Source organism: Manis javanica, chromosome 6 (genome assembly GCF_040802235.1).
Source record: "Manis javanica isolate MJ-LG chromosome 6, MJ_LKY, whole genome shotgun sequence".
Classification (NCBI taxonomy): Eukaryota; Metazoa; Chordata; class Mammalia; order Pholidota; family Manidae; genus Manis; species Manis javanica.
In genome coordinates, this window is record NC_133161.1 from 1,151,997 (window position 1) to 1,440,354 (window position 288,358).

The 288,358-nt window shown below is 47.2% G+C and overlaps 4 protein-coding genes across 37 annotated transcripts in view; 2 read left to right on the forward strand and 2 right to left on the reverse strand.

Moving 5' to 3' along the window:
• Positions 1 to 344: 344 nt before the first annotated feature.
• UBE3C (ubiquitin protein ligase E3C) lies at positions 345 to 130,610 on the reverse strand. Of its 11 annotated transcripts, none has more exons than XM_073238122.1 (24): positions 130,196 to 130,610; positions 105,052 to 105,105; positions 104,383 to 104,472; positions 101,868 to 101,942; positions 101,246 to 101,392; positions 96,351 to 96,466; positions 83,131 to 83,288; positions 80,287 to 80,440; positions 79,653 to 79,873; positions 79,010 to 79,164; positions 76,178 to 76,365; positions 69,628 to 69,714; positions 64,664 to 64,821; positions 64,287 to 64,519; positions 55,714 to 55,818; positions 53,657 to 53,744; positions 53,240 to 53,337; positions 52,024 to 52,156; positions 46,904 to 47,151; positions 25,664 to 25,876; positions 14,567 to 14,710; positions 14,359 to 14,425; positions 8,692 to 8,822; positions 345 to 1,839 (listed from the first exon to the last, which is right to left on the reverse strand). In XM_073238122.1, exons 1-24 carry the CDS (start codon positions 130,259 to 130,261, stop codon positions 1,669 to 1,671), a joined length of 3,300 nt encoding a protein of 1,099 aa, XP_073094223.1. In that variant the 5' UTR covers positions 130,262 to 130,610; the 3' UTR covers positions 345 to 1,668. The 11 variants fall into 11 exon arrangements, with proteins under 11 accessions (XP_073094223.1, XP_073094226.1, XP_073094224.1 ...); XM_073238125.1 differs by having other exon boundaries at positions 14,522 to 14,710; positions 96,351 to 96,418; positions 101,297 to 101,392; positions 130,196 to 130,609; XM_073238123.1 differs by having other exon boundaries at positions 14,522 to 14,710; positions 96,351 to 96,418; positions 130,196 to 130,609.
• Positions 130,611 to 204,290: 73,680 nt separating this feature from the next.
• Positions 204,291 to 209,998, forward strand: MNX1 (motor neuron and pancreas homeobox 1). The gene is made up of 3 exons (XM_036999535.2): positions 204,291 to 205,314; positions 208,091 to 208,251; positions 208,841 to 209,998. Exons 1-3 carry the CDS (start codon positions 204,636 to 204,638, stop codon positions 209,186 to 209,188), a joined length of 1,188 nt encoding a protein of 395 aa, XP_036855430.1. The 5' UTR covers positions 204,291 to 204,635; the 3' UTR covers positions 209,189 to 209,998.
• Positions 209,999 to 226,735: 16,737 nt separating this feature from the next.
• On the reverse strand, positions 226,736 to 241,159 carry NOM1 (nucleolar protein with MIF4G domain 1). Of its 6 annotated transcripts, XR_012132009.1 has the most exons (12): positions 240,281 to 241,159; positions 238,761 to 238,888; positions 237,508 to 237,703; positions 234,105 to 234,428; positions 232,585 to 232,695; positions 231,714 to 231,881; positions 230,823 to 230,944; positions 229,852 to 229,984; positions 229,258 to 229,389; positions 227,614 to 227,728; positions 227,388 to 227,497; positions 226,979 to 227,050 (listed from the first exon to the last, which is right to left on the reverse strand). XR_012132009.1 is itself a non-coding variant. In XM_036999365.2 (11 exons), exons 1-11 carry the CDS (start codon positions 241,157 to 241,159, stop codon positions 226,876 to 226,878), a joined length of 2,475 nt encoding a protein of 824 aa, XP_036855260.2. In that variant the 3' UTR covers positions 226,736 to 226,875. The 6 variants fall into 6 exon arrangements, 5 of the variants coding, with proteins under 5 accessions (XP_036855260.2, XP_036855257.2, XP_036855258.2 ...); XM_036999365.2 differs by lacking the exon at positions 227,614 to 227,728 and having other exon boundaries at positions 226,736 to 227,050; positions 238,761 to 238,885; XM_036999362.2 differs by lacking the exon at positions 227,614 to 227,728 and having other exon boundaries at positions 226,736 to 227,143; positions 238,761 to 238,885.
• Positions 241,160 to 275,343: 34,184 nt separating this feature from the next.
• The window catches only part of LMBR1 (limb development membrane protein 1), a 135,416-nt gene continuing 122,401 nt past the window's right edge, over positions 275,344 to 288,358 (forward strand). For 9 of the 19 annotated variants that reach the window (XR_012132010.1, XR_012132012.1, XR_012132013.1 and 6 more), the window contains exon 1: positions 275,346 to 275,581. Coding sequence is in view for 10 of the 19 variants with exons in the window: in XM_036999277.2 (XP_036855172.1) it covers positions 275,516 to 275,581 (66 nt within the window). In the remaining 9 variants the exon portion in view is untranslated. Of the gene's footprint in view, positions 275,582 to 288,358 lie in introns of all 19 variants that reach the window. The other 10 variants (XR_012132017.1, XR_012132018.1, XM_073238132.1 and 7 more) reach the window with 3 other exon arrangements.

Below are 288,358 nucleotides of genomic sequence, written 5' to 3' on the forward strand. Positions count from 1 at the left end.
GCTGCACCTGCCTGGATCAGCTGGCGGCCTCTGAGCGCCTGTGAGGACACTAGTTCACAGATGTGGTTTCAGGGCGGAAAACAACTCATCACGGTGATTCGGGGGATGACTCCAACACAGTCTTGGGGGAAAAACATTTAATGCAGATACTCAGCCATCAGAACATACAAATAAATTAGCAAACTACGAACAGCTGAGGAAAAAACCCAGGTACGTGTCGCTGCCCGTTTCCCTTCAGTCCCAGACATTCCACTTCTAGAATACTGATAAAATACACAAAGCAACTAACGAGGACGTCATAGAACATTCAACATAAAACAACCTAAAATAAAGATAAAACCAAGGACAAGCCCTAATTATTTTATTTCTGTATATTAAGACCACAAATAGGATGTAAAGGCTTAATTTATTACTCAAATTAAGAAATTATACATTTTGATTTGATAATGGTCATTGTCTTAAAAGTGTCATTCAGTTTCCCCACATTTAAAAGTATATTGCTAATTCTGGCCAGCTCGGTAGGCAGCCCCTGAGCCCGGCGACAGTGACACTCCAGCTGTGGCAGGGTCGGAGCTCGGCTTCCCGGCGCTCCCACATTGGCCAACAGCCACTCTGCTCCCACAGCGGACGCCTGCAAGTGCCCTTGTCCCCGAGGCCGCAATCCCCGGCCAGTCAGATCCAGATAAAGTGCCTTGGCCGGGGAGGACCACACACTCCTCCTGACACGTGTGGGGGCCGCCCTGTCCTCCTCCAGAGCAGCAAGGCCGATGAGCACAGGGCGAGCCCCCCAAATCCAGGAAGACTGGCTGGCGCGGCCCAGGGACGGGAGGGCATGCGCCTTGGAAGGCCCGCACGCAGGCCACGGCACAAGGGTGCAGATGTCACTTTGGTTCAAGCCACTTGAATGGGTGTTGCAGTGTCTACACCGCCCAAGTCTCACACGTGCCACAGACACTGGACGAGACCCTCCCCTCCCGCGAAGCTCTCCAGGCACCTAGCGGAGACAGGAGTGCAAAAAGGATGAAGCACCCACCTCACACACAGTGACACCCAAGCCATTAAGATGCGGCCAGTGGCATACTAAAAACAAGCATGCTAGCCCCCCGGGAAATGGCTTAAGAAGCGCACACAGAGTATCACCATCGGTATCTATTTTCCAAACCTAACCACTTGGGGAAAAGGCAGCAGGAACAAAATGCCTTTAGTTTTGACAATCAGGCCTGTAAACAATTCAACCGCACGGGGCCGTGGCCGAGAAGCAAGCACGTCCACTCCCAGACCCTGCGCTGCGGGATGAGCGCCAGCGCGACCGGAGGCGGCGGGCTGGTCTCAGGGCGGCCACCCAGCAGGGAGGCGCATCTCCATCCACAGAGCCAAGGCTTCCTCTTTGGTCAATTTCACTGAGTTGCCACTTGTCTTACACCTGTGCTCTCCTTGGTGAAATTACTAAATGAGCCACATGGCACCTAACATGTTATTTTAAGTTATTTGAAAAGCAACGTCCATCTAAAGAAGTGACCACGACTTAACAAATCATCAAAAGATGCAGGGAGGGGAGGGGGGCGCTTAGGAGAGCTGCGGGGACAGGCTGCACCTCCTCGCCACCGGAGGCGCTGCTTCCACGGGGGCACCACTGTTTCTCTGCAGATGGTCAGTCCCGGTCTCGGCTCAGCTCAGCTCAAAGCCAGCAGCACATTCAATAGCATAGAGAAGTTTACTTCGCAGAAGAGCCTCGTCACAGAACTCAGGGAGCTTCAGCAGGTTCATGCAGGTGCTGGCTGTGGGGAGCCGCTCGAGGTCAGAGCCCCCGTTGTGAATGCAGAACGCAGGGTACAGCTCCTGAAAGACAGCAGGCGTAGACGCGGCTTTAGAAGCATGGCCTGAAGTGCATTTTCAAAAAGCACATGAACCTTGCTTGCTTCAAACACTAAAGTTATTGCTGCAGTCACTTCTCCCCAAAGGGACAGTTGCTTTCCACTACACTCAAGACGCAGCTCTACATCCCACCATACGTTGTGCTTCACGGCAAACATGCTGTTCAGTGAAGATGCCTCTAAAGGTTTTGTTCTTTTAGTCTTTCAAAAGTTGTTTGAAATTTAAAAAGGCACAAGGGTGAAGAGTTGAATATATGTATATATTTGCTCCTATTGAGCCATGGCAAAGGCAGAGACTGCCTGCAGGGCCAGGAAGGAGCAGGGTAGAGGGACGGGGGGAAGCCAGTCTGCTTCCAAAAGCTGCATTTTGCAGATTAGACTCAAGAACCATGCGGTGTAACAACAAACATAAAACAGATTCAGTCAAAGGGGAGGAAAAAAGCAATCTCTAAATACTGACAGCAAAACGAAACAATGAACCTATTTACTGGTGGCTTAATAAAATAGGAATTATTTCTAGTGTTTTCGAATTGCAAGGTAACAGAACTATTTTCAGAAATGTCATGGTAAACCATTGTATTGTTCTGAAACCATTACAGTATTACGTACAGCTATTACACAGAACTGTAACTTACTGTAGGACTTTAGAACTATGACATCAGCAAACGAGCTAACAGAAACCAAGATTATTACTGGTAAGAAGAGACTCAAATATAAAATAAAAAAATTAAACCTTATAAGCTTAAATTTGAACTGGAAATATTAGTTTGAATTTCTGATGAATTCTTCTTTGAGGAGGAAAAAAATCTCTCTTTTCTAGCTCTGTCCCCTGGCTGGGCCAGGGACTGTACCCGAGCACTGCCAGGCCAGAGCGACCGAGAACGACACGGGTCTCACAGACACTCTGAGCCATCTGATGGCACTTTCCTGCCCCGACAGGCACCTCGAGCACCAAAATGAGCAGCTGCAATGGAGTAAGACATGCAAATGTCAACGTCTGGACCCAAATGCCTGGCTGCCTTTAGGAGATGCTGGTTAGCCCAGCAACATTCTGAAAACTGCTGGCTGAAGAATCGTCACGGTACGTCCCATTTTCTGTACACACAGTCCTCAGAGAACCAAATAGTTGATGAGAAAAAGAGTTTTTCTTTATAGAAAATTTCAGCTAAGAAAAGAAGAAATAATTGGAATACAGCTTTTTATAACCTCATTAAGGAGCAGATTCAGGCAGTGACCAGGGGTGGCTGCTAAAATCATCAGGTGCCAGGGTGGTGGGGAGACTCACAAACACTGGGTCCTTGACACAAAGTGAGGACATGGGACATGCACGACATTCTCTCTGCACTGTCGCAGCCAGAAAAGAAAAACGCTGCCCAGCAATGATGAGACCTCCACCTCCCAGTTTATGGATGTACTGAAAGGGACCCAGTCCCTCCGTTCGTCTGACCGCAGGGCACCAGGGAGGGAGGTTAGAGGAACGCAGCCTAGCGTCTGCGGCCCGTTGTACCTGGAGTGCTGATGGCAGAAGGAACCCTCACTGTCACTCTCTGGACATGACAAGGCCGCTCCGGCTTTCTCTTGAGGTGCTAGTGTAAGAAGTCTCCCTCTGTAGCCCAGCTACCAGCTTCCCCTTCCTTCCCACAGACAAGAAAATATTTCCTCCCTCCCGCATTTAAAAATGTCACATGTAGCACAAGTCACTGCTCTGGCCCTGGTCACCTGTCACCCTCCTGGGCCAGTCCAGTCCCTTTGCTCCCACGAGGCCATATGGTGCCCCCCTGGTGCGTGCAGTGTGATTTGCTGATGCACACTCATGCCATTTCTATTTTTGTAAAAATAATGATGCAATGACTAGCCATGTGCTTGAACCATCTCACACTGGTGCAAACATGCCTGCAGGCTAACCTTCTGTCCAGCACTGGTAAATGCAGGCTGAGCACGTGGGATCGACGGAACATCAGTCCTTCGATGGTTACACACACCCAGTGGCTGCATCTTTCTCTTGTACACGATCATCATTAGACTAAAGATGTGGTTTATATGTTCCCTTCCAAAAGGAATACTGCACAGTGGGGCCTCTATCCGGAAAGCCTTGACCTGCTAAAGGGACCTGTGTGGCTTGACTGCTCCATTACTGCAGGATTGCAGAGGCCCCCTCCCTGCAGCACTGTAAAAAACAGGACCCAGGAAAGCAGAAGGGTGGTCCACACAGGCTCCAGGTTAGCAGCGAGAACCACGGTGGCTTCACCTCCAGGTCAGGGCCCTTTACATGGTGACAAGCTTCCTCCTAGGGCTGTGCATGAGGGCATATGCTCCAGTGGCAGTGCCGAGGCATCCGGGAGAGGCCCTGATGACCCTCCTCTGTGCCCTCCTCTCCAGGTGTAACCTGGCTGACCTGCAGGACACAGGGCAATATGCCCCTGGGGCTCACACAGTCCCAGTTTGGCCACACCTCTTCTTTTCGGGCTGTATCATGACAAAATGATCAGAGATGCAGATGACAATTTATGCATTATGATAATGCTGTTTGCAGCATTATCAAGGAAGGAACCATGTAAACAACTAATAAAAAACAGTAAATTGTGGTAAACTCATGATGGGGCACTATGAAGTTTGTTAAAAATATTTCAAAATTTATTTAATACAAGGAAATATCACCCTGATGTAGTTGGATGAAAAAGCAGCCTATATATCTGAACACATGATACAGCTTAAGTTATATTTAAAGATTATGTGTGTCTGCAGAAACACATGCCTTTAAATGCAAACAGACTCTCATGTAAAAACATGAAACATACAAAACCATGACGACGCCCAGAATGGAGACACTGTAGGTACTTTTTTCTTCCTTACACTTAACCACAACATCCCGTTTTCCATAACAAAGACATCAACTTTGTCAGAGGGTAAAAAATCAGGCTGTATAAAAAATCACCACCCAGTAAGCAGAGAGCAGACAGACACGGGAGCAAAGCGCCTGCTCCGAGCCGCGCCTCATCCCCGAGCCCAACAGGCACGTGGCGGGCGCAGCCGCTCGCCAGCTGGACGTGGCTTGAGTCCCAGCCGAGGTGAGCGGGCACTTCGCCCCCGCACACGAACGCGGAATGAGGAGACGGAAGGGCGCTTCCCACCTACCTCCGCATGTTCCTCTAATGGTAGGAAAGACTTTTTAGACATGTACGAGGCATGTAACATGTGCTAAAAACATCGTACTGGCCTTTTTTTTTACTAATCACAGTTCATGTGCTATTTTAAATGTCTCATGAAAACGTTGGAACAGGAGCCAGACTGTTTAGTACCCAGAGTGCACTGAGGGCGGTAATTTTCTCAAATGCTTGAATCAACTAAAATAATTACACATTCTGAAACAAAAAGGGATTTTTAAAGGCAGGGTCAGTGGGCACTGGGCAAACGGTCAAGTGACCGGGTCAAATGGAAAGCTTGAAATATTTGGCAGTTAAATGCCACATTTTAATGTTTCTTTCATAATGTTAATTGAATCTCCTACTTGGAGTCTTAGAAGTAAAAAAAAAAAAGGCAGTTCTTCACTGAAACCTCAGTCAAGGGCACGGTTTCCTGCATAGTTACATGGAGCACAACGGGAATTTGCATCGATTCAGACAGAGAAAAATCATCCACTTACTACGTGGCCTGATGGCAACTGAACAATTCTCTACAGCACTGCAGTGATTTTTCGTCTGTGACCATCACATTGGTTAAAAGCGTTCAACTCTCATCAGCTCTAGCCGGCGCTCCCTCGCACCCCAGTCCCGCACCGAGGAGTTTACTGACTTTCAAACCACAAGTACTGCCCTGCAGCGTCTCACCGGAAAGCACCTGAAAATACTCCCTTCTTTTAAATCTGAGTTCTGTCATCCTTTTCACCAGGCATACGGAGCTAACTTGAAAGCATAAATTCTAAAGTGATTTTTCCAAATTGGAGTCTGTCTAACAACGACTGCAAAAACTTCTGAAAACTCTTAATTTTCATATTTGTTTACATCATTGAAAAGAAACCTAAATAGGAAGACTGTCTCACGGCCTCCAGAAAAGTATTTTCCACGGTACAGTGGTAACTGGACGATCGTATGAGGATGACCCCCAGGGGACGAGAGATTCCCACTGGGATTTTATACGGGGCTTTAAAGGCTAGTGTGAATCTCTCTGCTTCTGCCTCCCGCCCACCCGCGGCCGCCCAGGGAGGCCGGCGCTCAGCGCTTCCAGGCGGCTGCCAGACCCCGATTCCGCTCGTGGCGAGCAAGCATCACTGGCCTCCGCTAGCTGGTCTCCCAGACAGTTTCGATGGTAGCAGGACCTCCAAACCTCCGTTCTTGAAACCAGCTGCTGAATCTTCGTATTTCTAGGTTTGCTGTCCTTTTGAACCTGGAGAAACTAGAAGTCTCTCCTAATAAATGTTGCTGATGAAGTTAGAGAAAGGTGTTAAAACCTTAATATGTAAGAGTCTAGTTTACATGATGACTCTCACTAGATGGCGAAACTGTTCCTCTGCCAAGCTTTCCCCTGCCCCTCGCACGAGCCTGGGAGGCTTCCGGACTTCGCCACGCACCTGAGAGGAAGGAACCCAAGAACAAGAGACGCGCTGCGCGGAGGAGCTGGCCCTGGCCTCGCGCAGCCGGCTGCGGGTCCAGCTGTGGGTCCAGCCGTGGGCACCAGGCTCTCGATGACGAGGCGGGACCGTCTCCGCTGTCTCCTCGGGGCGGGCACCGTGCGCCGGGCCTCGTGCAGCTGGCAGTCTTTCTGAATCACTGCTCAGGCATGTTGCTACGACATGGCTGCTTTTTTTTTTAACCCAGCCTGAAAGTCTTTTTCTCTTAACAGATGTGTTCATTCTGCCTACATTTCTTGTTAACAGCTCAGCTTTCTCTCATTTTTGTTTCCTATTTTGTGATGCTTAATGGTAGCCTTGTTTCCCATACCTGGCAAGCAGGCTGCTTCTGTCTCTGTCGCATCTGCGTACTTACCTTCTCCCTCTCGTCACGCGGGAGACTGGGAGCTGAGTTGGCGCTGCCGGCGTCCCTGGAGAGCATCCGCCTCCAAGAGGCTCGCACCGTCTTCCCGTGTGAAGACCAGCGCCCCCTCCTCCTGCCGCAGCCCCCCGCCCGCAGTACTGCTCTCCTCTGCGGGGGTCCCCGGGCTGCTGCACCAGGCTACCGTCTCCCTGTAAGGTCTGCCCTTTTAAATGTACAATTCAGTGAATTTAATAAATGTATAGAGCTGTACAACCATTCTCACAATCCAGTCCCCAGCTGCTGCCACTTCCCCAACAGACTCCCTGCTTCCAACCCCAGCCCCAGGCAACCACAGATCTGCCCGTTTCTATGAATTTGTCTTTTAAAGACATTTCATGTAATTGGAATCATATAGTAAGTGCTCTTGTATCTCACCCCTTTTACCCAGCACATTTTCAATGTTCATACACACCACAGTGTGTGTGAGTGAGTCATTCAATTTCTGAATATACCCCACTGCATGGACAGACACATTCTGTCTATCCATCATCAGGTGGCAGACACTCGCCCTGTTTCCACTTGAGCTTCCCCCGCGTGTCATCTGTGCCGAGTCCACTCCCAGGAACAGAATTGCTCCGTGACACCGAGGGGCCTGTGCCACGGACAGGTCAGAGGGGCAGCCCAGAGGGGCCGACCGGGCTCAGACCTGGGACAAAGGCTCTATGGAGGACCTGGGAGTGCCGAGTGATGTCGGCACGCCCCAGAACCCGAGTGTGGGCCCCACCGCCTGAGTCTGACCCAGCAGGTCTGGGTGAGGACTGAAAATGCTCATTTCCCACAGGGCGATGCTGAGGGCACTGGTCCCGGGGCCACACTTGGTGAACCGAAGCATCACGTGGTATCGGTGCATCAGTGCACATTCCTGGTGTTTGATGACGGAACTGTGGTTATGAGGACTGTATCTGAGTTGTAGGAAATACATGCAGGAAAGAGGTCTTCGACTCCCTCTCAACATGTGGAGAGAGAATGTAAAACTGGTGAAATGTGACAGTTGCTCCGTGTGGGTTAAGAAGTTCCTTTGTCCAATTCTTGCAACTTTTCCATATATTTAAAATAATTTCAAAGTAAAAAAGTTGAAGAAAAGAATAACTCCTATATGATGCATCGATCAAAGGTGATTGGAAAGTGAATGCCTTTCTATGAGTTTCATAAGCAACACCCAATGCTTATCTAATCTGCTATTAGTTTACATTACATTCAGTTTTTTATACTATTAATACTGCTTTATCTTAATTTACAAGGAATAGGGGACACACTAACTGTCCTCAACCATTTTCAATTGCTAAAAATATTAAGCCAAGTTATATGAGATCAACACCAATTATCAGAAATGGTGAAAAAAGGCTAAGTAACAGTGAACAATCAGGCAGAAATGTACTTCTTGCCAAACACACATGAAAATTTTCATCTTGTTTTCTTCAGTTCAATAGTAAAAAGGACTGGGATGCCTTATAGACTCAGCTGGGTAACAGCCACTACAGACATGCGGGGCACCAACTGCAGGTTCTGCTCACACACACACCACCTATACCTTGCGGCCCGGCTCGCGGCTGTGAACACGGGGAGCTGACGCTATTTATTAATCAGAGGATGTGCAGGAAGCAGCCGTGCTGTGCACAGCTGGTGGAGTTGATGGGCCTTGTTATTGTAGCTCTAACTACGGGGACATCGGTGTTTGGGATCACCTCTCAGGGGATGGTGTGCACACTGCCTCAGCCCCCGTGGATACCCTGCTGCCTTCGTGGTGGTGGGTTGGTTTTTAAAGCAAGTGGCATGAAGTCGTGTACCTTGAACCCCAAGAGAGGGGGTCGGGAGCAGCTCGTCACAAACTTGAGCAGTTTGCGCTTCTCTTCATCCGTGAACGCTCCCACGACTCTCCAGAAGGCTCTGATGACAGGGTGCTCGGCGGAATAGCCTCCTGCGACAGAACGGACAGACATCTTGTTGAGAACAAGTTCACGGCAGGGGGTTCTAAAGGCGCCAGAACAACAGACTCACAGGAGTGACTGGCTCTCGTCACAACTGCCACAGTCCTGAGGGGCGGCCCGTGGCCGGCAGCCACCCCTGAACACCTTTCCTTCTGTTCCTGGGGGATGACAGGCAGGCGAGGGGCAGGAAACCTCAGGAGAATCAGAGCACCACAGGCGAGGAGGGTCAGCCACGGCTACTGGGTTTTCAGACCTTTGCCAGGAGCTAAAGTCACCCTCTGCCGAGCAGCAGATGGTCACACAACTAAAAACGGCAGACATTGGGATTTTCACTTCTAGTAAAGCTAGGTATTTTGCCAACATGATCTTAGGGTCCAAATCTGTTTTATTACCTGCCCTTCTGGCAGTCATGTATAGACCATGGCTAACAGGAGCCCAGCACATGGTCAGCGCACTATCCTAAAGTGTAGTATCTGCTTATAGCTTTTGATCTATTTAAGTGCTTCCTAAAACTGAAATAATTGCTATATATTGTTCCCTTAATGTTAATATACTACAGACGGAAATTAACAGCAATAAGGTATCTTAAGTGCATTAATTGGCGCCACAATGAGCATGACAATATTCTAAGCCTATTTACTGGAATAGCTAAGCTCACTGGAGGTGCAACATGCAGACAGGGTCTTGCGCACCACCCAAGGCAGTTTCTTAGCACAGGAAAGGCTGGATGGATTTCATTTTTTTACACTTAAATGACTTGACAGTGAGGACAAGGTGACCTCTGGTACTATTTACCTTTACATAAACAGTAGAGTTCAAATTTGGAGCAACACAAATTAATTACAGAAAGGGGAGATAAGTGCACACATTCATATACATATACAATAAGCATCTACGTGAATGCTTTTAGCAACTGTTTTGTAACAAATCCCTCATCTACCCTCTCTACACGCGTGCTCTTAAAGATGTTTCATCTGCACAAAATTATGTTCACAGAACTGTAATTTCCACCAAGTTCCATTTCCAAAACCTTTTCAAAAGTTACCTTGGAGGAAAGAGAGGGTAAAATCATTCAACAGGCAGAAGAGTCTGGGTAGGTCTCTTTTAAAAAATTGTAGTGAAATACATAAAATCTACCAGTTAAACCATTAAGTGTACAATTGATTCAGTGGCATGAACGACATTCACGATGTTGTGTGGCCACTGCTGCTGTTTACAGCCAGAACCCATCCCCCCAAACAGAAACCCTGCAGCAAGTAAGCGTCCCCCTTCTCTCCCCCGACCTTGGTAACCTCTAATCTACTTTCAGTGCCTTGGAATCTGCCTGTTCTAGGTATTTCACATAAGCTGAACATGTCCTTTTGTGTCTGGCTGATTTCACTTGGTTCAATACTTTCCTGATCCATCCACGTTGTAACCCTGAACATCACTCCTTTTCAAAACTTACTATCCCACTGCACTTGGGTGCGCATGAGACCTGCTTATCTATTCCGCTGCAGACGGGCATCTGGCTGCTTCCGCCTCTTGGCCGCTGTGAACACACCATGTGCACGAACATGGTGGGCAAGTTCCTGTTCCAGCCCCTGCTCCCAGTCCCTCTGGAGAATACCCAGGAAGTTCTGGGTCATACGCAGGAATCCCATGTGTAGCTTTCTGGGGAAACCACCAAACCTTTCCAGAGCGGCCGTCTCACAGCCCCGCCTGCAATGAGCGCGGGCCCGACTCCTCCCCAGCACTTGTCACTCTCTGCGTGTGTCTCAGCAGCAGCAGCTCTTTTAAAGGATGTTGTTTTGGCCCACATTTCCCTGACGATCAGCGACACTGAACACCTTTTTTGAGACTAATGGCTATTCATGAATCTTCTTTGGAAAAAGATCTTGGTCCATTTTTGAAATGGCTTGTCTTCTTATTTTTGAGTTGTAAGGATTCTTTACATATTCTGGATGCCAGGCCCTTAATCACGTATAAAATTTCCAAGTATTTTCTCCCATTCTGTGGGTTGCCTTTTCACTTGCCTGATAATGACCTTTGCTGCAGTTTGTAATTCTGATAAGATCCAGTTCGTTTTTGTTGTTGCTCATGCTTTTGATCTCATATCTAAGAATCCACTACCATCCCCAAGGTCATGAAGATCTATCTATCTTTTCCTGAGAGTTTCATGGTTTTAGCTCTTACATTAAGGCTGTCGATCCACTTTGAATTAATTTTTGTATATGGTGTGAGGGAGGCAAACAGCCTCACTCTTTTGCAAAAATACAGTTGTTCTACATTTAACTTTTTAAATAACTGTAAGCCTTTCCAAAGAGGATGCACCATTTTACATTCCCACAGGTCAAGAGGGTTCCACTTTCCCCACGTACTGACCCTTGGCATCGTCTGTCTCTGATTATAGCCACTCTAGTGGGTCTGCAGTAGTATCTCCTTAGGATTTACCTGCATTTCCCTAGTGACCAGTGGTGTTTGCTTACTGGCTATACATATTTTTTTCTTATTAAGGTATCATTGATATGAAGGTTTCACAAGAAAAACAACGTGGTTATTACATTCACCCTTATTATTGAGTTCCCCACCATACCCTATTGCAGTCACTGACCATCAGTGTAGTCAGATGCCACAGTGGCTATACATACTTATATATGTATCTCCTTAAGTGGCATATTTCTTGGCCATGTTTTTAAATTCAGTTGTTTGTCTTTGAGTTACAGAAGCTCATTATTTTTTGTGGACAGAGCCCATTATTACATATTATTTGAAAATATTTTCTCCCAATCTGTGACTTATCTTTTAATTTTCTTAAAGGTGAAGCACAAAAGCTTTAATTTTAAGGAAGTCCGATTTTATATAAATTAATTTTTTTTGGATCATGCTTTTGGGGGTGTGAGTTAAGAGGTCAAAGTTCATTCTTTTCCATGTGGATATTATCCCAGAACCACTGAATTTTGAAAATCAATTACTGTGAATATAACTGAACCCCCAATCATGTTCCATTGATCAACATGCTTATTCCTTGTGCCAATATTAATATTACTGCAGCTTTGTAGTAAGTTTTAATCCAGAGTGTAAGTCTTTCAACTTTGTTCTTCTACAAAATTGTTTTGGCTGTTTTAAGTCCTCTACATTTCTATATAGATTTTAATCTAGCATGTTTATTTCTACAAAAAAAAAAATAACCTGCTGTGATTTTGACAGAAACTGCACTGAACTTGTAGATTAATTTGGAGCCTGACACCTTGACAATACTGAGTCTCCCAAACCATGAAAATGGATGGTCTGTTTATTATGTAGGTCTTTAATTGCTCTCAGCAGTGTTTTGAAGTTGCTGGGGTATAAGTATTGCACTTGCTATATTCATATTTTATTCTTTTTCATGCTACTTTGAAAGGAACTGTCTAGTTAATTCCATTCTTGGATTGTATATAGAAACAGAATTGGTTTCTCCATACCGAGCAATGCTGCAACCTGCTAAAATTGTTTTATTAGTCCTAGTATTATTTTTGTCATGTTATCCATGAAAAAAGACAGTTTTAACTTTTACTTCTCCAAGTTGGATTTCTTCTATCTCCTCTCTACCTATCACCTTATTGTACTAGCTAAAAACCCCAGCACAATGGTGAATAAAAATGGCAAAGCAAGGGTCTCTGCATTAGGCGGAAAGCACACAGGCTCTCCCCACCCAGGGCAAGGCTCGCCATGCCTTCTCGTGGGTGCCCTGTCAGACCAGCGAAGTCCCCTTCCACTCGGAGTCTCTTTGAGTCTTTGATCCTGAATGGGTGGGGAATGCCCAGATGCTCAGAAGGTTCCAGTGCTTTTTTCTTCCTTTTTTTTTCATCTTTGGAAATGATTGTATAGGTTTTGTCCTTTATACTACCGATACTGTGTATTACATTAATGCATTTTTAGATGTTAAACTAACCTTGCATTCATGAGATAAATACCTTTTGGTTTAATCATTTTTATGTGTCACTGGACTCAGTTTGCTTATATTTTGATGACTTCTATATCTATAATTTCCTTTTCCTGTGTTATTTTTCTCTGCCTTTGATCTACTTTCTTTGAGGAGAAAAATCCTGTCCTCACTACTCAGCTATAGCAGGAGGTCCTACATGGGAAATGGTTTTATGGATTAAATATTATTCTAAAAGAAATATTGATTTCAAAATATTTAGAAAAAAAAGAAATACAATGAGGAAAAATCACTTGTAATTTTATTAACTGTAGATGACCATTACCATTTTATAAAATTTGTGTCTTTAGTATTTCTTGGTTTTAATGAGTAAATCATGCAGTGCATAATATTCTGAAGAAAGGGGAAAGCAGAAATGACTTGTAATCTCATGATCACTTAACATTTCTGCATGTGTCTTACTCAACTTTATTTTTCTAGATATGGGGTCACATGACAAGTACTGTCTTCATATCTCCTGGCTTAAGACTATACTTAAAATTTCCTAAGATACATATAAAATACTTAAAAATGTCCATGCACGTAATAAAGATAGGTCTTTTAAAGTACATATTTAAGAATCAGTACTGTTTCTCCAGATGAGAGGAGATGATAAGGTGCATGCCCACCGTCTCCACTCCCACTTCCCTAGGGTACGCACAGCCTGACATGCTTTCTTCCTGGGAGCCACACTCCTCCTGATTTCACCCCAAAATCTCCATATCCTTTAATAAGCAATTTAACTTCTCGACTTCTCTCATTAAAAAAAAAAAAAGACCATACAAAGACAGAGATATATACAAAAATGTTTTGTTGTATTGTGAAGTTAAATGATTCATACATATCTAGTACCCTCAAAAATTAACTGGAAGAAGAGTAACAGGTTGGAAATATTTTTTATTTCTAACATTAAACACAATATAAATTATATATCATCACAAACTAGAGAAACAGACTATGATTAAGGAAAACATACCAAAATAACTGATTGTTTAAAGGAGATACTTTTAAAGGAATTACAAATGATCTCTAAATCAGGTGTCATTTCTCTAATGACTAATGTTGAGCATCTATCTATGTGCTTATGTTTATGTTCTTTTCGGTTTTTCATTTTCTTGAAGAGCAGAAACTTTTAAGTTTAATTTTACCAAAAAGTAAATCTTTTGATGTGGTCCAATTTTTTATTTTTTTCTTTTCTTTTCCATTTTTTTTTTGGCTAGTACTATTTTTAAAAGCCAAAGAGTGGAAGCAACCCAATGTCCGTAAGCAGAGCCTTGGGAAGTTATGCTGTGAAGATTAAAAAACACAAGATGCAGAATAGTATGTAAGAAGGAGAAAAATTTAAAACTTACTTTGTGTATAAGCACATGACGATACGGAGAGCAGCTGTCACTCATGATGGGAGAGGCGGTGCAGGGGGCAGGGAGGGCGGGGCGGATGCGAGAACAGGAGGGGCCTCACTGCCCCGCCCACCACTCTGGGCTCTGCACCATGAGAATGGGCGACCTATACAGGAGGGGGACTCTGCAAATACGCACACCTTGACCGTTTTCAGGAATAAATAATCAGTAGTGGTAACGTACCTGAATAGTTTGTGAAGGATTTCAGGTCCTCTAGACTGATGGGAACCTGGGCCCCAGAAATCAACACCTGAAAAACAAAGTCCAGGTCACGACACGCCAGCAGACTCAGGAGAGCTTCATGCGGCGGAACGGCCGAGGCCCTGCGTGGTCGCGAGCCACGCACCTGGATTTCCTGCTGGTCGAACATTCGCAGCCACTCCAGACTCACCACGTTGGCCAGACCCTGCCGGAAAGCCAGGCAGTGCGGGCGGATCTGCCGGTTCAGCCTGTAGTCGGCCACCAGGTGGATATACGCAATCCGATTGGCACTGGTCACAGGGATATCTTTCCCTCCAAATTTTAGTTCAACTACCTGCAAATATTAAAGTTAGAGTCTTAAAATTCTGAAGGTATGACTGTTGGGTGACAAAAACAAGGAGCGATTAGTTCACAGAAACTCGACTGTTCTGCTTCGTCAGCAAGAGTCCAAGCAAAGAGCAGTGCCCAGGCCCACAGGCCGGCCGATGATGGCCTAGAGACCACTGGTCCTGGGGTTTGCCCAAGATCATCGGCCATCCAAGACTCCGGGGGGGACATGCAACTTCATTCTAAAACTTAGACATCACAAAAGGCCGAGATACGAACTAATGATCAACCTAAGTGAGGAGGGATTTCTTTTGGAGAAAAACAGCTGAAGGAATGAAGGCCGTAGCGGAGTGACCCGTTGTGTTTGTCTGCAAAAGCGGCATATGCTTCTCTTTGCATCTCCACTGTGTCATTGCCACTGTATTTTAAATATGGTTTAAAGATGACATTAATAATTAGAGTTGACCAATTAGTCCGTTTCTTATGTCTCTGACGAGAACTTGAAGGGGCGCTTCGCCATCACATGGGAAGGCTCATGCGGTTTGCAGGTCCAGTGGGGCGGGAAGGCTCCGGGGGCGGAAGGCCCTGCGGCAGGCCTAGGCTCCAGCCCCTCCCTCACGTCAGGTGTGGTCACACGAGCTATCAGCTCCTGGAGCTGATTTTGTTGTAGGGACGATGGTGGTGCTGGCTTTGTCCTTCTTTGAGCTGTGATGACGTGAACTCATGAAAGCAAAGCTGGCCGATGTAACACCCAGCAAATGTAAACATGTCAGCCTAATATGCAAGAGTGTACTTTTTAAATTCCTTGTTTACTAGCACTTGAACAAAGAACTGCCTTCTCGAATGCATTTGGACGAGGCCATCTGGGCCACGGATAGGGAAACGTAAGATAAACCAGAAGTGAGCAATGATAGTCCCGAGCGACCAAGTGAATAAGCACCTCCTGGGGAAATGAACATGCAGGAGAGGCGCCTCGAGCCGGTGGGTGGCGGCAGGAAGGTGCTGGGCGATGGAGGCGGGGCGAGGGACCACACAGCCAGGGGCTCTCTGCACAGCCTGTGGTTCTCTTGGTGGTTCTCAAGTGCTGAGCGCACAAGGCTAGCACCACTCTCTCTGGGCATGGCATGTTACCCGTTTTCACCCCCGAAGAGAAAGACTACTTTAAAATCTGCTGAGGAGCATTGCTGAAATCCTGTCTGACAGCTACAAGGGCACCCACCTCATGCTATGGAAGCCATGTGGCCCATCAGACCAGCTTCATTCAGTGTCACACAACCGAGGTGATGCCTCATGCTTCCCTAATCCTGTTCTTGGGGCTGAGCCACTGGCCTAGGTGGGGGCTCATGCTGGTGCTCTGCTCAAAGGCCACATTACCGGCCCCCGGAGTGCCTGCTCTTTCCACAGAAGGCAGATCACCCCTTCCCTGAAGTGGACTATGGGCAGGTGGTGACAGTGAGGTACTGGCAATCTGGCAGACGAAGGGCCTGTGAAGCTATCCCTTGAAGAACGTCAAAGCCCTGTCACCTTGCCTGATCAGACCGCCATTTGTGATTTAAAGCCACTGCCAGGCTATACCTCAACAACTATGAATGGCTTAGAATCATGTCAAATCTGTCCTAAGATTTATTTTGAGGGGCACTGAAATCTTTAAGTATGATAGAGCAGTTCTCACAGCAAGAGCAATCTTCTCCGTCACTTCTGAACGTCCATACTGGCTGGCACTGCGGCACCCTGGCCGAGCGAACCTCACATGAGCTCACGCAGTCCTCACAGTAACACCTCCCCCTTCTCAAGATGAGGAAGGGGTCCTAGGACTTGCCCAAGTCACACAGCAATGCAGCAAAACCAGGGCTTTACCAGAAGTCAAGGGACTCAAGGGGCAATGCTTTTCTCCATAACGGAGGATTATTTACTGTCCCACCTTAAATCTTGAGTATTTCCCTCCAAAGGGATGTATGTACAAATCAGTCTAAAATTTCATGTCTGTTCTTCAGCAGGCTAACAAGCACCTATATTGACTACATTGAAGAAAACAAATTTGAAAGCAACACCATTATTTTACAAGGAAAGTTAATTAACATAACCCACCAACATAATGAAGTATTTGCATATTGCACATCTTTAAATCATATTTTATAAACTTAAACATATGTAGAGGATTTTCAAAATAACTATTTCTACAGAAATCCATAAGATGCCCCCCCAAATTAGGTGCCTTACCAAGTAGCTTTCTTAATCTTCCAATTAAGACTCTCTGGTATAATTCTTCTTATGCATCATCATCTATAATCTCTTTACTCAGTGGGAATTCCTATGAGTAACTGGAACATCTTAACTTCACCCTTCTGCTTTTAACAGATCCCGGTGTTATCAGCGGTGCTTAAACGGAAGTCTTACATATGCGACATTTCACCATTACCAAATATTTCAGAAGAAAAAACGGGAAGTATCCCCAGAGCTCTGATTCTGGTTTTAAATACTGCCTCCAGGTGGGTGAGGCAAGGGCAGCAAGCAGCTGAACAAATCCTGTCTTTAAAAACGTCTAAGGTGGTAGAGGAGGAGCCCAGATGGCGGCGAGTAGGGCAGCAGAAATCTCCGCCCAAAAACATATATTTTTGAAAATACAAGAAAGACAACTCTTCTTAAAAGAGAGACCAGAAGACACAGGACAACATCCAGAACACATCCACACCTGCGAGAACCCAGCACCTCGTGAAGGGGGTAAGATACAAGCCCAGGCCCCGCGGGACCCGAGCGCCCCTCCCCCCAGCTCCCGGTGGGAGGAGAGGAGTCGGATTGGGGAGAAGGAGGGAGCCCAGGACTGCTAAATAGCCAGCCCCAGCCATCCGGACCAGAGCGCAGACACACAGTGCATGCGTGGGGTGCTGGATACTAGGGAAACAGGACAGTAAGACTTGTGAGCGGGTCCCTGCAGCCAGCACCCTGGGGACAAAGAAAAGTGAGTGCTTTTTAAAGTCTTCAAGGGACAGGGACCCCACAGCTGGACAGAAGTGTCCCAGCACAATCAGCTCAGCAGCTGGGAATCCCGGGGAACTCCAGGCGCCCTAACCCCCTGGGCAGCAGTGCAGTTCCAAGGCCCCTCACGGCGATAAAGAGCTTCCCACCCATTCCCCCTCCGGCGTGGCACCGCCATAGTGGAGCAGCAGCCTGAGAGTGGTCATGCCCACAGCAACCGCGTGCAGAGCTTCCTTCATAGCAGCCGGGCAAGAATCAGACACCCCGTCTGCACGCAGCTGCCCAGCACAAGCTGCTAGGCGTTGCTGTTCTCTCAGGAGAGGAAGGCCACAAACTAGCAAGAAGGGACGTTCTTCCAGCCAACACGTGCCAACTACCCATGATTATCTCTATTGCCATGAAAAGGCAGAAGAATTTGATACAGACCAGATCAACCCAGACAGTCTCCCCTGAAAAGGAATCTGGGGAGATAGACCTAACCAATCTTCCTGAAAAAGAATTCAAAATTAAGGTATAACCATGCAGATGGACTTGAAGAGAAACATGCAAGAGCTAAGGAGGGAGAATACAGAAATGAAACAATCTTTGGAAGGATTTAAAAGCACAATGGATGAGATGCAAGAGGCCATTGATGGATTAGAAACCAGAGAACAGGAACGCATAGAAGCTGAAGCAGAGAGAGATAAAAGGATCTCCAGGAATGAAACAATATTAAGAGAACTGTGTGACCAATCCAAAAGGAACAATATCTGCATTATAGGGGTACCAGAAGAAGAGAGAGAAAAAGGGATAGAAAGTGTCTTTGAAGAAATAATTGCTGAAAACTTCCCCAAACTGGGGGAGGAAACAGTAGCTCAGACCATAGAAGTATACAGAACTCCCAACAGAAGGGACCCAAAGAGGACAACACCAAGACACATAATAATTAAAATGGCAAAGATCAAGGACAAGGACAGAGTTTTAAAGGCAGCTAGAGAGAAAAAAAAGGTCACCTACAAAGGAAAACCCATCAGGCTATCATCACACTTCTCAACAGACACCTTACAGGCCAGAAGAGAATGGCATGATATATTTAATGCAATGAAACAGAAGGGCCTTGAACCAAGGATACTGAATCCTGCACGATTATCATTTAAATTTGAAGGATGGATTAAACAATTCCCAGACAAGCAAAAGCTGAGGGAATTTGCCTCCCACAAACCACCTCTACAGGGCATCCTACAGGGACTGCTCTAGATGGGAGCACCCCTAAAAAGAGCACAGAACAAAACACACAACATATGAAGAATGGAGGAGGAGGAATAAGAAGGAAGAGAAATAAAGAATTATCAGACCGTGTTTATAATAGCTCAACAAGCGAGTTAAGTTAGACAGTAAGATAGTAAACAAGCTAACCTTGAACCTTTGGTAACCACGAATCTAAAGCCTGCAATGGCAACAAGTACATATCTTTTGATAATCACCCTAAATGTAAATGGACTGAATGTACCAATCAAAAGACACAGAGTAATAGAATGGATAAAAAAGCAAGACCCATCTATATGCTGCTTACAAGAGACTCAACTCAAACCCAAAGACATGCACAGACTAAAAGTCAAGGGATGGAAAAGGATATTTCATGCAAACAACAGGGAGATAAAAGCAGGTGTTGCAGTACTAGTATCAGACAAAATAGACTTCAAAACAAAGAAAGTAACAAGAGATAAAGAAGGACATTACATAATGATAAAGGGCTCAGTCCAACAAGAGGATATAACCATTATATATATAAATATATATGCAGCCAACACAGGAGCACCAGCATATGTGAAATAAATACGAACAGAATTAGAGGAGGAAATAGAATGCAATGTACTCATTCTAGGAGACTTCAACACACCACTCACTCCAAAGGACAGACCCACCAGACAGAAAATAAGTAAGGACACAGAGGCACTGAACGACCCACTAGAACAGATGGACCTAACAGACATCTACAGAACTCTACACCCAAAAACAACAGGATACACATTCTTCTCAAGTGCACATGGAACATTCTCCAGAATAGACCACATACTGGGCCACAAAAGGAACCTCAGTAAATTCAAAAAGATTGAAATTCTACTAACCAACTTTTCATACCACAAAGGTATAAAACAAAAATAAATTGTAAAAAGAAAGTAAAAAGGCCCACAAACACATGGAGGCTTAATCCTAAATGCTCCTAAATAATCAATGGATCAACGACCAAATCAAAATAGAGTTCAAGCAATATATGGAAACAAATGACAACAACACCACAAAGCTCCAACTACTGTGGGATGCAGTGAAAGCAATCTTAAGAGGAAAGTATATAGCAAACCAGGCATATTTAAAGAAGGAAGAACAATCCCAAATGAATAGTCTAACATCACAATTATTGAAATTGGAAAGAGAAGAACAAATGAGGACTAAAGTCAGCAGAAGGAGGGACATAATAAAGATCACAGAAGAAATAAACAAAATTGAGAAGAATAAAACAATAGAAAAAAATCAATGAAACCAAGAGCTGGTTCTTTGAGAAAATAAACAAAATAGATAAGCCTCTAGCCAGACTAATTAAAAGAAAAAGAGAATCAACACACATCAACATAATCAGAAACGAGAAAGGAAAAATCATGACAGGCCCCACAGAAATACAAAAATTATTAGATAAAACTATGAAAACCTGTATGCTAACAAGCTGAAAAATCTAGAAGAAATGGACAACTTCCTAGAAAAATACAACCTTCCAGGACTGACCAAGGAAGAAACACAAAATCTAAACAAACCAATTACCAGCAAAGAAATTGCAGCGGTAATCAAAAAACTACCCAAGAACAAAACCCCCGGGGCCAGATGGATTTACCTCGGAATTTTATCAGACATACAGAGAAGATATAATACCCATTCTCCTTAAAGTTTTCCAAAAAATAGAAGGAGAGAATACTCCCAAACTCATTCTATGAAGCCAACATCACCCTAATACCAAAACCAGGCAAAGACCCCATCAAAAAAGAAAACTGCAGACCAATATCCCTGATGAACATACATGCAAAAATACTCAACAAAATATTTAGCAAACTCAACTCAAAAATACATCAAAAGGACCATACACCATGACCAAGTCAGATTCATCCCAAGGATGCAAGGATGGTATAACATTTGAAAATCCATCAACACCATCCACCACATAAATAAACAGAAGGACAAAAACCACATGATCATCTCCATAGATGCTGAAAAAGCATTCGACAAAATTCAACATCCATTCATGATAAAAACTCTCAACAAAATGGGCATAGACGGCAAGTACCTCAACATAATAAAGGCCACATGATAAACCCACAGCTACCATCATACTGAACAGCGAGAAGCTGAAAGCTTTTCCTCTGAGATTGGGAACGAGACAGGGATGCCCACTCTCCCCACTGTTATTCAACATAGTACTGGAGGTCCTAGCCACAGCTATTAGACAAAACAAAGAAATACAAGGAGTCCAGATTGGTAAAGAAGAAGTTAAACTGTCACTATTTGCAGATGACGTGATATTGTACATAAAAAACCCTAAAGGCTCCACTCCAAAACTACTAGAACTAATATCGGAATTCAGCAAAGTTGCAGGATACAAAATTAACACACAGAAATCTGTGGCTTTCCTATACACTAACAATGAACTAACAGAAAGAGAAATCAGGAAAATCCATTCACAATTGCATCAAAAAAAATAAAATACCTAGGAATAAACCTAACCAAGGAAGTGAAAGACCTATACCCTGAAAACTACAAGACACTCTTAAGAGAAATTAAAGAGGACACTAACAAATGGAAACTCATCCCATGCCCTTGGCTAGGAAGAATTAATATTGTCAAAATGGCCATCCTGCCCAAAGCAATATACAGTTTTGATGCAATCCCTATCAAATTACCAACAGCATTCTTCAATGAACTGGAACAAATAGTTCAAAAATTCATATGGAAACACCAAAGACCCGAATAGCCAAAGCAATCCTGAAAAGGAAGAATAAAGTGGGGGGAGATTTCGCTCCCCAACTTCAAGCTCTACTACAAAGCCACAGTAATCAAGACAATTTGGTACTGGCACAAGAACAGAGCCACAGACCAGTGGAACAGAACAGAGACTTCAGACATTAACCCAAACATATATGGTCAATTAATATATGATAAAGGAGCCATGGACATACAATGGGGAAATAACAGTCTCTTCAACAGATGGTGCTGGCAAAACTGGACAGCTACATGTAAGAGAATGAAACTGGATCACTGGCTAACCCCATACATGAACATAAATTTGAAATGGATCAAAGACCTGAATGTAAGTCATGACACCATAAAACTCTTGAAAAAAAACATAGGCAAAAATCTCACGGACATAAACATGAGTGACTTCTTCATGAACATATCTTCCTGGGCAAGGGAAACAAAAGCAAAAATGAACAAGTGGGACTACATCAAGCTGAAAAGCTTCTGTACAGCAAAGGACACCATCAATAGAACAAAAAGGTACCCTAGAGTATGGGAGAATATATTCATAATGGACAGATCCGATAAAGGCTTGACATCCAAAATATATAAAGAGCTCACACACCTCAACAAACAAAAAGCAAATAATCCAATTAAAAAATGGGCAGAGGAGCTGAACAGACAGTTCTCTGCAGAAGAAATTCAGATGGCCAACAGACACATGAAAAGATGCTCCACGTCGCTAGACATCGGAGAAATGCAAATTAAAACCACAATCAGATATCACCTCACACCAGTAAGGATGGCTACCATCCAAAAGACAAACTACAACAAATATTGACAAGGTTGTGGAGAAAGGGGAACCCTCCTACACTGCTGGTGGGAATGTAAATTAGTTCAACCATTGTGGAAAGCAGTATGGAGGTTCCTCAAAAAGCTCAAAATAGAAATACCATTTGACCCAGGAATTCCACTCCTAGGAATTTACCCTAAGAATGCAGCAGCCCAGTTTGAAAAAGACAGATGCACCCCTATGTTTATTGCAGCACTATTTATAATAGTCAAGAAATGGAAGCAACCTAAGTGTCCATCAGTAGATGAATGGATAAAGAAGATGTGATACATACACACTGGAATATTATTCAGCCATAAGAAGAAAACAAATCCTACCATTTGCAACAATATGGATGGAGCTAGAGGGTATTATGCTCAGTGAAATAAGCCAGGCAGAGAAAGACAAGTACCAAATGATTTCACTCATATGTGGAGCATAGAATAAAGAAAAACTGAAGGAACAAAACAGCAGTAGACTCACAGACTCCAAGAATGGACTAACAGTTACCAAAGGGAAAGGGACTGGGGAGGATGGGTGGGAAGGGAGGGATAAAGGTGGGGAAAAAGAAAGAGGGCCTTATATTAGCATCTATAATGTGGGGAGGCATAGGGAGGGCTGTGCAACACAGAAAAGACAATTAGTGACTACACTGATGGACAGTGACTGTAATGGGGATTGTGGGGGGGACTTGGTCATGGGGGGAGCCTAGTAAACATAATGTTCTGCATGTAATTGTAGATTAATGACAACAACAACAACAACAACAACAACAACAACAAAACGTCTAAGGCCCACACTGCTGAAACTTCATCTCTAAGTATCAAACAAAAGCAACTAAAGATGCAGACAACAAACATGGTCTGTTCTCCTCGTCCGTGTTGATGTCAGTCGCCAAGACGCCTGGAGATCACCAAGCTCTGGAAGAAGCAGGAGGTGGGTGGCGTATTCTTTCCTTTATGACCCTACTTGGGATTTAACCCACACCTATTTCTGAGGTAGGCGGCTTTAAAGGCTATGAAAGAGACTGAAAACTTGAGTACCATAAAGATGATCATTTAAAAAAATACCCAGAAAGGTGAACATGTATAATCTTTGTGTGTGCCTTTTATATTAGTTTTTGAAGACCCCACTGTGGTGTACAAACCATGTAACAGTTCTGATGTCCAGAGAGAAGGCCAAAGACAAGACACCGAACTCTTCATTTTCCTGAGGGCCTATAAGCCCATCCGGCTCGAGCTTTCTCTGAGTTCCGGAACCACGTGACCCACAGAGCACCCACGCTGGCCCTAGGGCCTGCTGACTTAACACAGCCAAGGCCTCAGCTTCCTCTGACAGGGCCTCTAAGGGTTTCTCGTCACCCACTTTCCTGTTAGCTTTGAAATGCGGCTGTCAGGCTGTCTTTCTGCCTTAAGTTTAGCCTTCCTAAGGCCCGAGGCCTTGAATGGTCTCCACAGACAACAGGAGAAAGCTCAGCCTTCCTATTCTATGGGCCTCCTAGCTGCAGCCGCTTCTACACCCACTCACCTACCCCTCTGGGGCCTAGGCCACATAGCCCTGCCTGACCTACATGGACTTGAGCACTCCTAACTACTCCTAAACTATACATCTCTTATTCCACAGATTACATCTGCCTCTGTTTTTAGAATGTACGTGTTCTTAAAGCTAAAAATAAACCTCCTGTGCACAGCACAGTGGCCAGTACACTGAGCACTGTGTCTCATGGATGAAGAAATAAAGAGCAGGCATGGTAGATGTGATATAAAATGAACCAAAATCACAGTAACTCAAACGTGTTCAACATATGCATTCACCAAAATGAAATGCTAGAGTGCCCGTGGTGGGTTAGGTTAGGTGTTACACGTGGGGGTGAGTGCATCTTCAGTGGTCGCGGGAGTGCACACAGAGACCCTGCTAACATGCAGTTACTTTGAAGCTGGTGGAACTGGCGACCTGCGCAAACCTGGATCAGAAACCAAGTGACGACAGAGAAATTCAGAGAAATAACTGCCAAGTCTAAAAATAACAGCATTTTTGTAGTTAAAATACAACCACTAGATTCAGAAGGCATTATCTACCTATTAAAAGTAGCAGAAAAGGTGTTGCTTGACTGTGAAAGAGACATTATTTGTCTGAAAACCAAACAGGTTAGAAAAGCACTGCTGGTTACTTTAAAATCTAATAAAATGAGATATTAATAAATACAACTTGGAAGGTCCTCAGACAATTTGTCTGCATCAAAACAAGCTTTGCCAGTTATGGGAGCATGGGACCTATGCAGAAGCGGAGGGCGCAGCGTGACGGACTCCGCCCCAGCCCGTCAGCTCACGGCCCCACTGCCTCCTCTCAGTGTCCAAGCCAGCCCCACGGCAGCGACTCCTGCGTGCACATTCACAGCAGGCAAAGGAGAAAATCCCGTCACCACCTGAGCAAGGAGATGCAGCGCACTTACAATGGGACGTCGCTGGCCAGAAAAAGGAATGATGCGCTGACACCGGCCAGGGGCACAAAGCCGTCCCAAAGGCGAGTGCTGTGAGATCGCAGATGCCACAACACCCAGAGAGGCAAATGAACAGAAGGAGGTGTTTGGTGCATTCTGGTCCAGGGTGAGTGACTTGCTCAGGTGCGTGCAGTCTCTACAGGGCAATGAACATGCCCTGAGCTTAGGTTTGGTGACAGTGGCACAGACCTGTGACGTCCGAAGCTGCTTGTACATGTAAACGGTGGACTTTAGGGTATATGAATGTTATCTCAATAAAGCTGTTACTTAAAATATTATTTTGCTCCTTATTAAAGGATTAAACATAGTAAGACTACCCAAATGGTCAATGAAGGTCACAAGCAGCAGCCTGGTGCCTGCATTGGAGCAGCAGAGGTGCATCCGAGTGGGCCAGGAAGCACAAGCACGGGCCGCCCCCAGGGCTCCCTGGGACCCAGGGCGAGGATGAAGACATGGCCTAGCCCACGACAAGGGCATGACGCCCAAGGGGGGCGCTGTGTGCCAGGCTCCTGCAAGCCCCAGATTTCTGATGCTCAGCCACTGTGCAACGGCTCCCACCATACAAAGCACAGGTGTTTTCACCAAGAAGGATGCACTGGGCTGTGGACACTCCCCCTCCTCACTCAGGAGTCACAATGGGGCATCAGTGCACACGAGGGGCGCCCTCTCACCTGTGCCTCCCCGAGGTCATTGTTCACCACAGTGAAGTTCAGGCCCAGCTCCTCCACATCACCATCATAGCTCTTGAGAAACAGCAGATTTTTGTAGACTTCAGGGTCCAGAGAAGCCAGGTGGTGAATGTCCACATCCGCACTGGTCCCAAGCAGCTTGGAGAGGAAGAAGCCGGCAAAGGGCAGCTCCACCAGCATGTTCTCATAGAGGGCCTGCAAAGAGACAGCGAGCAATGCTGAGCCCCTCACAGGTTTCTTTTCTCACACTTCCTACAATAAAAAGCTATGTGTAATTTGAGATTTAACAGAATCTTAAGAGAGCAGATCCTCTTTCTGCATGAGAATGAGGACGGGGGAAGCTAGTATTTGGTGAGCAAGGGCCACGTGCCAGGCCCCAACCTGGGCGTTCAGTGCCTGCATTCAGTATATTGAAAAGTCTAGACCAGACTATCAAAGAATTTTAAGGCAGAAATCACGTCATGTCAACACCACGGGGAGAAAGGCTGACAAGCACTGTCTGTGAGGGGCCTCAGGTGCGCCCATTTCCTGTGCCAAGTACTAACGGCTGGGGCCTACAGCAAGGAACCGGCTGTCTCGGTTTTACAGGCAGAAGCCCGAATCAAGGTGACAGCAGGGCCAGGCTCTCTCCACAGGTTCTGGGAGGGCCCTTCTGGGCCGCTTCCAGCTTGTGCTGTTGCCCCGAGTCCCTGGGGGTCCCTGCCCTGTAGCTGTGACCCTCCACCCGCTGGTCTCCATGGGGCTGTTCTCCCGCGTGTCTGCATCTCTCTCTCCCTTCTCTAGAAAGACGCCAGTCACTGGATTTGGGGACCCAGTCAAACCCAGTGCAAATCTGTCTTGGCTTGATCACATATGCAAAGACTCTTACTTCCAAATAAGGTGAGGTTCACAGGTGTGAAGGGTGACAGGAGTGTCAGGATTTGAGCATCTCTCTCGGATCTCAAAACCCACTGTCTTGCCAATGGGTTTCAGCTCCGGGCAAGTTCACTATGGATTCAATGTGACCAAAGAAATGACAGTAGAAAGTTCTTGGGGTGAAAGGTTATGCCCAACTTTATTTCCACAGTGGCAGGTCAATCAGTAGAATCCTGTCCACTTGGAACGAGTCTGCAGGCAGCGTGCTGGTCTCTGCCTCTGGGCCTCTTGCCCAGTCATCCTGCACAGCCGTCCTCTGGGCCTCTGTCCTCGGCGCTGCCACTACTCCAGCCTCTGCTCTGCTTTCCTGCACTTGGCAGCCCTGCCACCATGTAGCCCAGAGCACCGGGCAGAGCTCTTTATATAGAGTCAATAAAGACACATTGCCCACACGTGTGCAGTGAGCTGGCCGACCAGGGCCAGGTGAGGATCCGGGCCACGGGAACTCTCATTCCATCCACACCCACTGAGGCCGGCCACACCATCTTTGTCACCCCTCCTCTGCTCTGCCTCTGTGGCACCGAGGTGCACAGACTGTGTGAGGGTGGCCACGTGCTGATGCTGGATTTCATCAAGCAGTATCCATCTTAGGTCTTTTTTGACCATCGGCTGGACCTGGCCAAGTGCTGTTCTGACATGAAGACACTGGGTCTTAGGACCCTGAGACCTGTCCAGGTCACAAGTGAGTAGGTGACAAAACTGGTATCAAAACTCAGATTCCCCAATGCCCAGATCAAGGATGTTTTCACTTGAAGTTACTGTCTGAGGACTGCAGTGTGTATTTTTGCATGTATTTATATTAAAAGTAGAACTCATGGAAGGTAAAATAAAAGGAACAGCTTGCTGAATCGTTCTATTTGACTACAGAATGTGTAATGACCACTCAGGGGAGATGGAACTTACACACATCCCCAAAGTGAAAGCTCGCCCATGCCCTTTAGGCAACACGCCCCAAGGGAACCCACATTCAGTTATCCCCACAGGTAGGTCTCACCAGTTCTACAACTTCCCAAGTGGAATTATATGGTGTGGATCAAGTGAAGGTTCCTGTGGCCAGGATTCTCACCTGGCCCTGGTCGGCTAGCTCACTACACACGTGTGGGCAATACATTGCTATTGACTCTCTATATAAATAGTTCAACCCAGTGCTCTGGGCGACATGGTGGCACAGCTACAAGGTTGCAGGAGAGCAGAGGCTGGAGCGGTGGCAGCACCAAGGGCACAGACTGAGACGGCTGCGGCGGCAGAGGGGCACAGAGGCAGAGACCGGCTTGCTGCCTGCAGACTCGCTCTGAGTGGACGGGATTTTAGTGATTGCCCTGCCACCATGGGAATCAAGTTGGGTATAATCCTCTCACCCCAAGAATGTCTTCCAAGAAGACATATGGTATGTATTCTTTTTTTTAAAATTGATATACTGTCTTATTTCAGTTTCAAGTATACAACACAGTGGTTCAACAGAGGCATGTATTTTTCTTTTGGTATCATTAATATACAATTACATGAGCAACACTGTGGTTACTAGACTCCCCCTATTATCAAGTTCCCATCACACACCCCATTACAGTCACTGTCCATCAGTATAGTAAGATGCCAGAGAGTCACTACTTGTCTTCTCTGTGCTGTACTGCCTTCCCTGTGCCCCCACCTACATTATATGTGCTAATCGCAATGCCCCTTTTTCTCCCTTATCCCCCCCTTCCCACCCATCCTCCCCAGTCCCTTTCCCTTTGGCAACTGTTAGTCCATTCTTGGGTTCTGTGATTCTGCTGCTGTTTGGTTCCTTCAGTTTTTTCTTTGTTCTTATACTCCACAGATGAGTGAAATCATTTGGTACTTGTCTTTCTCCACCTGGCTTATTTCACTGAGCATAATACCCTCTAGCTCCATCCATGTTGTTGCAAATGGTAGGATCTGTTTTCTTCTTATGGCTGAATAGTATTCCATTGTGTATATGTACCACATCTTCTTTATCCATTCATCTACTAATGGACACGTAGGTTGCTTCCATTTCTTGGCTATTGTAAATAGTGCTGCGATAAACACAGCGGTGCATATGTCTTTTAGGATATTAACCCCTTGTTGGATATGTCATTTACAAATATATTCTCCCATACTGTAGGATGCCTTTTTGTTCTGCTGATGGTGTCCTTTGCTGTACAGAAGCTTTTTAGTGTGATGTAGTCCCAGTTGTTCATTTTTGCTTTTGTTTCCCTTGTTTGAGGAGAGGCGTTCAGGAAAAAGTTGCTCATGTTTATATTCAAGAGATTTTTTGCCTATGTTTTCTTCTAAGAGTTTTATGGTTTCTTGACTTAAATTCAGGTCTTTGATCCATTTTGAGTTTACTTTTGTGTATGGGGACAGACAATAATCCAATTCCATTCTCTTGCATGTAGCTGTCCAGTTTTGGCAACACAGTTGTTGAAGAGACTGTCATTTCCCCATTGTATATCCATGGCTCCTTTATCCTATATTAATTGACTATATATGCTTGGGTTTATATCTGGGCTCTCTAGTCTGTGCCATTGGTCTGTGGATCTGTTCTTGTGCCAGTACCAAACTGTCTTGATTACTGTGACTTTGCAGTAGAGCTTGAAGCCGGGGAGCATAATACCCCTGGCTTTATGCTTCCCTCTCAGGATTACTTCGGCTATTTGGGGTCTTTTGTGGTTCCATATGAATTTTCAAATGATTTGCTCTGGTTTGTTGAAGAATGCTGTTGGTATTTTGATAGGGATTGCACTGAATCTGTAGATTGCTTTAGGCAGGATGGGCATTTTGACAATATTAATTCTTCCATCCATAAGCATGGGATGTGTTTCCATTACTGGCATCTTCTTTCTTTAATTTCTCTCATGAGTGTCTTGTAGTTTTCAAGGTATAGGTCTTTCACTTCCTTGGTTAGGTGTATTCCTAAGTATTTTATTCTTTTTGGTGCAGTTGTGAATGGAATTGTTTTCCTGATTTCTCCTCCTGCTAGTTCTTCATTAGTGTATAGGAATGCAACAGTGTATTAATTTTGTATCCCGCAACTTTGTTGAATTCAGATATTATATCTAGTAGTTTTGGAGTGTATTCTTAAGGGTTTTTAATGTATAATATCATGAATCCTCAAACAGGGCAGTTTAACTTCTTTCTTGCCAGTCTGGATGCCTTTTCTTTCTTTGTGTTGACTGACTGCCGTGGCTAAGACCTCCAGAACTATGATGAATAGAAGTGGGGAGAGTGGGCATCCTTGTCTTGCTTCCAGTCTTAAAGGAGAAGCTTTCAGCTTTTTGCTGTTAAATGTTTGCTGATGCATGTATTCTTTTATATCTGTCTTCTTGAGACTCATCAGTCTCACATTTTTCTTGTACTTACTGCTCTCCAGTGTCTTCACCTGGTGATGAACACGAGAGTTTCTAACTTTAGGCTAGGATAAATAAAGCTGCTATGAGCAGTCAGTACAAGTTTGTGGACTATTCTCTGGTTTCTCTTTATTAAATACTTCAGAGAAGATCTGACAGTGGAGGTACCGGGTCACATGGTATCCTTAACTGTATTAGACACTGACATACTCTTCCAAAACATAACAATTTTCCTCCTCATGACCAGCAGTGTAGGAAGGTTCCAATTCTTGTACACCCTCACCAATTATTAGTATTGTCAGTCTCCCACTAATACAACTGGAGAAAGCACAGAAAAGTTTTTAAATGTCCTGACATAGACACCGGTGCACTGGCTTCTCGCTACAGAAAGCTGGGGACAATGTGCTGAATGACCCCCTGTAACTCCAGGGGGAAAATCCTGGGGCAAAATATATCTGAAACCGAAACCAGTCAAAGGGAGAAATTAAGTGGGAGAAACCTGTTTATTTCTTACATAGCAATCCTGCATACCTCTAGATCCTCCCGCATGTCTCCATGCCGGCTGCAGGAGAAGAAGAGGGCCCCACGGAACCTCTCTGATCCAGATAAGCCCTCATTCACCCTTGGCAATCACCTACTGATAAGGGCATGGACTACTTCTCTCCACCCCTTGGAAACACCTATTCATATGGAGATGCACTAAGGCCAGGCAAGAGATTCTGAAAATACTGCAACTTTACTACACCCTCCCCACAGGCCAGCATGCCTCAGAGCCCAGGGACGTTGCCTGCCAACCCTGGGCCTCCTAAGGACTCCCTCTAGCTAAGAGCAGGAGGCTCTGCCTGGAAAACTGAAGAGCTATGTCCCTATGCTTTTACTTCTGATATGAAGACTAATGCCTACCCAATTAATTCAGAAAAGATAGCAAAAAAGGGCTTCTTAATGAGAGACTGAGTAATAAAATGGCAACCAGCACTTAAGTCATCTACTGATAACATAAAGAGTTGTTTTGAAAAGCCACAGTTTGCTTAAAGTTAAGAATGGTTAATACTATTAACCTGGAGCACTTATAAATACCATTACTTCTAAATGAATGATGACTTCCAAGTCAAGGGGAACATTCTGCCTAAGATGACATGATTGATTCCAGGTGTGGAAGGAAAGCCTCATCTGTACAGTGGACTTTAAAGTAAGCTGGAGTGTAAATCATTTGATGCTCAATAGATAAGGTCATTGTTTGCCATTTCTGCATTAGTAACAATAAACCAGTGAAATCTGTTAAATACATCAGAGCTACCTGAATTTTAAACAGAAGTCCCACTGCGACTCATAAAATGTAAATGCATAGGTATAATTTTTTACATGAGGCAGGTTTAAACCTTTAGAGCATTTAATATACAAGCACTAATAAATGATAGCACTAAAAACTATGATTGCATCAGCTAAATGGATTATAAATTAAATTTCCATAATGTATGCAACCGAGATACAAATGTGAGCATAAATCAAGGTATTTTCTAAACACAGGTTAATTATACAACTTCAAAAACCGCCTATCTTTTATGCAAAATAATCCACTTAGCATTTTTCATATTGGCCTCAATTCTCGGCCAGCTGTGCCACACTCGCTCCTGGAAGCGTATCAATAACTATGTGTCGTGGAAAAATAGCAATAGGCATATGGAGGAAACCTGTGATGTATTCTTCAACTGTCTGTCTTTTATGTGTTTATAGCTAGAAATTGTGCCAAAATGATTTGAAATAAAAAGGATTAATTATAGTAGAAGCCTTTTAATATAAGTGAGTGCAGTCGCAATGCAATTAATGCAAATTGTGGCACTATCAGGAGAATAAATGTGAACCACATCACAGGCCATTTCTGTTTGCTGCCAAATAACTTCAGTAATTTACTACATTAAGAATCAATAAAAAAATAATGCTTTTCAAATGCATCTCTATCAATCTTCAGGTAGTTCTAAAGCAAACATTTATAACTTAATCTAAAAACTATATCAGAGATGTCTCATTTTAAAGTCACTCTAATTGAGTAAGAAGATAATAATTTTAATTATTTCAGATCATGTTAACCTTGGAGTCTAAAAATTAGAAAAGATATGTGAGATAACGATGTCTGCTGACAGTAATCCGCTATTGAACACATTTGTACTTCGGAGTTAATACTTGGGTCTCTGGGACTGTTGGCTTTTATGACTGGAAGCTCCTTGGGGCAGGAAATACACCTAACCTTAACGTGTGGGTCCGCTACAACGTGCACTACCCTGTCATTCAACAAACACTTATTAAGTGCCAACGATTGTGCGAGGGGCCACTCTGCACACTGGGATTCTGCATCTATGAATTCATTTGCGAGAAACCATTTATTTATCTTTGAGATGTTTCAGGTTATGCGAAACTACGTCTGTATGGAAGTCCACTTGAACGCCTTGGCATCCACCCCACTGCAGAGGTCTCTCATCTGCGCAGCCCCGGTGACGCTGAAGTGAGGCTCTGCGCTGTCCTGCCCCGCAGGGCCCCTTGCGCGGTCACCACCGGGCTGGCGCAGAGCCTCAGCTCTCCCTCTCCAGACACAGCCTGCTGGGCAGCCGGGCACCGGCGCTTCTCTGCACCCTATTCGGCACTGGACTGCAGGCCTGGGGAGGGCCCGAGGCTCCAAGCTGGGAGAGGGAGGCCGAAAGGCCCCAAGTGCGCCCAGGCTGGGGCTGCCCGCCAGTGCGGGAAGGGAAGCTCTCTGCGGGGACTCTTCCTAGTCCACTGCCATGGAGACCTGCACTTAGGGTTGGAGAGGAAGGCTCCGGCCCCAGACGCCAGGTTTCCCGCGGGAATCGCAGGCATGGGTGCGCGGTGTGCCCCTCTGGCCGCTCCAGCTGACCTTCCCTCAGCGGGACAGGAGCTGCGCCCCCAGCCCTGCCCCATCAGAGTACTTCCAGGGGAATCTGCACCATCACGTGTGAAGTCCCCGAAGTAACACACCCACATTCCCATTACCCCTGCAGGAGTGAATGTGGGGCCGGCGGTCATCCCTGCCTCTGGGGCCCAGGCACAGCACCCCACACAACCAACTATTTCCAATAATTGGGTGTAAAAATTTACTTTTGCCATATGGGACAATAAATTGTCAGACTTCTGAAATCTGTGGCACCCCTTCCCTTGAAACCAGAGGGTCCTGCTGTCTCTCAAGGGGGAGTGGCTGACCTCACCAATGCTGAGGACTCCCTTCCGGACAGGGTGCATCTGCGACTGTGCTCCGCCCCATAAAGGCCACAGCCCTGCCTCCCCAGACACTGACTTCTTCTCCAGCTCCAGCACCGGCTGGCTCTTCACACACTTACTTTTTTGACACATAATCCATACATCTTACAATTAATTCATCCATCTGATGCGAACAAACCGATTCACTTAGAGTGACTGAGCTGCGCTGACCACTGCCCCACCGACCCGCCGCCCTCACTTCCTGCCAGACGGACTGCCTGGGCAGCCTGACGGCCCCGGACCACTGTGCCTTCTCCAGGATGCACCCAGACCCGGGAGCCTTCTCCAGAACCCTGCTTCCCATGTGTTCCCTCTCTCCTACAGCAATCTCACCAACTTACTTCCAGTAGCACACAACATGCATTATTCCTCTCATCTTTAAAACAAAATAAAATTTCTATTAGTTCCACATCCCTTGAGTTACTGCTCATCTTTTCTACTTTCATCTATTTCCTTCACAGAAACACTCCTCAAAACAGCTGTCTGACTGCTTACCCAGTCCCCACCTCCTACCCAGCCTTCTGTATCATCCTGTAAGTCTACAGCAGTGGACACCCCAGTCCTGTGAATGTTCACAAAGAGACCCCATGGAAAAGCACCCCGCCCGTAAGCCTCCTCCTGCCCCTCCCAGTGCCGACCCCAGTGATGTCTGACACACGTCAGTCCTGCCTGCTTCGAGCTTGTGAAGTGGGGCCCTCCAAGGATGTGCTTGTTTCTATCCTCCCCTCACTCACCCTCCTATAGAGCTGCAGCTCGGCCACTCCACAGCCCACATGAACACCCCACCGTTTACTTGCAGTTTCCAGCTTGGGGCTACATAATGCAAACTTACTGTAAGTAAACTTTCACACATTTGGTGAATATGCTTATGTATTTTTGTTGGATGCACCTAGAGATATAGGATACAAGGATATAAGAAGATACTTCTGGAAGACATTGCTTCTATTCTTTCAACCCATCTGCTGAGGTTCAGCCCAGTCCTTGCCCCACAACCCAAGTTTACGTTCACATACTCAACTGCCTACCTACAGTCTCTCTGCGAGTCGTCGAGAGACATTTCAGACTTCAGGAGAATCAAACAGCTCATCATTCCTGCCCAAATCTTCCCCATCTCAATGACATCCCCAGCCTTCTAGTTCTCAGGACAAAACCTGTACAGCCCGCTTACTGTCCCTCTCACGTCCCCACACGATTCACTGGCAGATTGTCTTGGGTCTGATTACTTCTCTCCAACCCTACCTCAAAGGCACCACGATCGTACAATCCAGCTGGCCTCCGTGCTGCCATGATGGCTCTGGTACAGGCAAGGAGGCCCCATGAGACATAGTTCTCCTAATACTGCCCTGCTCATGCCCTGCTGGTCACACCGGGAACCCCAGCCCGGTTCGTCTTCCTCCAGAGCGTCAGCTCGATGACCTCTCTCCTGCTGCCTCCCAAACAAAGCTGGCAACAATTTGGAAACAAGAAGAGTAGCAATATACATCTTCACTTGGTTTGCTTTTGTAAAGTTAAATTTACTAATCCTAAATGAGTATTTAATTGTTTAAGATGATTTAAATGGGCTACACTTCACTGTTAGATACTGACTATCCTTCTAGCATAAGGTAAAGGCCAGCAGAGTTAAGCATTAGACTTCAAGCAGAACCAGCAAGCGCCTGGGTCTCTGATGGTCATGGTGACGATCTAACAGGGCTCAGGACGAGGACAACGGGCTTAACAGAGGCTGAGTCGCGTCCGCTGCTTGGGAGCATCGAGCAATGTGAGAAGGGGTATCTCAATAGTGAGCCAGACCTTTCTCCAGGAGCAGAACCGACCTTGGTGTCCTGGAGGGGCTGAAACGTCACTGACACGTTAGGTACGAGGGTCAGCTGAATTCTGGAAGGCACTTGTCATTTTTATGAACAACCTAAACCATTCTTATTCCATGTTTAATTCTGAAGAAACACAGTGAACTTACATAGAAAACTATGACTTTACCTGACAAAAATAATCTCCATGCTCTGTTTTCAATGGAAAAAAATGTGAATTCTAATTATGAGAATGTGATAAAAGCAGGTATAATACACAGGAGTAAGATTCAAATAAAGTAATCATTTGTAAGTTAATATTTTTGCTTTTTCTGCTTCCAAAAAAGTTGAAGGTCAACAAGAGCAAACTCATAATGAATTGTCCACTGTGGATAACTGGGAGATTCAGAGAAAGCTTACATGTGAAATTTGCTGACATCAAAGTAAACAAGCCTTAATACTGATCGGAAGGCTTGCCTAGCATAGGATGATCAACTATTTGCTGAGTATTATGTTTAAGTCTAAGGAAAAGACAGAACTTTACAGATCAAAACACTGAGTCTGATGACAATCAGATGAACCGGCTCAATTATACTGACCCTTAATAATGAGTCCGAGAGTTCAAAACAAGATAGTATAAAAGCTTTGCCATTTAAGGACCAAGATAACTTAAATAACTAGTATTCACCTCAACCTACAGTTTTATAGCCTCCGCAAGTTCAGTGAGCATTATTTTATAAAAGGGCTCTAATGATGGAGCAGCGTAAATTTTCCCAGCTCTCAAAAGTCTCAGGAAAAAATGTTAACTGCCAATATTCCACTCCGTGATACATTAAGTGCACACTGAACTCTACTAAAATACCAAATTATAAACTACAATGAAGTTTCACAGTGTGCTAATTAAAATTTTGAAATATACGACCAAGATATTATCAAATAATTTGATATATAGGCATTTTGTTCCACTTAAATCAATATTCTGAAGCAAGAAAAAAAAGGAGCCACTTTCAAACAGAATTCAAATATGATAAAACATTTCCTTCGATAAATATTCTGAACTTAATTGGCTTAAATGGACCCAGGTGCTTCTGTCTGTGAAAAAAAAGTTCAAGATGACATTACCACACCTTCGAGCTGTTTATTTATTCCCTGTCTGGAGCTGATTTACAAGCGATAAAATGCAATCACAACCCCCACCAGAAGCAGGAATCATCTGCTAATGGAACTTTTAACTGAGAAGTGACCAGTGACATGAGGTAATTCTTCCTAGGCAGGACTGCTCTTGAAGACCTCTCTGCACTTTATCACAGTAAACAATCACTAACATATGCATTAAAGAAAATTTGAATACATTATGACCCAATAAATATCATAATCAATCAATTTATAATTTTCTTCTCTTAAAGATTTAATGTTCAACTACCACACTGCTGATGCTACACCATTACATGCACACAGAACGGGACAGTTTTTAGCATGTTGGTACAAAGCTTAACCATTTGTGATCAGATGATAATCAGGTATGTTTTAGAAACCAGTACTCCCTTAGGAATTTCCATGCAAAAAATTATGTAAATCTTAAATATGTGGAACCAAATTAACTACTATCTTCAAATAATTACAGTTTTGTGCTGGTTTTGTCTAAACTTCATTGTTTTATAGTTTTATTGAGATATATTTTATATAACTTCATTTTTAGGAGGTTTTAGATCCCACATTCTCCCCCTAAAATCTGGCTTAAAGAGATACATATTCCAAAGTAGAGGAATGGTCAGTCATTCCTTCTGCATCAAAAGCTTCACAGGGAGACTATGCCCCTGAACTGCACTTATGAGCCGCAAGTCCATAAGCAGCAGAGAAATGAGTTCATCCTCACCAGACTTACACAGCTGTTAGGAAGCCACAAAATATCATTGGACCTGGACCGCCTAGTTACCTGGTTTCTGTATTAATCAACACTGGATGATTTCAACATTTAGAAAGGAAAAATACAAAATTTTAATGAGATTTATTTCATGCAAACAAAATTACTCTATCTGTTGTCTATTATTGCACTATGTGAGAACCATCAAATTTCGGGAGTATTCTGGGGTAATCCTAGCAAAAGAAAGGCTCACCTCCATGACTGAAATTTATTATTATTATTAATTTGGAAGGTGGTTGGACTCACCCTGATTGGAAGAACTACAGCACACCATCCATCTCCAAGCCGCTAGCGCCATGCGCTCTGGCAGTCCCCTTGGGGAGGAGCTGCGGAGCCCTAGTGGTGCAGACAGTGCCAGGGCACAGCTCTCGGGGGTGTTATGTCTTCACAGGAATTAAAGTGAGAAATGATCTGCTTACAAGTAAGTCATGGATCTAATATCTGGTCAAAGTCTGAAATTTGTCACTGAAATGGTAAGGTGAGCCTAAAGAAATATGTTATTATAATGTAAGGTCAAGTTCAGCCTATCACTACACCTGAAGAATACTTAAAATCTGTAACTAAAGGAGCAACAGTTGGAATCCTAACAAACAGTAAGTGGGCCTGTAATAATGTATCTCAGAGACCCAAATAAAGGGGCATGACCTGTACCCAGGACTTCCACTACAGACTCCCTCCCTCTGCCCTCTGTGTCGTCAGGCCTGGGGCTCCATTACCACTATGAAGAAACACACACCCACAGAACACAGCACTCACTCCAGAGCTGCAGCACTCAGCAAGCTGGACACAGAGGTCAGTGGGGTGGGAACTGGTAGTTGGGAAAGCCTTACATTTATGGTCAGCTGGTCCCGACAGGAAGCCATCACTGTCATTAAGGCATCATCACTCAGGACTGGATCACCGTCCCAGATCCTTAACTCACCTACTTTGAATCTTATTCTCAAAATCCATTCTGCTCATGGTAAAAATGCAGTAAGTATCAGCCATTTGCCTAAACAATTATTTTCCACAACCCACGGCATCAGACTAAATTCTCCAGGTGGAGCACAGACTGTGTGGTCTGGCTGTCTCAGTGCAGGTCTGCAGCAGTTGGCAAAAGAGTCCGGGAGAGTCTGCACAACATACTTTAGCTTTGCTCGGCTGGCATCCATAGGGAAAGGAGCCGCAAACAATGTAAGTGATCAGGCCTGAATGCATTCCCATAGCATGCATGCATGCATGCATGCATTCATTCATTATCTAACTATCTATCTATTTATTTATTTATATTTTGGTATCATTAATCTACAATTACATGAGGAACATTATGTTTACTAGACTCCCACCATCACCAAGTTCTCCCCACACACCCCATTGCAGTTACTGTCCATCAGTGTAGTAAGATGCTGCAGAATCACTACCTGTCCTCTCCATGCTGTACAGCCTTCCCCGTGCCCCACCCTCCTTGGGTTCTGAGAGTCTGTTGCTGTTTTGATCCTTCAGTTTTATTATATTTTATTTTATTTTTTAATTTTTGCTATCATTAATCTACAATTACATGAAGAACACTATGTTTACCAGGCTCCCCCCCTCACAAAGTCCCCCACAACACACCCCACTACAATCACAGTCCATCAGCGTAGCAAGATGTTGTATAATCACCACTTGTCTTCTCTGTGTAGTACAGCCCTCCCCGTGCCACCCCCCACAACACTTACATGCTAATCGTAATGCCCCCTTTCTTCTCCCCGCCCCTTATCCCTCCCTTCCCACCCCTCCGACCCAGTCCCTTTCCCTTTGGTAACTGTTAGGCCATTCTTCGGTTCTGTGATTCTGCTGCTGTTTTGTTCCTTCAGTTTTTCTTTGTTTTTATACTCCACATATGAGTGAAATTTGGTACTTGTTTTTCTCTGCCTGGCTTATTTCACTGAGCATAATACCCTCTAGCTCCATCCATGTTGTTGCAAATGAAAGGATTTGTTTTCTTCTTATGGCTGAATAATATTCCATTGTGTCTATGTACCACATCTTCTTTATCCATTCATCTACTGATGGACACTTAGGTTGCTTCCATTTCTTGGCTATTGTAAATAGTGCTGCGATAAACATAGGGGTGCATCTGTCTTTTTCAAACTGGAGTGCTGCATTCTTAGGGTAAAGTCCTAGAAGTGGAATTCCTGGGTCAAATGGTATTTCTATTTTGAGCTATTTGAGGAACCTCCATACTGCTTTCCACGATGGTTGAACTAATTTACATTCCCACCAGCAGTGTAGGAGGGTTCCCCTTTCACCGCAACCTCACCAACATTTGTTGTTGTTTGTCTTTTGGATGGTAGCCATCCTTACTGGTGTGAGGTGATATCTCATTGTGGTTTTAATTTGCATTTCTCTGATGACAAGCGATGTGGAGCATCTTTTCATGTGTCTGTTGGCCATCTGAATTTCTTCTGCAGAGAACTGTCTGTTCAGCTCCTCTGCTCATTTTTTAATTGGATTATTTGCTTTCTGTTTGTTGAGGTGTGTGAGCTCTTTATATATTTTGGATGTCAATCCTTTATCGGACCTGTCATTTATGAATATATTCTCCCATACTGTAGGATACCTTTTTGTTCTATTGATGGTGTCCTTTGCAGAACAGAAGCTTTTCAGCTTGATATAGTCCCACTTGTTCATGTTTGCTTTTGTTTTCCTTGCCTGGGGAGACATGTTCAAGAAGAGGTCACTCATGTTTATGTCTAAGAGGTTTTTGCCTATGTTTTTTTCTAAGAGTTTTGTGGTTTCATGACTTACATTCAAGTCTTTGATCCATTTCAAATTTATGTTCGTGTATGGGGTTAGCCAGTGATGCAGTTTCATTCTCTTACATGTAGCTGTCCAGTTTTGCCAGCACCATCTGTTGAAGAGACTGTCATTTCCCCATTGTATGTCCATGGCTCCTTTATCGAATATTAATTGACCATATATGTTTGGGTTAATGTTTGAAGTCTCTATTCTGTTCCATTGGTCTGTAGCTCTGTTCTTATGCCAGTACCAAATTGTCTTGATTACTGTGGCTTTTTAGTAGAGCTTGAAGTTGGGGAGTGAGATCCCCCCACTTTATTCTTCCTTCTCAGGAGTGCTTTAGCTATTTGGGGTCTTTGGTGTTTCCATATGAATTTTTGAACTATTTGTTCCAGTTCATTGAAGAATGCTGTTGGTAATCTGATAGGGATTGCATCGAATCTGTATATTGCTTTGGGCAGGATGGTCATTTTGATGATACTAATTCTTCCTAGCCAAGGGCATGGGATGAGTTTCCATTTGTTAGTGTCCTCTTTAATTTCTCTTAAGAGTGTCTTGTTTTCAGGGTATAGGTCTTTCACTTCCTTGGTTTTTTATTTTATTTTATTCTTTTTCTAGGTATTTTATTCTTTTTGATGCTATTGTAAATGGAATTGTTTTCCTGATTTCTCTTTCTATTGGTTCATTGTTAGTGTATAGGAAAGCCACAGATTTCTGCGTGTTAATTTTGTATCCTGCAACTTTGCTGTATTCTGATATCAGTTCTAGTAGTTTTGGAGTGGAGTCTTTAGGGTTTTTTATGTACAATATCACGTCATCTGCAAATAGTGACAGTTTAACTTCTTCTTTACCTATCTGGATTCCTTGTATTTCTTTATTTTGTCTAATTGCTGTGGCTAGGACCTCCAGTACTATGCTGAATAACAGTGGGGAGAGTGGGCATCCCTGTCTCGTTCCCGATCTCAGAGGAAAAGCTTTCAGCTTCTCGCTGTTCAGTATGCTGTTGGCTGTGGGTTTATCATATGTGGCCTTTATTACGTTGAGGTACTTGCCCTCTATACCCATTTTGTTGAGGGATTTTATCATGAATGGATGTTGAATTTTGTCGAATACTTTTTCAGCATCTATGGAGATGACCATGTGGTTTTTGTCCTTCTTTTTGTTGATGTGGTGGATGATGTTGATGGATTTTCGAATGTTGTACCATCCTTGCATCCCTGGGATGAATCCCACTTGGTCGTGGTGTATGATCCTTTTGATGTATTTTTGAATTCGGTTTGCTAATATTTTGTTGAGTATTTTTGCATGTACGTTCATCAGGGATATTGGTCTGTAGTTTTCCTTTTGGGTGGTGTCTTTGCCTGGTTTTGGTATTAGGGTGATGTTGGCTTCATAGAATGAGTTTGGGAGTATTCCCTCCTCTTCTATTTTTTGGAAAACTTTAAGGAGAATGGGTATTATGTCTTCTCTGTATGTCTGATAAAATTCTGAGGTAAATCCATCTGGCCCGGGGGTTTTGTTCTTTGGTAGTTTTTTGATGACCGCTTCAATTTTGTTGCTGGTAATTGGTCTGTTTAGATTTTCTGTTTCTTTCTGGGTCAGGCTTAGAAGGTCGTATTTTTCTAGGAAGTTGTCCATTTCTTCTAGGTTTTCCAGCTTGTTAGCATATAGGTTTTCATAGTGTTCTCTAATAATTTTTGTATTTCTGTGGGATCCGTCGTGATTTTTCCTTTCTTGTTTCTGATCTGTTGATGTGTGTTGATTCTCTTTTTCTCTTACTAAGTCTGGCTACAGGCTTATCTATTTTGTTTATTCTCTCGAAGAACCAGCTCTTGGTTTCATTGAGTTTTTCTATTGTTTTATTCTTCTCAATTTTATTTCTTCTCTGATCTTTATTATGTCCCTCCTTCTGCTGACCTTAGGACTCATTTGTTCTTCTTTTTCCAATTTTGATAACAGTGACATTAGACTATTCATTTGGGATTGTTCTCCCTTCTTTAAATATGCCTGGATTGCTAAATACTTTCCTCTTAAGACTGCTTTCACTGTGTCCCACAGAAGTTGGGGCTTTGTGTTGTTGTTGTCATTTGTTTCCATATATTGCTGGATCTCCATTTTAATTTGGTCATTGATCCACTGATTATTTAGGAGCATGTTGCTAAGCTTCCATGTGTTTGTGAGCCTTTTTGCTTTCTTTGTACAATTTATTTCTAGTTTTATACCTTTGTGGTCTGAAAAGTTGGTTGGTAGGATTTCAATCATTTTTAATTTACTGAGGCTCTTTTTGTAGCCTAGTATGTGGTCTATTCTGGAGAATGTTCCATGTGCACTTGAGAAGAATGTGTATCCTGTTGCTTTTGGGTGTAGAGTTCTGTAGATGTCTATTAGGTCCATCTGTTCTAGTGTGTTTTCAGTGTCTCTGTGTCCTTACTTATTTTCTGTCTGGTGGATCTGTCCTTTCGAGTGAGTGCTGTGTTGAAGTCTCCCAAAATGAATGCATTGCTTTCTATTTCCTCCTTTAATTCTGTTAGTATTTGTTTCACATATGTAGGTGCTCCTGTATTGGGTGCATATATATTTAGAATGGTTATATCCTCCTGTTGGACTGAGCCCTTTATCATTATGTAATGTCCTTCTTTATCTCTTGTTACTTTCTTTGTTTTGAAGTCTATTTTGTCTGATACTAGTACTGCAACACCTGCTTTTATCTCCCTGTTGTTTGCATGAAATATCCTTTTCCATCCCTTGACTTTTAATCTGTGCATGTCTTTGGGTTTGAGGTGAGTCTCTTGTAAGCAGCATATGGATGGGTCTTGCTTTTTTATCCATTCTATTACTCTGTATCTTTTGATTGGTGCATTCAGTCCATTTACATTTAGGGTGATTATCGAAAGATATGTACTTGTTGCCATTGCAGGCTTTAGATTCGTAGTTACCAAAGGTTCAAGGTTAGCTTCTTTACTATCTTACTGTCTAACTTAACTCGCTTATTGAGCTATTATAAACACGGTCTGATGATTCTTTATTTCTCTCCCTTCTTATTCCTCCTCCTCCATTCTTCATATGTTGTGTGTTTTGTTCTGTGCTCTTTTTAGGGGTGCTCCCATCTAGAGCAGTCCCTGTAGGATGCCCTGTAGAGGTGGTTTGTGGGAGGCAAATTCCCTCAGCTTTTGCTTGTCTGGGAATTGTTTAATCCCTCCTTCAAATTTAAATGATAATCGTGCAGGATTCAGTATCCTTGGTTCAAGGCCCTTCTGTTTCATTGCCTTAAGTATATCATGCCATTCTCTTCTGGCCTGTAGGGTGTCTGTTGAGAAGTGTGATGATAGCCTGATGGGTTTTCCTTTGTAGGTGACCTTTTTTTTCTCTCTAGTAGCCTTTAAAACTCTGTCCTTGTCCTTGATCTTTGCCATTTTAATTATTATGTGTCTTAGTGTTGCCCTCCTTGGGTCCCTTGTCATGCGAGTTCTGTGTGCTTCTGTGGTCTGAGAGGCCATTTCCTCCCCCAGTTTGGGGAAGTTTTCAGCAATTATTTCCTCAATGACACTTTCTATCCCTTTTTCTCTCTCTTCTTCTGCTGGTACTCCTATAATGCGAATATTGTTCCATTTCGATTGGCCACACAGTTCTCTTAATATTCTTTCATTCCTGGAGATCCTTTTATCTCCCTCTGCCTCAGCCTCTCTGTGTTCCTGTCCTCTGATTTCTAGTCCATTAATGGTCTCTTGCATCTCGTCCATTCTGCTTTGAAGTCCTTCCAGAGCTTGTTTTATTTCTGTATTCTCCTTCCTTAGTTCTTGCGTATTTCTCTGTAAGTCCATTAGCATGGTTATGACTTTTGTCTTGAATTCTTTTTCAGGAAGATTAGTTAAATCTATCTCCCCAGATTCCTTCTCAGGGGAGGATGTGGAAGATGTCTGGGTTAGTCTGGTCTGGATCAAATTTTTTTGCCTTTTCATGTTGACAGATGCAGTGGTATGTTGTTGACTCGTCTGTCAGCTGGGAGAACCAAGACCCTTCCCACTAGCTCCTGGCCTTTCTTCACTGGGACAACGGCGACCCCTAGCGGCTTGTGTTGGGCAGCTGTGCATAGGCTGGGTCTCTGTTTCTTGCTTGGCTGCTATGGAGGGAGCTCCCTTGCTGTGGGCGTGGCCAGCCTCAGGCTGCTCCTCTGCTATGGTGGGGCCCGGAGGGGTAATGGGCTGGGGGCTGTTTGGCTGTTTACAGCCGTGAGGGCTCTCAGAGCTGCTGCCCAGGGGGTTAGTGGATCCGGAGTTCCCCGAGATTCCCAGTTGCTGGGCTAAGTGTCCTGGGATGCTTCCGTCCAGCTGTGGGGTCCCTGTCCCTTTAAGACTTTCGAAAAGCATTCGCTTTTCTTTGTCCCAGGGGTGCCGGCTGCAGGGACCTGCTCACAGGTCTTACTGTCCCGTTTCCCTAGTATCCAGCACCCCACACACTGTGTGTCTGCGCTCTGGTGCGGATGGCTAGGGGCTGGGTGTTTAGCAGTCCTGGGCTCCCTCTCCCTCCCCTCTCCGACTCCTCTCCTCCCGCTGGGAACTGGGGTGTGGGGCGCTTGGGTCCTGCCGGGCTGGGGCTTGTATCTTACCCCCTTCGCGAGGCGCTGGGTTCTCGCAGGTGTGGATGTAGTCTGGCTGTTGTCCTATATCTTCTGGTCTTTTAGACAAATAGTTGTATTTGTTGTATTTTCAAAAATATGTATGATTTTGGGAGGAGATTCCCACTGTCCTTCTCATGCCACCATCTTGGCTTCGCTGCTCCTTCAGTTTTTTCTTTGTTCTTATACTCCACAGATGAGTGAAATCATTTGATACTTGTCTTTCTCCGCCTGGCTTATTTCACTGAGCATAATACCCTCTAGCTCCATCCATGCTGCTGCAAATGGTAGGATTTGTCTTCTTCTTATGGCTGAATAATATTCCATTGTGTATATTATGTAATATATCTTCTTTATCCATTCATCTACTGATGGACACTTAGGTTGCTTCCATTTCTTGGCTATTGTAAATAGTGCTGCAATAAACTTAGCGGTGCATATGTCTTTTTCAAACTGGGCTCTATACCATTTTTTTAAAATAAAAAAAATAGGTGGGTGGACTTGGCCAGAGGCTGTGGTTTGCAGTCCACAGTTCCAGGGTGTCACCTCTAGTCACAGCTTTGACTTGTGGCTATGCTAGTCAGAATGCCTGGGCTAGAGACAGTTTCCCACCTGTCTCTAAAAACATGTTGGGTGGCAGACAGTAAATATCAGGCATTCCGATTCCACTATTTCAAGTAGGGGAAATAAGAATGCATTCCCAGATCACCCAAAGTCCTAATGAATTTCCCCCAAATACCATGAAAAGTCTATCTATGTAACAATACACCAAGGATTCTTGGATTAACATAAAACATGAGTTTTATTTAATAATATTTTCAGTGGCTATGTCATGTGTGCTATGCCAGGATACTTTACAGGCCCAGATAAGTTACATCTTTCCTCCGTACAGCAAGAAACATGCCCAATACTGGAAATAAGGAAGGTATCTTCTGAACTGGACCTTGGGCTCCTGGCAGTAGTCAATGCTGGAAGCCAGGAAGGGCATCGTGACAGTCACAGGACAGGAGGGTGCAGCCTCCTTCAGACAAGGCAGGCCAGCAGGAGGCCATCAAGTCCACCTCGGCACTCTGCACCCTTCCACCTCATCTTGCACGGTCTTACAACAGGGCTTCTGATGCTGACAGGGAATGTGGGGTGGAACCTCTTCAGTCACCACAGCAACAGCCTGACTACTGGGGAACCGTGTGCATGTCCTCAGACACACCATGCTGCTCTACCTCTCACAGCCCCTGTTAGTGGGCTGAATTCATCCGTCTGAGGAAAAACAAGTATTGATTTTCAACTTCCTCTGGGAATGACCTAGATGATTTTCTACCTCATTTAAAGCACGCTAGATGCAAGTTTTATTTACTCATTTTACTGGGCTATCTGCTAGTCACAAACCACTAGGCCTAGCAGCTATCAACACTAAATTTACTTATAGCACAAAGAAGCAACAAAATAAAAGTAACCTAGAAGTATAAACTGGTATGTAAACAGTCCCCAGTAAAATGCTGGTAATCAATTGAAAAGAAAAAACAAGCTTTTTTTTGGACTGGATTTGACTTGTGAGGAAGCAGGTGGCCACCATGGTGTAAATGAAGCCTTATCTCTTACCGTTCCCCCCATGCCACACCCACAGGCTATGCCACAGTCTGACCCCCACCCGCAGTGGATGGTGTTAGGAGGCGGGCCTCTTTCAGAGGAAGCAGGCCATGAGGGTGGAGATCCTCGTGAAGGGACCCACCCCCAAGTGCACCCTCACCCTTTGCACCCCGTGAGGACAGGGCAAGAAGGCAGCAGCTGTGATCCGGGAAGAGAGCCCCATCGGACAAGCCTTGGGGCACCCTGATCGGGGACGTCCAGCCCCCACAGCTCTGAGGGAGAAAGGAGTGCTGTTTAGGCCGCCCTGCGTGCAGTCTTCTGTTACAGCTGCCTGAATGGACTGAGACAGGCTGGGACCCACCCAGGTCAGTGGTGAGTGGACTGGCTTCAGTGGTATCCTGTTCTTGTCCCAGACTTTAATGGAAGGGCACGCTTCCCAAGTTTCACCATTAAACAGGTAGTCTCCTTTAGGTCATCTAGTCAGTCTTAACCTTTCACTCACAATAAAGGGTTAGCTGCATTTGTGTGGCCAGCAGTCATAGCTTACAACCCACAGCATTACCACCAAATCATCCCCAAATGGCCCATTTTCACAGGATTTGCATGCTTAGACCATACCATTTAACTGCACTGACAGCCTCCCACCTCATGGCACTTTAAAATTTTATAGAACCTTGAAAGAATCCCTTTTAACACTAGTTAACAAGAAGAACAACTGTGCGACCTTAGATATTCATGGCGCACATGCCTATGCCAGCAGGTAAACTGCAGTTAGTGCAAGACTTCTATAAACAGAATCACAACGTCCCCATTTTTTCTATACTATACCAATAACTTGTATGTAACTCCTGTGTCGGTGATCTATAATGATGAGATGGAACTGCTATATATTATCGGAGTTCATGAAAATCACAGGCAATTTTGAATAAATGTCTTCAGTGAAGCAAATGGTAACCAGAGAAACTAACTTTCACACCCTGTGGTCTGAGGTCGGTTCTCACAGAAAGTTTACTTTACCTTTCCGAGCATTCTGCCCAGGAAGTAGTAGTGTCTGGCAAAGGAGTCGCCCACAAGCATCTGAGCAGCCGGGTTGGGGTACAGAAGCCCTTCATTAGTAGTCTTGAAGAAGCCCTGGTTGGGGTTAAATCCTGACTTCAGTAGTTCATTCAGAAACTCTCTGAAAATACCACCACCATCAATGCCAGCTTCATCCAGGCCATGCGCATTGAGTAAGTGCACGCGGATCCGCTTTTTCAAATCAGGCTCTGTTAAAAAACGGGGTTGGGGCAAGGAGAAAAGAGTTAAAGAGAAATCAATAAAATTAGTTGTTATTACAGGCAGTTTAGGGATGAGGAGCAAGAATATTAGAGATATTTAATGCAGGACTCAAAATCAATGAGATTAAAAAGAGACAATGATACAGACTTACCACCATTTCCCCCAGAGAGCAAGCACGGAGTTGGGGTGCCTGGGAGGAAGTTAAGTCACCGCACAAGCTCTAGGGACATAACAGACTGAAATACTGGGAGGGAGGGAGATTATGGACACAAGGATTCTATTGGGGCATTATCACCAGAAAGGCAAAAAAGATAAACAAAGATGTCAGTGAAATTAACATTGCAAAGACCTTCTGAAAGATGCAAACAGGCAGGAGAATCAGAAGCCAGAATCTCTATCATTTAAAAGTGGTATTTGGCTCAAAAAAGGGGAATATTTTTGGTTACATAATGTGTTGCAAATATTAAAATTTTAAAAACCATAAAGCTGCATAACTATGCCTGATAGCTGAAAGAAATTTCCAGTCTTCATAAGGATGGCTCTGCCTTATGAAGAGCTAACGGGTCCCTGGACTCGTGTGCAATGACTACAACAGCCTGTGACAGAGGCCCCAAGTGCAAATCAAAAGAGTGATTCTGCCAAAAGTCAGAACCAAGCAGCCTCTGGTCAGCAGGTGTGATCAGGGAGCACGTTCGAGAAAGTCACCGACATGTCCTTTATCTCCTCCCACCAATGACCTTCAGGTGCTCTGCGATGAGAGGCAGGAGAGGGACAGAGGCGCAGGCAGGAGGCTGCTGTGTCCGTGTGGAGGCGGGGGAGCTGGGTGCCCCACTGTTCAAAGGCTTTACTGAACCACTGACATTTTTCAGACTTAGTGTACAGTCACCCAAACACAGGTGACCCACTCCGGAAAGGGGGTGGCAAAAGGCAAGCTCAGCAGAGCCTCCAGGAAGGTGATTTCAAGTGTCAGCCTCTGAAGTCGCAGAACCTGGGGATGGATGTTCTGTAACACGTCTTAACAGGGCCGGCACCACTCCAACTCCTCGAATGGACCGAGGGCAAAGTCACTGTGCGTGGCAGTGCCCCTTTGTCTTCCTCTGAGCCATCACGGGAGGCTCACCCCCTCCTTGCCAGCAGGTACCGCAGCTGACCCCATCTCCATCAGAGGCAGGTGAACAGACCTCAACCGTTCGCCTGCAGAATTCTCGAGCTTGGCAAAGGAGTGCCTATCACGCGGACTCCCCAAGCCAGGACCTACACTAGGAATTTACATTCATTACTTCAAATCCATCAACAACCTTCCACGTGGAAAATGTCCCTATTCCGCAGTGAGAAGACCAAGGACAAGGAGGGTGGATCCCCATCTACAGACACAGCGAGTCCTGGAAAAGGCGGTGCTGGGCTTCCAGTGTCTATATTACCCACAGAACACAGGTTCCTTTCTACTGGAATACATTCTCTTTATTTTTAAAATGTTAACTATCCTTAAATGAAGAACATGCTTTTTACTGATGAATAAATCTCACAAGTGTGTTATTTGCATTTATTTTAACTAATATGATTACAAAGTATGTTCAATCTCAAGTTCTAGAGAAAATGCCAAAAGAGATCTAGGTGGATAATTATAAATTACAGATGTTGTGGATAAAGTGATGGTTCCTGTGGCCGGGATTCTCACCTGGCCCTGGTTGGCTAGCTCACTACACAGGTGTGGGCAATACGTTGTTACTGACTCTATATAAAGAGCTCCACCCAGTGCTCTGGGCGACATGCTGGCACGGCTGGAAGGCTGCAGGAGAGCAGAGCAGAGGCTGGGGTGGTGGCAGTGCCGAGGACAGAGGCCCAGAGGATGGCTGTGTGGGCAGAGGGGCCCAGAGGCAGAGCCCGGCTTGCTGCCTGCAGACTCGCTCTGATAGACAGGATTCTAGTGACTGACCTGCCACTGTGCAAATAAAGTTGGAAATAAACCCTTTCACCCCAAGAACGTTCTACTGTCATTTCTTTGGTGTCACTGAATCCATAGTGAACTTGCCCGGGGCTGGAACCCACTGGCAGGACAGATGCGATACAAAAATAGAGTTGGGTTATTTCTTGCCTTAAATATATCCTCTTAATACCTGGTATTAAACTATAAGCATTTATTTATCATATACAGTACTTCTCAAGCTGATTGTCAGCAATTAGCAGCACATTCTCTAAGTATTCTGAGTGTACAAATGTCATAAATTGGAAACCCCCAATCAGAGCCCACCCTTTAATCCTCTACTCAGACTTCAGTGCTAGTGCTCTGGAGGAAGACCGACGTCTCTTAGAGACTCGATAGCCACGTAGAGAGGCCACCCCTTTAGTTACGGCTGGAGTCGACATTCTGTGGCTCCCCAAGGCTCACCTCTGTGAACAGCAACATACAAGAGCATAAAAATATTTCCAGAATCTATCTTAGGTATCTTGCTACTCCTTGTTTCTACGGGCAAATAAAAAATACCTACTCAGGCAGTAAAGTTCTAGTGGAAAATCTAAATAAAATACTACTTTGATTTTACTGTATTACCATTTCTTCTTCAGGAAAACAATGTAAAATCCTACCCACCAAACTCAACAAAACAAAATGAACCAGCACACAGACAGGTGGGGGCCTCGGGTGCTGCGGAGGTCAGAGCCGGCTCAGACAAGCTCGCCGGAGACACTGGGGTGCCCGCCGGGAGCTCACCGCAGCGCACTCTCTACGGTGCTCCTCACGAGGCCGGGGAGTGAGCACCGTAATCTCCGCCTTCCCCACGCCGGGGGTCTGACCCCGGCCATGCCCTCACCCAAGCGGACCGCAGTGACACGGCGCAGGGAAGAGCAGGCATCTGGGTCACCGAGCCAGGCCCGCGTCCCTCTGCTCGCTCAGTTCGCAGCTGCGGACATGAGTCACTCAACTCCTCTAGCCCCACTGGGTCAATTCACCTGTCAGACGGGCTAACACCGCACGGCAGGAAACTCTTCTGCGGTGATACGAGATGACGAGTACCCACGAAGGACGGACTTGCTTTTTAACGACTCAATGATATACAGAATAATCATATTAACTGATTAATGTAAATGGTCAGTCCACAAAGCACTTCAAATTAATTTCCCTTAAGTAAATTAAGCATTCTGAGATATTTAATTTTACTAATTTACCTAGCAAAATACCGAACAATCTTAACACATAAAGATTCTTACTAAGGCCTAAATTATAGAACACTTGTAAAGACTTAAAGCGTTCCAGTGTAACTATTGCAGGAGTCTTCCAAACCCTTTAAAGTAAATGCAATTTTAAGGATGCACGTCTGTTGGAATACGACCAACTTTTGAGTAATTTCTGAGCTTAAGGATCACTAGGAAATTCGGGGCTTATTGTAATCAGGCAGTGAGGCTTTAAAAACTCATCTAACACGGAACAGTTTTAAAGTCAGCACAAACCTCCACTAAGCACCTCTTCCCCGCCGGCTGCAGGGCTCACATGCGCTCCCCGCTGACTGCCCCCTCCTCTGTCCTACCTCTTTATAAAGCCCTCCAACATCGACCACGTCTCAACTCCTCTCTGAACACTTGCCAATTGTTGAGTTTATCATTTTGTTCTGTGTTTGTCCTCCCCTGGGTTCAATCACAAATTCAACGATCTGTTGAGCACCAGCTGTGTGTGCCAAACGAAGGATGCAGATTCCACCCGAGTCTGAGACCTCCAATCAAGTGGGAGGCAGGACAACTGCTGGACCTGATTCCCAAGGGGCTGTGAATGCCAAAAGGAGAACTTTTTCCTCAAAATTACATTAGACTAGGAATCAGAATGCCTGATTTTTGCCCCGTTCACACAAAACGTTTGGAGAACATAACATGCTAGGCAAGAGTAACCTGGATAGTGGGGAGCTCACTACTATCACAGAGCCTGTGGTCAGCTTAGTTAAAATTCTGCCTCGGTTGGTGGTATGTGGCCTCGGAGGGCTACCGCAGGGACTAAACGGCAAACTTAACTGTGTCTGTGTAAAAGACAGAAACCTTGAGAAAGGGATGCCAGCCTTCTTCCACTGTCTCCAGAGGATGGAAAATACGCTCTGTAAGCAAAAATTGGAGGTTGGGGGGGGGCGGAAAGGAAGGGGTTTTGCTTTCCTTGGAGAAAATTAAATGGCAATCCTAGAAGAAAAGGCAACTGTTAGCTCACACCTGAGTATCTGCCATCACCTCCAGTAGCTGGGATACAGACCCTGCCAAATGTCTGCTTTTAAACCCCTACACTGCTTTAATACTGACTAAGTGCAGTATCATGGATACCATAATCTGAAGTTAAAATTATTCATATATGTCAATACTAAAACTTTAAATACTCTATGTCAAATATTAACATAAGACAAATCAAGTCTTGTCCTCTAAATGCTGTCCAAATTATAATTCTTTTATCTAGCAGTACTGTCATTAACATACACATCTTTTTGTAAGAAATTTGGATTATAACAGTGTTTATTTCAATGTATATAATTTGGCTTACAATTTATAATACATAAATAGACTGTTACATACAAAATACGGATGTAAATGGCTGCCCATCAACAATTTTAGAATTGTAAGTTGTCAACTAAATTTTAGAGACAGACATTTTGGGGCAGGGGAGTTTCTTGCCTTAAAAAAAAAATCAGTATTTGAAAGGCTCTGTCGTAATGATTATTCATCAATCTTAGGAATATTATTTGGTAATACACATCTCCAAAATATGACCTTTTATGTTTCAGTTGTAAGAAGTCATTACAGAACAAGATGATGGACACTAACTTTCTAACATGATTCCCCAGCTCCCCCTTCCTCCCACCCCATATGCATACATACAGAATCATACAAACCATTTTCTGGGGAAAGTTTATCATAAGCATCTTCATAAATATAATTTCTTCTTATTGTGACATTTATTCCATCCAGAAATGGACCATCTCCTTGAACTTCTTGCTTATCTGCATAAATCAACCTTTGAAAGATCTAACAAACAGGGCAAGTTACTAAGGTTATCTGAAACAACAGATTTTTATTATAAACATAAATAACCAAAAGGAAAAACCGTTGGATCAACTTTAACTTTTATATTTCCATAAAGTCTGAAATAAATTTTAAAGGTCAAGGTATCAAATACACTGATTTTATGCCTTATCAATAAATGTGCAATAGTCATGCACTTTGTAATATTGCTCCTTTCCCCCTTTTTACAACAGATTTTAAAAATCCCCTGCTATAGTGTATTTTCAGTATTTTCTTTTACAAACCCTTTATTTGCAAACCCAGGAGGTAGAGGGAAGAAGAAAGAATAGCTTTGTAAGGGTGTATATTAATATTAGTGTGAAAATCTCCGTAACAATAAAATTCAAGTAATTTTTTTTGATGCTAAAAATCCAGCAGAGGGAGCTCAGGAGTTATCAGTGCCAGTGCTGATGAGACACCAACAGCTTCAAAAGGCACTCATTTTTCTGTTCTCTCTTTAGGAGAAGTGGGCAAGTCCAGACATACCCTTTTGAAGCCATTACCTAAGGGCCCAGTCATTTTTAGAAATCTGGTTTAAGTTGGTAAATACAAACCAAATATTTTAAATCAAATTTGGAAACAGATAAATACTAACAAAGTTTTCCAAATCAGCCAAAAATCATCAGGCAAGAAATTAAGATACTTGTCCATTTCTTTTTTATACAGTTTGTGAAAATTAGCTTTTATAGAACCTTTTCATAAAACTTGCATTTGCAAAAATAACGCAAAATTTACTAGACAAAAAGGACCTTAGATTCCAATTATGAGAAAACAATAGCCTAACCATAGTTACAGCCGAGGAGAAAAACATTTCAAGTTTATGCAGAGATATCTGGTTGGATCATGTCTTTATAATTGTCATTTTGTCACTGTCAGTGTATCATCATCAAGTATTACAGTCTAGTGAGAAAAATATAAATTACATAACCAGCTCGATACTGGGCAGCTTTAGGGATTTTTAACTGATGTTAATTTTTAAACACTGAAATGATATATAAATAACCATGAAACACAGGAGCCTGTTTATAAAGAAACCAAACTGCATACCTTTACTCGTTCCTCAAACGGGACCACGAAGGGCAGCTCGGTAAGGATGGCAAGTTGTCTCTCCTCGGACACGGACAGTGGTGGGGGCTCCAAGCCTACTGCAACGCACGGCGAAACTGTCGTTAGTGGTGCACACCCTCCCTGCCAGGCCCATGAGGCTACTACACACTATGGCTCTACTTACAGATATGCTGCAAAAAGCAAAGCTATTGGGGCAAAAAACCAACCACTGGTGGCCAGGAGCTGGGGGTGGAGGAAAGGTCCACTACACTGGGAATGAGGTAATTGCTGGAGTGCTAAGTATTCTATTTGGTTGATCATGGCAGTGTATGTTTATCAAAAATCACAGGACAGCACACAACAAAGGGAGTTTCACAGTAAACCTGCATTAAAAGAGAAAAGTGCTCCAGAACTCACCATCCAGGGTGGACTGCAGGGGGCCTATTCTCCCCATTCGCCGGAACCGCCACGCGTGCCTGGAAGCTGGCACATAGAGCTGGGTGACCTGCAGGGACCAGCAACCCTTGCTTAGTACCTCCTCATGTTCTAGCATAAACTGCTACCTGTCCCGCGTGCGTGCAGCAGTGTCTCTCATCTAGCTGTGCTAGCCAGGTCCCTTCCGTGCTCTCTGCCCCACGCTAGCTGCTCTTTTACACTCTAACAGTGTGACTGCTTTTTCCAGCATCTCCAGGAAATCTCTACTTGTTCTATTTAATGATGTGTAATGTCTGGGCATAGGAAATCATGATGATATGATTGCTTACAAAGAAAACCATATCACATTAAAAACATTAACAACTTCTCACTATTACCAAGTATCCATTTTCTCATAATTAAAAAAGCCTGTTTGAACTGGTATCAAATAAGGTTATGTGACACACTGCTTCGTAGCTCTTCCATCTGTCGGCCCTGCAGCCCTTACAATTCTGACACAGACACCCTTGTCCTATAGCAGTCCCATCGCCTGTACTTTGCTAATTGTATCCTCATGGTGTGATTTAACATGCACGTCCAGGCCCTTCAGTTCCTATAAATTTGTACTTATATCTACAGGTTTCATCACATGTGGGTCTGACATTTAGCAAGAACGTGTCAGGGGCAGCGTGCTCTTCCCTCCCAAGGTGCTGTCTGCTTGCTGCAGGTTTGCATGATGGCTGTTACAGGTCAGCAATGAGGTGGAAGATTTGTGCCAAAACATGAGTCAATTAATGCCACCAGACACACTGGCTCAGCTGACCTTTCTTTCTGGAGTAAAGCAGCAGCATGTAATTTACGTTCTGGCAATAACAGACTCGTCTCCCGGGGGGCTTCCAGCCCAGTGCTGGGGCCCAGTGCGGACACCAGGATGTGGGTGCCCATTCGGAAATACCTTCCTCACATACTATTAGCTGGAATACTTTTACACTGAGAAGGATCTAGGGTCACCAACTATGTGCTTGGCCTGAGGTACAGTTCATAAAGGAAAAGCAGGCTTTTTACAAACTGGTACTCAAAGTAACGGGGTGGTTCCTTTGTATCCTACAAAAATGGCCAATAAAGCTCCTCTTCTTTTTAGTATCATCATGAACCCAGTTTTAAATCTATGTCGTATTTAGTCCGCAGCACCTCCTGCTGGCAGGCTGGGGCCCCGGCAGCTTATGGCCCTGGCACAGGACTCAGTGCCTCCCGCGGTTCCCTTGCTGGGCAGGGACAGCGCGCTCCATGTGCACCTCGCAGGGACTGTTTCTTTTCCTTGGGAAGGGCTGTTTGGAGGCCTTTCCCTGAGCCTTGGAGGTGGTTCCCTGATCCAGGGTCTGCCACCATGCCAGCCTGCTCAGTGGGCAGAGGTAGAAGCGCAACAATCTTAATTCAAAGATAAAATATCTTGTGTGGAAATAATGCTTCTGAAACTTTTCCGAAACACCTGTTTTCTTTGATGTTTAAGTAATGTTGTTTTCTTCCATACCCCTCCACTCTCCACTCTCTGCCCTCATCCACAAGATTTTTGAATCAATCTAGTCATCCTTTTTCTGATAAACAAAAATGAAAATACCTCATGGCCTTTGTTAATTATTCAAACTTATTTTTTGATACACTATTGAAGCTACTATTGATCTAGATCTTGGTAATACTGAAATTTGCTTCCGTTCCTTTAGAAAATCAAGGATAAGCTCCATTTCTTTTAAGTACTAAATATATATTGATAGTAACTAATAAAAGCAAAACCTTTTCAACCTCAACAAAGAATCATTAGGCTTCAATATAATGCCATAATCAGCAAATTAGGATTGGTAACAAGTCAAGACACATGTTTAAGTCATGTATGATATCACTATATATTCTTTTATGTGATCTGAGAGTTAATAATAGTTTACTGCTAATATTTAGTTACTTAACAATAAACAATTTTAAAGGATTTATTCTTCTCCCTGGAATTACAAAAGCTGAAAAAATATACTTGATAATAAAATATCACAAAGACCTTTCCATAATACCTTATCTGCTTTGATATCTTCTTGCTCTGACAGCCAGTGATTTGGAGGACAGAAATTTCTCCTTGTGTCTCTGGACTTCAGCATTTTCACCAGATTGGTGATGACCTGAAGAGGAAGAACAGGACCATGTGACATAAAACAAGCTCAGTGACCACGCTGCACAAAAGAAGTGACACTGCCCGTCGGAAGTCGAAGGACACAGCTCACTTCCTCCGCTAAGTGCCTGACAGGCATGGGCTTTGGCCTTGCCGCCATCAGACCAGTGTACAGAAGTATGTCATTCAGTGGTCACCACAATGAGTTTTAAGTACAGAGCAGTAAGTTACCTGACAACAGAGGAAAATTAACATAAATATGTGCCTAAGCTGCTGTTTTAAAAACTACAAGGGCAGTAGGAATTACGTTTTGAAACAAATGTGGGAATGTATTAGCTCGTCTGAGCTAAATGAAAGACATCTCCAAGTAGAGCAATTTCATAAAACTTTTTCCTTGGGTAAGATAGCCATTTCTTCCTTTTCTGAAAACCATGGTGAGGAGACAAAGAAGTGGCCTGGGTATACATGTCTCATGTCTTCCAAAAGGAAAAACAGTTTCAGTATTTCCCTCACATCAACTTTTGGCATTAAGTCCACACCCCACGCTAGCCGCACACACCTGGTCCACCTTCCTTCACAAGCACCCCAGATGTGCCGGCCGGACCTCAGAGTTCCCACTAACTGCCCAGAAATCCAGCAGGTACTTGATGACTGACTTGGGATCAATAATTAATTGTAAATTTTATAATATGTGATTAAAGAGATGTAATAGCACCATCATTTTTAAAAGACCTGAAGTTCCATGTTAAATAGAAATGTATTCTGTAATGAACAAGATAAACCACCATAAAATTGTAAATACAGTTTTACACCTTTACAACCAGGATTTGATACTATAAACACTACATAGTTAAGATAAGACTATGATGTTGTTTTCTGAAAAGGCCAGATTTGTGTACACACTGCCTCTAATTAAGTAAACAATAATTTGGATAAGCAATAACGAAATTAAAGTAATGTGGTAAATTTCCAAATATACCCACTGAACAAGCAAGACTGCATAATCTCAATTGTCAATGGAGATTTCCCTTTAAAATTCCACAATATAGCAATAGAAACACAAATGTTTCTTTTATGACATACAAACCCTGGCTAGCATCCACAGCTACCAGAAATTGTGTTGCATGAAAATGGGTGAGAAAGGGTCCCTGGCTGGTAGCTCAGGCCATTGTCACGGGGACAGTGGACAGTGTGCCCATGGACAGGGAAATGTACCACTTGAGCGGTTTGGTCATGTAGACAGAACAAGAGTAGTAGACCTCTCGTGATCCAGAGTATGGCTTTTTAACTGGTAGCTCTTCCTTGCCAATTTAGTTGTGATGCTTGCAGCATTTTAAAGCCTGTCCTAATACCATGGGATGTCCTTGTTGAATTAGCAGAAATTACTAAGTAGACAGGGTGAATTTGGACTAAGTCATCCTTGACTATCGGCACTGTTGTGGCTGCTCAGCGGCTAAGCCACACAATATGCAATGCTTATAATTACTGATCTCACGTGTAGCCGAGGAACACAGACAGCAGCCTAGTTTTTCGTTCTATCTGGTTGACTGCATGGGCATAACAAGGACTGGTCACAGAAATAACGCCCTTAATTCTTGGAAGTCTCTTGGTTTTGTTCTTCAAAAGACAAGACTCTCAATGAGCCACGCTGCGCCTGCTGTCTTGGTCTGGGCCACACCCAGCTCAGCCGAGCGCACCCTCAAGCACACCAGGCAGAGCTCACCCCACAGAGTGTATCCCTGAGCTCACCCCGCAGAGTGCACCCCCAAGCACACCACGCAGAGCACACCCTGTAGAGCTCTCCACACAGAGCGCACCCCAGAGCGCATCACGCAGAGCTCAGCAGGTGCTTTTCCGGCACTAGGGACCCCCGGGCACAACCTTCTATGAGGGTCATATCCTGTCTTATCTTCCCATTTTCACAACCAATTTTATCGGTATTTTAAACACATTCAGATTTAACAGATATCATGTTGAAATTTACCCACAATACACAACTTTCTGACAAGTATTTACATACATTTAATTGCACCCATTTAATTATGGTTTACCCATATCATTGCATCAAACCCTGACATCCTCTTGAATATATTATGCCCAAGGGACATCTGAGGGAAACGAGCTTTACTGAGCATAAGTGCACTGCTCAAGGGCGTGCAAGGGCATAACCAGGGCTGCTTAACTCCAGGGCAAAACTTTGCCCACCTCCTGGTACTCATCTCTGTCCAATCTATGTTTATAAGGACATTTATTTTCTGTAGGTCACAAACATTATTAAACTATTTGGCAATTAATGCCATAATTTACATTTGTTTGAATTATGAAATTAAACATTACAAAGTTTCAATACAGGGCATGTCTTTTTGTATTTCACATGAAAAAAAGAAGGAATCACATATTACTGATAAAACATCCTGGTATCTGTGATCCCCTCTCCAAAAAAAAAAAAAGGTTAAGAAAAGAGAGAAACAGGGGGAAAGGGTGTGGGGTGAAAGGAGATGGTACCAAAGTGATCTGGAAGATGTTACTAAGGAGGGGATGTCGAGATAGGAGTCACTGCAGAAAAGCATCTATTAACAAGTTAAAGTTGAGAGCAAACCAAACTTGAAGATGAGTCCCGGATAGGATTGCCAGAGAAAATATAGAACGCCTGGTTAAATCTGAATTTCAGATAAACACCAACTTATTGTTTTAGTATAAATATAACCCAAATATTGCTTTATTTGAAATAAAACAATATCCAAAACTACTGAACAGGACATATTCACATCTAAAAAAGCATCTGCTGTTTATCTGAGGTTCAAATTTAACTGGGCAATACATATGTTTTATCTGTTAAATCTGGCAATACTAGACGTGGACTAATTCCCAAGACACTTCTCTAGAAAATCCCATGTATTAAATCCAGCTAAGAACATTTTCCTCCTTCACTGAAACTATTTTTCTTCCAAATTTTAAAGAAAAAGACAAATTTCAAGAAGCCATGTAAATTTAACTGGGTCCATTTTGTGATGTCAGAACACCTTGAGACATGTTCCTTTTCTCTATTAATTTTCAGTATCACAAACGCCAAGTGCTATACAAATATTTGGTACCAAAAAGCAAAGTTTACGGAGGTAGCCATTAAAAAAGTTAACATAAATTGACTAAAGATTGTGAAAGGTAAGGACAACTGGAGTAACAACCTTAACCTAGTTCAACTGAGAGCCAGTGTTGAGGTCAGAAGACAGTTTTTGTTTCACCTTCAGTTAATTTTACCAAATTTTCTGGCCTAGATATCCCTACTACAGAAGGCTGTTACCCAAGCTGAAGGACTTATAGAATTTTAGATTCAAAAAGAACCCCGGGGGGAGTGGGAGCAATGTTTGGAGCCAAGATGAAAGGCCGCGAGTACCTGCCGAGGAACCCTCGGCCCCTCCTCGTTGGGCGTGCGGGAACCTCCCAGACGAATGCAAATGTCCACGCAGGGGCGCCACCAAAAGCAGTTTTAATGCAATTCGATTGAGAAGCATGTCAGTTAATTGTTTTAAGCTGCTCCTAGGAGATCCTGACATGCAGTTAGACTTGAAAACCAGTGTGTTAAGAAACAGGAAGTAAACAGTAAACAAGCCACCCAAGTAGGCAGGGCGCCGACTCCACACCCGGTCCCAGCAGGTGCTCAAGGTCTCAGACACAACAGCACCATACTGACAGGACGTGGTTAAGGGCTTCTCCATGCTAGATCTGAACCTTAGATCAAATAAATGCTCAAAAACTAATAAAATGATTTAAGTAAACAGAAATGCAAACAATGGTTACATATGTTCTATTATTTACCAATTGAATTAAAGATAGGTGACATTTGTAAGCAGGTCTCTCTTAGCTCCTGTGTTGAACAGATCAAGTCAATAACTGCTTAAAAGCATACAGATCTGGCATAAAAACCACAATGGACAACTGTCCAAGTCAAAGATTATAAATTAACTGGCACTATTTCACAGGATCACTGTGTTTAAGAGTTCACTGGCTACGAGGATCACAAGAAAATCTTGACTGAAGACTGTAGGGAAATATTACTGAGCATTACAAATATTACCTCATATGACTCACTTCCATTTATTTATGCATACCCTTAGGTGAACGAAGGCCGCCAGCATTAGAGGATGCCAGTTCTGAGTGGGGATCACTGTTATTTAGTTATGTTAGTGTGACCAAACACACACACACATAATCTGAATTTTGAAAGGCAGCTGAAAGACTAAATTACATTATAATAGAAAGTAATAGTCTTTTTCTCTTAAATCTCATAAATAAAATCAAACATCTTAGGTAATTCTTTAGAACAATACAAAGCATATGATACAGCACAAATTTATGTTAAGTGTGGTAAATGGTAAATATGTATCAAGTAAGAAATTTTAAAAATTTTCATTTCATAATGAAGAATACATAAAAATGGAATGAGAAAAACCAGTAAGGCAGCAGCTCTGAGAATATTACCTCACAGAAGACCAGCATGAGTTTTCCCAGACAAAATCGGAAGTTCAGAATGACCTTAATGGCTGTTTTCATCCTCTGCACTCCAGCGGCACTGACCTCAGCTTTGTTTTATCTCAGTGTAATCAGACGAGTGCTTGTCTTCTTCACTACTGATGACACTGGAAGCACGGGGCCTCCGGCCGCCTTCATTTATGGCACTCCTGTTGGCAGCAGTGGCCCAGCCTGGGCAGTCAGGAAGCGTCTAACATGGATCACGGCCGTCACAGGCCAACCGACTCTTACGAGGCCCTTGGTTACCACTTGTGAAAACTGGCCTTTTTTGAAAGCCACTAGTATTCTGTGCCATGTTGAAAACACTATGAAAATACTTCCTTTAAAACATCCACTGTATTTACTCAAAACAAACACACCTTCAAAGATCGAGAACTACACGGCACCACTCTATAGGAACAAAGGACGTGTGGCTTTGTGACACTTGGTCACCACCGACAGTTCTTGGTGGCACTTTAGGATGCAGTCAGAGCACTGCTGGCATCTAGCGCTTTTACTGTTTTAAGATGTCTTTCTGAGACTGAGGCTCACTCATGCCATAGCCCTCTCCTCTGTACATACAGATGTGTGCAGACAGGGAAGGCACAAGAGTCCCCCTCTGTCCCCCAGCACACCTCCTTGCTTTGAGGCAACTCCTCTCAGTTTGACAGCTGCACAGACACACAAGACAGGACCCCCATTCCCTCACAGGGCTCAAGCCGTCCCCGCTATAAATCACACTAACAGAGGAGTTTGTGAATTCGATGAATGCATAGACTGTTTTAGCAGTAGCAGTGCAGGGCTTGGAAACTGACCTCAATTGTTACAGTGACAAAGAAAGATGACCCTACCCACTTGAAATTCTATGTTCTGTGACCAGCCAACAGAGTCTCTCACAGAAATTAGCTTCTAGAGGACCATCGTAAGACTGAAAAATGAAAATAGTCGGTGGCTGAAGCAGTCAGGTCTCATCATTTGCAATACTGTCAAAAATGAATGGAACGAAGGAAATCATTGGCAAAATGCTTCTTCCTTCTTTGATTGGTTCTTCCTTGAATTTTCAGCTCAAATTTGGCACTGAGTTATACAACACATGCTAGCATTCTACCTTACCACTTTTCAGAGGGGGTTGTATAGTAGCAACTGAGTTCCAATGCTGGCTTTATCATCTACTACTATGTGACCTCATCGGTAAAAAAAATGGGGATAGAGCATCTTTTGCACGGATTTACTGCATTATATGAATTAATATATGTAAAGCTCCTAGAATGTTGTCTGAAACATAGTTACCATTGAAGAATATTTTAAAGATAATTTTTTCTGAAAAGAAGAATTAATAGAGGCTATCCTCTTTCCTATTCAAAGACTATACCTTGATTTTTTATTATTGTTAGGCTAGGGATCAGCTCAATAGCCGGTAATATAAAAAAGCTTTTTTTTTTTTCTGAGAGAACAGGAATCCTGTTCAAAAAAATTATCTTCAAACAAATTCAATTTCAAAACCTAAAACAATCCTATACCAAAAAGAAGTAAACTTCACCCTAATTTCCTAAAACCCTCAATCCTTAGTCAAGTTGTAATGAGTTATTCTGAGGTGTAAGAAAAAATTCAAAAAAAAAAAAATTTTTTTCATTTAGTGCTTCAGTAAAATAAAGCAGGCTGGTGGGAAAATATCTTATAATCTTACATAACATTACTAGATAAGCCTGTCATATAAAAATTATGAAATCCTCAATAGCTGGTATAAAATACTGAAATTATCTGATACACAAAATCTGATATCCTACACAGTAGAAAGCTTTATTAACAAAGATTCCTTCCTTCCTAATTACAACCCTTAAATAGAATTCGTGCCTCATATCGAATTTACTGAGTATCATAATTCCTCCAGGTGGTAAAGATACCTCGAGACAAGTGCTGGGCATAGAAGCCACAGGGCATAAATCTGCAAAGAAGTAAAAAGCTAACCTTTGCAAACAATATGCATTCTCTCTCACTTACCAACTTTACATCTCCCTGTATGGCCCCGGAAGATGACTGGTTAGCCAGAGACGGGTAAGATTCCTCAAGGGAGGAACAACCTAAGACAGGCACAGTCGCAGGGGGGCCATCAGGTGAGAATTTGGGGATCAACAGAGGTGAGGCTCAGAACCTCACCCCCCCTGCTTTGAGAGAAATCTTCTGCATCCGTGGATGTCTTGCTGCCCTTGTCTAGCCTGGATTAACACTTAGTCCATAGGCACACACCTGATCATCTGATCATCTACATTTGCCTTCTTACAGCACTAAACTATGTTTTCTACCTTTATCTTGCATCTACCTACCAGTTCAGCATTTTAATAAAAATAAAAATAATAATAATAATAGGAGAAATGTGGGATCAACATATAAATCAAGTACAAAAATCAAACGAATATTCATATTTGACCTGATTGTTTATAGGTCATATTGCATGATCAAAACCGAAAGTTTCTGTGATGAATGCCCTTGTACTGTTCACCATGTAAGAATTTATTCACTATGTAAGAATTCGTTCACCATGTAAGAACTTGTTCGTTATGCTTCAGAAGATTGGAGACTGACGAGAATTAGGCTTGAGATGGATTAATGATTGTACATTGAGCGTTGACCCCCCTATACTGAATTTTATTGTTGTTAACAACCATTTGATCAATAAATATGAGAGATGCCCTCTCAAAAAAAAAAAACAAAAAAACAAAGATTCCACAGTATAATTAAAAACTTAAAGAAAAACATGTATGCTACCGTAATACACATACCCAGGAAAAGTTTACACCAGAATTTTAAGTTTTAAATGGGTGAGAGCTTATTTTTAACTTAGAAAAGTTGCAAAGTAGTCCATCTTTAAGAAGGTATATATTAAGGGCTCAACATGTAACCTTTAAAGTTTGGGAATATACAGACAGGTGATTAAAATAAATTGTGCAAACCAAATTCAGTGACGCATTAGCACTGTATTCATACAATCAAAACATTATCAGTTACTCTCGCTACTACTAATGCCTTGCTCGTAAGTGAAATGTGTTGTAAAATCAGGCAGAATGGGCTGGATAGAGACTATCTTGCACTCGTAGGATGAATAAGCAGTCCTTAATTAGCCCATCAGGTTAAGTGCAAGCATTAATGGGCCTTTCCTAAAGTCTAGCTTGACATCTTTCTCCAAACATAGCCAAGAAGAAAGTTCCATTAGCAATATTAATACAAGCTTAGTTGATCATTTTCATTCAATTAACTTCTTTCAATTAAATAGATAGCTTGACAAAAGCAGTGATAAAAGACCTAAAGGGACAGCTGATGACTCGAACTGAACATTAGCGTGCGAGAGGTCACTGGTACTAAGCGGACTGTAAATCCAGCATTCAATTTGGGAAATGCATGTCTTCTGCCCTCCCTCCTTTAATGAGCGATTTTAGCTGACTAGATGTGTTTGCTGCAGAAATTTCATGGGAAGCCAAGCGCCCTTTTTCTTTCCTTTTTTTCTACTCCAATAGTTCTATTCTCAGTGGGGTGGTTTCCTGCCGACACTCCTGGCACACTAACTTGTAACTCCTCTTTCTGCATGATTAAAAATGAAGATATTTTAAAGTAATTTCTGTTCCATTTGCAATAAACCAATGACCTTATTCTGCCTGTTATTTCTTGAGCGATTAAAAAAATAAAATCTGTAAGAGATCTTTTAGTGAAAAATAAACATGAAAACATTAAAAATTTTTATTTATACTTCATCTCATCACTCCAAGCTCTTGGGACAATGTATAAAAGATGCTTGTAACAATGCAAACAGAGGACTTTAGAGGAAGATGAAAATGAGTCCTTAACTTAAGAGTTTGGCAAATTAAATTATGCCTGAAACAAACTTCTATTCTGTTCTTGTGAAAAGAGTCGAGTCAAAACACATTTGTACTTTACTTAACCTCAGTAAACAAACAAAAAACATATATTCTATACCTTGAATAACTGAATCCATCGTTTCTGTTCCATTTGTATGCACTGCTGCATTTCATAATTAGTGGTGACGCCGACACTCTGAAGCGCTATGATGTACTCTTCCCGGACGTCTGGTTTTGTTTCCGGGTAAGCCAGCTTGATGATCCCTAAGCACGCATCTCGAAGGCACCGAGACAGCATTATAAGCTCTTCTAAAGTAAAAGGCATCATTGATGATTGTCTTTGACCTACAACTGAGAAACATAATCCAATTTTCTATTTTTTTCTCATTTCGCCACAGACAGACACACACACACAAAGACTTAAAAGACTGAAACCTTTTCTATCATCCACTCACACAGGCTGTGGGGTCAACACAAACCACTCACAACTCTTACCTTCTATGGGGTCCCCGAAGAATTCGTTGTCATGGATGGAAATCAGTGAATGACTAAACAAGGAGCTAAAAAGATAGAAGAGTGGGATGATACGACTAGAATCTTCAAAAGACATAGGAGAACCCCGTGATATCACCTGGAGCAATGGCACCATAGACCTTGAATTGGGGAAAGGGAGAGAAAAACAATGATTTTATGATTAGTTTTAGTTGGGGAACAAATTAAGGCACAACATCAGACAAATATAACCAGGGAAAATAACATTTACATTAGCAATTAAACTTAACGGGAAGAGAAAGTCATTCTAACAATACAGGTCAATACATAACATAAATTAAAAAATGGGACACCAACCCCCCACTAGCCCCCACTGGACCAGAGTGATGAGTGTGAGCCACCGGCCCCAAGGCTGAGCCTGAGAAGAGAGTCGCAGTGAACGCCACGATTAAACACACACACCTTACTTCTATGTGCATGAAACCCTCCCCGCTTCCCCTCTGCTTGACATACTTAACACAGGTAGACCATTCTGGTCTCATGAAAAACCTAGCTACTTACATTTAAGAACATTCAAAACAGTCGACTTTTAAGAATGAAATCTCCTCTTTTCGGTACTAGGCTTTATTCTATTATCCAAGTTTACCTATCAGCACACATTACTGTTCCTGCTCGTAAAGGGACGTCAGTGTCCACCCAGAGCAGCTCTTCAGGGAGGGGTCCCAAAGAGCTCTACAGACCCCTTTACCTGTTAAGAGCTGTGACCTACTGACTTTACTTCTCCCTCCTAGAATCGGCTCCCTTTCTTTCTTGGTTAAATGTGGTTCCTTTTCTTACTGAACATTTAGCAAACGGAGATTCACTGATAAGCTCTTTCCAAACCATGAAGCTACGAGGTGGCCTACAGTAGGCCAAATCAATCCCGGGTCAGCAGACGGTGGGGGCAAGATCCCGCTTATCTTCCTCCATGTGTGTCTTGACCTTGAATACCCATCTCCACAAAACCACAGGTATATATCAAAGGGTCATGCGCAGGAGTCAGGATCCAGTCATCAAGTGGCTGCTCACCATTGCCAAAAGCTCTACAAGAGAGCCAAGCAGAGGGCAGTGCCAGGCAGACGTGCCTGTATTCCTAGTGGGGACCTGGTGAGCATGGCTGAGCCACCTGGAGCTATCGGGTCAGCGTGACGCACTGTTCAGGGGACAGCACTGCCACCAACAGGGCTATGAGACAGGGACCCTGACGTGCAGCTGGAGTCTGTTCCCACTAAGAACCACACTCTGCTCATGATCCTACACACTCTGAACTGGCCGTCTTCCCACCCAGTAGCTGCACCTTGCGTTTAGCACTCTGCTGAATGAATTAATAGATGGAAGCGATGCATCCAAAATGAAAACGTAGTGAACACATACAAAAAGGGACAAAGGACAACTGTCCTACCTCACTGACAAAGCCAGGATGACAGAAAAAGGCTGCTGGCGGATAACCAAGGCATGGGGGCGCTGCCTGGATTGCCCATCCCACGAGGACCTCCATGCCCTCAGCTTCTCCCCACCCAGCCCAGTGCTTGCCATCCACGCAGCAAGCACTGGGCTGACATGCAGAAGAAACAAGGTTCAATGCCACATTTTGTTGGTATTGGTGAAAGCAATGGTTTGTATCATTTAGTGCCCTTACCACTATATGCAGAAATATGAAAATAATAGATACTGTTGATGAACAATCATTATTTAGGGGGACAGGATACAGGTCAAGTTGACCAACTGCAATTTGGATCAAGTATTTCCTGAATCTAAAATGTGATAAATCAGTTTTCAGCTGTTATCCCTGTTAATAGTCCTTAACTTAAATTCATCACCATCTTCATGATGAGTTATGAACATATATCCAGTATGCAGAAACACTTCTATTGGTTCCCTAAGAAAAGACGAGGGCAATTATTCAACATTAGTTTATTTGTTCTCTTTGACCTCCTGTGAGGTACACAAAAGGAATTAATCATATTCACTTTAATGGCAGAAAACATGATTGACAAGAAGGGCCAGATGTCTGTCTGTGGTCTTATTCACCCAGGATATAAATGAAACATATGTCCCTTGATTCTCTGCTGACCACTCTTTCTGCCATAAACACTGACTCAAACATTCCTCTGAAAACAGGTCAACCTCAAAGACTTATGTGCAAAGAAGTCCATAATTTACTGTAATGGAAAAGACATTGATTCGTGACTTGGAAAGCTGGCTGGATTACAAGCACCAGTGAGACCTGGGACAATCCTCGCTTCCGCACACAGCCTCTGAGCAGAGGTCTCCATGCTGGGCCTGTGGCAGCCATCTCTCCCCTCCCTCTGCCTCGGCCGGAACACTTCCTTCTGCAGAAGCTGCTGTTAAAGGCACTTTTGCCTAAAATTGGTTTGAGTACTGTTTCCATTACAGGGAGTACTATTTGCTACTGGTGTTGATTCAGAGGGAAATGGGCAAAAACAGGGAACCCAAACAGCCCCTCCTGAGTTGGAGGCACTGGCAGCCGTGCTAGCTCCACAGTCACTGCCTAAACTGTGACAAGGCCAATCCCCTTCGCATTAGGATTTGGTAAAGGACGTCCAATGGTAACAGAAACCAGTGGCCCCGTGCTCCTTCATCTACCTGCTTGGTCACCCAGGAGGCGTGCACCATCCTGGCCCAAGTCTCCAGGCTCGGACCAGGAAGTCTGCATTTTGACATGCTCCTTATGTCACCAAAGCTTAGGAGTTCCAGCTGTGTAACTCCTGCATGAAACTATTTTCAAGTTAAACTCATGCCATTTGCAGAGAAATCAGGCTTTCATTTAAAATTTTATTCTAATAGTAAATATGCTGACATATATTAGGATACACTGTAAGCTTCTAGAGGAATTTTATATTTAAAAATCAAACAAGTAAAAAGAAACTCAAGTTCTCAAATGGGATTTTAAGAAAACGGTTTAAAAAATTTGCTTAACTTTACCAACTTGCAAAAGAATATTAATAACATACATAGTAATACCTCATTTTTCTTTCACACACCAGGATTCCATTTACTTATGGAGACACAAATGCTGTAAACACATGAGCAGTCAGCAGGCAGGGCTGGGACAGGGCCTCTGTTGCCAAGTGAGACACTTACAGGTCAATGGTAGTTTCCTGTCCTCATGAGCCTCAGGCTCCTTTTACCCTAAAGAAACCTGTCATTCCTGGTTATCGTGGGTGGTATAGTAACAAGCAGCTGATATGCACACAAAACCAAAGCAAAACACACCTACAAGAGTTACATTGTCATGTGAAGATGAAAGGAAATGAAGGAATGTTCCTGAAGTTATTCTGGGTTTCTAGCCTCTCTTTTCCTGCTATTCATGGTGACACATGATAAATCCCAGCCTTTCTGAGGCCCAGCAGCAGAGGGTATCACTAAAAACTCTCTACACACTAGGACACAATTGCACTTAAATTAAAACACAAAAGTAACTCAAAGCAATGCTATCACATAAACCGACGTGCCCCTTTCTTAGCAAACTGTTCTGCACAGACGATGGGAACACCTCTCACAGGGCTGGCCGGCTCTGTGGCTCTGACGGATCAACCGCCACCATGTGACCGCCTTCTCTTCCACTCACACCACACCGAAGCTCAAAACCCAGAACTTTGAACATGAGATTTTTAGCATCATCAACACCCCCCAGACCAGATGAAATCACAGACGAGTGCATATTTAAATGTTAGACACCCACCCTCACCGACCAAAAATTCTTTCAACTTTTTATCCTTAAAGAACAAAATAAAACAACCAAATGATTTCACTCATCTGTGGAGCATAAGAACAAAGCAAAAACTGAAGGAACAAAACAGCAGCAGAATCACAGAACCCAAGAATGGACTAACAGTTGCCAAGGGAAAGGGACTGGGAGGGATCGGTGGGAAGGGAGGGAGAAGGAGATTGAGGGGTACTATGATTCGCACATATAATGTGGCAGCGGGGGCACAGGGAGGGCAGTATAGCACAGAGAAGACAAGTAGTGACTCCATAGCATCTTACTACACTGATGGACAGTGACTGTAATGGGGTATGGGGGAGACTTGATAATGGGGCGAGTCTAATAACTACAGTGTTGCTTATGTAACTGTATATTAATGATACCAAAAGAAAAAAAGATTATAATGTAAAAAAAAAAAAGAAACAAAAGACCCCCTCAAACAACAGGAAACCCTCTTCCTTCCCAGCTCTGGCCTCCAACCGGTGCACTTTCCTTGCAGAGAAGAGACACAAGGGGCCAGCCGCGTGTGCAGCTGTCTGGGAAGTTCAGTCTGCACGGGGTGGCACAGACACTTGGTCTTTTCGTATTATGGTAGAGAGGGATTATTCAGACTTCTGACAGAGTAAGTGGGCAAGTCAGTTCACCGTGAAGGATTTCTGAGTATCAATTCTCTACTTATTACACATTCAGCTAAAATACGTAAGTTAAACATTCTAGCTGTTAAATTACACATTGATTCATGTAAGAAAACTCATATTATTCAACAAAGAGCTTTACAGACTAACTTCTACAATATTTTGTTTTACTTTTTGTAATGGTGTTAAACTGCTTCATATCTATATTTTCACTACCAAAAATGTACAGGAAAGTCATATGGAATGAAGAAATTCCAAATCTATGGTTTTAAAAAAATGACTACATTTTTAACAAATTTATCCTCATGATAAATATTTTTACCTTGATAAAAGATTTACCCTCATGAGATTAAACCATACTTTTAATAATATACACAGATAAACAGATATAAACTAAGCACTAATTTCCTCTTTTTGTGAAACTGAGACCATCTAGAATTTTCCTTCCAATATGAAATAAGGTTACATATGAGAAGTACTTAAAAATACGTTCTTACAGTATTTTCTTACTGCCACTTTCCATGTCCTCAGGCTGTATTTTTAAGTCCATGTAATATACGTACCCTGTGATCATCCGTGTCGTCATAGAGGATATGAGAAACCAAAGATGTCTCAGAAACCTGACATTAAAGGCTAAACTGTAGAGAAGCCTGAAAAGGAATGGGGGTAAATATGTAAGTAAAAGCGAATATTCACTCAGTACACTTCTTCAAGATGACTGTGCTCCACATCTGAGTACATATATGTTATTAATAAGCTACAATGTGTTACTACTAGTATTACTAATACATTTTAATATTTTTAAATATTTAGTGACTGATTTTAAGTCACCACTTTTGAAACAAACACATAAAAATGTGTTGTTTATGTCACTAACTCAAAAATAATTTAAATCAAAAAATGTATTTTAAAGGTTTTTAAAAGCCCCTCCTGCATAATATCCATTAGATTGAAGTAGGCGCAGGAGCTTCTGTCTTGCGAGTGAAGGACAGCGGACTCTGCCCTGTGCAGAGCCCTGCGTGTGTACCTGGTACACTTCCTAGTCACGTGACCTCAGGATACAACACCTCCGTAAGTTCGGTAGTCAAAAATCAAATTTCAAACTCATGAAACCAGATCACATGAAAATGGCTTAGGATAGTAGGAACACATGGTTTTAAGAGAGGAATGTGATTCTACTTTAAAATCATCTTAGAAGAATAAAAAGTTGGTTTAGTATACAGAACTCAACAGAAAGGTTTTCACAGGAATTAAGAGTGTGTGTTAGAATGCTTGTGGAATGAAAACTCAAAGGTAAAAAAACCATGAGCACAGACTCCACTAGCTTAATTCACATCGTCTAGTCTTGTACACTTCCTGTGGATGCTGAAGCCAACACCAGGTCACAGGGGTTTCAGACTGGAGGGGACCTTAGAGATACACCCGTGTCCCAGCCCTGAGGAGGCTTAGCAGCTGTACGCAGAGCGGGCAGACCGCATTAGCAGCAATTAACGGCGTCTGGATGATCTGACGCAATAAAGACACAACACAGTGTGCATCTGCAATTCTCTACCTAAATTCTCAGATTTAACTACTGGAGTTACTAGAAATGGTGTGACTAGCATAAGAAATTTTTAATAGACAAAATTCTGCAAGAGGTGTATTAACTTAAATGCCTACAGTGGAAGAAAAATGAGCAGAGTTTAGGTAATTAAGTCACTTTTCAATACAAAAAATCTCAAATTTGATTGAGCAAGGACTTTCCAGCATTCAACCCAAACATCAGATACATTCTTCAGTATCAACATTTTCTGAGCGTACAACAGTGCTGGTTGAAAAAAATCCAATTTATTTTAGTGTGGTGCATTTTGAGATGCCCAAATATCAGCAGAAGCACAATTATTTAAAATACAGTAAAAGCATGAAAGATGTGAAATTGACCTAGAACCATGAAATCTTGGGCTAGAAAAGACTCTATTAGATCAGTTAGCCCAACCACACTGTTCAAATGTCACAAGGCCAAACACAGTCGTTTCCATCAGTTTCTATCAGTGCGTCATGTTGTAACAAAGGAGTAACAATTACACTAATTTGTAGGAGAGCCCAACGGATGAATCTCAAAATGAGGTTGAGAAATTTTTTTCAAGTTTTACTGGAATAATAAAAAATGGTAGTAACAAAGCAAGTTATAGAAGATCAATTAAATAAACCATATTATCAAGTATGTCAAATCCCTGTCATTAATATCCAAGCAAATTTCCAATCAAAATTCACTTCAAAAAAGACTATTGTTTGAAAATTACAGCTGTATTAGAAAATAAGAATACATAACTCATCTCTGAGATATTTAAAATGCCTCCCACACATAATGTATATAAAAAGCATTCAAATTTTGACTTTTGTTCCTTTTATGGAGTTTTATGTTATGAACGATACCTAAACCATACAGAAAACAGAATAAGAAAAAAAGCTATGAAAAACAAGAACTCTCAATACAAAAGAATTCTAGAAGGTAGTATTTGCTTGCATTATTTCTCTTTAACCAAGAAATTGAGTCCTTTTTAAAAATGTAATATCTAGTATAATCTTACTGATAACAAAATTTCCTAAAATTGTTTTAAATATAAAGAACTAAATTTAGCACTTAAAAATCTGGGGGAAAAGCCGTATTTTCAGTAATTGTTTCCAATGCTCTTTTTTCCTTAACAATACAAAAAACAAGGAAAAGAATTTCATCTCCTCTTCCCAGAAACAGAGTTAATACTTTAGTATAAATCATTCAGATACTCTTGACACATGTAAACAAAAATGGCTTCTCCTCATACATTCTCTTCTAAGACAGTTTCTCACTTTAGATGATAATGAACAACTTTTCACATAAATATGTATGTACCTATTTCTGAAATGCCATTTTAATGGCTATACATTTCAAGAGTTATTATTCAAGTTAACTTTGGAGCAGTTGTATTTCTTGAACTAACCACCCAACAGACAATGATAAAACAAATTTTTAAACAGTTTTATAAATTACTGAAGGTTATTTTGCTTGGGGCTTTACTGCTGAAAGGCAAAGACATGACATATTCTTTACATACACTGGGACATATTAAAAATTACCCATTAAGCTTTCTGTAGCTGAGACAACCCTCTAAGTTAATTAGTAAAGGGCAACATTTTCAACCCAGGTCATAAATTCAGGCCAACTGTCTGCAGGGACTGTTTAAGTCATTACAGAGAACACAATGGAGGACACCAGTGAGTGGGAGCATGCTCGTGCTCTGAAGGTCCAGAGCAAGGCATTCTCAGACACTGCCTCTGTATGTGAAGGTATCGCAGGTAAAGAAAGATGACAGGTCAGCCACCAAAAGATCATTCCACTCTTGTAGCTCACAAGTGCAAATATGATACTTTGTGTTTTCCTGCTGAAAGTATCACTTTATCAGAAAAAGCAAGATTAAAATACATATATAACATTTTACCTCTAGGTGACACAAGATTAAAAATTCTGAATTTCCTTGATGACAATAAAAATTTTAAGACACATTTCAGTTTGAGGCAACCTGCCAAAAATTTCCCTCTCACACACCAGGAACTAGAGTAGATGACAAGCTAGACACACAGCTGTGTTAATACTCTGTAACTATTTAAACAGACAACTGACTTCCTGACTTCCAGACAGCAAAATCAAAGTGAGGGTTGCCCCCCACCCCCGGCTTAGTTAAAATGAGGGCCTGCACATGTGTTACCCCAGACACTTTGCTGACAGCCCTGCCCTATTTGTCACACTATTCTTAAAACAAAAAAATTTTGTGCCTGCCTTTATTTGTGCTTGCTTCTTCCAAGTTTACTTGTCTTTTCCATGAATCAGTTACTGTTAACAAGCATTCAGAAAAGTCTCAGAAGTTTAAAAACTCACTAAAAATTGTGACTAAAGCACACTAAAATGTGACCAAAGCAAGCCTACTTTACTAACTTGATGTGTCTAACAATAAGCACAGCCAATTAATTCATAATCTATAATATGCTTTCAAAACAGATTTAATAACAAAATCATTGTGTTCAAATGTTAAAAAGCTCACGAATTTGTCCTTTATAATAGAATGCAAATCTTAACATGGATAGAGCTGATTAAATATGTTGATTATACTGAAAATATTGATAATAAGCAAGCACTAAAAGGTAAAAAAGTAATCTTTTTGTCTCTGTAGGTACATCAAGTATTTTTTCCAAAATATTATTAAAATCTGCTTACACAAACATGAACAGTATATAGTGATTCTGAAACACAGAAAACGTAAATCTGTGCTTTTCTCCATGGAAGTCATTTGCATCATTATTCCATCTCAAGTCATGGAAAACAGGAACTCACCAATCAGGAGCTAAGGAGCGCCCGCTATCACTCTTCTGTGACAGTGCTGGAAGACAAGTACAGAGCAGCGGTGCATCTCCCTGGTACTGTCTAAGTCACAGTGATGAAGAACATCACACAAAATTAAGCTGGCTTGTCTATTAGTTTTTTGATAGAAAAATCAAGCACGTGTTGTATTAAAACTGATCTGTGGTGCCTTACGATTTGATGTATTTTTAAGAAAACTACAAGTAAATTATAGTATCGGTCTTTCTTATTCCTAAAACACAACCTTTAAAATTCCATTTCAACATTTTTAAATATCAATGAAACAAAATAGCTAAGCATACAGGATATGACCCTCTACCCACCTTAAGTGTAAGCAGGCAGCACTCTAATGGGGAGAATCCACCATGACATGAGTTTCAGTGTAACTTGTAATTACACGTAAAATCTGAGCATATGCACTCAGGATGGCTGCTGAAAGATGACCACCTTTCAGAGATATGAGACCAGCACAGGCACACAGAGCAGACAGCACTACAGCGTCACGTCAGCGCAAGCCCGCAAGCTTGGCTGGGCTGAAGGGACTGTGTGGCCAGAAATAAAGTTAGAGCGGTAACTAAATGCTCAAAAGTGCTATGTGGAGAGAGGACATGATGATGTGCCAGGGCCGAGGCGGCGGGAAGGAAGCACATGAAGACGCCGGTGCGAAAGCCACCACCCAGGGACTGAGAGCTGAACAGAAAAGGAAGGTCACGAGGTTTAGAGGGGGCCATGGAGGAGGCTGAGAGGGAAGCTGAGCCCAGGCAGTGCACGAGAATGGTGTCCTGCAGGCGCGCGAAGGAGACGCAGGAGGGAGGTGGCAGGTCAGGAAGCAAGCAGCGCAGGGAGGCTCTCCCGCTGCACGGACCCGACCTGCTCCCCCAGAGGCCGCCGCCAGCTACGCGACCAGGTGCTGAGCCTGAGCCAGCCAGGGCTAAAGCTGGGCGCCTGTCATGGGCCGTCCTTGCCGTCTACTTAACACCCAGCCTTCCAGGTCATCTCTCTGATCCTGGGACAGTGCCTGCCTTCCTTTACCTTCTCACAATACAACTGGTTACTGTGGCTCCTGTTTAAAGGAAAGAATAGGTTTTCTTCAGGAAGCATGAATTTCAAATCCAAGTATTTATTCAGATTTCCAAGTCCAAAGGTAGGAGCTACAAATTTCCTCAGAAAACAAGCTAGCAACTCAGTTATTACTCAAATCTTAAAAATTTTAAATTTAACTCAAGCAAAGCTCAAAACCCCATTAAAAAGTATTCAGTTAAAAATCTATATTCTCTTCTGCCTATTACCTCTCCAGCACAACCAGAATGTGAGTCACCACTTCTATGAATTTCTTATGAATGCTTCCAAGTTTCTTTATGCAAATATCAGTATAGATTCTTGCATTTTCCCTTTCTGATAAGAAAGTAGGTTATTCACATTGTTCTGTATCTTCTTCCTTTTTCACTTAGATAAACATCTTGGAAATCTTCTCGTATCAGTATAAAAAGGGCCTCCACGTTCCCTTACACAGCCTGGTGATCAACGTGAAACGAATGAAAATTGCAAATCCCAACCCTGAAAACAAGGGAGTAACTTGAGCCAAGGAGGAGCTGAGAGTTTTCAGCCTAGGAATTTATTAATCATCTTTTAAATACCTTTAAGAAAAAGTGAAAGCAGTTATAATCTGCAACAGATAGATAGGCCTGCTTCTCTTTCATGAGCTACGAACTGCATTCCAAATAATTGAAACCAAATATATTTAACCACAACTAAAGTTCCTAGAGTAGTTTCTTGGAGGAAATAGGTGCTATACTGATAAAATGAAGGCTACGTAGAAAGCTCCTTTACCCACTGAACGCCTGGAAGCAGTTCATTGGTGAACCTGAAACCAGAGCTCATTACAACTCAGAGCGAAGGACTCTGTGCAGCCCTAACAGCGGGTGTCACCCATGTCCCACTTCTCCAGCAGTAGTAAACCCCACAGGCTAGACAGTGCCTTGTCAGAGGGCCGGCTGAGCTGCTGGCATTCCTCACCTAGAGGCCATCTCAAAGAATGCCTTCCTGAGCCAAGTGTCTGTACAAGAGAGGAGGACGAGCCGAGGCAACAAACTGCAGCAGGCTGCTGATGTGGCAGCGCCAGCTCCTAGCACGACCACCACAGGCTTTTACATGGCACTCTATTATTCCTGTGTTAAATTCCCAAGACACCACAAAACTATCACTCAAAGGAGGGGAAAAAATGGTCCAAGATTACCGACACATTTACCTAAGCACAAATTAGCCACATTTTGACTTGTTTGTTCTGTCTCTCTCAAAAGTTGGGTTTTGAAAAACAAAAATTTCAAAGTGACAGAGTAAACTGTCAGGGGCAGTCTCATGAAGAGAGAGCCCTGGAAAAGCCCCAGAGGAGCCAAAGACTGGCTCCATGATGCAGGCCTGAGTTCAGCTGTTACAATGGGGCTGGGACTGACCTCTTTCACTTCCCAGGTACTATAGCGAATGAGCTTATGTGACTTGTTAACATACTACAGGGCACTTCAGAGCCTTAAAAGGAAAAGGATTCAAACAGTATGAGTTGGTTTAGAAAAGAAAAACAAGCTTTCACTTGCCATGAATGCTTGGACAGTAGATAGAATCCTATCATGTTCCACCAGCAAATAGCAGGAAAACCGATAAACGCTTGAGATCAGAGGAACCCGAGGGGAGGAAGCGCGCCCAGGGAGCGCCCACACAGCAGGGAGGTAGGGCAGACTTGCCTGACTTTCGGGACCATCACGCGATGCTGCACCATCAGCGTGTGGCAGACGGCGGCCATCAGCGTGAAGGCCTCCTCGCCCGCAGAGTCCCTCCAGACCAGGTCTAACAGGGTATTGGTCTGCCGCTTCGCATCCAGCTTCTTCAGGCACTCCTCTGTTATGTACGACACCGACAGTCTACCATCCTCCTAAAACACACCAGAGAAGCGCGACCAGTCAGTGATGCGGTCTGCAGTTACCTCTGCAACACAAACACATATGAAACCTGAGTTTTCTTCAAGTGCAAATACAAGATAGACATGATGTAAGAACCATCCACATCACAATGACCATACTGGTATCTCTACTAATGCCTCCATTAAAGTGATGTGAAATCCTCTAGAGAGCAACCATCAACCTCTGTATTAGACACCAGTTTTGCTCAGAACACAGGAACTGGGACTACACAGCTTTTGCCTACTTACGTGACAATATTTCTAGTATTTACATGTTAAGAAAAGTTCATTTAACATTTTTTTATACTACACTGTCCTAAGCAATGTAAAAGTGTGTGAAAATACATTATCATCTGATAGAATTTCCATTTTAAATTATTTGAGATCACAGTTTAAGCAAAATAGAACATTTAAGACCTTTTTAAAAAAAATCAAATGAAATACATAAAATCTACTACTTTATATCATAATTTCTGTAGAAGATCTGATTCACTGAACAAAACCTGAGCTAATACTCTATGCAATTTACTTACTTGGGGTATTACCCAAAGATACACATTTTTTCCTATATGTGTGATATATGAATATATACAAATGTGAATATATATATGACACTGGGTATGGCTGACTACACTGTTTGGAAATTTGGATGGATACAGTTTATGTAATTTCTATTAATTTACCAAATAAAACATTGTTTTAGAGATAAAGGTAATAAATTCTATCTGCCAAACTTGAATCCTAAATAAGATACACTTAATAAAAGGTGTCAGAACAAGAACTATTTTGTTTAAAATAATTATGTATCAACAATCATCAACAGGTTATTCAGAAACCTAAGAGTTTAGAGTGTGAAATCCGATTCAAGGAAAAACCTCATACAATCAAGGTAGATCCTACATAATTAAGTATCCTGGAAAAGAAAAGGCAATATATAAGCAGACATCAAAAGATTTGACTCAGAAATAAAAAGTGATTTTTGAGTCAAACCTGTGAGTACACAGCTTACAACTGGGTCATCAGTTCTAAAGTGAAATGTGGACAGGAAAGAAGAGAGAAACCCATGACGGGGAATATAAACGTATGGGACCCCGGTAAACAGACCCCGAGACCCTTGTGCACTGAAGAGCAGTGAGGCGGCATGCGATCGCCACGGATGTCGATAATGAAGCGCCAGACCGCGCCTGTCGGAAGTCAGGTGTGACCACAGCAGTGCGCCTGAGTGTCCTTTTCTGTTTCACGAACCTTCACACTCTGCTTTGTGCCAAGTGTTCACAGGCAGGAAGGACTTCCCAACATCCCTCCAGCAAATACAGCCCATAGCCTCATCTTCACGTGGATACAAATTATATTGTACATAAATAAAAGTTTAATTTCACAGATTCTCTAGAAGTCACGTAAGTATTAAAAAGCTGTCTTCTAAAAACACACTTCATTTATTCCACCTACAGGATCCCCTTTCTTTTTTTGACTGTATCATAAAATTTACACTTAGTTCTGAGTCCTGAGGATGCTATAGTTCCAGCAACCACCAAAAAATTCAGTTCTGCCCCTTCGCAATCACCCTACACCAGCTGTAAGGCCAGCAATAACTAATCTTTCTTTTTCTTATTGCTCGGCTTTTTGCATCTCTGCTGTCAGCTGTCTGTACCCGGAGGCACAGTGCAAACACTCTTTCAAGCCACAGCACCCTGTACACTTACTTTCCCTGGAACACGTGAGCCACCCTCAGTGTGTTCTTCCTGGGGTCAGACTTACCTATCATGGTCACACCTCAGGCACACCTCAGGCTATTTCAGTTAAGTAATTAAGAAAAAAGAGATCAATGGCAGATTCATAAGCTAAAGACACACCAACTATGTGTGTGTATATAATGGAAAGCTTTTTGTTCCTTGAAAATACACATAAACAATGCTAGGTAAGAAATGGGAGGAGACTGAGAAACAATATATGACAATGTACTTAGTTTTAAAATAAATTTTAACATATCAGGTAAGACAGAATCTGACCTTTCTGTCTCTCAGGGGCTGGGGCAGGGAGGGGCTGCGGGTGTGTACGGAACTTCTTTGTGGGCGACACAAATGCTCTAACATGGGTGCTGATGGCCACAACACCACCCTGAGCTACTGAGGACTCAACTCAACTGTATGAACACAACAGGATGGATTTTATGGTAAAGCGTGTCTCAATAAAGCTGTTATTTAGAAAATTCTTAGAACACCAGAATGGTGCCTGGCACACAGTAAGCACACTTCCTGAGAACGAGGCACTTTGCACCCAATGATTTTGCTTATAGGAAACATTTCCTGAGCAATAATTAGGATAATACAGAGCATGACCTTATTTTGCATTAAAAACCCCACAGAACTATGTATCTCCATGTATACTTGTGCAGATGGACAGCAGAAGATATGGAAGCATGTATCCCTAAGCACCAGGAAGGCCGCCTCTGGGAAGGGCCGGGTGGCAGCAGAGATGAGGGGGATTCATGCAGTACGAATGCTTACAACAAGAACGGTTTCATGTGTTACTTCCGTGATTAAAACAAAGGGCGACACAAAGTTAAAGACGGCGTCGCAACCAGGCAGAGTGCCTACAGGGCCAGTCTCGGGCTTACTGGGGTGCTCATCTGCTTGCCAGCCTCTTCACTCTCCTCTTCAGAGTCACTGGCTGAATCCTGGCAGCTTGTATTGGCAGGCGAGACTGGCAACCGAGAAAGAAAGGTCTGGAGTACTCTTAAATACCCAAGCAGTCCTTCTTCAGAGAGGGCCCCTTTGTAAAACAACCAAGTACAACATCTAATTAGAAGTGACCAGAAAGAAACAGAGAACTCATGCATTATTTTTTCCACTCAGAGCAGCATTTCTAACCAGAACTTTCTGAATTAAAATTCTAATGATTCATGCACAGAAGTACGTATTAGAACATTAGAGGAAGATGCTGTCATCCTACAACAGGCACTTGAGAAATGTAGCCTAGTGGGGAAAGCAGCCCACAGGGGTTCTCCCACTCAACTCTAAAATGCTTTTTTACTGTGTGGCCTAAGAATATGTATCTAAAGCAGACTTTTCTACTGTGCCTGAGAACTGTCCCCAGGTACAGTGTCCAGAACACAGTCCTTCAGCAAATACACGCTTCCAGGACATTTCCACCCCAGAGGCCATCTTGATACTATGATGCCTGCCACTGCATTACCTGCTCTCGAGTCATCTGCTAACACTCCCTGTCTGGGTTCAGGTAAAACCCCTTTTATTTCATACCCAGGAAATTTTCGCCAACAGTTAAAACAAAGTAGAGAAGCCACGGTGCCCCGCCGCAGGCCCGCGAGCGCCCGCTCTCCAGGGACAGCAGAGCGTGTAGAAAGGGCTCGTACGGGAAGCCAGCCTGCACGTCCGCTAGCGCCGGAACGAAGAAGTGGAAGATCTGCTCTGTGAAAGGTGCTGTGAGAAACTCCTCTGTGAAGGCTGTAAAGACTTGCTGCCTGAAAAGGAAAAATGGCAGCTTTTAATAAAATCAAAACATATTGTGCATAAAACCATTCATGACAATTAACTTTCAAAATGTCCTTCTAAGTTATTTTGTTGCACATTTAATACCCCACAGATCACCCTGAAACGAAGTCACCTTTGGGTCTTCCCTAGTAAGAAGACTCCACCCTGTTTTTGTATTTTTTGTGACAGCTTCTAGAAAGCTGGAAAACAACCAGGTCACCAGAGTTATAAATTTGTGTTAGGGTGCAGGCCAGATAAAGTACATTTTTCTTTAAACTTATTTATATTAAGAAAGTAAAAATTTGACCTTCAAGTCCATAAAGTAGCATCCATCATATGTGCAAGTTACTGTTAGATACAGACCTTGTGAAATCACAAAATCAATAAATGATTCCATCCTCACCTCACACCTTCTGGACAGGAGTTGTAAGTAAAGTGCAACGGTTTTAGAACATTCTCCAGCAAAACTTTTGCTATAGGAACTCGAGATAAATCAGAATATTCAATGCTTGATGGAAGCCTGCTGTTAATTAACAAATAGAGAGACCTATAATACCCTACAAGGAAAGAAAATACATATTTAAAATTTGGTATCTTTTCTTACAATGAGGAAAAAAGTTGTCAAATTTTAACGTTTTTTATAAATCTCTATAGGTCCAAATTTAAATGAATTCTTTTTCAACGTTTTATTAAGGAAATCTTCAAATATATTTGTAGCTTGAAGTGATTACAATACAAACTTCACAGGCCCATTACTCAGTGTCAACGATTACCAACTACAGCTGATTACCTACACCTCCACTTATTTTGAAGCAAACCCAAGATATAATTATTTCAGTGTTTCATCTCAGATAAGGACTTTTTCTTAAAAATACTGTTATGACAGCTAAAAAAAATTATCAGTAACTCATTATGTCAGAAATATCTAGTCAGTGTTCAAGTCTCCAACTGTCTCATATTACAAATTTTGTTTAACTAGTTTGCTTGAGTCACAATTAGCCATACGTTGTAAAATTTTTTTTGGTCTCTGAAGTACGTTTTACAGTTTTTAAAAAATATCACGCTGCATACATAGACTCACACACCAGTGTCCTGCCACCAACTGCAGCTGCTACCCTCACTGACACTCAAAACGCATGACCGCTGGCCCTCACAGTGAGCTGCAGATGGGCTCCGGAGACCCGCGGCCACTGGGCCACCTTCTCATCTCCTGACCAGGACCTGGAATCAGCCTTTTCTCCAGAGACTCTTAAATTCCTTTTAGAGGAAATGATATCTTTGGAGACCACAATGAGGGCACTGAGGAATTTAACTGTTTCACAGAGACTTCTATATTAGCATAAACAACAACTTCTTTGACCTTATTTCAAGTCTTTGATGTGATTTCTAGGCATGCAGTGAATAAACTCTGGTATCACCAATGATCCAAATCATAAAGTCTTTCAGGAACACTTGCCCCTTTCTTATAAAGTAGTAAGAACGAGCTTCAGGTGCAGTTTGTGAACATCTCATTACTGCACAGACACATTTGGAAGCACACAATCCATGCGCCTGCTCTGAGTTTTGAAAGCAGTCCTGCGTGTGCTCTGCCCTTGAGTGGCGACCACAGAGCTGTGGCTACCTGGTGCTCCATCAGGAGACCTCTGTGACCCACTCAGCCCTGACCTCCTTCAGACTGATTACTAGGGAGACCCAACAGAGCTTGAAAGCTGTTTTGCTAGTAAACTGAAAAGATGTAAAAGCATCAAGAATTAAAAAAATAAACACACCAAGAAAAAGATTTTAAGTACCACATCATGAATATATTAACATGAGCAAATGTTTACACTGAACAGATTAACTCACAGCATGACTAGAGCATTAAGTCCAGAAGGAATTGTTAAAAACTTCAAGTCATAGCACAATGTATAGCAATACAAATTATAATAAATAGAATGGTTTAATTTTATGGACTAATAATGTCAGGAAGTTATTTATTAAAACAGCTGAAAAATGGCTGTACCACAGAAGATGCCAGAAGCAGCAGTTTCAGCATTAAGATTTTTTGAAGCATTTCCTATTTCTAGACACATTTCAAAACAACACATTTTTTTGGTTAATCTTTTACTTTTAGAAAACAAAAGTAAACATTCTCATAGAATGCTTAGTCTTAAATCAATATACATAATCATCACTTAATAAAATGGACCATTAATTACTACTAATTTGTTCTTTAAAAGATTAAATTCCACAAATCTCAATTTACTTTTAAGTCCCTAATTTTTTAACAAACTAAGTAGGTTTTTTAAAAAAAATTTAATCTAAACCAAACAGTAAGGTTGGGATGTATAAGAATTTAATTTTTCTAGTTTTAGTCCTGGGAATTAAATTAGCTGGATTTAATGTAGATTACAGATTAATCCATCACTTCAAGAAAGTAAAAGTAAATTTATGTTTTTATCAGTAACTACTGCTTTCCAGAACCACCCATAGCTCCTTTGATTAATAACATATATTTTTAAAGGCTAAAACTTCTACTAGAGTCCAAGCCCTCAGGTGTTTGACCTTTCTACCTTTAAGAACACTGGGAATCAGATTTTACAAATTTTTGTTTTATCTCATATTACATAATTCACCATCAACATTTTAAAAATCATTTGCATTTCATAATCTTTCTTCAAAATGATACTGTGTCCTCAGAGGAACTCTGGATCTAAGTTTTTATATCTGAATGTAATTCAGTAGTTTTAAGAAGAGTATCAATACATAAAAGCTTGAAGACTAAGTAAGAAAATTCAAGCAACTCAATATTCTACTCTCCTCTACTGAGCTAGTATAAGATTTACTTTTTGTAAGATAGGCTCTCCCAGTGATTTATCTCATGGGGCTGTGATATCATCGCTTCTATCAACTCAATACGCTTCTGGTCAGCCATGGAAGGTCTGGCTGCCACACTGCAGGCTCAAGCATTTCATTAAAGCACCTGCAACAATTTCTGAAGGCACATATTAATTTGCTTCATTTTCATGCAATAGAAAAATTTAAGTGAAGAGACCATGCACATTTCCAAGTGTAGGGTGGGCAGAAGCAAGGACGGGTGTTACCAGTACTCGTGGCTTCTAGCAGGCACTCCCCTCACCCGATCGTAATGCTTCTGCCACAGAAGCCGTATTTTAGGTTTCAAGTAATTGTGCAAGCTCGGAATGCGCTGTGGCCTACGTTTACCTCACACACACCAGCCCACAGCTCTGACCCATCCAGTACTTACCATTTTGAATCATGTAGTGCAAAATTTGTTCAATTACTGACACCACATAGCTAGCATCTTGCAGAACAGGCAAGTAGGTGCCCTCAGACGAGAACACCTCAAGCATCCTCATTGGAAGTGCAACATTCAGACTGTCGTCACTACAGCTTTGCAGTAACCTATAAAAGGGGGCAAAGCATTCATAATTCATATACTTAGTGGATAGCAAATGCCACCAGAAGCTTGCTCACATCAACTCACTTATTATGATACTTGTTTGAGCCACTTGGTTTCAGTGCAAGAGTATCTCTGAAAACCGGGACAAGTCCAAGGCGGCCAGGAAAACAACCAGACCACCAGTCACTCACACTCTGAGTCCTTCTGGACCAAACCTCAAGTTGACACTGAGTTTACAGAGATGAAAATGCACATAACAGAGGAAGAGACGGAAAAATTGGCGGCCACAGAGGAAGTGTGTGGAGAGGAGCGTGAGACTCTGCGGGCGGTACCAGGAGAGGCTGCGCCCACTGCAGCTCAGGAAGGGTCACTTTAAGAGGGGCTCTTACTTCTTTCAAAGATGCCTCTGCAACTTCCCGCTCCGGCAACATCTCCTAAGGAGAACACTCAATTACGTGTTTCTGGTCCGAAGTCACCTACCATTTTCACTAAAGACTCCCTTCTTACTATGAGAATTGTAGGCAGAAGGGAAGGTCTAAATGTCAAAAAACTAAGTCTTCTTTAAAAATGGACAATGCTTTTTCTTGAAATCAACTTTTAGGGACACATAATTTACATACAATAACCTGCACTCATGTACAGAAGGCAACAGGGTGCAATCTACTGGATTGCACAGGGGTGGGGGGCCCCAAGCCCACCCAGCTTCCTCCTGCCTGCAAGTGTCAATCCCTTACCAACTCGCTCACCTTGAACCCATTTTTTCTGTATAACGTTAGCTTGTATTTTCTATTTTATATTTAAGGAATCACATACTATGTGCTCATTAATGTCCAGATTCTTTCAAAATCTTTGTGAGATACATCTGACACATGTCAAAAACTTGGTCCTTTTATTGCTAGTATCCCAAGGCATGGACACAACACGTTCTGGTTGTCTAGTCACATGGGGACGCACTTTTGGGTCACTTCCAGTCTTCCACAATTATAAACAAAGCTGCTGCAAACATCTGATGACAAGCCTTGTGTAGCCCCCTCTTTCACTTTTCTTGGGTAAATTGCTAGGTGTGGAATCACTGGGTCACATGTATATTTAACTTTATAAGAAACTACCAAACCTGTAACAGCAGTGTACTGAGTCCTAGCTGCCCCAAATTCTTAATGCCTGGTATCAATGTTTAAAAAAAATTTCAGCCATTCTAATGGGTGTATTAATGGTATTTCATTGGGACTTGAATTTGTAATCCTGTTTCTTTATGATGTTGACTACTTTTCAAATGCTTATTGGTCAATATTTTCAAAAGTGCTCAAATCCTTTAGCCCATCTTTCTGCTGGGCTGGGTTTCCTGAAGACAAGCACCAGCTGTATCCACCCAGGACTGTGCCCTGGCCCTGCCATCCCACGGCACCCTGGTCCAACACTAAGAGCAGGGATCCAGTACCTCCCCCGGCATCTGTTCCCCACTCACACTGGGTCATCAACAAGCACGCTACTGATCTTCCCAAGTTAGAGAGAACCTCACCAATTCCCATCCCATAACTCTGCTCTCTGCATGTCCTCTTACTTACAATCCCTCTCGAAGCTGACCCAGTTGGCCGTCCCCCCACTGCTCCCATCCAGGTCATCAATGGAACTACTACCGGGAACCTGTCTGAGGCCTGCGAAATACACACACACCACTGGGTGGCCTATCAGTTCACCTCAGTTACCTCCATCCTTGTCTTCCACTGGGCTACAGCTCTGTGGAGATGGAATTAACTTGCAGAAAACAGACAGCAATGAGAATGTTCCCCAAACAGACCCCAGACCAATTACTTCCAATGTAGTATATGAATCTTCTGGGGCAAGTCCTCATTTGACCCATTGTAACATCTCAATAATGAACACGTTAAGTTGTTAAATAGAATCACTGACATGTGTTCACATGGGGGTCCTGGCTTTACATTTTCTGCAAAGTAACGTTGAACAAATCTAGCTGATGGTCAGTTCTCTGATGGCGCCTGTGATGGTGACTGCTCCCCAACATGTCCTCCTGGCCTGTGCTTTCTTTATTTGGATTTCTCTTTATTTGGATTTCAGGGCTGTGGACCGACCCTCTCCTCCAATCTCTTCCCCAAAGCCTTCTAAAGTGGGGGTGCCCCAGGGATCAGTCTTTGGCTCTCTTCTCCTTCTACACAATTCACTCAACCCTATCCATGTGGACGGCCCCCAGTGTTTGAATCATTTCATCTTTCTAGATGCTCAAACCAAAAACGGTGCTCGTCCTCCACTCTTCAATACCTGAGACCCCACGTCCAGTCTGACACTAAACCATGTGAACTCTACCAGAATCCAAGCAACCTGACGTCACTCTCACCGCCATTACCATGGCCCAAGACACCATCAGTCCTTGGATGGGGCACTGCTGTTTTGCTGGTCCCTGTTTCTGTCATCACTCCCCTGCGGTTCCATTTCCAACACACTGAAGTCAGAGCAGCTCTACATAAACTGGAGGTATGGAGATGGAAGAGGCCATTCCAGATGAAAAGATTTAGAAGACATCAAAGGAAATGTATGGTCAACTAGAAAGAAGGAAGGAAGGAAGGGTAGATTTAGCATAATTCCTAAGGGCCCTAGGGTTCCCAGTGGTCAGTGAGCCCTGGCTGCCACTTGAAATCACCAGCTGCCTTAGCCCCTGATGAGAGTCTGCCTGGCCTCTGAAGCTCTGAAGCCAGGCACTGACTTTCTTCTTCAGCTATGAAAGGCCTAGACGGCATCTTCCAACAGAGGGCTGTTTCGTCTACGCTGGAAGTCAGAGTTGTTCAGTGTAGCCACCTTCAATTTTCTCAGCTGGATCTTCTGGGTGACCTGCTGTGCTGCAGCTTCTCCTTCAGCCTCTGCTGCTCCACCTGCACATTGATGTTAGGGAGACGGTGTCCTTGCTTAAACCTCGTGAACCTCTGCTAGCTTCAGGCTTTGCTTCCACAGCCGCCTCCCCTCTGCCGGCCCTCGTTGCACTGAGGAGAGTCAGGGCCTTGTTCTGGATGAGGCTTTGGCTTAAGGGACTGTGGTGGTGGTTTGACCTTCTAGCCAGACCACTCAAACCTCCTCCACGTCAGCAACAAAGCCGCTTCACTTTCTCATCACCCATGTGTCCCCTGGAGTAGCACTTTTAAGTTCCTCTGAGAACTTTTCCTTTGCATCACCACTTGGCTGACTGTTCGGTGCAAGAGGCTTTGCTCTGGGCCTGTCTTGGCCTTTAACATGCCTTCCTCACTAAGCTTGATCATTTCTGGCAAAAGCTAGATTGAAAGGGAGAGTTGTGTAGCTGTTCCCTCCACTTAAACTCTTAGAGGCCACTGGACTCCTTTCAGTATTGTTGTGTATCAGGGAATAGGGAGGCCCGAGGACAGGGAGTGGAACGGGCAACACCGGGTCGGCGGAGCGGTCGGAGCACACACCGCATTTATCTGTTAGGTTCACTGAGTTATATGGAGCGGTCGGAGCACACACCCCGATGAAGTTCGCTGTCTTATGTGAGTGGTTCATGGCACAAATGTGGATCAAAACAATTATAGCTGCAGCATCAAGGATCACTGACCACAGGTCACCTAGTAGTAGAAATACACACATACTACTACTAATGAAAGTTTCATATACTGCAAGAATTACCAAAATGTGGCAGAGACAGAAAATTAGGAAATGCGGCTGGGAAATGGTACTAATAGGCTTGCTCACTGAGGGGCTGCCACACACCGTCAATCTGTAAAGGGCAATGAAACAAGGTGTGCCTGTCTGGAAATATTGGACCTGGAAGATCCAGTCTCATCCAACATTCTTTATAATTAAAAAAGACCAGACCCCATAATTTATGCCAGGCCCTAAGCTGACAAGCCACAGAGGCAGTACTTCGCTGTGGGCTGGGATGGGGGAAGGGCTGCTCTCCCAGTCAATCGTGGCTCTGCCACTTTACCCTTTTCTGTGTGGTCTTCTCTTCTACCTTCATCAATTTTCTTAGTTGGATCTTCTGGGTAACTTGCTGCAGGTTTTCTGACCTTTACTTCAGTACTGCACTGCCCCAAGTCCACTCACCCTACAGTCATATGGCAGCAACTGTTACCTGTTAATGCACGTACATGATCATCTTATATATAATTCTACTTTTCTAGCTCTTAAAAAGTCATCTTGAATTCCAATGGAGATTAAAAGACCTTCAAGAGCATAAACAAGTGCTCACATATTTTCTCTGGTAACTTGCCAAAGCTCCTAAAAGTCAATGACCTGCACACGGCAGATAAGACTGTTGTTTATTAACAGCACACACTCGAGATAACATTTTTAACATATTACTCTATTAATTTCACTTTGTTAAAATGTCATTTCTCATCAAAAAGAACCAGAACCTGCGGCTGCCAGGAGACATACAAGTTGAGCCCAGGACATTTTGTGGTCACAGAAGCAAAGACATTCTCAAAAGATGAATGGAGCCATGTGAAAAGAGCACAGGAGCACCCTGAAGAGCTCCTCCCACCTGAGCATGCCCACCAGAAGGGAGAACCTACTGTCACACACTGCATCTCAACTACACACGAGGCTTTACTGAGAGGGAGGGGTGGGGGCGAAGGCTGCTCCACAGAACATGACAACAGCATCAGATGTGACCATTTAACAAGTCATGCACATTACAATGCATTCGGGCAAAGATCAACTAATGCTAAAGCCACGTAATACCGAATCATCACCCCCTAGACTGCTTCTAGTGACAGAGAAGGAGGTTGCTACTGCACTCAGGCTCACGAGTGACTGATGCTGCTCAGCACGCATCTCTGCAGGAGATGCCAAAAGACTCTCATATGACCCATGACAAAGCATTCCTGTCAAAGGGGTTCAGACTGAATCACAGCCTCGCCATCCGTGAGTCTCACTGGGGAGACTCGGGGTGCGTTTGGGTGCAGGTGCCGCTGGACAGGTCTGGCAGGTGGAGGGCAGGGATGCCCATCCCATGAACATCCCCCAAGCACAGGACTGTGCCCACAAGAGAAAACGGTCAACAGCACCGGGCTGGAAAACCTTCCTCTAGACCTGACCTCCAGCTTATAGGAAATGCACAGGACGGAGGAACAAGGGCAACCCGGAGATCCTGGAAGCATTGAAACAAACAGAAGGTACTTTTGAGATAACCGACTATCTGACTCTGGATCTCTGATTACATGACATCAGGGAATTATTATCAATCATCCCAGGTGTGAAAACAGCATTACAGTTATGTCAGAGAATGTGCTATTCTTAGGCGATGTCTGGTGAACTGGGGTGAATGGTTAGGATGCCTGCAACTTACTTTCAAATGATTTAGAAAAATGACATCCAAGTTGGGGGAAGTAAGATGGCAGAATAGGAAGGCAAGGCAGAAACCTCCTCCCACACACCCACCCACCAAGGAAGTAACCACAGCAAGCACAAATAACCCTGAAAATGACCCAAAGACTTCAGAGCAGAACACCTACACCTGAGGTAGAAGAGACGCTCACACAGGAAAGGGTAAAGTGGCAGAGCCACGATTGGGAGAGCAGTCCTTCCCCCATCCCAGCCCACAGGCGGGAGGAAGAGGGATGGGGTCGGGAGGGGACAGGAGCTCAGGAACTCTGCACACGTGGCCCTGGAGATCTGCTCTGGGAACATGAGTGCACTCTGCACGGGGCTTTGGTAATTAACAGGGCTGGACACCGGAGAGACTGGAGCACCCTGAAAGGCTGGGACTCTGGCCATTTGTGGAGGACAGGCACACTCCATCAGTCCCACTGAGACCCACAACAGAGGTGGCAGTCTGAAAGACTTGCCAGCAGTGGGAGGGGGCAAGAGGGGCAAGGATTGGGTGGAGCTCTTTCCACAGGAGAAAGGGCAGGTGGACAACGCTTCCTCAGCCCTCTCTCAGCCAACTGGTTGGGTGCACATGGGAGCCCCAAACATTGCATCCCCCTCACAGGCAGCTCAGCCCCAAGGTGTTTCCCTGCACACTGTCTGCCCACCCCATTGATGCAGCAGTGTCAGACTTTGTTGCCTGGCAAGGTCGAAGGAGACTTTACAGCCTGGCAGGCAGAGGGCCACTTTTCAGGCTTTCTTGGCCCTGCCTCAGCCCAACTGGAGAGGCACCTGTGGAACCCAGATCTGAGTACTCCTTCCTCCTCATGGGGCCACCACTGGGTGCCCAGCATCTGATCTGCCCACACGTTAGCCCAGCAGTGCCACTATCACTGCAGGGCAGGCAGAAGGTGACCCCACCCACAACAAAGGGCTGGCTGAAGTGAGCTACCATGTGGGGGACTGAGAGGCCACTGCCCACAGACAGGGAAAAAGGTGGCCTATCCGCAGCCCACCAACAGCACCTGGGGCTCCACAATGAAGGAGAAGCAGGCACTGCAGAGGAAGAGGCCTGAGCTTCTGGGCGCCACAGGATGCCCTCTTCATAAAGCCATTACTCCCTAGACCAAGAAGCATAGCAGATCCATCTAATACAAAGGAAGAGATGCAGAAACCCTGGCAAAAGGAGGAGGCAGAGGAATATGTTCCAAGCAAAACTACAGGGTAAGACGGCAGAGAGAGGGCCGAGTGAAGCGGAGACCACCAGTCTTCTTGGTAAAGACTTCCGGGTAACAGGCATAGACATGCTCAGTGACCTGCGGTAAAGCATCAAGGCTCTCGGGGGACTTCAACAGAGAGAGACAAGGGCTGAAAAAGAGCCACTCAGAGCTGAAGAACATAGTGACTGAAATGAACTATACAGTGGAGGGAATGAGTGACAGGTGGCTGCAAGCAGACAAGACAATCAATGAGATGGAAATTAGAGAACAGGAAAACAGTGAAGTTGAGAAGAAAGGATTTCTATGAATGAAAAATGAATGGAGAGCTGTGTAACCAATCCAAATGAACCAATATTCACGTATACGAGTGCCGGAAGGAGAAGAGAGAGAAAGGAGGACAAAGTCTCTCTGAGGAAATAATTGTTGAAAACTTACCCAATCTGGGGAAGGAAATAAATAGACACTCAGGTCCCGGAAGCACAGGGAGCCTGTAACAAAAGGAATCCCAGGAAGACAACGCCAAGACATATAATAATTAAGAAGACAAAGACTAAGGATGAGGAGAGGGTACTGAAAGTAGTCAGAGAGAGAAAATAGTTACTAGCAAGGGAAACCCCATTAGGCTATCAGCGTGCATCTCAGCAGAAACTTTACAGGATAGAAGGGAGTCGCATGAAATATTTGATGTACTGAAACAGAAGGACCTTCAACCAAGAATCCTCTACCCAGTAGGATTACCATTCAAAATTGAGGGAGAGATTAAACATTTCCTACATAATTGAAGGCTGAAGGAATTCACCACCAATAAACTGGAATTACAGGATACATTCAAGGGACTTCTGTAGAAGAAAATGTTCTTAAAGCCCTAAATATTTTTCACTAGTGTAAATAAACCCAGTTAAGGTAGTAAACCAATTACTTACCAAGTAAGTATGAAATTAAAACAAACGAAAATAGTAAAACCAACTATACACAAAATTATAGTCAAGGAATATACAAAAAATGCAGATTATGATATCTAATACATAAAATGTGAAGGAGGAAGAATAAAAAAGAAGTACTTTTAGATTATGTTCGAAATAGAGCAATCAGCAACTTAATATAGACTGTTACATAGTTAGGAAACTATCCATGAATCTTAGAGTAACCACAAACCTAAAGCCTGTAATAGATATACAAAAAATTAGAAGAGAAATCCAATTACACTAAAGAAAACCATCAAATAACAAGAGGAGATGTAAGAGAGGAAGAAAGGAACAGAGAAGAACTACAAAAACAACCAGAAAACAGTTAATGAAATGGCAATAAGCACATACCTCTCAATCATTACCTTAAATATTAATGGACTGAATGCACCAATCAGAAGACATAACAGGGTGGCCGAATGGATAAAGAAACAAGACCCACCTACATGCTGCCTACAAGAGATTCATTTCAGATCCAAACACATACAAAGACTGAAAGTAGAAGAGGTGGAAAAAGATAATTCATGCAAATAAGAGGGAGAAAAAAGAAGGGTTAGCAGTACTCAGACAAAATAGACGTCAAAACAAAGAAAGTAACAAGAGACAAAGAATGAATTAACACAATGATAAAAGGATCAGTCCAACAAGAGGAAATAACCATTATGAATATCTATGCACACAACATAGGAGCACCTAAATATGTGAAACAAATACTAACAGAATTAAAGGAAAAAAAAAAAAGGCTGCAACTCATTCATATTAGGGGACTTTACCATGCCACTTACTCAATGGACAGCTCAACCAGACAGAAAATAAGTAAGACAGAGGCACTGAACAACAGTATATCAGACTTAACAGAACTGCAGAACACTCCACCCAAAAGCAGCAGGATACACATTTTTCTCAAGTATACATGGAATGCTCTCTAGAATAGATCACATACTAGACCACAAATAACCTCAATAAATTCAAAAAGATTGAAATTTTATCAAGCTACTTCTCAGACAATAGTATGGAAGTAGAAATAAATTACACGAAAAAAACAAATCATCCACAAACACACAGAAGCTAAACAACATGCTTCTAAATAATCAATGAACAAATCAATAGAAATCAGACAATACATGGAGACAAATGAAATAAAAAATACAACAGTCCAATATCAGTGGTATGCTGCAAAAGCAGTTCTGAGAGGGAAGTACACAGCAATGCAGGTCTCCCTCAAGAAACAAGAACAATCCAAACAAACAGTCTAAACTCACAACTAAAGAAACTAGAAAAAGAACAAATGAAACTCAAAATCAGCAGCAAGAAGGACATAATAAAGATCAGAGCACACATAAAATACAGAAAAATAAAATAGGAAAAAAATCAATGAAACCAAAAACTGGTTTTTTGAGAAGATAAACAAAATAGACAAAACCCGTAGTCAGACTTATCAAGAAAAAAAGAGTCACAAATAAAATCAGAAATGAAGAAGGAAGTTACAACTGACACCACAGAAATATAAAGAATTATTATAGAGTACTATGAAAAATAATAATCTAATAAACTGGGCAGCTTACAAGAAATGGACAAATTCCTAGAAAAGTACAGCCTTCTAAGGTTGACCCAGGAAGAAACGGAAAATCCGAACAGACCAGTTACCAGCAATGAAATTCACAATCCAGGACCAGATGGCTTCACAGCTGAACCAAACATTTAAGGAAGACCTAATACCCATCCTCCTTAAAGTTTTCCAAAAAACAGAAGAGGAGGGAATACTTCCAAACTCATTCTATGAGGCCAGCATCACTCTAATACCAAAACCAGACAAAGATACCACAAAAAAAGAAGGAAAAAAAAAAAAGACAATACCCCTGATGAATACAGAAGCAAAAATCCTCAACAAAATAGTATCATCCATCATGACCAAGTGGGAGTTATCCATGGATGCAAGGATGGATATTACAATATTTGTAAATCCATCAATACAACACACCGCATTAACAAAAAGAAAGAGATAAAAACCACATGATCATCTCAACAGATGCTGAAAAAGCATTTGACAAAATTCCATGGCTATTCATGATGAAAACTCTCAACGAAATGGGCACAGTGATATGTACCACAATGCAACAAAGGCTACATATGACAAACCCACAGCCAACATCACACTTAATAGCAGAAAGCTGAAAGCTCTTCCTCTAAGATCAGGAACAAGACAAGGATGTTCACTCTCCCCAGTTATTCAACATGGTACTACTGGAGGTCGTAGCTGCAGCAATCAGACAATACAAAGAGATAAAAGGCATCCAGACTGGTAAGGAATAAGTTAAACTGTTGCTGTTTGCAGATGACATGATATTGTACATAGAAAACCCTAAAGACTCCACCAAAAAACTATTAGGACTAATAACTGGATTCAGCAAAGTTGCAGAGTACAAAATTAATACAGAAAATTTGCTGCTTTCCTATATACTAACAATGAACTAGCAGAAAGAGAAACCAGGAAAACAATTCCATTCACAATTGCATCAAAAATAATAAAATACCTACGAATAAACCTAACCAAGGAGGTGAAAGACCTGTACTCTGAAAATGTAACAGACACTCATGAGGGAAATCAAAGACACCAATAAATGGAAATACATCCCATGCTCATGGATAGAAGAATTAATATCATCAAATGGCCATTCTGCCTAAAGCAATCTACAGACTCAGTGCAATCCCTATCAAAATACCAAAAGTACTCTTCAATGAACTAGAGCAAATAGTTCTAAAATTCATATGGAACCACAAAAGACCCCAACAGCCAAAGCAATCCTGAGAAGGAAGAACAAAGCTGGGGGGATTATGCTAACTTCAAGCTCTACTACAAAGCAATAGTAATCAAAACAATTTGGTACCGGCACACAAACAGACCCATAGATCAGTGCAACAGAATAAAGAGCCCAGATATAAACCACTCATATATGGCCAATTAATATACAATAAAGGAGCCATGGATATACAGTGGGGAAATGACAGCCTCTTCAACAGCTGGTGTTTGCAAAACTGGACAGCTACATGTAAGGGAATGAAATTGGATTATTGTCTAACTCCATACACAAAAGTAAACTTGAAATGGATCAAAGATCTGAATGTAAGTCATGAAACCATAAAACTCTTAGAAGAAAATACAGGCAAAAATCTCTTCAATATATGCTTCAGCAATTTTTTCCTGGACACATCTTCTTGGGCAAGGGAAACAAAATAAAAAATGAACAAGTGGGACTACATCAAACTAAAACCCTGTACAACAAAGGATACCATCAGCAGAACAAAAAGGCATCCTATAGTATGGGAGGATATATCTGTAAACAATTTATCCCATAAGGGTTAACATCCAAAATATATAAAGAACTCACATGAATCAACACCAAAAAACCAAATAACCCCATTAAAAATGGGCAGAGGACCTGAACAGACATTTCTCCAAAGAAGAAATACAGATGGCCAACAGGCACATGAAAAGATGCTCCACATAGCTCATCATCAGGAAAATGCAAATCAAAACCGCAGTGAGCCATCACCTCATACCAGTCAGAATGGCCACTACCAAAAGATGAGAAAGAAATACCAAGTGCTGGCAAGGATGTGGAAAACACAGAACCCTCCTACCCTGTTGGTGGGAATGTAAATTGATGCAGCTACTGTGGAAAGCAGTACAGAGGTTCCTCAAAAAACTAAAAATAGAAATACCACATGACCCAGTAATTCCACTTCTAGGAATTTACCAAAAAGAAAACAAAATCTCTGATTTGAAAAGATACAAGCACCCCTATGTTTATCTCAGCATTACTGACAATAGCCAAGATACGGAAGGAACCAAAGTATGCATCAGTAGATGAATGGATAAAGATGTGGTACACGTACACAGTGGAATATTATCCAGTCATAAAAAAGAAATGCTGCCATTTGTGACAACATGGATGGACCTAGAGGGTATTACGCTCAGTTAAATAGGCCAGGCGAGTAAACATAAATGCCATGTGATTTCACTTATTTGTGGAATCTAAAAACAGAATGAACAAAATAGCAGTAAACTCATAGACAATGAGAAGGGACTGGTGGGTACCACGGGGGAGGGGCCACAGTGGGTGGTGGGAAGAATGAGGGGATAAAAGGGCACAAAAATTCTCAATCATAATATAAGTTGGTCATGAGGATGGTAGGACAGCATAGAGAATATAGCCAATAATTCTGTAACATCCTCCTACAAATAGTAACTGCACTAGCGGGGGTGAAGATTTATTGACATAGGGAACTGCTGAACCACTGTGTTGTATACTTGAAACTGAGGTAAGATTTATATCAACAATACTTCAATAAAAAAAAAGAAAAGGAAAACAACGTCCACATGGAGAGAGAGAAAGCAAATGTAGTCAGATGTTAACTTCAAATCTAGGTGGAGGATATAAAGATATTCTTCCAACTTTTCTGGTGTTAGAATATTTTCAAAACAGAATATTAGGAAAAAAGGAGAAATTACATTTTGATATATTGTCTATTAAAATTATTTGCTAAATGAATCTTTTAACAAGAACATTAAGTGTTCGTAAACTGCACCCTATGGGCCACACTGACCACAGACTGTGTGTGGCTTGGGCCTGAACAGCACTCCTTGCGTCCTGGAAGGGTGCGAGGAAGGAGAAAGCAGAGGGAGCGGCCCGCGGGCAGCCCACTGACCCTCAAACACTTGCTACACAGGCACTCAGAGAAGGTTCGCACACTCCCGCTCCAGAGAGCAAATACATGCAATGTGCTTCCAAGGAACACAGGGAGTGAGCAAAAATAAGACTTCCTGGGATCTGTGATCCTCCAGGTTTCCCCTTCCGACAGGTTCTCTCCTCCTATCTTTAGTCCAGCAAAACAGCCTGGAAAAGCCAGCTAATAGGCCTAGTTCCCCCACAGCAATCCCAAATAAACTTTACTATGTGCAGCTTCCAGAAAGTTAACTAAAATTATACTGAAGGCTCAGAATCATGTGAAAATTTTGCTACTGGGCAAAAGCAAGTTTTTAAAAAATAGTAAAGACATCTTCGCTCCTTCCTAAAGGAGCAAGTTACTACAGTGCAAGTTACCTAAATACTGTTCTTTTGCAAACCGAATCCACAAAAGTCAGACGTTGAGTCATTTTAAGTTCCTACATAAATCATAATGAGGGCCTGATGGGAGATCTGCTCTGAAGAGCCTGCCCCTCGGCAGAGACCCTTGGAGGGTGGGGTCGCCCTCACGGGATTCTCTGCGCTGCCAAGCCACTCATCAGTGACCAGGATGCCTGGCATTCCACAAGAGAGTTCCAGGGCATACTTGGAAGAAAATATGAGCTGGAGGTTAGTTATATGCACATTTTAATACCTACAGGCCAGTATCACCGGGAGTGAAAATTTTAATAACACACAGAACAGTCCATAGTTTTAAAAAAATAAGGAAAACCACTGAATAAGAAAATGAAAAAAAGGTGTCCCTTTAGACATTCCAAGCGAGCACCTTATCACAGAACCTGATATAATGGGATTACCTGCAACAGAGGCTCATCAGCCTCTTTATCTGAAATAAGCATGTCAGTCTCTCAGATCCATCCAACTGCTGGACAAACAGAGAGCTGTGTTTAATTAAGTTCTGATACATCCATATCTGAAACAGCAAAACATACCAATTACAACTCTTACTCCATAAAAAGCTAAGTGTTCACTGAATTATATAACATTCCAAATTTCCCTAACTGGTAAATAAATACCTAATCAAAACTTATCAAAACATAATAAGAGGTAAGTCTAAGTCAGGTTTTATTTAGTAGTATACATGTTTTGGATTTCCATCTTAAAATAGCACATCAGTATTAAAGTACTAAATTTATTACTAAAGTACACTTAAAAGTCATGTAAATCTGAAGCACAGTTCATTTGCACAAATCAGCAGTCTATATAAAACTGTATGAGAAACACATTACAGGTCATGTGTCACACAGGACTTCCGTTTCTTCTTTTTGCCTTCTTCCCATGTCTCCAGCATCCTTTCCCTTTTCGGACACTCCCCTTCCCAAACAGCATGGAGTTTTTGTAGGAAAGGTAATCATAAAGTCCCACTATTCCCAGTAAAACATCAGGTATGTGATATGTGAGGTGATGGGTGTGTCACTAACTAGATGAACTAGATGGGAGGAATCCTGTCACAAAGTTCACTTACATGAAATCATCACAGTGTGTACTTTAAATAGGGTACAACTGTATTTGCTGAATTACCTCAATACAGCCGGAAAAGGTAAGGGATGGGGTTGAGCTGGCCAGAACCCCACAATCTCCTGAACACAATGATCGCTCAACGTGTTTAGCAAATGTTAAGTTAGACTTCCATCTAACTGGCATCCAGGCGCCTATCCGATATGGCTACAGCTGCCATAAATGATCTTGAAAACTTGGCCTCTAATAAGGAATCTCTTCTTCTTTCTCTACTATATTTTTGTAAGACAGTTACTTGTTCACTTCATAAGACCCATTGAGAACTTAAAATTTAAGATAGCTTCTTAAATGTGACTAGTTATAAATGTGCCACATAACTTTTTTTTGCCTGTTATCTTAGGAGATTCTTCTTTAGCAGTAACACTTATTTGATGTAAAATGTTAACACTTAAAATATGAATGCAAAAGCATTCTGTGCAACAAATTAGAGCATGTCCTAGATTGGGTGGAAATACCTTGTGACCCACTCCCACACACACAAGCTTTCTTCTTGAGGTGTTTGAGTTCCCATGTCCGTATTTCCTCAATAACTAATATGATACAAAATCTTTCTGCACTCTCCACATGCAGTTCATTATAAAATCTGTACTATCTGTGAACAAATAAAAATAGGACATACAGCAACTAAACATTACAGGGATCTCGGACGATGCTGCGGTTGTGGCTGCATCCAGCCCACCATCTCCTGGACTTGCCATAAGAATGAGGAGGGAGATGTCTAGGCTGGCAGGTGCATACAGTGAGACAACTAATTTGACCGGATCTGTACTGTTGGAACTCAACCAGGAGTTGGGAGGGGTGCAAGTTGTAGCACTCCAAAATCTCATGACTATAGACTATCTATGGTTAAAAGAACATATGGGATGTGAACAGATCCCAGAAATGGGCTGCTTTAATTTGTCTGATGGTTCAAGTACAGTTGGACAATATCCATCATATCATAGATAAATTTTCACAAATGCCTAGGGTGCCTAAATGGTTTTCTTGGCTTCACTGGAGATGGATGGTAATTATAGATTTGCTTTGTTTATGTCACCGTATTCCTATTATGTTAATATATGTGTGCAAATTAGTTAGTAGTTTAAAACCTATACATACTTAAGGTACTATACAAGAAGATATGTCAAAGAAATAATCAATCCTCCCAAGTTTCCTTCATATGCTACATCTATAGCTTTTCTTCTTCCTTCCTAATTACAACCCTTAAATAGAATTCGTGCCTCATATCGAATTTACCGAGTATCATAATTCCTCCAGGTGGTAAAGATACCTCGAGACAAGTGCTGGGCATAGAAACCACAGGGCATAAATCTGCAAAGAAGTAAAAAGCTAACCTTTGCAAACAATATGGCTTCTCTCTCACTTACCAACTTTACATTTCCCTGTATGGCCCCAGAAGATGACTGGTTAGCCAGAGACGGGTAAGATTCCTCAAGGGAGGAACAACCTAAGACAGGCACAGTCGCAGGGGGGCCATCAGGTGAGAATTTGGGGATCAACAGAGGTGAGGCTCAGAACCTCACCCCCCCTGCTTTGAGAGAAATCTTCTGCATCCGTGGATGTCTTGATGCCCTTGTCTAGCCTGGATTAATACTTAGTCCATAGGCACACACCTGATCATCTGATCATCTACATTTGCCTTCTTACAGCACTAAACTATGTTTTCTACCTTTATCTTGCATCTACCTACCACTTCAGCATTTTATTAAAAATAAAAATAATAATAATAATAGGAGAAATGTGGGATCAACATATAAATCAAGTACAAAAATCAAACGAATATTCATATTTGACCTGATTGTTTATAGGTCATATTGCATGATCAAAACCGAAAGTTTCTGTGATGACTGCCCTTGTACTGTTCACCATGTAAGAATTTATTCACTATGTAAGAATTCGTTCACCATGTAAGAACTTGTTCGTTATGCTTCAGAAGATTGGAGACTGACGAGAAAAAAAAAAAAACAAAAAAAACAAAAAAAACATTACAGGGATCTAAAGGGTAACTGTGAGAACCATGAGAACGAGGCTGTAAATATATTAAACAAGTAGTTATGTTTCATGTTGTCCACAGGGAAAAACAACTCAAAACAGCAGGGGCCTTTTACATGAACACTTTCTGGACTAGGTATTGATACTGTATTTGTAACACAGACATATGTACCAACATCATCCAGAAAGTTCTAGTATCACTACATTAAAGTACTTTGTTTAACTTTTTGTTGTTATTTACTCAGTGCAGATGAGTAAAGTTTCAAAACTTATTTTCTTGTTCAATCTTTCTTGGGAAGTCAACTAAGGATGCACATAAATAAAACAAGGGAGTAACCAAGAAAGGAGTAAGATTTGGAATCAGGAAAGAAGATGTGAAAATGAAGTAAAGCAAAATGATTTCCTAAGGTAAGAGCAGGCCTGGAGAGCAGCGGATCCAAGCCGGGGCAAGAGGTTCCCAGGACACGGGAGCTGCTCCAGCAGGAAACAGGGCACTGAGACTTCATTCTCTCATTGTGGAAACCCGTACGGAGAAGCCTTTCACAGTACTGCTGGAAGGGGCCAGAAGGCTTTCTCAGGGATTCAAAGAAAATTAAACATAGTGAGGCAATTGCTACCTCCAAAGTAATTCAAGAAAACATACACAAAGAACATATGGTCACATCACACTATTTCAGCAGAGACCATATTTCAAGTCATAATAATAAAAAAATAAAGGGAGGTGAGGAAGGGATAGTCATATATACTTTTTTTTGCATAAACTGTCTTAGGAAGACACAGAGTGGCATCATGCTCCTTGAATGGGAGCAGGATATTTTCCCCTACATATGATTAGCTTACTGTTTTTGCATTTTTGTCTGCAAAATGAATAAACACTGAAGTTCATTTTTGTTACCTTAACCCAGGTCTGATAACATTTAATCTGTTCAGGGTTTTGGAATCTATACATGAGCAATTCACTTTGTATGCACCTAGGGCCTGGAGTCAGACACGCACATTCACCTCCGGGCTCTTCACTAATGGCTTCCGAAAGTGGACTGTGCAGATGCACCATGCTCAGAAGCCATGCAGGAACTGCTGCAGAGACCTCCACCTGTGGTGTGGCAGGAGCGTCTCTGCAGACAGGGGTGCCCTGGAGAAACAGACAGCAGCACCCACATGTCTGTGCAGATGAGCTTCCAATATACAAGGTTAGAGTACACGAAGACGAGGATGGGCTGTTTCAGAGGGCAAGCCAGACTGTCTCCTGTTGTACTTTCCTCATTCTTTTTCTCTTAAACTTTAGAGAGCCCAGAAAAAGCCTGCAATTAAGGACAGTCCAGAATGGGAAGACTATCCCATTTTTACTGCCTCTCTATACTGGCTGTGGTTTACGGTCAGCTCTGCCCATGTTCCAGCCTAGCTCAACTCAGGAAGCAATGCTAGGTTTTAAAGCCAAACACCACAGAAGCAATAAAGTATTCCTCGTCCTGTGTGCTCACTTCATACAGCGCTTTCTTTTATGTGTGTCTGTAAGGAAGGCGTGCTTTTCACTGTATCCTGTCTTGTAATGCAATTTCAAACTTTTTATTACAAGTAAACAAATTTCTAAGAATAAATACAAATTCAACGTAATAACCACATACAAATCTCTTAATATTTCCTGGGAAACTGGGCACAATAACAAGTTCCATTTTTTTTAGTATCATTCAACTGTATGTCTGTGTGTACCTTCCACCATTAATACAAAATATTCCCCATCACTGTTATCATCAGAAGCCTATAAAATTTTAAAGTAATCCAATTATATTTTAGATGTTTTAAAAAACAGACCCTACAGTTTAGAGACTGATGATACAGTATTTGCAAATTAACACACTATGGAATTTAGGACAAATGTATGAAATAAGGTACGTGATCGTGGAGACCAGGTAATGGGTAGGTGGTTGGATTGCTCAACATATTATTCCACTTTTTTTTTTTATTTGAAATTTTCCAGAAATAAAAAAAGAGAAGAAAAATCTATTGTAAATGTGCATTGTTTTTAAGAGGCACAACACATTACCACAGAGATGCCCTCGCGTGGCCGACTGAGGACAGAGGCTCAAACAGGCGAGACATACTGGACGGGTCAGCTGACCACATTTAAAAAGAGCTGGAAAATATGTAAACAAGGATAAATGAAAATGTAGTTAACACTCACCAGACGTTTTGAGTCTTCATTCTGTTTATAAAAAAACAGAAGTTGCCTCACCAGAAGGGTCAGATTGGGGCCATTAGCAACAGAAAAGGTGCCACCAGACTGTGACAAGTCAGCGCAACGATCAAACGCACTTCTTTGGATGGAGCACTGGGAAGAGAACAAACAACATGCAAGGCTGCGGAGGCATGAAGGCCGGTCTGCATGCCCGGTGAAGCTCCACCAGCGGCGTCGGGACCGGCAGTCAGGACGCCGACTAGGCGGTGATCAGTAAGGGGCTACGTCAGAAACGACAATGCCTGGGATGTGATTGAGGACCCTTGGATGCCCACTTAGAGCCTTCTACACTGCTTTCAGTTTTTATCTTTAGCTGTGGTTTGGCCCATATTTGTATTTTATTATTTTAAAATCATCTAAAAACTCAACTATCTATAAAAATCTTTGCGTATATGAAAACTAATAAAATTAATTATTGGCAAAAATACTATTATCAACATTAACTTTCATTAACAGGTGTACAAAAATACTTACAAAATGAATTCTACTTCTAAGAATCAAAGACCATATTTGAAATAAGATCTTGCATGCCTTTCTCATTCTTCCTCGGTTAAAAAAACAAACTTACTTGCTGTTTTCTGACTCTGTATCCTCGAATAAATGACTGGATAATTATTGCATTTTTCAATCTTCGCCTTTCTTCCTGAATAATGGAGAAGGGAGGGAACAATCGGTATCAGTGAGGAAGATATTTAGGCTAGTAAGCACTTAAAAAAATAAAACCCAGCTACATAATTCCACACACCACAAAATTCACTCTTTTTAAATGTGTCATTCACCAATTTTTAAAATATTCAAAGTTGCACAATCACCACCAGTCTAATTTTAGAACACTTTCATCAACCACCCCTGGAAAAACTGTATCCAACAACAATCAACCCACATTCCCCACCAGCGCCCCCACCCACCCACCCCCGGCCCTGGCAACCACTAACACATGTTCTATCTGTATGGAACTGCTTATTCTGGCCAGTTCACATAATGTAATCATGTAATATGTGGCCTTTTGAGTCTGTTTTTTCCACCGAAATGACGTTTTCAAGGTATATCCAGGTTGTATCATGTGTTAGTACTTCACTCATTTTTATGGTCAATTAATATTCCATTGTATTTTGTTTTTCCATTTATTAGCTGATGGACATTCGGGTTGTTTTCATGACTCATGCAGCTGTGGACATTCCTGTAAAGTTTTTGTATGGACATAGGTTTCTGTTTCTCTTGGATGTATGCCTAGGAGCAGAATTAATATTTGAGGACCTCCAGCCTTTTTCTAAAATGGCTCTACCATTTTATAATCCCACCAGCACAGTTAAGACTTTAAAAAATTTTTTAGTTTTAAATATAAAAAGAGCACAAACATTTTTTAAGATCACTTTCTTGTTTCAAAGTAGAAAACTCCAAGTTTTAATGACTCAAGACTTAAAAATGTAAGTGACAGTACACAGCAAAAATATGTATTCATCATCATCACCGTCATTATACCCACTGCAGCTACCGCTGTTTGACAGCCTGATATACGCAGCCCTAGAGAGACACTTTATATGCATTCCTGCAGTGATCTTACAGATGAGTATTACTCCTGCATAAAGATGCAGAAACTGAGATTTCCATAAAGATTAAGTGATACCAAAAGATGTGAGAGTCAGAATTCAAACTCAGGTATGACACTAAAATCTATACTCTGTCTTACCACATGACATTGTTCCACTTCTCCTGTGAATTCCACTTACCAGGCTTAACAAGCACATATACACTCACACAATCTTGAGGTTTGAAAACAGCATCAGGTCATACAGGTGTACTTCTGAGCATGCAATGGTTACAAGGGAATCCCTGAGCTTAAACCTAGTTTGGGAATCTATTCATTATTATGATGAGTCTAAGAGCACTTGATTAAAAACTCATGTACCATCCCATGAGTTTTTAAAACATTTATTTTTATTCATCAATTTGTTCATTGAGTAAGTCTTAGTAACACCCCAGCCTCTGCTGGGAACAGAAGGCTACATACAACTAGAGGTACTGGAAACAGATCAATCCTCACCAGGACTGAAGGCCGGCCTCAAACCAGTTCAACCCTATATTAGTTAAAGGTGATCTGTCTCTCTCCCTACTGCCTGCCCTATAATGTTCTCCAAAAAGAGATCATATTCTAGAGCCTGAAGATATCTCTTCAGTTTGGCATATATAATAATGTCCTGTATTCAACAAAAATAACCAGGCAAAAGACAGAAGAACTAAAAATCAAGAGGACAAACAACAGATATAAACCCACAGGACATCCAAATACTGAAGTTTAAAGATGATCTTTAAAAATCTACAATTATATTTATAAAATTAAAAGATAAGAGAATTGGGAAATAAAAGAATCAACGAAAACTCTAGAACTGAAATAACAAATCTGAAATTCAGTAGACGTATTTAACCATTAGACATTGCTTGAGAGATAATCTGAAAATGAGAAGTTAGGCCAGAAGGAAATACCCAAACCACAGCACAGATACTCAAAAGCATAAACATATAGAAAAGAGCACAGGAGCACCTGGGACACAATGCAAAGGCTGAATATATTTGGAATTTGAGTAGAAGGAGAAGGCGACAGGGAGAATGGAGAAGAAGCACTCCTGAGAGGATGGCTGAGAACTGTCCAGAAACAATGAAACATCAACCAATACTCTTCCTATCTGAGCGGTGATTTCCTACTGAGGCGGTTTTACCAGCCAAGAACATCTGGTGCTGTGTGGACATTTCTGGTCATCTGAGCTATCTGGCGGGGGGGGGGGGGGGGGGTAGTGGGCAAAGGCCAGAGATGCCGCTGTGCCCTCCAATGTATAGGACATTCCCCACAACAAAGAATCATCCTGTCAAGATGTCCACAGAGCTAAGGTGGAGGAACACAAAATCTCCGCATTGGCTGTTCCCCTGGCCAGGAATGCTCTTCCTCCAGCTTTTCACAAGGCAGCTTCTTTTCATGAACTCACTCAACTCTAGCCGGCTCAGAGAAGCCCTCCCTGAACACCCCATCTCCAGCAGGCCTTCCCCACTACTAGCACATGGCTCTACTGCCCCAGAGCACTCATCACCATCGCCATGTCTTGGTTAACATCTGTGTCCAACACCAAGCAGGACACTGTCTCACTCATCATCTCTACAGCCAGCAAGCAGAACAGTACCTGGAATATAAGCTCTCAATTAGTATTTGTTAAAGGTATGAGTGAATTGTTAAAAATAAAACAAAAAAACTATCTAGAAAAGTAGGCCATAAGATACTGCAATTGGTGATTAATGAATAAAATAAGCCCATTTTAAGAAACTTTCATCAGAAAGATGAAATGTAAAATAAAGAATAAGATGAATATCATTATTTCCTTTTATTTATCTTCTTCACAAATAGTGAAGATATTTCCCTTAACAGTGAGTTTTCTCCTTTTGCTTGGCAAGAATGAACATTACATACTAAATCTTTCTAAATCTTCTGGAAATCACATTGTACGCAAGTAAATGAACAAACTAAAAGCCTGTTTCCCTTTCTATTCTGGGAAGTCCCATTTAGCCCAATTTTTCTCCACTGGCTCCAGAATAAATGACTTAATATAAAATCCAACAAATTCAGAAATCTTTCTAAAGCTTCATACACACACATATCTTATGTCAGATATAACATACATACACGTAACTGTATGAGTAAAACCAAGACTTAAATGCTATGGAAAAATGCTTATCTACGGAGACAAGTACCAAGTAGCTTTTACCTCTCTCTTTCTTCTTTCTTCCTGAGTACGATGTAAAAGAGAAGCCTTTTCTTCCTAAACACAAAAAGAGAAAAGATTGAAAAGATTATAATTTCAGATTCTAGAATACTCTCATACAAAAACTGTAGTGTTTTGAGCTAAAAAGGATTCTAAAGATCATCGAATCAAATGATCTGACTTGAGATATCTGAGGCATAAGAGGTTAAATGGTTTCCCCGAAGGTCACAGATCTAATTAAATTTAGTATTTCAGCAATTTTCTACGAATAAAATCTGGTTCCATTACACTCACAGAACGTTCAAGTGAAACTAGTGAGATCTGAATAAGATGAGTGCATTGTGCCAGCATTAATATCCTGGTTGTGATATACTAGGTTTTGCAAAAATGTAACTCCTATGGGGAGCTCCTAGGCAATGTGAACACAGGATCTTTATGTATTATTTCTAACAGCTGCATGTGAGTCTACAACGATCTCAATACAAATTTTGATGACAAAATCAATTTGTTACTGTATTTTAAAAAGTAGTTTTTTCCTCATAAGTGAAACTAAACTTTGAACAAAATTACTTGGTATGTGAAAGGAACTGAAAAGTAACGTGGGAAAGTTAAACATTCAAATAAAATAAAAATACTTAAAGGCAACCCTCGTCCCCCAGAACTGTTCCAGCTGATAGCATATGGGAGCATTTTATATTTGTAAATTTAATCCTAAATATAATTAAAGGTCTAAGGTCTAAGACACTACATATGAATCATTAGAAAAATTAATTTTGTAATAAAAACATACATCCTGTCAGGGTAGTGTCAGAAAGCAAGTAACCAAGCCAATGTAAAATTACATGTTGATAGTGAATGAACACACAATGTGCAAAATGACAAGTTTCTGACAAAAAATGTAAAGCCAGAGAACTAAATCCTCCAGATATTTTCCATTAGACAATTTCAGTTCTTGCATTTCAAATAAAAAACCTTTACCTACCACATGTCCAAAGTCAGAAAGAATAATTTGTTTTAAACTTTATTAATTAATTAGGAGGAGGACAGGGAATGGAAAATCTAAAAAAGCTGAGTCATGGAAAGCTGCTCGATACAAGTAAAGGTCTACTCCCACCATTACTTTTATGTGTGAACAAAATGGGTGTGTTTACACCTGTGATCTCTTTTCCCTCTATCACTGTTTGTCCAGATTTAATATTCATTATTTGGTTACAGCTTAAGAACTAAGATTTATTAAAATGGAATATACTATTAAAACTATGAAAAAATGTACTTTAAGTGTGAAACTAAATAAAGCAACATTTTACCTTTAAAATAAAGATACCTTTACAGACTATCCAAAAGAAATGACAAACACTGGCAAGGGTGTAGAGAAATAGGAGCCCTCCTACACTGTTGGTGGGAATGTAAACTGGTGCAGCCACTGTGGAAAAGCAGTATGGAGGTTCCTCAGAAAACTAAATACAGAAATACCATTAGACCCGGTAATTGCACTCCTAGGAATTTACCCAAAGAAAACAAAATCCTTGATCCAAAAAGATAGGCACACTATGTTTATCGTGACACTATTTACAATAGCCAAGATACGGAAGCGACCTAAGTGTCCATCAATAGATGAATGGATAAAGATACGGTACATGTACACAATGGAATATTATTCAGCCATAAAAAGAAAAGAAATCCTGCCATTTGCAACATGGATGGAGCTGGAGGAAATCACGCTCAGTGAGATAAGTCAGGTGGAGAAAGACAAATACATCATTTCAGTTATTTGTAGAATATAAAAACAAAGCAAAACAGAAGGAACAAAACAGCACTAGACACACAGACACTGAGAAGTGACTGGTTACCAAAGGGGAGGGGTGGGAGAGGCTGACAGGGGTGAGGGGGAGGGTGATAAAGGGGCACAAAATTCACAATCATAATGTAAGTTGGTCACAGACACTGTAGTACAGCATGGAGAATATCAGTCAATAATTCTGCAACATCTTTCTACATTGATGGATAGTAACCACACTAGAGGGGGTGAGGATTTAATAATAGGTAACTGTTGAACTACTGCGTTGTGTATTTGAAATCAACATAAGATTGCATATCAATGATACTTCAATAAAAAAAAAGGTACAGGCTGACAAGATAGCCACGAAATTTACTTCTACACAGATAAACTCAGTTGTCACTAATCTGAAAGTCCCATGGACTGGAGTACTTCACCGATCCCTTACCACTATATGGCTATCATCTGCTCCTGTGTCTGACACATGCAGGTATTCAGGTAACATTTACAAAGTGAATGAACGTTTCCTTAAGTAAAACAAAGTAGTCTAAAAGAAGGAGTAACCATACCAGCTGAAAAGCACTTCTGGAGGCCTACAAAACAGTACCTAGGTTGCAGTATTTTAAAAATCACAATAGGTACTAAGTATCAAAAAAGCTTAAGTGGATTCTAATTCAATACCAGTACTTTTAAAAAATTCTACTTTAAATTTGACACTTAGGAGATGGGAGGAGCCACAAACACAAAAGGCCGGATTGGATGTGTTGAACTGAACACTCGCAACCTTCAGTTTCTTGTAAGGAGAAATCCTTGGACACAGGGCACCATGTGATGTGAAGGTCACTTCTCTCAGCTGTGCTCAAAGGTATAAAGCTTCCCACTGACAAGACAGCTCATTTCCAAAATAACAAGGCACGGAGAGCAAGCAAACCCAAAGCACCAGATACAGACACACAAAACAAGACTGCATTTTTAAGGATGCTAAAGCCTTTCAAGGGTACTCACACTTCCTGAACATTTACAGAGAAGAAAGGCCTACAAGGCAAGGTCAACCAATCCCACACATCGGGTCAGTCCCAGGGGAACAGCACCAGCTGCCACAGCACTGGTGTGCCTGCACCTGTCCGCCTGTCCCACAGCTTGGAGGACACAGTGCAACACACGGAAAACTGACTCAGACTGAGGGTCCCACGTGTGAAGTGACATTCTAAATGCCAAGCCCTGGGATCTGGTTGATTCATGTATTCCTCATTACTACCCACAGGGGTAAGTACTATTATTTTTCCTGTTTATAGATGAGAAAAGAGAGGTTCAAAAGCAGTAGAGCCAAGATCTGAATTCAGACAGGTCCAGAACCTAAGCCTTCAGGCAGTGTGCTATTTACTCTGAAAAAGGACATTAGGTATGAGCACATTACATTTGGAGAAATGGAAAAACCTTTGTCTCCATAATATGTAATAATTTGGAAGGGACAGGAAAAGGACGCTGGTGGGGAGGGGAGGCCAGGAAAACACTCGATCACCATGATTGGCATGAGTTCATAAAGCAAGGGGACAGGAGGGGCTGATGAGACACAGGGCACAGAACACCCAGCAGGGCTGACTGAGCCATCAGAAAGACGGGGACACCAAGGTTGCCATAAAACACCAGATCAGCCCAGAAGGAGAACTGTGACGGCGTACGCGTGATCACTGTGTGTGTAAACTGTCGGTATGCAGCACCTGGATTTAAAACCAAACTCCAGGTCAGAGCCAGAGCCTTTTCTCCATCTCAGAGAACATCTCCATTCAAACGAGACACAGGAGATGCATTTATTCATTAGACAAATGTTTACTGAATCATGTATCATGCTAGGCACTAGATAGTTTAAAAGTAAGTAAGGCAGATGTTCCTTAAGAGTTCATAATGTGGTGAGAGGAAAAGAAGTCTATTTACTGAATACCCACTGTGGGGCACACACGATTCTAGATATGGCAACGAAGCCTGTAGAGAACAGACGTGGCCCTTGCCCTTGTGAGTGCACACTTTCACGGAGGTGTGTGTATGCAGGGCGTAAGACAGCTGGGGAAAGAAGAGGCATTCTCAGAGGCTCAGAAGGAAAGGCGAATTCCAAAGAAATTGTAGAAGGATGTGTTCAACAGGATGATAAGACGGGAGAACAACCCAGAGGAGGCAGAAAGCACGTGAAGCAGTGAAGAGGGACCCCTGGGGAGGACAGCGCAGTTGGCTGAGCTGGGGAGACCTGGGTGCGGCCACTCTCCGTGGAGGAGTCGGGCAGGGGGCCAGGATGAGGCTGAGAGCTCAGACTATGGGAACCTGTAACAAGACCTATGGGATGGAAGGGAGATGATAAAGTTAAAATTCACTGAATTTGAGATGTCTATGGGATGGACAAGTAAGGCAGATGGATAATAAAAATGACAGGGAAGGAGGACAGATTGAAAATTCAGAGTCCAAATCACCCATCACCTCAGCTTAAGTTCCTTTCTGGCTTGCCAGCCTCCACCTGCACCACCTCACACAGGGCTGCCAAGCCTTTAATAGAAGCAAAAAACCCTTGCTATCTACTCTAACAATCATGTCCTATAAGATCACTGAACACCAAATAGAAGAACCATCTCTTCTCAATGCTCAACTTTTAAAATTAACCCCGTTTATGTAAAACCTACTACATTGCCCTTATCTTTCTATTGCATGCTGCCCTACCTGAGGCACTACCTGAGACCCACCGATGGCCCCCAGGGGATCACATCCAAGCCTCAGCACACTGCCACTTCTCCTTCTTCCACTGCTTTTCCCGCACCACACACATCCTGATGCCGCCTCACGACAACGTGCCCCCCAACTGGCCTTCCTGTCTCACACGCCCTGCTTCCTGCAGCCTGGTGCGGCCTTTCTCTTGACACCAACGCACGTACCCAGCAAACATCCAGTCATCTCAGGTGAGACTCAGCGTAAATGACCTCCTCCATGAAGCCCTCCCTGGAAGACCACCACCACTCCTCTTCCCTGCGAGCTCGGGGCTCGTTGGTGTGAGACCGCTTTGGCACGTCTGATGTTCACTGAAGGGCACCTGGCACGTGGGGCTTACATTCCAACGGCATAAAATGGCTGTATCTGCACTGATCAAAGTCACAGGGGTAAACATTAGCATCGCCTACAAAGATCCGGCCACCATGTGTGCAGGAGATCACTCTCCAGCCAGGGACCCACAGAGGGCTCGTGGGGGTGTGACTGTCTGGGGAAAGAGCGCATTTTAGCCCCCAGAGCAGAAAATAAGAAATCAACACTTAAACAACATCAGTTAAAAATGCAAGAACTGAATGATCAAAGTTATGAGTAGATACCAAATTAGACTTCAATCTAGGAAAGAGCAGGGAACAATTACGTGTGTCCACCGAAGAGAAAGCTGCCTGTGATGAGCACAGAGAGTGGCTCTGTGGGGCCCATGCTCATACAGGCAGGAGGGACATCATGGCTGCTGGCCTGCAGACCAAGCTCGAACCTCACAAGCTTGATAAAATCAAATATTTAGCAGGGTTTGTATTTAGGTATCTAACAGAGGTTCTAGGATTTCATCACCTATAGATTCAGCAAAGTGCCTAATTAAAGAGATGAACATTCATCTTAGTGCACCTAGAAAGGACAGAGTAAAGGTAATTTTAATTGTATTTATCCGTTTCTCCTTCATTAAATTAGGAGTTCCTTAAGCATAACATCTGAGACTTATTCTTTATAGCCCTGATATCTAGCATTGTACCCACTTTAATGATTGGAAGATTAAATTTAGAAAGAATAAAGATATAATTGGGAAATCTAAAGCTTGAAAGACTTTAAAGTTGAAAAAAAATCATAACAAATGAAGAGACCAGAATGTAAAATCACTTATCTACTGAGGCTGACATTAGAAAGACCCACATCTTACTACCAACATTATTTAGTGCCATCAAAATTAGAGTACTTGCCAAAAAATCCTAAATCCAATAAAACATTTTCAGTGTTGTAAACTCCCTCAGGAAGTCAACAAATAATTTCAAGAACGTTATATTGTAAATGTCACCAAAACTCCTCAACTAATCAGTCATTCTTGTAACTGTCAGCCTGGTTCTTTCTAGGAAGAACGAATCGTTAGGCTGGACAGGCTGGCTCCTTCAAGCTCCAGGCTGATCTTGCGTGATATGCCAAACCCCTAGACAAGTGTTTACACAGATCCCCACAGCAAAATCTGGCCTGAGCCAGAGGAGCAGTCGGCACCATATGCCTGGTTAGTTAGAGCAGAGACCAGTGGGAGAATGACAGCAAAGTGGGGAAAAGCCAACACTATGCAGTGGCAAAGGCACTCCGGACAGCGGAGCAGGGGCCCAGCGAGGACCACTACTCCTGAGGCACCTGCAGAGGCGGAGGAGCCTCCCCCCCATGGATGGCCACGTACACGAGTGTTTCATACACTCTTAGGCCACCTTCACAAGGCTTACTATTCCTATACCATCAGCACCACTATTTTCTTTTCTTTCAACTGACTTTTAACACTTTTCACTTTGCACTTTTGACAAAGAGAAGTTGCAAAGAACACAATGAGTTTCCTCGCCCTTTCTCTTACCCATTCCCCCTCCACAAGTACAGTTGACAAGGACAGGAAATTAACACTGGCACAATATTACCAAACTACAGATTCTTAGAAACACACCAGTCTTTCCACAAATGTCTTTGCCTGTGCTAGAGTCCCATCAGGATCCTACACTGCACTTACTTACTCTGTCTTCTAAATCGTCACCAATCTTTAACAGTTCCTCCATTTATGTCTTTTACACCCAGGACTCTCCCTTGATGTGAGTTTTTCTGATCCTCTCTCATGAACAGAGTAAGGTGACGCAAAAGTGAGAGTATCAAATTTTAACACACAGGGAAAAATATACATCTGGGCCTCCATATTCACACAATCAAATAAGTAAGTAAACAAGAAAGAAGAAAACCTCTTCACAGAATTCAGTTAATAAATGTAGAAGGAAAAAGGAAAACCATCATGGAACACCACGGTAATAAACACTGCAGGCAGGTCTACCCAGGCATGCGCACATCAACGGGCAAATGAGGAAAAGAGCATTTGCCTGATATCCAAGCATCTCCCTCAAGATATTTATCAGCTGCTAAGGGCAAGACAGTAAATGCATGGCAGAGAACACTGCAGACACCAATCAAGGGGCCAGGCAGACCTCACAAGCTGAGGCGAACCACAGTACTTTCGCATAAGTCTTGCCAAAATGACTCTTTAACTTATTTAAATGTATCATTTCAGGAGGAAACCTTCTACCCTACACTAACTGGAAAAACAGTTTCATTGTCAAAAATAGAAGGTGCTCCCCAAAACAAACACAATGAAAACAAGCTGTGAGGACGCCCAGGGCTGGCTGAGTGTCAAACCCCTGCAGCACTGACTGGCGGGCTCTTCCTGGGAGGCTCCGGGGGGCTCCCAGACCTGTCTTCCTGGGCGGCACAGCACACTGCACCCCAAGACAACGAGATCTCACTGCGCTATCTGCTTGGCATTAATCACTGCTTTGAATCACAGCTTTTCCTGCACTGGCCAACTGCAGCTCCAGGCTTTGCCATTAAAGAAACACCCTAGATGAGGAGGCACCTGCTTTCGATTTTAATTCCTGTCAGGCTGTGCACTTACTTTCAGGCTGTGCAGAAGTCTTTCCTGCTTGTTCCCAAAGTGTAGCAAATTTTGGATGGGATGCCTTATAGTTTCACTCTCTTAGCCAGTCCATGAAAAACCCAATTTCAAAAATCTTTATCACATTTGTTTGACTCATGTTCTCTATGCAGCCAGTAAGGTTACCAGACTAAAAGCTGGTCCCCGTGCGTCATTAATGTGCTCTTTACTACAAAGGAAGACACAGGACAACAATCACCCTCACTGCCTTAGTTCATGAGACAACCTTCAACCGTTAGGCTTTAAAAATGACACTTTTTCTTTAACCCCCAACCCACATCAGGTAGAAAGAAGTAAAGGCATGATCCTAATTTGCATTCACAAGTACCTACAGGAGGTTCGCGCTAGTAAGTCCACTTATCCTACCATGCTGAACAAGCAAGCCTACAGCAGCACTTAACGGAGGTCCCACCTACCGGAACCCACCCCAGCCATACATACAGTCCACACTGCGCGCATGGTCCCCCACTGCAACTGTCGGACGCTGACACATTTGCTGGCACCCTGGCTGGCCACAAAGCTCCTACTCTAACCTTGGCTGGAGCATTTCGGAGAAATCACGGATCTGATATCCTAGCTATATCCTTCTATCAGACATTGAAATGAATACGACTAAATATTTTTAATGTTCCCAAGCATACCACCTAAATCAATCACACATCACAACTTTGGGACAAACACGTATCTATATTGAGGCCAAAGCATGAATAGACAGGTCAATGTCAGAGGGTCTTGGGGAAACTCAAATAGAAACAGATTCTGCATGTGATAAAGGCAGCATTTCAAATCTATAGAGAAAATCATGTCATTAAATAAATAATGTTGGAACCATTAAGTGGCCTAAATAGATGGCATTGTATCTCCAGTCTTCACCTCAAGAAATTCCTGGTGGACCTAAGATATATATACATATACAGCACTACAAAAATACAGGGGAAAAATAAGGGAATTAAAAAAAGACCTTCAGTACGGAAGGCTTTCTCTAAGAAATATATTACATCTATGTCACTTTGTCATTATTTAAGACCTTAAGTTTTCTTTTTAATTTTATTTTGGTATCATTAATCTACAGTTACATGAAGGACATTATGTTTACTAGGCTCCCCCCTTCACCAAGTCCCCCCCACATCCCCGTTCACAGTCACTGTCCATCAACATAGTAAGATGCTGTAAAATCACTACCTGTCTTCTCTGTGTTGCACAGCCCTCCCTGTGCCCCCCCCCACACTATACATGCTAATCATAATGCCCCCCTTTCTTTTTTTCCTGCCCTTCTCCCTCCCTTCCCAGTCCCTTTCCCTTTGGTAACTATTATTCCACTCTTGGGAAGACCTTAAGTTTTTTAAGAGTGATAAATTTGACTCCAAAAATTAAAACTTTCAGCACAGAAAAATATCCAAATCAAGGTTTAAAAAGTGACAAATGGGAATAATATCTGTAACACTACAAAGCCAGTTTTTAGTAAAAACTCAGTAATTTCAAAAGCTCAAATAGAAATTTAGCAAATGCAGTAAACAGTGTATATGGAAATCAAAAATGTCTTTTAAACATAAAGAGATACTCATCTTTACACATTTTAGGAAAAATGCAATAAAAACACAAATGAAAAAGGCTACTTAACCTATCTAGCTAGCAAACTAAAACTCAGACAACACACTGTGAGACAAAGATAGAGGTCAGCAGCTGTTTTCACAATGGTGTAACCTCCTTGGGAGGCAGCTTAGAAATTATCTATTACAACTCAAAAGGCACAAAGTCTTTGACCTAGCACTTCCAGGAATCTGGCTTATATACATAGGTGCAAATATATGAATTTGCAGTTCAATGTTTAAAACAGCAAAAAAACTGAAAATCTAAATTGCCATTATAATACATGACAGCTAAGTCAGTTTCGGAACATCCATTACATGGAGTATGAGTCTCTTCAAGGAATGTAGATACACTTGTGCAGATCGGGAGCCGTCTCTCGGAGGTATACCAGAGGCGGAGAACAGCAGCCTGCTCACCGTGCTCTCCCGTGTAAGCAGGAGAGCTGTCCCCACACCTCAATAACTCTATAGGCAGAAAGTAGTTCTGTGATGACAGGCAGGACTTGGGGCAGTGAGAGGTGGTGGTGAAGGTATGGAGACTTCTGTTATTTTATTCGAATCTTTATTTTCTACTGATTTATTATCCATGTACATGTAATAGATTTCACTTTTTTAGAGTAACAAATTAATGAAGCTGTATGAGAATAGATTTTTTTCAAACATCTCAAAATAACCAAGAATAAGGTCATAATAAAGTTGCTGAAAGGAAAAGAACAATAAGATATCAGCAAAAAGCACATTCAGATTTTAATTCTTAACATTTTAACAATGGTTTGGTTGGTTTCAATTTATTATACTTACACTTGAAAACATCTCTTACCTTTTAAATTCTACAGGCCTAAAAAGTTAGGGTTCCTAGTAGCAGTATGTATCAGTGTCATAAAACACACCAATTCAATGTTTTTGGAATGACTAGGCCTTTTGTTCCTAGAGCATGCTTGTCACTTTCAATGCTAATCTGTCACCTCCACAGCTGTGATACTAAACCTATTCATCAGTATGTAAACAACAGTAAATTACAGCAAACTTCTCTATTTGATCATTGAGCTTTAGGCACATTATCTTATCTCCTCTGAAAATTAAACATGGCCAAACTTCCCAGATACTATTAACAAAGATATTTTTAAATGGGGGAAAAAATGCTTTCTTCATGCAAATAAATTTAGTGGTAACAAAATCAAGTTTGTAAGAAAGTTAAATCATATACAGTTTAAATTAGATCTCACTACCATCAGAATAAAAAATTTTATGCTCAAAAATGTATATGTTAAAGTAAATTTATATAATTTCCATAAAACCAAATTCTCAAATTGACTGCTTACCACTTATAAAAATAACTTTAGCACATTTAATATCCTGATTAATTTTTTAAATCAAGGTTTCCTTTGTTTATTTTACATTAGCCATTTATTCCATGTATCAATATAAATAGAACAGTTTCACATCTGTTTCAAGTTAGTGTTTTCTTTGCTCTTATGCACTAACATGATACTAAGCATTTTACACAATTCAAAGAATTATTACCCTTTGAGTTAATTAAAACATTAGAAGTTAGCCCAAGTACTATTTGTGAATAACACACAACCTACGATTTGTGAGTTTTTCCTTTTGGTAGACTTCTAAGAAAGAAGAACATCTATGAAAATGTAAGAGCAACAAACTTAATGTACACGTAAAAAAGACTTAAAGGTGCCTCAAAATACAGTAATGTTACTAAAAATCATATTTTTACAACAGAATGTACAATTCAATTCCCAGTTCAAAAAATGTATAGAAAAAAGACTACAAAACAATTTATCCACCTATTAACAGTGTTTTATTTCAAAGAGGTGGGTGGGGTCCCAGATAGATAATTTTTCCTTGTATATTTCAGTATATTTTAAATTTCCTCTAATACCTTACTTTATATTAAAAAATAATTCACTTTAAAATAAAGTAAAATGTAATAGTTTCAATCCCATACAAGAAATTCCAACTTTCTTTTCTTACACGGGAATTGTGTGGTAAACATAGCAGTATTTTAACAGCAAAACCCTGAAAGCACCCTACACATACATATGTATCTCCATAAAATGAAAATGGTTATATGATACACACCATGTAGTGTAGCATTACATATCCATGAAAAATAATCACACAGCTCTAAAGGTGCTGTATGGACTCATCACTGAGATCTACTACTTAGGACATTGGTATGTCCTCTCATTTTCATTAAAAAAAGGAGGGGATATTTTTACCTTTACACTAGTTCTAAGCAGACATTGAATAAACTGGTAATAATGGGGAAATGGGGAGTCTGAGGAAGACTTCATCATAGGCCCTTTAGAAGTAGCTCACTTTTTATGTTTTTTCCAGTTAAAAAAAAAGTTAACTTTTTTTTTAAAGCCACTGACCACAGGTTGGAAATGGAAACATCAAAGCAAGGAAAATTAATGATAATCTAGTGTTTTGACTCTCATTTATCAAGAGTCATGACTGTTACATTACAAAATGTGAAAAAGACAGAGGAGCCAAGATGGCGGCGTGAGTAGGGCAGCGGAAATCTCCTCCCCAAACCATATGTATTTTTGAAAATACAACAAATACAACTATTCCTAAAAAGAGAGACCAGTGGATACAGTACAACAGCCAGGCTACATCTACATCTGCGAGAACACAGCATCTCACAAAGGGGGTAAGATACAAGCCACGGCCGGGCGGGACCTGAGTGCTCCCCCGACCCCAGCTCACCAGTGGGAGGAGAGGTGTCAGAGTGGGGAGGGAGCGGAAGCACAGGACTGCCGAATAACCAACCCTAGTGACCTGCACCAGGTGCACAGAGACACATCGCATGGTGTGCTGGATATAAGAGAAACTGAAAAGCAAAATCTGAGAGCGGGTCCCCACAACCGGCTCCCCTGGGACAAAAGAGAAGTGAATGCTTTTTGAGTCTTAAAGGGACAGGGACCTCACAGCTGCAAGGAATCGTCCCGGCACGCAGCCAAGCAGCTGGGAATCCCAGGGAACTCCAGGCGCCCTAACCCCCTGGGCAACAGCACAGCTCTGAAGCCCCTCGTGGCGATAAGCAGCCTGCCAGTCGTTCCCACAGCCAGCGTGGCCCCCAACACAGCGGCCCAGTAGCTTGAGAGTGGGCGTGCAAGCTGGTGGCGGCAGAACGGCCCAGGAGAGACTGCGCATGCCTGCGACAGCAGAGCAACCCCAAACCGGCCGTGCCCCCGGGAATCTCCTCCCGGTATGCAGCCGCCTGGGCCAGACCGAAAGGCCACTGCCAGTGCGCAGCTGCCCGGCGCAGGCAGAGGGGTGCTGCTCTCGCAGGAGAGCACACCCAGAGTGCCTGCCACTCCCCGCAGGGCTCTGGGCTACCCTGACGGCGACCCTGCCCACGACGGCTTGGGGGATTAATCTGGAGGCTGCTCCAGGAGTGCGGGTAACTGACACAGGCAACGGAGGAGGGCAAGGTGACCAGCAAACAGGAAAGGATTTGTTCTCCCAGCTGACACACACGCTACCTGCCTACAGCCACCGCTATCGCCATGAAAAGGCACAAGAATTTGGTCCAGTCTAGAATTACCCAGACAAACCCCAAGAGAGGGCCTGGGGAGATAGATTTAACCAATCTTCCTGAAAAAGAATTCAAAATAAAGGTCGTGACCATACTGATGGACCTGCAGAGAAATATGCAAGAGCTAAAGGAGCAAGTAGGGAGGGAGAATACAGAAATAAAACAATCTCTGGAAGGATTTAGGAACAGACTGGATGAAGTGCCAGAGGCTGTTAATGGAATAGAAATCAGAGAAGAGGATCACAGAGAAGCTGAGGCAGAGAGACAAAAGGATCTCCAGGAATGAAAGAATATTAAGAGAACTGTGTGACCAATTCAAACAGAACAATATTCACATTATAGGAGTACCAGCAGAAGAGAAAGAAAAAGGGATAGAAAGTGTCTTTGAAGAAATAATTGCTGAAAACTTCCCCAAACTGGGGGAGGAAATAGTCTCTCAGATCACGGAAGCACACAAGGGGACCCAAGGAGGGCAACACCAAGACATGTAATAATTAAAATGGCAACGGTCAAGGACAAGGACAGAGTATTAAAGGCAGCCAGGGAGAGAAAAAAGGTCAGCTACAAAGGAAAACCCATCAGGCTATCATCACACTTCTCAACAGAAACCTTACAGGCCAGAAGAGAATGGCATGACATATTTAATGCAATGAAACAGAAGGGCCTTGAACCAAGAATACTGTATCCAGCACGATTATCATTTAAATATGAAGGACGGAATAAACAATTCCCAGACAAGCAAAAGTTGAGGGAATTTGCCTCCCACAAACCACCTCTACAGGGTATTCTAGAGGGACTGCTCCAGATGGAAGCACTCCTAAGGCTAAATAGATGTCACCAGAGAAAATAAAATCACACCAAAGAAAGTAGACCAACCAAATACTAACTAAAGGCAAAAAAATAAAATCAACTATTCATAAAAGCAATCAAAGGAAACACAAGAGTACACAATAAAATACCTACCGTATAAAGAATGGAGGAGGAGGAATGAGAAGGGAGAGAAATAAAGAATCATCACACTGTGTTTATAATAGCTTCATAAGAGAGTTAAGTCAGATGGCTAGATAGTAAAGAAGCTACCCTTGAGCCTTTGGTAAACATGAATCTAAAATCTGCAGTGGCAATAAATACATATCTTTCAATAATCACCCTAAATGTAAATCAACTAAATGCACCAATCAAAAGACACAGAGTAACAGAATGGATAAAAAAGCAAGACCCATCTATATGCTGCTTACAAGAGACTCACCTCAAATCCAAAGACATACACAGAATAAAAGTCAAGGGATGGAAGATATTCCATGCAAATAGGGAGAAAAAAGCAGGTGTTGCAGTACTTGTATCAGACAAAATAGTCTTTAAAACAAAGTAACAAGAGATAAAGAAGGACATTACATAATGATAAAGGGCTCAGTCCAACAAGAGGATATAACCATTGTAAATATATATGCACCCAACACAGGAGCACCAGCATATGTGAAACAAATACTAACAGATTAAAGGAGGAAATAGAATGCAATGCATTCATTTTAGGAGACTTCAATACACCACTCACTCCAAAGGACAGATCCACCAGACAGAAAATAAGTAAGGACACAGAAGCACTGAACAACATACTAGAACAGATGGACCTAATAGACATCTACAGAATTCTACACCCAAAAGCAGGAGGATACACATTCTTCTCAAGTGCACATGCAACATTTCCCAGAATAGACCATATACTAGGCCACAAAAAGAGCCTCAGTAAATTCAAAGATTGAAATTCTACCAACCAACTTCTCAGACCACAAAGGCATAAACCTAGAAATAAATTGTACAAAGAAAGCAGAAAGGCTCACAAACACATGGAGGCTTAACAACATGCTTTTAAATAATCAATGAATCAATGACCAAATTAAAACAGAGATCAAGCAATATATGGAGACAAATGAGAACGATAGCATAAAGCCCCAATTTCTGTGGGACGCAGCAAAGGCAGTTCTAAGAGGAAAGTATACAGCAATCCAGGCCTATTTAAAGAAGGAAGCACAATACCAAATGAATAGTCTAAATGGCTATGGGGAATGGGGAAATGACAGTCTCTTCAACAGATGGTGCTGGCAAAACTGGACAGCTACATGTAAGAGAATGAAACTGGATCACTGTCTAACCCCATACACAAAAGTAAATTCAAAATGGGTCAAAGACCTGAATGTAAGTCATGAAACCATAAAACTCTTAGAAAAAAACATAGGCAAAAATCTCTTGGACATAAACATGAGTGACTTCTTCATGAACGTATCTCCACGGGCAAGGGATACAAAAGCAAACATGAACAAGTGGTACTACATCAAGCTGAAAAGCTTCTGTACAGCAAAGGACACCATCAATAGAACAAAAAGGTACCCTAGAGTATGGGAGAATATATTCACAAATGACAGATCCAATAAAGGCTTGACATCTAAAATATATAAAGAGCTCACACACCTCAACAAACAAAAAGCAAATAATCCAATTAAAAAATGGGCAGAGGAGCTGAACAGACAGTTCTCCACAGAAGAAATTCAGATGGCCAACGGACACATGAGAAGATGCTCCACATCGCTCGTCATTAGAGAAATACAAATTAGAACCACAATGAGATATCACCTCATACCAATAAGGATCGCCACCATCCAAAAGACAAACAACAACGAATGTTGGCAAGGTTGTGGAGAAAGGGGAACCCTCCTACACTGCTGGTGGGAATGTAAATTAGTTCAACCATTGTGGAAAGCAGTATGGAGGTTCCTCGAAAAACTCAAAATAGAAATACCATTTGACCCAGGAATTCCACCTCTAGGAATTTACCCTAAGAATGCAGCAGCCCAGTTTGAAAAAGACAGATGCACCCCTGTGTTTATCACAGCACTATTTACAATAGCCAAGAAATGGAAGCAACCTAAGTGTCCATTAGTAGGTGAATGGATAAAGAAGATGTGCTACATACACACAATGGAATATTATTCAGCCATAAGAAGAAAACAAATCCTACCATTTGCAACAACATGGATGGAGCTGGAGGGTATTATGCTCAGTGAAATAAGCCAGGCAGAGACAAGTATCAGATGATTTCACTCATATGTGGAGTATAAAAACAAAGAAAAACTGGAGGAACAAAACAGCAGCAGAAACACAGAACCCAAGAATGGCCTAACAGTTACCAAAGGGAAATGGACTGGGGAGGATGGGTGGGAAGGGAGGGATAAGGGGCGGGGAGAAGAAAGGGGGCATTACGATTAGCATGTATAAGGGGGGGGTGCACGGGAAGGGCTGTGCAACACAGAGAAGACAAGTAGTGATTCTACAGCATTTTACTATGCTGATGGACAGTGACTATAATGGGGTTTGTTGGGGGGACTTGGTGATGGGGGGAGTCTAGTAAACATAACGTTTCTCATGTAATTTTAGATTAATGATACCAAAAAAAAAATGTGAAAAAGAAAAGCCCAGAAAAGGTGAACTTAAGTGCAGGTTATGGAGATACACATTTTTTCAAGTCCCCATTATATTCATTACAACCTCATGTTTTGCACTAGAGATGCAATACGAACTGTGCTGCTTGTCACCACACTAGAGTTTACTAGCATTCCTTAAACACATTAAGAAAGCATTAAACCTGCATTACAAGAAAAATTAATTTAAAAAGACCTAGGACTATTTACTGGAGCCACCTTCTCAGTGTCTGCAGGCCAGAGAGCTTAACCTCCCAAGCAGGTAAAGGAAAGCAGCTTAGGCTGTTCACCAGGAAACAAACACAAGACAGGCAGGCTACATTACACGTGACATCCAACAGAGAATGACGAAGAACAGACCAGGGTTCAAATATTTGACCTTCATGGCTGTTGATCAATTATTTGGACTCCCTGAGCCCTGATTTCTTCCTGGCTCGGACACCAGCACCTCCACCTCATGGAACAGGAGTCAGGATGAAATGAGAGTATCCAACAGGCAAAGCACCCTGCAGGAAGACAGGCACTAGGCACAGAAGCATGCCTAACAAGTGACAAGGACAGACAATGCCAAGGGTGCCTGGGCAGCCAATGAACTCCTAACTTTGCAAGGACACAAAGATGCAGAGGCAGCATTTAACTGCTTAGATCAAGTTACAGAAATCAATACAATTTTTTTCCTAAAGAACAAAGTGCATCAAAAGCCTTTACAATCTTACTCTGACCAAGCAATTCACTTGTGCAATTTACCCCAAAAAGCAATTATAAATTGTTGGCTATAACCATGGCAATCAGACAACACAAATAAATAAAAGGAATCCAGATTGGTAAAGAAGAAGCTAAACTGTCCCTGTTTGCAGATGACATGATATTGTACATAAAAAACCCTAAAGAATCCACTCCAAAACTACTATCTGAAGTTGCAGGATACAAAATTAATACACAGAAATCTGTTGCATTCCTATACACTAATGATGAACTAGCAGAAAGAGAAATCAGGAAACCAATTCCATTCACAACTGCATCAAAAAGAATAAAATACCTAGGAATAAACCTAACCAAGGAAGTGAAAGACCTATACTCTGAAAACTACAAAACACTCATGAAAGAAATTAAAGAAGATACCAATAAATGGAAATACATCCCATGCTCATGGATGGGAAGAATTAATATTGTCAAAATGGCCATCCTGCCTAAGCAATCTACAGATTCAATGCAATCGCTACCAAAATACCAACAGCATTCTTCAATGAACTAGAGCAAATAGTTCTAAAATTCATATCGAACCACAAAAGACCCCAAATAGCCAAAGCAATCCTGAGAAGGAAAAATAAAGTGGGGGTGGGGTGGGGTGGGGTGGGAATTACGCTCCCTGGCTTCAAGCTCTACTACAAAGCCACAGTAATCAAAACAATTTGGTACTGGCACAAAAACAGACCCATAGACCAATGGAACAGAATAGAGAGCCCTGATATAAACCCAACCACAGATGGTCAATTAATATACGATAAAGGAGCCATGGACATACAATGGGTAAATGACAGCCTCTTCAACAACTGGCAAAACTGGACAGCTACATGTAAGAGAATGAAACTGGATTATTGCCTAACTCCATAAACAAAAGTAAACTCAAAATGGATCAAAGACCTGAATTTAAGTGAGCAAACCATAAAACTCTGAGAAGAAAACATAACAAACATCTCTTGAATATAAACATGGGCAACTTTTTCCTGAACACATCTCCTCGGGCAAAGGAAACAAAAGCAAAAATGAACAATGGGACTACAGCAAGCTAAAAAGCTTCTGTACAACAAAAGACATCATCAGTAGACCAAAAAGGCATCCTACAGTATGGAAAATATATTTGTAAATGACATATTTGACAAAGGATTAACATCCAAAATATGTAAAGAACTCACATGCCTCAACACCCAAAAATCAAATAATCCAATTAAAACATGGGCAGAGGATATGAACAGACACTTCTCCAAAGAAGAAATCCAAAAGGCACATGAAAAGATGCTCCACATCACTAATTATCAGGGAAATGCAAATTAAAACCACAATGGGATATCACCTCACACCAGTTAGGATGGCCAGTATTGAAAAGACTAGGAACAACAAATGCTGGCAAAGATGCAGAGAAAGGGGAAGCCCCCTACACTGCTGGTGGGAATGTAAACTAGTTCAACCATTGTGGAAAGCAATATGGAGGTTCCTCAAAAAATAAAAATAGAAATACCATTTGACCCAGGAATCTCACTCTAGGAATCTACCCAAAGACTACAAGTTCTCATATTCAAAAAGACATATGCACCCCTATGTTTACTGCAGCACTATTTACAACAGCCAAAATATGGAAGCAACCTAAGTGTCTATCAGTAGGTGAATGGAGAAGATGTGGTACATATACACAAGAAAGAAACAAATCCTACCATTTGCAACAACATGGATGGATCTGGAGGGTATTATGCTCAGTGAAATATGCCAGGCAGAGAAAGACAAGTACCAAATGATCTCCCTCATTTGTGGAGTATAACGACGAAGGAAAACTGAAGGAACAAAACAGCAGCAGAATCACAGACTCCAAGAAGGGACTAGTGGTTACCAAAGTGGGGGGGTTTGGGGGGAGGAGATTGAGGGGTATTATGATTAGTACACATAGTGTGGGGGGATCATGGGGAAGACAGTGTAGCACAGAGAAGACAAGTAGTATAAAAACATCTTACCACACTGATGGGACAGTGACTGCAATGGAGTTTGGGGGGTGGGGCTCGATAATATTGATGAATGTAGTAACCACATTGTTTTTCATGTGAAACCTTCATAAGAGTGCATATCAGTAGCAAAATTTTAAGAAATTATTGGCTATAAGATTTTGTTTACAATAAAACAGAAACTTAAATATCCAGAAATAAAGCACAAACATGTATATTTCATACAAAGTCCACACAATGAACAAAGCATGCTCCCTATTTTTAAAAATGAGAAGTTTAATTTTAGAAAACAGATCAAACAACTGGACCCTCAGCTTTGGGACAATACAGAGTATAAATGCCTACGGGTATTCATGGCACAGCAATGAAGCACAATCATCAGTAGGGAAAGCGTGAGGTCCTCCAGCCCTGTTTTTCACACTCTGTCTCCCCCACTCCCTCTCAGTGAAACCCATGGTCTGACGAAGAGTGTGTTCTCCCGCACAGGGACACGCATGCTGGCTTCCTGCTCACCAGGTTCTCACTGCACTCTATCCTTTGCATGCCCGTTTCTCTGCTCTTCCTCGAAGTGTTGACATCGTTGGCAATTTTATCCTAAGTCCACGGCTTCTCAGCAGAAGACTTTCCCTTGAGGATTCCAGGCATCTCAGTTTCAACCACCACCTACTGATGAACCAAATGGACTCTGTCTCTCCCCAAAACTCCACACCAGCCCTCCCACCTGCTGAGCGAGCATCCTCAAGCCTCCTGAGTTGAACGTGTCCCTAGGAGTCTAACATCACCATGGTTATGGAGTTGCCATCCATTCCAGTAATCCCAGGTAAGATACCTGAAGTGACCCTCTCATTGCAGATCCCATCAATTCTACCTCCCCAAAACCCTCGAAGCCCTGTACTCAGGCTCCCATTACCTTCTTTAGGCCCTAGTGGCTCTCCCACACAGCTGCAGCTGTCTTTCACCTGGCCTCCAGTCACCCGCACTGGCCCACCCTCATCTCTAGGAAACCTCAATCCGCTCAGTCACTTCATTGTTTAAAGTCCTTGAATGGCTCCCAGAGCTCTCAAATATGCCTCAGCATGACCTATGGAAGCCTTCAGGACCTGCCACCAGCCTGCCTGTCTCCCTCCCTTCTCTTCTCTCACCCCAACCCCTGCCATGATGAGTGACCTGCAGGTTTGTGCTTCACGGCTGGACACCTCCACCCATGCTGTTCCCTCTAACTGGTGGCAACAATGCTCGTGTGTAAACAGCAGTAAGAACCCCAGTCCAGCACACAAAAGCCTATAGCACTAACATCATACCATCAGCCTGCAGGTCTGCAAACAGAATACATATGGTATTAGAAGAGAATGGCACAAGAACAGAGGTCAGTAGAACAGAACAGACAGCCCAGATACAAACCCAAGCATATGATCAATGAATATATGAAAAAGGAGCCATCAGTAGACACTGGAGAAAAGACAGTGTCTTCAGTAACTGGTACTGGGAAAACTAAACAGCTACATGCAGGAGAATGAAACTGGATTACTGTCTAACTCCATACAGAAAAGTAAACTTGAAATGGATTAAAGATCTAAATATAAGTCATGAGACCATAAAACTCTTAGGAAAAAAACATAGGCAAAAATCTCTTGAACATAATCATGAGCAATTTTTTCCCAGACACACCTCCTTGGGCAAGGGAAACAAAATAAAAAATGAACAAGTGGGACTACATCAAACTAAGAAGTTTCTGTACAGCAAAAGATATCATCAGCAGAACATAAAGGCATCCTACAGTATGGGAGAATATATTCGTAAACAATTTATCCCATATGGGGTTAACATACAAAATATATAAAGAGCTCGTACAAATCAACACTCAAAAAAACTGACCTTGTTAAAAAAAAAACAGGCAGAGGACCTGAACAGACATTTTTCCAAAGAAGAAATACAGATGGCCAAAAGGCCCATGAAAAGACGCTCCACATTGCTCATCATCAAGGAAATGCAAATCAAAACCACAGTGAGCCATCATCTCACACTGGTCAGAATGGCCACTATCCATGACAAGAAATGACAGGTGTTAGTTAGTGAGGGTACAGAGAAGTAAGAACCCTCCTACACTGTTGGTAGGAATATCAATTGGTGCAGCCACTGTGGAAAGCTGTATGGAGGCTCAAAAAAAAAAACTAAAAATAGAAATAGTATATGACCCAGTAACTCCATTTCCAGGAATTTACCCGAAAAAAAAATATCTGATTCAAAAAGATGTGTACACCTCTGTACTTACTGCCACATTATTTACAATAGCCAAGATACAGAAGCCACCTAAGTGTCCATCAACAGATGAATGGATAAAGATGTGGTAGATTTACACAATGGAGTATTATTTAGCCATAAAAAAATCCTGCCATTTCCAGAATAGAGAATTAGAAATTAAGGAACTGGGGAAGTAAATATCATGACTAGACACATTAACATGATTAAAATGCAGACTATAATACTGTTTTGTAATGTACTTATTTCCATTAACAACGAATCATTTTAATAAAAGTAGACTGATAAATTACAAATGTTAATACAGATGACAACTTTAAATGGTTGTACAGCATTCCACCGCATGTTATATTACCATTTGTTTAACAAATTTCCTATTGTTAGACATTTAAATTGTTTCAATTTTTTCAGCATTACAAGTAATGCCACAGTCATCATCTTTTCCCACGCATCTGGAAAATTCATTCCTTAAATGTCTAAGAGTAGAACGAATGGATTAGAAGGGATGTACCTTGTTAAAACTCCTCCCCTAAAATGTGATTCTTTAAGTTCCCCTCACTTAGTGAACGTTCCCAAACACCACACCTCCCTAAGTGAGGCATTCTAAGCCACTTATCTGTTGATAACTCCCAGATCTGCATATCTAACTCAGATTTCTCCCATTTCACACATGTACAGTCAACAGCATGTAAGACATCCCCACCTTGGTCCACAGGAACCTAGACATTCCATGTGACCACCTCTTACCCCTCTTGAAGCATCCACTCCCTGCCCCTCATCACACACCTAGACTGCTCTACTGGCACCAGAGACTCCAGCCTGACTCAGCTCACAAGTGGAACCTGACCCAAGCCTATCAGTGTCCCCATCCTGAGAAACGGAACTGAGATCGAACTGTCTCCGTGGGTCACCTGAACTAGCAAATCATATGCAGTCAAGATCACGTGCAAGTGAAAGGTAGAGAGCCACTCTGCAGAGAGCCTGGAGGAAAAGGTGCAGCCCAAGGAGAAAGACCAACAGTGATCACCTTGGTGCTGAACACTCAGTATCTGGATATGATTCTGTCCTGACGTTCTGTGAGATACCATCATATCCATTCCATACAAATCCTAAGCCAGTTTCAGAGGATTGCTATACCTGTAATCAAACAACCCCTAAGGTAATTTTTTGTGCACTTCCAAGAAAGGAAAAAAATTCTGCCGAAAAACTGTATCAAACTAAGATATACCCTGATTTCAGGAACAGGAAGAAGTGGAAACGTGTGTGATACAAGAATCTGTGGAATCCTGTATGCTTACTCCAATGTTGACCCTCCCACCTACCACCCTAATTCCATGTCCTGGGAGACTAAGCCCCAACCAACTTCACCCTTTGCTGTACTGGCCCCTAGGGAACTCCAGAATGGGGGAAGGACACTCTGCTGTTCTTTAACTTCCACTTGTTTTAAGTCTTACTCCTCCCACAAGATACAATGAAGGCAAGGACTTGCAATGCTTCAGATCCTACACTGAACCTTTAAACACACACTAAAAATACCCATTTAATTTGGGGGAACTAAAAAAGATGTACTTATTCAAAAGGTGGCAACTATTCACTCGTCCACTTAACCCAAGAAAGGGAAGATTTCAAATAACATAAGACATGGAAAAGAGATTGCAATTTTTTTAAGTGAAGGAAAGGATTTATGTTGCAAAAGAGAATTAAGGAAAATATGCATATGTAAGTGCTCAACATGGTCAGAAAACAAAATTAAAGCTACCATAAAACTATGTTCTCACCAGAACTGTCAAAATTGAAAGGACTGACAATGCCAAGTGCCAGCAAGGAAGCGGAACCACAGACAGTCGGACACCAGCAGGCAGCTCAGGGAAACTGGCAGCGTTTAGGAGAGCTAATCCAGGTGCAACGTACGGCATAGCTCGCGACAATGTATGTCCACCAAAAGACATATACCAGAAATGCCCACAAAAAACAGAATGGATCAACTATGGTGCGCTCACACACCGCAACAAAACCAGAAGGATGGTTCCACCCCAGAATCGTGAGCCAAAGAAGCCAGATCCAAGAAAAAAAGAAACACATTCTATGTGACTCTAGTCACAGGAAGTTCAACAGGCAAACTGCAGGCATAGTGGTCATCTTCAGGCAGAAGGAATACTGAATGGAAGAGGTCTGGAGAAGGCCCATGGAATGCTGGGAATGTTATCTGATGTCAGTCCTAGTCACAAGGGTGTGTTCATGTGTAAAAATCCCTGCCTGCTGGAGACGGGCCTAGAGTCCTCACCAGGACCATGCACCCGTCCCCAGGCACTGCACGGTAGCTGCTGCCCTTAGCTGAGGGGCCAGCGTGTCACATGCCCACCCTCACCCCAGGGGCTTCCTGCAGCCAGTGATCAACTGATACAGGGGTACAAACTGCCAGCTCCCTTACCTCAAGGACAACTCTGGGAGGCTACACTCCAGGTCTCAGTGGGACTAGGCTAGAGCTGGATTCCAGCTGAGAAGAGCCCTTCTCCCTACCCTCTTCTCTCCCCTCCTCAATTTCATGGGCACAAGGATCTCCTCAGGCTCTTCTAGAGGACACAGCCTAAGGCATGTACACTGTGACCCTGACTGTATGTCGCCTATACCTCAGTAAAAAGGAAGAAATAGTTTAGCACAGCTAAAAAAGATGTGCAATCTCGCCTTGAAATTCTGATCAATACATGACTATATTCCTCAGAGAAGATGTCACCCTGTGAACAAACAGGATCAGCACCCTAGGAGGGCATGCTGAGACACCCCATCTGCAAGAGAAGTCACGAGGTCCTACATAAATCAAGTGACATGGATTCTAAGGTAGTGAGCTGCCACTAGTTTGCTGAATGTATATACAATCATTTAACTGCTCTGTATCTCACCTGTACACTAGGGATCTGGCCCTGAGGCTCTTGAGGAGCAGAAATCCTTTGACCTCATTTGGAGTTTTCACAGATACCCAAGCCACTGGATGATGCCAGCCCTGCTAGCCCTACACAGTACATAGTTCTGCAGCCAGTGACCTCCAACCAATCTCCGTCATGCAAAACTCAAAGCTTGAAAACTATCAGCACATTTCTTCCCCAATTCTTCCTCCACCCTCAGAAACCATCATACACACAGGTCCATAGCACAATTTAAAATGTTCCTTCTTGGATTTGAGCATCTACTTAGGGTTATGTGCCAATCCTCTTATCAAGTGTAACATACAGAATATACTAATATAGAAGCCAAAACAAAAATACACAAATCATTTACAGGACATTTCAACATTCTTTAGTAAAGAATTAGCTTCGGTTCAGCTAAATTTTTCAAACACTCTACAAGAACGGGGAACACACTTTTATTTTTAAACTGATAAAACTAAAACAGGCAGAAAGCAGATCCATGAGCCAGAAGAGTGGAGAAGTGGTGGAAAGTAGCGAATGAAGCAACATTGGCTCTGAACTATTTATTAGCAATTCCACTGAATCAGTACGTACTAGCCAGCAGAGAGGACCGAGCGACTATAGTTTATTCACCCCTACTCTACACAGTATCCTGAGAATAATTATGTGGCCAATTATAAAAGAAATAAATTCCTAGTCTCTCCAGAAATATGTTTCCAGAAGGCTGATAAAGGATAATTTTCAGAGCCTTGGATTCAAGCCTGTGGCCAATCATGAAAAGTCGGGCCTCAATTTCAGAGCTTGCAGACATTAACAAACACATCCTGTTTACTTTCCACAACAGAAAACACTCCTTAGGTAGTATTCTAAAAGCAGGTTAATTTCTGAAAAGAAACAACGTTTCCTTGGCCAGGAGTCCTTTCACTACCCACATTCAAAAGGCGGTCCCCCAGCACCCCCGCACCCTCCGGGCCGTCGAGCGCGGTGACTCGGGCCGCGGGGCCGCCGCCGCCGCCCTCCCAAGCCCGGCGCGAGTCCCCGGGGGCGGCCGGTGCGCGCAGCGCTGGGCGGGGGTCCCGCGGCCTCCGCCAGGCCCCCGCCCGCCTGCCCGGAGCCCCGGCGCCCGGGCTGCCGCGGGCCGCGCTCACCTTCCTGCTCGCGCCTCCGAGGGACACCTTGGGCCTCGTTTTGAAATCCCCTTCGAAACTGAACATCTTCCCGGCTTATCCCATCGGGGAGGAGCCCCGGCCTGAGAGCGGCGCGGCGCGCCGGGGCTCGGGGAGGCGCCCCTGGGCACGGGCCCCGCGGGAGCGGGCCGAGGGGAAGGGCCCGGGCCGGCAGCGTCCCCGGCGGCGGGGACAAGGCCGCGCCGGGCGGCGACCCCGACGGGAGCCCGGCCTGCCGCGGGCGGAGGGGCGGCGACGCTGGGGACGGCCCCTCCTCGCCGACCCTCATCCACGCTCCCGCTGCTCCCGCCGCGGTCCAGGCGCCCGCAGGCCGCGGACCCGCGCTGGACTGAGAGCAGCAACCGGCAGCGAAGATGGCCGCCGGACGCGGCCGCCGTGCGCGGCCCCGCCGGCGTGCGCGCGCCCGCCCTCGACGGTGCGTGGGAGCGTGGGTGGGCGCGTACGTGAGGGGCGCGCCCCGGGCGGGGAGCGTGCGTTTGAGGGGCGCCCTGCACCCCCAAGTGGGACCGGTCTTTCCTGCAAGCGGGCTCGCGGCTTCCATATGATGAGTGGAGACTTGGCGCCTGTAGAGATCACATGCATTTACCTGCTGACGTGGGTCGTGTGTGTCCCCCCGCCGCATACATGCAGGTGTGTCACATTCATACCGTGTACACACGTACGCACACATAAACACAGGTACCTCACACGCACATGTATCGTACGGACGTGTATGTACATAAATATGGACACACCACATACTTGCATAAATATGTCAACTACACACATAAATACATATCCTATACATGCATACATGTCGCATATAAACGTCAATTACATACGAATATCATATGCACTTGTAACACATATATGTCATACACACTACCAAAAGCAAAATTTTACAAACTAATTATTACTTTGTGGGATGCAGTGATTATTTTTTACTGCTGGTTGCAAACCAGTAAGTACATTTCATAACCCACTAATGGATTTCAATCTCAGTTTGAAAAATCCCGTCCCCTCACCCCACACACAATGTATGTGCGAACTAGGTCACAAAATAGAGCATGTTTTTTATTATAAGTCAGGGTCAAAAAAGGTTGAAAGCCACCAGGTTAGCGCACTGTTTACCAGTCAACGTATACAGCTACTCCTATAGGTCAGGAAATACTTGACTCATCATACATGTCAAATTTTGCCAGCTTCGAAATTTTCCAGATTTTATAAATAAAGCATCACACTTCTTTAACCTGTCAGATAAGCAAAGATTAAAAACATTGGTAAAACCCATAACATGCCCTCAGTGAATGACTCTGCTCTGAGGTCTCAGATCTTGCCCTAAATAACTTCCAGGTCTGGACCAGGAATGAGGATCAGTCAAGCCCGTTTGATTCGAATGCTAAGCCTGGTTTGCAGTATCAGTTTTGCTGGTAATGAGGTGTGTTGCCTCCATCTGCTGGATATTTTTGAATTTTTCTAATGAGCTAAAACACGGGCAGGAATGGTCCTACCTCCTGGGCTCCCGAGCCCTGCACTGCTGTCCTTCCCCTGCTGCTGGCTTCCACCTGTGTTGGCACATGAACAGCCCTGACCCAAATCTAGGGCTTATATGGGCTGGTGCCTTCACGGAAGGCGACTGCAGTCAGTTCTCAACTGAAGAATCCATCTATCCCCGTGCTAGAGGAAAAACTAGCCTATCAAAGGAACACTTACTTGTCTCCAACATGAATCCTACTGAAAGATTTCCAAGGATTTTTAAGATACTTTTTTAATAGAAATTTTCAAGCCTAATAATACAGAAAGAATAGTATATCTCCAAGCTTCAAGGATTATTCACTCATGGCCAATCTTTTGTAATTTATACTCCAACCTCTCCATTATTTTGAAGCAAATTCCAGACATCATTTTCATCTATAAATATCTCAATATGTATCTCAAAAAAGTAGGGGGGGGGATTTTTGGAAAGTACAGTTATATCATTACCCTAAAAAAATTAACAGTAAATTTGAAGACTAATTTTGACTCTCAAAGATTCCCAGCCGTATGTGCTGACCTGAGGCCCTACTACCCATAAAGTACGATTCTAGTCCACTTATCACATCCTTGTCCGAGTTCCTCTTCGCAACTACAGACTCAAGCCTGAACAAGCCCCCAGCTCAGCTGGCGCCCACTGCAGTGCTGTGAGATGCCCCCTCAAATATCTGTGACTTAAGCCATCAGTACTAACAGGCAGTGGGAAGAGGCAGGTTAAAATCATGTAACTATCACACACATGTGAGAACAGCTAAAATAAATAGTGGCATCCAGATGCTGCCAGAGAGGCAGAGAAACTGGACATCCCATATGTAAAATGTTAAAGCCGTTATGGAAAGATGCTGGCAATTTCTTCTGTAAAAAATGAAACACACACTCACCCTACAGCCCGGCAATTGCACTCCTGCACCTTAATCCTAGGTGATAAACGTTGACGTCTACAGGACATTGGCATGCACATGTTCACATCAGCTCTGTGTGTGTGGCCACATCTGGGGACCACTGAAATGTCCTTCAGAAGGTGACCGTCTAACCCACTGTGGCATGTCCACAGCATGGACAGGACTCAGCAATAATGAAAGAGTGCACCAGTGGCACACCCAGCACTTTGGGGCCTCAGGATGAGGTTGCATGAAAGAGCCACTCCCAAAAGGTCACACATGTGCCGTGTGATTCCATTTATTAGACAAAATGGCAAAATCACAGAGACAGAGACTAGCTGAGCAGCTGACACAGGAGGGGGGCCTGTGGGGTGCAGCGGGTCAGGGTCTCAGTCGGTGGGGTTACATGAGTATACACATGATAAGAACACGTAGACCTACAAACACATGTGCCAATGTCACCGTGGGAGGGGGAAGGGAGGCACACAGGACCTCTTTGTCCTGTGTTTGCAACTTCCTGTGTGTGCATCTGTAACTACCTCAAAATAAAAATTTAAACACTGTCTAAAATAAAAATAATAAACATCTTGAATGCCAAATATATATATATGCATATATATATATATATATATATATATATATATAAAGACCTCCATTAGGTGAGGTTTTTCCAGTGTTTGCAAAAGCCCTGAATGTCTCACACTCCATCAGAAAGCATGTGTTCCTCTTAATTTCTGCTTCCTTTCTTCTGTTCCTTTGCTCAAAATGAATCTGTGTTAAATACACAATCTATTTTTAAGCTATTGTTTCTGGAAGCTTGGGAGGCCTTCTCCATTTATCTGAAGATTCTAGCTGAACGTCATAGATGTCCCAGAAGTTCTTTTGCAATTAGCAACCGGGGAGAAGGAACGAGTGTCTTCCATCAGGGCGGTCATCCATGTCTTTGCTTCCCTGTTACCTCATAATAATTCAGACGCTCAGTAAAAATTGCTTATATTTTATTATAAGGATTTATTGTTTAAAATAGTAATACATGTTAGTTACTTAAAAAATCAAAACAATCCCAACATAAAGTAGTAAATGAAACTTCCCATCTGCCCTACATCCTCCTCATTCTATCTTTGAGATGCTCAGTCTATCAGTTATCTATCTTATCTATCAATTGTCCACCTATCTATTTATCAATTATCTATCATCTATCCCCTGTCTGTATACCTATCTTAGTTTCCTATCACTGCTGTAACAATTACCACAAACCTAGTGGCTTTAAATGACACACACTTATTAACCTACTGTTCTGGAAATCTGAAGTCCTCAAGATCCTTAATTTAATCACATCTGCAAAGTACCTCTTGCCAGGTAACATATTCACAGGTTCTGGGGAATAGGATGAGGGGACAAGATTTTGGCATTTTGCCTGACAAATGGAATCATACAGCACATGTGTGACCTTTCGGGAGTGGCTTTTTCATGCAACCTCATCCTGAGGCCACCGAAGTGCTGTATGTGCCACTGGTGCACTCTTTCATTATTGCTGCGTCCTGTCCGTGCTGTGGACATGCCTTTTGGTGGGGAGGAGTATTATTCTGTGTGCCACACGATTTAGGATTGCTCTGTTTTTTAAAAGAGATTGCCCCCAAGTTTCCCAGCAGCTTTCTCTTTGTGTACAAAAATGTACCATCAATATCTTTCCATGACAGTACTTAGAATCTACCAGATTGGTTTTATTGGCTGCTTAGAATCCCGTTGTGTGGATGGGCTATAATTTATTCTTTCACCATCTTCCTATTGCTTGACACCTAAGTTGGCACTATTTTGTTGTTACAAGTTTGCTTTATGAACATTCTCGCCCCAGAATGAGTTCTTTCTGCAGATAGACACCCTAATGTGACACGGCCGTGTCGCAGGGCACAGGCTTACATGTGATAGGGTCTCTTCCTTGCTGTCCCCAGAAGACACACCCCCTCTCCTTTGGGATCATCCTGGGGCCACTGGTGAGCTGTGCAGGTGTATGCCAGAGACTCTGAGTGAGTCCAAAGAGGACATTCGTTAAATGGACGCCAAGGCCACGGTACACCCGAGGCTGGGAATGCTCTCCATCCTCATCTTACATCCCAAATTATGTCCAACCATAGTGTCTGGGAGAACTCATCAGAACTCATGCAATGAGATGACGTGCTCACATTAAAGTTCCCCAGCAATAAAATACACAAGAAATTCCAATGGATAAAACTATAAAGAAATACATTGAAAAGTTTGTCACAAAAGTGGGGATGGTTGTTACTGACCAGGGAAGATCTTGGAGGGAGCGTCTCAGGTACTAGCAACATTATTTCTCATCCTGCATGGCCTTTCCAGGAGGGTTTGCTCTGGCATTATTCTTTAAAGTGTGGTTATATCTTAATGCACTTTCTGTGTGCATAATAATGTTAATGATAAATTTCTCTAGAAAAAGAAACTTAATGGTGTTAGTTCAGGCTGCTGTAACAGAATTCCACAGACCAGGTGGCTTATGAACAACAAGAATCTAATTCTCACAGTTGTAGAGGCTGGATGTCTGAGATTGGCCCCGCAGGCCCAGTGTCTGGTGAGAGCCTGCTGCCGGGTCTGCAGATGGCAGCTTCCCGCTGTGTCCTCACGTGGAGTCAGGGGGAGGGAGAGCTCCGGGGTCCCATTTACAGGGACGCTGATCCTATTCATGGGGGCCCCATTCTCAGGGCCTGCTCACCCTTCAAGGGCCCCACCTCCTGACACCATCACACTGGGGGTTAGGATTTTGACATAGGAATGGGGTTTGGGTGGGGCATACAAAGTCCCTAACATTCGTTAATGAAATGGCAACAATAAGAAGCCCGGCACTTGGATATATGCTCCTCTCCTGTTATATTTCGGGGGAAGTTTAAGAACAAATATTGAATCACTTTGCAAGGTTAGAGTAAAAAAGAATTAAAAGCTAACAGAAATGAAAGGGAGAAATAGGCAATTCAACCTTAATCTCTGTAGACCGTGGTACCCTGCTTTGAATAACAGAACATCGCGACGGGAGATCCACAGGTGAGAGAAGTTTGGGCACTGCTGCCACCTGGCCTGACGGAGCGGACCTCCGGGGAATGTTCCCAAACACACCTGTGGGGTCAGGCATGTGGGATGTTCTGCAGGACACGCCATAAAACCAATCGTATCCGCGGAAAAGGGTAGAGATCACCCAAGGTGTGTTCTCTGACAACAGCGGAATGGGATTGGAAATCCATGACAGAAAATTCAGGAATCTCACAAATGTGGAACGGAACACACTCCTATTTAGGCCCCCAGGTCGTAGGGGAAACCACAGGGAAGCCAGCAGTCACGTGAGACCACAGCGGGTGCAGTGGCCTTGGAGAGGAGGGAAGATCAGACTTTAGGGTCAGGAAAACCCAACTTGTCTGTCGTCCCAGGTATCAGGAGCCCATGTGGGGCGTTCCTAGTCCCCCACACCCAGGAGGACAGGGTCCACGTGTGCAAACCCCCTTTCGGAGAGTGGTGCTCGGCCCAGGTACCTCCTGTCCTGTGAGCTTCACAGATCTGGGGGCAGGCCCAGACCAGGCCTGACTTGAGGTGCCTTTCTCTCTCACCCCAGTGTCTGAAACCCCATGTCTCTGTCCCCCTGAGCCGGTGTCTCGGGCTCCGGATGCCCACTGTGTGGAGCTCTGCTGTGAAATTGCTCTGCGACGGCTGGGGACCCCATCTGAGCCTGCTCCACGGTGACCCCTGGTCCTGCCCCGGGCTGTAGGAGGCTTAGGCCTGTGGCATGTACCCGAGGGAAGTCCCCTCTCCCCCAGCTTGGATCCCACTGAGAGTCCTGAGCTGAAGTGACTGTGGCGGCAGCGGGACCCCCGGGAGCAGGTCCTTCTGCCTGCTCCTCGGCACCTTCCTCCCTACTTTCGTGTCGCTCTCCTGGGGCTGCCGTTGAGGCCATGCTGCACCCTGAGAGCTTGCATGGTGCGACTAGGGTGCCCTCGGGGCTGGGCCTTCGCTGAGGCCCATGGCCACACTGCCACTGCAGGGCTCACCTGCTGTGGGCCCAGGATAGCCCACACATGTGGCATCTGCATGTGGGGAGCCCATGGTCAGCAGCTATCACCCCGAAGGCCAGAGCTCCGGTTGCCAGGACCAGCAGCCTCTTTCGCTGCTGCAGTGGCAGAGAGCTGCTGCTCACCTGGGAAAAACGGGGAAACAGCTGCCACGCTCGGCAGAGGCTGTGCCGGGCCTCAGAGGCACCCTGGCCAGAGCCTGGGCCCAGCAGGGCTCTCGGAGTCCTGCCATGGCCGCACTCCAGGCAGAGCTGTTCCCCAAAGGCCCGGCTCTTGCTCCAGGTCCTTCGATGCGACTTCATCACATAATTCTGGCGGAGCTGCAGGGCGGAGGGGCCAGGGACCCGGGGCAGGAGGGCAGGCAGAGGCTGACTCCGTGTTCGGATGGGGCACCGGGAGGGGCTGCTGACTGCGCTCCGGGTGTGCGGACCAGGAGCTGAACAAGCTCCTGATTTCACAACAAAACTCTGCATTGGTCCACTTCTACCTCTCCTTCTGTTTATCCTAAAGCGCTTTAAGATTAAGGCCCATGATTTATTTATTAATCTAGTTTTGCTAAAACTGAACTGCATCCAATACAAAATGGCCTGCATGTCATGATTTCAAGTTACATTGTGTAGCTAGCCACGTCATTCTTCAACAAGACCTTATTCATACTGTCACTGGTGGATTAAACAATGTTCACAAATACCTATACATGCTTTCAACTTTCAAAGGAAACCAAAGGTTTAGATGTTTTTCTGGTTGTAAAACAATGTTCCGGGGGCAGACTTGAGCCCCAGGCCCCCAACCTTCCCCAGGGGCACGACGTTGGGTGAGTCATTTCACTCCACCGTCTTCATCTGCCAAGTGGGTAATATGCCTCCTTGGGCAGAAGGCACAGGTCTGGCCTGCATGGCCCCTGAGACCTCTGTTGTGGTGATACAGACGTATTGATTAGGCTGTTGACTATTGTTATTAGCACTGTCTGTACTCAGAAGAGCATTTTGATAAGTTCATAGGTCAAAATGAAAGTTTAACAATAACAATATCAAAAGGTCAAGGATTGATAATAATGGTGTTAACATTTTTCTGATGCTATTTTTATGCATTATCATCATTTTAATCATTTAAAGAGGTTAGGCAATTACACTGTGTTTGGCAGCCAGTCAGTGTGTGGGAAGCAGGAGACCCAATTGCAAACGCTCCAACTCGCCCCGACGGCCGGCAGCTGCCAGGAGAGCCGAGGAGAGCTCCTCGCAGGCTCAGCTGCAGTGTTAAAATCTCCAAGTGTACTGTGCTCTGGAAAGATGTACTCACACTTCTGTTCAAAGTCACCTAAAGATAATGAAGTGCTGGAGTATATGATCACAATGGTGGAAAATAAAAGCTACTACTTGCTGAGCATTCATTTTCTCTCCAGCATTACAGATACGCAGTCTCATGACGTCTCACAGCAAACTTATGAAGGAAATACTGTCCACACCTCACAAATGCAGCAACTAGAGCTTAGGAAGAGTTAAACAAGTTTGACATCCAGGCCATGCACAGCTAGGATTCAAATCCAGACTTACTGGGTCACTCAAAGCCTGGTGTTTTCCCCCTAAGATATGTTGCTTCAAATCTACAGTCAGCCAGGTATTCATTTCTAGTACCATAGATGAGGCTTTGCCTCAAAAGTCCCCTAAAGCTTTGTTTACTCTGGGGAAAAGGTGCTGTGAAGCAAGCCACCGTTGTGAAGACGGTATTGTAGAGACCACTTCACGTAAGTACTTCCCAGTAGTTAAACATCAGGGCAGCATTTGCTGCCAGGGAATGAAGACGTTTTATTTAAAATTACACTGACGCAAGACCATCAAAGTATCCTTAACATTTTCATTGAATTGAGATACAGATATATTTAGGGTAGTAAATCTCTCTGGTAAGAGTAGTTTGTCTATGAGCCAAGGCCGAGCAGCAGGGAGCCTGCAAGAAAACCCAGAAAACTCGGGCCTCTGTCAGAGCTCTCCACGTGCAGCCAGGCCACGCGGTGGTCAGCTGTGACCTGAGCACGCTCTGAGCAGATGGGGCCTCCACTGGGCCTTCACCGATGTCTGCAGCAGCGGGTGATGAGTGTTTGAGAGGCATGGGGAGGACCGGGCTGGGAGTCCGGTCTAGGCATGGTGAGACCAGTAGGTGAGGGGGTGACTGTCACTGAAGACAGTTACTCACAGACTCAAGAGGAGGGGACGCACCATGCCTTGTGGGGCCCCCTGGGAAGGGCCAGAGCACGTGTGGATGGGGCCTGGGCAAGAGCCTTTGCTGTGGTTTCTGCAGGAAGGAAGGGGTAAGGCAGGTCAGCAGGCTCAGGATTGGCTGGCTCGAATGATCTGGGTGGCTCTGGTTGTTGGGACCTGGCCCGGGGTGACTAGTGCAGGTGGACAGTGGTCTGGAGTGTGAGAGCCCCACAGGGGAGGTGACAAGGGTGTGGGCACCAAATGGGTTGGTTTGCATTTGTCAAGTGTGCTCACAGATGTGTGTTTATGATCTCTGCAACTGGCTGACCCTGGGGTGGGCAGGCCCTCAGGGTCCAGGCCCCAGAAGTGAAAGCCTCAGAACACAGGACATAAAACAAGGCTGATAACAGAGAGCTGAGGCCCCTCCTGGCGCCCTCCGGGAAGTCTGGGTGAGCCTGTTAGCTCTGGGGAGACCCTGAGGGAGGACCGCCCCACTACGCCACTCCCAGATACCTGGTCCCCCAAAACTTGGAGCTCCGCGGTGCCCTGGCAACCTGTGAGGCTAACACAAGGCACGGTAAGGCCAGGGCTGCAGGCCCGGCACTGGGAAAAGCAGTCAAGCTGGACCTCGGCGCTGGCTGCAGTATTCACACCCTGACAGATGTGTATCTAGAGAGAGTTCTCATTTCCAGAGCTTCTTTCCAGAGAAGCATTCTTAGTCAATGAAGTTTTCCGGACAGAATCGCTGGTGGGGCTGCGATACCGCCTGCCTGTGCCCAGCTCCACCCGAGGTTGCCCACCTGGTCTGAAACGGCCAGGGACTGAGACAAGGCGAGGCGCGCCCACCGAGGCCCCAGCCCCAGGGGCTGAGAGGCAGGCAGTTCAGCCTGGGGGTCTGCACCCTGGCCCCCTCGGAGCTGGGCCGGGCACCGGAGGACTGACACTCTTCTTTCAGGAAAGGTGTTTTCCCAACGAAGTGCTTCTCCACCAGCTGCTCCGGCCCCACCCCGCCCCGCCGCCGGCACCGCGGGGCACCCGGGCCCCGCACACTGAGGCGTGTCGCAGGGGCCGGACGCGGTTTCCTTCGTGAGGCTGCCTGGAAGCTTCGGACTCAGGCAAGTCCAGGCCTTACGAGGAAGCCTCCCGCGCGCGTCCCCCAGGCCCGCCGACCCGTCGCCGCCGTCTCTGTCCGCCTCTGATCACCTTCCGAGCCACTGGGGAGGGGGCCGCAGAGGCTCTTCCCTAGCTCAGAATCCAGTTGAGAAGCAGAAAGTACATTCAGCTGCCGCGAATCTTGAATCTCATTTTATCAGGAAGCGTGTTTGGAAGAGGCCACTGAGTCGGCAGGGGCTGGGCCGAGGGGCGCCCGGGACCCCGCGTGCGGCCCCCGCGGCCTTTGTGCCTCCACCTCCCCTCGCCGGATGCCGCGTGTGCCTCGCTCTGAGCAGTTTTCCCCTGAAGACCTCGCCACGTGGGGCATAAAAGCCTGTCCCCTTCCAGCTCCGTGGCCGCGCCTCCCAGGCCGCTGAAGGGGCCACGACCTTCCTTTCCCAGCCGCGGGTGTTCAGAGGAACGCACGTCAGAGAACCGAGAGGGAGAGCGTTTGCCCAGCCCCCAGCTGCGGCTCGTGCCCCGGGGAGAGGATGCGCTGGACACCTCGTCCGCGCTGGCGCAGCCTGGGACCGACCTGGCACCGTGCAGGGCTGGACGGCACTGCCCCCCGCTCTGCTCCCGCGGCGGCTGCCTCCGGGAGGCCCTCCTGCGCCGCTCCCTGCTCCCCGCCGCTGCAGGGGGGGCGGCTGTCGGCTGTCCCAGGGCCCCGGGGTCCTCCCCACCAGCGCTCTAGCGGGCCCAGTGCACGTGCGGTGCGCCCGCTGCCCGCCCAGAGCGGGTACCGCGCTGCTCTCTCCATCGCCCACCCCGCCCCTGCTCAGGCCATGGAGACGCCCTCATCCCCGCACCCTCGAGAAGGCAGGGAGCGCTCCCGACCGTCCGCTGACAGCTCGAGCAGGATTCTACTCAGTGGAGCGAACACATTCTCAGCAGCAGACGACTGGCAGGCGGGTCTCCTCGTGAGGGGAGCCTTCCTGCTGTCAGCAATCTAACAAAAGCAAAGAACCCTTAGCGCCTGGGCGTCACAGCGCAGGGGTCCCAGCTGCCAGGGGCTCCTGCACAGTTACACACGGAGTCAACGCAAACGTAGCGGACCGTTTCCTACAAGAAGCCAGAGAAAGTTTTCTAGCTCCTCTTCCAGAACCTTGCCACGCCACGTCCAATCAACAGGAGGGCTCTGATGAATAAGCTGAGCCCGACATTGTTACAGATCTTTTTTATTGTGGTAAAATACCCACAACATAAAACTTCACCATTCTAAGCACTTGAGGTCTGCCGCTCAGTACTGTTACGGCATTTAGGCTCTTGTGTGGCCATCCCACCACCATCTCCAGAACTTCTTCATCTTCTCAAACTGAAACTGTCTGCATCAAACACTGACTGCCCTCCCCTGCGCCTGGCCCCCGCCACCTGCTTTCTGTCTGTGACTCCGAATCCTCTAGGGACCTCATGAGCCATGGAGTACATGCCCTCTGTGGCCACAGGATTCGAGTCAGCATGTTCTCAAGGCTCAGCCATGTTGTAGCTATGTCTGAATTTCCTTCCTTCTACTGTGTTATATGAACTGACCACACTTAGTTTACCCATCCTTCCACTGGTGGACATTGGGGTGTCCTCACCTTCTGTATCATGAACAGTGTTGTACCATCATTGCTGTACAGCTATGTTTGAGTGCCTACTTTTAATTCCTTTGGGCGTATACCTAGGATTTGAATAAAACTAAACTTTTAAGGCCAAATTTCTTCTCTGCTATAACAGAATCAAAGCCATGAAAAATAAACATTAAATCTAGTATACATGTGAACACAAAGTTTATTTAGTTGCTTCTCAACCAATGACAACTTATCAGAGAACAATCACAAGAATGATTGCCGTTGGGGAAAGGCAATATAAGGTTTCACACCCATGGATGTTTTCCTCTTGAAACCGGAAATTGTGATCAGATTCCCAATCTATTTAAGAGCATAAGCCCTGAGACTTTGTAATTAAGACATTGTAGAATTGGTATGCAAAAGAAATTTCAACTTCAAAATTTCAAATGACTTTCCTTTAAGATTGGGAATAAGACAAGGATGCCCACTCTCCCCACTTTTATTCAACATACTTCTGGAAGTCCTAGTCGTGGCAATCAGACAACACAAAGAAATGAAAGGCAACCAGATTGGTAAGGAAGAAGTTAAACTGTCCCTGTTTTCAGATGGCATGATATTGTACAAAAAAACCCTGAAGAATCCACTCCCAAACTACTAGATGTAATATCTGAATTCAGCAAAGTTGCAGGATACAAAATTAATACACAGAAATCTGTGGCATTCCTATACAGTAATGATGAACTAGAGGAAAGAGAAATCAGGAAAACAATCCATTCACAATTGCATCAAAAAGAATAAAATACCTAGGAATAAACCTAACCAAGGAAGTGAAAGACCTATACTCTGAAAACTACAAGACACTTATGAGAGAAATTAAAGAAGATACCAATAAATGGAAATACATCCCATGCTCATGGATAGGAGGAATTAATATTGTCAAAATGGCCATCCTGCCTAAAGCAACCAACAGATTCAGTGCAATCCCTATCAAAATACCAACAGCATTCTTCAACGAACTAGAACAAATAGTTCTAAAATTCATATGGAACCACAAAAGACCCCGAATAGCTAAAAAGCAATCCTGAGAAGGAAGAATAAAGCAGGGGGGATTATGCTCCCTGACTTCAAGCTCTACTACAAAACCACAGTAATCAAGACAATTTGGTATTGGCACAAGACCAGACCCACAGACCAGTGGAACAGAATAGAGTCCAGATATAAACCCAAGCATATATGGTAAATTAATATACAATAAAGGAGCCATGGACATACAATGGGGAAATGACAGTCTCTTCAACAATTGGTGTTGGCAAAACTGGACAGCTACATGCAGGAGAATGAATCTGGATTATTGTCTAACCCCATACACAGAAGTAAACTCGAAATGGATCAAAGATCTGAATGTAAGTTATGAAACCATACAACTCTCAGAAAAAAACATAGGCAAAAATCTCATGGACATAAATATGAATGACTTCTTCATGAACATATCTCCCCAGGCAAGGGAAACAAAAGCAAAATGAACACATGGGACTACATCAAACTAAAATGCTTCTGTACAGCAAAGGACACCATCAGCAGAACAAAAAGGTATCCTACAATATGGGAGAATATGTTGGTAAATGATGTATCTGACAAGGGGTTAACATCCAAAATATATAAAGAACTCACATGCCTCAACAACCAAAAAGCAAATAACCTGATTAAAAAATGGGTGGAGGATATGAACAGACACTTCTCCAAAGGAGAAATTCAGATGGCCAACACATCACTAATTATTAGGGAAATGCAAATAAAAACCACAATAAGATATAACCTCACACCAGTTAATATGGCCAGTATTGAAAAGTCTAAGAACAACAAGTGCAGGTGAGGATGTGGAAAAAGGGGAACCCTCCAACACTGCTGGTCGGAATGTAAACTAGTTCAACCATTGTGGAAAGCAATATGGAGGTTCATAAAAAAACTGAAAATAGAAATACCATTTGACCCAGGAATTCCACTCCTAGAAATTTACCCTAAGAATGTAGGATCCCAGTTTCAAAAAGACAGATGCACCCCTATGTTTATCGCAGCACTATTTACAATAGCCAAAAAATGGAAGCAACCTAAGTGTCCATCAGTAGATGAATGGATAAAGAAGAGGTGGTACATATACACAATGGAATATTATTCACCCATAAGAAGAAAACAAATCCTACCATTTGCAACAACATGGATGGAGCTAGAGGGTATTATGCTCAGTGAAATAAGCCAGGTGGAGAAAGACAAGTATCAAATGATTTTACTCATTTGTGGAGAATAAGAACAAAGAAAAAACTGAAGGAACAAAACAGCAGCAGACTCACAGAACCCAAGAATGGGCTGACAGTTACCAAAGGGAAAGGGACTGGGAGGATGGGTGGGAAGGTGGTGATAAGGGGAATAAGGGGCATTGTGGTTAGCACACATAATGTCGTTGGGGCACGGGGAAGGCAGTATAACAGAGAAGACAAGTAGTGACTCTATAGCATCTTACGACGCTGATGGACAGTGACTGTAATGGGGTATGTGGTGGGGACTTGATAATGGGGGGAATCTAGTAACCACAATGTTGCTCATGTGATTTTATATTAATGATACGTATATATATATGTATATGTGATATTTGGAAGGATGCAAGCCAAGCTGTTAATTTTTCATTTTAAATTTACACAGTTAACACCCAGTAATCCATTTTGTCCATAGTAAAAGAATCCTGATTAAATATTTGTTATAACTACTGAGTTTCATTAAACAGAGAATAAAATGTAATAAAATAAGTCTCACTTCCAAGTAAGAATCATCAGACAATTAAGCAACATCAAGTAATACACTAAAATAACTCTAAAATTCAAGCTTTTTTCCTGCTTATTAGGAAAATTATTTCTTAAATCAGTCTGACAATAGTTTGAAAATAACAGGTACTAATGATAAGCAAAAGCTAAGCAATAACTATGGTTGAACCAGAGTTTTATAGTTAGCCTATTTCTTTCTTTTTTTCAGAAAGTATGAAAGATTTTTCTGTGTTATTAACACATTCCAAATTTCAGAATTCAGAAACTCAATTTTGTTTTAAATTATTAAAGTATTAAGATGGAAGTGAATTGATATTAAACTTAATTTTTATTTAATTATGGACTAACACACCCTACTAAAAACAGATGTTTGGAAAGGTTTCCTTTATGAAGTGATTTTTGTTATTGTTGCTATCAAAACAGTGTAAATGTATCACCTATAAAAATTCTATCTGCACAATTAAAACTTGAAAACAGAAAAAAAAAGATGTGGTACATATATGCAATGGAATACTATTCAGCCGTAAGAAAGAAAGAAATCCTACCATTCGCACAACATGGAAGGAGCTGGAGGACATTATGCTCAGTGAAATAAGTCAGGCAGAGAAAGACAAATTCCAAATGATTTCCCTTGTTTGTGAAGTATAACAATGAAGCAAAACTGAAGGAACAGAACAGCAGCAGACTCACAGACTCCAAGAAGGGACTAGTGGTTACCAAAGGGGAGGGGTGTGGGAGGGTGGGTGGGGAGGGAGGAAGGGGATTGAGGGGTATCATGACTGGCACACATGGTGTGGGGGTCACAGGGAAGACAGTGTAGCACAGAGAAGGCAAATAGGGACTCTGTGGCATCTGACTACACTGACAGACAGTGACTGCAATGGGGTATGGGGGGACTCAATAATATGGGTGAATGTAGTAACCACATTGTTTTTCATGTGAAACCTTCATGAGAGTGTATATCAATAATACCTTATTAAAAATTGTTAAAAAAGAATTTCAAATGACGACCTGATCATTTTTTGGAATCTGTGTTTCACATGAAAAACAGAGTATAATAGGAAATGAATGTGGAGCCATGAGCACACATTCACTTGTCAAATATACTAGAAAGCAACTCTCCTTAATCCACCTGTATCTCATCTTTCAAATTAAATTTGATAACAAGGTTTATATTTTTCCTGAGGAAATGTGATTACTTCAAAATATTTACGTATTTTTGAGGTGCAAAGACTGACATACAGACATTAAATAGATCAATATTAACTAGAACAAAGATTGATAGCCATGGACCTTGTCCAACCCTCTCATTTTACAGATTAGAAAATTTGAACTCAGGAAAGTCAAGAAAATGACCTGCGTGGATACATTTCCAATTCTCATTCTCTACCTAAATATCATGCCTTGTTTATTATCCTGAAATTATCTCACTCAGGTTTCAAAAAGCCTTTGTCCTTACATTTCAGGACTGCCAGCATGTTTAGCCGGGGCTCAGGCTGCACAGGCTGCCGGGCACTCCCTCCGCCCAGGAGCCCTGGGACCGCCGGGCAGGGCCGACCTTTCTGTGGCAGGCACCAGCCAGGCACGCCAGCTCCCGGGAACCCTCAGCCTTAGCTGTGGATCTGAAAGTGGGTGGCAATGAATGAGTTTCATCTGCTTAGGTAATAGCAGAAAAAAATTTTTTTTGCAATGTTTTCAGAAAATCTTTATTGAAATTATAATTCACATACCATAAAAGTCACCCATTTAAAGTTACAATCTAGTGGTTTTCAGTATTCCTTTATGATTTTGCTTTCGGTGGTGAAGACCCAGAAGCAGCTTAGACACAAGCAAGTGGATGGCCTGGAGTCATGCTTCTAATAGGATGAATATTTTTATAGCTTCTTATTGGAGTAAATTTTTAAATATGCAAAGTAGATCAAGCTTCCTTGATCAGGAATGACAAGATATTCCAGGCTCAATTTACAAGACTCCTGCCCCATTTTTGACAGAGCCCCTATCAACATATTGGCAGAAATACATTTTGGACAAAAATTGTAATAGGGAGTTTCTGTCTCTTTTATTTTTCTTATGAAATATTTCAAACACAAGTACAGAGGGTACAGCAAATACTTCAATATTTGTGTACACATCACCTAGATTTAAGAACTCTTTTCCACATTTGCTTCACACCCTTTTTCCTAAAAGACATAACATGTCACATTGTTGACGCAGGCACCAGCCCAGCATGCTGTCTCCTGGGCCCCCTTCCCTCCCACCCCAGAGGTGTCTTCCAAGGCTGATGTGCCTTCTGCCATTCCACATCATTCCATTGTACTACCCACATGTGTGTCCTTGCGTAATAGTACAGTTTGAAAAGTTTGTTCTTTTTTAGATTATTTTTTTAATGTTTATCAAAGTAACATGCAAACATGGTCCTCAAAATTGAATAAGGCTGCAAAGCTTTTAACAAAAAGATCTCTCTCTTAGTACTCAATAGCACAAGAACAAGTAACCAGATTAAAAGATGGGCAAAGGACCCAAAAAGTCATTTCTCCAAAGAAGACATACAAATGGCCCATGGACACATGGAAGGTCCTCAGCATCCCTCATCCACAGGGAAATGCAAATCAAAGCCACAATGAGATGCCCCCTCACACCAGTCAGAACGGCCACCATCCAAAAGACAAGAAATAACAAGTGTTGGTGAGGATGCGGAGAAAAGGCGCCCTTCTTCCCTGTCGGTGCAGCCACTGTGGACAGCCGAATGGAGGGTCCTCAGAAAACTGAAAAAAGAAATGCCACGTGATCTAGCAATCCCACTTCTGGGAATGTGCCCAAAGGAGTTGACATCAGTATCCCCAAGAGATATCTGCACCCCCAAGTCCACTGCAGCATGACTCACCCTAGACGAGACAGAGAAGCAGTCGGAGTGCCTGCTGACGCAGGAGCAATAAAGCAGACGCGGTGAACCTACAACGGATACTATCGCCTGAAAGAAGAGGGAACCCCTGCGTTCGTGACAACACGGGTGGACCTGGAAGACATGACGCTGAGTCACCTAGGCCTGGCAGGACGGACAGATACTGTGTGGCACCACTTACAGGGGGTTACAATAGCCAGACTCACAGAAGGACATGACAGTGTTAGAAGCATTTCTTCAGAAATGGCTGCAAATGCTTCTAAAATGTGTTTTTGACATTTTGTAATGTCATAAGATGTAATTCCTTGACATTCCTTTTAGAAATTGGGAAATGTTACAATTTGTCTTATGTAGACATGACCTTCTGTCCCAGGACAAAGGGACTGACTTCAATAACATCTGTTTATACTGAAACACAAAAAACAAAAAAAATGGGAGAGGGTAGAATGGTGGTTGCCAGGGGCTGGAGGAAAGGGGGAACTGGGCATCATTAGACAAAGTTTCAGTCACACAAGATAAGTAAGTCTTAGAGAGCCACTGTCCAGCATGCTGCCTGTAGCTAACAATTTAGTATTCTACACTCAAAAAATTGGCTAAGAGAGTAGATGTTTTAAGTGTTATCACCAAATAATAATAAAAGGGTGGGAGGAAACTTCTGGATGTGGCCAATGGTCAGGTCCACTGTATATTGATGGCAGCTCCAACTTACCAAGTTGTAGACATTAAATAGGTTCAGATTTCTGTGTATCAAAAACATTTTTAAAATTAGGTCTTTACCGACCACACCCCCAATCCTCAGGGGCAGCGCCCTTGAATTCTTTTAGTTGTTCGTGCTGGTCGTTTCCCTCTGTGTCTACGGCGCGCATGGCCCTCGGCGCATGACCAGCGCGGTCAGTCTGTGAGGACACTGACAGGTGGAGGGAGGCCAGGCAGGGGGTAGTGTTTAATGGGGCCTAGTTTCTACCGAGAAGATGGAAAGTTCCAGGGAGGGCTGGTGGCGGCTGCCCAAGTGTGAGGGTAATTTATGCCCTTGCACTGTACACTTAAAAATGGGTAAGATGATAAATTTTTTTATGTGTATTTTACACAGTTAAAATAAGAAAAATGTATTTGTAAAAAGTCAAGGAATTTGAAGGGAGTTTTGAGAGCAGTTAAACAGGGCGCCTGTGGGAGAGAGAGGGGTCCCTGCACCTGCAGCCCACATCCCCCACAAGGCTCTGCTCCCGTGGCTCATGTCCTTCCTGTGCTCAGCCTGTCCCCCTCACCTTAATTCAGAATTCTCCCTTGGGATCGGGGAGGCACCGGCAGCCACTACCAACCCCTGGAGACATGGGATCCCGGGGAGACTGCTTCTCCTCCCTCCTTGTTTACTCCCTCGCTGTTGTCAGCACTCTTGCTGGCCTGAGGTCGGCCAGTGGCAAGGTTGATGGCGCTCTGAGCTGAAGAGCCTGTTGATTCTTAATCTTTTTAGAGTAACTCTAGGGAGGAAAGGATCATTTCGAAAAGGAGAACAAAGTGAGACCATATCCCAGCTGCTTCCCGGGAACCTGGTTAGTGCCTGTGTGGTGGAGGGATGAAGGGCCGGCTGAAAGTGGGCAGGCGGGATGACACCACGCTGCAAAGCTGTGCCCGGCACAGGAAGCGCCAGCAAGTGGAGAAGCGGCCTACAGAGCGGGAGAGAGTATGTGCAAACACAGACGGGATACGTGGTTAATGTGCAAAATGCATAAAGAACTCATACATCCCAAGAGCAAAAATCAAATAACCAGATTGAAAAGTGGGCAAAGACCTCGGAGGGAGGGGGAAGGGGATTGGGGGGCAGTGTGGTCAGCAGCCACAGTGTGTGGGGGGCACGGGGAGGGCAGCACAGCCCGGAGAAGACAAGTAGTGACTCTATGGCATCTCACTACGCTGACGGACAGTGACTGCGATGGGGTGGGGGGGACTTGATGTTATGGGTGAATGTTGAAACCACAATGTTGCTCATGTGAGACCTTCATAAGATTGTACATCAATGATACCTTAATTTACAAAAAATGGGCAAAGGCCTCAACAGATATTTTTCCAGAGGAGACATACAGACAGCCAACAGGCACATGAAAAGATGCTCAGTATCACCGATCATTAGGGAAATGCAAATCACACCACAATGAGATAATACCCCACACCTGTTAGAAAGGCTGTTATCAAAAAAACAAAAGACGACAAATGTTGGTGAGGATGTGGAGAGAAGGGAAGCCTTGAGCACTGGTGGTGAGTGTGTAAATCAGTACAGCTGCCATGGGAAGCAGTTTGAAGTTTCCTCCAAAAAGTAAAAACTGAGCCACCACATGATCCAGCGAGCCCACTTCTGGGTGCTTATACAGAGGATTTGAAATCAGAACTTCCAAGAGATCTCTGCACCCCCATTCACTGCAGCATTGTTCAAAATAGCCAAGATGTGCGAACAAGCTAAATGTCCTTCCACGGATGAGTGAGCAAAGAAGACGTGGTGTATTTGTATAATGGAATGGTATTCAACCTCAGTAAAAGAAGGAAATCCTGTCCTTTGCAGCAACACGGATGGAGCTAGAGGACAACATGCTAAGTAAAACAAGCCAGACATGGAAAGACAAATGCTGCATGATCTCACTTATGGTCATGACCTAAAATAGTCAAACTCACAGAAAGAGTGGAATGGTGATTGACAGGGGCTGGGGTGGGGACGGAGAGATGTGGGTCAGAGAACACAGTTTCAGTTGTACAACAAAGTTCTGGACCTAAGGTACAGCAATGTGACTGCAGGTAAATGCACGGAAATTTTGCAAGGGGATAGATGAAATTCAATCTCCTCTCCCTGCCCCCACCCCCAACCCCAACACACACACAAAACGGGGACTGTGCCATGACAGATAGGCAAATCGGCTTCAGTGTGGGCGTCTTTTCACCTCATACACACATTCTGGAGCAACAGTCCAGGCTGGTGCTTCCATCTGGTGGAATATTTGCAGGCTGTTTGAAACTCAATCAACCAACATCCATCGCTAGCTTATGGCAGATACCGTGTTAAGATAATTGCTGGAGTCAGGAGTACAAATATATAAAATATGTAAAGGATACGAAGAGGTGCATATTGTACCTGGCTAGTATCTTTTTAAAAGATTTCAAAAGGGTACATACATTCTGGAGGAGGAAAACACCTAAAACTCTGTGGTTGGCAAAGCCTGTGTCCTTCCAAGCTGCACAGTGAAGTCACTGACCCTAAAAAGAAATTCATTTTCAGAAATTATTTTTAAAAGCTGCGAGCTTTTCCAGGAGTCTCAAAGCATCAATCATGCCTTTCACAAAAACCCATAAAGTATACTCAGCCTGCAAGATGAAATGAAATCTAGACAGACCCAATCTCTCCAGTTGCTAGTTCCGTCCCCAGACAGAAGGCCACCGTCAGGTTCTCCACCTCCAGATCAGCAATTCATACAGCAAAACAATAACTTCACCTGTGTTTTTGCTCTAGAAATTTCCATTGCTGACACATTCAACACGCCCCTGCTCTCTGGGACATGGGACATTTCTCCTCCCTGCACGGGGAGGGTGTCCTACTGCTAAAGCAGGTTTAATTTCATTTCTTATTTACATGGTGCTTGCAATTTGTCCAGACCGACCTTATGACAGCTGGAGCAGTATTTTGTCCCTGAAGCAGCACATATTTGAGGATTTTTCACTGTCTTGGTCAGGTGAGCTCAGCCTGGCACGGGAGCTGTCCTTCTGTCCACAACAAGCCAGATTTCGCAGTGACAAAATGGGGTGCACTGGGGCAGCCACCCTGTACAGTAGCCATACATCAGCTGTACCTAGCAGGACTCTACACCTGAGTTTGTTAAACCCCAGAACCTTCTCAAGGAATTCAGAGTATTAAAACAACAAGCTGAAAAAATTCTCAAGATTAAAATAAAATTTAACTCTGATTTAAAATAAAGTATGAGCATCACATTGTGTGGCTGGGTGAGAACAGAGCATTTGTGAGTGTATATTGAAATGAGAATGAAAATGAAAATAAAAAGAAACATCAAAATCCCAAAGCAGAGAATGTTCCCTCTATATTGCCAAAATGGCTCCACGATTTTGAAAAAGAGATCGGTTATTAATGTCTTAGGCAATCACAGACTGGCCTGTTTGCTGCTTCAGTCTTAGGATGAAACATGAATGAACCACAGAAGCCAGTCCGGGGCTTCCTTGGGACACGGGATCCGCGGCCGTTCGGCACAGGCACAGGCCCGAGGGGAGAGCATGGGGCTCCCTGCAGGCCCTCCCGCCTCCAGGTGCTGGCTGGCGTCTGCAGCCCCTCGGGCCCAGCTGGCAGCCTCGTCCCAGAGCAGGGAGGGATTCTGGGCCAAGCTTCTTGGTCCTATTAAACTTTGTTCTTAGGGAGCAAGAAAGGCTTGTGTTTTCAATTGCAGGACATGAGGATGTAAGTGTCCTAACAGTTTCCGACGATGGCTGTGACAAAGGACCACAGATTTAGTTGCTTGAAACAACACAAACGTGCCCTGTGGCAGTCCTAAAGCTGGGGGTTCGCATACTGTTGGTAGGGCTGGTTTCTCCCGCAGGTTTAGAGCCAGTCTGTTTTCTTGACTCTTCTGGCTGCGAGAGGCACCGCGTCAGTGGCTGGCAGCCTCCGTGTGGCTTTGCCCCCACTGTCGTCTCTGATGCCGACCCTTCCCCTCCCTCTTGCAAGGACCCTGTGCTCCCCTGGGCCCACCTGGGCCATCCAGCTCCGGCTCTCACATCAGCATCCCTGACATAACCACGCCTGCAACCCTCTGCCCCACAGGGTGACATGTTCCCGGCTCTGGCAACTGCATGCGGACTTCTTTGGGGCTCATTACTCTGCCTACCGCAACTACCTTATATTTAAAGTATTTGGGGGACTCATACTGAAGAAGGAGATGGTCTTCTGAGGAGGTCTGGGGGTGCAGAATCCTGGGTTCTCAGAGCAGAGTAACTGCCAGGTGACAGTGCCGTGTCAGGACGTCATCAGCGCACCCACAGCCCTGGCCAAGACGCCACCGGCAGCCGCAGCGGTGTTTTCCAGGCAGAACTGGGAGACCAGGAGCAACAGCATTCGGCTCAGGCCAGTGCGCAAAGCACTTTCTCAGCCCTGCTGTGTGCTGCGCAGGGGCACCGCCCCGAGCACGCTGACTGGCGGGGCCAAGACCGTGCCTCCCTGGTGGCCAGCCTGAGGGGTGAGGACTGGAGGGGCTGCCCTGGGGACCGGACGGGACAGGGAGGAGTGGGGAGGGGGTGCGCAGCCAGAGCAAGAGCAAAGACTGAGGGGAGGCCCGGGCCTCAGGGGCCTGTCCTCGTCACGTGGCTCCGTGCGCTCCCGTCTGGGAGGGGTGTCCACCCTCCTCCATGTACGCGGGACCCCCCACCCAGGTCCTTCCTCCCTCCTCCTTCCCTGTCTCTGCAGGCACCTGGCCCTGCACCGGCCCCTTGGCGGTGCCTGCCAGCTCCCCCAGGGCAGGGCCTTACTCCCCTGTTGCCCATGGAGGCCTGCCCCTGGGGCTCCAGGGGGGGGTGAAGGGCCTGTGGCCGGGGTCCTCCCCTGGTCCTAATGGGCTGGCTCACTACACACGGGCGGGCAATGAGCTGTTACAGGTTCTGTACGAAGAGCCCCACCCAGTGCTCTGGGTGACATGGTGGCACGGCTGCAGGAGAGCAGAGCAGAGGCTGGGGTGGTGGCAGCGCCGAGGGCAGAGACTGCTGTGCGGGCAGAGGGGCCCAGGGGCAGAGCCCGGCCTGCCGCCTGCAGACTCTCTCTGAGTGAACGGGATTCTAGTGACTGACCTGCCACCGTGGGAATAAAGTCGGGAATAAACCCTTTCACCCCAAGAATGTTCTCCTGTCATTTCCTTGATCACATTGAATCCATAGTGAACTTGCCTGGGGCTGAAACCCATTGGCAAGACAGGCTGTCACTGGGGCACAGCCGCACAAGAGCCTGCAGCTGTGCCCAGAGGCGCCCACTGCTCCCTGGCTGCCACACCGCCCACTCCCTCTCCCCTGCCAGCAGCCCCACACGGGCCCGGACAGCCATGTCCTCCCATCTCCCTACTGGCCTCCCTGGGCAACGTCAAAAGTGATGAGCGAGATGGCTCCCACCTGGAAGAGTCAAGAAATGGCCAACACCATTAAAAAACGTATGATTTAAAATAAATTTTCACGGTGCAGGCAAGAGGAAACCCTGCCTCTTTCCTTCACGCTTCAGGATGGCGGACGTCATGAGTGCCCCTCATCCATGCGTCTTCCTCCAATCTGCTCAGGCCCAGCTTCTGGAGGCATAAACTGTCGGAAACAAGATGATCTAACAACCCTTTCTCAGTGCGATTTTGGGCTCATGCAGCCCTCCCTACGTGAAATAAATCGAGATCCTTAATTAACAAAGACTGGCATGGTTGCCAAAGCCATGAATTAGTTTGTGCACTACCTGCGGGATCACAAAAGTACAGTCGTTACAATTAATGGATTTAATTTTAAATGCAAGGGCCTGCCTGTCAAAGTGCTAAAGAAGTCCATTCTGGCATTCTTATTACTCTTTGATTGTAATTGATGTACCTGGGAACGATGTCAGCAGCACCCATTTTCACACAGGTGTTAGGCCCCCCAACAGTTCCCCATTCTTGTTAGTGATCGTCAGTGATGGGTGACATGGTTTTGATGAAATCCAAAGTTATTAGGGTTGTTAGAAGTCATTCATTATTTGGCACCATCTGGATTTCACTGGCTTCAATTTAATGAAAATTGACAGGTTTGTATTTTCAGGTGGGAAAGTGGACTTCGCTTGTAAACGCCTCCTGTCCTCTTCCTGAGGCCGCAGCAGCCCGTCTCCCCCTCGCTCCCATCAGTGACCTTTGCACCCCTCCCCCTGGCTCACCCCACGCTGATCTGTAGCCCTTGCCCTTCCAAACAAACGGTGACCTGTCCTCCCCAAGCTCCTTTTCACGGCCCCGCAGAAACTGCCCGCCAAGTGCAAGGACAATGGCTTCGGTCCAGTAGAGGCTCCCAGGGCGTGAGTCCAGTTACTGGCGGGAAGAGACACAGCTGAGACCTAAAAAGCCTCCACGATCCCAATAGGAACATTGCCTGCCCCCCTGACACTGCCCTCCTCCCTCCAGTCACGGGTTGGGGTGTAAAGTGGCTTAGTTGGTGTCCTGGAAGAAAATGGAGCCGTCTGTGGGGTCCCTGCTGCACAGCAGAGGCCGGGCCAGCCGCCTGTCCTCCACCCCGAGGACGGCAGATGAGGGTGTAAATACTGTCAGGGGAGCCCGTCGCCCCATCCATGTGACTCGGCCAGGGCTACGTGTGGTTACAAACTGGGGCTCTGCGCCAGTATCTCCCAGTTTTTCTTCAAAACCAGCAAGATTGCTGAGGGGCGGGTCACGAGAGGCGGGCTGGTGCCTTCCCGGGGGGCCGGGCCGGCCGCTCACTCACGGGGGCTGACTCCTGCCCTGGCCCCGCGGCCCTGGGTCGGCGCCCCCTGCAGGTTCATGCGGCTGTTGGTCGAGAGGGTTTGTGATCAGATGTCAAACACAGACAGGATGTCGTTCAAGGCCTGGGCATTTTCTTCCAGAATCAGAAGTTGATTTGCGGAGAGGGTGAGCCGAGTCAGGAAAACCCAGATCTTGGCAAAGCTCTACAAATACCCGCTTCCTTGCTCTGGAAGCCGCCGCGCCGCCTGCTGAAAGCGCAGATTTAGTCAGCGCCATTTGCTGGCATTGCTTCCTCTGCAGGCTTATCGGACGGAGTGCATCTAACACAGTAAAAGAGGACTTTGAAGAAAAGGTTTCCCTCTGTGTATGTAGAAAAATGGGAAATGAATTAAAGGAAATTTCTATCATTTAGGCAGAAAAACGGGGACAAAGGAGAGTTTGGGTCTGGATGCTCGTGGCCGCCGGGCGGTGCTGAGCGGGCCCAGGCCGTGGCCACAGTCTCTCTCCTCCGGCTTCCTCGGCCCGTCAGTGCGACTAGGCCCCCAGGAGGCCTGCGATGCCCTTGGTTAGAGGGACAGGCCTGGAGTGAAGGTAGTTGCGTCCCCGAGTTAGTTAAAATGCCAGACGCCTAAGGAATGGGGGCACAGAGGACTGTAGAGGATCACACAGGACACCAAGGGCTCTGCACCTCGGCTCCAGGGCCATCTTGGGTCAAATTGTTCTTCTCTGCCTGGCTGCCCCGGGCACCATGATGTGGAGTGCCATCCCCGGTCTGCCAGGCCACCTGAAGCTCGGGCACAGCTGTGGGGGGCGCCTGGGCACGGGGGCCAGAGGCCTCCTAAATGCCGGCGCAGCCTGGGGGTGCCAGATGGGGAGCAGAGAGGTCCCTCATTCGGGTCGTGCCCAGTGGCCTTGAGCATAAGTGTCAGGGAACCGGACGGGGCCAGGGCCCGGGAGCCCCGGATCAGAGGCTCAGTCTCGGGAGAAAGGCCGCCGGAGAGGCAGCGCGCTGAGCCGGAGCCCAGGACGGGCTCCCCTGCCGCCCTGGCCCCGACACCAAACCCACCTCCTGGCCTGGCCGGGGTCTCTTCTGCGACTCAGCGGGGAGCCTGTGCTCCTAACCCCCGGGGTGGGAATCGGCGTCCAGCCAGCGCCCAAGGGTTTTACAGTTTGTATGTGATGAGGAAGGTAGGGGCCAGGAGCGGGTTCTTGCACGTTCACCCAGAACAGCAGGGTCACCATGCGCGGCGGCATCTGCCTGGACTGCAGCCAGGCGCGTAGGCGCCCCTCCTTCCAACGGCTCAGTGGGCGCGCGGGCCCCTTCCCCCAATGGGCATCAGTGGTTGCACAGGGCTTCTCCCCCGATGGACATCAGTGGGTGCGCGGGCCCCCTCCCCCAACGGCGTCAGTGGTTGCACAGGGCTTCTCCCCCAATGGGCATCAATGGGCGCGCGGCCCCCTCCCCCGACGGCGTCAGTGGTTCCTTCTGGAGGACCGGTCAGTTCTCAAGGAGCCCTGGCAGGTGGCTTGTCCACCCTTGGTTGGTTATCTGTGGCCCTTACCAGGACAGAGAAAGGGCAGGGGAGGGAGGGCTGAAAGCTTGACTTAACAGCCTAGAAGCATGTGGACCTCCCTTGCAACCACCCTGAGTCTGTCCTGCATAGGCAAACACCCAAGCGTAGCTTTAGAAAGAAAATTCAAGGGACTATGCCCAAAGCTTTCCAGATGATGAAAATGTTAACCTTCCCAAGTCATTCGGGGTCAGGCTGGATGCATTTATTTAGAGACTTACGGCCTTTGCTCAAGGAGAATATGGAATTCATGAATATGAGACCCAGACACTGGGGAACCAGGCACAGAGACAGCACCAAACACAGTCACTACTTTGTGTTCAGCCTCAAAAATGAAAAAAAGAGAGAACACTTTCTCAATAGTTCAGCTATAAATTTTGTGGTAAATAGGGCACCTATTAAATTAATTCTATGTGATAGTAAAGTGATTAGGTTTGCAAAAAAAAAAAATCATCCACTGAAATGTGCTCCCTGCCCCGGCCAGCACGGTGGCCCAGTTCCATCCATTTCCACCTCGACGTCTGGGCAAGGCTGCAGGAGCTCCGTCAAAGCTGGCTTCCAGGCGCGCCCGTGATTCTCAATTAGGTAGAAATTTTAGGAGCAACAAAAATTATGGGAGGAATGTAGCTTCATCAGTCATTTCCCCGCAGGAACAGTGGCAATTTGAAGAGTTTTAGCACTCTGAAGGTCAAGATTAAAAACCAAGTAATTTATTAGCACTGATTTAGAGATTAACATTGTGCCAATTAATCAATTACTCAATGTGATGAATTGACAATTAATTGACGTTTCAGTTCCAATCTGGCAAAGCTTTTTGATTTCCATAGTGAATAACATAAAAATCTCTAAATTGAAAGGTTATGAGAGTTTCTTCCAAGATCAAAATGAAAAGGAATAAAAGAGGATACCTAAGAATAACCACTCACAAATGTAATATAGGAAGTATACATCATTTTTTTTACCAGTGAGCAATGTCTGAACAATTGAGCTTAAGCAGTAAGAAAACAGGGATATTTTATTTTTTTATTAAAGTATTATTGATATATACTCTTATGAATGCTTCACATGAAAAAACAATGTGTTTACTACATTCACCCATGTTACCGTGTCTCCCTTATACCCCAGTGCAGTCACTGTCCGTCAGTGTAGTCAGATGCCACAGAGTCACTATTTGCCTTCTCTGTGCTACACTGTCTTCCCCGTGACCCCACACACACCATGTGTGCTAAACATAATACCCCTCAGTCCCCTTCTCCCTCCCTCCCCACCCGCCCTTCCCGACCCCTCCCCTTTGGTAACTGCTAGTCCCTTCTTGGAGTCTGTGAGTCTGCTGCTATTTTGTTCCTTCAGTTTTGCTTCATTGTTATACTCCACAAATGAGGGAAATCATTTGGTACTTGTCTTTCTCTGCCTGGCCTATTTCAGTGAGTGTAATACCCTCCAGCTCCATCCATGTTGTTGCAAATGGTAGGATTTGTTTTCTTCTTATGGCTGAATAGTATTCCATTGTGTATATGTACCGCCTCTTCTTTATACATTCATCTGCTGATGGACACTTAGGTTGCTTCCATTTCTTGGCTATTGTAAATAGTGCTGCGATAAACATAGGGTTGCATATGTCTTTTTGAATCTGAGAAATTATAATCTTTGGGTAAATTTCCAGGAATGGAATGAGGGGGTCAAATGGTATTTCTATTTTTGGTTTTCTGAGGAACCTCCACATTGCTTTACACAATGGTTGAACTAGCTTACATTCCCACCAGCAGTGTAGGAGGGTTCCCCTTTCTCCGCATTCTTGCCAGCATTTGTTGTTCCTAGTTTTTTCGATGCTGGCCATCCTCACTGGTGTGCGGTGATATCTCATTGTGCTTTTTATTTGCATTTTCCTGATAATTAGTGATGTGTAGCATCTTTTCTTGTGCCTGTTGGCCATCTGAATTTCTTCTTTGAAGAAGTGTCTCTTCATATCCTCTGCCCACTTGTTAATCGAGTTATTTGCTTTTTGTTTGTTGAGGTGTGTGAGTTCTTTATATATTTTGGGTGCTAACCCCTTGTTGGATATGTCATTTACAAATATATTCTTCCATATGGTAGGATGCCTTTTTGTTCTGTTGATGGTGTCCTTTGCTGTACAGAAGCTTTCAGCTTGATATAGTCCCACTTGTTCAGTTTTGCTTTTGTTTCCCTTGCCCGGGGAGATATGTTCATGAAGTCGCTCATGTGCATGTCCAAGAGATTTTTGCCTATGTTTTTTTCTAGGAGTTTTATGGTTTCATGACTTACATTCAGGTCTTTGATCCATTTCAAGTTTACATTTGTGTATGGGGATAAACAATAATCCAGTTTCATTCTCTTGCATGTAGCTGTGCAGTTTTGCCAACACCAGTTGTTGAAGAGGCTGTCATTTCCCCATTGTATGTCCATGGCTGCTTTATCATGTATTAATTGCCCATCTATGCTTGGGTTTATGTCTAGGCTCTCTAGTCCATTCCATTGGTCTGTGGGTCTGTTCTTGTGCCAGTACCAAATTGTCTTGATTACCGTGGCTTTGTAGTAGAGCTTGAAGTTGGGGAGCATAATTCCCCCTGATTTATTCTTCCTTCTCAGGATTGTTTTGGCTATTTGGGGTCTTTTGTGGTTCCATATGAATTTTAGAACGATTTTCTCTAGTTTGTTGAAGAATGCTATTGTATTTTGATAGGGATTGCACTGAATCTGTAGATTGCTTTAGGTTGGATGGCCATTTTGATAACATTAATTCTTCCTGTCCAGGAGGACCGATGTGTTTCCATTTATTGGCATCTTCTTTAATTTCTCTCATGAGTGTCTTGTAGTTTTCAGAGTATTGGTCTTTCACTTCCTTGGTTTGGTTTATTCCTAGGTATTTTATTCTTTTTGATGCAGTTGTGCATGGAATTGTTTTCCTGATTTCTCTTTCTGCTAGTTCATCACTAATGTATAGGAATGCAACAGATTTCTGTGTGTTAATTTTGTATCCTGCAACTTTACTGAATTCAGATATGAGAACTAGTAGTTTTGGAGTGGATTCTTTAGGGTTTTTTTATGTACAGTATCATGTCATCTGCAAACAAGGACAGTTTGACTTCTTCCTTGCCAATCTGGATGCCTTTTATTTCTTTGTGTTGTCTGATTGCCATGGCGAGGACCTCCAGAACTATGTGGAATAAAAGTGGGGAGAGTGGGCATCCTTGTCTTGTTCCCGATCTTGAAGGAAAATCTTTCAGCTTCTCACTGTTAAGTATGATGTTGGCTGTGGGTTTGTCATATATGGCCTTTATTATGCTGAGGTGCTTTCCCTCTATACCCATTTCTTGAGAGTTTTTCTCATGAATGGATGTTGAGTTTTGTTGAATGCTTTTTCAGCATCTATGGAGATGATCATGTGGTTTTGTCCTTCTTTTTGTTGATGTGGTCGATGATGTTGATGGATTTTCTAATGTTGTACCATCCTTGCATCCCTGGAATAAATCCTACTTGATCATGATGGATGATCTTTTTGATGTATTTTTGAATTTGGTTTGCTAATATTTTGCTGAGTAGTTTTGCATCTATGTTCATCAGGGATATTGTCTGTAATTTTCTTTTTTTGTGGTGTCTTTGCCTGGTTTTGGTATTAGGATGATGCTGGCCTCATAGAATGACTTTAGAAGTATTCCCTCCTCTTCTAATTTTTGGAAAACTTTAAGGAGAATGGGTATTAGGTCTTCACTAAATGTTTGATAAAATTCAGCAGTGAAGCCATCTGGTCCAGGTGTTTTGTTCTTAGGTAGTTTTTTGATTACCGATTCAATTTTGTTGCTGGTAATTGGTCTGTTCACATTTTCTGTTTCTCTTTGGGTCAGCCTTGGAAGGTTGTATGTTTCTAGGAAGTTGTCCATTTCTTCTAGGTTATCCGGTTTGTTAGTGTATAATTTTTCATAGTATTCTCTAATAATTCTTTGTATTTCTGTGATGTCCATAGTGATTTTTCCTTTCTCATTTTTGATTCTGTTTATGTGTATAGACTCTCTTTTATTCTTTATAAGTCTGGCTAGGGGGTTATCTATTTTGTTTATTTTCTCAAAGAACCAACTCCTGTTTTCATTGATTCTTTCTATTGTTTTATTTTTCTTGATTTTATTTATTTATGCTCTAATTTTTATTATGTCCCTCCTTCTACTGACTTTAGGCCTCATTTGTTCTTCTTTTTCTAGTTTAGTTAATTGTGAGTTTAGACTGTTCATATGGGATTGTTTTTCTTTCCTGAGGTAGGCTTGTATTGCAGTATACTTCCCTCTTAGCATGGCCTTCGCTGTGTCCCACAGATTTTGCAGTGTTGAATTATAGTTGTTATTTGTCTTCATATATTGCTTGACCTCTGTTTTTATGTGGTCATTGATCCATTGGTTATTTAGGAGCATGTTATTAAGCCTCCATGTGTTTATGGGCTTTTTCATTTTCTTTCCATTATTTATTTCTAGTTTCATACCTTTGTGGTCTGAGAAGCTGGTTGGTACAATTTCAATCTTTTTGAATTTACAGAGGCTCTTTTTGTGGCCTAGTATATTCTTGAAAGTGTTACACGTGTACTTGACAAGAATGTGTATCCTGCTGCTTTTGGGTGTAGAGTTCTGTAGATGTCTGCTAGGTCCATCTGTTCTAGTGTGTTGTTCAGTGCCTCTGTCTCCTTACTTATTTTCTGTCTGGTTGATCTGCCTTTGGAGTGAGTGGAGTGTTATAGTCTCCTAGGATGAATGCATTGTGTTCTATTTCCCCTTTTAATTCTGTTAGTATTTGTTTCACATATGTAGGTGTTCCTGTGTTGGGTGCATAGATATTTATAATGGTTATATCTTCTTGTTGGATTGACCCTTTTATCATTATGTAATGTCCTTCTTTGTCTCTTGTGACTTTCTTTGTTTTAAAGTCTTTTTGTCTATACAAGTACTGCAATTCCTGCTTTTTTCTATGTTTCAGTTGCATGAAAATCTCTTTCCATCTCTTCACTTTTAGTCTGTGTGTGTCTTTGGGTTTGAAGTGAGTCTCTTGTAGGCAGTGTATACATGGGTCTTGTTCTTTTTTATCCATTCAGTGACTCTATGTCTTTTGATTGGTGCATTCAGACCATTTACATTTACAGTGATTATCAATAGGTATATACTTATTGCGACTGCAGACTTTAGATTCGTGGTTACCAAAGGTTCACGGGTAACTTCCTTACTATCTAAGAGTCTAACTTAACTCACTTAGTATGCTGTTACAAACAAATCTAAAGGTTCTTTTTTTCCCCCCTCCTTTTCTTCCTCCTCCATTCTTTATATATTAGGTATCATATTCTGTACTCTTTGTCTATCCCTTTTTATTACCTCTGGTGATAGCTATTTAACCTTAGGAACACTTCCATCTATAGCAGTCCCTCCAAAATACACTGTAGAGATGGTTTGTGGGAGGTAAATTCTCACAGCTTTTGCTTATCTGGAAATTGTTTAATCCCTCCTTCAAATTTAAATGATAATCTTGCTGTATAGAGTATTCTTGGTTCGAGGCCCTTCTGTTTCATTGCATTAAAAACATCATGCCACTCCCTTCTGGCCTGTAAGGTTTCTGCTGAGAAGTCTGATGATGGCCTGATGGATTTTCCTTTGTATGTGATCTTATTTCTCTCTCTGGCTGCTTTTAATAGTCTGTCCTTATCCTTGATCTTTGCCATTTTAATTATTTTCTTTTTTTAAAAATTTGTTATCATTAATCTACAATTACATGAAGAACATTATATTTACTAGGCTCCCCCCTTCACCAAGTCCCCCCCCACAAACCCCATTATAGTCACTGTTCATCAGCATAGTAAGATGCTGTAGAATCACTACTTGTCTTCTCTGTGTTGTACAACCCTCCCCATGCCCCTACCCCACATTATACTTGCTAATCGTAATGCCCTCTTTCTTCTCCCCCCCCTTATCCCTCCCTTCCCACCCATCCTCCCCAGTCCCTTTCCCTTTGGTAACTGTTAGTCCATTCTTGGGTTCTGTGATTCTGCTGCTGTTTTGTTCCTTCAGTTTTTCTTTGTTTTTATACTCCACAGATGAATGAAATCATTTGATACTTGTCTTTCTCTGCCTGGCTTATTTCACTGAGCATAATACCCTCTAGCTCCACCCATGTTGTTGCAAATGGTAGGATTTGTTTTCTTCTTATGGGTGAATAATATTCCATTGTGTATATGTACCACCTCTTCTCTATCCATTTATCTACTGATGGACACTTAGGTTGCTTCCATTTTTTGGTGATTGTAAATAGTGCTGTGATAAACATAGGGGTGCATCTGTCTTTTTCAAACTGGGCTGCTGCATTCTTAGGGTAAGTTCCTAGAAGTGGAATTCCTGGGTCAAATGGTATTTCTATTTTGAGCTTTTTGAGGAACCTCCATACTGCTTTCCACAATGGTTGAACTAATTTACATTCCCACCAGCAGTGTAGGAGGGTTCCCCTTTCTCCACAACCTCGCCAACATTTGTTGTTGTTTGTCTTTTGGATGGTGGTGATCCTTACTGGTATGAGGTGATATCTCATTGTGGTTTTAATTTGCATTTCTCTGATGATTAGTGATGTGGAGCATCTTTTCATGTGTCTGTTGGACATCTGAATTTCTTCTTTGGAGAAGTGTCTGTTCAGCTCCTCTGCCCATTTTTTAATTGGATTATCTGCTTTTTGTTTCTTGAGGTGTGTGAGCTCTTTTTATATTGTGGATGTCAATCCTTTATTGTATCTGTCATTTATGAATATATTCTCCCACACTGTAAGGTAACTTCTTGTTCTATTGATGGTGTCGTTTGCTGTACAGAAGCTTTTCAGCTTGATATAGTCCCTCTTGCTCATTTTTGCTTTTGTTTCCCTTGCCCAGGGAGATATGTTCATGAAGAAGTCGCTCATGTTTATGTCCAAGAGATTTTTGCCTATGTTTTTTTCTAGGAGTTTTATGGTTTCATGACTTACATTCAGGTCTTTGATCCATTTCAAATTGACTTTTGTGTCCATTTTAATTCTAAATGTCTTGGTGTTTTCCTCCTTGTGTCCCTTGTGTTAGGAGATCTGTGAAGCTCCATGGCCTGAGAGACCATCTGTTTCCCCAGATTGGGGAAGTTTTCAGTAATTACCTCCTCAAAGACCTTTCTATCCCTTTTTCTCTCTTCTTCTTCTTCTGGTACCCCTATAATATGAATATTGTTCCGTTTGGATTGGTCACACAGTTCTCTCAGTATTTCATCATTCCTAGCAATCATTTTTCTTTCTGTGCCTCAGCTTCTTTGTATTCCTCTTCTCTAATTTCTATTTCATTTATCATCTCCTCCACCATACCTAATTTGCTTTTAATACCCTCCATTGTGTTCCTCAACAATTGGAACTCTATCCTAAATTAATTCCTGAGTTCTTGAATATTTTTCTGAATCTCCAGGAGGACGTTTTTGATTTTTATTTTGAAATCTCTTTCAGGAAGATTTATTAGTTAAGTCTCACTCGATCCTTTTTATGGTGTTGTTGAGATTTGGCTTTGAACCAGGTTCCTTTGATGTTTCATATTTGTATGTGGCACCCTCTAGCGCCTAGAAGCTCTACTCTCTGGACCTGCTCCACCCCTGAAGTGATGTTGGAGGTTACAGGGGAGTAGAGCTGATGCCTGGAGGGAGGAAAGAGCTGTTTCCTGCTTCCTGGATGCTCTGCCTGTCTCCACTGCCAGAACCAGTGAGCCAAACACACAGGTGTAAGCCTCTGTGCTTTGCATTTGTAGTTGCTGTAGGTGGGGCTTCCCACTGGCTGGCCTGACACCAGGGCAGGGTTTGCTGGTTTGTGAGCCAGGTGCAGGCTGGCCAGGAGGAAGGCACAGCAGGCTGTGTATCATGGTGGGGGTCCTTGGAGCTGCGTAGCCAGCCAGGGGGATAGAGCCCCTGAAGATTGTGAAAGTTCCCAGCCACCTGGGCAGAGTGCACCAGGACGATTTTGTTTACCTGTCATTTCTCCTGAGCAGTAAGCTCTGTGCAACCCTTGCCCCTTTAGCAGCCCTCTCACTTTTAGGAAGTCTCTCAGACTGTCCACCCATATCAGCCAGATATGGATTCCTGTTTTCCACAAGCAGCTGGAATCTCAGTATCTCCAGGTATTCTGCCTGTCTTAGCTTTCCAATGCCACTAATCACCAGAGCACCATGGTGCTCCCAGAGCAGATCTCCAGGGCTAGGTATTCAGCAGTCCCAGGCCTCCACTGTTTCTCTTCCTCACACCAGTAAGTTGGGGTGGAGGAAGGTCTTGGGTCCCACCAGGTCACGGCTTTGGTACGTTACCCCTTTCTGTGAGGTCTGTTTTTCCTCCAGGTGTATGCAGTCTCACATCACCTTCTTTCCTGTTGCTCTTTCAGGATTAGTTGTACTAATTATATTTTTATATTATATGTGGTTTTGGGAGGATGCTCTGCCTCACCTCTCAGGTTGCCATCTTTTTTTAACAGGGATATTTTCTTATCAGTGACTTGTAAGCGTTTGCTTGCTTTGTTCTCTAGGCAACACTGATTATTTTAACTGGTGCCCAGAAATTTACAAAAACTCCTTACTTCCATGAGCACTGACTCTCCATGGCATTCAAAGCCCTCAGCAATGGGTCTCCAAACAGGGGTCTCCTAAGAGGCTCACAGTGTCAGTTGAGACTCCATCTCTGAACAGCTCTCTTAGTGTTCCCTGGGGTTGGGGAAGGGTCCAAGGTCAGGATGATACCTTCCTGCTCCCTGGGGTGGAGTGCAATGTGTCCCCAGGTTGGCCAGGGAGCAGGAAGCCAGAGAACTCAGCTAAGTTACAGCAAGGGGTCAGAGCCAAAAGGTCCTCTACCAACTCAAGGAGCCAACAGGCACCTTGAGTCTTGGCAGACAGGCAGAGAATATTCCAGAAGGTCATGGGAGAATGGGAGGGGCAGAGAAGCACTTGCAGTTTGGAAAAGACCTTTGCTTTTTTCTCTAGCTCCCAGCTGCCCTTCCTGTCACCTGTCACCCTTGTTCCCGAGCTTGCCTGGTGACAACGCTGACCTCTTGGGATCCTGAGTTTGACTTATGCTTAGAGCCTCCACACAGCCTCTCAACCTCTGTTTCTCACCTCAGTCTAGACACACCTCTACTCTTTATCAGAAAGAGCCAAGGCCCACTGGGGCAAGGGCTGGGGCTGTCACAGGAGGGCAGCTACCCTCTGGAACGGCTTCCTCAGGAATAAGAGGAAAGGAGTGAAATCGGTAAGGCCTTGCCCCAGAACTGGAGTAGCATGACAGTCAGCAAGGAGACCAGTGACTCCACTGTGGGGAAAAACCAAGTTCCTGACAAAAACAGCTGGCAAGTAAAATTATGAGTGGCCCTTGCAATGTGTGCTGTGGTTAACTGACCGTGTCCCGTTCTCATAGCCTGAGACCCCAGGGGAGCCAGGTCACCAGGGCCCGACTGTCCATTTTCCCCTCATGACACCCTGTCTTCTTTAAGGCTCACTCCTTTCCTTTGATTCATTCAGAGGCAAGCCAGGTTCCTGCGTTGATGGCTGGGAGAAGGAAGGAGGACCCAGGAAGGCTGCAGGTTTGCTTCCTGCTGGTGGCACAGCCTGGGCACCAGATATCATGGGACCTTTTTTCTTGCTCTCACTGTGTGCTCGATCCACAGCTTTGCCTTCAGACGGTCGGCCTATGGTGAAGGCAGGGGCAGCGGGCCGATGCCTCCCTTCCCAGGGTGGTCAGGACCAACTGCTGAGCCTGGGGGAGGAGAGAGGCCCCGGCGAAGTCCCAGGCAGGGGCTCTGAAGGCCAGTCATGGGCAGGCAAGCCTGAGAATGAGGGCAAATGGGGCAGGAGGAACGACGCCGTGAGAGTCAAGTTCATGGAGGAGGCTGGACCCTGGCCAACACTCAGCTCTACCCAAGTGTTGGGGCCCCCTCTGCCCATCCAGCCCGAGTCTCTTGATGAGATCCTTCATCAGCGAAGAAGGCAACTGGCTGCAAGTCACAGCAAACGGTGCAACAGTGGCTCCAGCGCCTGGGCACTCCCCCACATTGCGAGCCCGGAGGTGGGGGACCCACCCAGGCACGGCAGCTCAGGGGTGCTGCCAGAGGCCCGGCGGTTTCTGTCTCAGCTCCTCCCTAGCACGGGAGCTTCAGAGTAGGCTTGTCGCCCAGTGGTTCCAAGGTGCATCTGCCCTCCCGCCAGCCAGGGAGAAGGGCAGGGGCGAGAAGGAGCAGGGGGTGCTTCCCACGGAAGTCTAGCTGAACTCTCAGAAGTCAGGCCCATACTTCTCCTTGCATCTCATTGGTCAGAATTGTCACTCGTGGTCTCATCCCAGAATTGTCACGTGGTTTCCCAGAACCTCCTCCATACTTCTACTCACATCCCATTGGTCAGAACTGTGTCACATGGACACAGGACTTTCCCAGAAGGCACATCCAGACTTTTCTTCTCATCCCATTGGTCGGAACTGTGTTACATGGTCACTGCAGCCGCAGGAGGGACTTTGGAGAGCTAGTGTTTTAGTTGGGCACATTTCCCCTCTCCAAAATCGGAGCTCTATTCCAAAGGAAGGACCTGGGCCTTAAGTGTAAGTATCCAACTCGTAGCAGAGTCTGGAGGAAGCTCAGATGGGCGGTGGGGGGGACAGCAGGCCGCGGAGGGTGTCGCCCCACAGCGCAGTGTGTCTCTCAGGCCTCAGCTCGCAGCAGGGGAGGCCTCAGCATGCCCACCACGCACTGCGACCTGGAAACTATGAGTCTCCACTGGGACACTTAGCTTCTAGACCAAATAGCTCTTTGAGCAAATCAGAGAGGGAGACCAATTGCATCATTTCTCTTAATTAGCAAACCAATCTCTTTCAGAGGCTAAGAGTCCAAAAAGGAAATCTGTCATTCCAAGTTCTCTTTCAGTTCGCTCTCCAAGCAAAGAGGGAAAGGTGTGGACGTAATGTAGCCCCTCTGAGCATTTGCATCCGAGCCCACCCGCGGAGATGGAGCGCAGAGAGAGCATTAGCATTTAAGTGGCCTGTTAATGTCTGGAAACCTAAACAGTCACAGAACAGCAATAAAGGAGCTCTTCAAATGTTGCTGGAGAATGTCCATAAAGAGGATATAATGAAAAGGACTGCCCAAATGTGCAAGGATAATATAGTTAATGTATTACTCCTTTTATTATTTTATCATCTTTCATTAATTGCTGGCCACATGCCTGCAGGAGTTGGTTCTGTGGAAAGGGCTTTTAGTTAAATGTCTTAAATGAAACGACCACTTAGAACCTGCGAACAAGGTTGAACCAAGGTTCACTTGACTTCAGTAAATCTTGTCTGAAGGGGATGCAGAGATGGGAAGAAGGGGACTCGTTCTGGGACAGCCCAGCCATGCATGTGTTCAGATGCCCAGAGCTGCTTAGAACTGCCAGCCTCAAGGTTTCAAGTACGAAGGTGTGACTCTTTGTTGAAAAGGCCTGATCTACTAGGTGCCGCCACTAACAGCTGTGTGGCCTGGAAGCAGTGCCTTGCAATCCCTGAGCCTCAATTTCCTCTTGTCGGCGCCTCACTCAGCAATGATCTTCCCTGACACCTAGCTAATTACCCAGCTATTTGAAGGTCACCAGATCAGTGTTAATTAGTAGGGAGGGGAGTGGGGTGAACTCTAAGCCAAAAGATGGCCCCCACAACTTGGGTGGGTGCCCATTGCTCAGAACTGCTCCCTCCTTAGAGCCCCAAGCCTCTGGAGTGTCACAGTGTGTGCCAGCCCCTTTCCGCTGACAGCAGAGCACCAGGGTGTCAGGCACGCCCCAGGGGCCAGGATGTCCCTGCCATGCTGGCATTTTGTAACCCATCAGCCTTCTCCTCCTGCCAGTCTGGAAAAAATGCATGAAAGTGCTGCTGACCACTAATTTCAGGAACTCCACACTCCCCTCTTTTCACACATCTCAGATTCAACCCCATTTCATTCAAAGCAAACATTTCTGAAGCAGCCCCGGGTGCCTCTCCTGGCGCTCCAGAGATGTGGGCAGGAAGTGACCCAAGCCTGACCTTGAGCCTGACTCAGGCGGTGGCCATGGGAAGAAGGTTGAGGCCCCAAGTTCGCGTGTCAGGAGGTAGATGCTCCAGGAGGAGGGAGAGGAGGGCCTGAGGATGCGTCTAGAACTGACTAGTCTTGGCCTTCAGCTCTGCTGGACATCTGACTTCCACTCAGATGTCCCTTTAATACCCCAAACCACCCAGTCCCAAACTGCCCAAGTCAACTTCCCCAAACCCGCCCTCCCTCCAGCATTCCCAGGTCTTTCTATGGCTCAACAGCCCTGTCGCTGCCAACCTCTGGCTGGCATTCAGCCCTCCACCCCAGATGGCTGGGCTGTATGCTAGATTAGGCGCGGTGAGGGTGTGAGGCATGTCTGTGCTGTGCGCCAGCTGCTGGGATTCACCTACAATGACTCGAGTCCTCCCGGGCTACACCCCGTCCGAGGTACGGCATCCACTGACTGAGCGCCATTCAGGCCGGGGTCGGTCTTCCGTCTAAAGAGGACCCCCACCCACCCAGACACTGCGTATCTTCTCATCTCATTTTATTCCTTTAATAACACTTGTTGCGATCTGAAATTATCTTGTGCGCCTATCAACTTGAACATTACATGTCTTCCCCAAGTAGAACATAAATTCATGATGGCAGCATCCTTGTCTATTCTGTCCTCTGCTGTGTATCCAGGGCCAAGAACAGGACCTGGAGCACAGCAGGAGCCAGAGAGCTGCTTGTGGATGAATGAACTTGTCTCCTGTGCTTTAATGTTCCTCCTCAGTCCATGCTACTCTCCACTGGCAAGTCAGACCCCCCAAGGCATACTTTCCTACTTTGTCACCTGAGTCCTCCCATCGTCAGGGAGGTGAGGTTCCAGCGTAGCTGACCTCTGAACCCACTGTGACCCCATCCAAGCTGGCCTTCCACCTGAAGCTCCTTGCACAGGGCCGCCAGACCCTCTGTGGTGTGCACACATTGTGCACAGTCCCCCATGTCCTGCGTAGACCTCTTAGTTGCAAGTCATAGAAACCCACTGCAGCCAGTTAAAAACAAAAACAGAAACAGGCAGAGGCGTGGAGTCTCAGTTTTGCCCCCTGAAAAGAGCCGTGGAGTCGCACGGTGGCGATGTGTTTAGGCCCCGTGAGTGCATACATGCCCCTGAGCGGTACGCTTACCACCGTAAGATGGCACGTGTCATGATATGTGTATTTTGCCACAATTTTGAGGGGGAAACGTGGAGCCGGATTTAGTGTGGTGATGAGAAGATAACAGAGCTGTTTGCCTGACCATGGTGCCGGCCGGCCGGATGAAGTCGGGGGCGCGGTCCTGGCCCCCAGCTGCTCCCTCTCCTCCCCGTGCCTCTGCTCACACTTGCCCGCAGCACCGAGTTAGTGCAGGCCCCCAGGCTCCCACCCATGAGCCCGACGGCTGCAAGGTCCTAAATTCCCAGAGCAGAGACTCTGCTGTCCGCCGTGATGCACAGACATGGCTCTGGGGTCCCCTCTGTGACCCTGGCTTTAGAGAGATGGTAGTTCTCAGTGAATGGGAATTATTAGGAAAAGGGAAGACACCCCAAAAGGAGCTCATGACTCGCCCTAGTTTGAACACAGGGAATGTTTCTTAGAAGAAACAGTGTCTAAACTAAAATCTGAAAAATGAAGAGGCGTGATCTGGGCCACAAAGAGAGAAGACAGAGGGCAGGGCTGGGCTGGGGCTGCTGTGTAGGGGATGATGTGAGGGGTTAGGAGGTCCGGAATGATGGTGGCTTCCACCACTCGATTCAAGAGGATGCTTGAGCACCAGCCGTCATGCCTACATCCAGGAAGGAGGAAGCGGCAAAGCCGCACCCTTCCCATTGAGTGTCCATTCCAGAGACTGCAGACATCCCTCTCCTTCCAGAGTGCTGGCCAGAACCTAGCCACACAGCCCACCTCAAAGCAGAGGAGGCTGAAAAAGGTCATCTTCACTCCGGGTGGCCTTGTATCCAGCTGAGAGTGAGGGATTCTATTATCAAAGAAGAAGACAGATAGTGGCGGGCATGTAGGTGTCTGGGTCACAGGTGGGCACACGCACTGCCCTTTCCAGGAAAAGGGAAAGCAGAGGGGTGAGTGTAAGGATGGGGGGAGAGCCTCTGACTGAGTGTGCAAGCTTGTCCATGTATTTTCTTTAGTTACTGTTTGTCACCGTCCATGAGCCAAACCTATTTTTTAGAAAACTTCATATTTTTCAATAATTACAGATTCACAGGAAGTTGCAAAGAAATGCACTGGAAGGTCCTGTGCACCGTCCTCCAGCCTGCCCCCACCCCACATGGACATCCTCCAGCCCTGCAGCACAACAGCAAAACCAGGGAATGGACGTGGGATCGATCCACAGAACTCACTCGGATCACACCAGTTATGCATGCACTCACATGTCTATGTGATTTTATCACACATGTAGCTTCATGTAATTTCTACAATCAAGATATTTAACTGGATCACCACAAGACCCCTTCAGAAGATCACCCCCCTTCCCTAACCCTTGGCAGCTGCTAATCCGATAGCTGTGTCATCTCAGGAAAGCAGTATGTATCCTGACATGCAGTGTGATTGTCCGAGGATCGTCCAAGTTGCTGCCTGGACCCACAGAGCATTCCTTGTCGAGGCTAAATCCATTGCCTGGTCTCCTTAGCCATTCCCCTCTTGAAGGGCATCTGGGTAGCTTCCAGGTTCTGGCTATTACAAATAAAGCTGCTTTTGGTATTTGTGTACAAGTTTCTATGCAAAAATAAGTTTCCATATATCTGAAGTATATGCCCAAGATCACAATTGCTTGTTGCAGGATAAATCTATTTTTGACTTTCAGAGGAACTGCCAAACTACATTTGGGCCGTACCAGTTTGCATTCCTGCAATGCCAACTCACAGTAGAAGGGTGATCCAGTTCCTCTGCCTTCCTGCCAGTACTTACGTTATCACATTTTGTATTTTGACCATTCTGAAGGTACGTGGTGATGCCTCACTGTGGCTTTCATGTCCGTGTTGCTAATGGTGGTAATGTTGACCACTTTTCATGAGCTCTTTTGCCACCTCTCTATCAAACATAGGATAGTTTGGAAATGTGTACAATTCACCATGAGACTGGCATGGCTGCTCCCCCTATCCCGACCCCCTTTCCTCCAGGAGACTGGAGATTTCTTCTCCAGAGGAGATTTATTCATTTCACTGAATGAAAGAGGCTTCTTACAAGGGACACCAAGTGCAGGCAGAGGCGAGGAGAGCAGGTGGGCTCTCAGGACCTGGCAGCAAGGTGCTGTGCCATCTTCCACCTGGCCCCCAGACAGGAGTGGATGGCATCTTCTCTACAAACACTGATATCTAGGAATTCCCTTGCCAAAAGGCTGGCTTGCCACCTGAGCACCCTAGAGTGAATAACACCAGTTGACATGCCCAGCTTATGAACACAAGTGGCTGTCTATGCTGTGCAACAAATTACCCAAAACAGTGGCTTAAAACAACAGCAATCATTTATTTTCCTCACAGATCTACAAATTGAGCAAAACTCAGTGGGGACAGCTCATCCGCCCCTCGCACAATGGAGTGGTTTGGCCAGGGCTGGAGGATCGCCTTCCACAAGGGCTCTTCCACATGGCTGTCAGCTGGGAGTTTGGTCCTGGCTGTCGGCGTCAGGCCGCTGCCACAAGGGTCCCTCCGTGGGGCTGCTTGGGTTTCCGCACAGCATGGCAGCTGACCTCCATGGGCAAAAATCCCAAGAAGCACAAGCCTCAAGGCTGTTTGTGATCAGGCCTTGGAGGTCTCAGGGTGGAACTCAGCGGAGCTGGAGAAAGCACCTGCACTTACCCTGAACCTACCACACACACGGAGCTCTGAGGTTTTATTGTCTCATTCTCAGATGTGAACTCATGGCCAAATACCACAAGACATTTGACGAAAGCCTCCAATACAAAGAGAAACATAAAAATAAAGAAAAATAAGGGAAACTATAAAAAGCAAAGATATTATAAGGAGCAGAAGAAAATTACTATACTATAAAACAAACCTTCCATAACATCTTCAGAGAAATAAGAGACAAAATGAAACAGGACAGAATGTTATTTTAAAGGGGGATCAGCTTCCAAGCAAGAAAGTGCTCTTAGATATTAAAAATATAAGAAACTGAATAAAAAATACAGAAAGTCTAGAAAAGAAACATGAAGAGGTCTCTCAGAAGAAAAAGTACAAAAAGACTAAGAGCTGAAGTAGGAGAAAAAAATAAGGAAATTAGAGGATCCACCCCAAAAGTCAAACATCAGACTTACAGGGGCTCCAGAAAAGGTGAGGCAAGCTAGGAAAGAGGTGATATCAGAAGAATACAAATGCATCACCCAGACCTGAAGACCCTTGAGTTAGAAAGGCTTGACAAGCAGCACGTGCTTCCCAGAGGGGCCTTTCCCTGCAGCATCTGTGTGGTCCCCACCCTGCCTGTGTTTGGTTCCCGCGGCCGGCTGGAATTCCACTGAAGGAATATACCACAGCCGGTTGAACCACTCTGCTGTGGATGGACTTGGGTTATTCCCACTATGGGTTCTATCACAAATTTTGCGGCTATGAACATTCTTGTTTGCATCTTCTGGCGGCTTGTGTTGTTTCGGAGCATGAGAAGAAACAGAATCAGGGAGGCATGGCTGCAGCAGGGTCGGCTTCAGCAGATGCTATCAAACTGTTTTCCCAAGTGGTGGAGCCGGTTTGCATTCCCACTAACAACAGAGGAGAGTTCTGATTGCCTCCTGTTCTTGTCCACACTTGACGCTGTCTGTCTTTTTCATCCAATCCAATCCAGGCTGGCGTAATGAATTTTTTGAAGACCTACAGCAAGGAACATCACGGAAAAATGTCGGGAGATCTTTAACTCTTGCTCTGGAAGGAATGCGAGCCGCACAGCGGCACAAACGATGGGGAGACACAGCAGGGGACGAATCTCGAGGACCCTGCCGGCCACCTTACGGGCCTGAGATCTATGTGCACTGGACGTACTGAAGAACGTGTTCTGGATTTCTGAAATACCACTTTGGCATCAGTGTGGAAAATGGACTAGAGAAACCCAAAATAAATGCAGAGAGAGCAGCGAGCTACTGCAGATGAAGAAGGCACTGAGGAAGGCTTGGATGAGGGGAGGCCCTGAGGAGGGACCCGGGGGCTCTTAGACGGAAGGCCAGGCCCCTTGGTGATGGACGGGCCTGGGGGGATGGCCACGTGTGGGCATAGGAGTCAGGACAGGAATAGCCAGAGAGGAAGTAAGCCAAGGAGGGCGAAGTCAATGATAAAACCGTCCTTTTAAATAATTCTAGATCTTAGGTTTTTCATCCAAGATCATCCGGGGACCTCATTTTCTCTAACCCTCAGCCCTCCACTTTTGCCCCATGGGGGATGCTGGCAATGATGAAATGCTTGTTCCAGCCTGAATATTGCTCGTGGACCCACCAAGGTCAAATTCTCCCCATGTGTGTGCAATATACGGACCTGGAGGGGGTTTCCTTTTCTCTTTCATGGACAGATGTCCCTGAATTTCCCGGCTACAGTCCGGGGAAGCTCAGGATGCAGAAGGCTCCCACTCAGAGACGTGAGGAGCAGCCCAGAGGGCGGCAGGGAACACAGAATTCCCAAAGAGCCGAGGTGCTCTGATCCCCTCGGAGATGTGTCCTGGTCCTGGAGCAGGCGTGCGGCAGACCCACTGTTCCTCTGCCCGCAGAGCGGCTGTGACAGCCGGCCCGCAGCATTCCTCATGAGAGTCACTTTCCATAGCGGTCCCCTCCTTGGGGGAGCCCAGAACAGGACCCCTAGGAGTCCAGGAGACCCACGGTGAGAACCGGCCTTCCCAGTGCTCAAGGTTAACTGCTTGCAGTCAGTTACCTGTGCTTGTTCGCTCGTGGCCCAGAAACCTGAGATGACAGATTCCCAAAGTGTCCGATTTATGAAGTTGAGCACTGGGGCAGGCTCATTTGTTTGTGTGATGTTGATTGCCAACAGTTAATCACTGAAGCTAAGTGGAAGAAATCATTCCTGTTCATTTGCAAATGGAAATCAAATGAGGACTGTGCTAAATGCATCAGCGTTTTCACTTCCAAAAGAAAGGATTTCAGAAAGATGGCTGACCTTGGGCTGCCTGGCAGGATGTGCCTGTGCCCAGAGCGTCCTGGGCCTGTGTCAGACACCCTTGGGCTCTGCCATTCCCGCTAGTCCCAGAGGCAGACGCATTTAGCTTGGAACGTATGAAGCACCTCAGATGCTGCAAATTCATAGCCACGTACAAACAGCCACTTCTCCCTGTTTTATTACTCTGCAGAGACTCCAAGGTGCATTTCACCTCGCTTAAGGAGCACCAGCAAATTATGCTGAAATCCTTCCAAGGACTGAAATGATATGTTTATAAATTCTCCTCACTGAACTGCTGGCCCCAAGAAATCTTGTAATAACGAAGCACTTGTGTGCTGGGAGGGTGGACTGCCCCGAGGGTGCAGGGGCTGCTGTGTGCGGGCGAGCTGTGAGCACCCTTCTCGGCCTGCATCTGAGGCCCTCACAGATGTGCATCAAGCACTGAAGTCAGCCCTGCGCATCCGACATGTAATGAATCTCTCTGTGCTGGTGGATTCATTACTGTGATTTATGGCTATTTTAATGTACGAAGGCTTCTTAAACAACTTAGAGTTGATTGTTCTGGAACCGGCTCTGGGTCTCGGATAACCCCCTGGTTCTGCGCCATTGTTCAGGGAAGTCACTGGTGTCCCTGGGCAGGTGAACAACCTTGGTTCAAAGGCTGTAGGTTGCCCTCCAGTACACGGGATTGAAACAGAAGCGCCCTGTGATGGGACGGGGCAGAGCTGTGACCCCACTGAAGCCGGGCAGCCCTGAGCAGCTGGAAGGGTGCCTGAGGCCTGGGCAGGGCCGCAGTCCCTGGGGGCTGGGAGGCCTACTGAGTGCACAGGGGGAGGTCCTGGTCTCCCTGGGAGGGACAGAACCTGCCCCGGGCCCCAGCAAGCCAGCCCAGGTCATGGTGCTTGAAGATCCCTCTTTTGTTCGCAGCAACCTCTGTGGCTTTCTTTTTACTACTTTTAACTTAGCTATTTTAAGAATGGCTTTAACACGCTGACCATAATTTCAACCCAAGCCAAGTACCTCCTTGCAAATTTGATTTTAGGGCAGGTTTTTCTCAGAAAAGTGGGGAGCAGAAGGGAGTGGGGGAGGCTGGGCTCCTTAGTTGGCACAAAGTTGCCAGGGCAGCTGTTGGGAGCTTCAGCCAGACAGGGGGGAGTGCCAACAGAAAGAAGACTCCAGAACAGAGCGGGAAGGGCAGTCCCAGGGGCCTGTGGGAGGAGGGCAACGTTTGAAGTGGCTGCCTGGGAGAGAGGCAGGGGCCCCCAAGGGGCGAGGAGAGAGGTATGGCTGGAGGAAGCAAGCAGAGAGCCTGCAGCCTGGCTCTTGCGCCCAGAGCTCCATGAGAAGCAAGTGGCTGCAGGATGCCTGAGGGCAAGGCCGAGGGCGTTTCTTCCTGTCCACCCTCGGAAGGGGTCTGTGAACTTCTTGACCGTCCTGGTGTCTGGCGAGCAAATAGCACCTGCTATTTCCACACGTGCTCTGCAGGCTGGGCCAGAGGTCATCTAGGAGGACTGAGCCTGCAGTACTGCCTGGGACAGGGGGCACTCAGCGGCACTCCGCGTCTCCTGCACCCTTAGTCTCCTGACTGCCATCCACTGAGCAGCCATTCTCTGGCTGATTTAACTCCCACCCCACCCGGAGGAGCTTGTCATTACTGCCACCTTGTCGATGACAGAGCAGGCTAAGAGGCTGCATAACCCGGGGAAATATGGAAAGGTTCATACACAGGGAAGATCGCCTCCTTCACTGACAGTAAACCTTCAACACACATCAGGGTGGGGCTCGATTCCTCACCTGGCAAAGGTGAAGCCTGGGGTGAGGGGGTGGAAATGAGCCTTTTCACACATGGCACGTAAACTGCTGCCATCTCTTGGGTGGGCATTTTGGCATTATTTAAGTTTTAAAGAACATACCCTCTGACCCAAGAACCCTTCTGTAAATGTCCTTGTAAACATGTGCAAAGGTGCGTTTCTGGGCATATTCATCACAGCACAGCTCTGAGGAGCATGTCGGGTCAAGGGCTCCTTGTATGCTTGGCAGAAGCTGTGCACTCGATACATATTTAAGTTATGTAGCCCAGTCACTGACTGTGTCGGGCCGGGGAGGGTGAGGACAGCGTGGGCGCCACAGACACCGTCCCTCCCCCACGAGGTCGCCGGAGCTAGCCCTGTCATCATCCCACAGAAAGACGGGAGGGCCTCAGGGTTCCCAGGGCACCCACCGAGCGGGGAATTACAAGGACGTTTCCAGAAGAGCTCTGGGGTCAGAGGGTGTGTTCCTTAATCACTGTCAAGGTGATCTGTGCTCCATGAAACCCACAGCAAATTTTTTTCTGCAATCCACGGCCACCATTAAATCACTCACGTGTGCAACAATCATCTACTAAATGCCAAGAACAAGAGCTTTGGTTACCTTGAGCAAAAAAGTAATTTGTTGGAAATATATCAGGTAGTTCACGGGATGAACAGAAGGCTTGAGAATAGGATCAGAAAATGACAGGAAGCAGAAATGGGTGGCTGCAGACTCACAGCAGGTCAGGAGCAGGGACAGGCGGGCTGGGGCTGCCCGCTGCCACCACAGGATGCTGTTCTGAGGTTCCTGACCTTCTCTCCATCCGGCGCCACTGCCTCAAGGCTCAACAGGTGCAGGAACACCTGTTGGAACAGCCTGGGCGGGGAGGCTGGGAAGGAGGCCCACTGAATCCCACTGGCTTCCCGGAGGGAGGGGAGACCTTCCCCCACCGAGTCTCGGGATAGGGGTGCCAACAGCAGAAACAGCAGTGAGCCTCATTACCTGGGCCACACTTTGGGGAGTCATTTCTTCAATCAATCAATAAACATTTCTTGAGCATTGGAGTAGACAGATCAGTGGTGGTCTTAGTGCCCCCTCCACACCCTTCCTAGAGAATCGGCCCCAACCCACTTCTGCCCCAGCCTTTGAGATGTTCTCTCCTAAATTCCTTCCACAGTGAACACCTAACCAAAGAGAATTAACCCATGCCCGTGTGAGCTGATCAATTTCTCCCTCTCTCTCCCCAAGGGACCAGGGGTCAGCAGTGCATGATGAATTCTTGAACTGAAGGTCAAGTAGAGCCGAACCAGTCAGAGCTGAGGTGAGCTGAAGGCATATGGGCACATGTGTGAACATGTGTGTGTGCACGTGCAGGCCATGTGTCCCCGTGAACCAGGGAGAAGCCTTGTCTCAGACGGTCCAATTCCGGGCACGTATGGCCCAGCTGTGCCTGCTTCCGCTTTGGGCGTCAGTGGGAAGGCCTGGGTACCCTCCCAGCAAAGCCTGTTTGACACACGCTGGGTAACCAGACAATCCCTCATTAAAACAAATGCATCAGGAGGCCTGGGCCGGGCCAGCGCCCCGGAGGGTGGCTGCAGCTGTGTCCCTGGAGAGGTGGAAGATCACGGAATAGCCGTGGGAACCGGGAGGGCCCTCTGGTTCCTCAAGCTCAGGCCCTTGGTGAACCGAAGGGGGTGCTGAGCCCAAGGTGGCTAAGTGACGTGCCCACAGTCCCCTGGCCGTGCCAGCCTGACGTGGTCCTCCGTCGCCGAGGCTGCTGCTGCTCTGACACCGTCCAGTTCACGCAGGACCGCCCACGGAGCTGACAGCCAATGTGGACACAGCCACAGGAAGAGCAGGCCCTGAGCAGCTTCTCCCACCCCCTCCAAGTGCTCCCTCCAGGTCTGTCTGCAGATGGAGAACCCACTCTCTGTCCTGGAGCAGACCCCTCCGCGATTGTGGGCGGCAGTGCCACCAGTCTGAGCACTGGCTGGCAGGTGGCGACCAGCCAAATGGTGGGAAGTGGCTCTGCCTGACATGCCATCTGCTGGACCCTGCCGTGCGCAGCTCGCCACCCAGGCGCCATGGGGGGAGCTTGGGAGACAGGGAGAAGAGCAATCAGAGAACAGATCTGTCCCGAGGGGTCCCTTCTGCCAGTCACTACTATTCCAGTGGGGGACCACGCTGCCTGAATGTGGGCTTAAGTTCAGACCTGAGGTCTGGGTGAATTTACTAAATCCCACCATGTATCTGAGAGATAAGAGAGAGTAGGACACATCCTGCCTTGAGAAGCTTCCAATTTCATGAGAGACTTGAATTCATATTGATTAATAAAGATACATGATTTGAATTATGTCCCTGTCTTGCCAGTGGGTTTCAGCCTCAGGCAAGTTCACTGTGGATTCAGTGTGACCAAAGAATGACAATGGAACATTCTTGGGGTGCGAGGGTTTATACCCAACTTTATTCCCACGGTGGCAGGTCAATCACTAAAATCCCACCCACTCAGAGCGAGTCTGCAGGCAGCAAGCTGGTCTCTGCCTCTAGGCCCCTCTGCCCACACAGCCGTCCTCTGGGCCTCTGTCCTTGGCACTGCCACCATTCCAGCCTCTGCTCTGCTCTCCTGCAGCCTTGCAGCCATGCCACCGTGTTGCGCCCAGGGCACTGGGCAGGGCTCTTTATATAGAGTCTGTAACAATGTATTGCCCACACATGTGTAGTGAGCTAGCCAACCAGGGCCAAGTGAGAATCCTGGCCACAGGACCTTCACTTTATCCACAGTCCCCCAAACTCACATGTTGGAGAACTAATCGCTGTAGCTCAGGATGTGACCTTATTTGGAAATAGAGTCTTTGCAGATGTGATCAGGTTAAGATGAGGTCATTAGGGTGGGTCTACTACCATATGGCTGTGTCCTCATGAAAAGGGGAATGTGGACACAGAGACAGAAGGCCATGTGAAGATGTAGGCAGAGACAGGCTGCTTCTGGAAGTCAAGGTGTGGGGAAAATGGGGGGTCCTAGGGCCAGGATTCTCACCCGCCCTTAAACTACGTGATAATGTAACTGGCCTCCTGCTGGGCTACTGCTCCCACACCCGCAGGCAATGAGCTATTATGACTGAGTCACTCTCTGAAGAGCTCTGCCCAGGGCTCTGGGGGAGGCAGAGACGGGGGTGGACCATGGACCTGCAGACTGCTGGGCACAATGTGATTCTAGTGCTCGACCTGCCGCCATGAGAATAAAGCCAGGTGTAAACCCTTGGACCCCAAGAACATCCCGTTGTCCTTCTGGGTCTCACCAAATCCACAGTGAACCAGCCCAGGGCTGAAACCCTCAGGCAGGCACAAGGACTGCAGCAAACACCCAGAAGGTGGAGAGGCCTGGAGCGGATTCTCCCCCCCAGCCTCAGAGGAACCAGCCCTGCCAACACCTTCATCTTGGACATCCAGGCGCCAGACTGTGAGCGAACAGATGTCTGCTGTGTGAGCCACCAGGTGTGTGGCCCTTTGCCGCAGCAGCCGGACACAGAGGACACAGTGTGCAGAGTGGGCTACGGCGCACGAGCACCCCACAGCCCCGGGGAGAGCAGGTGACACAGGGTCCACATGCACCGGTCATGATACTTGTTATCTGACTGACCAGTTCCACTAAAGGGGGCAGAAAACATAGCTTAGTTGAACAACTGGTTTCACTGATTTTTTTTCAGTCTTTTATCCGCATTTTGCCTCAGTTTACCTGGGTCTTTCCGTGGAGGGGAGTTGCAGCCAGGACTCCGCACGAGGGTGCAGGCAGGCTTCCCACCTGGGTCCACCGTGGACCTCCTGGCATTATCCCTCCTAAAGCTGCCCTGACGAAAGGTCTGCCGCTGACCCAGTTTGGAACGCCGGTGAGGCCAAAACGCCCCCATGACTCCATTAGGAAAAGGGTCTGCTCACACCGCGACTGACTAATGGTCTGTTTGGGGCCAGGAAACTGTCTCCCACGAGGAAATATATTATTATATAATTTCCCTAAAATATTAAAAGTGGAGTTATGCTTCAGTAGACCAACCTGCACTTATCCACACCCCCCTCTGGAGGAGGCCTCCGAAGGGCTTTGGGAGCTAAATCACAGCTTTCAGATCCAAGAGCGTCTCGCACAAAGAGGGCTTCCAATGTGTCCAAGGGGCTGTGTGCTGAGAACACCCAGCCTTGGGGACCAGAGGACTTCAGCTCTACCGGGGGCAATGCCGGGAAAGGCGACCAGACATCGGGGGAACAAAGAAGGCCGTGCTCACCAGAGCCTGCTGACAGTGAAATGGCCCGTGGAAGGAGGGACAGAGCGGATCTCCGCCTGGAGGCCCAGGGGCATTTGGCATGTCTGTGGCAAGGGTTTCATCGACCAAGAGGTCTGTGGATAAAATTCAGTAATCTATGAACTTGGATTAGAAATAATTATATCTTTATTTTCACCAACCTCCACTAAAATTCAGTGTGCTCCATACACACAAATGTGGCAGCAGGCCACAGCTGAGTTAGCCGCCCTAAGCCTGTCCCCAGCGCAGAGCCCTGACGCTTTCAACATCACCTGCTGCAGACATCTGGTTGCGCCGGTGTTGCAGAGATCCCCATACGTCATTTGCACCCATTATTCCTTCAAAACACAGAAGCGTTAGTGCCTCCATGGGACCTGGTCAGCTAAGGCAGTAAAGAAGAGGTGTGCACATTGCTCTAGCATATGTTTATCTGAATGTGTCGATAAATGCATTTCAATATGATTCTTTTCCTTTTTAAGCCCATGTATTTTGCATCATGCACTGAAGAGCTTTCTTCTGAGAACCAGGCCCTGGGCTCCACCAAACAGCCAAAGCGATCCGTGGCACAAGAAACGCATGAGCCCCGACCAGGCTCCGACCAGGACAGCAGAAAGCACTTGAGGTGTTTGACACAAAGGGCAGTAGCCCAGGCTCTAGGAACTCAGGGTGGAAGAGCTGCGCAGGGGACCGAGAGGTACTCTAGAAATTGCAACAGCTGGAAGCCGCTGCCATCCCTAGAGCAGAAGGGACAGAAGTGGGACATCACAAGACTGAGAGAGAGTCATGCCCTGGCTTCTCCTCACCATCCACCTGTGCATCTTGTTTGGATCCAGCCAGAAGCCAACTGACCAGGAAGCCTGCGGGGCCGAGGCCTGTGCTGTGGCGCGGGGCAGGTGGGGGGCCCAGAGCCCACAGGCCCTGCCCCAGCGGAGCAGCGTTGCTCTGCTCTGCGGCATTTCTCGAGTCCAAACACTTATCCCCATCTGCTCACAGGTAGTTTGCGAAACTGCACAGCTGTCCCCCAGGGCCCGCCCTCCTGGGCTGGTGTGGGCTCCAGTGCAGGAAGGGGCCCTGAGGACCCGAGGACAGGAGCCGCCCGGGCGGGGGCTCGGCTGGGCCACAGCTGTAAGCGGGAGCATCAAATCCTAGCGCTGCGGGCATGAACTTGGAGCGCCCGCGGGTTGACGAGCCGTGTGGTGGCCTCCCCTCCAGACCACCCCATCAATAACAGCGCCACTTCGTTGAGGGAGAAGAAATGAAATAGCGGAAGGCCTTGTTGATTTACTCCTCGGCAGGCAAGGCCGATCTGGAGAACACCATGAATAGTGGTGGTACCCGTATGAATCAGGACAATCACTTACTTATTAGCGTTTGGCACCAGAAACGCAGCGGGATTGATGCCTGGGGATTCCTACTGCCCCCTCCACTCTTATCTGTTTTACAAGTGAGCTCTTTGCCTTCTGAGTCACTGTAAGAATCACACATTTACATCAATTACATTTCCATTAGCATTGAGATACCTCTTTTCCTGTAGCATTATCAGGCTGCAGATACACAAAACGTCCATTTTTTTTCTCTCACTTCATTATGCTAATCTGCCCTCATGTCCAGCTGGGTTCCTGAAGGGCTCTGAGATGTTTATGTTGTCCAGCATTCACAGGCAGCTCGTCTTCCCACATCTGCAGACACTCCACCCCGATGCTGAGGGCTGGATTTGAGAATGTGTCCGCGTAAGTGGCCCTCTGGTCATTAGGGTGCATCAGGACCTGTCCCACAGAGGCCGAACGTGCCCCTGTCAGCTGATTACTCAGCAGCTACCGTGCAGACCTGCAGTCAGAAAATGCATGTGCAAATGCCGGGTGGAGAAGGAATGAAGACGTTGAATCACATCCAGGAACTTGTTCTTGGCCTTGTTTTCGATTCTTGATCTGCTCACCCAACGGCTGGAGCCAATTCTACCCACGAAATGTAGAGATAATGGGGCAGCTTGACCGTGCCAACCAGTCACCCAGTGGGTACCCTCGCGAAGATTAAATTTCCTCTCTCCCCATCTTCTGTGAGTGCGGGAACAGCCCTACCTGCCATGGGCGCCTCCCCAGAGATCGGGTGCTGCGTGCAAGCTGCTGGAGGAGTGCGGCTCCCCAGGAAAACCCTTAGGACAGGGGGCAGCCAGGGCGGGAGGGGGACGGAGGAGCGGGAGGGGTCCTCGGGGACAGACTGCCTTGCTTGGAGGGGGAGCTGGGTTGGGAGCCACCCCACTGCCCCTCCTGCCTTGAGGCAAGGGCCTGGCCTCGGCGCTGCTGCAGGCTCCCAGCTGCCAGTGCCCCACAGCAGTGGGGTTTGGGCCTGGGGCCAGGAGACAGCATCTGGCCGGTACCCACAGTCTTCCCTGCAGGCCCCAACAGGGACCTGGTCATTCCCTCTTCTGTGCCCTTGCTCCCAGAGTTCGCCTCCCTGCAGGGACTTCTGCTCTTTCCCAAACACCGAGTCCTGTTGTTCCTAGACTCTCCCATCCCTTCTCCCGGGATGTGTTGCATGTAGAGCTTCCCTTCTCTGAGGCCTTGTGTAGCAGACCCAGCATTTGTTATTCACCCCTTGCATGGTTCTCTGCTTCACTTGTTCACACACTTAGAAGTCCTTCCAGTTGGTGTTCAGGGTTGCACTGGGCCCCCAAGAGATAGGCTGAAGTCCTAACCCCCGGACCTCCAAATGAGACTTTCTTGGGAATAGGGTTGTGGCAGACGTGGTTAGTTAAGACGAGGTCATGCGGATAGGGTGGGCCAAAGCCACTATGACTGTGTCCTTGACAGAGGAGAGACACAGGCCTGTGGGGAGAAGATGCCAGGAGACAGCGGGGAGAGCGTGGAGGGAGGCAGCCACAGGCTGAGGACCCTGAGGACCCACAGCACCGCCAGGCATGGGAGGGGCAAGAAGGATTCTCCCCTGCAGCCTTCAGACGGGCACGGCCTGACCCCCTGACTGCAGGCTCCTGCACTGAAGTGTGTCCAGCACGGGGACACATAAAATTAACCATCACACAGCCACTCCAGACACTGTGCAGCATCACCCAGGACCCAGCAATGCCGTTCCCAGGGGGTGACCAGACTCCAGGAAACTCTTGCATGACTTTTCAAAGCAACATTTTTCAAAATAACCAAAAGATAGAAACTACTCAAATGCCTATCAACTGGTGAATAAATGAAAAAATATGGTCTATCCATCCAACAGAATATTTTTTGGCAATAAAAAGAAATGAAGCACTGACACAGGCTGCGACGTGGACGACCCTGGAAAGCACCGCAGTGAGCGGAGGAAGCCAGGTGCAAAAGACCACATATCATATGATTCTATTTATATGAAACACCCCAAATAAGCAGATCAACAGAGGCAGAAAGCAGATGAGTGTTGCCAGGGGCTGGAGGGAGGAAGTAAATTGGGAGTGGCAGGGGTGGGGGGGTGCCCATCCACATCAGGTCCACGGCAAGCCCACGTTAGGTCCACGATGATCAATTCAAGGTGAGACCAGTCACCATGGTCGTGGGTTCAGCTGCAAACATGTAGACACGAGTAGGAAAAGTTCAGTGTGATCAGGCTGGAGTTCTGCTGGGTGGATGTAATGAAGGGACCTTCAGTATATGAAGAGTTTTAATAAATCAATAAGAAGATGTTGAGCATCTCATGGGGGAAAAATGGCAAAAGATATTACCTAAGAATGTGTTTTTTATCACAGTTTTTAAGAAAGAATAAAAAGAAAAAGAATGAGCTAGAGATCCATGAAACCACATGGTGGAATTTCAAAATAATTATGCTGAGTGAAAGCAACCAGACAAAAGAATCCGTAGTCTAGAGTGTATATACGATCTAGAATCTACACATGTCTATATCTCTGCTCTATAGACAGTGACAGAAAGCAGATGGGTGGCTGGTGGGGAGCTGGAGGGGGCTGAGGAACGCCGCACACGCGGCCCGTGGGGGCGCCTGCTGTCGTGGCGGCGGTTGTGCCCATGTACGAATACCTAGCCAAAAGTCTTCAAATTGCAGTTTAAAGATGTGCAGTTTATTGTGTGTAAATTACTCCTCAACAAATCTAGGACAAAAGGAGGGGGCAGGACCTTATCTAAGTGGAAATACCAATGGCTGACAGTGCATATATTTTTAAAAGCTCAACATCTTTGGTAAATAAAGAAAAAATAATGAGACTGCTTTTTTCCCAGCATGTTGGCAAAGATCCCATGAAAGGTGCTGTTCGGTTTTGGGTAGATTCAGGAGCAGGCATCTAAGACCCTGAAGCCCACTTTGTCCTCAGTCACCTGTCGGAAGCGAAGCCACCTGATGTCCCAGATGGCACTGGCCTGCAGGACCCTAGTGGTCTCCTGATGGGGCTTCTGCACAGCAGGCGAGGCGGTTGAGCGCGCACAGCTGGTTCTGTACATAACTGTGTGTCTAGGAGGTACAGAATGCTGGGTCAGTGACCTGAGGGTCAGTGGTGAGCAGGCTGGTCACTGTCCTTGGCTGCCCCCTCTGTGAGTGGGATCAGGCTGGCTGACGCGGGCCGCCCCACCTCAGGCAGAGAGCCGCCGGTCTGGACCCTCTGAGAAGCTCTGACCGTGGTCAGGAATCGCAGAGGCAGAGTGCGAGCATCTATCTGGTGCCCCAGCAGCCATCAGACAGGCAGCCGAACTCTACCCTTGCTCAGCAAGGGACCCGAAGGAGCAGAGCTCCCCTCTAGCCACCTTTCCTGGGGGCTTCTGTACCCCCTGTCAAGACAGTGGGAAAAAAGACTTGCCTCATGGCAAAAATGGTCCCCCAAAGCACATTGTCCCTGAAGCAGGAATGGCCCCCGAGCTGATCCCGAGGCGAGGTCCCAGCTCAGCTGAGTGACCGCGAATCCCAGCAGAGGGCCTGCCTCTGCTCAGAGGTCCGGGCCCCACAGGATGGGAGCAGGGGCAGACAGCAGTCGCCAGCAGGGGCCCAGCTCTCCCAGCCTCACCCGGCCAAGCCTTCTCTGCAGGCCCTCAGCTCTAGCCTCTAGTGCAAAGAGGGCAGAGAAAAAAGATGTCACAGCTGGGACACCGGGTGCATGACCCTCCAGGGCCGTCAGAACAAAGGAGCAGAACTGGGCGGCCCAAACAGCAGAAGGAGGCCGGACGCCCGGGGTCCAGGCCACACTCCCTCAGAAGGCACTGGGGAGCCTGTTCTGGGCTCTCGGCTTCCTCTGGCTCCTTGACTCATGGTGGCAAAACTCCCACCTGCACGTGGCTTTCTGCCTGTGGTCAAGGCTGTGCCCAGTGTCCCCTTCTAGGAAGACAGCAGCCCTGCGAGATTAGGACCCACTTGTAGGACCTCATCTTTCCTTATCAGATTTAAAGCCCCATCCCAGTCTCTAAATTCTGAGATGTACTGAGGTTATGACTACAACATACGCATTTAGCAGGGACACAATTCAACCCATGAACCAGAGGGAAGCAGGCCTGAGCTGGCAAAAGGTGTGGATAGCAGGCTTCTGTGAAAGAAATGCAGTATTGTATAATCTGGATCAATGTCAGGGATGAACAAGCCCTGGTATTCACGCAAATGGTTAGCTCAAATCCAAATGTTGTTTAGAACTGCTGTGCCTGCCTCAGTTGCCCTGCACCCATCTCCTGAGGGGGCACAGAAAAGACAGGGCAGATACACCTTGTTCTAATTCTGACAGCTCTGCTCACCGAATTGAGGCAATCGATTGGATCTACAGCTTCAGGAAAGCTCAGTATTAAACTGTCATTTTGTCAATAAAACGTCATTTCATCAATATAATGTCTGGGTGCCTGAATGTTTCTGCATAATTAATTCTGCTGATGCATTAAGGAATGTTATACACAATATTAATCAAAAAGTAGTGTCAATAGAAGGGCAATATATAAACCCAGATATAAAGATTACAAACCTCTCTGTAAACTGTGTTCCCACTGAGACATTTCTCATCTAGAAATATTTAATTTTTTTTTCATAAAATTGCTATTTAAAAAATTAGTCAAGGAAAAGCAATTAGAGTAATATAGAGAACACTCTTGGGAAATTAATTTTTTACAAAACATTTTATAATGAATTGCCTTTAGTGTTTAGAAAGTCCTCCAGGGTGACTATGGCCTTGTGACGCCCGGGCCCTGGTCGGTCTTGTCTGAATTGTGGCTGTTGCCCTTCCTGAGCATGCCAACCTTGGAACACGTGTCGGCGGGTCCAAGTTATGGGGAGTGTTGTCACCCGCGGACACCTGAGGGGCTCCCCCATCACAGGCTGAGCCAGGCAGTGCCTGGAAAACGCGCCACACGCTGCGCAAGCAGGAAGCAATCGGCCCTGCTCAGGACCGCGCCGCCCGCCTCCTCGCTGGCTGAGCTCTCAGCTCCCGGCTCGGGGTCTGCTCCGGTCTGCGGCCCCCGGGGCACTCGGGAGCCTTTCTCTCGGCCTCCCATGGACCTGCGCCAACCCCACCTCCTGCCCTGCGCTCTGGGGCGACAGCCCTGAAGCCCCAGTTCCATCCATCAGGTCCTCCCGCGTGGCCACGGCCTCCACTCCCAGCAGGAGGGAGACTGGCCATCCTCTCTCGGGCAAGACGCTCGGGGTGGGGGGAGGACCCAGCACAGGGGCAGGGGGAGGCCTCGGGGTGCTCCGGGCTCCTGCGGCATCTTCGTACTCGGTGATACATCGTGAGCCCATCAGACAAGGGTCGGCCCTGGCACCTGTGCCCAGTGTGACATCATCAGGGGAGGTGCAGAGCTGCACGTTGGCCAGCGGGACCTGAGCCTGGTCTTGCTGCCCGGAGCCCAGCACCCACCTGGCACCCGTGGGCCCCGAAGGCCCCGGCTCAGCTGTAACCCACACCCTGAGCTCCCATCCTGGGTGGCGGACCTTCTGTCTTGGGTTCCAGTCGCAGGCCAATCCCCAAGCTGGGACCAGACCCGAAGACATCCGCCAGGGTGCAGCGGGGGGTGCCGGGCTCGAGCCCCACCTCCGCCGCCTGCGAACTCCACGCCTTGGGGCGAGTCCCTTTTCTCAGTGCCTGATTCTGGGGAGGAGGGGCGGTAATGATCCGGGCCCCGCACGCCGCCGAGAGCGCCAGATGCGCGGGCAGTGCCCCAGGGTGGGCCGTCACCAGGCGGCGGGCACTGCGGGGCGGGGGCTCAGGTGCCCCTGGCCAAGCTCTGGCCTCCGCCCGCCCCGGGGCCCCTACTTGCTGCGCAGGAGGCAGAAGGAGACGCCCCGCCACAGACCGCCGTCTTTCCTGTGGCTTCCGTGCCTAGGAAGTGCCCGAGGGTGGGAAGGCGAGGTGCGGGGGGCAGCGGGGCGCCCCAGGCTTAGCCGAGAGACCCACGGGGCTGATCGGGAGGGCGCCTCAGGCCCGCCTCCTGGTCCCACCTGAGAGGCCGGAAGCCAGAGCCAAGGAGGGCGAGGCTCTGCCCGGCAGGCGGAGACCCCCAAAGGGCAGCCCTCGCTCCTGCGGGACCCTCCCAGGCCGACGTGGCAGGCTGCCTCGAGCGAGAACCAGTTTACCAGCTGGAGCGTTTTAGGCAGGTTTCTGAATCGGTCTCCAGGTCCGTGAAATGGGGCAGCAATAGACTCCCTCGCAAAACAGAATTAAGTGAGCTTGTGTGCCAACCCTGCTGCCAGGCAGGGAGCGCCCTGAGGTCACCTGCTTTTCAGAGTCAGTTTTTGCCCTGTCAGTCAGTTCGGTGGCCGCGACAGACTAGGTGGCTTAAGCAGCAAGAATTTCCTTACCGCTCTGGGGGCTGGGGGTCCAAGGTCAAGGTGCTGGCGGTTCAATCCTGGGCATAGCCAGCTGCCTGGCTTGCAGATGGCCACCTTCGTGCTGTGCGTGTGCAGGGACAAGGGCTCGCAGGTGTCTCCCCCTATAAGGGCACTGACACCATCACGAGGGCCCCACCCCTGTGACCTCACCTAGATCTCATCACCTTCCAAAGACCCCCCTCCAAATACCATCACAGGGGGTCAGGCTTCAACATCTGAACCTGGGCGACACGTCCAGTCTATAGCAGGCACACGCATCCACACAGATTCCCACTACACCAATATGACCCATCACATATCCCAACTCCCAGAGACCCAGCAGCCCAGTCCCATCAGGCCCACTACTCCCCCACCACATGTTCACCACGTGTACATTCATTATGGTTTGAAACATCTTTGTTTGATTGGCAGATGCTACCCTCCCCATTTTACAGACAAGGAACGGGCTGGGAAGGACTGAGCTGCCCAGGGTCACATTACATGAGGCGGTGAGGGGGTCGCCCCGAAGCAGGCCCCTTTTCCTCAGCCCACTGCCCCCGTGCCAATTGCTAAGTACACAGGCCACATATAGAACACACATACATGTTTACTGAACTCCTTACATATCCTTGGCTTGTAAGGTCCTGTGCTGAAGTGCTTTAACACAGAATTGGTGTTCTTATCTCTGTTCTGAAATGGAATCCTACAGTATAAAAAGCTGTATTTTATGGTAAACTATATAACATTTTTAGTTCAGAACAGTAAAAAAAGAATATTGTTGTGAAGAATTTTATATTTGTTTTTTCTTTAAAATCTTCATTGACTATGATTAAATGTATTTTAATATAAAGGTTAATGTGGCATTTATAAAGGGCAGATGGGTGCTGGAGTTGCAGACGGCCCAGTACGGTCTTTTAAAACCTCTTTAGCTGGCAAGACAGATATTATTAGCTCTGTATATCATTAAAAGGCCCATGTTTGAATCAAATAGTTCTTATTAATTTAATTATTTAGCCAAATTAGCAATCATTACACTCAATTTCAAAAGAAAAATGGTATCATCGATACATTTCCCATCAAGTATTCCTGGAGCTTACAACTATAGGTAACTACAAATATATTCATGCTCTGAATGAGGGCCTACATGTTAAATATTTTATCTCCATCAGATATTCTTTATCATCAAAAGATGTTTTATAGGAGTTTGGGAAAACTAAACTCTCCTTCTCTCTCAAGTTACAGGGCATCAGTTGAAAGGAAAGTTATTTTGAAGTATTTAAGGTATGCAATATTCATTGTCTGTAGGAGTCCAAGCAAGCATTTTGCCCAGTGATACGGGTAAGTGTGACAGATTCACTAACTGTAAATGAGTGTGGCTTGGTGATCATTTGGAATGTGTGCTGGAATTTGAGCAGGTTAAGGGGAAGTGATGCCAGTGATGAGGACATTAATAAAGTGTGTCCTAAATTGCTTTTTAACTAAATCAATAAATCTCCAGGTCTCCAGTCATCCAAGAAGGTGGTCACCGGGGCAGGGAAGGGGACAGCAGTGTCTTCGTGACCCTTCCGATACACTAAATAAACACTTACGAGAGACGTTGCCTTTTCCTTCCGTGAGGCCGTCCTGACTGAAGTCTGCAGAGCCCCCGGTCAGAACCAGGATCAGCTGCGTGTGCGTCACTGCTCTCACATGGACTAAAAGTTCCGTATGTATTGGACTAATTTTTCAAAAAGCAACACATTATTTTAAATACAGTTTGGTATGCAAATATAAGGCTTATAGGGAAAAATGAGAGGGATCTTTCCTGTTGCAAGGCTTAAGCAGCAAAAGACTAAATAAATTATAAAGGTTATATACAGATAAATCTATTAAAATAGATTTATAATGAACATCAAAATGCTTAGGTCACAAATTCTCATTACTAGATATTTGATTAGGGACAAAGGAAACAAATACACATGCTCAAAAGGACCAAATAAAACTGACAATCGGGAGTTAGTACCTCTTAGCAGGCCCTGTTCTAACAAACCGCTACTCACTGTTTAGCAATGCTGGACTTCACCCTATAGACTATGACAGAATAACAATATTATTCTGTTCCATTTCATTCTAAAAGAAGAACAGATCCCAGTTATTTGGGAACCAGTATGATTTTCACTCACAACCTGCCAGGATACATCACTATGGTCTCCCTTCCCTGCTGCCTTAAAATCTAAGCAGCGCACGGGGATCAAGATCGGCCTAAGCACATCAAGAGCCTGAAAAGTCTGTCCTCATCCACCAAAACATGGAAACTGAGGTGAGCATTCTGTGATGGAGAAATAATGGCTTGAAGAATTTCCTGGGCAGCTGCACCAACGAATGGGGTACATCCACGCTCGATGGTGCCTCGGCACGGATGCAAAGGAAACCAGCCCTGGTGCCGGCCTCCCCTCCAGATGAGCCTTCCAGCTCATTCTTTGCGACCCAAACCCAAAGAGACTGCGTGTCCACACAGAGGTTCTGGGCTGTGTAATGGCTCCGCAGGTTTTCACATAATTCTTCACTTCTGAATCCTAGAAGCTAAAGGTAAAACGCTCAGAGCAGCCACTCAGCAGCCTCTCCAAGGACTGTTTCCATCCTCTGATTCCCTCCAGAACCCTCAGCACCGGGACTTTGAGGCCTGGTGGCTTTGGATGAAATGCAAGGTCATGCTAGTTGATTTAGTGCATTATTAGCTGTTTATACAGTACCGAAGCGGCACATGACGTATGAAAAATGACTTTCCGATCTTGGGGAATAAATCAGGGCCAGCAAGTGATTCCACTTAATACTTAACTTTAGCCAGTAAAATATTACACCTGTTATTATTCAGGGCAAACACAGCCCCTTCCATTTGTTTATTGAGGAAACAATTTATTTGAGGACATTTAATTGCAATAGTGAAGCCTGACTTGGGGGTTAATCCCAGTTTATCGATGCAATTAAAAGCAGTGTGTGCTGTGTCTCATATTTATTATCTAGAGGTAGATTGTTGACACAACACAGGTGTTGAGCCAAGTGTGCTGAGAGCATCTGCGTGGTGTGAGGTGTGAGGTGGGGGCTGCTGGGTGTACCTTGAACATCACTATTTGTGCTTTGAGTGAGCGTTTGCATAATCTAATTGGGGAGAGGTTTCTAATTTGATTTTCCTGGGAGCAATATGGGCTTGGATTGTTATATAGATCAGTGCTGTTTGGTTTCTTGTCAATGATTCATGGTATTTTAATGCCCAGCAGACAAACACCACAGCTCCCCGCACACATTGGCAGCATTCCACAATTGCCTTGGCCTGAATTCCACCCCTTCTCCTGCCCCAGCTGCTAGACGCCTGTCCCCCTCTCTCAGATTTTACCAGCTTGTGCCTAAGGCAATTCCCGGGTGCCCGTTCCTCTTGCTGGGCAATGATCGACCACAGTGTGGGGGCCCTGGCTTCTGGGAGGTGCGCCCAGATGGGAATGAAGTCTGGAACCCACAGCCACCCCTCCCCTTGCTGGGGTCTACCACGAGACATGGCCGGAGAAGGCAATTTCAGATATCTTAAAAACATCTCTTTTCGTCCTATTGGTTATGATATTTTTCATGGTCATATTTCAGTAGCCTTTATTTTAGCTTTTTTAAGTGTTATTTTTAATTGTCTTTAATATTTACCTACCAGTATTGGGAGCCATTTCCAGAAGAGCCTGGAGAGTTTTCCGTCATCTTTCTCTTCTCTTTCTGTCTGCCTGCCCCCCACTGCCAAAGCCTATCTCCGTGACCTCTTCATGTGCCTCGGACGGCCGGGCACTCGGCTGTCTCCCCGTGCGCTGCTCCTGGTGGGCATCAAGGGCCCCCCCCGGCCCGGCACCTGGCAGGTGCTCTGGATGGACCGATGGTCACTGGAGTGACCGAGCAGCGGTGCTCCATTTTTCATCAGGAATATTAAACTTCATCCTGCTGAGAGGTCACGTTGTCCCCATGTACAAATGGCAGATTACCCCCAGAGGCACTAGGACATGAGTTGCTCTTCTGTCACAAAGGCATTTCTGCCAGGAGCCACCTGGCTGGTTCAGGAATAATGGTGAGTAAGGAGAATCTTGGTCCACACAGGTCTGGGTTCAAATTCTGCCTCTGCCACTTGCTTGACGTGTGATTTGGGGGGCAAATCAAAGTGCCCAAGCCCGTTTCCTCACCTGTAAAACAGGCCCAGGACTGCATGTGGCAGTAGGCCTTACTAGGCTCTCCGACAATTAAAGTCCCCCTTCTGCCCCTCTCCACGGAGCTTCCACCATATCAAAACCCCAAAATTTAAAAAGTGCCCTCACATTTGGTTTTTTTATGATCCTCATCATAACTGCAAGGATGGAAAAATAAATTTTCAGAGATAATGAAATTAAGACCCAAGGAATTTAAGCAAATTGCCAAGAAGATAGTTAATAAAATGACAAACCAGGGTTAGAGCAGGACTGGTCCCCCTCCTGTTGCATGTGATTCTGACACTGTTTCTATGCAGCCCAATGTTATTTTCCTTTGGAAGGATTCTGGGAAAGATGGTCTATGGCACGAGCAGTCACACCTCTGAGTCTGACTCCCGTGAAGGGTCACTCTCGTCCTCATTCTCGCACAATATTACACACGGTTTAATGGTGTGCTCTAATTGCTTCACGTGTGCACATCTTTTTTTCTTCCCCAAGAAGGAATTCAGTTCTTTGAGCGCAGGAAGAGGTATTTTAAGCTACCATCTTATTCTTTACTATCTGTGGCTTCATAAGTACTGGCTGACTTGGACCCTGTTAAATAGCCTATTTGGAGCCAAGAGACCAGAAGATATCCGTGCAGGTGCCACTCTGAGCCGGGAGAGTGGGGTAGGGTGGGGTGGCAGTGGAGGGGGGATGCGACATTCCTCTGCCGCAGCCACAGTGTGAGATGCTCCCTCCCACGTGGCATTCCAGAGCACAGCTTCATGGAGCTCGCAGTCACTTGCTGGGCAGATAAGCCACTTTAGGAGATGACGTGGGCTCCCGCAACGCTTGGCTGGCCTATCTTAGGCCGTTGCTCTGTACGCATCCAGACGAGCAGTGGAGGCGAACAGGAAGTCTGTCCTGTGTGCCCCAGGGACCACCCCAAGCCCAGGTGTACCAGCTGCTGGGCAGGTGTGTGTGCCGACCTCCCTCACCTAGTGCTGCCTCACGGCCCATGACTATTTTCCCCCTTAACCTGTCAGTAGACAATCCTAGTAACAACCGGACAGAGGAAATAGGCAAAAATTCTCATTTTACCGGCAGATGTACTCAGGGTAAATAAAGAGATCACCTGCCCTTTGCAAGCTCCCGGGAAAGGCTAACCTGCTGTTAGGGCTGGCATTCGACATGTCTCAGAAGTCTGACAGACTCATTCAGACTGCAGGGGCCTCCCCTCTGGGCCCAGGCAGAGGGGCAGGAGGGAACTGGCCACCAGTTTCCAATGACCTACAATCTTCTTCTCCCCTCAAAAAATGTCATTGCATTAAAGACCCCCACCTTCCCAGCTGCTGTCCTTCCCGACAGGCGTCCACAGCAAGGCATTCTCCACAGAGGAACCATACATAGAATGAGCACTGGCTGGGAGGCAGGAAACGGCTGAGACCCCAGGCAGGACACTCCCTTCCTCAGTCTGGTCCTACACGGCCTCTGAGGTCCACTTAGAATGCTAAAATTCCCCCCCTTTCTCCCCAAGCCAGCCCATCCCCACATTCAGTGAGTGGACGTAAAAGTCAGGACCCAGCCACCATGCTTGGAGGAGAGAGACACGGGTCTCCATGGGTGCGTGCCCACCTCCGCCCTGCCTGGGGCATCTTCATGCCTCCTGGGCCCTGCCCGCTCCTACAGGGAGGCAGGGCTTGAGGAGGGAGACGGTCTCTGTTCTGGCGAGGAAACCCCGAGGTGACTACGTTACTATTCGGGGGAGACCTCCCCTTTCTAGGAAGAAGTGAGCGGGACAGAAGTACTTAGAAACATATAAAATAGGTCTCCAACTTCCTTCCCCTTGGAGGGAGGAGAGAAGGGAGGATAAAGCGCTCCCGAGACCCTGGCGGGGAGAGGAAGCCACCCGGCGCGCCCACCGAGCCTCACTCAGGGCCACGGCTTCCGGAACCACCGCCGGTGCGTCTCCGGAGGGGTGCGCGCCCACGGGTGCGGGCAGGGGCGCGGGCACGCCGCCGCCCGCCCCTCGGCAACCGCACAGAGGGCCCGCTCTTGCCACCCTCCCGCGCCACCTGCAGGGAGTGCGCGGGGGGCCGCGCCCCTGACCCCCGGGCAAAGGAGCGCGCGCCCCCGCGGGGGCTGGCCGAGCCGGGACCGCGGGGACTCTCGTGCGCACGGGCAGGAGAGGGTGGTGGGCTCTGCCTCACCCCGCACCCCTCTTTTCGGGCTGGGCTCAGCCCCCCGCCCCCACCTGTCGCTCGGCCGGCACGGGGGGCCTGGGTGGGGGCAGCTCTCGCGCAGGGGAGGGCGCGCAGGGCTGCCGGCGCGGGGGACGGGGCCCATCGGCAAGCCGGCACCCTAAATCTTCCTGCAAGGAGTCAGTTAATTCGTCAGTTGGCTAAAGTAAGGTGTACCCCGCCGTCGGCTGAGCTCTCGGTGACGGGTGTCGGACGGGCGTGGGGACATGAATGTCGCCAGGAAAGACTGGCCGCGTGGCCCCCGGGCAGCGCAGGTGCCGCCTGCAGTGGGGGGCGGTCGCATCACTCTCTAGAAGAGCCCGAGGGGCACTGCAGTGAGAGGACTGGTCAAAGGCCACCTTTTTGAAAAGTAAAGTTTTTGGGGGGTGGGAAGGACGGAAGCGCCCGAGAGCCCGCTCCGCCAGGGCCACCCTGGGCCGCAGGGGCCTTGGAGCGCGCGGGGAGACCGGGCAGCAGGGCCGGGGGCCTCGGGACGCAGCCCCTCGCCCAGCCGCGGAGACCCCTGCGGGGCCTTCGTGTCCCAGGGCCACCAATGGGGTCCAGCTCCACACAGAATTCCACCTGAAGGCCCGGGCCGGGCGGGCAAGGTGCCCACCTGTCCGGAGGCACTGCTGGCGGCCGGGAGCGGCGAATTCGGGCCAGATGTTGAGACAGATGAAGAGCGAGTAGTTAAAACCCACATTATATAGTTCGGTCGGGTATAGAATTGCATGTGCTGACCCATATATTCTAACTGGAAACGGACTCGAGTCACTTAAAATATTGCAACGTCGATAGGACTAATTAATTGGAAATAAGAAACGAAAGAATACAATTAAACGAGAAGAGAATCATTTTCTAATTTAATAGAGGAACATTTATAAAGATCACAAGCTAAAAGGCATCGAATGATTCTATCGACATTCTATTAAATCAGCCCCGCAGCCAGGGCGGGGGAGGCGGCCCAGGGAGCGCGGCATCCGGCCGGTTCGGCGAGCGCACGTGCTGCGCCGCAGGCCCGGCTTGCGTCCCACCGCAGAAAGGGCCTTCCCAGGCCCACCGCCCAGGCCAGGACCCTCGTGCTCCCCCCCCACCCACCGCAGACCGGGGTTCGCGGCTCTATTACGACAAAATTACTAATTGGAAAATGAAATTGTCAATAAAGCATCCCCCTCGCATATACAATATCCTTAAATATTAAGATATTTTATTAGACCCATTTCCTAACAATAATTTATTGCAATAAAACAGACACCGCAGGTCCCCTTAAATTGTCTTTTCATAATGAATAAATTTAAGTGGGCTAATTAATATATAAACTAGCCCAATTTGTCAAGTTGATTTGTATTTTAGTTAATTGTGAAAGTAATTACCACATGGTCAAATTAACAGCTTTCTGGAAATGACCAAGCCTGAGGTTTTATTTCCTTCCTGGGTGAAGAAAATTCATTTTTCCAAGCTCTTGATGTGATGAATAAAAGTCATAAATCTGGGTGATTGGTGCAGGCAGAGTCTAAATGGCTTCATATTTCATTTTAGGTTTAATAGAAATATTCATGCTCTGTTTTAATGAAATTAAATTGAGGGGGGATGGGGCCGGGAGACAGCGGTAGCCAGGGGCTTAAAGGGACAGCACAGTTTCCTCCCTCCCTGACCAAGGCCCAGCCGAGGTCACCCCCGCCAGGCAGCTGATCTGATATTCCTGCCTGCAGGGCGGAAGGTGGGAGATGGGCTGTCCAGCAGGTTCACCTGCACAGCTCAAAGTCCCCAGTCCAGGAGCACCCCCAGAGGACCCTGGTGCCCTCTCCCACACACTTGTGGAGGTCACTAGGCAAGGTCAGAGTCAGCCCTGGCTGCGGGAGCAATCCCTCCCCCAAAACATGTTTCTGGGGCATGTCCACACTCAGACCCACACTGCCCTGGAGGGGTCCAGGCTCCCCCACTTTTCTCACTTCCGTCGCCTGTGGGAGGAGTAGGAGAGATGTGCAGCCAAGGGACAGACACCCTGAGGGCCTGCAGGCACCCCAGGACACCCATGCTCCCCTCTCCGTGTGATACCCCCTCCACTGCACTGCCTGAAACCACCTCCAGTGGGAGGCACTGCGTACGTATCCCAAACCCTGGCGAGACCCTAAATGCTGGGCGGAAGAGGCTTCTCCTCCGCACTCGGAGGAAGAGCGAGTCTTCCGCCCCGCATCGGGGTCTCAGTGCTCGGAGTTTAGTGGGGGCCACGCTGTCAGCTGCTCTGGGCACCTCCCGGGGCGTGAGGGCCATGGGTGTCCCCGGCCCCAGGACAGTGCTGGCCTGGCGGCCCCCTAATGGAGCTCATCTGTGACTTGTTGATTTCCCCTGAGCAAATACAGCTTTGATGCAGTTCCAGCAAGAGTGGTTAGCTGATGAATTGACAAAAACTAATCAGCTTTATTGGGAAACAGGTTAAGGGCAGGGGCGTGTCAATAATTCTCAGCCTGACCCCCTCATCCATTACCCGAGGCAGGCTGATTAGAGTAAGAAGACCCTCTCGCATTTTGCACTGAAATTGCTTTCATAAACTCACCATTATTAGCAGTCGATGCGAGCAGCTAATTTAGAGAAGACATCCCAGGCATGTCACATCTATCATCAGGGTTTATGTATCATTATCTCATTTACAGAATGTCGCAGTGTAATATGTGTTTTTGGCAATAGGCTTGGCCCCACGCCCGGGCTGCTCTCTTTTTAGCGGCGCAGCGGGGACCTCCTCGCCTCTTTCACCTCTGCCCGGCCTGGGAGCCCGCAGCTGGAGAACGGGGAGCCCCCAAACACGCACACACAAGCGTACACGCGAAAGGAGCGTGTGACAGCACATGCACACGTCTCACGCGCGCTCCTCTCCCGCAGGCCCTGGCCCTGGGCCAGCCATTCTGCCCTACACCCCTCCTCTGCGGGGCAGCGGGTTCCCTGTGCCTGCCACTCAGACCCAGGGCCACACAGGGGGACAACCCGCTGGCCTGGAAGTGCCTGGCCTTCCCTCCCCTGGTGGCGGGGCTCTGCGGCCCAGATGCGCACCAGCCAGAGTGGGCCACCTGTTCCACTGGGTAATTATTTTAATGTACAGGGCTCAGCGTCACGGGTTCGCACCTCCTGCAGCGACAGACGGCGGTGGACCAAGTAGCCTCCCAGCCTTTCAGTGGAATTTCCCAGATGGGCGAGGGGAGGCCAGGGCGGGTCACCAGGGGCCCTTTAATGAGTTCATTAGCCAAATTATCTTGCCCACAGCACAGGGCCCCCAGACTGTGGGGAGGGCGTGGGGAGGAGCTCAGAGGCAGAAAGGATAGAAGCCCCCACCCACGTGGTATGGGGAAGAGGGCACCCCAGATGGAGGGCTTTAGTTGCAGACACTCCACCTGCCTGCCACCCTGTGTTCCACAGGTAGGAGCTTGCCAGCCAAAGGCCAAGCGGGGACAAAGTTATTAGGGTCATGCTACCAGGAGATGATAATTTAATAACGAATGTGAATCATCCTATTATGCTGTAAAGCCTCGCTACGGGACTTGAAGTCAGAGCTTGGCCTTTTTGCTGTGGATTCTGGAGCAAAGTGCCTGGGCTTTTCAGAACCTTTGCTTGCCCATCTGTAAGATGGGGACATGGGTATGTCTTCCGCAGTCGCTCTAACTATTGGAAAGTGCGTTGAGACACACTAAATACTGTGAGCACTAGGGCAGTCCTGGCAGGGCAGGGCCAAGGGCTATGACTCCCTCCAGGGGCCGTTTTCAGCCTGGCTCCCGGGACCCCTTACCGAGTGTGTGACATTGGCCTCTCGGGACCACAGATTCCTCTGAGGTAAAACAGTCCCTGTTCAAATGGTGGGGCAGGCACTATAACTGTGGCACAGCAGGTTCCCTCTGTCCGGCAGACCTCCTCCCACCCAACCCCAGCCCACGTGCCCGGATAGAGTGCTGCTGGGGAGAGAAGCCGCGCTGCGCAGGCGCTGGTGGGAACAGTGACCCAGGCAAACCGGCCCAGGCCTTCTTGGACACAGCACCCCACCCCCTGCCCCCCACCCAAGTCTGCCGGGGCCTGAGGTCTGTCCTTGGGCTTGAGTGTGCGCCAGTGCAGAGGCTAGGGCAGGGAGGAAAGAGGTCAGCTTGACTGCAGACACCATTTGCCCACGGTGGGGAGCCCTCCCTCTCCCTCCCTCTCCCTCTCTCCCCCTCCCCCTCCCTCCCTCTCCCAGCCGCAGCTTCTGCCACCTCAGCAACTACTAAATAGACCAATTAGCGACGACTTCCTGCCATTATCCACCATGGATTTGGACATCAGCACGCTGCTATCCAGCCATAATTTCGAGTCAGAAGGCACTAAAAAGTTCATGCACTGAAGCATTAAACACCCCAAGCAGCATCTGCTGTGTTATTTGTGCCTTATCCTCCAGTGCCTCCTCCCTAGCCTGTAGGTCAGTAGGCAATCCAGGCCGCGGTGGACCCCAGCCTGAGCACCTCAGATCTCCTGGGGGCAGAGATGCTGGTGTCCGCTCAGGGACCTGCTCCTCCTCCTGCTGGGGGAGCGAGCGAGGGGCCTTGGGCTAGGGTGCCCTCGGGCGAATGCACCTGAATGACCCGGAGCGCCTAGAAAGCGAGCCTTGGATGACCAGGCGCACTTTACAAGCAGTGTGGACAGGCTGGCTCTGCTCAAGTGGGTTTGCATTGTTCTCAGTTTTAAACTCCGAAGCCGCCTAGGTGCAAGGCCCACTCACCACGCACTGTGATCAGATGTTAGCGCTCGTTTGCAGAGGAGGCCTGCAGGTTGCAGCATTCTGAAAATCCATCTTCTCAGGTGTTTGTGTACCTGCCTCGTTCCTGACAACGGAACATCGAAGTAGAGCGTCTTGCTTGGACCTGAAATAAAATAAAGTTAAAATCCTCTAGCAAAAGTTTAGGCTTCTTAGGTAAATATTTTTTTAAAATCCCTGTTGAGGGCTGTTATCTTCCAGCATGATTATAGCTCAAAAGAGCTTCCCTGTGCTTCCTGAAGTCTCGGGGGCAATTTGTTTTTCTCTGTAACTTGGAAGCTTCGAATTTGTGCAACAGAAAAGGCTGGAAATGCCTTCGGCTTGGGTCAGATGAGGCCCACCTCCACCCCGTGGGGCCTGGGTCCCAGCTGCCAGGCCTGTCCCTTCCTCTGGTGTCTAGAGAGGCTGGGAGGGTGCCCAAGGTCTGAACATAGAGCAGATGTCTTTGCATCTAGAGAAAATTTCTAAAAATAGAAGTCCAGTAGGTTACTGGATTCATTTAAATCCTGCAGCACCCACCCTCCCACCTCTCGGCCAAAACCTCAGCAGTGAGCCCCCCCACCCCCTCGCCATGCCCCCGTTTGGGCTGGTTGTTTGCAGCTGGGGCCGACAGACCTCTGAAGCCCACGCTGGGAGGGGGTGGACTCCTGGGCTGAGGCCCTTCAGGTCGGGTCAGCAGTGGGTAACCCTCTAAAGGGGGACACCAGGTGTAAAGGCCGGCTGAAGAGGCGGTGCTTCCCTGGAGAAAAGGCGCCAGGTGCGATCTGCGGGGGGAGGGGGCACCTTGGGTGGGAGCGGTGGGTCTGCAGGGGGCCCACTCTTTACAGACCCTTTAAATGGCCGAGGGCGGGAGGGTCATGGGGGAGGTCAGCAGATCAAAGGCTGGCGCTAATGAAGTGATACCTTTGACTCTTGGCTCTGCTGGGGGGTGGGGACACCTGCGCAGACCCGCCCCTCTGCGCTCCCCTTCCGGTGACCCGGCCCTTCCCGCGCTTCCCGGCTGCGCTCCCACCGTCCAGCACTAGCCCTCTTGCTCCCTGGGCGGGCAGGCCCGCGTTCCCTCAATTAGCATCTCGGCTAGTAACCCGCTTGGGCTCGAGTCCCACCGCCGCCCACGCCTAGGTCCTGATCTCAGGCAGGTGACATAGCATCCCCACGCCTATTTACTGAACGACCCCCAAAAAAGTTAAATTGAAGTTTAACTGATTTAAACCCCGGGGAGGGCACGGTTTCCGCAGGACAGGCTAAGTAATCTGCCCCGTGGGGGTGTCAGTTCTGGGAACCTCCAGCTGGTGGGGCGGGGTGCAAAGGGACACCAGGAAAGGCTGCTTCCACTCTGTGCCGCAACGTCGGTGGCCTCCCAACTCGCCTCAGGGGTAATCACTCTGTTGCACCTGGCCCACTTCACAGGGAAAAAGCAATATATAGGTGTGAAAGGATGATGCCAGCCTCCCATCCTCTGAAAATTTGGGTTTATAGGTTTTTTCCTATACATTTGTTTATTTATTTATTTATTTATTTATTTATTTATTTATTTATTTATTTATTTATTTATACTTTGGTATCATTAATCTACAATTTACATTTGTTTTTATATACATATAATTTCAGAATACACATGGATTACAACCGGTTTTCTTTCGCGATTGTATAAATCACCAGTACTCCTTTCTCAGCAGTGGGAGAGGGGTGACTGCAGGCAGTAAGTGGTGTCTTAAAGGAAGACGATGGAAAGAGAAAGGGGTGCTATACCAGGCTGTGAAGCTGCCAGGAAGACAGCAGCTTGACGGCGCTTCGGTGGGGAACGGAGAGTTCGCCCTGTTGTCCCAGAGCTGGCTGCTGCTCCACACAGCTGGGGAGAGGGGTCATGGGGTTTGGGTCCTGCTCAGACCAGACTTTGCTCTCTTGCGCAGCCCTTCTCAAGACTGAAGCCCTGCCCGTCTCTGCCCGAAACCTTCTTGAAAGCCGGCTTGGATCAGTATAGATGCTGGGAACTGGACTAGCCTGGCATGCTCGCTTCAAACATCATAAACCACACAAAACCCCAAACTGAGAACTCCCCCTTTCTTTCCCTTTTTCCATACAACTCACAGAGAGCGTCCAATATGTGTTTACTTATTCTTAACACAAACTATCCCATCATGTTAAAGCCCTTCAGCACCGTAGAGTCCATTTGGTCTAACCTTGACTTTCTAGACAAAGAAACAGAAATCCATCACCATAAAGGAGCTTTGACATCCGGAGTCACAGTGCAGTTAGCGGGGTGGCCTGGCCCAGGCCCCATGGCAGGCAGGCTTAGTCCCCCTTGCTGGCCTCCTTGGCCCCCACAGGTGGTGTGGACCCGGTGAACATGCACCTGCCAGATCCCCCACCACCACTGTCCAGTCTGTGATTTCAGGAGGACATCCCTGCTGGCCCTAGGGGGAGGCCAAGCAGGAGCAGGCAGGGAAGGGAGGTTTGGGGAACCTGTTGACTGCCAAACAGAAAGGGGTGCAATGAATTCCTCCAGGAGTTCTAAACAACTGAACAATTCTGTTGAGGAGATGTGGCAGTTGTTGCGTCTGGACTGCACACCCAGTCACCACCTAAAAGAGCCCTGGTAGCGGTCATTTGGGGGAGCAGGGGAGCAGCAGCTCCCCAAGTTCAATCTTGGGGAGTTTACTTGGTGGTCACTCCCCTCCCTAGCCTCCTAAATCATTGCCTCAGGACCAGGGGACCTGTCCCTCAGGCTGTGGGGCTAACCCCTGTCAGACCCCGGGGCCCTCATTGCCCTCTCTTTCTTGGGGAGGCAGAGTGACAGCCAAGGTACCCATTGTTCCTCTTCCTGGACAGGTGGAGGGTTTCCTGCCAAGAATCTCCCTTATAAACCGTCGTCCGCCGCAGGGAACAGACAGGATGGGGGAACAGGGCTGGCGTCAGCAGGGGCACTGAGGGCAGCAGGTGGAAACTGAGGCCCTGTGGTCAGACCTGGCCCCAGTCCCAGCCCTGAGGTATCACAGTTCGCTGGGGATGTCAGTCCCAACCTCTCTGAGCTGGAACTCTATGAAATGGGTGTCATAGTGAAAATTAAGGAGCAATTCTAGAAAGCTCATGGCTCATACATAGTAGATGTTCAAGAAATGTGAGTGTTTCCCCCTCTCCACTTAGAGGCAGGACTGCATTTTTACAACCTGGAAGATGTTTTATTTAAAGATCAGAAAATGCCACATAAATGCTGTAATTTCTATTTATAAAGTAATGTTGGTTTTTGCAAAGGTATATAACATTTATTCCAGATGCTGTCACCAATCTCCTAGTCTTACAACTAGTACTGTGAGCAGAACTACCCTGATACAGTGAAAAAGAAACATAGCTCTCCCATCAGAACTACAGCAATCAACTCTCAGGGGAAAAGTCTTCTGAAGGAGTGACTTAGCCCCTCCAGGACTCCAAGCGAGAATTTGTGGAAAGCAAACTGCTGCTCCTGTACCTGCCCCCCAACACCTGAAACTACTTACCCTTAAGAAAGATCCCTGTTGTAGCAACCTGACAGGCTAATTTTAAAATTCACTAGGCCTGATTTCTCCTGCTTCCCCTGCCCCTCCCACCACTCCCCCTGTCCCAGCCTCACCAGCATCTCCACCTGTGGGGGAGATAACCTGGGCTAGTGGCGCTTTTGAGAAGCCTGGTGTTGGTGGTCACTTGACAACCCCACCTGTGTGTGTTGATTCCTTTGGCTTCAGAAAAGCCCTGAGAAGTGCTTGTACTGTAAATATTTGAAGTGTGTGCGTGGGAGGTGAAATCTGCATTCTCATTCCACTACCTTGCTCAGCCAAGCAAAGACCTTTCCACAGGTTGTCCCAGGCCACAGGAGGAGACTTGCCTGGGCTGGGGGCCAGCCAGGGCCAGAGTGCCCACCTGAAGGTGCTCCACAGGCTCTCCAGGTGGAGGTAGGTACCATCTCCTATGTGCCCGTGGGTCTTCCTCGGCAGAGAGGAAGAGCTCTGTCACCGGGGACCCACTCAAGGGCCGGTGGACGAGGTCTCCAAGCCTACTGGGTGGTGCAGACGGGGGTGGGGGGTCAGCCTGCCGTCTCTGCCCTGACCCCACCAGGGCTCCGAGCGACGATTTGTGGGAGGCAAACTCCTGCTCAGGTACCCGCCCCCCTCCCCAACACCTGAAACGCACGGGACTTTCTAGTGCAGGTGAGACCCGCTGAGGGTTGGCAACAGGGACACAAACCGCTCCCGTGCTCCCCGAGACCCAGAGCGGGGCCTGGGGACGGGAATGGTCCTCGCTGTGCAGCCGTCCCGCGGCAGAGCGGCCAGACTCGGAAGCAGCGCGGACTCCCCAACGCAGAAGTGGACGAACTGAAGGGCTGGCGAGGCGGGAGAAGCGCCCTGCGGGCTCTAGGTGACGCGACCCGCGGCGGGACAGCGAGCACCGGAGCTGGACTCGGTAGTGCATCGGGGCCCACAGGGGACCCGCGGATGCCGGTGCCCACTTCCCCGCTCAGAAGCTGCAGGAGGGCGAGCGGGGATCCTAGCTTGAGCCTCCTGAGTCCGCCACCCCTGTCGTTGTCCCTGCCCCGCCATCGCGGCGCGGCACGCCGGGCTGTTTAGGACCTCGCGGCGCAGGGGCGGGGCGGTGGCGGCCAGGACGGTGACAGGTGCGCTCCTTGGCCAATGGCACGGCCGGCGCCCCTCCCCAGGCCCCCGCCGCGTGCGCCAATCGGCGGCCGCGCTGCGCTTCAAGTGCGCGGAGGGGCGCGGGTCCCCGCCACGGCGCCAGCGGCTCGGCGCGGTCGCCGGAGGGCTGAGCGCAGAGCCGGGCTCCCGGCCCCGGCGCGCCGGAGCACTCGCGTGGGAGTCTGTGCGAGCGCGCGGAGCGCACCCGGGGCGGCGTCCGCACGGAGGAGGCTCCCGGACCATGGTCGCCCTCGGCTGAGTTTCCGGCGGCGACTTTGATTATTGGCAAATCACCACCACGACAACACCGAGCCCCGGGGCTTGCCACCGCCACGCTCGGACTCCGCGAGCCCGCACGCGGCCGCGCCACCCACCACCCGGCCCCGGTCGCCGGCGCCAAACGAGCCGATGGAAAAATCCAAGAATTTCCGCATCGACGCGCTGCTGGCTGTGGACCCCCCGCGGGCGGCCTCGGCGCAGACCGCGCCACTGGCCCTGGTCTCGTCGCTCGCCGCCGCCTCATCTGGCCCGGGCGGCGCGGCGAGCAGCGGGGCGAGCGGCAGCTGCAGCCCCGCGTCCTCGGAGCAGCCTGCGGTGCCCGACCGCCTGCGCGCGGAGAGCCCGTCGCCGCCTCGCCTGCTGGCCGCGCATTGCGCGCTGCTGCCCAAGCCGGGCTTCCTGGGCGCGGGGGGCGCGGGCGGCGGCGCCGGTGGCGCAGGCGGCGGGCCCGGGGGGCCCCACCACCACGCGCACCCCGGCGCCGCCGCCGCCGCCGCCGCTGCCGCCGCCGCCGCCGCAGGGGGCCTGGCGCTGGGGCTGCACCCCGGGGGCTCGCAGGGCGGCACGGGGCTCCCGGCGCAGGCGGCGCTCTACGGCCACCCGGTCTACGGCTACTCGGCGGCGGCCGCGGCGGCCGCGCTGGCGGGCCAGCACCCGGCGCTCTCGTACTCGTACCCGCAGGTGCAGGGCGCGCACCCCGCACACCCTGCCGACCCCATCAAGCTGGGCGCCGGCACCTTCCAGCTGGACCAGTGGCTGCGTGCGTCCACCGCGGGCATGATCCTGCCCAAGATGCCCGACTTTAACTGTGAGTACCGCGCAGCCCCCGGGCCTGGGGAGGAGGAGGGGAACCGGGGAAGGAGTCCTGGCCGCGGTTCTCCCGCGGAGCTGCCGCGACGCCGCCTCGGCTCCGCCCGGGGCCTGGGCGGACTCGTGCGGGCCGCGAGCTGTGGGATTGGCAGCGAATTATTAAAATGGCCACGCGCGGGCTTTGCTTCTCTTCCTTTCTTAACGGGAAGGGGCAGCTGGAGGTGTGAGACTAAAATCTAATGATTAACCGGCAGGCGAGAGAAGGAAGTGCTGGCGGGAAGGCGAGCCGAGCGGCGGCCCGAGTTAGGCGGGCCTGGGGATTAGGAGCCGACAAAACCAGGCGTCAGAGAAACGAACTTGACTTGGGGCCCGCCTCCTGGGTTCTGGGGAGACCCCGGCCCCTCCCAGGAGGAGATCCGGAGCAGCGATGGGGAAATGGGGCTTAGGAGGCCCACAGCTGCAAGGCCAGAGTCCGCGCGACCCTCTGGCCCCTTGCACGGGCTGCCTGCCTCTAGAAGGGCGCTGGGTCGGGGATGCGATGCCCAGGAGGCAGTGGCATGACTTGAACCAAGTGATTACCGCTCCTGCAGGCCAGGAAATGCGTCCTCCTTCAGGAACCCCATCTCAGGGTCTCTATAAACAGGGGCCCACCCAGAATTCCGGACGTCCAACACAGAGGGAACCCCTCCCCAAGGTGAGAGCCAGGGAGAGGCGCCATCCCGACCCGAGAGCCGCTGGAGTGTATGGCTCTGGCTTGCCACCCAGGCAGGGCACCTCCAGGAGGCCTGGGCCCCCTGGGCCTTTCCAGGGTTCCCCGCGTAGCCTGCATCTCCGCACCGCTCGCCCCACCCGGGCTCGGCTCAGAGGACTCTGCCAAAGACTTCAGGCTGCCAGCCGCTGCTCTCCCAAACAAAGAGACCCCATTGTTTCCCTCTGAGTGGGTTTGTTTAGAGGGAGGAGATGCAGGCGGGGGAGAGGAAAGAGCAAAAAAGGAAATTAGAAATAAACACTCGCCAGAATTCAGATTCCTCTGCTAGAAAGCACGGCTGTGACTAAACAGAAAATCTAGGACCCTGGGAGGGGGCTAGAGAAGTCGCAGCAGGGTGAGAAAAATCCCAGCCTGTGCGCTGTCCGCCCGCGGCCACCCCAGCTTTTCCCGGCTCCCAACCCAGAAGGCCCTAATGGCCACCCTGCCCTTTCTGCTGGAGGCTCAGCCCCTGCTGACCACCCGCTAAGGGAGGGAAAGCTCAGTTCACCTCTCAGTGCAGGGGTGGTAGCTTCGGACATCTCTGAACCCACTGATCCCAGACCAGGCCTACCCAGGGCACCCTTCCAGGCCCGGCCCTGAGCCCAGCACCCCCCTTCTGATGGAAACCCACCCATGGTTTCTTCATTATGAACCGCATTTCCCGGAGCCTGAGCTGCTTAGTGTCCCTCTGGGGCAGGGCTGTGGGGGTTCCACACAGGTCTCCCCTGGGGACTGGGTTCGCCGGGCACCTGAGTGCTTTCCCGGGCCTGCGTGCAGCCCCAGGTTGCTTAGAAATGGATGAAAGCCACATCCCTTTGCCAACACCCTTCGCCAATCTCTGATTTCTAATCTTGATTTAGACATAGTCAAGTTAAAACCCAGCCACCTCTAGGTTCAGTAAGGGAATCCAAGCCCCGATCCTAAGGGGCAGTAATAAATGGGCGAGGTAGCCGGAATGTGCCTCTGAGGGTCCCCCCTCCGGTCGCCGGAAAACCTGTGTGGTTTCCTTTAATTGGCTCTCTGCCTTTGGATGGCATTTCCCAGATGGTCCCTCTGGAGTCAGTGTTTTAATTAAAGTTCTAATGTATTGTCACGTTGGGAATTGGGGGCCTTGTTTGACTAAAGCGGGGGGCGTGGGCCTTCCCATAAAGCAAATTGCCCATCCCGGGGGGAGCCTGACTTGTCCGCCTGGGGCTGGCCTCTTTTCTTCTCTCCCCTTTCTCTTATTGTCAGGCTCCTGGGAAATCAAGGGAAGTCTCGTTTTGAGGTCATAAAATTCTCTGTGATGTAACCGTGTGAAATTATGTAAATAAAGCCAAGGGACCTGCTTGAATGCTCCGAACACCGGATCCCCCTTATTCCTGGGCCTTTAATTAGCCTAATGGGAATTGTTCTGAAAAGGCTGCGGTCTCCCCAGGCTTTACCCCTCTGTAGACTGGGGGTGGAATTGCCGAGAAAACACTTTAAGCACAGGACTGCCTGTGGTGAATGCACATGTTCAGGTCCGGGACGGCCCTTGGCCTCCCTCCCCCCTCCTCCTCCTTTAGTACTTAGGGAGGTGGTGGTGGGAACCTGCGCCCGTACCTCTCTGGGTGGGAAGAAGCGGGACCAGCGGTTCCCGGGGCCAGTTTTGCACCGGAGCCTGGGCTGGGAAGGAACCATGAGGCAGGGAGGAGCTCTGCCCCTCTGGCCTCTGCTGCTTGCCTTTCTGTCAACCTTTCAACCATTGCCTACCCGGGTGGAGAGGGCAGGCCTGGGTGACAGAATCGGAACACCTGCCCCAGATAAAAAGACAGTCCCCGTAAACCCAGATCATCTGGTTCCCCGGGCCTGAGGCCCGGGCTTCCAGGGAATCCTCCAGCCGCCTGTCCCCTTCGGTAGAGGGTGCTGAGGGCACGAGGAAGAGCAGAGGCTCTGCCCGGAGTGGGTGGCACGGCGGCCTTGTGGAGGAGCGTCCTGGGAACAGGTGGGAGCAGGTGCAGGGCGGGGCTGGGATGCAGGCCTCACGGCCCCTGTCCCTCCCCAGCCCAGGCACAGTCCAACCTGCTGGGGAAGTGCCGTCGGCCGCGCACCGCCTTCACCAGCCAGCAGCTGCTGGAGCTGGAGCACCAGTTCAAGCTCAACAAGTACCTGTCGCGGCCCAAGCGCTTTGAAGTGGCCACGTCGCTGATGCTCACAGAGACCCAGGTTGGCCACCCCAGCATACGACTCGCTCAACTGCATCCTGGCCCCCAGGGGACAGCCACCTTGCTCTCTGGGCCTGCTGTCCTGGGCACCGGGAACCACAACTTTTTGACCTTTAAGGTGCAGGTTAATATGGAGGACAGGCCACATGCCCCCCACCCCCACCCCCATCCCAGGACTCCTGCATTTGTCCTCACAGGCCTGATTCAGGAGGTTGGGGCCAGGCCCAGGAGCCTGCCTCTGAGCGACCCTTCCCCCCTCCTTCTGAGGCAGGTGGTCCCTAGGCCGAGTCGGAGAAGCTGTGACCAGAAAGGGAGGGGGAATGTCTTGAGGATCTGCAGATAGGGGCCCTCTGCTCCCGGCCCTTCCGCGGCAGAGGAGGGGGCGGGCAGAAAAGGCGCGGCGGCGAGGTGGGCCGCAGGGCGGCTTCCGCGGAGACCCCGGCTCGGGCTGCCGGAGCGGCAGCGGGGGGCGCCCCCCGTCCCACCCGAGCCCACGTGGGCGCGCGGGGGAGGCAGGCGCAGGGCCTGGGGCCGGAGCCGGGGCCGTGGGGACGGAGGGCCCGGTCGCTCACTCCCTCTTGTACCCGCAGGTGAAGATCTGGTTCCAGAACCGGCGGATGAAGTGGAAACGCAGCAAAAAGGCCAAAGAGCAGGCGGCGCAGGAGGCGGAGAAGAAGAGCGGCGGGGGCGCGGGCAAGGGCGGCAGCGCCGAGGACCAGGGGGATGAGGAGCTGCTGGGGCCGCCGGCGCCTGGGGACAAGGGCGGCGCACGCCGCCTGCGGGGCCCGAGGGACAGCGACCCCGAGGAGGAGGAGGGCGACCACGGGGACCGGTTCCCCTACAGCAACGGCGCCAGCGCGCGCGCAGCCTCCTCTGGCTGCTCCTCCGGGGCCGACTCGCCGCCGCCACGGTCCGGGCACCAGCCGCCGCCCCAGTAGGGCCCGACTCCCCGCAGCCCTGCCTGCTGTGCGTCTGGGCCGCGGCCCCTCGTCTGCCGTCTAAGGGACCGAGAGAGGGAGGCCAGCGGGTTCAGACGTGAGCTCATGTTCTTTTAAATTTAATTTTGTTCAGTGCTGGGGGGAGGTGTGTGTGAGAGACCCGACCGCCGCCAGGGGAGGCCCCTGGCCCCCCCCCATCCAGGGCTGAAATCTGCAGTGTTACGGACCCCTGAAACTTGACGCTTCTGCGCCCGCCGCTCTGCCGAACACTGAAAAAAAGGTTTCTTGCTTATGTATCTTGGGGGAAAAACTCTGTCATGAGCGTTCAAACTGCTGGAAATCTCGAAACTGTACTGTATTTTTGTATATTGTATTTATATGTATATATATATATACACATAAAGAAATGTCTACTTATGCATGCTAAATTATTATTTAGCTTCTCCCATCGCCCACGATGGAATGTAAAATAAAATTTTTTTTTACGGGTGAGAGTGCACGTCTTTTATGGGGTTAAGAAAGCGGAATGTGCAACTTTTGTTGTTGAAGCGGTGGGGGGCATATTCAGCTATTGGCAGCGGAAGGGGAATATACCAGGGCCACAATCGGGTGTGAGGCCCACCACCCCTTCTGGGCCTGGAGGTGGGCGGGGCTCGGTTCCAACTACCGGGAAGTCGCAGGTGCGAAGGTTGGTAAAAACACCCGAGGCCAGAAGTCTGCGCGTGAATCTCAGGAAGGCAACTTGAGCGCCGCCGGCTTGTTTTCCATTTCCCCGAAGATCCCCTTGCTTCGCTGGCGCTCCAGGAGCGGAAGACACTAAATGTTTAAGAAAAATCAAACGACTGGACTTCGGCTGGGGAGCCCCTTGCCTCCCGGCGCCTGCTGCGCTCACCCGATTGCCCGGGCGGCCCTGTCCCCGCGGGGCTCGTGGCGCGCGCTCTACGGCCACGAGCCCCGGGCCAGGTGCTGCGCACATGCCCGGCTGCGCGAGCCCCTCCCGGGCCTGGAGGCAATCGGGACCGGCGCGCTGCTGGCTCCTGCCCTGTGCTGCCCCGCTTCCCTCCCGCACCTGGGCAGGGAGCACCTCTCCGCCCCCTTCCCGCCGGCTTCCCTGCCCCTCCTCCCGGCTGACAAATGAGTTCAGAAGGGCCTGGCGTTTCATTTGGGTGATTACCGCGCCGGCGAGCGGGGCCACTCCTCTGCCTCTGGGCCGGGTAAGATTAATATCCTTTCTGGCAGCTCATTATCACCCCGGGCGCCTTCCATAAAATCCAACCTCACCAAGGCCGGGGGCGCGGCGCTGCTGGGAGCCGGACTGGAGCAGCTGCTGGGCGCGGGCGGCAGGGCCAGGCCGCGGGGTCCAAAGGTGCTTCTGGGACAGGGGCCCTGGGCCTGCAACTGGTGGGAAAGCCGGAGGGCCCAGAGGAAAGGGGTAGGAAAATTAGGGCGCGGGGGGTGGGGGGGAGAAAGATGCCTTTCGGGGTAGAGAAAGTCTGCGATCTGCGTATTTCTTGTTTTAATTTCTGACCCATCGCTGAAGTCCAGCCCGCAGCAGTCTTCCTGGTGACTCCACATCTGGGGTTCATTCCCCGCCGGCCCAGCGTCAGCGGCCCCACCTCGGCTCTGGGCGACCCGGACTGCCCGCCGGGGTCCGGGAATTGGGTGCCTTAGGCCCCAGGGGTCTTCTGTCCCTCAACCCGAAGGACAGAGTCTGCTGGCCCTGGGGGTCGGCCTCTGTGCGGCCCGGGGAAGGGACCCACCGAGAGAAGGTGTCGCTGTGCCCCTGCCCCCCACCCCGTCCGCCGGCAGAGCGAGCCCGGCTTTGGCGCGGGGACCTGGCGGCTGCGGAGGCCCGACCCGCCCGCGGCCCCACCGTCTCCAGCCAGCTGCTTAATCGCGCCGGAATTTATCTTGCTAATAAATTTAATGATCAATTCGTTCTTGTCACAGTAGCTCTTCCCCAAATCAATTATAGCAAATTTAAATATAATCACTGGCTCATCCTCACCCACTCCGGGCACGGCGAACAATCCATTCCGCCTAACGAACGACCGGCGGGCCGCTCCGCCCGCCTCGCCGGGCGCGCCCCCCACCCCGGGCCGCCCTGACCCGTGGGGCGACAGAGGCTGTGCAGCTTGAGAAGCGGGGTCCCAGGACTCAGGGCCAGGTCTACGCAGCCAGAGCCCGGAGGAGACGAAGGCACCGTCTTCAGACAAGCCCAGGCCACTCCTGGGCAACCGCGCCGGCCTCTCGTGGTGAAGCCCAGGTGCCCGACCGGGCCGCAGGCGCCCCGGCGCAGCGAGGGTGAGCCGCGCAGACCCTGGAGGCACCGGTCACTGCGACCCGGGGCTGGGTCCCCAACGAGGGCCCCCACCCGCAGCGGACCCCACCCTAGGGGAACCCCAGCCAGGCGCCTGCCTACCCAACTCGGCACGCTTTCTCTTCGCCCTCACGGGCAGCTACCCTCCCTCCCCAGGAAGGGCCACCTCACCGTGAGCAAGTGGCTCCAGCGTGTGCAAAAGCCTGTGGACAAATACTGCATGGCTCTGCTTATCTGTGGGATCGTTCTCCCTTGCTGGAAGAAAGACACCGATGTGAGCGGCCCTGCTGGTGACAGCCCACCGGCTCTTGTCCAGTCCTGGGGGGTCTCTGGCCCAGGGTCCAGGGCTGCTGGGAGGAACCCCTAGCCGGGAACGCCGGAAGCACCAGGAACTTAGAGAACAGGGGCCTGCTGCTCCTGCGGAGGGCCTTCCCCTGGCTGCCCCGGCAGAAGTTAGCCTGGCAAGATCATCTCCAAGGACTTTCTATGACACCAAAAGCACAGGTAATGAAAGCAGAAACAGGCACCTGGGGTTTAGTTTACATCAGACTTCACTTCATTCAGCAAAGGAAGCCCAACGGAACGAAAAGGCAGCCGGGCCAGGGGAGAGAATGTCTGCAAATCATGTACCTGACAAGGCGTTAATATCCAAAATATAAACACAAAACAACAAAACACGATTGAACTAAAAAATAGGCAAAGGACTTGAATAGACATTTCTCTGAAGAAGATAAACCAGTGTTGCACAGGCACGTGAAAATATCCTCAACCTCATTAATAATCATTAGGGAAATGAAATCAGGAGCACACGGAGCTGTCCCCTCACGTGCATTAGGAGGGAAACCGCGAGTGTGATGCGGCTGCGGAGGAATCGAAGCCCTTGCGCACAGTCGGTGGGGCCGTGAACGGCTGCAGCCACCAGGGAGGAGGAGCCCGCCACGAGCCCTGGTTATCACCGTGTGACCCAGCAGTCCTGCTTCGGGAGCAGGACCAGAAGGACTGAAAGCGGGGCCTGGAAGAGACACTTCACACTCGGGCTCATCAAAGTACTATTCACGAAACCAAGAGGTGGAAGATGAATGGATTTAAAAAATGGGACACAACACACACAATGGAATACTAGTCAGCCTTAAAAAAGAGGGAAATCCCATCCTATGCTGCAACATGCACGAGCCTCGAGGGACTTGTGCTCCGTGGAACAAGCCCGTCACAGAAGGACAAATACCGCAAGATTCTACTTAGATGTGGAATCTAAATAGTCGAAATCTGAGCAATAGAATAGAATGGTGGTCGTGGGGGCTGGGAGGAAGTGGAAAAGGGGAGTCCTTCCGTGGGGACAGTTTCGGTTTTGCGAGATGAAAACATCCTAGAGATCTGTTGCCCAGCAATATGTGCACAGTTAACAACTACTGTCCTAGACACTTAAACTGGTTAAAATACAGAACCCCTCCTCCCTCCCCCCCACCCCCCCCAGAGGTAGGACAGACGCGCTGGAGGAAGTCCTACCGCAGAGAAGGCACAGCAGAGGAGCACGGGGCACCAGGCCCTGCCAGGACCCGGAGGGCAGAGGCCGCCTGCCGCGCTGCTGGGGCCCAGTTTGTATTCCAGGTGGGCTGGCGGAGCACCTCCCGGATTTGCGGGTAACTGACCCCCGTGCCCCCCACCCACGCCCCCAGTGAGGGGCAGTTCCGAGTGCACCAAGCGGGTCTGCACCCCCTCCGGTGCTGGCTGGAGTGGACCCAGGGCGCGCGGTGGGGGCGCTCGGGGTGGGCGTGGGTGCAGGACCCACAGGGTGGGGACAGCGCCGCGTGTGGCCACGTGGGGGCTCCGCGCAGACTTGGGCCCCCCCCCGTACCAAAGTCCTGCGGCGCATTGTGTCTCCCCCAATAAAACTAATCCCTCGGGAGGCGTGACCGCCGCCAGGAATGCTGCGGGGGCGCGGGCTCCAAGGGCAAATACGGTTTTCAGATTGGGGCTCTATGGTCGGATTCAAGTTTACTTTCCGTAACCGGGCCCCTAATAAACCCATAAAGCCGGTCGGGCCTCCAGCGGGCGGCCTCGCTGGGCACTTTCACTTCGCGAATCACTTCACGCCGTGCCGGGCGTGTCCCCCCAGAACCCGGCGGGCAGCGGCCCCCGCAGCGGGCCAAGTGGGGGGGGGGTCGGGGGCGCGTGTCTGCGGAGCGGCCGGTCCTCCTCCCGCGGGCCGCGCCCCGGCCCCCCGCGCCCCCGGCCCCGCGCCGACCCTGCATTCCGCGGCCTGCGCCCCTGGCCGCCCCCGAGTGTACACAGGGTGCTGGACAATGTGCGGCTCCCGCGGGCCATTGTCGGCGGCGCCCGGGCAGGACAAAGGGCCCCCCACCCTGCGGCCGCGGCGGGCGCGGTTTGCCCAGCTGGGGGAGGAACAAAGGCCGCCGCCTTATCTCTGCCTGGGACGCAGCGCGGGCCGCGGGGTCAGGCCAGGGGCGCGACGGCGGGGGCGGCCGGCCAGGTGGGGGGCGCTGCCCTGCGCCTGGGATGCGGCACCTGTCGGCGCCCCTGCAGCCCCGGCCTCCCCGCGCAGGGCCTCCCCGAGCGCAGGACCGCCGGGTGAGGCTCCCGGGGTGCCAGGCAGAGAGACACCCAGGGGTGGGAGCAAAGAACCTGCCCGAGGCAGCGGGCAGAGTCGCCCGTTTTGATCGGAACGCCTGGGGGGTTTGTATTTGCTGGTGTCAGTCTCCACCCGCCCGGTGAACATCCTTTATTCCGAACATAAAATCTCCTCTGCGCTGAAACAACATCTTGAGAAGGAAAAGCAGAAAGGAGCCAGCGCGGCCGCGGGCAGGGTCTGGGGGCACCGGCCTGCTAACCGGACGCCCTCCGTGCCCTGCTGGGGACTCGGCGGCTCCCGCCCGGCCAGGGGCTTAGCTGCCTCCTGCGAACTGCGTCCTGCTGGTGCCTGTTCCTGCTGAGCAGAGGCCACACCTGGCGCTGGTGGCTCTGGGGCTTCACAGCAGAGGCCAACACGGTGACAGGACACCTGCAGTTATTTAAGAGATAGATCCATAAAGGAAGTATAAATTGTGTTTTTTCCTGAGACTGCAACATACTGATGGACTTATCCTGGTGATGAATTTATTCTATCAGATTCCCCATCTGCCTTCAGATTAGACACTCGTGTGACACGGCAGCCGTTTCCCCTACAAAACAGATGATAGCCAACTCAGAAGGCCCATCCGTCTCCTGCTCATTCCAACAGCCTTTTTTAGAATAACTGCTGTATTCCAATTGTTCCAAACACCAGGATACACTGATGAATAAAACAGACAAAAATCTCCCTCGTGGAGCTACATCCCAGTGGGAAGAGAGAAACAGTGAATGACAAACAATAAGTGTGTGGGTTCTACAGTGTAAAAGGCACACGCACACAAGTCGTGTGCAAAGTCATAGCTGGCGTGCAATGGGGCTAAGGGAAGGAAGGAGGCCGCGGACGCTGGTCAGCACGGCCCCAGGGGCTGCAGCTGCCGCTCTGACATGGGGCTGATGTTTTGGGCGATGGGACTATGAGAAGCTGGTGGTGGCACAGGCTGCCCACCTTTAAGTGGGCTGGATGGGAGGAATCAGAGACCTTTAGGACTGTGGAGGATATTTATCCCGAGTCCAAACAATCAAATATTCATTTCTTGATTCAAATTGTTCCTAACCCTTAGAGTGGAATAAATATTCCAGAAGACAGAATAGAGAGGCATGTACATGTGGTGGAAATAGGAATTTTGAGAGAGAAATAGATTACATGCATGATTCCTTATTTTTAAAATTCAGGTATAATTGACATATAACACTATTCATTTTATGTGTATAATTTGTTAATTCAAGTAATTCAAACATTTATATCACTCTAGAAAAATAAAAGAGAAAAACAATTTTGGAGACTCGGGAAGATCTCTGAAAGAGGGAGCCCCAGAGCTGCACCCTGAGCAGGACGCCGGTCCCATCCACCTGGCTGCGCCCCAGCACCTGTGCAGCACCCCCTCCCCTCACAGTGGTCTTGCATCCGTGCATCTGCCCAGGAAGGGCCCAGGCTGTCCTTCCTGCTGGACTCATGCCACCTTGTATCCCTGGTCCTGGCCCCCAAGGAAGTTACTGTGCCCAGAGCAGAGGGTGTGGAGGATGGTGGGGACCCAGCCTGGCTGCCTGGGCCCCTGTCCTTCCTCACCTGCCAGGTGGCCACATGTCCCTGTCTGTAAATTGAAGACTCAGTTCCCACCTCCAGGGGTGCTCGATGCTTGGCCAGTGAACATGTGTAATATGCCAGGTACCACATACGGGCTCGCCAATGTTTAAACAGACAGATGAATGAACAAGCCAACTTCGTGCCTCTAAATACTGCCGTGGTCTCCAGGCCTGCATGGCACACAGAACATGCCCACAGACTCCAAGGTGGGGGGCCGTAGCTCAGGCTGGTCCAGGAACAAGATGTGCTGGGGTACAGATAAGAGAAGCAGGAGGGAGGAAGCCTGTGTAAACATTTTCAGGGATTCGAGGAAGGGGAGCCAGGAGGCAGAGGTGGGTGAAATCCTGCTCCTGGACTGGCTGCTGCTTCAGTGAAAGCCCCTATCAGCTGCTGGACCAGTTAGGGTTAGGATGCGCCAGGCGACAGGAGGGCTGGGGTGGCAGTGGCTCATACAAATGGAGTTTGTTTCTGTCTCCTGGGAACCTAGGCCACTCAGGGCTGGTCTGGTGGCCCCATGATCGCCAGGGACCTAGGCCCTTGACCTCATGCTTGTCTTAAACACATGGGTTTTCCTCCATGGTCCAGGATGGTGGCTGGGGCGCCACATCTCGGCCAATAGGGCAGAGGGCAAAGGGCGAAGGGCAGATAAGTGTGTATCCTTCCAGGAGTCCAGCAGGTGGCACTTCCCTCCTGTGCAGCCGACTGGAACTTCACCCGGAACTCCAGCAGGCTGCGTAGGCTGGGAACCAGGTGGCCTTCCCACCGGCCATGGGCCCTGCCACAGACTGGGCTCTATTCCGAGGGAGAAAGGGCCAAATGGAGCCTGGGGAGTGGCCAGCGCATTCCCCGTGTAGTGTACTGTCCCCACCATCTATGCCCCAAAGTGCTTCATTGTCCACAATCTGAAGTCTGTGCCCACTGAGCGGACGCTCCGCCCTCCCCCAGCCTCTGGGCACCTCTGCTCCACTTTAGGCCTCTGCATCCGCCTCATGAGGTGTGTTTTGGTTCCTTTTTACCAGTATAGAGATGAGCATATCAAAAGGACCCCTAAATCTGGCTGGTTTTCCCACTTCAAAGGCATCACTGCCCACCCGGTGTCCGAGCCGATCCGAAGCCGTTGCTGTCCTTCTTCCCATCAGCAAGTCCGCCCCCAGGACATGTGAGTTCGCCCACCTCTCTTAAGCCTGCAGCCTTCACACCACTGCAGCCCTGATCTCTCACCCCCATGGTCCCAGGGGTCCCACCACCAGCCACCCCTGGTCCCTCTGCAGCAGCCCCATTGGCCAAACGCTGCCCCCTGGTGTAAGTCACACCCGATACCCAGGGTCTCAAGGCCGGGCTGCGCTGCTCCTGAGATGGGCTCTAGCTTTTCTAAATGTAACTCAACCCAGCGGGTTACCGGCCAGGACATCGCTGAAGAGCAAGGCCACATCAGGTGGCCTGAGTCATAATCTTTCCTTGCCAAACACCTCACTTTGAAGAATAAAGCCAGTGCTTCAAAATGTGGGTCCTCTGCTAAATTTAAAGCTAGAAGTAAAGGCTGATGTCACAGCCCTCAGAAGGCCTCCTGTTATTTTCACAGGGAGGGACCACATCAGAGCCATCACATGGCACTCTGAGAAGCTTTCAAAATTGCTTGTAAAATCCTGAGCATTTTCCAAGAAGCTGCCAGGGGAGTTACCGCCTGCCTGCATCTCTGGGGGCCGCTTCTGCACACCTCTCTGAAGCTGTCCCCTGCCAGGTGGATGGAGGGTCCCGGGGCATCCCGGCCTCTGCCCTCGGTGGGGATCGGAAACGCTCCTGCCACTGCACTGTGAGGCCAGGAGGCCTTCTATCTTCCTAAAACAAGTAATTTGCTTTTAATGACTGCAGTGTTTTCTCTCCTGGTTCTGTTTGAGCAGATAATGTGTCTGAAGCCTTTCTTACTAGGGTTAAACCACCATGACCTTCATAATCAGAGAACAGAAATAAATTATATTTACTCATAAATGTTACCCAGGCTCCAGAGCCCAGCTGCCTCCTAATCACAGATGGTGAGATAATAGTTTGCTCTTATCAGACTTCTCACTCACAGGTAACACAGTGCTTGATTATCCCTCCAAGCAGGTAGGGGCCCCGATGGCAAGGTGTTTCCCACTGCGCAGCGCACAGCCCCGGAAGCTCTCGGGGCCGGTGTGCGGGAGCACCCGCTGGGTCACCGGGGAGCCGCTGCCCTGACAGCCCCCGAAGCCGTAAGGCTCAGGGGTTATGAGGAGCAGGCCCTGCAAGCCCCTGGGGACCTGGCTTGAGTCTTTACTGGGTGGGGCACCGCGCAGTGAGGTGCAAACCCCAGAGGCCTCTCTTTCACTGCGCGCCAGGCCAGCCAGGCCCGAGTCCCGCCTCTGGTGTGGAGTGTCCAGGGCACTCGTGACTGGCTCTCTCACATGGTATCTGAGATTCACTGCCAAATGCACATTTCCTCACAACTAGTGTCACCTCTATTTCCCTACACACTTCACAGAAGTTCCTCCAGGAAGCCAGCCATGGAAAGTCAAGGCTGCTCTGAGAGGTTGGTCGCAGCGGCAGGTAGGCTGGTGGGCCTTTGGGAGGCTCTGCACAAGCCTGGAGCCCCCTGGCCTCCAGCGCAGCCAGGCCCCCGTGAATGCGCCGCATGCGGGGAGGAGAGGACAGCTCTGGAAGGCGAGGGTGACCGGGCAGGGTGCTCCCTCCCACCTCCCAGCATGGCCAAGATACTCAACCTTGCCCAGACGACAGGCTTCTGCCTTGGACCTGAGCTGCGTCAGCACAGGCACACGGACTCATCACACACACAGGAGAGGCCACGGTGTGGGGCACAGCCAGCTCCCAGGACCACCATACTGGGACGTGGTTCCACAGTTCCGGGTGAACTGTTGGTGGTGTGCAAGGTGGCACCGCTTTGGCAGGGCAGACTGGGCACCCGCAGCCTCCCCCAGGCCAACCTGTCCCTGTGTCCCTGTAAAGCCGGATGCTGCCAGGGGCTATGCAGCTTGATTCAGCAGCGTTAGCCCCATGGTTGCCCATGTGGAAAAGCAGACTGTCTGCCCTCCGAGATCTGATTCAGAAGCAGAGAGGGCTTCAGAAATCTCATTGTCCCTCTGCGTCAGAAAGTGCAAGGTGCTAATGGTGACCTCACAGATTTTACCAGCCAGCTTGGGACCCAATGGAAGACTATGTCCTTCACCAATCAGAAGTTTGAGGGCAAGAATAAAATAAATCTCAAATAATCACGTTGTATTTTTGATGAGTTAAGCAAGCGTGTTTTATGCCCTGAACACGTGAGCTTGCTTTCTGCATGCAGTAAGTGCGGGTAAGTACTTACCAGGAACACCGGGTTTCTGCAGTCTCTGAAAATTATGCCCCTGGGCACATCTGCTCAGAGTTGACTCTTTAAGGAAATCAGAGATTTGGCCAAGGCTGAGCTGAATTAAGTAATAACAATGATACAGTAATGGGAGCCAGGCCCCCTGGGGGCGTTTCCCCCTGAGAACCCAGAGCCACGGGCCAGCCTCAGGTACAGGGGTTTCCTCTCAGGCTTCCTCACAAGACTTGCTGCACTTTCACAGAGGATAATTTCCCCCAAGCCAGTAAAAATGTCCTCCATTACCCACCAGCCCTTAAGAAGTGTGAAGTAGATACTGACAGGGACCTTGGAGTGATACTCACAGCATCTGGAGGTTGAGAAAGAGAATGGTTTTAGCAGCCCCCGTTCCCCCTTCGCGGAGCCATAAGCAGGGGCTGCTCTCAAACCATAAACAGATGCTCCTTTGTCTAGAGAAAAACCTACCTGGTGGCTAACAGCGTTAGGTCCTTTGAAGGACACAAAACTCGTCATGGGTCATAAAATCACAGAAGTGGCCTTATTCCCATCGATGTCAGGTTGTCAGCAAAGCTGATAAGCTTGCCCTCTCTCTCTTTGGCCAAGTTGTTGATGAAAATGTGGGAGCAGAGGCAGTGCTGAGGCCAGAGATGGCAGCACTGTCGCTGGAAGCCTCCCCGGCCCGCGCACCCCACCCATTATGTGGCTGTTGGAGCAGCTTCTGTCCTGGGCCTCTCTACCTACCTGCGTCCTGTCCCTGCACATCTCACAGCTCTTGTCTGTTGCTGTGCACTGTCTCTGGTACAATCCCAGCTTCCCGGGACTTTCCTGGTTTGAGCAGCAGAAGTCCTCTACCCAGAGAATTGCCCGATTCCCGGGCAAAGCAGGATGGCTGGTCCTGGGAGATCCCGGCTGTCATTCTGGGTGCCCACAAACCCACTGGAACAATTTGAAAAAACTAGATGGTCAGCCCATGTCTTGCCAATGGGTTTCAGCCTCGGGCAAGTTCGCTATGGATTCAATGTGACCAGAGAAATTGACAGCAAAACGTTCTTGGGGTGAAAGGGCTATACCCAACTTTATTCCCAGGTGGCAGGTCAGTCACTAAAATCCCATTCAGTCACAGCGAGTCTTCATGCAGCAAGGCGGTCTCTGCCTCTGGGCCTCTCTGCACAGCCATCCCACACAGCCGTCCTCTGGGCCTCTCTGCATGGCCATCCCACACAGCCGTCCTCTGGGCCTCTGTCCTTGGCGCTGCCACCACTCCACCCTCTGCTCTCCTGCAGCCTTGCAGCTGTGCCACCGTGTCACGCCCAGAGCACTGGGCGGAGCTCTTTATATAGAGTCAACAGCCCTGTATTGCCCACAGGTGTGCAGTGAGCTAGTCAACCAGGGCCAGGTGAGAATCCTGGCCACAGGAACTCTCATTTTATCCACAGCCCACTTCTAGGCAATAGTAGGTCTGAGATGGGGTGACAGCTGAGGTTGGTGGTCAGTGGAGGATGCTGGTTGTGAGCTGGGCTGGTGTGTGATGGGCTTGGTCCCTCCTACTTGTGACTGTCCAGCCGGCATGCCTACAGAGGGCTGTCACCACCTCCTGGAAATGGGCCTCCGAGGTGGGACTCCTAACCTTTCCTTTTAATCTGGACTTGGGGCCATGATGGGTAATCACGCGGGAGCTTCAAGGCAGAGCAGCTGGGAGGACAGGAAGTGTGGTGGGCGCACCTGGCAGGACCTCACGCTGCAGGTGGAAGGTCTTGCCCACCAGCCTGCAGTGCGAAGCCATGCTCCCTGGCCCTCACCCCAGCCTGGCGCCTCCTGCAGGCTTTCCTGAGAGCAATGTCTTTTGCTCTTGTTCCAGCCAGTGACTTCTTAACGGTTTGCAATGCAGTCACTTGTCATGACTTCAGTAAAGATGGGTGGGAGTTCATCTTTTTTGAAAAAAGGGGAGAGGGGTATCAGAAGACTCATTTTAAAAGAAAAGCAATAGCTAATGATGGGGGAGGAATGGCAGAACTGGAAAACAACCATTTTGCAACCCCAAGGAACAGCTGGTTCTGGCCCACTAACCAGACTAGTGTGGGGAACAGGAAACTCACGTCTGCCACATTTTCTCCCTGGTAAAATGTCCTTAACTCTGGTGATTAATTTCCCTTAATAATTACAAAGGTAAAATGTACCTTTACCCTGGAGAGGTCTGGTGGCCTTGACCTTCATTCAGCGACCACACTCAGGACCCTGCCACCCTGTGTCCTGGGCCATGCGGCCACGTGCCTCCATATCTGTTTGCTCTGCGGCCCACTGACATGCAGGGTCTGACGTGACAACTGGCCAGGCCTCTTCAGAAACCCAGTGTCATGAAAATTTTAAGAAACAGAGAAGGAGGGTAATCTATCTTCAAAGGCAAATAGAAAGGAAATGTGCTGTCCGGACCTTGACTGTGTTCTGTCTGGGAAAAAACAGCCCCAGAGGGCTCACCGGCAGCATTCAACCATGTTGTGGGTTAGATTCCTGCTCTCGGGCAGGACGGAAGCGCTGCGGTTCCTGGACGAACGCTGTCATCCCAGGAGACGCAGGCTGATGGTCTGGGAATTAAATAACTGTCATGATGTCTGGACCTGTGTGTGTACAAGTGCCTGTGTTTGTGTTTACAAATGACGGGGTGTGGATAGAATGAGGGTTCCTGTGGCCAGGATTCTCACCTGGCCCTGGTTGACCAGCTCACTGCACACCTGTGGGCAATACATGGCTGTTGACTCTATAAAAAGAGCTCCGCCCAGTGCTCTGGGCACGACATGGTGGCATGGCTGCAGGAGAACAGAGCAGAGGCTAGAGTGGTGGCAGTGCTAGGGACAGAGGCCCAGAGGATGGCTGTGCAGACGGAGGGGCCCAGAGGCAGAGACCGGCTTGCTGCCTGCAGACTCGCTCTGAGTGGACGGGATTCTAGTGACTGACCTGCCACCTGAAAATAAAGTTGGGTATAACCCTTCCACCCCATGAACGTTTTGCTGTCAATTTCTTTGGTCACACTGAATCCACAGAAAACTTGCCCGGGGCTGAAACCCATTGGCAGGACAGGGGGAAAACACACATGTGGCCAGTGCTAACAATTCACAAATCAAAAAAATGAAAGGAGGAATTTGCCCTCTTCTTTGGAAACCCTTCTGACAAAGTCACACGAAACAAACCATCCATGTGCGTTGTAAGTGATTTTCTACAGAGAACACTTCATAAAATGCTCTTCATCCTCACGCGGGCCCAAGCCGAGTTCCGCCCTGACCCTAACCCTAGCCCGTGGGGGGCTCTCGTGTCTTCCTCAGAAGCCTCCTTCTGCACTCGGGAGAGCAGGGCGGGGGCTTGACAACCTGCAGGTCAGTGGCCCCGGCAACCTCGTCTGACATGCTCAAGGTCACAGTGCCTCGGCCGGCCTGTGGGCACACCTGCGGCGTTGTTTTCCAAATGTACACAGACTGGGTGCTCCTGAGATCACCGCCACCTGCCTAGGACCATTTAAACTGGTTGCAGTTTCCCCTTTCATCATCTTTTCATGCAAATATCATTTTTCATTATGTACCAGCCCTGCTCAAGATAAAAGCCCCCTTCCTGTGAACGCGACCCCTGAGCAGCCAGCCCTCTCCGCCAGCTTCACCAGGGCTGCTCAGGGTGAGAAACAGGAGCCCCCGGTGCCCGGGCCCAGCTGCTTTCCGAGAAGTGTGCAGCCCGGCCACGCGCCCCTGTGCCCCGTCCCAGGCCCTCCTTACTCAGCGGGGATGGGAGGCTGTCGAGAAGCCCACAGTGATCCAGTTAATGTACAGTCCCCGGATGTGACTTTGAGTTGCTCTAGATGCTGCCCAAGGCCCCGGCCCCCGACCGTTTCCAGTCCCTCCCGGGCCCACTCTGTCCCCTCGGGGCTGCCGGCTGGCTGCTCCGTGCTTGGCCCTGTGCCCCAGCCGCCTCTCACCCCCGGGGACCCCCACTCCTAGAGGCAGTGTGTCTGCCCCTCAGCCCTGTCCCCGTGGGCTCATGGGCACCATGTCCTGGCCACCCCTGGAGGTGACCCACATGCCCCTCTCCACAGCCACCCCTGTTTTGACCCTGGGTGGGGCCCTTCTAACTTGAAAGTCACCAGAGCCGTCCAGCTGATCTCGGTGGCCGGAATTTGCACTTGCCCACCCAGCGCCATCCTTTGGCCGTGTTTTTGAAAACACGATTATTTAACTTCCTTGCCTATGATCCTTGCTGTTGACCAGTGATACCTCAACTCCTCAGGGTGGAGAAAGGAGCCTTTCAAATGCAGCTTTACGCCCACCTCTGCCCTTGCTGTCTGGGGCCCGAGGACCCAGCCACGGCCGGGCTTTATGCCCGAAGCTGAGCTGCCTCCAGAAGGGCCTTCTTCTCCTCCCGGAAGAGCCAGTCCATGCTCGCTTCCCTAGGGAAGCTCCGCCCATCCCTCCGGGAGCAGCTGGCCAGGCCATCGCACTGTGGGTGTGCAGTCCTATGCGGCCAGTTCCTCAAAATTGGAGGATGCTTTGAGCTTCTCAAGTTACCGCAGGCTCAGCCGGTGGGGGGCCAAGCAGGTTCCCATCACATGTTGAATGGAATCGCCAGATACCCACTGTCGTCTGGGTCCTGCCTGAGCTGGTGCCTCAGAGCCCCCCCAAGCTCACCCACAGCTCCGCAAGCTGTGCACAAGTGGAGGGTTTGGGAGTCTTAGCTGTCAGTCCCGCGGTGCCCTGGGGGTGGTCCCGTTGGGTCACCTTCCCGGGGGCCTAGCTGTCCTCACAGGACTTGATGGGAGGAGAGGTGCGTCCTGGTACCAGGTATCGGGGCAGCCAGGGGAGGGCCAAGGCCAGAGGAAGGCGCAATCCCTCCTTTGGTGACCAGCACGGGCCACATCTGCTTCAGCGATCACTGGGGGGCACCATCCAGCCAGCCCAGCCTTCAGATGGTGAGGCCCTGGGCCCCGAACTACGCGGCCAGCTGCTCCCGTGTGACCGCGGGAACCCAGGATGAAGGGACGACTGCCTTAGACAAGCCGTGGGCTGACGCAACGGCATCGAGACAGATGCAGCGGGAGGGCGCCATCTCTGCAGCGAAGAACCCCGCCGGCATGGCCTCGGCAGAGATCAGCTGTTCCCGAAGGGCACAGGCCGGCCCTGTGTCCCAGTGCCGTGCTAATGCAGCCACGTATGATCGGGATTACAGGGCATGGCATGGGCCAGCTGAAGGGGCTCTGGACCAGGGTTCTCCCCACACCTCTGGCCTTATTTTGGCAATGAGGCTGTGATTCTAGAAGTGAGCGTTCCTGTCCTTACGAGTCAAACACAAAGTCACTCAGGTAAAGGAATTTGGTGAGAGTTCAGGAAAACCCTGGCCTGGCACCCCAGCTCCCCAGAGAGGAGGGGCGCCCTGTGCCGGGGGTCTGTGGAGGCCGGGGCTGCAGTTCTCCTTGCCCACCGAGCGCCCCTGGCTGCAGCAGCCCCACGTCAGCGCTCCACTGGGGACTGAGGCCTAAGTAGCTTTTATAAAAGTGAAGAGCCAGTGGGAATTAGCGTAATTATTTCTGTGAAAAAACATCAGAACACTTTAGGTCTTTGAAGAATGAGTTCTGCATTATGAGCGTTTTGTAAAATTTATTTTGAAATAATTTGCAACTCACAGAAGATAGAACATACTTTACATAAACTCCACCTCCTGTTAACACCGCCTCGTTTGCTTTGTCGTGAGCCGAGGGAGAGACTGGTCCTTAGCCGTCGCCTAAACCACGTGAGGCTTCCTAGGAATGGAAAGGCGAGTGTGCGCCTGAGACCCGCAGACCTCCTCCGAAGCAAGCCTGCACTGCGGCCCTAAACACGCAAGACTCAGACACCTTAGTGCGTGACAGCTCCTCACGCTTCTGAAGATGAAATCCGCTCAGGCGGCTTCCCAGAAATTCTATCCATACATTTTCAGTTCTTAACTTGTACCACATGAACTCCAAAAATTCATACATACACCAAGTATTATCTCAGCATTTTGCAGTATTTTTCAGATGTAGGTCATTATTGTAATAAACTTAAAAAGTATTATATATCTAAAAGCAATTCTGAATTTCCAACTTTTGATCAAGGTGTGTTTACTGAAAACAATTACTAGCATGTGATAAACTGTGGTATTTTGTTAAAAAGGGGTTTTACACTTAAGAACAGACTAGGGATAACCTGCAATATACAGATGTAACTTGGGAAATGAATTAAGTCACAATACATTCCAGAATGAAGAGAAAGATACTTTAATAGGATCCACATGAAAATGGAGTCCAGTTTATAGACGTCTTCCTTCTGCAGAGCTGTTTCCCCACCCCAGCAGCTGTGCCCTTCATTGACTCATGCCACTCAGGTGTGGCCCACACACGGCCACCAGTCTGTGCAGCTCAGCACGCAAGGACGGCCGCGCACCAGAACGTAGACTGTCAGGCAGTCTCTCAGTCGGCATTCCCTTCCTCAGAGCAGGGCTCTGCTGGCAGAGGAACCGGTGTGCGGCAGACACCTGGCTCAAGGCCCCGTGGCGCGGGCTGCTTTGGGGAGAATCCTCTTTCCGTCCGCTCACCTCCAGCCTGCCACCATTGCCTAATTGAGGGACTGGTCAGAAGATACAGGGTGGTGACGCGGCCTTAGGTGTGTGGGGGGGGCTCCCAAATGTGGGACCGCGGGTTGTTCTTCATGTTCTTTCCACATTTCAAAACTGGAACCCTTAGTGTCAGGATAAACATGGAGCTGTCACGACTTCACACAGTGATTCCTAAACAAACTGCTGGAGGCTCACATTTGCCGCTACCTGCACAGGAGTCCCCTTGCTCGGATCAGTCAGGCTCCCAAGGTGGCTGCTCTGAAGGACAGCAGACCGTTGTGTGACCGTGGCATGAACGCTATTCTCTACTCACATCTTGGTGACTTTTTTCAACAACTGAAGGTGACATTTAGATAATAATTGCAACAAAGGTGACATTTAAATAATGTTGGCAGAAGCAAATTCTAAGGGCTGGAAAAACCACAGGTGTTTGTGACTCTATGGCAGATGGAGGTGCATGAGGCCATTTTTACTTTCTCACATATTCAGGGTTTACTGTACTTAGTAAGTGGGGGTCTCTCGCCAGAGAAGCACCTCCCAGGGTCCAGCTCAGAGAGCAGCACCTAGTTAGGGTTCAGATCCACTTGGTGACTCAAAGTTGTTCAGCAAAGCGCTTTACAACCTGGACCTGGTGTGTATGACCCACAGACACACGTGGGAAGGAATGTCCTTCACCATGCCAGTTGTAGATGAATAAAGACAAAAAACTCTCACACCTAATGAACTGATATTTGTGAGCCAAAGTCAATTGCGGACTTTTCCAAACACCTGCATTCCAAATACTTGAAATAGTGAATTAAACATCAGACACATTTAATTGATGGATTTTGAACTTACATCCAATATATAAAAAGGATAAAAACACATGTCCTTATGATACCCTCGCCTTTCTGGTGGCCCATTCTGCCTATTAAAACACTAAGACACTCACTGTCACTCAATGGCCATGCTGTCATGAAAGAGCTCTGCCCAGTGCCCGCCCCTCCCTCCCACCCCCTCCTCCTCTCCCCCACCTCCTATATATACAGTTATTTTTAAATGGTTTAAAACAGAAACATAATTATGTCCTTGGATAAAAAAATTATCTTAATATTTTAAATACAACAGACTGGTCTAGCTCCACCAAGTTGTGTGGTCAACAGATGAGCCCTTGGGGTTTAGAGAGGACATGGTACAGGTGAGGGCCACCCCTTCTCTCCGTCTCCAGACTACATTCTCAGGGCGGCCTTGCCCTGCAGGGCCTTGGTGGTGAGGTCGGCTCGCTCTCTCAGCACGCCGGCTTCCTCGGCACCCCGGTGGGCCTGCACGCCCTTTACCAAGAAGTGGCTGATGAAAAGCTTCAGACCTTCCCGCAACATGCCCAGCTTTGGGTTGTCGGACACTCTGGGAAGAATCGTACAAAGCATTACCGGCGATGAGCTGGCCTCTCCCAGGCCTGTTCTTGGAACCTCCGACAGGGAGACACAACCTAGTCTCCTTTAAAAACAGAATTCTCAGTTTAGAACTTAAAAACAGCATATTCTGTTTGTGGGATATCATTATTATTAGTTTGCCTTTAGGCAAGTTTCATGTCCCCCAAGTAATGTGCATTAGCCTAAAATTAAAACTGAAAATGACTTATTAAAGCTACACATAAATACAACCTTGCTTTTATAAATCAATGTAAGTGGAATTTTTTCTTCATCTCTTTTCCATGTTTTATCACAAGCTGGGGACATACCTTGCAAAAATTAAACCAAGGTCTTCAACTTCTGTCTCCATTAACAGTATATATAACACTTCTCGTAGGAAGTGGACTCTGGGCTTGTCCAACTCACTGAATTCAACCACCTGGCAGTTAGGATAGAAAAATAAAGTTATATTGATTAAGCCAACTTTTTCAATGATTTCTGAGTATAGTTAAATTAGAGTAAAAAAAAAATCACACATATCTCATCTCCCCCCACCTTTAAGTAAGGCTATTTCCAGTTTTACAAAATGAACAGCTGTTGGCCAGGACATGGGGCCACGGAACCTTAGACGCTGCTGGCAGAGGTCTGCACACCACCGCTAGGAGTAACTCTGCAGAGGTAAGTAAAGTTTATGAGGGCTGCAAAAATCAAGAAGGGGCCCCTGAAGTGGAGCTGTACCCACCCCCCACACCAGTCCCAGGAAGTATGAGCTGCAGACCCCAGGGGAATCCTCACCAGGCAGGGTTCCCAAGGACAGGCCCCACTGGGGAAGATGCGTGCGGCACCTCCTACCAGGAAACCACTCCAGTGGGGCCCGCTTTTCTCCAGGGGACTTTCTTTACAACAGCCCCTCCCGGCCCCCATCCTGCCCCCTTTGTTGGCTGCACCACCTGTGGCTTTGCCTGCTTGCACGTCCAGACTGCAACTCTCTGCTCTTCCCGAGTCACCCACTTTTACTGGTCAAATAATTGGGCTTTATTTCTAAAGTTAACAGGGAGCATGCCTTATGAATCAGGAATTTAATTAATTGAAATATATATTATCTCCATGCTTTAATGCTTAATCAAACCCATATATATGTAAATATATACATATAGAATTGAGATTCAGGAGAGACTACCTCACGCACATACATCCACTAGAAGAAATACCTGTATCACAGGAGGCATACATGGGGAGGACTGCACAGCAGCAATGAAATCAGGAAGCAGAATGACAGGTGTCAACATGGATACATTTCCAGTTTACACTCGATTAACAAAAAGAACTGTGACAGGCTATTAAGGGTTTGGTGACAGTATACATAATACTGTGCAGACAGAGATTAAAAACACTTAGAGGCACTGTGTCCTGCTCAGCCCTGTGCTCAAAGCTCAAGTGAACTGGGGCCAGATCCAGTCCACCTCGAGGAGGCGGACCCTCCATGGCTGTGGGCTGTGTACGGGCCCAGAGCCCTCATACTCAGTGCGGGCAAAGCCCAGCACGACCCCAGTTGCCTCCGTGTCAGTGCGCTGCTGAGTGGGTCCTAAGCCCAGACAGGAAAGCACAGCTGCGGTCCATCCTGTGGCTCAGGAGGAAGGGCATGAAGTCCAGGCCCCGAATGTTCTCTCTGGCCCTTGGGTTCTCTCAGGCCAGGTGTTTAGGACTCCCGGCCCCCAGGGGTCCTACTGCCCAGGCCTTTGGCAGCCTGGGGGCCCAGCTCCCATGTCTGGGCTTCGTCCTCTGTGTCTGCATCATCAGGGCATTTGCAGCTCACCAGCTCTGAAGTGATGGGAAATGCGCCGGGCAGGGGGGTGGGGGCTGCTGCAACGTTATCACAGCAAAGGCAGAAAAGGCTCCACCCGCAGCTCCAGCCCAGTGCCTACGTCTCCCTATCCTTTTCCTAACTTGCTGGCAGCCATCATAGTTGTCGTCACTGGGAACTGCACGTGAACCCCAAACTCCGAGACAGTTCACATAGGGTAAGACAACTGGAGCTGTGCCTTAACAACGAGGAAGATCTGCGCAGTGTGCCGAGCTGGCTGGTGGCTGTGACGAGACACTTCCGGGTGGCCAGGACCACAGGAAACACACTGTGGGCACCACACGCAGCAGCCGCTGGGCTACCTCGCTGCCCTAGTGATCTCTCGTGACACAAACCTTTAAAATGGACAGCGGAAGCGACTTTGTCTTCAACAAGTGGGCCACCAGATGAACCAAGTTAGAGAAGGTAGTGGCCGGCAAATTTTCTAAGTCCCGAAATTTGTCCCATATGCTGAATTGGAAAGTCATCTAACAGTTAAAAAGAAAAGTTAAAATGCAGGAAATTACAATAACCTGTAAGTTTTCTCATTTGCTTATTTGTAACATGGTAAAAATCAAGACTTTCCTATACACAGTAGTTCGAAACACTACTTTACACACAGTTCCCCCGTCAAGAGCAACCCCGTCCTTCCCCACACACAGTAGTCCGAAACAGCTTCCTGATCATGTCTCCCGCTGCAGCACTCCCGAGCCGGCAGAAACGGGGCAGCGCAGCACAAAGGCCAGAGGCCTCCTCCGCTCCCGGGCCCTGGGACGCCTCATGCGGTGGGACGGGGTGATGCACAGACATGGTGACCTGTCACTCTGTCACCCGCTGCTCTCCCTGTGCACATGGCCCTCGGGTGGGCTGGGACCTGGGCACTCATTTCAGCTGGGCCCCGTGGACAGAATGTCTAGGAGCGGGGCGGAGGTGGCTGGAGGTTCCCTTACCTGAAACCTCCTTTCATAGTCACAAAACTTGCCAGCCAGGAATGCATAGAAAGGGTTGTATGTTTTCTCTTGAAGACAGCAGTCCACAAGAACATGAACTATTTCTCTCTCCTGCTGATCCTTTAGGCCAAGCCTACAGAACAAGAATGGCAATGACTAGGCAACCTTTCATTTACCAGTTTAACAGCTTTAAGGCAGGAGTCTTTCAGGAGGGTACTTCCTGTCTGGCAGTTCGGTGAGAAGGGACCCCAAGAGGGGGAGGTGGAGACAGCAAGTCAGGGGCTGTGGGCTTGGCCCTGCCCCCCCACCTCCCAAGGCTCAGGGTCTCTAACAACGGGGTCAAACGTGGGTGGGACCCCCATCTGAGCTCTGTCAGCCAGAGGCCCGTGACTGGTTCCCGAGTGGTAAGAAACACGACCAGCTCAACTGCGTGCCAGCGGCATCAGGTTCCTGTCACCCCACTGGCTTCCCTGGTTCACCTGCTCTGAAACTTCCAGCCTGACTTTCACGCCTTTCAGTGCAGTGCTGGGCATGGCCAGGCGCTGCGGTCCTGTGACACTGACCCTCTACTTCATTCCGACTGAAGCAAATGAAGGACGCAGATTTCATGAGACTTGCTGGGGGTGCTCTGAAAGCACAAAGGGGCTTTTTAAATGGTATTACAACTAAGTGTGGAAACGCTACCAGGAAGTTTTGTATTTAGAAACAATTAGACAACTTCAATATGAAGATTTAGATTTATGACAACCAAGGGCCACAGAGGATCTTCAGTTGGTCATCTAATACTTGTGACCAAAATACTCCTAAAATGCTCTCATCTGGAAGCACTAATGGCCGACCAGCAGGACTGCTGCCCACTGGCCGCCTGAGCGCAGGCAGCAGGGCCAGTCCAGCCACTCCCAGGCAGCACCCCACGCCGACTCCTCCACATCTGGCTGAACTGCAGCCACAGCGTTCACCCACGTGCTTACTTCAGAAGCTTTTCAAATGCGTCCAGAAAATCTTCACTAGTCATTATTGTACAAAATATGTTTCTCCGGATGTCAGTGTTCATTCTCTGCTTTCGGGCAAGTTCTAGTATCTTCGTGCTAACCTGAAAAGAAGGACAATCACAGACCACATATATGTTTCAAGGAGATTTGTTCCTTTGGAATAGTGCAGTCACAGCAGTTGCTAAAAAATAATGTGTATAATTTTATAGCTTGACCATAATTGTAAATTGTATGTAAATAAATGTGTATATACTACTAAGACTTTATTCTTGGGCCACCCCAAAGAGAAAAAATAGCAAGAGACAAAGCAGGCCATAGGAGAGACCTGCTTGATCCGGGAGACTTGTCAGAGCCATGCGACCTGTCAGCCTACAGTGAGGCAATACAGAGAGGTGGCCATGGCCACACAGCCAGGACCACAGAGTGTGACGCGGCCCCAGGACAGAACGAGGACATTAGGGAAGAGGATGGAAGTCTGAGTAACAGGGGCACTTCAATTAGTAAGTGACAGAGTGCAGAGTCCTCACTCTCTGAAATCTAAGGCTGACGGATCAGAAGCCGCCTCCCTGGGAGATGGGCCTGCGTCTCTGTACCTGGTGCTGCACCGAGTGCTGTTTCCATGGGGGCCCCATTCCCATCATCTTTTAGGTCTATTACATAACGTGTTTGGACTTTAAGAAGAAACAACAGAAGCTGAATTCAATTACATCGCAAAGCAGTAGCAATTTCTACAGGTCTTCAAAAAACCCATGCACGTACATCTCAGTGATCATCTGACGAGCAAAGAGGCGGCTACCCCAGGGAAAGTGGAGCAGACCTGTGGGGGGACACGGGGAACACACACGGTAGCAGGGAGCAGGGTTCTCATACCGGCCCTGCAAGATGCTTCTGTGGGGCCTTCTGCTGACTGCTGTCGATCATTGGGGCCCCACTCCAGGCCGACCCCACAATCCACCAGCGCCCGATCTGCTCGGCATGCAGGACTCCGTCCCACGAGACACGGAGCTGGGTCTCTGTACCTGAGCCAGCGTTGCGCACCTGGTGGAAAGAAAGGGGCAGATGAAATCCCCCCAGCCTGGGCTGTACACCCTCCCCACCTCCCCGGGCTCTTCCCATTTCTCAGCATGGCATTTCCGAGGCGTGAGAGATGGGGGTGGGGGAGGGTCCCTGATGACAGTGGGGACAGGAGCCTGTTTGGGCATTTGTGTTTGGGGTTTGGGGGCCTATCACCCCAATGCCGCTGCCTCTGGAAAGCCATCACACAAGGAGGAGCTTCACATCAGAGGCCACAAGGAGTCCTCCCCGGGTCTGGCGGTGAGAATGCGGCCAGGAGGGGCCTGGGACTCGCCAGAGCCAATGATTCCGGATCTCACCTAGGACGGACTGCGGGACTCGCCCTGCCAGGGAGGTGGTGGGCTTCAGCTACGGGCCCGCCACGGCAGCGACATGGTCTGGTGGGACCCAGGCCCCGGGCCTCCTTCAGTGACCAGTGTTCTACTGCAATCCCAACACAAGGTGGGCCTAGCACTGTGGGCTACGTGTGGGGGCGCCCACTCACAGGGACCCCCCAGCCGCAGGCACCCCGGAGGGTCTCAGCACGGGGACCGACACTCCTTTCCCCACCCTGGGGTTCCTAGTGACCAGAGGTGGCACCCCACCTGTAGCTCTGACATCATCTTGGTTTTCAGGACGGGCTCACGTAGACCAGAACGCTCCGGACACGTAAGTGAAGGTGGCTTACCAGAGCTCTTTGCAATTTCCTCAGCTTCTCCACAGGCTCAGGGTCATAGCCTGGAATCTTACGCATGTCGTTGTTCTTCAGTGCCAGCATCGTCTCCAGCATAAACCGAATCTAGCATAAAAACAGAGAAAAAGCCATCATTTCAAATAGTCTAAAGGACTCACCCTTCAGCTTGGGAATCAACAAACCAGCCAGGTGCCCACGGTGGGGGCCCTCAGCAGAGCCTCCACAGACCTGAGCACGCGGCTCCGGGGTGCAGGGCGTCATCATGTGACTCCATCACTGACCTCAACGGGGACTTGAAACACTACCCAGAGACTGTCCTCTCCTCCAGTCCCTACCGCCTCTGACTGTATGCCCTCCTCTGAGATTTCCCCAGGGGCTAACGTGTCCTGAGGTGTGATTCACGCCACGACACTCACCATTCAAAGTGAATGACCAGCATGCAGGGCCGCGTGGTGCTGCCACCATCAATTTCAGAGCATTTCCACCACCCCAGGGGAAACTCCAACCCCTTATAGCCGCTCCCCAAGCCCCCGGATGCTCCAGCCCTGGGTGACCAGGGGTCTACCTCCTGACTTGCCCACTTCGTTTCAAACTTGACCTCTGCTCCTATAACAAGGGACAAGTCCTTCCTTGGGATGCTCGAGGCCCAGCTCCCAGAGCCTTCCTCACGCTCTCCCTCTGCCCCCAACACAGCCCCACGCTGGTGGCAGGGAACCTGGAGGCCAGGTCTGCTGCCCACTGTACGCCAGCAACTCCTCCCGCACCCATGGCTCCCGGAGCTGCGCTTCGGCACTGCCCACCTGGCACTCACGGCAGGGTTTTCAAAGGGCGACTTACCCGCCGCTTCTGTCTCCGCCTGACGGCCCAAGCTGGGAGCCCGGGACCACACAGCGCCTCCTTTCCTACACCTCCACCCTGCCCCTGAACCCACATCAAGTCTGGTCACTTTTAATCCCTAAATCCACACCCACCCCAGCGCCCCAGCAGCCTCTCCCAGCCCTGACACCTCCCTTGCCCACGCTGTAGCTAGTGACCACTAGCATGAAGACGTCGCAGCATTTACATGCTCAGAGCCCTTCACATCCCTCTAGAAGAAGACCCCAGCTCCTCCAGAGGGTTTACAAGGCCCCACGGCCAGCCACTGCCGTCCCAGCCTGCTCCCCGGCAGGCTCCCCACAGGAACACGAACTTGTCTCCCTTCTTGAACGAGCCACGCCCCCTGCCCTCCCCTCTAGGCTTTCCTGACCTGTCTCAGCCCCGTCTCCTGGCGAGGGAACCAAGGCTTGGGAGGCTGGGGGCGGGTCGCTCTTCCTGGCAGAGCCACAAGGCCAAGCCGGCTGACACCTGAGCCCCACAATTAAAAATGGATGTTAAATAAATCGATTCTTTGTTCCCATACTAAGACGAAGCCACAAAACCAGACAAATAGGAGATGATGGGCACTGTTTGGAAACGAGATGCAGGATTCAACCCAGACCCGTGAGCATCAGGCGCCTAGGAAGCCACACACATACCCGGGTCTGGTCCTGGAACCTGCTGCCAGCCCCGCTGGCCCTGGCCTGAGTCTCAGCAATCAGTTCCTTAAGTGACAAAGCATCGTCTTTCCTCAACAAAAAGCCCACGTTTTTCAGCATCAACAGGATCAGTTCAATATCTTTTTCTGTGAAAGTTCCAACAAGTTTTTTCAAAATGTCAAAGACAAGGAGCGACTGCACCACGTGGAAGTTGTAGAGGTGGGCGACGATGGTGAGCAGGTTCTCACTCTCTCTGCCTTCACTGCCGAGCCGATAGACACCGTCGAACCTCCTCACCACCGCCTCCAGGAAGTGAGCTCCAACCTGCCCAGGTGAGCAGAGCACATCGGCAATGTCAGCCGCGCCGCCCAGCCATCCCCGGAGCCCTTCCTACCCCCGCAGCAGCCCTAAGCGGGTGCTGGTGACATAGACACAGGAAGTATATACACGTAGGGAACTTCAACTGGGCGTGGACTGTAAAAATGTGCTTGAGGGAAACCGAACAGTGGGTGACCACGGAGCACCTGCCACGGGGCTCAAGCCTCCTGCCTACATGAGCCCTCTTGTCCTTAAAATCAACATGGTGGCGATTTGGGGTCATCAGCTATCTGGTTCCTTGGACAAATAAAATGTTAAAAATGTTAAGAACATATCTCTAGCTCCAAAAGTGTACTACTATCTAACACACTCACAGCCCAGGCTCAGTGAGCCTAGAGGGAGAAGACAGATGCAGGGACAGCGGCGGCCAGGAGTGAGGAGAAACGATGATCTCAATCAACATGGCCATCCACGATGGACCCATGAAAGAGACTGGGCACGAGACTGACCCGGCGTAGAACTAGCAGGCGGGGCCGGTGACGGGAGATGAGAGGTGACTGAACAGGAGATCCTGGGGCAGAGCAGGTTAGTGAGGCTGGACAGAATCAGCTTAAGGCTCTGAGGGCCTGCACCCACCCAACTGCTAGTTTGTAGGAACCAAGACTGAAAAAATCAGTTTAACCTGTAGATTCCCAACTCACGGAGATAAATCTGAAGAATACACTCTCCTGTTAGGGCCACTAACGTTGTGTGCAAATCTAAGTTAAAAAAGAATTAAAATTCTTGCAGACATCAATAAAAATTCAGACATAAAATATAAAAGTATGTTTTCAATCACACAGAATTTTTACATTAAAACCTGTCAAAATTTTAGATTTCCATTCAATGCATTTAGAATAAAAGTTACTGTAACATTTAAAAACAGAACAAACTATCATCCTATTGCTGAAGTTACTTATCCATATATACTAATTTTGCCTTGGGGATTTAACACAAATATGAACAGACTGCACTTTTTATTTGTGAATAATGCAGAGGCCCGTCAGTAAGTGACACGTGGAGCGCTGTAACGTGCCTCCGCATCCTTGGAGAGCCTGTAGGGCATTCTCAGCGGAGCTGAGAGGAGTTCCATGGAGGCAGAGGGCTCACTGCATCGGCAGGAGAGTCAGTGGATGTCACAGCTAAAGCACCACCCTGACGTGCCCTGGGCCAGTCACTGTGCTTGTGCTTCATGCTACCAGTGAAGGTGGGAGTGAGAAGACATATCAATGATCTCGTATTTTCAAGTCCAGTGAATTCCTGATACATCACGGAGAGTCAGGGTCTATATCTTCTATTAAAACTCAATGAAATACAGTCTGTGCTAAAAGCAATTCGATTACGAAGCACAGCAGCAGGACCAGGAGGCCTGGGCACACAGGGAGCCCTGAAATGGCACTGCACTCGGCGTCCTGACTCCCTTGTGCTCTGTGATGCAGAGGGGCTCACAGCATTCGGCATGGACATGAGCGCAGCCGGAGCAGAGGACAGCGGGGCTGTCCAGAAGACTCAGGGCCTACACTTCTCTCTTCTGCCCCAAGCCCCAGTCCCTGCAGGCCCTACAGTCTGCATCTTTCAAAACCCCCTTTTGGGTTTTTGAAAGCCATGATGTGGCTTCTGCTAGATGTGAAGCCGTGGATGGGAAGGTTCTCTAGACAAGAGCATGAGGCCTGCAGGCAGGAAAGGCCAGTGCGGACTTTCAGAGCTTCGACCTGAGAACACCCTCCGTGTCGTGTGGAAGGTTAACCTTTAATGAGCCCTTTCTATGGGCCAGGCTCCTGAACACAGTAACCCAACTGCACAGAGGAAGACATGGCGGCAGAGGTCACCTGGCAACAGCCAGTTCGTGGCACAGCCGTGTTCTGGACTGGAGAGCATCCTCCCCGCCCACACTGCAGGGCCTCAAACAGCCCGAAGGAGAAGGCGTGTTGGCGCTCCTGTGGGTTTTCAGACTGTGACTAAGAGCACACAGCAGGAAAGGGAAACGGATGCGCAGAGCGAGGCAGTGGAACCGAGGGCTCTGGAGCCGAGGGCGAGTCCCAGGGCACTTTAACAGCCTGTGAGCTGGGGAACACCACCTGGCTGTCCGGAGGCTCTGCTGCCTCTGGGAAGCAAAGCTGAGCGCGTGGCCTGCAGGGCCAGTGAGGACCAGACGTGCTAACAGCCCAGGGACTGGGCCTGCACGACGCTGCGCTGCTGAGGCCCGTTTCTGGAAGGCAGGTTAGTGGGAGGCAAACTGAATCCACCCGAGAGCTGCCACCTCCACAAGGACCTGAAGGATCCACACGTTCTCCTGAATGTGACCATCACCTGAGAGATCAAGCCTCATTCACTGAATCAGCCACTACTCCCCCTCCCCGATCCCTTCCACGCCCTGGAATCGGCTACACCCAGAGAGTGGAACACCCGCTGGAAGGTGGAGGGAGAGGGCCTTTTCCTACCATAACCAGAGCCACCCCTACTTGCCTCCAATGCTGACCAGAGGATCACTGAGCAAGGGCGAAGAACATGAGGGGGTGGGGTGGAGAACACCATTTGCTCAGCAGCTCCTACTGGACACTCAGCACTGAGCTGCTACTTTACAGATGCTGTTCAATTCAATCCTGACAAAGGCCCCACTGCACAGGCACGTGGGCACTGAAGGTCCATGACCTACCTGTGGGGGCTTAGGGGGCTCCAAGCCTAGGCCCTGTCACATGTCTCCTCAGCCAGCATCGTTTACCCGAGTCTGGTGGCCTTCTTACTTAGGAAAAATGATCTCTCACCCAATGCAAAACATGGGCAGTAAGGCCCTACAAAGCTCTGTATTCTGAACATCTGAACTAAGTCCCTGTCAAGGGGAATACAAAGAAAGTGAAGGCAAGCCCAGGACCTCAGCCAGAGGAAAATAAACCCACAGGCAGAAAAGAAACACTGGAATGGACGGAACTCAAGGACCTTGAATGTGGGCTAGGATAACGCGATGTGGACGAAGCAGTATGAGTGCAAACAGGCCTCTGGCCCAAAGGAGGGCACTGCCAAGCAGCCTGGGCGATGGGAGCCCTACCTCAGTGCCGACTGTGTGGTGAAGAATGCTGACCAAGAGGACGTGCTCCATCACCAACCTGCTGGGCATGGCCGTGCCCGGCGCACAGGCACTCAGGAGGACGTCGGTCAGCACGCCGTTCATGTCCTTCCTGCTGTGGGCCATGTACAGCTCCTCTAGCTGTCCACTGATGGAGGCCATGTTTGGTTCACTCAGCCTGCAGGCCATTGGAAAGACAGGGCACGGTGATGTTTCAAAGTCGGAAAAGTTTTTAAGTTTAAGTCAGTTAAGAAAAGAAGTTATCAATACTACTGTACACCCTATTTCACGTGCCTGTTTGACTCTCGACAGTTCTTAACCTGCTGTGCTAACTCCATGTGCCGTGCTAAACCCAGTCTTCTGGAAACTTGATGTAACCTCCCGGCTGTCAGTCCAGCTGAAACGTGGCCACAGTAAGGCACACATGGGATTCTCGTTAAGATCACTCTGACTGTAAGAGGACTCCACTGGCACCTGAACTGGTGTCCCCAGGCAGAGGCAGGGACCATCCTAAGTGCATCAGTATGTGCTGAGAAAAATTCCAACTTTCCCACTTTGATGCTGGCATAAAAATCTTTAGCCCCTGACACTGGGAAAGGCTGCTCAGTGTACTGGATGGGGACAGGAAGGGTGTCTATGCACACAGGTCACACACAGCACCTGTGCTGACCCTAAACAACAAGGTGGTATGTTTGGTAAAATTCCAGGATGCCTCATAGAATTTTTTTTAAGTTAAAAAGGCACTTTTAGAAAAGCATGGCAGGGAGGAGGTGGGTATAGCCATAATGGGGTGGCACAGAAAGCCAAGTGGTGCTGGGGCAGCTGTCTTGATGGTGGGTGGGTGGGTGCTGGAAGCTTCCTGTGAGACACTGCCAGGGCTGCACACACACAGACCAGAGCAGCGGGCCAGGGCAGTGCCAAGCTCCTGCTTGGAGTGTGGCCCTCCACCAGAGTAAGAGCTGTCCCAACCACACTGTTCCCAGACTGACCAGAATGCCAGCCCAGTCTGGGGACCCCTCGGCACAGCCACGCAGGCACAGCGCTGCTTTCACACTCTGAAGGACTCAAAGTCCCGAATGGGGAAGGCGGGCATCCTGCCTTTCAATGTGTGAGCCTGGCTGCACCGAGAAAGGACAGAAGGGAGCCAGTCCACAGTGACAGTCCCCACCCCACCACTTAGGGGTTAATTTCAGAGTTTCTGTATTTTTAGAAAATGGTCTCTTTAGCAAGGTTACCTGTTAATTAGACCTTTGACATGTTTCTTCAGCCTTTCTAGTTGCTCCTTTTTCTGAATATCCACCGTCTCCTCAGCTTGCCTCACTTGAGGTGGGATATACTTTTCACCATTTTCACAAAGACTCTGCTTTAAAGCACCAAAATGAATGACAAAGAACTTAGACTGAACAAATCCCACTTTTCCCCTTGCCGTATTCACATTTAGGTGTTCAATTCCCCAGACTGGTAGAAGCTGTGTCCACTGACTGCTGCTGCTTAATAAACATCAGCTCTTCCCCGAGTGCCCACTGTGGTCCTGGACAAGATGCCGCTCTGCTGGGCGTCGCCACTTACATGAACACCAGTACAGTTCAGCATCTTGCTTCCCCTCTGCTTCTTCAGGCCTGGCTGTGCCCCTCCAGTATCTGCTCCCAGGCCCTGTGTTCCACACTTTTGCCTGGGCTAAATTTATGGTGAGCACGGCTATACACAAACACCTAAATAAAACATACCACTCGTTTTGGAGAAACATGTTCTAAGGTAATTTTCAAACCTTGTTCAAAATATATCTAAATTTACATGAAAAAATCAAAATCAGTCTGCTGCTCACTTTCCTAGACTATCAATTAGAGTCACAAATCATCGTCGTTGACCAGCACTCCTTGGGCACCTGTGTGACGAGGCTTTAGGACACAAACAGCTGGAAGGCATGATCCTTGTTAGGAAGCTTAAACTTAGTTTGGAAAAGCACATTTATGTACATAGAAGCTGCTACTCTAGAGACGCCCATTAGTTCAGACTGCGTGTTATTTAGACAACAGGCTGTGCAAGAAAACTTAGAAATAGAAGAAAAAAAATGAGGTTTTAACAGGAACTGACAGCACTTAGGGGCTGCTCACAAGGTGCCAGGTACCAAGGCACCAGGGACAGAAGCGGAGCCAGTTCATTACCCAAGATGAGGAAAAGATTCTAAGAGATGTTTGGCACCCAGATTCACCCAGTGAGAAAACGGGGACAGGCCCCCCAGGCAGAGGAATACTGCGTTGGAGGCAGAATGCTGAAACGGCGCGACGCGGGGGGCACACGAGCAACTCCCTCCGGCCGCCTTCCAGCGCGCGCTCCGGCAGGCAGGGGGCCGCCCCCGAAGGCCCCGCCGCGGACCAGGCCCTCGGCGGGGACGCCGCCCAAGGGGGGCTGCAGACTAGCTCGAGTTTGAGACTCGAAAAGGCTCCAGAAAGCCCAGGAGCGGCGGAGAGGAAAAGGAAAAGGCCTAAGGGGCCGGGGGTGTCGCACCCCTTTGGGCCACAGCACAGGCCCCACAAAACAGGGCGGGCGGGGAGCCAGAGGCCGTCAGCAACCGAGGGAGCGGCGGACGGCCCGGGAGCCCCTGGGGCGGAGAGGCCCGGAGGCGCTTTCTCCTTCCGCTCCGCGGCGGGCACTAGGGCACCGGGCAGACCCTCCAGCCCGACCTCCGCACCCGCGGCTCGGGGCCCGGCCGTCCCGCCGGGGCTCGCAGGGAGGCCCCACTTGCTCCGCGTACCCGATCTGCCGTGTCCACGTCCTCCGAGGCAGTTCCACTGTCTTCATCCGCCGCAAAACGGACCGTCTTGCCGCTCCCGCCCCGCGCCGCTCCCGCGGCTTCCTCCCTCCCCGCCTCCGCCTCCGGCTCGTCTCCCTCGTCCCCGCCGTCGCGCTCGAAGCCACCTCCGGGGAGCGTCGGCCCGGCGCCGCCCTCCTCCTCGCTGCTGCCGTCGCACAAGCCGCTGCTCCCGGACTCCAGGGCCCCCAGGATGTAATCGAGCCCGTCGCGGGCAAAGGTGAGGGGCACGGAGCTGCCGCCGCCCTTCCTTCTGCGCCGGTTCAGGCCGAGGCAGCGCTCCAGCTTGCGGATCTCTCGGTCCTCCTCCTCGTTGGCCGCCAGCAGCGCGCGTTTCCGGGCGGCGGCGGCGGCCCCAGTTTTTCCGGGGGGACCCCGGGCCGGGGCGGCGCGGGAGCCGGCGGCCGGGGCCCCGGCGTGAGGCGGTCGCGGACCCTCGGTCTGCGGCGGGGTCCGACGCGGGGGCGGCCGGCCGCTCTGCCTCTCCGCGCGCGGGCCGCTCGCGGTCCCGACGCCGGCCTGGCCCGGGCCCTGCGCGGAGCCCACGGTCCTCTGCAGCCGGCGCGCCTTCCTCAGCTGTCGCTTCTGCTTCCTCAGCTCCCTGCGGCTTCTCCTCGCGCCGGGGCGGCCGCGCCCCTCCTCCCGGGGCCCCGCGCGGCCGCCTGGGCTCTCGCCCTCGGATGTGGCCTGCAGGAACTCCTCCACCGCAAGCCTGAGCCGCTTCAGGGCCCCCGGCCCGCGCCCGCGTCCGCGCTGCCTGCGGGCCCCGCGTCCCCGGGTGCCTCCCCGACCCAACGCTCCCCCGCTCGTGGATGCCGCCATCTTCCCGGACGCGCCGGCACCTGACTTCCGGCCGGGGCGAGACTTTCGGGAGGAGAGTTGCTCGCGGCGGGCGGTGCAGCGTCCCCTGCTGACGGGAGGGCGGCAGTGCCGGGAACTGCACAGAAGGAAGACGTGCTTCCTCTCAGAGTCCTGGACGCAAACCGTGCGGCCGGCGCGCGTGCGTTCGTTTGGTAGACGGAACCGCCTGCCGGGCGCGCGCACGCTCGTTTAATAGGGTGGCGAGCGCTCGTTGTTTAATAAATGGAACTTACAAACTATGGAAATAGCGCCTCTTCACGCGTGCGCAGAGGCAACCGCATATATCAATTGCATGTATCGCTGCGCAGAGAATCTTCAGACGTGCTCGAGTTTTCGTGTGTGCGTATATATCCACAGGAAAACTAGGTAATGTTTTCTGGGTGCATCGTACAAGGGAAACTTAATGCTTAGCTCACTATTCTGAAACTTCCTTTTTTCCCTTAGTGTCAGGCCTCCATGTACTGTAATGACTCTCATACTTTATTAGGGTTTCCTCGTATAATATGGGATGATGTTTGTAGGGAGAATGGAAGTTACCATACCCAGGATCCTCACCTGACCCTAACCTACTTGCTCACTGTACATGTGCAATGCTCATAGGCATATGCCAGCACACCTGTTGGCAGTGAGCCATAATCGTCTGTGTTACTGTATGAGAAGCCCCACCCAGTGCCGGGGGAGGGGGTGTGCATAGAGGCCGAGAGGCACTGCATAGAGACGGAGACGGATTGCAAACTTTCCAGAGGCAGATGTGATTCCAGTGCTCAATCTGCCACCCTGAAAATAAAGCTTGTTTATTACCCACAAAGTTCCATCGTTATTCAGTCTCATTGAATCCAGAGTGAATGTGCCTGGGGGACAGTCCTCCTCAGGAGAGACAATGTTCCATGAATTTATTCCTCTATTGACTGACACGTTACTGGGATGAGTTAGCATCCCCCCCCAAAATCCATGTCTGTCAGAAATTGTGAATGTGACCTTATTTGAAAATACACACCTTTGCAGATGTAAGTAAATTAAAAAGAGGTTTTCCTGGATTGGGGTGGGCCCTAAATCCAATAACAGGTGTTATTGCAAGAGGGGAATCTGGACTTGCACACAGGGAGGGGGCCATGTGACAGTGTGACAGCAGAGGCAGAGGTGCGGATGTGTCTGTAAGCAGAGGAACTCCGAGGCCTGGAGCAGATTCCTCGTGGAGCCCAGAGGAACCAGCCCTGTCCCCACAGTGATTTCCAGCTTCAGGACTGAGAAACTCCATTTCTGTTGTTTTAGGCTGCCCAGTTTTTGGTAATTTGTACTAGGAAACTTTCATCAGACAGAAAGGCAGGAAGTAAAAGCAGATAGTACTCATGGCTTAATGGTGAAGAGAAGAGAAAAACTTCAGGAAGGACAAAACTGACAACTGAATAAAAGTTCAAAACTCAGAGTGTTCAGTGGCCAGGACCCTGGGACTGGGTTCAAATCCTGACTTCGCCACTTACTAGCTGTGTGACCTCGTTCAACCTTCCTGTAACTGGGGGGAGGGGGTATGGGAATATGTTCCCAGCTCACGGCAAATAACCTTTGAAGCCAAAATCAGTCAGAGGGAGAAATAAAGTGGGAAAAACCTGTTTATTGCTTATAAGCAGTCATCTACTTCTACTTACCCATGTTTCTCATGATCCGGCTACAAAAAGACCCAAAAAATACCTCTCGGGTCCAGGTGCCCACTTGCTCTCTAACCCCCTTGTATCACCTATTGATATGGAGATGTACTAAGGCCAGGTGAGAGATCCTGGAAACATTGCAATTTTACCCACACTTCCCAAGGGTCTGTTTCTCCAACTGCAAAATGGGAGGATGCTAGTGCCTACCCCACAGGGCTGTTTCAAAAATCAATCAGGTTTTAAAAAATAACTCCTTTTTTTTGTTCTGTATCAGAGCTTCTGCTGGTTTTCTTATTCTCCTCAGTGGCTCTGCCAGGCTGGCCCTAAGCTCCTGGACTGTCTGTCTCCCCTTATTCTATGTCCAAGGCTGCTAGTGTGCCCCTTTGTCATCTTTATTTCAGGGCTGTGGTCCTACTCAGATACCTCCCTGTGAGGGCTTGTGTCCTGCCACTGAGTTTCAGCCCCGGGCAAGTTCACTATGGATTCAATGTCACCAAAGAAATGACAGTAGAACGTTCTTGGGGTGAAAGGGTTTATACCCAACTTTATTCCCACAGTGGCAGGTCAATCACTAGAATCCCGTCCACTCAGAGCAAGTCTGCAGGCAGCAAGCTGGTCTCTGCCTCTGGGCCTCTCTGCCCCCTGTAGCCATCTCAATCACTGTCCTTGGCGCTGCCACCACTCCAGGTTCTGCTCTGCTCTCCTGCAGCTGTGCATCCCTGCCACCGTGTCACCCAGAGCACTGGGTGGAGCTCTTTACATAGAGTCAATAACAACGTACTGCCCACACATGTGTAGTGAGTTAGCCCACCAGGGCCAGCTGAGAATCCCGGCCACAGGAGCCTTCATTTTATCTACAGCTCGTCTACCTAGGGAATCAGACTCTCTGTCTGGGGTGAATATTTCCAGGCCTGAAGACATGAGCCGTGTCTGATGAACAGGCTCCTGTGTGGAGAGCTCTCAGCTGCACCCACCTGCCCGGACCACTGCCTCCTAAATTCCTGGGGAGAAGGGTCAGGGGAGAAAGCATCTCCCAGCTGTAGCCCCAGTTCAAGGGCTGGGGTGCTGACCCACTCGTGCCCTGCCCAGAGGGTTGTGGCCAATTTCCACCCAATGGGGCAAGATGAGTGTGCAAGGCCATGCGAGGGAGAGGCCAGAGCAGGGAAGAGAATGCTGGTCCTCCTGTCCTCGCCCTCAGGCCGCACACCCTTGTCCCTCTCTCCAGGGTCTCGTTTCTGCTACTGCTCCCTGGGGTCCATGCCTCTCTCTTGCCAGTAATTTCTTTGGTACTAACTGGGGAGAGGGAGCAGAAACCTTGTCACTACCTCACTGGACAAGAACCAGGTGAATTAAGTTCATTCGCTCATGCTTCAGTAACGCAGCAAGTCTGGGATCAGCTGGTGCTGGTGAGTCCTCTGCATCCGCCCACGTTCTGAGCTCTGGCCTGGCGTCCAGGCCGCTGATGGCAGCATGGCTGCCACAGGGTGGAGGTTGCTTTTCTCAGAAGCTGGGACTTCTCAAGCTTCTGAGGAACTGACATGGGCAAATCTTGGGGGTGTTTTTCAACTCCAAGATCCTACTGTGAGGGAGGCCCTGCAGCAGTTACTCTGGCTGCTGTTCCCCTGGAGGAGCCCTGCATCTCCAAACCTCAGAGGGCTGTAGCCCCAGCACCCAGACATCCAGGCAGCAGGTGGCGAGGACCTGTTATTTCCCTGGTTCTGGGGAAAATTCCACGGTGGGGAAGTAGGAGATTTGAACGTCTGGTTGCAAGACAAGCAATGCAAACCTAGACAGCCCACCAGTGACAGGGGCCTGATGCGTGCACAGAGCACTCTGGCAAGAGGCAGGGCCAGAGCATCAGCACGTGGGTGCATGCACAAAACGCGAGCTGGAGACACGGGCAGGGCCGGCGAGAAAGGTCTGGCGACCTGTGCTGTGGTGTGTTCTCTCCGGGGAGCAAAGGGACGTTGTGGCAGTGTTTTAGGTTGGGGGGGTCATGGCAGTGCTGCGGGGTGGCCTCAATCACTGTGCATTTGAGAAGGTGGCCAGGCTCTCAGGCCTGACTGAGGTGGGTCAGGTGCGGTGCAGACAGAAGGCTGCTGGATCACAGCCTAGAGAGAGTGGCTGGCTGGGGCCCGGCCTTTCAAATGAGAGCGCGCATGATGTGTGAAGAGTACTGCGACGTACAGTGTAAAGTGTGACCTTTATCTCGGTGTCCTTTTCCACCTGTGACAAGCAGCACGGACTGGGGGGCCTAATGACACAGTCATCCCCACGGCTCAGGAGCCTGGCGGCTTTGGGTCCGTGAGGGACTCTTGGGTTGGCAGTGTGCTCGCTGCGATCCCACTTGTCAGAAGGGACTCGGGACCTCTGGGGTCTCCCTTCCGGGGTCGCTGCTCCCGCCACGGGCGCCCCACCTCACGACCTAAGCACCTAAGAGCCCCCTCCAAATACCAGCACCCTGGTTTCTAGAGCTCAGTGTATGAATTCTGGGGGACACAGATCTCCAGTCCTTCCTTAACTGAGGTTCACAAATTTTGTTTTTGTTACAATTAATCAATTTATTAATTGGTTATTTGAAAATATTGTTTTTCTGATGCCAACATAATTCAGACATGGAACTATATAAAAAATGGAACTATTATAGTTATGAGTGGCATGAAAGGGGAGCCCACCTTGAACCCTCCCCTCTAGAAGTACATGTCCCTCCGCATATTTAGCATGTATGTTACCCTGTGCCGCGATTATTTTTTGCCAAAACAGGGTACATGGTGCTGCCGTTTCCCTTGGCTGGGGCGACACGGGGTTAAGGCCCCTCCGTGGTCGCAGCGCCACCTGGAGGCCTAATAGAAACGCAGCGTCCTGGGCCGTCCCAGAGCCCGGGGGCAGAATCTGCATCTAACGTCCTGGGGGATGATTTGTGGCACGCTCACATCCGAGAAGCCTGACCTGGACCCCTCACTCTTTTCAATGGCTTTATAGGAATAATTTATGAAACCAATCTGCTAATGGTGAATATTTGATTGTTTCCTTCTAGAAACATATTTTTTTGCAGTATAAAAAAATGCTATGGTTAACGTGTGTGTGTGTGTGACTGCTGGTGTTTCACAATGCTATAGTGCTAGAAAGTACTTAGGGAAATTGCTTAGGGAAGGTATATCAATATTGTTTTAGATTAACAGATAACCCCAAGTTTCCAACCCCAAAGCTGTGCCAATCTGTGCTCTGTTTGGGTGTGAGAGCCTGTCCCCAGCATCCTGTCCTGGTGACAGGTCTCCAGTTCTCCAGCCCTGTCTGTCTCGGGGGGAAGGTCAGCACCCTGAGAGTGGTGGCTGCAAGGCCCCTTCTGAGGCACCCTCCCCTCCCCAGCCTCCCGGCTGCAGCCCAGACCTCCTCCCCCGCCTCTACTCCACAGCCCCGATGGGGAGCACCGCAGAGGCTCGGTGTGCCTCCTCTCCCTCCTGTGGCCCGGCCCAGGCAGGCCCCAGCTGCCCTCCTCCCTGGCCCTGCGCGAGGTGCCCGCTGCCCTGCTGCCCACTCTGTACCCAAGCCCCTTTTGCCACCCTGCTGCTTGCCAGCTTTCGGTGGCTCCCTGTAGCCTGCAGAACTGAGTGTGAAGCCTTCCCGGATGCAAGACCTTTTCACACCGGCCTTTCAGTCCTCCTGTCTCCCCACCGCGGCCCCTCCCATCCTGGGTTGGGGAGCACACGGGTCTTTCTCAGCCTCCCTGACTTCTCACAGGAACTCTGGCTGGAACACTCCCCCTTTTCTACTTTGCCCAGAGGCAGTTTCCTGCCCCCTGCAGCCAGCCCGTTCCTTTCCCAACCCCCAGCACATCAGAACCCCATGTCGCCTCTGTCTCCATGCTAGAGTTTGCATCTGCCGAGGGAAGAGCTCAAATTCTGTCCTTTCCAACTTCCTGCAGGGCCCCCAGAACATACTTCAAGTCCTGGCACGAAGTGGGCACGCAAGTGTCTGTTGGAGAGTGAACAAATGCGTGAATGAGTGACAGAGGAGGCTCCTTAGAACAGCCAAGTGGGTCCTGTTGGGGACCACTTGGAGCCGGTGTCCTCTGTCCCTTCCTTCTGGTGTGTTAATTAGTTACACAGTGGCTGAGCCACGGGAGCTGCAGGGTCCCGGCCTCGCTGGGCTGAGCTCTGACGGCACCAAGCTGCAGCAACCGGGTCAGGCTGGGCTTGGAGAAGGACGTTTCCGTGGGAGAGCCTTCCAGGGCCACCTGGCTGTTAGCTGAGCTTGTCGGCAGGCCTGAGCCCGCTGTCCATTAGATGCCGGCTGCAGGCTCAGCCCTCCATTGGATGTGGTCCACCAGATGCTAAGGAGCTGTCCCTGGGTCATGGGCCTGCACTGACATCTCACGCGCAGTAAAGAAAGGAAAGAAAAGTCATAGTTGTTGTGATTTTCTGTATTTTTAGTTTACAAGCCAACTGTTTATCACCTTAAGACATTGACTTATAAATAAACTTGAGAGCAGTGATGCATCTGGGCCTCTGCAGGCCTCAAGTTGAGGCAATGATCTGTAAATATATTTGTCTGTGTTGCTGATCCCTTTATTATTAATGTCGTGGCTTTCATGGTGGTTATCAATCTCATTCCCGATTACCAAAGTCCTTACAAAACCTTTGTTCCCTGGCTCAGGCTCTGTCGGTCAGCTCTTGTGCATTTGAGTAACATAAACTTACTTCCACTTCTGGCTGTATTTCAGATGCATCGTTAATTTTCATTAGCTCTTCCTGTTCTGTCTGTACACTTTCCCCATTTTCAGTGTATTTTTCTATGACCTAGAGATGCTCCCCCTTTGCAGCACCCATTACCTAAATGCTCTTGAATTAAGGGTAGTTACAATTTCCATGCAGGTGTACTTTGCCTTCTTGGGAAAATTTGTGCTAGTTCGTTAGTTCTATTTCTCATTATTTTTATTTCTGTCTGTTTTTGTTGGTTCTGTGCAAGGCTTTCTTATCAGGCACTGCTGTTTCCCTGCAGGGTGGTCTCAGCCGCTGCATGAGACAGTCTATCCTAATGCATTGTATTTACTGTGATTTTGGCCGACATTAGACCAAGGATGTTTTCTGCTTTTACACATACACAACTTTGAGTCTTCCCATTTGGCTGTCCGATCTTGCTTTTACTATGTGTTTCTTAGTACATGGATAAAATTTTTTTTGAATTTTTTATTAAGGTGTGATTGATATACACTCTTATGAAGGTTTCACATGGAAAAACAATGTGGTTACCACATTTACTTGTATTATCAAGTCTCCACCCATACCCCAGTGCAGTCACTGTCCATCCGTGCAGCAAGATGCCGCAGATCCATTATGTCCCTTCTCTGTGCTACACTGTTCTCCCCGTGACCCCCCACACCATGTGTACTAAACATAATACCCCTCAGTCCCCTTCTCCCTCCCTCCCCACCCGCCCTCCCACACTCCTCCCCCCACACCCTTCCCCTTTGGTAACGACTAGTCCCTTCTTGGAGTCTCTGAGTCTGCTGCCATTTTGTTCCTTCAGTTTTGCTTCATTGTTATACTCCACAGATGAGGGAAATCATTTGGTATTTGTCTTTCTCCGCCTGGCTTATTTCACTGAGCATGATGTCCTCCAGCTCCATCCATGTTGTTGCAAATGGTAGGATTTGTTTTCTTCTTATGGCTAAATAATATTCCATTGCGTATATGTACCACATCTTCTTTATCCATTCATCTACTGATGGACACTTAGGTTGCTTCCGTAACTTGGCTATTGTAAAAAGTGCTGCAATAAACATAGGGGTGCATCTGTCTTTTTGAATCTGAGAAGTTGTATTCTTTGGGTAAATTCCAAGGAGTGGGATTCCAGGGTCAAATGGTATTTCTATTTTTAGTTTTTTGAGGAACTTCCATGTTGCTTTCCACAATGGTTGAACTAGCTTACATTCCCACCAGCAGTGGAGGAGGGTTCCCCTTTCTCCACATTCTCATCAGCATTTGTTGTTCCTGGTCTTTTCGATACTGGCCATCCTAACTGGTGTGAGGTGATATCTCATTGTGGTTTTAATTTGCATTTCCCTGATGACTAGTGATGTGGAGCATCTTTTCATGTGCCTGTTGGCCATCTGAATTTCTTCTTTGGAGAACTGTCTCTTCATATCCTCTGCCCATTTGTTAATCGAGTTATTTGCTTTTTGGGTGTTGAGGCATGTGAGTTCTTTATATATTTTGGATGTTAACCCCTTGTCGGATATGTCATTTTACAAATATATTCTCCCATACTGTAGGATGCCTTTTTGTTCTGCTGATGGTGTCCTTTGCTGTACAGAAACTTTTTAGTTTGATGTACTCCCATGAGTTCATTTTTGCTTTTGTTTCCCTTTCTCGAGGAGATGTGTTCAGGAAAAAGTTGCTCATGCTCATATTCAGGAGATGTTTGCCTGTGTTGTTTTGGAGTGGATTCTTTACATGGATAAAATTGGAATGCATCTCTTTCAAATTGTACAACATACTACTTTACTGTCACTGGCCAGGCTGCCACACCTTCAGTACTGCTCAGACCACAAACTAAACTCAGACATGGCGCTCTCCATTCAGAAACTTTGGCAGTATGTTAACAACCATGCCTACTTTGTTTTCTCTAAGTAGAAATCGTTTTTCTTAAGAGTAGTTCCATGTTACAATTTCAGAAAATACCAAAAAGTTTGAAAAAGAAGGTTGTGGAAGACATTTTAGTCTCTGCCCGCCTTGCATCCTCCTTGCAGCACGTGTGGGGCATCCTGGGTCTGACCAGGGCAGGGAGGGGAGCGACGTGCGGACAGCTGGTGGCCCTGGGAGCAGCCTGCGGCCGTCACGGCTGGGCGCTGGGAGGTCAATAGCCTGCTCCTTTCCCTCGTCCAGGGCCGCCGCCAGCTGCCCACCATGCAGAGCTGGGCTCCAGCCCTGTGGGAGTGCTTGCTCACCTTCCTTTCTCAAGGACCCATCTCACTGCGGGCCTTTAACTTCCTGCGTTCAAGTCCTTGTCTCAAGGTTTGCTTCTGGAAGAATCCGAGTGAACACAGTACTTAAAAAACAAAAACAAACAAAACCTTAGTAACAACAATCAAGCGCTTATCCAGAAGTAACCAGTGCGCAGCGCTCCATTTCTAAACCGAGCTTGCTTCCCTTCCTCAGCACTGTCCCACTGAGCCCGAGAGGGGAGGACAGCCCTGCAGTGGGGCAGGACACGGCCAGCGGCATTGCCCTGCCTGGCCGGGGGCTCCTCCTCGCAGGCCTGACCACTGGTGCCATGCTGCAGCTCACCCTCCAGCCTTCCCTCCCTGGTAGGGCTTCCCTCTCGGGGTGATGCCTTCTCTTTCCTCTCGCCCCCAGCAAATGTGACCTCGGCTTTGAAACTGACCTGACCCCTTCCACCCCATCCCCAAACGGCCCCCGTGCTCAGAAAATCCCCGCCACCTCTCCATGCCACCTCACGGTGGTTGGAGCCCATGCATGGTTTTTCCATTTTTCCGCCAGGATGGGGACCTGGACCCCACTTCCTTGCTCTCTTGGGGCCTGGTGCCAAGGGCTCCAGAACATACCTGTTTGTTGTTTGCTTGCAGTAGAGAAGTTTTGAATTTCCCAGCAGCAGAACTTGGGACCCTGGTCTAGTTATTTTGATCTCAGGGTTCACATGGGAAATTGTAGGCTCATTTTCATTATTTTAATTATTCACACTGCAACATTTTCAGTTCTCTGCAGAATTTTAAGAGGTTCTCTAAAATTTGTTTGCCAGTCTTGTGCTGAAGTATTGTACTATCAGTATTTGGCACATATTGAGCTTGGAGAGAATTGAATTTTTCTGTGTTAATCCGTAACAAGGATGGCTGACATTTATTCATGTTTGCCAAGAGTTGGGCACTACCTAACTTTCTAAAAAACATCGAATCATTTGGTGTCCCCTGAAATCCCAGCAGGCAGCAGTGGAGGGAAGCAGACAGAAGGAGAATTGCTTAGCAGACCCAGCTTGCACGCCACAGACTGGGCCAGGTGGCCTCCTCACCACCAAAGGAACCTGCTGGGGTCACCTGTGCTGCAGCCACCCCACAACTTAAATGAGCTGCTGGCAAGCGCTTCATCTCCAATAAAGAGCCACGCAAGGGGTACTGGTGATGCTGAGGGAAAGGGGCCCCTTTGAAAATACTTGTCATTTGTATCCACCCAGCAAGGCTGTTGCCACGAAAGCTTCTTATCTCACTTCTGCCACAGTTAAACTGCATTTGAAAAACAAAAGACAGATAATAACTACCCAGAAGAAAACCACCATTTATTACCTGGCGTGCAGGTCAATTGCAGGTTGAACATGGCATGAGAGAACTGGGAATAATGGAGACAGAATAATTTTCTTATTAGCATAGAATAAATCTTTAGCAGCAATCAAACAGAGCCTAAGCACTAGCTTTTAAATTAGCTGTGTTTTAAATAGCATGGTTTAAAAATACACAACAATAAATCAGGAGACCGTTGTAAATCAAGGTCTTACACTACTGAACTTCACATCTCCTTTGTGAAATGTGTGCTTAATCTTTCTGTTGCCAGGAAAGCAACAGAGACGAGTGTGTGTCTGGATCCCCTCTCCCTGGGCACGCTTGCTAGCCTTAGTTTTGATCCGGCTGTCCACTGCCTGTCTGAGGACCTGTATGTGGTGCGCCACACAGACTGCAGTTTTCTCAGGTTTACAAAAGTGAATGTCTGCACCGAGACGCGTCTGCTGCTGCGTCTTCTTTCTGGTCAGCTGGCCGTAGCCGGGTTTTGCTGTGATAAAGGCATTTCTCTCATTATACACCCTGTGCCACCATTAGAGTTTTATGATTCAAATTTTACCCCAAAGAATGCAAGAGTTGGGTGGTGGGGAAGGGTGCTTATCTGTGGTTGGTGTAGACCAGGAGGTATTATTCTGGATTCCAGGATTTTATTCTGGAAGTGGGGTTCATATTTCATCTAAATAAATTTTCCCAATAAGATAAATAGAAAGTGAATAATTTTATTTGAGTAAGTTGTATATTTAATGCTGGAATTACAGGAATGCTTTAGCATTCAACTAGCGAGCATCCACTTGTATTTTATAAAGCAGTTGGTTGGAAATATTGTAGAACTTTTCACAGCATTTATTGATCTGTTTCTAGCATATGAATCCCCAGACAGGAACTGTCTACGGGCAAGATTTTATGACCTCAATATAGATTCAAAGCTTTTAATGTACCTTTTCCTTTATCATCATGTCACTGAGAAAATCAGCGTGGGTAGGAATAGCTTTCTGACATCAAATTCCATGTTTAATTATGTTCAGATGGCTCTGTTTTACACAGCCCTTACATGTAAAGATTTTAGGGTAGTTCTTAGCTGATCTGGGCATGTGGACTCGGAGATCCTGCTTTGTGTGGATAATGCAGATCTACAGCTGCTTTGCTCAGGAAAAAGTTAAACCTTTCGGTCCACCATTGTCAAGAGAAACAGTAAAACATCATTATGGCAGCACCGAAACAGCCATTCTTGTCAGACTAGCTCTGGCATCTGATTGGTGGTATTAAGCAGCCTTATTTAATGGATTAACTGACTTGATTACGTGGTGGACCTGTCGGTGTACGTTTCCAGAAGCCTTGCCTAGTGTTTTCACGTGAGAAGAGGATGTCCTTAAAATAGTCTGTGATGACATAGTGTGCTGAGCGGCTGTATGCATATGCGTCTGACGCCATCACCATCATCAAGGTGAAAAACTCATTCGTCGCCTCCCAAATTGTCCTCATGCTGCCTTTTTCTGTGGTAAGGCTGCTTAACATTAATTCTACACCTTTTAGCTAATATTTAAGTATAAGAAATAGTAGTTAACTGTAGGCACTATGCTGTACAGCAGATCTCTAGAAATTATGCATCTTACGTAATTCAAACTTCATACCCGTTGAACGGCATCTGCCCCTTTCTCCCTCCCCCAGCCCCTGACCATCACCACTCTGCTCTCTGTTTCTGAGTCTGACCATTTTAGAATTCACAGGTGCATTGCATCACACAGTATTCATCCTTCTGTGACCAGTGTAGTTCACACCGTAATGTCCTTGGGGTTCATCCGCATGGCCATAGAGCAAAGGACAAGATGTTCTTTTCAATGGCTGAATAATATTCAATTGCATGTACACATCACAGTTGTTTACTCATTCTGTCGATGGACATTTAAGTTGTTTCCACATCTTGGCTATTGTGAAAAGTGCTGCAATGTGCATGGGGGTGCCTCTATCTCTATGAGATCCTGGTTAACTTATCAATTTTAATTTGAGTGTCCATAATAAAATTCTGTGAGAAGCTTAGCCTAATGAACTCAGAATGCTTCACTGACCTAAATGCAAGATGCAAAATGCCTGGAAGCTAGCATAGGAGGAAGCCTAGATGACCTCAGGTGTGGGGATACCCTGTGAGACACAACATCAGAGACATAGCCCATCAAGATGCTTGATCAGCTGGACTTGACCAAAATTAAAAACTTCTGCTCTGCAGAAGACAATATCATGAGAATGAGAAGAAAAGCCACAGACTGGGAGAAAACATTTTTGCAAAAGACACATTTGATAAAGGACTATTATCTAAAGTGTACAAAGAACTCCAAAATTCAGCAGTAAGAAAACAAAACCTGAGTCAAGAATGGGACAAAGACCTTAACGTCACCCCACTAAAGAAGGCATTCCCATGGCCAACAAGCGCATGGAAAGATGTTGCGCGTGATATGTCCTCAGGGAAGCGCAGATCGGCGGGATGCCAGTCTGCCTATGTGCGTATACAGATGCACTGGCACGGACGCAGGTATGTCGGCCCGTCTAAAAGCCCACTGTCTTCGATCGATAAGGGGCCATACAGCTTCTCCGGTCCCTTTTTCTTGTTTCTCTTGCTTCTTCTCCTTCGTGTTTCTGGTTTCCTGAGAATGTCTGGTTGTGCTCTGTCGACCTTTGAGCCAGGAAGCAGGCACTGGTGAGAGGTCTCTGTGTTTCTGTGGGGGCGGGGGCGGGGCAGGCTTCACTGTAGGGTGAGAGGGTGGGGGCACCCCTGAGTCCCACTCAGAGCCATTGGCTTCTGTAGAGAAGAGCCCTCTTTTGGGGAGCAGGTCCCTGCACCTGCAGGGATGGGGTGGGGGTGGCCAGTGCTTTTGCCTCATGCCATTCAGAGTGCACCCCATCCCAAATGCACCCTATCTGAAATGCAGTGCCCCTGGCATCTGAGCCACTCTTGGGCCCCGTGCCTGTCCCTGCAGCCAGGTCGTTGGGGTTTTGTGTTGTTTTCAGGATTTCTTTCAGCTGGTGCTAAATCCCAGCCTTTGGCTTCTCGTTGTGATTCACTACTGCCCATACTCTGATATAATATCAAGATAAAAAAATTAAAATGGAATGAGGCTCTTTCATGATCTGAATTCCCTTCAGACTTTACTCTTTTATTTTTTATTCTCAGAGAAGTACAATTTATGCATTGATTCAGTTACTGACTGTTCATAGGTCACTTACTATTATGGGTTGAGCAGTATCCCCTCAAAAGTTGTGTTGAAGTCCTAAAACTCAAGGGTCTGTGAATGCAGCCTTATTTGGAATAGGATCTTCCCACGTCATCAAGTCAAGGCGAGGTCATGCTCAGTTCGGGTGAGCCGGGGTCTAGGAGGAGGCGAGATGCAGAGGGTGGCGGGGAGAGGAGGCGGCAGAGAGATCTGAGCTGTGCGTCCACAAGCCACAGGGTGCCGAGGGGCGCCCACCCCCGCCGGGAGCTGGGCCGGAGGCGTGGGCAGCTTCTCTCCTGGGGTCTTCAGAGGGAGAGGGCCTGCTGAAAGGTTGATTTCTGATTTCTGGCCACCGGGAGTCTAGGGGAACATGTTTCTGTTGTTGTAAGCGGCGCGGTGGCCCCAGGACACTCACACTTGCTAGGTGCCGAGAATGCGATGGAAATACAATGGTGGATAAAGGGACCTCCCTTCCCCGTCACCGTAAGTGCCCTCTCCACGCCGTGCAGGTGGTTCGCGCCCCAGCAGCCCCACTTCTGGTTTCTGGTCAGGGCCAGCGGCAAAGAGTCAGGTGATGGATGGGAGGCAGGAGGGGAAGCTGGCCAAGTAGCCTGAGCCCCAGGCCATGGGCCTTCATCCGGGGCCTCCTCTCAGCTGTCTCTCTCTGGGCTGGGTGTCAGCACCCCCTGCTGAGGGCGAGGACGCCCCTGGGGTTGCCAGTCCTGGGCACTGCCTCCCCCAAGCCTCCCTTCCTCCATCGAAGCTTCGGCCACGGCCCCTCTGCTACGCTGTCCTCGGAGGACCTGCCTCTAGTGTCCCCCCCTTTCCTTGCTTGGACTCTGGCTCATCCTCCTGCCCTCTTAAAATTCACTGTCTGGGGCGACAGCTGAACATCGAGATCGATCGAGCACAGCGCATGCCGGCGACGAGCGCTGGGAAGAGGGGCACTGAAGGGGCGGCAGTTCGCGAAGATGGGGCCCAACGGGGCCTTTCTGAGATCCCTTCCATCTCGACCTTTCTCCTCCACGCTCCCCTAAGGAAGGGCTGCCTCAGGAGCAGCCTTTCGGGCAAAGCCCGGCAAACCCCAGGGGGCCGGTGGGACTGGCGTGGAGTGAGCGGAAGTCGAGGCCGGGAGATGGGGGCATTCCCTGCAGATACCGGTGCGCTCGGTTCCAGGCCACTGCGACAGAGGGACTATTCTCGGTGAAACGAGTCACATGACTTTCTGGCTCCCAGTGCATATGAAAGCTGTGTTTATGCTACACTGAAGTCTGCTAAGTGTGCAACAGCATTATGTCTAAAAACAACGCAGACACCTTAATTTAAAATACTTTATTGGTTAAAATTGCTACCCATCATCTGAGGTTTCAGCAAGTCATAATCTCTCTGCTGGCGGAGGGTCTTGCTCCATCCAGTTCTGGTGGCTGCTGTCTGCTGAGGGTGGCGGCTGCCGAGGGCTGGGTGGCTGTGGCCATTTCCTAAACGAAGACAGCAGCGAAGTTTGCCACAGCGATGGGCCCTTCCTTCCAGGAACCGTTTCTCTGTTCCATGCGAGATGCTGTTTGATGGCGCTTTTCCCACTGTACAACATCTTCCAAATTGGAGTCGATCCTCTTAAAACCTGCTGCTGATTTTTTCATGTTCATGAACTATTCTAAAGTTTATGTAATATTCTAAATCCTGTGCTGCGATTTCAACAATCTTCGCAGCACCTTCAGAAGGAGCAGATTCCATCTCAAGAAACCGCTCTCTCTGCTCGTTGGGAAGCAGCTCCTTGTCCCTTCAGGTCTGATCGTGAGACGCAGCAGTTCAGCCGCATCCTTGGGCTCCACTTCTAACCCTGGTTCTCCTGCTGTCACATGTCATGTGCGGTTACTTCCTCCCCTGTGGCCTTGAACCCCCAAAGTCACTCGTGGGGATTGGAATCAACGTCTACACTCCTGTTAATGTTGCTATTTTGACCTCTTCCCATGAATCATGAATGTTCCTGATGGCATCTAAAGTGGAGAATCCTTCCGGAAGGCTTTCAGTGGACTCTGCCCCAAGCCACCAGAGGAATCACTCCAGGGCAGCTATAGCCGTATGAAATGGGTTTCTTAAATAATAGGACTTGAAAGTCAAAATGACTCCTTGGCCCACGGGCTGCAGAATGGATGCTGTGTGAGCAGCCCGAAAACAGCATTCATCTCACTGCCCATCTCCACCGGAGCTCTTGGGGGACCAAGTGCTCTGTCAACGAGCAGTAATATTTTGAAAGGAATCATCATTTTTCCTGAACTGTAGGTCTCACTGTGGGCTTAAAATATTCAGTAAACCATCTTGTAGACACACATGTGGTCATCCAGGCTATGTTGTTGCATTTCGAGAGCACAGGCAGAGTGGATTCAGCATAATTCCTAAGGGCCCTAGGGTTCCCAGTGGTCAGTGAGCCCTGGCTGCCACTTGAAATCACCAGCTGCCTTAGCCCCTGATGAGAGTCTGCCTGGCCTCTGAAGCTCTGAAGCCAGGCACTGACTTTCTTCTTCAGCTATGAAAGGCCTAGACGGCATCTTCCAACAGAGGGCTGTTTCGTCTACGCTGGAAGTCAGAGTTGTTCAGTGTAGCCACCTTCAATTTTCTCAGCTGGATCTTCTGGGTGACCTGCTGTGCTGCAGCTTCTCCTTCAGCCTCTGCTGCTCCACCTGCACATTGATGTTAGGGAGACGGTGTCCTTGCTTAAACCTCGTGAACCTCTGCTAGCTTCAGGCTTTGCTTCCACAGCCGCCTCCCCTCTGCCGGCCCTCGTTGCACTGAGGAGAGTCAGAGCCTTGTTCTGGATGAGGCTTTGGCTTAAGGGACTGTAGTGGTGGTTTGACCTTCTAGCCAGACCACTCAAACCTCCTCCACGTCAGCAACAAAGCCGCTTCACTTTCTCATCACCCATGTGTCCCCTGGAGTAGCACTTTTAAGTTCCTCTGAGAACTTTTCCTTTGCATCACCACTTGGCTGACTGTTCGGTGCAAGAGGCTTTGCTCTGGGCCTGTCTTGGCCTTTAACATGCCTTCCTCACTAAGCTTGATCATTTCTAGCAAAAGCTAGATTGAAAGGGAGAGTTGTGTAGCTGTTCCCTCCACTTAAACTCTTAGAGGCCACTGGACTACTTTCAGTGTTGTTGTGTGTCAGCGAACAGGGAGGCCCGAGGACAGGGAGTGGAACGGGCAACACCCGGTCGGCGGAGCGGTCGGAGCACACACCGCATTTATCTGTTAGGTTCACTGAGTTATATGGGTGTGGTTAGTGGCGCCGCCAACAATTACAATGGTAACATCAAAGATCACCAATCACAGATGACACAAAAAGTACTGTAATAATGAAAGTTTGAAATATTGCGAGCATTAACCAAGTTGTGACAAGAGACATGAAGAGAGAAAATGCTGCTGGGAAAATGGTGACGGTAGACTTGCTCAATGCAGGGTCACCACAAACCTTCAATTCATTAAAAAATGCTGTATCTGCAAAGAGCAATAAAATGAAGAGGAAGAGAACAAGGTGCACCTGGAGATCTACCTTATTCTCTTCAAAGGTGCGAAATAGGGCCTTGTAAAGTTGTATCATAGGTGCCTGAACTTTCCTGAGTAGCATGTAAGCGGCTCCCACGAGCTGGGCCCCCTCACTTCCTCTTTCTTCCGTTGCCGTCCACAACTGGCTTTTCCCTGAGGTCAGTGTTCCTGACGGTTAGTGTCTTCAAGCCCTATGATACAAACCTGTCATATGGAGTCTTTGGTTGGTTTACTGCAAGGCCCTTTTGAGCCATAGGTTAATATATTAATGAAGACTGTGGCTGTTACCCTACATTAAATAATGGCCATGAGTGACTGCGAGAAAAACATCCTGTGTTCCCCTGCAGGGCCTGAGACGGATGACGGTGCGCTCCTCTGCCAAGGTCGCTCAAAAATATTGCAACCTTTCGTTCCTTACAGCTTGCATGAGTGTGTATTCATTTCTACGTTATCACAAAAAAACTTGTCACCATGACTCTGAGCTAAAAACATATTAAATCATCATGTTAATTATATCAAAACAGCACACTGAGATTCTGTCACTAATCTGGTTTGAACTTGGCATCTCTGGCTCATCCAATATTTTATTTCTATTCAGGTCATATTAGTCAGTTGGGCATAAGCAGCCTTATTTATTTATCTTATTAGTTTATTTTGGTCAAGTAGTAAATTATGATACAATTATAGTAATTCCTCCATTTATATATCTCGCAATCACATACAAACTTGACATTTTAAAATGTGGTCTCAAAACAGTATAAATTTTGACACTTCCACTCTTGTCCCTTCTACTTTTCCAGAGGAGTTTAGGTGGCTCGGAATATTCTGATTTGATTTTGTTCCCTGAAACTCTGTTGTTCAGTGGTCTACGTGTAGCATTACACCTTTGTGCAAATAGATACAAGGGGGCTGTATTTAGTATGGCAATGCGCTTTGAAGCTAAAATAAGTGAGGCCTGGCAGAGAGTCGGGGGCGGTGTTTGGTTCCAGAAGTTCATCCTTCAGAAGTCACCCAGGGAGGTCCAAGGAGGGTTGCAGGGGGCCTGCGCTCCCAGGCCCTGAACGTGGTTTCCGTGTCTCCAGGACTAGCCACAGGGGGGCAAAAGACACTTCAGCAGAATATCTTCCTCTGAGCTTTCACACGATTGAGACCCTGCTCCTGCAGAATGCTCAGGGCCTCAGTCAAGAGGGTGGTCTTCCTGGGAAGGGCCACCCAGGGTCAGATTCATTAACTCCCATGACTTTTTCATAGTTCAGGCTCTTGCCCTGAGCTTCTCAGGTTCAGAAACTTGGTTTTAGCCAAAGCCCTAGACGAATCGGTGTGAGAATGCCGGCGGCTCTCTGAGCCCATCTTCGGTACGGTGGAATTATTGTGACCATCTGAGACCAAGCCACGCAGGCAGTAGCAGGGGCAGACGTTCCCCCTTCCTCCCTGTGGGGCCGAAGGGGCCCCGTGGCCGTGGCAGAGGGGTGGAAGCTGCTGCCCCCCGTCGTGGACCATCAGAATGGCTGCAGGCCTCTCCCAGACGCAGCCAGGCAGGAGCGTGAGGGGGCCCAGATGGACCCAGGTAAGGGCTGTGGGGCGCAGGGGGGTGCGTCTGCTCCCAATTTCCTGTTTCCTGCAGTGATTTCTTCCAATCTCCTTTCGGCTCTGCCTGTTTCCTCTCTCGTTTGGGACTCGATGGTGTGGATGTTGGATCCGCCACAGTCCCTGAAACTGCATTTTTTCCAGTCCGTTTTCTCTCCATTGCTGAGGCCAATCAAGTTTTACTGCTCTGCCCTCAAGTTCAATTCACCCTCTGTCCACGCCACTACTGAGCCTGCCCACTGACTTTCCCATTTTGGTTCTGTTTCTCAGTTCCGTAACTTCCATTTTTTAAGATAATTTTTATTTTTGCTGAGGTGTCTACTTTCTTGTCTGTTTTTGGGGAATTTGGTATTATTCACTGAAGCATTTTTATGGCTGCTTTAAGCCCTTGTCCGTCTATCCCAGCATCCTGTTTGCTCTCACTGGCACCACTCAGCTGTCTTTCCCGCTCCGGTTGTGATCTTCCCAGTTCTTGGTGGGACAGGTGAGTTTCGACTCTATCCCAGACATTTTGGCTGTTGTATTAGGAGACCTTGGGTGCAAGCTGAATCCATTTCAGCAGGCAGTCACCCTGGGTAGGTTAGCGCATGGGTCTCGGCCGGCTTCCGCGGGCTGTGGTTCCAGGGACTTCCCAATGCTCTCCCACGGGCTCCTGCCAGTGTCACCTAAGGGGGCAGACGGGCCTCCCCCGGCCCCCAGGCCAGGCCCCTGGTGCCTCTGGTAGGCCTAGAGTGCTTTCTGGGCCAGATGGAGTCCTGCCTGCTAGAGCCCTCAGCACCCAGTTTCTCTATGTTGGGGGGCACCCCCAGGCCAGCCCTGGTCAGTTTCCTGCTGGTGTTGCTGGGTCCCCGGGTCTTGACAGCGGGCAGAAGTACCTGTGAGCCTGGGGGAAGGGTGAGCATCTGAGCCTCCTCCTGCACAAGCTGTGGTTCAGGAGAAGCCTGGCCTGGGTCACTGCCCTGGTGTCCCTCTGCTCTGGGCCCTCACAGCCTCCCTTCCCCCTCCCACCTTTCAGACCTTCCCCCAGGGCCTCTCTTAACCTGACCTGTTCTTTATCACAAGATCCTATTCTAATTCTCTATATCGCATGTATCTATCATTACTTGATATTTGATTGATTGATAATGAATTATAATTACTAATAATATTGGTCTCCTAAAGTGTAAGTATAGGACAACAGGGACCTGTATTTATGTAAGTATTTATTCATGACACTTATTTATGTCAGTATCCTCAGGCCCTAGAACAGTGCTGAGCACAGAGAAAGTGCTGGCGAACCGAATGAGTGAAGCCAAAAAGAAAAAGAGAGTGATTGGAGAGGCTTCTCCCCAGAGGAGGCATTGGGTCACCCTATTCAGTGCACGAAGAAAGGGCTGCACTGTCCTCAGATAGGGCGAGTGTGACCACGTCCCACAGTGCGAGCTGCGTCTCCTCCTTTGCAGCCATTAGCAAACCGATGCAGGTCTGATTCTAAATGTGGAGGAAAGGTGAGGGGCGAGGCGTGTCTGTGAGGCTGATGCCTGCACTGCTTGGTGGCACTGAGGGGGATGTATTTGGGCCTGGCAGGGCCCCAAGGCATGTTCACCCTGACCGCTGTCGCTGTGTCCTGGATGCCAATCACCCGCCTTCGGGGAAGCAGAAAGGGGCTGTTTGCCAAGTCCTGTGGCACTCCAGCTGGCTCCTGTCCCCACCCTGGGCTGATGATTGGTTGATCAGCCATGTAACTATAAGAGCTGCTAATCTAATGACGATTCTCAATCTGTGTTGGGGAATAAACCATTGGCAGCCGACTGGAGCCCTGCACCTCCTGTGGCGTGTCCTTGAACAGTAGCGGATTCCTGCGTGAGGTCCTGTGCCCAGCACAGGCCCATCTATTCTTGCCGGTGAGACAGAAGTAGAAGACTGGGATTTTTACAATGTTAGACATTAGGCTTTATAAGCCGACCGCTCTGTTTACACGGGTCAAGGATATGCATTGCCCCGCCCCATCTACTATGTATTGCTATACTAAGCATGAAAGGAATTAACCATATTTGAATTTAATTAGAAGAGAGCATTCATGATTTCAAAATAAACCTTATTTCTGCTAATTTTGAAAATTAATCTGATTTGTTACCATTTGGATTTCTAATGCTTCTCAAACCTTTCAGGAAAAGAATAACGTATGGTTTCTTTTCAATGACCTACCTACAGAAAGCGACTAAGTGACTTTCAAAAATATTTCCTCATTTCATGCTGCATGTTGATCTGCATGCTTTTTCTTGTAATTGGTACTCAAGTAAATTAAATTCTACTCCCAGGCACAGGCCAGGAGCTCAGCAGGACATCATCTCCTCAATGCCAGGGCCCTGAGGTGGACCCAGGGAGGCTGGAGCACCTGCTGGGCAGCGCTGTGCTAATGAGGCCAAGGACTGGGCTGCACGGACGTTAGAACCAGTCACCAAGGCAAAGTGCAGAATTGCAGCCTCTGAGATATTCATGTATGTTCACGGATGCACACGCATGTGCATACACACACACACACCTTTCCTGGAGGCAGAAGGCTGGGTAATTTTTGAGGTCTCAGCCTTTAACTTTAAAACAACCAAATGAACAAATCAAAATCCATATTTTAGTGATAAAGTCATAGGACAGAGATAGCAACTGGGCAGTGATTGCAGACAGCCTGTGCTATCAGGTTAGACAATCTTCAATTCAGACAAAATTATTATTTTTCTAATTGCAACTATAGCTTGTAGTCTCAGACAGTATAATGCAATTTAATGTGATATAATATTATATAATTAATATAATTCCTCCAAACTCCCCGGATGGCAGGACCCAGCAGCAGTGAAGCTCCACCCTGCTGCCAGGGTGCCAGCACAGCTGCAGGTAAGGCCAGACTCTGAGGCTCCAAACGACACTGGTAACAGTCTTCCCATTGGAAAAATCAAAACAACACAATGACCTTAGGCTGGGTGTTAGAACTGTGCAGTTTTCATAGCGTGAGTAATAAATGTGAGAGGCAGGCTGAAAGAATGATTACAAAAATATTTTTTCAAATCAGCAGTTTTCAGTGTCCACAACAAACATTTATCAAAACAGCCAGCAAATATAAAAACACCCACCTCTCTCTAGAATAGCAAAACATGTTCTGGGAGCATCTGAATTCATAAATTGCCGATGAGTGTTTTCCACATGCTGGCCTCGTATAGTTCACACAGATACTGCTCGTCGCCCTACGAGCACTCCTTTGCGCTGTGCATTATAGGAACGTCAGGCTGGGTTTATATGAAGGGACGCTTCTCCAGGAGGCAGTACTGATGGCCTATGGAAGATTCACCAGACACTGGAAATCGGAAGTACTTCTGAAAAACCTCTTTTTCACTTGAAAGGGCTATAAATCTAAAAATAATCTTGAATTCACAAGCAATCCTTTTATGCAATAAGTTGATAGCAAATATATTACTGAAGAGACACATAACTACCTTAAAATCTACCGCAGTTAGAAATGTGTCGGAGCTCTTAAATTATAATTTAATTTTGTAATAGTAAAAAATGTAACAAATAATTTTACTGTTCATTTTTTTCTTTCGGTTTCGCCTTCTATCCTCACATGTGTAAAGACAGAGTTAGAACTGTTTATAAACGAATGTCCCTAACTGTCCGAGGAAACTCCAAAATTTTCTAAGCATATAACAAGTTGATTCTGATGAGCAAGAGAAAGGGGAGTTTTATCATCTCTAACCGCAGAACTCTCCAGCTTGGCAGAGGCCCTTCCTCCGGCTCTCCTCGCTCCAGCAAAGCCCTGCGGATGGACGGGAATGGCCAGGAGCTGGCGTGTCGGGACCTGCGCCCTCCCGCTGCACGGCAGGGACTGTAATTTGGCCAGCTCGAGGGTTCTTCATCCCTCTTCCCGTCTCTGCCTCTCTCTCTGCTATGTCTGTAAGTCTGTAACTGTATATTTCCCTCTACACCCATAACCGTTGCCATCTCTGTATTCAGACCTTATCAATAGCAAAGGACATCTAGAATTCCTGTATCCGTGTCTGGAGCTAATGATGCATACCGGGCACCTGGACTGGAGCTCTGTCTACGCCGCGTCTAAGTCTGGGTTGCCCCCCTCCGCATCCCCGTCCCAGCGGCCGTGGGGAGCATTCGAGAGCCCTCTGCACACGGAAGGAGGTCTGCAGTTCGGAGCTGCCTCGTCGGTCTATTGACTGCACCAGCCTGGGTATGTTATTCTATCTTCTTATATTTCAGTTTCCTCATCTGGTAAAAAGTGTTGATAATCCTTTTTATCTTGTTGGGTTATTGTGAATTTGAATAGCAGATAATGTGTGCTTTGTGGGCTACGAAATACCACATAAAAATAGAACATCAGTAGTACAATTTTTAGGTTCCGTTTGGGAGGTGGTATTAATTAGGACCGCGGTTCATCGCACTGTGCTGTGCTGGGAGAAGTGGTGGGCGAGAGGGCGGGACAGGAGTGGTGGCCGTGGGCTGGGCGCGCCCCCTCAGCCTCACTTCCCTTCTCTGTAGCTTCGTCGGTTGATTCCATCAAAAGACATAAGATGCAGGTGAAGCCCATGGTCAGGAAAACCTGAGCATAAAGATAAACAGGATAAGTAACAACACCTTTGGTCCTGAATATGCTGGTGCCCCGATTCGTGCTGGGCGCCTGTGCTCCGAGCCTGGGGCCCCAGTGAGAAGGGACTGACTGCCCCAGCCCCAGGGCTGTGCAGCTGGGAGCCTGGGGTGGGGGTGGGAGGCTGGTGTGCCTGCCTAGGGCAGGGTAGGGGGGCAGGTTGTGGTGTGACTGTCCCTGGCCCCGCTCAGGCCCACTGTGCGGTTGCTGGGCAGGCAGGTGGGCAGAGGACTAGTCCCCTGTCAATGTCTATAACAGGGGGCCCCTCAGACAAATGTTAAGTCAATAAAGTGTTTTCTACGAGGTGTGTTGTGCAAACAACTGCTGTGTGTGCAGTTCTTGTGTTGAATTTCAAAGTGTATGGTTAGGAGAGCATTTTGTGCCTTGTTCGAAGAGTTCTTGACAAGGTGACCAAATAAGGCTTTTCTGTGAGTCTGTGACTGTGACCTCCACGTCCTCTTCTGCCACAAGCCTTTCCGTGAAGAGCATGTGAGAACCACGTCGGGTGCCCGAGAGAGAGACACGCCAGGGGCCTGGTCCCTGCCTAGAGGATGGACATTCAAGGACACAGAGGACAGACAAGGACAGCGAGAGCTTGTGTCACGCCGCACATCACACCAAAACACAGGCATTGCAGGGGCTCAGGCTGGCACTCTGCTGGGGTTTGTTTTGATGTCTTACAGGTGTGGAAACCGTCCCAGAAGGCAGACTTACCAAGTCAGCACACCCTGCACAGAGGGAGGGCTTTCTCTGCATCCCCAGAGTCCCTCACCCAGTGGCACATGTGCCCACAGGCACCTGGCCAGCAGGCGCCCGGCGAGGACCCCCTTGTCCTAATGATGTGCCGATTCCACAGCTCTTACATCGCCTTCACAGTTCATGTCGTGGAGGTCAGGGAGCTGACTTCCGGGATAGACCGATTTTATGACACTCACTTGAAAACTGGTTTAAAATGCTGTAAAACAGAGGCATTAGCAGCAGGATGTTTAGGAATGCCGCAACTCAGGAGTGCATAAAAGTGACCAAGACATTTCTACCCAGGTTTATAAGCTCCTCCGTCAGCGTTTCCAGCTCCTTAAGCAGCACTTGGTAGAGGTTACAGCTGACAGTGTGTGGCTGTGACAGCGACCCTGTTCATGCTCTTTTGCACACCCGTACAGTCTTGAAGGCAGGGGCACTTGGGAGTTTCCTTCGGTTCACCCCGGACGAGGTCACAGCAGCCCCGGTGCTTTTGGAAAAGGCTGCCCTGGGCCCAGGCCCCAGCACAGCAGGGGGCTCCAGGAGGGCTCTGGGGGTGCAGAGCTGGTGCGGGGCTGGGAAAGGAGTGGGTGGCCATTGAGTCTTCCCCTACCACCAGGGCTGATAAGAGTGACCACATCTCCAGAAGGACCAGAGAACCAGACTTGAATAGTTGGACTTTCATAGTAGAACCATAGTTGACTTTCATATAACTATGGAAATGACTGGAAACTAAGAATGGAAGCCAAATGAATGGGATAAAAGCCCTGCACTCTGGTTGCTCTATTGTTTCCCATAGGGGCTGGGGGAGCAGTTCTGAAATGGGCTGAACAAATAAGTGGGTGAGAGGGTGTGGATAAAATGAGAGTTTCTGTGGCCAGGATTCTTACCTGCCCATGGTTGACTAGCTCACTGCACACCTGTGGGCATTACATGGCTGTTGACTCTATAAATAAAAAGAGCTCCGCAGTGCTCTGGGTACAACACGGTGGCAGGGCTGCAAGGGTGCAGGAGAGCAGAGCAGAGGACAGAGGCCCAGGGGACGGCTGTGCAGAGAGGCCCAGAGGACAGCTGTGCAGACAGAGGGGCCCAGGGGCAGAGACCAGCTTGCTGCCTGCAGACTCGCTCTGAGTGAATGGGATTCACTGACCTGCCACCTGGGAATAAAGTTGGGTATAACCCTTTCACCCCAAGAACGTTTTGCTGTCATTTTCTTTGGTCACATTGAATCCACAGAGAACTTGCCCGGGGTTGAAACCCACTGGCAAGACAGAGGGTGGGAGCCAGGTTTCCCCTGTAGGAGTGGAAGGTTACATGTACGCAAGGGGAAGGCTGGGTGAACGGTGTGGCAATGGATGAGGCTGGAGACATCGGTGTGAACTTTGGCTTTGCTTAACATAGACACCGATGGATAGTTCTAGAAAGAGCTATCCATGCATGTATGTGTGGGTTAATATGCACACATGTACCTCCTTGCTGCAGCAGCCGAGAGGGGTACAGGTGAGGCCCCTCAGTAGCATTGAGCCGTCCTGAAAGAGTGGCCAATGGCCAAAACTAAATAATTTAAACAATAAAAATAGCAAAGTGTTGGGTTAGAATCCCAAATATACAATAAATATCCATAGGTCAAATTAATTAGTATTAGATAAATTCTTCTCCTCAAAGAAGAGCAGCTCCACTCCCCCTCCCTGGCTGTGGGCTAGACTTGGAGACCTGCTTCTGAAGAAGAGACAAAGGAGGGAAGGAACGGGAGCCTCTCAGCAGGGGAACAGGCCAGCGCAGCCTCGGGCGTCAGGGTGAATGCCCACCGTGGCGAGGCATGCAGAGTGCTGGCACCTGGAGGTGGGGTGGTGAAAAGGGCCTGCACCTGCGAGGCCTTCCTCCCCACACCCGCACCCTCAGAGGAACCAGCGCCGGACGCACCCACACTGAAGGACACTGTACAAGTGCCATGCGGGTCCCTCCCCAGGGGTCGTCAGCAAAAGCAAAGTCCGGGAAATGGTCCAGAGGAGGCTGAGGGCAACAATCATGCAGATGAATGCGGAGGGGGCATAGGATGTGGGGGACACAGGAACTCTGCACTATCTTTGCAACTTTTCTGTAAATTTAAAACTATTGCAAAATTTAAAGTTAATGTTTTTTAAAGAGAAGGAAAAAAATACCGGGTAGTTCACCACATCTCCAGAAGGACCAGAGAACCAGACTTGAAGGAAGGATGCCCAGATCAGCTGGTTCCTTGGGGCAAATGTGTCCCCTGAGTATCTGTGTCCATTCCTGACTCCCCAGTGTCTGTGTCCACTCCTGTCCTGCCCCCTAGTGACTGTGTCCACCCCGCCCCCTGGTGATGATGCCAGGTTGCACAGACCTGGCAAGTTACTTCCCAGCTCTCTGCCTCTGTTTCCTCATCTATAAAATGGAAATCATGGAGATACTCATCTGGAAAGGTTGTATCCATAAAGTGAGTGACACTGTAAAGTCAGCTGTCATCACCATTGTAAAAACTGAGATCGAAGCATGGACCTGCAGCCATTTACCTATCAGGTTATGTATCTATGAAATAATCGCAAGTTTCTAAGAAATTCTGGCAAACTTGTAACAGTAACATGGAAGTCAAAGACTAAAGGATGCTTAAAACAGAAAGAGCTTTAATTTGCCAAGAAATCGTGTGACTGTAGGTTCCATATGCATGAAGACTAGCACGAAACTAATTGGAGGTAACACGGGGAGGGGACCAGGAATCAGCTGGGGTTACAGGGAGCTGTGGGAATGAGGTGTGGAGATGAAACAGCGCCTCCCACCAGGACTGCTCGGCAACTTCAGTGCTACATTATGTGTGCTAATCTTAATACCCCTTTTTCCCCCTTGTCCCTCCCTTCCCACCCATTCTCCCCAGTCCCTTTCCATTTGGTAACTGTTAGTCCTTTGTTGGGTTCTGTGAGTCTGCTGCTGTTTTGTTCCTTCAGTTTTTTCTTTGTTTTTATACTTCACAGATAAGTGAAATCATTTGATATTTGTCTTTCTCTGCCTGGCTTATTTCACTGAGCATAATACCCTTTAGTTTCATCCATGTTGTTGCAAATGGTAGGATTTGTTTTCTTCTTATGGCTGAATAATATTCCAATGTGTGTATGTACCACATCTTTATCCATTCATCTACTGAGGGACACTTAGGTTGCTTCCATTTCTTGGCTATTGTAAATAGTGCTGCGATAAACATAGGGGTGCTTATGTCTTTTTCAAACTGGGCTGCTGCATTCTTGGGGTAAATTTCTAGGAGTGGATTTCCTGGGTCAATGGTGTTTCTATTTTGAGTTTATTGAGGAACCTCCATACTGTTTTCCACAATGGTTGAATTAATTTACATTCCCACCAGCAGTGTAGGAGGGTTCCCCTTTCTCCACATCCTCGCCAACATTTGTTGTTGTTTGTCTTTTGGATGGTGGCCATCCTGACCGGTGTGAGGTGATATCTCATTGTGGTTTTAATTTCCATTTCTCTGATGACTAGTGATGTGGAGCATCTTTTCATGTGCCTGTTGGCCATCTGAATTCCTTCTTTGGAGAACTGTCTGTTCAGCTCCTCTGCCCATTTTTTAATTGGCTTATTTGCTTTTTGTTTGTTGAGGTGTGTGACCTCTATATAATTTGGATGTCAACCCCTTATCGGATATATAATTTATGAATATATTCTCCCATACTGTAGGATGTCTTTTTGTTCTACTGATGGTGTCCTTTGCTGTACAGAAGCTTTTTAGTTTAATATAGTCCCACTTGTTCATTTTTGCTCTTGTTTCCCTTGCCTGGGAAGATATGCTCATGAAGTAGTTGCTCATGTTTATGTCCAAGAGATTTTTGCCTATGTTTTTTTCTAAGAGTTTTATGGTTTCATGACTTACATTCAGCTCTTTGATCCATTTTAAGGTTACTTTTGTGTATGGGGTTAGACAATAATCCAGTTTCATTCTCTCACACGTAGCTGTCCAGTTTTGCCAACACCAGCTGTTGAAGAGACTGTCATTTCCCCATTGTATATCCATGGCTCCTTTATCATATATTAATTGCCCATCTATGCTTAGGTTTATATCTGGGCTCTCTAGTCTGTTCCATTGGTCTATGGGTCAGTTCTTGTGCCAGTACCAAATTGTTTTGATTACTGTGGCTTTGTAGTAGAGCTTGAAGTTGGGGAGCGTAATGCCCCCAGCTTTATTCTTCCTTCTCAGAATTGCTTTGGCTATTTGAGGTCTTTTGTGGTTCCATATGAATTTTAGAATGAGTTTCTCTAGATCATTGAAGAATGTTGTTGGTATTTTGATAGGGATTGCATTGAATCTATAGATTGCTTTAGGCAGGATGGCCATTTTGACAATATTAATTCTTCCATCCATGAGCACGGGATGTGTTTCCATTTATTGGTATCTTCTTTAATTTCTCTCATGAGTGTCTTGTAGTTTTCAGAGTATAGGTCTTTCACTTCCTTGGAGAAGTTTTCAGCAATTACCTCCTCAATGACACTTTCTATCCCTTTCTTTCTCTTCTTCTTCTGGTACCCCTACTATGCAAATATTGTTCCCTTTGGATTGGTCACACAGTTCTCTTAATATTCTTTCATTCTTAGAGATTCTTTTTTCTCTCTGGGCCCCAGCTTCTTAGTATTTCTATTCTCTGATTTCTATTCCATTTACCATCTCCTCTACTACATCTTACCTGCTTTTAAATCCCTCCATTGTATGTTTCATTTCAGATATGGAATTTCTTAATGATTGAATCTCAGTCTTAAATTAGTTCCTGAATTCTTGAATATTTTTCTGAATCTCCATAAGCATGTTTATGATTTTTATTTTGAACTCTCTTTCAGGAAGATTGGTGAGTTCAGTTTCATTTGCCCCTTTTTCTGGGGTTTGTGAGATTTTGGTATGAACCATGTTCTTTTGACGTTTCATATTTCTGTGTGGTGCCCACTAGTGCCCAGAAGCTCCAGTCTCTGGAGTTGCTCAGCCCCTAGAGTGAGGTTGGGGGCCACAGGGGTGCGGAGCTGGTGCCTGGGGGGAGGAAAGATCTGTTTCCTGATTTGTCTCCAGTGTCAGAGTCCGTGGGCTGAGCACACAGGAGTAAGCCTCTGTGCTTTGCATCTCTAGCTGTTGTGGGCAGGGCCTCCCTCTGGCTGGCCTGATGCCAGGGTAGGGACTGCCAGTTTGCGAACCGGTGCCATCAGGCCAGGAGGAAAGCTCAGCAGGTTGCTTGTCACAGTGGGGGGGCCTCAGAGCTGAGTAGGCAGCCAGGGGATTGGGGAACCTGAAGCTCCTCAAAGTTCCCAATCTACTGGGCAGAGCAGCCCAGACAACCTTGCCCCCTATCCCTTCTCCTTCGCAGGAAGCTCCTTGCAAACCCCGCCTCTTCAGCAGCTCTCTTGCTGCTAGGAAGCCTCTCAGAGTGCCCACCTTTCCCTTGTCCCAGAGCAGTCGGATGTCGGACCCCTCCTCCACAAACAGGCGGAATCTGTCTTCAAGCAGTCCGCCTGTCCGAGCTCCCCAGTGTCCAGAGCACCGCATAGTGTAGGTTTCTGCTCCCAAAGCAGACCTCCCGGGCTGGGTGTCCAGCAGTCCCAGGCTTCCACCCCCTCCCAGCTCCATTTCTCTTCCTCCTGCTGGTGAGCTGGGGTGGGGGAAGGGCCTGGGTCCCGCCCGATCAAGGCTTTGGTGCGTTGCCCTGTTTTGTGAGGTCTGCTCTGTTCATGAGGTCTGTGTGCAGCCTGGTGCAGCCCTCTTTCCTGTTGCTGTTTTAGGGTTAGTTGTATTAACTCTATTTTGCAGTATCTGTGGTTTTGGGAGGAGTTCTGTCTCACTTCTCATGCCACCGTCTTGAATCTCTGCCTGTTTTTGAGCTGGAACATTGATCTTCCTTTGCATTTGGAATGGAATTCAGCATGAAGGTACATCCTGGGCACCCCTGGGTCTCCAGCTTGCTGCTTTCAGGGCATGGGACTTCTCAGCCTCCATAATCATGTGGGCCAATTCCTTACAACAAATCTCTCTCTCTCCCTAGGTCTTATTGGCTCTGTGTCTCTGGAAAGCCCCGACTAGCGCACGACTCCCAGAACCCAAGTTGCAGAGAGGGGTTCGTACTCACTGACAGGCCTGAGCACACGCTCAACTCAAGCACATGCTCAAGGTGATGAGTGAAGAGGAAGGTAGGACGGAAGAGGAGGTGAGACTTAGGGAGACTCTCCAAGAGAGGGACCTGGGGGCTTTGCTGTGATGATGTAAGGCTTTGGTTTTACTGCATGGCAGTGAGCAATGGTGCTCGGCAATGACGGGGTGTTCATGGGTCAGATGGATGTAGGTTCGAAGGTGGACTGTGTGAACTGGGAACTGGGTTTCCAGAATCCTTGCTTAGTGTTTATTCCACTCTAAGTGGCTGCCTTTAGCAGGGGGCCAAGTTGAGGTAGAGAACCCACAGTTCAGGCTTCCAGACAGTGGTGCTTCTTAGAACCATTGCTTTATGAAATATTGAATAGATACAGTTTATGCAAGTATGATGACAACATGAAGAATAACAGCGCAAGGAGTCATGAAACACAGCCCTGCTACCCAGGGTTGCAAAATGAGCAATACCATTCTCTCTTTTTTTTTTGAGAGGGCATCTCTCATATTTATTGATCAAATGGTTGTTAACAACAATAAAATTCTGTATAGGGGGGTCAATGCTCAATGCACAATCATTAATCCATCTCAAGCCTAATTCTCGTCAGTCTCCAATCTTCTGTAGCATAACGAACAAGTTCTTACATGGTGAACGAATTCTTACAGAGTGAATAAGTTCTTACATGGTGAGCAGTGCAAGGGCAGTCATCACAGAAACTTTTGGTTTTGATCACGCATCATGAACTATAAACAATCAGGTCAAATATGAATATTCGTTTGATTTTTATACTTGATTTATATGTTGATCCCACATTTCTCCCTTTATTATTATTATTATTATTTTTATATTTAATAAAATGCAATACCATTCTCTTTTAAGTTCCCAGTGCCTCTCGCCAATCTCTTCTCTGACCTCCTTCTTAGAGGTTTGTCATTCTCCTGCTCCTCGTTAATTTTACCACACGTTTATATTCCTAAATAGTATCTTGTTTTGTTTTGCATGGTTTTGAACTTTGTGTAGCTGAAATCACACTGTATGTGTTCTTCTGTGACTTTCTTCTGCTCATTTCTGTTGAGAGATTCACCCATATTGTTGCTTGCAGCTGTAGTTCATGGATTTTTCACCCCAGGCTAACGTTCCATGGTGCAAACACATCACGATTTATTTTACCATTTCACTATGGATGGACAGCTGGGTAGTTTCTAGACTTTTGCTTGTTCATATCTCTTGCTATGAATATTTGGATAAGGGGAAAAACCCCACCTCTGGCAGAGGCTGGAAGGAATTCAGGTTACATCTGAATATTGCTTGGCTTGGTTTTGTAGAGGACTTAAAGAGTTTTAAAAAAATTGGTCTCTGTCTCCTTATATCTCCAAACTTTGATCTCATTGTGACCAGGAGAATCAAAGCAAGGCCTAGTAAAGTGAGGGGACTCTCCTGAATTTTGGCTGTTACAGTGAAATTGGAGTGCATGGAGCAGTCATGGCCTTCAGTTGTGGACATAGGCCGTAATGCTGAAAGCACCGGCCACATCCATGCAATTATCTACATTGGTATAGAAATTTGAAGACTTCCTGAAGTTTGAAGGGGAATCTTTGGGAATTTTTCAGGGTGACCAATCTACTGACCTGTAAATATTCATAAGTTGTCTACTTTGTGCAAGACGTTCTGACAGGCCTGACTGACATACATGGACACTTACAAGGCACAGGAAAAGCCATCCCAGAGCTTGACGCCCTTGTGTGCTGACTGGGCACCAACACAAGGCCATGTGTACTGAGGGCCCAGTGAATGCATGAGGGTGTGCCTTCTGGAAGCTTTCTGTTCTACTCTGGACTGAAAGTTCTGTGAGACTTTCCGTTGTGTGTCTTTATATTTGAATGATGAATGAATGAAGGGACTGGAGTTGTCAGGAAGGACTCTGTGGAGAAGGCAAGTGTTGGTGAGAACATGGAGCTGGCAGCCCTGACCTGGAATGTGAGGAGATCTGGGATAGGTGACGGTGCTGGGCCTTGGCCTTGGCAAGGCACTGGCCTTGGAGAGGAGGGAGCCAGGCTGCAGGAAAGCTCTTTAGGCAAAGAAGTGGGGAAGATGGCTGGAAGGCTGGGCCAGGGTCCAAAAGTCAACGTCTTGGATGCCAAGTTAGGAGTTGTTTTCCTTCTACAGTTAGTGAGAACAACATCATGGGAGTGTTTTGAGCAGGGGAGAAAAACTGTTTTGGGGAGATTCTGGTATTAGAGGGATGCAGAAAAGAGAGTGTTGGCTGGGGTGATGAGATAACTGGCTCACCTATCTCTGGCTTGGGTGGGGCTTATGTACACAGTGGCTCTTGGAGGATGTCCAGGACCTGTAAGAGTGGACAAGCTCTAAGGCACAGCACTTTTCAAAAGCTTTGTATTTTCTAATGTCCCTTTTGCCAAAGCACGTCACATGCCCAGACCCTGGTTTAAGGGGGGAAAACACACTCCACTTCTTGATGGCAGGAGGCAAAAGGGACCTAGTGGCCATTTTTGAAGTCTCCACCCTGGGCTAGGAGTTGTTAAGTATCAAAGATGGGGAAGCAGCTACGATAGAAGGTGGGTGAACATCTACAGCCCACAGCATAAAAGAGAACAGAAAGGTCTGGGTGGTTGGAGTGCTGGCTTGGAAAGATGGGAAATGCTGCAGGCATCCACTTTCTGGGATACATATCTAAAAGGCATACATCTTAAAATCTGACCTGCTTATCCTCTAATTTGGATTAGCTCAGAAATTATCAAGCTCTTTCAGGCAGGTATTTAATCCAGTTTACAGAACCTGGGTGTCCAGAGAAGACTCGGGTACTTCTTTGTCTTTCCCTGTCTCTTTAGGGCTCTGAGACGTGAAAAAAAACTATGTGAAAACTGAAGTTAAGCTGTTGGAAGTTATTCCCAGTTCCTCGTCAGCCTATGGCAGCTGGGACACTCCCTCAGAACAAGACTCATGTCTCTGAGTGCCCCCCCTACCAACGCTGTCCAGCAAATTGCATCGTAGGCACAGTATTTTGGGTCTACAAGCTTTTTTTTTTTGGTGCCATAAAAAAAGGTTTGAGTTGGTAAAAAAATTTTTAACTGAAAATTGCAGAAAGATACTGCAAAATCTAAATACATATCATAAAAGTTGTTTGAAAGCAATTTGTACAATTTCTTGCTTCCTAAGAATTCTCAGAGATGGAGTATAAGAACAAAGAAAAACTGAAGGAACAAAACAGCAGTAGAATCACAGAACCCAGGAATGGACTAACAGTTACCAAAGGAAAAGGGACTGGGGAGGATGGGTGGGAAGGGAGGGATAAGGGCAGGGGAAAAAGAAAGGGGGCATTACTATTAGCATGTATAGTGTTGTGGGGGGGGCATGGGAGGGCTGTACTACACAGAGAAGACAGGTGGTGATTATACAGTATCTTGCTACGCTGATGGACAGTGACTGTAGTGGGGTGTGTGGGGGGGACTTGGTGAGGGGGGTAGCCTGGTAAACATAGTGTTCTTCATGTAATTGTAGGTTAATGATACCAAAATAAAAAAAAAAAGAATTCTCAGCGATGCCAGAAGAGCACAGCCAACAGCAATTTAAATGACATCCTTAGAGCCAAATAAACCCGAAAGTAAAATGATAAATGTTCCTTCAGACTGAATTTTATAGCAAAACCCCAAAAAAAGTACTTAATGCAGAATGGAGGAAAATTTCTGCGTCTGGTACGTGTGGCAGTCCTTTAAATAATCGTGCTTCTGAGGGTCGCCCGAGGGTCCTAAAACAGACCCTAGAAACAGAGCTACTTTATGGATTTGGCAAGGGCCTTCCTTACATTCAAAGTATCTACTTTTCCAGGTGGGGAAGTGCAAGACCTCTGGCCGCTCAAGCTCCTTATCAGACCCAGAGAAGCCAGGCTTCTGGGGTTTCTACCCAAAGCATGTCCTGAAACAACTGATTTCTGACCTTTCACCAAATTTGGCAGAGCAAGTTTCCGTGGCAGACCTCCTGCTTGACTCTGCCACGTACTCAGCAAGCTGAGCTGAGTGCCAAGTGCTGGGTGCTACATACTGGGTGCCCAGTGCTGAATGCCAGGTGCTGTGTCCCAACGGCTGAGTGCTGGGTGCCAGGTGCTGGGTACCAGCTCCTGGCGCGGGTGCTGGGAGCTGAGTGCAGGGTTAGGGCTCTAACTGGAGTCGCGTTACAGCCCCTGCGGAGATAGAGAGCGCGACCCTGGGCCTGCAGCGCGCCTCCGGAACTCACCCTCTTGGAAGGGGGCCACGCGCCACGCCCCCAGCCACCGGCCCCGCCCCGTCCCGCCGCGCCTCGGGCCCCCAGCGCGGCGCGCTCCTCTGACGCACGTCGCCTTCCTCCGACGTCAGGCCCCGCCCCCCCGCGCCTGCTCTCCGCAGCCCGAGCGGCACATCCTGAGGCGACTGCTGCCGAGGCGGCGGCGGGGCTCGCGGTCGTGGTCTCTGCCGCAGCCGCTGGGGCCGCTCCCACCCAGGCGGCGGGCGATGGTGCAGCCGGGCGCGCGGCGGCGGGCATGACGGAGGATGGAAGGGCAGGACGAAGTGTCGGCGCGGGAGCAGCACTTCCAGAGCCAAGTGCGGGAGTCCACGGTGAGCGCCCGCGCCCCGCCGCTCCTGGCGGCGTCCTCCCGGCGCGCCTCCGGGCCCCGCCTCTCCGCCGCGACGCCCTCCCTGCATCCCTGCCCCCTCCACGACCCCCTCCATCCCTGCCCCCTCTCACGACCGCCCCTCCACGACCCCCTCCATCCCTGCCCCCTCTCACGACCGCCCCTCCACGACCCCCTCCATCCCTGCCCCCCCACGACCGCCTCCCCCATGACGCCCTCCCGCCGTCCCTCCCTGCCCCCTCCCCCACGACCCACTCCATCCCTGCCCACCCCCGGCCTCCTGCATCCCAGCCTCTCCCACGACCGCCTCCATCCCTGCCCCCCCACGACCGCCGCCCCCACGACGCCCTCCCGCCGTCCCTCCCCCACAGCCGCCCCCCTCCACCCCCGCCCCCTCCCACCGGTCCCGTAGCAATCCTCGCCCCCATCCCCGGTCCCTGCGGCGGCCTGGGCTTCGCCCTCTGCCCCACCCCCGGCCCTGCGCGCACCCGTCCTGCGTTCTGGGCACCCGAGCTTTTGTAGCCCTGCGCGCGGCCCGCGCAGCCACCTGTCCTCCCCACGGAGGGTGCTGCGGTGACACCCGCGCGCCCTTCCCAGACCGAGTTGGCGGGTCCGCCCCCTGGGCGGTGGAGGCACCGGGCCGGCGCGCTACAGGTGTGCGGGCGTCGGCGGGCGCGTGAGGCGCTCGTGGGCGCCGGTGAAGGGCCGGGCGGGGTCTCGGCCCCCGCGTGCGGGGTTCCGTCCCTGCGGCGGAGCGGGCGGCCGCGGGCCCAGCGAGGGCCGTCCACGGGAGCGCCTCCTGCTGCGCTCCCCGTGCGCCTCCAGCCCTCTGGTCCGTTTTGGGTGGGAAGACCGGCGATTTACAGGACTGAGGCGCTGGAGCAGAATCCCCCGTGCTCTGGAGGCGGAGTCTGTTGGATGCCATCCTTTGGGCTGCTGTTTCCTGTGCTGCTGGCAGGGGTCGGGAAGCAGGCTTGGCCTTGGAAATCCGCCTTATTTTTACCTTCTCATGATGCACGAGAACACTTTACAGCTGTGTATGTCAATTTTATGTATTTATTTACCCCTTCCCTCTTCTAACTTGTCACAAATTCAGACAGTCTCGGTTTGAGGTGACAAATTCTGGTTTATACAGTTGCCTAATTTGAGGAGAAAAAAGTCAACATATACACACACACACAGACACACACATAGTGGAATTTGATACGACATATTTAGTTTATTTTTATATTTTTAGTGAAGCTAAGATAAACAGAGAAGTGAAAAATATCAGCATACAGCTTGAAGCATTTTGAACACCCCTGTGTAATCCTGAATCCAGATTGAGAACCGGCCTGAGAAACTGCTGGCAGGGAGTTTTGGGGTCTGGCTGCACAATCTAAATTCTTATCCTGGCCATGGTGTAAGCTCCCTTGTTTGGCTGTATATTTTTGGGACTGTTCTGGAGTTGAATAGGACTTTCACGAAAAGTAGGGGTTTTAGGGCCCCTCCCCCACTTGTGTGGCTCCCTTTTGCCCAAATAGGAGTGGGGAAATACAGGGGGCCAGGACTCATGCTGTAACTGCTGCTTCCCTCGGTGAGTGTACCTGCCTTTTCCTACCAGTTTTGCCCTCACCTCTGTGGCTCACTCCTGGAGATAAAAACTTTAGTTTTTCCCTCTTGAGAACAGGGTTTGGGCAGAAGGTGGGAGCCAATCACCAGTCTTGTATATGAAGATAGAATTCAGTTGTCTGGTTGTCCTTAGTCTTCTCTGACCTTTGTCATTGCTGTCCAGCCAAAGACACCAGGAACACACCTGTAGTTGGACGAATTGGGTTTATTGTATGTTGCAGTGAAAGAGAATGCATACCATGGGGAACTGTGGGGTGTCTTAGTAAAAGAGTATTAGAAATGAACTTTTAAAAATAGGTTTGAGCTTGTGCTAGGTTTGGGAAGAGTTTAAGGAAGTGGGGCTTTGATCTGTATTGAATATTGTTACTAAAAAGATAATTCTGTGATTGACCATCTTATTCTTATCTAAAGGAAAGAAGACCAAGTGAGCTAAAACAGTAACCGGTAAAGAAGCAGCAAGTCACTCCTGTTGGCTTGGGTAGGGAGACGTTTGGCCATGCTGTGGTTTGGGCAGTGTTCGTGTTTTTGCCTTTGTTCAGGGATGATCACAGAGTGGTCTTTATTATTTATCCACCGTGGCCACAGGGAGTTTCTCCGACGTTCTCTGAAGTTGTTTCTTTTAAATGGGAGCATCATTAAGACCTGGGTGACAATGCTGCCAGCCCCAGCGTGCGGCAACACTAAGGCCTAGCTGATAGTAGCGGGCCAGCTCCCAGATGTCTCAGCTGCTTTTCTCTCTTTCTCATCGTGGTTATAAGGTCTTGCAGTAGAATGGCTGGTGCATTCTTTTTTTTTTAAATAATAAATTGTATTTATTTAAATGTGAATATTCATTACCTTCTTTGGATTTTTCTTTTTTTTTACTAATTTTTATTAAGGTATGATTGATATACTCTTATGAAGGTTTCACATGAAAAACAACGTGGTTACTACATTTACCCATATTATCAAGTCCCCACCCATAACCCAATGCAGTCACGTCCATCAGTGTAGTAAGATGCCACAGATCCACTATGTGCCTTCTCTGTGCTACACTGTTCTCCCCGTGATCCCCACACTGTGTGAACCAAACATAATACCCCTCAGTCCCCTTCTCCCTCCCTCCCCACCCACCCTCCCACACCCTCCTCTTTGGTAACCAATTGTTCATTCTTGGAGTCTCCGAGTCTGCTGCTATTTTATTCCTTCAGTTTTGCTTCATTGTTATACTCCACAAATGAGGAAAATCATTTGGCATTTGTCTTTCTCCACCTGGCTTATTTCACTGAGCATAATGTCCTCCAGCTCCATCCATGTGGTTGCAAATGGTAGAATCTGTTTCTTTCTTACTGCCGAATAGTATTCCATTGTGTGTATGTATCACATCTTCTTTATCCATTCATCTACTTAGGTTGCATCCATATCTTGGCTATTGTAAATGGTGCTGCGATAAACATAGGGGTGCATATGTCTTTTTCAAACTGGGCTGCTGCATTCTTAGGGTAAATTCCTAAGAGTGGAATTCCTGGGTCAAATGGTATTTCTATTTCTTTGTTTATTTTTTTGAGGAACCTCCATATTGCTTTCCACAATGGTTGAACTAGTTTACATTCCCACCAGCAGTGTAGGAGGGTTCCCCTTTCTCTGCATTGTTCTTAGTCTTTTTGATGCTGGCCATCCTTACTGGTGTGAGGTGATATCTCATTGTGGTTTTAATTTGCATTTCCCTGATGATTAGTGATGTGGAGCATCTTTTCATGTGTCTGTTGGACATTTGAATTTCTTCTTTGGAGAACTGTCTCTTCATATCCTCTGCCCATTTGTTAATCAGGTTATTTGCTTTTTGGGTGTTGAGGCGTATAAGCTCTTTATATATTTTGGATGTTAACCCCTTGTCGGATATGCCATTTACAAATATATTCTCCCATACTGTATGATTTCTTTTTGTTCTGTTGATGGTGTCCTTTGCTGTACAGAAACTTTTTAGTTTGATACAGTCCCATGAGTTCATTTTTGCTTTTGTTTCCCTTGCTCGAGGAGATGCATTCAGGAAGAAGTTGCTCATGCTTATATTCAGGAGATGTTTGCCTGTGTTGTCTTCTAAGAGTTTTATGGTTTCCTGACTTCCATTTCGAGTTTACTTTTCTGTATGGGGTTAAACAATAATCCAGTTTCATTCTCTTGCATGTAGCTGTGCAGTTTTGCCAACACCAGCGGTTGAAGAGGCTGTCATTTCCCCATTGTATATCCATTCCTCCCTTATCGTATATTAATTGACCATATATGGTTGGGTTTATATCAGGGCTCTCTAGTCTGTTCCATTGGTCTATGGGTCTGTTCTTGTGCTAGTACCAAATTGTCTTGATTACTGTGGCTTTGTAGTAGAGCTTGAAGTTGGGGAGCGTAATACCGCCAGCTTTATTCTTCCTTCTCAGAATTGCTTTAGCTATTTGAGGTCTTTTGTGGTTCCATATGAATTTTAGAACGATTTTCTCCAGATCATTGAAGAATGTTGGTATTTTGATAGGGATTGCATTGAATCTATAGATTGCTTTAGGCAGGATGGACATTTTGACAATATTAATTCTTCCTATCCATGAGCACAGGATGTATTTCCATTTATTGGTATCTTCTTTAATTTCTCTTAAGAGTGTCTTGTTTTCAGGGTGTAGGTCTTTCACTTCCTTAGTTAGGTTTATTCCTAGGTATTTTATTCTTTTTGATGCAGTTGTGAATGGAATTGTTTTCCTGATTTCTCTTTCTGCTAGTTCATTGTTAGTGTATAGGAATGTCATAGTGTATAGATTTCTGTGTATTAACTTTGTATCCTGCAACTTTGCTGAATTCAGATATTAGATGTAGTTCTTTAGGGGTGGATTCTTTAGGGTTTTTTATGTACAATATCAAGTCATCTGCAAACAGGGACAGTTTGACTTCTTCCTTACCAATCTGGATGCCTTTTATTTCTTTGTGTTGTCTGATTGCTGTGGCTAGGACCTTCAGTACTATGTTGAATAAAAGTGGGGAAAGTGGGTATCCTTGTCTTGTTCCTGATCTTAAAGGAAAAGCTTTCAGCTTCTCGCTGTTCAGTATGATGTTGGCTGTGGGTTTGTCATATATGGGCTTTATTATGTTGAAGTACTTGCCCTCTGTACCCATTTTGTTGAGAATTTTTATCGTGAATGGATGTTGAACTTTGTCAAATGTTTTTTCATTGTCTATGGAGATGATCATGTGGTTTTTGTCCTTTTTGTTGATGTGGTGGATGATGTTGATGGATTTTTGAATGTTGTACCATCCTTGCATCCCTGGAATAAATCCACTTGATCATGATGGATGATCTTTTTGATGTATTTTTGGATTCGGTTTGCTAATATTATGTTGAGTATTTTTGTATCTATGTTCATCAGGGATCTTGGTCTGTAATTTCATTTTTTGTGGTGTCTTTGCCTGGTTTTGGTATTAGAGTGATGCTGGCCTCATAGAATGAGTTTGGAAGTATTCCCTCCTCTTCTATATTTTTGGAAAACTTTAAGGAGGATGGGTATTAGGTCTTCACTAAATGTGTGATAAAATTCAGCAGTGAAGCCATCTGGTCCAGGAGTTTTGTTCTTAGGTAGTTTTTTGATTACCAGTTCGATTTCATTGCTGCTAATTGGTCTGTTCAGATTTTCTCTTTCTTCCTTGTTGGCCTTGGAAGGTTGTATTTTTCTAGAAAATTGTCCATTTCTTCTAGGTTATCTAGTTTGTTAGCATATAATTTTTCATAGTATTCTCTCATAATTCTTTGTATTTCTGTGATGTCTGTAGTGATTTTTCCTTTCTCATTTCTGATTCTGTTTATGTGTATAGACTCTTTTTTTCTTGATAAGTCTGGCTAGGGTTTATCTATTTTGTTTATTTTCTCAAAGAACCAGCTCTTGGTTTCATTGATTCTTTCTAATGTTTTATTCTTCTCGATTTTGTTTATTTATGCTCTAATCTTTATTATGTCCCTCTTTCCACTGACATTGGGCCTCATTTGTTCTTCTTTTTCTAGTTTCATTAATTGTGAGTTTAGACTGCTTATATGGGATTGTTCTTCTTTCCTGAGTTAGGCCCATATTGCAATATACTTCCCTCTTAGCATAGCCTTGGCTGCGTCCCATAGGTTTTGTGGTGTTGAATAGTTGTTGTCATCTGTTTCCATATATTGCTTGATCTCTGTTTTTATTTGGTCATTGATCTATTGGTTATTTAGAAGCGTATTGTGAAGCCCCCATGTATTTGTGGGATTTTTCATTTTCTTTGCATATTTATTTCTAGTTTCATACCTTTGTGGTCTGAGAAACTGGTTGGTACAATTTCAATCTTTTTGAATTTACTGAGAAGAATGTGCACTTGAGAAGAATGTGCATTCTGCTGCATTTGGGTGTAGAGTTCTGTAGATGTCTGTTAGGTCCATCTGTTCTAATGTGTTGTTCAGTGCCACTGTGTCCTTACTTATTTTCTGTCTGGTTGATCTGTCCTTCAGAGTGAGTGGAGTGTTGAAATCTCCTAGTATGAATGCATTGCATTCTATTTCCCCTTTTAATTCAGTTAATATTTGTTTCGCATATGTAGGTGCTCCTGTGTTGGGAACATAGATATTTATAATGGTTATATCCTCTTGTTGGATTGACCTCTTTATCATTATGGAGTGTCCTTCTTTGTCTCTTGTGACTTTCCTTGTTTTAAAGTCTATTTTGTCTGATACAAGTACTGCAACTCCTGCTTTTTTCTCTCTATTAGTTGCATGAAATATCTTTTTCCATCCCTTCACTTTTAGTCTATGTATGTCTTTGGGTTTAAAATGAGTCTCTTGTAGGCAGCATATAGATGTGTCTTGTTTTTTTATTCTTTCAGTGACTCTATGTCTTTTGATTGGTTCATTCAGTCCATTTACATTTAGGGTGATTATTTATAGGTATGTACTTATTGCCATCGCAGACTTTAGATTAGTGGGTACCAAAGGTTCAAGTTTAACTTCCTTACTACCTAAGAGTTTAACTTAACTCACTTAATATGCTATTACAAACACAATCTAAAGGTTCTTTTCTTTTTGTCCTCCTTTTTCTTCCTCCTTCATTCTTTATATATGAGATATCATTCTGTACTGTTTGTCTATCCCTTGATTTACTCTGGGGATAGTTAATTTAATTTTGCACTTGCTTAGTAATTAGCTGTTGTACTTTCTTTACTATGGTTTTATTACCTCTGGTGAGAGCTATTAAACCTTAGGAACACTTCCATCTATAGCAGTCCCTCCAAAATAGACTGTAGAGATGGTTTGTGGGAAGTAAATTCTCTCAGCTTCTGCTTATCTGGAAATTGTTTAATCCCTCCTTCAAATTTAAATGATAATCTTGCTGGATAAAGTAATCTTCATTCCAGGCCCTTCTGCTTTGCTGCATTAAATACATCATGCCACTCCCTTCTGGCCTGTAAGGGTTCTGCTGAGAAGTCTGATGTCAGCCTGATGGGCTTTCTTTGTATGTGATCTTATTTCTCTCTCTGGCTGCTTTTAATAGTCTATCTTTATCCTTGATCTTTGCCATTTTAATTACTTTATGTCTTGGTGTTGTCCTCCTTGGGTCCCTTGTGTTGGGAGATATGTGGATCTCCATGGCCTGAGAGACTATCTCCTTCCCCAGGTTGGGGAAGTTTTGAGCAACTACCTCCTTAAAGACACTTTCTATCCTTTTTTCTCTCTCTTCTTCTGCTGGTGTCCCTATAATGCGAATATTGCTCCTTTTGTATTGGTCACACAGTTCTCTCAATATTCCTTCATTCTTAGAGAACCTTTTTTCTCTCTGTGCCTCAGCTTCTTTGTATTCCTCTTCTCTGGTTTCTATTTCATTTATCGTCTCCTCTACCGTATCCAATCTGCTTTTAATACCCTCCATTGTGCTCTTCAATGATTGGATCTCTGACCTGAATTCATTCTTGAGTTCTTGGTTATCTTTCCGTACCTCCATTAGCATGTTAATGATTTTTATTTTGAACTCCCTTTCAGGAAGAGTCACAAGATCCATGTCATTTCAATCTTTCTCGGGAGTTGTATTAATAATTTTACTCTGGACCAGGTTTCTTTGGCGTTTCATATTTGTATATGGCGCCCTCTGGTGTCCAGAAGCTCTAGTCTGGAGCTGCTCAGCCCGTAAAGCAATGTCGGGGGTTGCAGGGGACCGGTATTGGTGCCTGGGGGGAGGAAAGAGCTGTTCCTGGCTTCCAGGCTGCTATGCTTGTCTCCACTGCCTGAGCCAGTGGGCAGAGCACACAGGTATAAGCTTTTGTCCCAGAGCAGCCAGATATGGATCCCTGCTTTCCACAAGCGGCCGGAATCCCAGTCTTCCCAGGAACTCTGCCTGTCCCAGCTTTCTAACCCCGTAATCAGAAGAGTCTCATGAAAGCACCATGAAATGTAGGTTTGTGCTCCCAGAGCAGATCTCCGGAGCCAGGTACTCAGCAGTCCCAGGCCTTCCACTCTCTCCCTGGTCCGTTTCTCTTCCTCCCTCCGGTGAGCTGGGGTGGGGGAGGGGCTTGGGTCCCACCGGGCCACAGCTTTGGTACGTTACCCTGTTCTGTGAGGTCTGCTCTTTTCTCCAGGTGTATGCAGTCTGGTGCAGTCCTCTTTCATGTTGCTCTCTCAGGGTTAGTTGCATTAATTATATTTTCATATTATATGCAGTTTTAGGAGGAAGCTTCTGTCTCACCTCTCACGCTGCCATCTTTAATCCTCTCTCTAATCACAATTCGAATGGCTGGTACATTCTGACTTGGTTTTATAACAGGTGAGCAAAAAGAGTGGGATAGAGATAGAGAGGATTCTTTGTATTTCATTCTGTTAAACTGGGTTAAATCAACTGCCCTGTTAGGTGGTATGGTAGCCCATAGAGGTGCTCCTGCAATAACCCCTGGATCCTGTGAATATGTTACCTTACGTGGCAGAAGGAATTTTGCAGATGTGGTTAGGGGGATGAGCCTGGTTTGTCTGGGTTAGTACAGTGTGATCACGGGGGTGCTTATTAGAGGGAGGTAGGAGGGCCAGAGAGAGGGAATGTGACGACAGGCAGAGGTTGGTGATATCCTGTGAGGGTGTAGGAAGGGGCCCCAAGCCAAGGGGTGCAGTGTCGCGAAAGACAAGGAAATGGGTTCTCCCGTAGAGTTTCCAGAGGGAAGCAGCCCTGCTGACACCTTGGTTTCAGCCCATCGATACCCCTGTTGGGTTTGTGACCTCCAGAACCAGAAGATAATAAATGTTGTTGTTTTGGTTGGTTGGTGATTGGTCACAGCCGGGGGCTTTGGTCCTCACTGCTGTCTGTCTGGGTGAGTGCACCTCTCTTCTCCCTCGTTCTGCACAAGAGTGGAGGAGACTGAGGCATTCCTAATTACTCTCGAGATGGTTTTTCCTTTCTTTCTTAAATGACAGTTGGAAGTATATTTCCTGGGCGATGCATGCATCCAAAGGGTGCCCTGTCCATTAGCATGATGTCCAGTGTGGGCCTTCCTTTTGTTCCCAAGCCGATGCCCAGCAGCAGGGTGAATATGGCGTCTCTGAGAGCCGCACACTTTCGCTTTATTCTCCATAGCATTTGAGGTAGATGTTTCTAGATACTCATGATGATGGTAGGGCTTTGTGAGGTATATACAACACATACAAATATAGTAGTATAGGTAATTTCCTGAAAACCTTGGGGATTAGAAAATTCAAGGAATTTAAGGCATTTTAGGAAAAAACACCTGAGGGAATAAAGTTAAGAATTTACCTTTGAAAGCCCTTGTAAATGTTTTAATGCCTAAAATAAAACAATTCAGAAGGGACATCTAATAAAAACAATAAATTCGAATTTTATACTGTCAGTATGTTACCTGTTGTGTGCTAGAATCTTTTCACAATTCCCTTTTCTAGAATTTTAGTGAGATCCTTGTAAATGCATCTTAGATTGTTTTGAATAATACACATTGTGAGAAGTATTTCCTTATGTCTGTTGCTCCATCCAGATGTATTTCTGGTTTTTGGCTCAGAGTTGTTGACTGCTGGACCCTAGCCTCTCACTGTCATCCCACTGGCACAGCATGTGTGTGGGAGAAGCTCTGGGTGGCTTTTCCTAGTCACTGGGTGTGGGATCCTAGCTCTGCCGGGGTGGCTCCATGTCAGGGCCTGCTGCCTCACAGGTGGGGGGCCTACCTTCCGCAGCTCTGCATTGCTCTCCGGAGGCTTCACTGTTACAGTCTACCCCCCCGCCCTCCCCATCCCACCCCACCATCATCCATTTCACTGGTCTTTCTGCTGCTGACCCATTTCCCCAGTACTAATGTGAAATTTGGTTTTTAAAAAGCTTTGTAGAACTAAATTTACATAAACTTCAAGTTGTGTGTGGGGAACTTGAACCTGGAAAGGGAATAAATACAGTAGAATTATTTTTCTTCTCACTTTGTGGCAGGATGCATGATAAAATTCACAGTGTGTCAGTTGTGTAGGCCATAGACCCTCTAGATAGGTAGTTTGGGATTTAATTAATGTCAGTTTTCCACATGTTGATCTTCCTGGGTACTTGGGATTCAGGAACATTCCACATACTCCTTGAAGTACAATCCCCAACTCCCATTTATTTATCTTAATTGAAGTATATGTTAGAAAAAGCATAAAATCTAAATGTGATTTATTCCCACCAGGAGGTTTAAACATTTTAAAAGTAAGGTATTAACAAAGGGCCACATGATAGAAAATATGCCAGGAAGCTGCTCAGGCTGAGAGTTGGGGTGAGGGAAAATTGGCAAGGACCTGGCTATACTTGTTTGAGTTTTTTAAACGTACCAATGAAATTAAGACAAATGTAAGAGAAGGCCCAATATGGATATAATTGGCTTGGGCGATGTCTGGGAAAGAATGTGAACCCTGTAGTACTCAGCCAGTGAGGAACCAGGGGAGGGACTTGCGTGCTAGGGAATAAATTACTTGGCGCCAACGGCCTCGGGTGTGCCTGCCCACCAGACACCTGATCTTGCAAGACTGACATTAAAGTCTCGCTCCCTGTTCTCTTTGTCTCTGTGTCCATTTACTGAGTTTGGACCAGTGAGTGTGTTCCTCACAATATACAATATTGTATTGGTTTCGGGTATATAACATAGTGATTCAACAGTTACATACATTATGAAATTCTCACTCCAATTAGTGTAGCTACCATCTGTCACCATGCAAAGTTACTACAATACTGCTGACTATGTTTCCGATGCTGTACTTTTATTTCCATGACTTATTTATTATATAATTGGAAGCTTGTACCTTTTGATCCCCTTCACATATTTTGCCCACCCCCAGACCCCTTCCCTCTGACCACTACCAGTTTGTTCTCTATGAGTCTAGTTCCACAATCCAAAATGCAGAACAAAAGTAGATTTTGGCCTTAGCCGTCATTCATCAAACGTTATTTTAGTTCTCAGTCTGCCATGTCTGTATTTTTCACAGAGCTCCATAACTGAGCGAATTTGTCAAAAAGCTGGGCTTGGCAGACTGCAAGCAGTGTTGTTTGTCCAACATGTTCATTGATGAGATGGTGATATTATGGGATTAATCTATTTGATAGTTGATGTGTATTTGAAAGTCAGATGTATTATTGAGGCCTATAACTATTGTTATTCATAGTCTGATTTTCTTTCAAAACCCCCAGTTTTAACCACTATATTGAGAGACTGTATTTTTACTACTCAGCAGTGCTGAAATCTGTGAGCAGGCCTGCAAGGTCTGTTGGCTTTGGGGCAGTGAGAGTTCCAGTCCTCTCTCTGCTATTTTCTAGCTGTGTGATATTGGTCAAGTTCTAAATCTCTTAGAATCTTAATTTTTTTGTCTATAAAAATGGGAATTATAATACCTACCCCCAAGTTGTGAATATTAACAGATAATGTTGGGAAAGTGGCTGGTACAGTGCTTGAAACTTGATTACTTAATACATTGGGATTTATTATTTCTGTTGATTTTGATATGTCAGATTAAGCTCGTCTGAGAGTAGGTGATTTCTGAATGAGTTTCAGAGTCTGCTAGTTACCAAGAGCACTTGATGTAACTTTGTTAACTCGAGGGATGTCTAAATGTTAAAGTAGCAGGGTAAATGGGACGTTTTCTGCATATTCGTAGTCTGATTTTGCTTCTGTACTTACTCTCCAGGAGGTCCCATGCAGTGATTTTCAAGTTTGTTCCAGTGCTGGCTGGCTCCATAATTTTCTGGGTCCTATGCAAAATGAAAATATGGGCTCTTTGTTCAAAAAGCAGGGGGAAATTGCTGTTATAAGTAGTAAAATATAGAACTTTTTCCCTTATTTGATTTTTCTCCCAACTTGTCATAGTGCTTTTTACTTGCTATTCATCATTGTTCTAAGTAAAAAAGTAAAATTTTGTTAGTATGAATTTTACCATTCATCTTGATTAAGTGCAATACTAGTTTTAAGTACAAATGTAAAAGCATTTAACATGTGGAATCACTGAATTATACAATTCATATTTAATAGTTTATACATGTATATATATTTTGTCCTCACCACAACAGTGAAAATGTTGCACAAAACTAACTCATCAGTATTTTTGAAGTTTTATTGAGATATAATTTGCATATAATTCAATTCAGTGCGTTTTAGTATATTCAGGGGTTGTGCAGCTATCACCACAGTCCAATCACAGAATGTTTTTATTATCCTGCAAGGAAACCCTATACCCATTAAGCAGTCATTTTCTCCCAAATTCTCCTTCCTCCAGCCCTAGGCAACCGCTAATCTATTTGTCTGTATGGATTTGCTTATTCTGGATATTTCATATAAATTGAATCATGTGATATGTGTGGGGTGTGTGTGTGTCTACTTTCAGTTAGTGTGATGTTTTCAGGGCTCACCCATTATAGCGTGTGCCACTGCTTTATCACTTTTTATAGCCAGATAATATTCCACAGCACAGATGTGCCACATTTTGTTTAGGCATTTTTCAGTTGGTGGGCCTTCAGGTTTTTCTACTTTTTGGCTTTTATGAAAAATGTTGCTTTGAACGCTTGTGTACAGGTTTTTGTGTGGACATGTTTTCATTTCCCTTTGGTAGAGTTATTAGGTCGTATGGTAACTATGGTTAATATTTTGAGGAACTGCCAAAATATTTTCCAAAGTT

Bases quoted from the DNA above. Each gene is read 5' to 3' on its own strand.
- NOM1 (XM_036999361.2), bottom strand. From the start codon at position 241,159: ATGGCGGCATCCACGAGCGGGGGAGCGTTGGGTCGGGGAGGCACCCGG. The intron at 234,429-237,507 runs GTAGGGCTCCCA...TCACCTGGGCAG, and splicing joins ACCACACAGTCGGCACTGAG to GTTGGAGCTCACTTCCTGGA. The intron at 229,390-229,851 runs GTAAGGGAACCT...TTTAACTGTTAG, and splicing joins ACTATGAAAGGAGGTTTCAG to ATGACTTTCCAATTCAGCAT.
- MNX1 (XM_036999535.2), top strand. From the start codon at position 204,636: ATGGAAAAATCCAAGAATTTCCGCATCGACGCGCTGCTGGCTGTGGAC. The intron at 205,315-208,090 runs GTGAGTACCGCG...GTCCCTCCCCAG, and splicing joins CAAGATGCCCGACTTTAACT to CCCAGGCACAGTCCAACCTG. The intron at 208,252-208,840 runs GTTGGCCACCCC...TTGTACCCGCAG, and splicing joins TGATGCTCACAGAGACCCAG to GTGAAGATCTGGTTCCAGAA.
- UBE3C (XM_073238120.1), bottom strand. From the start codon at position 130,261: ATGTTCAGTTTCGAAGGGGATTTCAAAACGAGGCCCAAGGTGTCCCTC. The intron at 79,874-80,286 runs GTGAGGATGGAA...TTTCCTTTTCAG, and splicing joins TCCTGTCCAGAAGGTGTGAG to GCAGCAAGTCTTTACAGCCT. The intron at 14,426-14,521 runs GTGCGTGGCTCG...TTTGTTTTTCAG, and splicing joins TCGACCAGCAGGAAATCCAG to GTGTTGATTTCTGGGGCCCA.